This window comes from Epargyreus clarus, unplaced genomic scaffold (genome assembly GCF_041222505.1).
Source record: "Epargyreus clarus isolate Ecla_fem2 unplaced genomic scaffold, WU_Ecla_fem_2.2 ptg000024l, whole genome shotgun sequence".
Classification (NCBI taxonomy): Eukaryota; Metazoa; Arthropoda; class Insecta; order Lepidoptera; family Hesperiidae; genus Epargyreus; species Epargyreus clarus.
This window is the reverse complement of record NW_027332231.1, coordinates 296981-577447: the sequence shown is the minus strand read 5'-3', so window position 1 is coordinate 577447 and position 280467 is coordinate 296981. Positions and strand designations below refer to the sequence as shown.

The 280467-nt window shown below is 37.9% G+C and overlaps 20 protein-coding genes and 1 long non-coding RNA gene across 33 annotated transcripts; 11 read left to right on the top strand and 10 right to left on the bottom strand.

Annotated features, from left to right (window-relative positions):
* Positions 1–1671: 1671 nt before the first annotated feature.
* Positions 1672–15536, bottom strand: LOC140752263 (uncharacterized). Its single transcript, XR_012103425.1, has 2 exons — positions 15434–15536; positions 1672–2219 (listed from the first exon to the last, which is right to left on the bottom strand). It is a non-coding gene; the product is annotated as an uncharacterized LOC140752263 (long non-coding RNA).
* Positions 2075–16463, top strand: LOC140752262 (bile salt-activated lipase). Its single transcript, XM_073086486.1, has 3 exons — positions 2075–2245; positions 8973–10243; positions 15402–16463. The coding sequence occupies exons 1-3, from the start codon at positions 2075–2077 to the stop codon at positions 15583–15585; spliced, it is 1626 nt and encodes a 541-aa protein (XP_072942587.1). The 3' UTR covers positions 15586–16463.
* Positions 16464–29840: 13377 nt separating this feature from the next.
* cce-3 (carboxyl/cholinesterase 3) lies at positions 29841–34335 on the top strand. Its single transcript, XM_073086513.1, has 3 exons — positions 29841–30645; positions 31687–32936; positions 33360–34335. Exons 1-3 carry the CDS (start codon positions 30457–30459, stop codon positions 33580–33582), a joined length of 1662 nt encoding a protein of 553 aa, XP_072942614.1. The 5' UTR covers positions 29841–30456; the 3' UTR covers positions 33583–34335.
* A 10225-nt stretch (positions 34336–44560) lies between these two features.
* On the bottom strand, positions 44561–104856 carry RanBPM (Ran-binding protein M). 6 transcript variants are annotated; one of them, XM_073086585.1, is made up of 13 exons: positions 104611–104856; positions 75316–75381; positions 65925–66089; positions 65113–65315; positions 64388–64572; positions 63697–63809; positions 62685–62836; positions 61685–61778; positions 59831–59974; positions 56044–56184; positions 52273–52379; positions 51668–51779; positions 44561–44746 (listed from the first exon to the last, which is right to left on the bottom strand). In XM_073086585.1, the coding sequence occupies exons 1-13, from the start codon at positions 104801–104803 to the stop codon at positions 44613–44615; spliced, it is 1809 nt and encodes a 602-aa protein (XP_072942686.1). In that variant the 5' UTR covers positions 104804–104856; the 3' UTR covers positions 44561–44612. The 6 variants fall into 6 exon arrangements, with proteins under 6 accessions (XP_072942686.1, XP_072942690.1, XP_072942687.1 ...); XM_073086586.1 differs by having other exon boundaries at positions 44564–44746; positions 65113–65303; XM_073086589.1 differs by lacking the exon at positions 56044–56184 and having other exon boundaries at positions 44563–44746; positions 52273–52391.
* A 922-nt stretch (positions 104857–105778) lies between these two features.
* Positions 105779–114010, top strand: LOC140752584 (translin-associated factor X-interacting protein 1). Of its 2 annotated transcripts, XM_073086924.1 has the most exons (11): positions 105779–107084; positions 107283–107420; positions 108537–108727; positions 109097–109272; positions 109568–109694; positions 110019–110127; positions 110758–110933; positions 111826–112021; positions 112255–112407; positions 112985–113159; positions 113760–114010. In XM_073086924.1, exons 1-11 carry the CDS (start codon positions 106137–106139, stop codon positions 113918–113920), a joined length of 2550 nt encoding a protein of 849 aa, XP_072943025.1. In that variant the 5' UTR covers positions 105779–106136; the 3' UTR covers positions 113921–114010. The 2 variants fall into 2 exon arrangements, with proteins under 2 accessions (XP_072943025.1, XP_072943024.1); XM_073086923.1 differs by lacking the exons at positions 105779–107084; positions 112255–112407 and having other exon boundaries at positions 107122–107420.
* Positions 114011–114274: 264 nt separating this feature from the next.
* On the top strand, positions 114275–116970 carry LOC140752585 (WD repeat-containing protein 89). The gene is made up of 7 exons (XM_073086925.1): positions 114275–114547; positions 114660–114883; positions 115297–115469; positions 115719–115982; positions 116224–116312; positions 116481–116583; positions 116812–116970. The coding sequence occupies exons 1-7, from the start codon at positions 114399–114401 to the stop codon at positions 116941–116943; spliced, it is 1134 nt and encodes a 377-aa protein (XP_072943026.1). The 5' UTR covers positions 114275–114398; the 3' UTR covers positions 116944–116970.
* A 7336-nt stretch (positions 116971–124306) lies between these two features.
* On the bottom strand, positions 124307–134916 carry LOC140752579 (zinc finger TRAF-type-containing protein 1 homolog). 2 transcript variants are annotated; one of them, XM_073086918.1, is made up of 7 exons: positions 133659–134916; positions 132306–132544; positions 131440–131610; positions 129726–129937; positions 129053–129213; positions 128408–128607; positions 124307–125136 (listed from the first exon to the last, which is right to left on the bottom strand). In XM_073086918.1, exons 1-7 carry the CDS (start codon positions 133869–133871, stop codon positions 125109–125111), a joined length of 1224 nt encoding a protein of 407 aa, XP_072943019.1. In that variant the 5' UTR covers positions 133872–134916; the 3' UTR covers positions 124307–125108. The 2 variants fall into 2 exon arrangements, with proteins under 2 accessions (XP_072943019.1, XP_072943020.1); XM_073086919.1 differs by lacking the exon at positions 131440–131610.
* A 148-nt stretch (positions 134917–135064) lies between these two features.
* LOC140752580 (SAP30-binding protein) lies at positions 135065–136804 on the bottom strand. The gene has a single exon (XM_073086920.1). The coding sequence runs from the start codon at positions 136593–136595 to the stop codon at positions 135729–135731; it is 867 nt and encodes a 288-aa protein (XP_072943021.1). The 5' UTR covers positions 136596–136804; the 3' UTR covers positions 135065–135728.
* A 230-nt stretch (positions 136805–137034) lies between these two features.
* gry (trafficking protein particle complex subunit 11 gry) lies at positions 137035–140629 on the top strand. Its single transcript, XM_073086917.1, has one exon. It carries the CDS (start codon positions 137193–137195, stop codon positions 140502–140504), a length of 3312 nt encoding a protein of 1103 aa, XP_072943018.1. The 5' UTR covers positions 137035–137192; the 3' UTR covers positions 140505–140629.
* A 369-nt stretch (positions 140630–140998) lies between these two features.
* On the bottom strand, positions 140999–141872 carry Prosbeta6 (proteasome beta6 subunit). The gene has a single exon (XM_073086921.1). The coding sequence runs from the start codon at positions 141731–141733 to the stop codon at positions 141035–141037; it is 699 nt and encodes a 232-aa protein (XP_072943022.1). The 5' UTR covers positions 141734–141872; the 3' UTR covers positions 140999–141034.
* Positions 141873–142114: 242 nt separating this feature from the next.
* Positions 142115–142781, top strand: Dad1 (dolichyl-diphosphooligosaccharide--protein glycosyltransferase subunit). Its single transcript, XM_073086922.1, has 2 exons — positions 142115–142395; positions 142580–142781. The coding sequence occupies exons 1-2, from the start codon at positions 142188–142190 to the stop codon at positions 142708–142710; spliced, it is 339 nt and encodes a 112-aa protein (XP_072943023.1). The 5' UTR covers positions 142115–142187; the 3' UTR covers positions 142711–142781.
* Positions 142782–146797: 4016 nt separating this feature from the next.
* Positions 146798–203998, bottom strand: LOC140752329 (E3 ubiquitin-protein ligase AMFR). The gene is made up of 11 exons (XM_073086584.1): positions 203354–203998; positions 173356–173613; positions 165351–165503; positions 164552–164662; positions 155005–155183; positions 152819–152929; positions 151940–152124; positions 147942–148205; positions 147701–147800; positions 147259–147460; positions 146798–146950 (listed from the first exon to the last, which is right to left on the bottom strand). Exons 1-11 carry the CDS (start codon positions 203636–203638, stop codon positions 146930–146932), a joined length of 1869 nt encoding a protein of 622 aa, XP_072942685.1. The 5' UTR covers positions 203639–203998; the 3' UTR covers positions 146798–146929.
* Positions 203999–204261: 263 nt separating this feature from the next.
* LOC140752426 (protein VAC14 homolog) lies at positions 204262–214380 on the top strand. 2 transcript variants are annotated; one of them, XM_073086717.1, is made up of 14 exons: positions 204262–204481; positions 204710–204860; positions 205484–205714; positions 206204–206421; positions 206697–206817; positions 207122–207245; positions 207489–207802; positions 208245–208386; positions 208694–208799; positions 210984–211158; positions 211605–211723; positions 212265–212344; positions 212836–212983; positions 213614–214380. In XM_073086717.1, exons 1-14 carry the CDS (start codon positions 204381–204383, stop codon positions 213735–213737), a joined length of 2154 nt encoding a protein of 717 aa, XP_072942818.1. In that variant the 5' UTR covers positions 204262–204380; the 3' UTR covers positions 213738–214380. The 2 variants fall into 2 exon arrangements, with proteins under 2 accessions (XP_072942818.1, XP_072942817.1); XM_073086716.1 differs by having other exon boundaries at positions 207477–207802.
* Positions 214367–224793, bottom strand: IKKepsilon (I-kappaB kinase epsilon). The gene is made up of 10 exons (XM_073086864.1): positions 223692–224793; positions 223266–223493; positions 221263–221398; positions 220877–221028; positions 219775–219999; positions 219102–219343; positions 217852–218031; positions 216884–217010; positions 216331–216492; positions 214367–216282 (listed from the first exon to the last, which is right to left on the bottom strand). Exons 1-10 carry the CDS (start codon positions 224436–224438, stop codon positions 216145–216147), a joined length of 2337 nt encoding a protein of 778 aa, XP_072942965.1. The 5' UTR covers positions 224439–224793; the 3' UTR covers positions 214367–216144.
* A 187-nt stretch (positions 224794–224980) lies between these two features.
* cactin (cactin, spliceosome C complex subunit) lies at positions 224981–231537 on the top strand. Its single transcript, XM_073086715.1, has 12 exons — positions 224981–225207; positions 225575–225928; positions 226019–226256; positions 226817–226991; positions 227181–227314; positions 227464–227646; positions 228034–228157; positions 228693–228822; positions 229058–229379; positions 229718–229902; positions 230620–230764; positions 231022–231537. Coding segments are annotated over exons 1-12 (2181 nt in total). The 5' UTR covers positions 224981–225205; the 3' UTR covers positions 231211–231537.
* A 701-nt stretch (positions 231538–232238) lies between these two features.
* On the bottom strand, positions 232239–233428 carry ND-30 (NADH:ubiquinone oxidoreductase core subunit S3). Its single transcript, XM_073086720.1, has one exon. The coding sequence runs from the start codon at positions 233306–233308 to the stop codon at positions 232511–232513; it is 798 nt and encodes a 265-aa protein (XP_072942821.1). The 5' UTR covers positions 233309–233428; the 3' UTR covers positions 232239–232510.
* Positions 233429–233625: 197 nt separating this feature from the next.
* tej (tejas) lies at positions 233626–248434 on the top strand. 4 transcript variants are annotated; one of them, XM_073086711.1, is made up of 11 exons: positions 233626–233784; positions 234169–234385; positions 234604–234710; positions 234987–235369; positions 236115–236226; positions 238041–238299; positions 238579–238769; positions 239154–239292; positions 241512–241736; positions 242490–242603; positions 246467–248434. In XM_073086711.1, exons 2-11 carry the CDS (start codon positions 234197–234199, stop codon positions 247346–247348), a joined length of 2601 nt encoding a protein of 866 aa, XP_072942812.1. In that variant the 5' UTR covers positions 233626–233784; positions 234169–234196; the 3' UTR covers positions 247349–248434. The 4 variants fall into 4 exon arrangements, with proteins under 4 accessions (XP_072942812.1, XP_072942813.1, XP_072942815.1 ...); XM_073086712.1 differs by having other exon boundaries at positions 233635–233784; positions 234197–234385; XM_073086714.1 differs by having other exon boundaries at positions 233705–233847; positions 234197–234385.
* Positions 248435–249725: 1291 nt separating this feature from the next.
* LOC140752428 (uncharacterized) lies at positions 249726–258125 on the top strand. The gene is made up of 4 exons (XM_073086719.1): positions 249726–250330; positions 252184–252357; positions 253092–253217; positions 254160–258125. Exons 1-4 carry the CDS (start codon positions 250010–250012, stop codon positions 254370–254372), a joined length of 834 nt encoding a protein of 277 aa, XP_072942820.1. The 5' UTR covers positions 249726–250009; the 3' UTR covers positions 254373–258125.
* Positions 258126–265186: 7061 nt separating this feature from the next.
* LOC140752427 (uncharacterized) lies at positions 265187–266839 on the bottom strand. The gene is made up of 2 exons (XM_073086718.1): positions 266659–266839; positions 265187–266583 (listed from the first exon to the last, which is right to left on the bottom strand). The coding sequence occupies exon 2, from the start codon at positions 266479–266481 to the stop codon at positions 265399–265401; it is 1083 nt and encodes a 360-aa protein (XP_072942819.1). The 5' UTR covers positions 266482–266583; positions 266659–266839; the 3' UTR covers positions 265187–265398.
* Positions 266840–266843: 4 nt separating this feature from the next.
* On the bottom strand, positions 266844–268110 carry Uros1 (Uroporphyrinogen III synthase 1). 2 transcript variants are annotated; one of them, XM_073086721.1, is made up of 2 exons: positions 267964–268110; positions 266844–267775 (listed from the first exon to the last, which is right to left on the bottom strand). In XM_073086721.1, exon 2 carries the CDS (start codon positions 267705–267707, stop codon positions 266955–266957), a length of 753 nt encoding a protein of 250 aa, XP_072942822.1. In that variant the 5' UTR covers positions 267708–267775; positions 267964–268110; the 3' UTR covers positions 266844–266954. The 2 variants fall into 2 exon arrangements, with proteins under 2 accessions (XP_072942822.1, XP_072942823.1); XM_073086722.1 differs by having other exon boundaries at positions 267913–268026.
* A 79-nt stretch (positions 268111–268189) lies between these two features.
* Positions 268190–269142, top strand: LOC140752431 (uncharacterized). Its single transcript, XM_073086723.1, has 2 exons — positions 268190–268596; positions 268836–269142. The coding sequence occupies exons 1-2, from the start codon at positions 268303–268305 to the stop codon at positions 269073–269075; spliced, it is 534 nt and encodes a 177-aa protein (XP_072942824.1). The 5' UTR covers positions 268190–268302; the 3' UTR covers positions 269076–269142.
* The last annotated feature ends 11325 nt before the right edge of the window (positions 269143–280467 follow it).

The window sequence follows — 280467 nt, the reverse complement described above, 5'->3', positions numbered from 1 at the left end:
AGTTTTAACTTATCTTTGTTTATTGCAACTCAACCGTCTTACATAAACCTAATCAGTGAACATCCGATAGGAAACCGTAACAATAACTAACAAAAAACGATCTAATTCAGTGATCCAATTGTGATTTCGTAGGAAACACATCCGTGCATTATTTTAGATTGCCAACCCGCCGGTTTTCGCAAGATGGCATTGAGAAACTGCCTCTATATGGCTATGCGCCTAATGACGTATATATTATTTGTATTTACAAGGTTTTGAAAGATCGGTAGCATTCCCTAGCAGTCCTTGGGTCGCAATTCGCAAACCAACGGGGTCAGTCCTTAGATGGGTGACTGCTTATTCATGCGCATAACTTTTTCTTTTAAGAACAATGATAGAATTTGTTATCCTCGTGCGTAGAGGTTCCACCACTGGCCTTAATATTAAAAAAAATGTCGCTTTTACGATAAAAAATTAAAAAAATAATTTAGATCTCAACCCTAAAAAATGTTTAAAATCTACTGAACCCATAAAATTTAAATGATAAAATATAAATACAAAAATAAGGTGACTTATTTTAGGCATAAAAGTAAAGGAAAATCCAGTTCACCTAACATTAAGTAAACGCTGTCGCCGCAATTGAACTAAGTTGGAAAAAGGGAACTTAAACAACCTCAACATACACAGATAATGATAACAAACAACATAATAATAACAAATAATCTCTTAATATAAATCGTTTTAAAACGATTAACCCCGATGCGTTAATATTTTGTCATACTTATATTAAACTTCAATTTAAGCGCATAAGTAATTAATTAAACGTTAATAATTCCTTCTTTGTTGTGAATATGTTTTGTGATGAGAAAAATATATGTTTCTGTTTGGCATGCGGATTTTGACAACCAAATGTATGCATAAAAATTAAGCCAAAAACAATATTTTTCAAGCCAAATTCGCACTTATTTGTCTTATATTATTTTTTAATATGAAAGGAAACTTTCGATTCTACATACACATATTGCATGAATCTATTCAGATACCATAAATACGCTGATGATTTTTAACAAGCCCTCTACACCTACTTGGGCTAAACGTAGACAACAGGTAGCCTAAATGCTTATTTCTTCATGAAAATCCTGTTAAAATCCTTTCCGCAAATTTCATAATTAATACCTATAGGTAGAGGAAAATTAAAACGTTTACATATTTTGTTAGTTTAAATATAGATATAACATAAAATATATATATAACTTATTATTTACATTTATTTTAAAGATTAAAAACACATTGGAAACATCGAGAAATATTTAGAAAACAAATTTGTTCTTGGACAAGAAATTTAATTAAAATGTAGTATTTATTACTATCTACTACTGATGTAAAGTAATCATCATAATTATACATAGCAATCAATGTGTCTTAAAAATAAAATATAGTAGCTATTAACGCAAATTATATATCATTTTATATGTAAGTACTAAGTTCTTCCTTAAAGCGTCCTTAGTATTTAAGTACGTTTAAACCTTAACCTCAAGAATCAAGAATGAGATGACTTACCGGACATAAAAAAATATATATACAACTTTACAGTAACAAAAATGAACCTTATTTTAACTAGATACGCGTGAATTCTGCTAAAATCCACATGGCCTTCGAGCTAGGCTGGCGTTGTCAATACAGCGTGCAATATTTATATTGCGGTTGTCCTAGCGAGTGTACGCGTTTAGCGCGGTTTCAAAGACAAATAAGTAAAGATTAAAAATTAAATATCGATCTAATCGTCCGAAGATAGCGAGTACCTCAACAACATTTTTGTTAAAGTCATAAAATGATTGTTGAATTAAACCGAAAAAATACGAATAAAAGATTCAATTGACCGGTCTACTTAGAACGGCAATAAAATAAAGAATACGAAATAATAGCAGCAATTTTAGTTCTAAGTTCAAAATATTAATCAATTGAAGCTATTTTTTTTTCTTTCTGAAGTGACGTTCAATTTATATTCTAAAACGATTAATCCATGGCAACGACTACTTACGTATATATAGCCATGAATAAAAATATAAGTGATTTGTGAAAAAAGTTTAAAATCATGAAATGGTTGGCGTTGCTGTCGCTCATAGCAGCAAATGTGGTGAAGGTGCCATCGCCGGTGGTGAGGACTGAGAGCGGGCTGGTCCGCGGCAGGATCAGCGACAATGGCAGATTCCACCAGTACTTCGGCATCCCATATGGAACTGTCAACCAGGAGAATAGATTTAAGGTTTGTTTTTTTTCGGCTGATGCAATTGTGTCATTCTGCCATATGTATCCGAATTTAAATTAATAATTTTGGCAATAATGTGGTCAGAGTTTAGGCCTTTTTTTCGTGTCCATGACACCTAAAGACATTTAAATGGCACAAGATCTCCTCGTAGTTTTGCAGTGTAGTGCTGCTGCGTTCTAATATACATGAGGCATCCAAACGTAGCCATAAGAATTCATAATAATAGTCAATTGAAAACTTATTTTGCGCAAATACTTATCTGAACGACTCATATCTTGAGCGATAAGGTCACCCACCTTGTATAATTCATGTTAATGTTATTTTTTATAAACACATTAACAATGAATTTTTATATATACCGGAAGACGAACCATCTACACTGAATTTAATATACATTTTTTTACAAAAGTAAGACGCCCATTATTTGCAAGACTATTATAAACAAAACACATAATATTTATTTCAATAGTTCTATGAAAATTTATAAATCTATGTGTGTGTGTGCATGTGTATGTATCTACCTATAGACACAACTTTAGGTTTTTTTACACAAGAAATTCAATTTAATTTAAAAAAAAAAAAACTCGTATGTTTAAAAATACACCTATATATCCTTTGTCTTCCAGTGAAAGTCTCTACAAGCCGGTTGAATAGTTTTTAAAATTATATACACAAACAGACAAAAAGGCAGAGAACTTAAAAAGGTTTAGTCGTAGAAAATAAATCGAATTCTTTGTGCAAAAATAAGCATAAAAATAGATTTACTTTAAACCATAGACCAACATCGGAATAAAATTTCATGTAGTACCTATACCTACATATATCTTATATTTAACAAATATCTAAATATAGTTAAATCTCCCCATAATATGTGGAACTAATATTCAGCTACTAATAGGTAAAATTATAATATTTATTTCACACTCGAACGCACACTTAATATGCCTGGAGTACAACGGTCAAGCTGTGTGTTGTACTTACTTCATGTATTGCAGAGGTTTTCAAGGTCCAATAAACGCCTAATGTGTAATATGTTATTATTCCTGATTTATAGGCAAATGGCAAGTTACAAAGGAATACTCAGGGTTGAAAAGATTTATTAACAAAAAAATCAACTGCTACCCAGGGCTACACTGCTATTTCCACAAATTTCATAGAAAATATTTTTTATTTATAGAAATAGAAGAAAGTGTATTATAAAAAATTATATATATCTGTGTTGTCTATAAATAATGGTAGATAATAGGAGAGTGGAAAAGATTGCTCGATCATTAAATATATGCTTTCAATATCATAATATGATGATATTATTCCGTAGTTAATTGTATCAGGCGTCACTTTGCGGAAATCCATGCTGGTATGATGGTATTTACTTTAAACCATGCAGTATGTAAAACCCTTCCCTTCCCTTTGTGGGGCAAAGGATGCGCGCAGTTGCAAAAAATAAAAAATATACACCACCATACATACCACCACCAACACGTGTTTCGCTCCAAAATCCATCATCAGGGTAAGTTGACTCTACAACGGTTTATCATTAAGTCAAACCAACCATATTATACCATCACACATATTAGTAGCGGATTATTGCGAAGTATTTTTAATCCTAACTTAATATTATTTCGTGTGTAGTGGTGCTATCAACAAAAGTAGGACACGGACGAGTCTAGACCACATGTCAGTAGAGCACTGTCTCTAGCGATATCTAAATGGAACTACTGATATGAACTTCCCATATGTTATAAATAAATGTTGCCAAATTTCGCTAAATTAAGGAATTGAATCCAGAAGTTGGGTAAACTCCTGCGAACCTTTTAAATATAGAAACCTTTGTTGTTGGATTATACTTTAGCACTAACCAAACAGACGTGTTAAAGATAGCCGACGTAATATATATATGAAAACTCTGTAAGTGTCTTTGCGTTTATACTTACAATAGTAATAGCAGTATCAACCCACAAGCAACCCACAGCTGAGTGAGAGTCTCCTCTTAGTATCAAAAGACTTTGGACTGGATATCTTGCGGGCTAATCGTGTTTTAACATTAAGATTTAACATTCATACGAAAACTTGTGAATAAACATGTAGTGTGATTTCTCGCAATGTTTACCTCTATCGATGTGGTAAGTGATAACTCGCACATGACCTCGAAAAATCCAAGGTCAAATTTTAATGGTTAAAGATAATAAAGTATACTGTACCCTATACTAAGATAACCTTTGTCATTGATACCACAAACACATATGTATAGCACATAAATATCTAGATTTAAAACTCTTATCATTACTCCTTGCTGGCCGGGGATCGAACACAGGGCTCTCTGTCCACGTACTATTATGGTTTCCGCTAAACAGAACAAAGAATAGCGGCTATATTTTGAAAAAAAGAGTGACTCTATATAAAATAGCGCTGCAAAATATATGACATCTCGTACAAGAAGTGGAATTATATACAATTGTGATTTATGCCTACAATAACGGCTAAATTATAATTCTTCAAGGTTATTAAAATGTTTGCTTATTTTTTTAGTTAAAAACGTATAAATAACTACGATTGTAAAATAACAGCCCAATCGATTCTAAAGTTAACTTTATTAAAAGGCTTGGAAGTCATTTTAAAAACTTGTTTCAATTTTGTTGTGTTGTGTGGTAGCAAAAAAATAAGCATATCTATTATACGCCAAAAGAATGGCTGTTGCTATGTATTCAATTATTAGGCATTTACCCGTAGATGAATAAATTTGTAGAATGACGATGCAGTTTGTCTATAAAGAATTTTATTAACGGTAGCAAACGGGCATACCGCCTGAAGATAAATGGTAATCGCCGCTCATGGACAACGGACAACCATATAACCAACCCCAGATAGGGTTGGTGTCAGAACATAGATATATTGCCTGAATACGCTGAAACGCCTTGTTTAAGTGTCTCTGCCTAACCCTCAAACCAGAACAAAATAGCGCTTAAATCCTTCGGTCTCCAGGGATCAATCTCTTCCTTACAACAATAACAAAAAGAAGGAGTGGTTTTACCCGCGATCGACATCGAACGGCTTTTCCTGACTACAGGGGGTAATGTTTTTTTAAGTATATACAAATGTATAGTAGATATGTATAGTCCGCGCCAAACTTCAAGTCCGCTCTGAAGTTAATGCGCGCAGGTGTCAGTTAGAGAGCCAATGCGGTCGAACACAACGACAAGCATGTACTCCGTAGCAACGTAAGGGCACACTAACGCAGCTATTACTCGTGGGCGAGAGCGGGCAGCAGCGGGTGCCGGGGGGTCCCGCGCTGTCTTCGTCCCGCTAATATCTACAATTTGCTATTGCAACGTGGGTCGTTACTGTATTCAGAGCGGACTAGCAGTTTGTCGCGAACTCTACCTACGTTTCATTCTACACGCCTTTCAACTCAACTTGACGGATTTTAACAAATTCGTTGTCCAATGACAACGAATTTGTTAAAATCACGAATCCAATGATTCGTCTAAATTGTGGGAATAACATTAACTTTATTTAAAGTAATAGTGTTTTTGATATCTTAATGTTTGTTTAAGTAGTAGATATATTTAACATTTAAAAATATTAAGTTAAACGGAATCTTAAGCCGGATATCGGACACATAGTGACATAACTTAATTATAATATGATGGTCTGAGAACCATGCCACCATTAATATATACCTACTATTAATTTTACCGTAAGTTTTTGTGAACCACAGAGTACCAAAAGTCAGACAAAAGGTTGACGCACTTCTTCGATAAACCATAAATAAAATGTAGGCATGATAGAAAATTACCAATGATTTAAATTTTTTACCACATCATGTTCTTAAATTATGCGGTTAGATGTGGATACATAGTATACGAGAACGGATGTAGATTTAATAATCTCTCTAGGGAAGTCGTTTAAAAATTGCAAAGTGATAACTGTTTCCATACGGATTGTAGTATAAATTGGTCAAATTTCTACTTACCTCTCACATATTGCTTGCGCGAGAAACATACAGAACATTTTGAATCACTTCCTTATAGTTATAATATATTTTATACTTCTCGTCAGTATTCGCAGTATCTGTGATCCATAGGTAGAGATGATGAATTCTTGCTGCACTTGCTTTTGCAAATTCTCGTAGTTGAAAACTTTCTTTATGACGCTGTTATTAGTTTCACTTGTAAGTCTTGTATTTTTTTATATGCTACTTCTGAACATGGCTCCGCTCAAAACCTACCAATCCACATATACCCAAGTTAGCAGTCTATAGTCAAAATCATTCTGAAAGGACACCTGAACCCGGTAACGATAAGTAATTCGATAACCAATTCCTTTGTACTCGTATAACAAAAAATGTAAGATGAATGATTTTGTACTTTACTCTAGGCCTAGAGTTGTCAATCATAATTATAAAAAAATATGAGAAAAACAATTGACGTCAGCCATTTAGCGATTGATACAAAAAATTACGATGTTTTATTTTATACGTTGGGTTTGATTTATTGGTTCTTATAGCTCAGTGACGTAGATATGCAAACACTAAATAAAAACGTTGGTAGTTCTCACCTTGGCATTAACATAAAAAAATATGTTTATGTGAATGAGGTTTTTTATGAAATACCAACCTATGTTTAATCAATCCCAAATATAACCGACTCCTACCGGTAAAGTTAACTTACTCATTTGCTCTACTTCTTTAACACCCTGTACTAAAAAAAATATTCAATCTTTTGCCTATACAAAATCGGCATTGGAAAATTCCTGCCTATTGGAAGTGGTAGGTACTATTAGAAAACTGCTACCTACTAAAAATCGATATTTGGATAGATTGAGTATCGATAACGAGCGTAATTTGTTTTTTTCTTAAAATCTTAGAAAAAAATCCATCTTGCAAGTCATGTTCAAACTATAAAAAATGTTACAATCAAAATACTACACAGATAGGAAAACACTGGTATATGGGTGCTTCCTGGACCTGTCTAAGGCCTTCGATCTGGTGTCCTACAAGATACTATGGAGCAAACTTAAGAACGAAACCAGCTTAAGACCGGAGTTAATATCGTTGTTGCAGTACTGGTACAATAGCCAATCAAATGTTGTTCGGTGGGGAAACGCGATGAGCGCTCCCTACAAGCTAGAGTGTGGAGTGAGACAGGGAGGGCTGACGTCATCGAGGCTGTTTAATATATATGTGAATCAGTTGATTGGGAGGCTCAGCAGAGCGGGTGTTGGTTGCTCTATCGACGGTGTTCCGATAAATAATATCAGTTATGCGGACGACATGGTTCTGCTGAGCCCCTCGGTCAGTGGTCTTCGAAAACTGATTGAAATTTGTGAGGACTATGCTGGGGAGCATGGACTCAGCTACAATACAAAAAAGAGCGAGTACGTCATCTTTAGGGGAAAAAACAAACCCAGTCCTTTTAAACCAGTCATTCGACTCTGTGGCTCTCCCCTGAAACAGGTAGCTGTGTTCAAATACCTCGGGCATGTAGTCACTGAGCGTCTCGATGATGACAGTGACATAGAACGGGAGCGTAGGGCGATGTCAGTCCGGGGCAATATGTTGGCCCGCAGATTTGCACGCTGTACGACACAAGTAAAGCTGACCTTATTTATAGCTTACTGTCAGACATTTTACACGTGCGGTCTGTGGACCGACTATACGCGGCGGGCTTACAGAGCCCTACGTGTTCAATACAATAATGTGCTGAGGGCGGTGCTGGGGAAGCCGCGATACTGCAGCGCGTCAGCAATGTTTGCGGACGCCCCTGTCGACGACTTCTACGCGATCATGCGCAAGCGTACGGCTTCCTTGTTGTGCAGGCTAGTGAGCAGCACCAACACTCTCCTCGGCACATTGGCGTATAAGCTGGACAGCCCTCTCTGGAGAGCCTGGAATAGTGCACACATCGGCACAAATAGACCGTAGATTTCTTTTCTTTTTGTGTCTTATTTTATGTATTTATTATTAGTGTGGTAGTCTTCGTATTCGTATTTTTTCTGTGTGTATACTAACATAGGTTAAGCTTAAACTGTATACTAACAACAAATATAGACAAACCTAGTCTGAAATAAATTTTATTATTATTATTATTAAAATACAGTAAGCACCGTGAATCTACACTAAATTATAACTTTACTTTTACAATTTAACGGCTACGCAGAAATAATATACGTTTAATTTTCATGAAGAAGATGCAAAATAATATTTTTTCTGTTGAAGTTTGCATTCACAATACATTACTATTATGGACTATTATGTTAGCATGCAACGTGTGTGTTACATTGTTAGTATGAACATTAACAATTAATGTTTAATTTTGTTTAATTAAACAATGCAACACTTATTATACATAAATGTAGACATTATATTATATGCATACATTAGTACATGACTTAGTTTCTTATAACTTACATCATACGAGTATATTATATAGACAAGTTATTTTTATTGTCTACGACAGATTTGAAGTCTATAAACGGACAACATAGATCCTAAACTTTTTTGAAGGTCCATTATACAAATAAAAAACCATTGTTATTCAGTATGCTTATCCTTTCGTATACCTACTCACATCACACAAAGTTCAGGAAGTTCATTGACATGAGAGACCCCGGCGATACAATACTTCATTTTATCACGTCACTCCTTACTTATCAGAAATAGTTCTTGTAGAAATACGATAAGTGTGCAGATGTTGTAAGTAATTACATGTTTTCTCAATTTTAGGCACCACTACCACCACCAAAATGGGACGGAGTCTTTGAAGCAGTGGACGTGAACACGAGGTGTCCCCAAAAGATGATGGGCCTCGTAGTCGGCGACGAAAATTGTCTAAAATTACATATATACACCCCAAGACCAATCCGCAAAAAACTTTTACCAGTAATGGTTTTCATACATGGTGGAGGATTCTACGAAGGCACTGGCTCACCGTTTCTTTATGGAGGAGACTATTTTGCTGAAAACGGGGTAGTTTTTGTAGGAATCAATTATCGCCTAAACGCAGAAGGATTTCTATGCCTGGGGATAAAAGAGGCACCGGGTAATGCCGGTCTTAAGGACCAACTAGCAGCGCTTAAGTGGATCCAAAGAAATATACGAGGTTTCGGTGGAGATCCAGATAACGTAACTTTATTTGGTGAAAGTGCTGGAGCAGTGTCAACGTCTTTTCTTATCCTGTCTCCGTCAGCAAGAGGCCTTTTTCATAAAGTTATCCTACAAAGCGGTGCAACGATAGCACCTTGGGCCATCCAACACGACCCTATCACGAGAGCTAGTAAATTGGCCAAAGAATTTGGCTACAACACTACAGATCCCTACAAGATCTACAAAATACTATCGAAACACAGCTACGACGAACTCATTAGTTCCATCAAATACACAAAACACAAGAATCACATCACGGCAGACGTCTTATTCGTGCCATGTGTAGAAAAATATATTCCAGGCGTAGAACCAATCGTTACAGAATATCCAATTAACATCATATTATCAGGGAATTATACAAAACTGCCAATGATAATTGGATTCAATGACAACGAAGGAATATACTTCGCAGCGAAGAATTTTGGAACCAGCGTGAGGCGAGTAAACACAGCCGAGCTTTTGCAAGCAGACCTTGAATTTCCAACAGATGAAGATAAAAACATAATAGTAGACACTATACGAGGGCATTACTTTTCCTCTGGGAAGGACGAAATGATAATGGACATGGTGGATTTGTATTCGGACCTTCATTTTAAGTTTCCGACTGTGATAGAATCAGAAATGTACGCAAAAACTAACCATCAGCCGATTTATTACTACCTGTTCAAATACAGCGGGACCTTCAACATGCCGAAGATGATATCCCTCATGTTGACCGCAAAGGGTGCCTCTCATGCGGACGAGCTCTTCTACATGTTCAAGCCGCACTCCATCCCACTACCTCAAAGGTACATGGAAAACCACATGATTCAGAAAATGGTGACTCTGTGGACCAACTTCGCTAAATATACGTAAGTAACAAAATCTCTATTATTTTGGATGTTATGTTACTTATATTAGACTCCAACATAATTTGGAGTTGATTGAAGTGAAAGATTATAATGTTAATTTACACTTGTTATAAATAATCAAAATATCCAATTCTTGCCTTCCAGATATTGAAACATAACAATGTTTAGTACTAAGAAATTGTTAAATTTTGATCTTTATTTAGGCTAGGCATTGGATACGAGTAATTTGATTTGATTAATAATTGATTAATAATTGATCAAATAAATTAATAATAATTAAAATTATCATTATTATTAATTAATATTCGTCAACTGTAAAAAAATACGTGCATAAAAATGAAAGAATATTAAGTAAATAAGAAATAAACGAAAAAAATTATAATTTTTTTGTATACATTATACAAGTCATTTCGGCAATTAATAAATCGGCAATTCAATATAAAAAACCTCGACCAATCAATGTCTAATATAAATAAGAATGTAGTCAGCGAGGCAGTCGGTAACCGGAAGCCGTTTGTACATCCCAAGGCTGGTGATAAATAACATTTTATGCGTAATGCTAAAAATTTGCGTGCATTTTTTAAGGTTGAAGTAGCAAACGACCTTGCAGATATTTTTTGTAATTTAGGAGTAGCAGACGAGCATGCAGTCCACCTGATGGTACCATTTACCATACTACTGTGTGCTACTGCCGCACATGGACATCTGTAATCAACCCCAGATAGGATTAGATATTCCTACCACAGATACACCACTACCCCTGAGGACTAAGCTGAAAGCTTCTGAAACATATGTCTCCCTTACCATACCGTTGAAACCTGTAAACAGCAGCACTACTGTTAATAGGCAGAAATAGGTGTGGCGGTGGTGCAGCCGGAGTCGAACCACAATGGGCAGTAAAGTAGAATTGTAAATGGCCACTATCGTCAAATGACATCTCTAACCAATTCCATATAAAATAGAGGTCTAGTCATAAAGGCGTTTCTACTCCCGAGGACGAAGATGGTTCCTCATATGTACGTCAGTGGTCCACACCTTTCCACTGAAACGCATGAATTTCTGGGCGCTAGAATTTTAGCACGTTATAATTTAAGTGATTTTTGTGGTTATTATCTACCACCCTTTTACACTGAAAAAGCAGGAAACACATCGATCACAGTTAAACACAAAGCTAACATTTATTGATTTATTTGGTTTACCAACAATTGTTACATTCTTACAATAACTTCTTACAACATAACCTATAATATAGCTAAATGCACAATCACTTATAGGTACACACTGCATGCAATGAACATAGTATCTAAGTAACAGAGGTGCTTGGCATAAAACAATGTTATACTAATTAAAAAAATACTATAACACTAAATTACTATATTAATGTAGGGTAATCCTGATTTTAGTAGTAATGGTGGAATTTAATTTGGGATTTTCTTGAGCAAATGATGTCGACCTCATATTGCTTTTTATCTTATATTTGCCTTTATATTACAAGTATAATATTGCAGTGATAGCCTAGTGGTTAAGAAACTCGGCCTCTCGATCGAGGGGTCCGAGGTTCAAATCCTAGGCACGCATCGTTGATTTTTCAAAGTTATGTGCGTATTAAAAAAAAATAATTATCACTTGCTAAACGGTGAAGGAAAACATCGTGAGGAAACCTGCATACCTGAGAGATTTATAAAAAAATCTCAAAGGTATGTGAAGTCTACCAATGCGCACTTGACCAGCGCGGTGGACTATGGCCTAATCCCTCTCATTATGAGAGGAGACCCATGCCCAGCAGTGGGACATTAATGGGTTGATGATGATGATGGTGATGATGACAATATGAAATCATAATAGTTATGATGATAAGAACTTAAAAGTAAGTTCCAATGTTAAAAACAAAAGATATATGCTCGACAAGTTTAAGTCTTATAATTCTTTTATCAATAATTTTATAAATCAACTTTTCAATGATATCGTAGCAAATATAGAACAGGGCGCCCTTGACCTTTAGTGCCAATCTAGACTACCTAGATATCTGGATAACCCGTTAGCCTTTAATTAACACTGTCTATATTCTACTACTAATTATACCTATAATCTATACATGTAATAACAATGAATTCACGTGTCTGTACATTGAATATATTTCAAAAAAACATTGTTAAGGGAACTGAGGATATGTAATAACAGTAATTTCGAACATTTTTATAATTTAGGTCTGTCTGTTTTAAATCGAATCAAATCAAAACTAGTAAAATATTGTATTTAATGGATTAACAACACATTTATTTATAGTTCATATCGTGGCCTAATATTAATCTATATTTCTTAAGTCTGAAGAAAAGTAAGAATTTTTGTTGTTGCATGACGTGTATGCGAACCGAATAAATTCATTTCGGTATGCTTAATAGATGGCGTAGTGCAATTGATATTATATTCTAAATCCACGCGAACGAAGTCGCGCACGGCTCATAGGGTCATAGGTATCTGTGGCTACTACCTTTTAATTTAAAATAACATGAATGCAGTCCACTTTCATAAGTGATCACTGCCACACAAGAACATTTGGTTCAACCCCAATAGGATTAGACTCTACCTGAGATCGGTCACAAATACGTTGCTAAGTAGAGGACTAAGTTCTAACTTACGTCACGTCACTACCTGAAACGTCATTTATCTTTCATGAAAAATTAAATCAAAATCAAATCAGTACCTCACTGGTGCAATAAAAAATAAACCAAACCGAAAATAAATGCAATATGTAAACTTAAAATTGGCAATTTATTCCGAACTTACACAGACATATATATCAATTGTATTATTCATATACACTATCAACTACTACGTACTCTAACCTAACACACTTAGCTCACAACCATCCAATTGTACCTTAAAACAATTTAGTGTAACATAAAGCAATTGTCCCGCAAACTCGCAATTTGCAGTACAGTAATAGTGTCCCGTAATGAATAGTGACGCTCGGTGCCCGCGTCACGTCCGCGCGTGATGTTGTGTCCCTGAATTTATGACGTACGTAAAATTGCACGAAATACGAAATTCGACGTCATATGCGTGCGTACAATTGCGAAAATTCGCAATTTACATATGAATTGAAGTTTAAGAGACGGTGTATCTTTTGTTGAAAAATCAGGTTAAAGGTTTCTAACCGTTTGTAGTCCGACTACCAAGGCACCACTGCCACATCTACTTCTACCTAATTGCAGTTGTATTATGAACTGTTGTGTTTGCCAAGAGTTTACCAAGTTGGTAAAAGAGGTATAGGTACTTCTCCGAGGAGTTCGAACTTAATCATCAGAGGTATCAATGCCAACTTTTTATTTGACGTTAATAACAGATGTCCATGGGCGGCATTGGCTACTTACCATCAGGTATACTTACCATAATATACCTATCTTCGTTTGCTATTTCTGCTATTCGCTATTCCTATTTTATAAAATAATGATTTTTCGATTAGTGAGTAAGGTCCAGCTTCTCCCAGTAATAGAAAAACACGTGTACTCAATAATGGAATGTAAATACTCATAATTGCAGCCTATGGATAAGAAATTTTGAATATAATTTATGTGCTTAATGTTATTTCAATATTACATTAATTATTCTAAGTATACGTACCTACAGTGTTAAAATTATGGTAATTAAACTTGGTTAACATTAAGATCATATCTTTTTATTAAATTTAATACATATAGTTACCTAATATACGAAATATTAGGTAACTATATGTTTTCATCAAAAATAAATGTAAAAATATTGTGAACATTGGAGGCATTAAATTAAATGAAATTAAATTTAATATATTCACGTCACGCTGAAGAGTTTTGTCCCGGGAAATGGCGCTGGTTGTAAAATCACCGCCAACGTAGTCAACATATACAAATAGTCGCAATGCAATAATCACGTTTTTTGACTATGCATAATTATGTACATTATGCACGGATACACGCGCACACAGTCGCAATTAAATTATACGTTAAATATTCGCAATTTACATGTACATTCGCATGCATGCGTGACACACACATGCACATACTAGGAGCACATTGAAAACTATTAAATAATTATAAAGCGATGATAGTGGTTAAGAAATTCGGCCTCTCGCTCGAGGGGTCCGCGATCCGCGGTTATGTGCGTATTAGAAATAAATTAATGATCACTTGCTTAAAACGGTGAAGGAAAACATCGTGAGGAAACCTGCGTACCTGGGAAATCTTAAAAAAAATTCAAAGGTATGTGAAGTCTATCAATACGCACTTGGCCAGCGCGGTGAACTATGGCCTAATCCTTCTGATTATGAGAGGAGACCCGTGCCCAGCAGTGGGACAGTAATGGGTTGATGATGATTATGATGTAATACCTAAATAACGCGTATATTTGCAATTAAATCTAATTAAAACAATAATGGCTGCTATAAAGGTATTCATGTCACGCGTTATTATTGTGCCCGGGAACAGTACACGGCTATAAAATTGCGAAAATCAGCGCCATCACCATCACAATTGCAAATATTCGCAGCGCATATGGAATTATTTTTAACGACTGCGAATACATCATGCACATAGCATTACAGCGCAACGAAACGACATAACGAAAACAAAAAACAGAAAATGCTTTACTAGTTTTTTTTTTTTTAATTTGCTTAAGACTGAGTGTCATAGCAATTTCATATTTATGTTGAATTAATGTTGTGTTTAAAGGTGATAGACTTCTTAAACGTTTCCAGATTTAGGTGTTTGTTAAACAGACACTTATCTACATATATGAGACATTTCATGAACTCTCAGTTGTAGCAATTTTTGTAACCAATATATCGGTCACTTACCGTCCAATAATATTTGCAATTGTTTACATTTCAACTTCAACTAAAACCCATTTTACCAACTTTAAAAAATTGCAATTGTTAGTACGTATAGTCCGCACCAAACTGCTAGTCCGCTCTGAATTTGTTGCGAGCAGGTCTAGTCATACAATTTGCTAAGGCGACATGGCGACATGATTCATTTCTATATTCAGAATGGACTAGCAGTTTGACGCGGACTATACCGTAAATCATAATTTTATATTTTTGTTAAATTGTATAAAAAAGTAATAACTTTATTACAAATTGTGTATGACTAAGAAGTTTAATTATTTCAATTAACTGTTCCAGCGACCCAACCCCAAGAACCTCAAAACTGTTACCAGTCCGGTGGCGACCGAGCCGGGAGTGGAACCCGGTAGCGTTGGTCATCGACAAGCAACTCACCACTGGACGCATGTGGGACGAGACATCTGTTCGTCTCTGGAATAATACATATACGAAATATAGAAGAAAATCATACGGGTTTCATTAGGTGTTAAGCTTCGTACACATTACGCGGTTATCTGTAATTGCAGTAGAACCCTACTACTTTCGGCATTCGTAGTGTCGTTCTCTATTTCGATTTATTTTGCTCAGTCATCGGGAATTCATGGATAAGCCGCATAGTGCGTAACAGGTCTTATTTTGGTGTTGTGTGATCTCATTCTTTAGGTATGTATGTCAATGTGATTTGTTTTGTGCCAAAGGGTTTAGTTTTTAAGTCTTAGTATGTAGGGGAATGGAATGTTAAAGGGGTATGGAATCTTATATTGTAATTTGAATATGTTTATTTATAATCGGTTACAAGGATGGTTAAAATTTACTAACAGATTCAATACAATACACACTTACATCTGCTCTCACTGACTTCTTCGCTCATTCTCTCATTCATTCAACACTTGACTCACTTGATTACTCACTTGTCTCTTACTTACTTACTCATTCATTAACTAACTCCTTCACTAACTCACCTTATCATTCACTCATTAACATATTTCCTAGTTGACTCCCAAAAATAGAGATACTTTCCGAAATTTAAAACGAAACCACAAAATCCATTATTACTTCTTCGTTGAACTGCATTTATATAACCTTGAAATTACCATATAACAACAATAAATTGTTGGTAATTTATTAAATTTCCGGCATCAAGATTATAACTATGTATTGTCTAGGAGTAAGCTTTTTTTGTAACTCTTCGACTTTGGTGTAAGCAAAAAGAATCCATTGTAATTTAATAAAATTACGCACAATGTTGGACAAACAATGTTATTAATATTAATATCATACAATGTTTTTGTATTTTTTTTTATTTGAATTACAATAAAAAAGACATTCATACAATATTTTAATACAGATAATTCCAGATTATGTTTATTTATTTATTTTATTGATAAACAACTTAATGTACACGAAACAGGTAAATATCATTACAATGACAGAAAGATTGCACGATAAAGAAAGAAACGAGTAAATAGAGTATTATACGAGTGAATAATGTAGATTTTTGATTTTATAGAAATTACAGTCGATTAATACGGGAATATTTAGATAGTCTTCTTTAAACAATTTCGGACCTTGCAAATGTTATGAGTAAAACTGTCAATATCAACAACAACAATTTTGTATACACATTTATTTATCTTTTTTGCAAAAAACAGTAATTGGCCATGATATATTGACATATTGTTATATTGTGTGAGGTTCTTATGCCTGCCTGATGGTCGAAATCTTATCTACAAAACACGAATTATTATGAGTTACGAATACTTATAAATTCTTATTTAGAATGAACAAAAAAGGCATTGTTTTTATCAAATGAGTAAAATTTATATTGAACTAGCAACTCGCGCTTCGCACTGGCAGAATATAATAAGTGTCTATATTTTTCGTAGTGAACTATCAGTTTTATGAAGGTGGTAAAACTCTTTGTGGTTAGACTCCGTCGGCACCACCGCCACACCTATTTCTGCCTAATCAGCAGCGGCGGTAGCGGCGCATCAGTGGGTGACCTCAGGTAGGAATATCTAATCCTCACTGGGGTTGATTACATATGTCCATGGGCGGGTGTTTCCATCAGGTGGACTACATGCTAGTCTGTTACTCCTATATTATAAAAAGCTATATACAATTATCGTCACACTTAAGTCAATTTAAATTACTCATTTAAACCTTTCTCACAAATTACTTTTTCTATTGATCAAGACCGTATATAAATTGACGTTGAATAACTAATCCTATGAACCTCCTATGATCCTATGATCCTACGAAAAAAATTATAACTCCGGTTTTCATGAAGCCGAATTGAAACAACCGTATACCACGCAATACGCTCATGGCATTTTTAAAAAAGATCGCGGAAATAAATAGCAAACAAATAGCAATGTGACCACTCGCTTGGATGCGACTCGCTACTGCAGCACTGCGAAAACCGCTTAGGGTCCGTTCACACAGACCGGCTATGTATCACGTTGGAAACAGATTTTTGAGTAATTGTATTAAGATTTATTTTTGCATGTGCACTTCCTTTGTCATTAAGAATGCTTTATTTATTTATTTATTTATTAAAAAGTCGCACCAACAAGGTGAACACTGATGCATACAAATTATTTTGATAAAACATTGAGATATTTAATTAAGTGCCACCTCAATTACAGGTGCGAACAGCTTGAGCAACTACATACTAAACAATATTTTATAGTTATATTCTAAAATGCTATTAGGAAAAAAAAATGTAAAAAAATAACAATATTCAAAAAACTATACATTCCTGATAACTTAACTCACAACATGATTACAAATTAAATAACATCAACATTGAGAATACAGGTTATGATGTGATATTTTTAATTTAAATTAATTATAGTTTGATTAAATTATATAATTCAATTATTATTATTATATTATTCGATAAAAAATTATAGTGTGATTAAATTATATTATTCAATTATTATTATTATATTTTTCGATAAATTAATTATATTATTAAATAATTCAATCATTATATTATTAAATAATTCATCAAGATAAACACACTTAGTTTACACAGATTAACTTTAAATTAAGATAACTTTAAATATATCTAAATTATTTCAGAAATTAACTTTTTAAACAATGTTAGAGAATTTGAAAAGATATCAACAGAGTTTGGTTTTGACCCAGGGTCGCATGAATTTTCACTGCCTATATTTATGTTATGTACGTTGTTGTAACTCCTAAGTATCCTATTTAAAGGAGCGTAATGTCCTAGATTAGATCGTGCGAACTTTGGAACAAATGGAGTATACTTTGTATATCTGGGCAATCTTCTAGGAATAGATATCGATAGATCTGACAAAACGTGTGGAGCGTCAATGTAACCATTCACCAGTTTATACAGAAACATGATGTCCAGCAGCTTTCTACGATGGAGTAGTGATTTTAGGTTTAACGCGCTTCGTGTGAAATAATAAGAGGATCCAACCGCTTTGTAGGAAGTTTCCATACTGTTCCATATTTGCCTACCTGATGGTCACAGTAGAAACTGAAGTAGCAAACGGTTCTGTTATCCATCAGGATATATTAGATATAGATAATTTAGGTGCTCTCACTCTTTAATCATTTTGGATTCCGTCTAAATTTTGCGAAATATAAAGCATAAAAACTTTTTGAGTTAAAACACTTTATCTGTTTATCCAAGGTTATCTTAATATACACACGTAATTATATAAAAAAACTGGTAAAAGAAAAGTAAAACGCCTGCCAAAAATATGCCGCAAAATATACTTACACATTATTTTAATTACATTGAGAAAACTCTTTTAATATCAACAATTTGTAAACCAATTTTAATCCCCTACTTAGCTCATACAGGATACATGTCAAGAAAACTTTTAGTTCACTTTTACGACTTCCCTATGCTCCCTTCTTCATGATTCCTGATCATAACCCTATATTTCTTTTCCTTAAATATGGTCACCACTCGAGATCTTACTTCCCCATGGGTTATCATTTTTTTCGATGAACCCAAAATAATATATTGTTAGGAACATCGCCAGGAAAAAAATTAAAAACCAACTTTTTATTAGCCGAAAACCTTAACTTTCCAAAATAAATTAACAGAATAACAATTAAACGCAAATGAGCAACAAAACTGGCAGAGTAACGCTCTTTACAAAGATCGGGAAATAACTACCCAGTAGTCGATCTACAGTGCCCTTTAATACGCCCACTTTTGATTCCACAGTTAATACCCTTATTTTACAATTTCTTTATTCTTACTATCATTCCTAACAATATGTTATATATAAAATTCTCGTGTCACAGTGTTAGTTACCGTACTCATCCGAAACGGCTTTACCGATATTCGCCAAATTTTATATGCATATTCAGTAGGTCTGAGAATCGTCTACTATCTATTTTTCATACCCCTAAGTGATAAGGGTTGTTCACCCTTAACATTTTTTTATGTATATGGCAACACAACGTTTGCCGGGTCAGCTAGTTATATCATATATTATAGCCTCAAGGCTAAGAATTCGCCATTGCACTATGAACATTAACATTGAATATTGAAATCTAGATTCTAGATTCAACTGCACATTTGACATTGACACGGTGACACCATTTATTAATACAAAATATTAATACAATAACAAATTTCACATGTTACCGATAATTTGTCAAAATATGGGCAATTCATGTTATTCCTAAAATAAGTAAAGTTATGACAGATTATTATTAACAGTAAAAGTCTATTCTCCATCTTTCCATCCTTTAGACTGAGAGGCAACATTTAAAAAAATATATATTATAGATTCGTGCTGTAAACTATTTATAGCCCTTTGCGAGATGAAATGTACATAAGAAAGGTCACACCGAAAAAAATATTTTAAGCTGTTTTACGTAATTATGACTTTAATGTTAGTAATTGATTTCGGTGGCGAATGTCACATTCACAATCACATTTAAGGTGCTGTTAAATTATATTCGGCCATTTTCCTGTTTTTCTTATCTCTTTTTATTATATTTGCCCAAGTCCTAAAAATATGCAACACCGTAACTGCACCGTAAAAGGACATAATTGGAGAGGCATTCTCTTTTATATTCTGACCCACAGATGACAACTACGAGTACAACAAAATCCTAAATGTATTTTCTACTTAATATGATATACAGTTACCAATACAAATAATACATCTACCACAAAGCATACCACAATTAGATTCTACGACCATCAAAGCTACGGGAACTGTGACGAATACTCAGACACAAAAAAAATTTGGGAATTTCATATATTTCTAGGATTTATGTGTAATGTACAAATTGATTTAGTCTCGCTATCGACGTACCACGTGCATTGCTTTGAATATTCAGTAGGAGCGGATGCCTCGAGCTTTTTGTTGCATAATGTCATTTTTGCATCGCTAAAATTGTCATACGCTGGCCTACGCCCGCGGCTTCGTACACGTTTACAATACATATCCAGTGGCAGCCCTTTCTTTTTAGGGGGAAACCTTCAAAAGGTACCCGTTGTCGTGGGAGAGGCACAGGGTTATGTGGGATTCTTATCGCACTAAAACCCCACGGTGGCCGTCCTCGGCGCTGCGTAGAGGACTACAGGATCTCCAACGGAACGCAACCGGAGTCCTTTTAACGCGGTGCCCCGTCGGGCTCTGCACAAGTGAGCTTGACGCTCGCCACACCGTCTGGTGTGCACGACGATATGCGACCACACATACCGCCGGCCATCCTGGGGTCGCTGGCCGGGCGGTTCGAACTCCCACTCTTGCCGTCTGCAACCCCGGAAGCCCCCTTTTAGTCGCCTCTTACGAAAGGCAAAGGACACCGTAGCCCTATTCTATTCCCGGAAGTACAGGGACACCAGTGGCGGCCCTAGCAAACAATTTAGGTGGTGTGACATCTCACGGTGGCGCTCCCTAGGCCCTGGCGACTTCGTTTGTAACTCGCACGCTATAGTTAAGGCACAGAATATGTACGTTGCAGACGAGTAGCTTAAGTTTTCGGCGGTCCTTAAATGACGGCGCCTTAGGACCGCGCCTTTATATAAATATGTATAGTGCATCTGTACTTCTTTCGGTCACTGCTGCCTATGGACGGTTTGGCAACATGAGATATCAATCATGTGTTTCAATATGTATTTTACTTGATTACGCTGTCGCCAAGGCCATCCTGTGAAATAGTATCGTAAGACAGAATAAGTTGCAGTGATGGTTATCACCATTAGCACCGTGTAATAACTTATTATGACAAGTTATGTCTTAAACTTATCCTTAACTTTCTTACTCATATCGGATAGTTGTTATGAAGACCCGCCTCATCAATGCGATCTGACGCGGAAAGGGCTCCAGGTTCGATCCCCGGCCAGACAGATTTCTGAATTTTCTCGGTCTCGATGTATATACCTTTATTAGTCTATGTATCTCCATGGCACGACACAGGGAATCCTAGTATATAGTATGAGTGTAGAATGCGTCTTATACATACGTTTATCTCTTTCTTTGATACATCGAGCAAACGTCAGAATGATTATGTTGACTCACAAGTACCGGCCTCGCTGACCACAAGACAAACACGTGAACAGAGGCTACAAAATCAAGTGTAATGAAAAGCAAATAGCTCCGAAATTCGATGCAACGAAATAAAAGGGATGACCTTTCCCTGATATTTGCTTAGGTCAGTGCGTAGGTCAGCTAGACGTAGACACTACGATAAGGGCTGCCGAGTTTTAAAAAACGACCTAATATAAAAAAATATATATCACTTTTACATGGACCAGAAACATACAGTAACTCTGGTAAGGTACTTGGTTACAACGAAAAGAGAAAAAAACAGGGCTATATCTTGGTGTCTCATTAGTGGGCAGGATATCCGAATATTGAGTGGGTCCTTGAGCTTACTCCACGAAGCTGCCCTTATACGTAAAGCAAAGCACGGATACTATACACGGATACTAATGGTTATGACCAATAACCCGATGGTGTTTCAAATGTTTTCAATTTCCAGAAAATATGTAGCTATGATAATGACAACTGGTAAAGGCTTAGGTGCCTTCCGAAGCGCACATGAAATTTAGCTAGTGTTTACACACCTAACCCACTCAACATTGCTTGGTTTTGTACGTTACTATCTACACAAGCCACATGGCGCCACGTCGTATTCAGATAAAAAATCAAAAATCATAGATTACTCTACAAGATAATTGCTCTGTATTCCTAGTTAAATGGCTTTTAATTGCGCCGCTCCCCGCGCCAGTATTTTCGTTGATTGGACGCTATTTTTCATCCCTTATTACTTTATTAGCACAATATTTCGATGCGATTTAGGTATTACAGCTCCGTACGATTGCGAACTCCGGCGACAACACTGCAATATTTAGTTATATTTTGTAATTTTTACAGATTCTTCTTAATCCGAATAATTTAGGGAAAAGTCATAGGGCCACGAGAAACCACAAGGAAAGATCCTTCACATCGACAGATATTAATCTTTGTCACACATTATTATTGAAATCAATTAGACTATACGCTATCACACTGGTATAGTTCAGGTTTACTTCACACACATTGAAAGGTGGTTGGACAGTAGAAGCACCACCGCTACATTTATTTATAGTGTGAACCAATTCGGTGCAAAGTTGTAATAAAAACGTGTTCCTTTGCTCTTATAACAAATAGTTATGTTTTTATGAGGTCGAGATATAAACTTCAATCATTTGTCCAAATTCATTATAATGAAATAGGTGAATAGAATAGATATTAATAATTCGAATATCAACACATGCGAGGAGAATTTAGTCCTCAGAGGAAGCATCTTGTCTATACCCGACCACAAAAAGAAAATCGATTTAATTTTGATTGCAGATATAAGACGGCAATAACCTTAGATAGGTTACAACTTACAAGCTCATTTGCTTCCAGTACATAAAAGAAAATCTGAGCTACAGATATGAACACAAAGGATTTTAAAAACAAGATATTCGTTGAATGCAAGTGTGGCGCTTCAGGCGATATTTGCTCCCGTCGTCCAAGTTTTCGCGCACCAGTCGCCAACAAAAGCTTGAAGCCTTCAGGACTTTTCGCTTTAAGCTCCTACCAATTCGCTCCTTTGTTGATTTTCACTTGTGAAATATTCCCCTTTGTATTCCCGACTGTTATTCAATTTTCAGTTTTTCAAGTTACGAGCTTGCTTGGAGATATGCTATTTAAGCATAGTTTGACAAAGCTGATTGCGCTCTCATTGATAAAGTTCGTGTTCGAAATGCAACAAATTCTGAATCACAGTCGACAATACCACTAAAAAATTTATTTTTTATTTTTATCTCAGTTTTAGTTTAAGTTCTAAGAACTTGATCATGGTGAGGTAATAGCGTACGAGCATGTAGTCTCTCTGATGCTAATTGCTCATTGTCTAAAACTAATATCTGTATTAAAATTTATAAGCAATTGTAGTTCTTCCTAAGGTCGACCAGAGACTGGTTGCAAGTCCTGAGGATTAAATTATAATGTCTAGCGTGATTATCTCTTCCTTGCCGCGATAGAAGGCACTACACAAAATTAAATGTAAGAACGAAATGGAGACCTGAACTAACCCGAACAAACACGAAGGGTTCTACTACTTTTAATGTATAGAAATTTAATCAATTTAATTTAAAACTACTAAAAAAAATAGGTAAATTGTTTTTTTTTACATTTAACCTAACGATAAGACAGGCGGGCTACCTGATGGAAAGCAGTCGTTTATGGACATTTGCAACACCAGAAAAGTCGTCAAGGCTTTAAAGGAGAGCTCTTTTTACACAGTACATAATCAGGTGTTACAAAATTTGGATAAATTCTGCTAACAATACGGTAGCATGCAAATGAAATAGTTGTCATACAATACAATCATCAAAAAATGTCAATAGAATCAGTTGCATAGAAAATTATTAGTTAAAAGTCATTTATATCTTTTTTTTTTATATAATATAAGAGTAGCAGACGAGCATGCAGTCCACCTGATGGTAAGTGGCTACTGCCGCCCATGGACATCTGTAATCAACTCCAGATAGGATTAGATATTCCTACCTGAGGTCGGCCACAGATGCGGTGCTACCCCTGAGGACTAAGCTGGAACGCCTCGGAAAAGTCTGTCTCCCTTACCACACCGAACCATTTCCGAATTTATAGTTAATCTGATAGTTCCGTTAGTTAACCATCATCATTTTTTACTAACCAATTCAACAATTTATCTTAACAAGAACTGTAACGAACCTCAACAGGCAACAATTGGTTAAGATTGATTATTGCGTCTTATCACTGTCTTAAATACCCAAATATGAAGACACATGTACAAACTCCGATACGAGGATCCGTTATCATCAGTTATAAAGCATAATTAAGCCCGGAGCGCGAGTCGCCGCTTTAATCCGGTAATAAAGAAAAACTCCGGCGACTAATTGTTATAAACTGAGCAAACATGCAAATAGCAGCACTTCCTCGCACTTTTAATTCAAATTATCTCGACGGACTCGCAGGCCCGGATTAAGGCGCTTGCTACACCGGGAACTATCTAAATCTATACTAATAAATAACATTGTTGCTGTTTGTAATGCCAAATAGCTTGTTACTAATAATATTTATTTTCGTCTGTCTGTTCGTCTGTCTGTCTGTTTGTTTCGGAAAACCCCTAAAACGACTGGGTTTTGAAGGAACTTCCACTGGCAGTTAATTGTTATAAGGAGTGTTTAAAAAAAATAATACTTACTCAAATTAAAACGAAATGTCTAGAATATTTACACTTTTAAACGCGCTCGTATTGGACATGCTGTTTACGCCGTTTTCCAACGAAATATATTGAGCGCCGACTCAGAAATATGTACTAAACTAACATTTAATTCAATTATTTTTCAATTTGTAGTGACATAGAATTATTTTAATTTAAGGAAATTAAAACAAATAATTCCGTTGTATAATTTCTACAGTGTCAATGTCACTTTGATATTTATGTTACGTTAGAACACAACATATATCTACCTCAAATCATCAATACATAACGCTTAGATGCATAGTTAATTAATTAAAATATGCACAATCTAGGAAAATATCTAGACGATCTAGTCAGTCGTGTCTTAGTAACCTAATCTTGTGTTTATCGCGATTAATATCAACGAACATTTTTAAATTTGGTAATTACCTAATGTAAGTTTAATCATAACATTTCAAAAATGGATGTCATCAATTAGGAATAAAATTAATATGAATCTATTAAATTTAAAAAAAAACCTATATGATTTATACCGTGACAGAGAACCACTTCACCAAGCTCCACTACCCCTTGTTCTGTGACTTTTTGGACAATTTAGGAGCTGGTAACTCCTAAATTATAATCTGCCACGAGTTTATGTCATAGTTCCTAAATTTATTCGAAGATGGTAGAACCCTTTGTGGTTCCACTCCGGCGGCACCACCGCCACACCTATTTCTGCCTCATAACAGCAATGTTAAGCACTCCTGTGTTCTGGTTTTAAGGGTGTGATAAGGGAGACATATTGTTCCGAGGACTTCCAGTTTAGCCTGGGGTAGCGGCGCGCCTGTGGCCGACCTCAGATATCTGATCCTACGAGTATCTGGGGTTGATTACAGATGTCCATAGGCGGCAGTAACCACTAACTGCTTAGTAGCTACTTTTAGTCTGTTACTTCTATATTATGAATAATAGTCATTATTATGTTATTTATATCTTATGTTACACATAAGGATGTAAGAGGCAGTAACTGCCAGTAATGGAGCTAGAGTTGCTTAGCATGCAGCGAGCGTGCGACTGCTCAGTCCGCTGGCGTACAAATAGTCAACACACGGTAACCACTGCTTCAATATGACGGTCGTTTTATTGAAGCAGTGGTTACCGTATCGTTAAGGATTGCATAATAAAAGGCAGTCATTGCCTAATGGTTAGAAACTAGGCCTCTTTGTCAGAGGTCCGAGGTTCGAATCCTAGAATACAATAGATCCTAGAGTCCTAAAGATTGAGTTTGAAAGTTATGTGCGTATACAAAAGTAAATAATATTTTTGTGTTTAAAGACGTAAAGGATGAACGAAAACATGTTGAGGAAATCTGCGTGCCTGAGAATCCTTAAAAACATCAAGGGTTTACTAGAGGTACCTAGTATACCAAACCGTATTTGGCCATTTGTGAACTATGCCCTTAATCCCTCTCACTTCGCGAAGAAATCCGTGCCCGACACCAGGACAAGAATGGGTTGACGACTTCCAAGGCATTTTCAATAACTTTTTGAATAATTTCGTATTTTTAAATAGGTCAACCATATTTAAACAACATTCATACCATATACATTTCATTTATACAACACATCCTTTTAAAGTGAAATAGAGTAAAATAAAATATATTTTTCCGGACAACCACAAACTCTAATGTACTCGGTATCTACTTAGCATTCACCAGAGGGCGCTGTGAGCAATCCGTTGTTTGCGAGGACATACAGCGGTTTAACCGACCAGTTAAATAAATACTGCTGTTTTAAATTCACCGTGTTATCTAAAATAGGGGTTGTTTTGAACCAATAATGTTTTCCTATTTGTGTTGTTATTGGTGAGAAATAAAATAAAATTTGAATTGATTTATAGATAGATAAGGAATTCTAAGTTGTCTTGGACAAACACCTAAATAAGCATACACTTAAACGCTCTCTACACTCACAGCCCCACACTAGGATTCCCTGTTTCGTGGGTGCCATGGACACACACATAGACAAATACACAAACACCCAGACCCAGAAACAGAACATCAGTTAGATATCTGTCTGGCCGGGGATCGAACCCGGGACCCTTTGCGCGTCAAACCGGTATGGTGGCCGCTCCGCCACGCGAGGCGTCACTCAGGTACGTAACGTACATCTAAATTCATCCATCAATTTTCTGTCTAATTAAAAAACTTATGCCCATGGCAGAATAACATTGCCAACATTTTTTGATCATAAATGGACATCAAACGAGCATGCAGCCCACTTGATGGTAAATGGCTACTGCCACCCATAGACATCTGTAATCAAGTCACGATAATATAAGATTCCTACCTGAGATCGTCTACAGAAATTTGAAACGCCTCGGATAAGCGTGTCTCCTTTACCAAACACCTCAAAGCAGAGCCCAAAAGCGCTTAGCACCACTATTATTAGGTAGGTATAGTTAGTTGTGGCAATGGTGCCTCCAGAATCCACAAAGGGTTCTACACCTGACAAGGAATTCGAAACTTGTAACGTTTCATCATCAACAACCCATTACTGTCCCACTGCTTGGCACGGGTCTCCTCTCAGAATGAGAAGAATTAGGCCATAGTCTACCGCGCTGGCCAAGTGCGTGTTGGTAGACTTCACATACCTTTGAAAACTATTTTCTCAGGTTTCCTCACGATGTTTTCCTTCACCGTTTAGCAAGTGATAATTAATTTCTAATACGCACATAACTTTGAAAAATTAGTGATGCGTGGGTGGAATTTGAATCTTTGACCCCTCGATCGAGAGGCCGAGTTTCTTAACCACTAGGCTATCACTGCCCAGTGTGACGTTTAAAGTGGCGTAAAGTATTTTTGCATCCTTACCTCTCCCTACAACACAGCTTTTTAAACTGATACAAGAAATAATTGAGGCTTTGATGATACCATCGTCAAACCTCGTCGAGTTAGTGGGGTGTCGTAGACCAGTTCTGCCATCTCATTAAAAAATGTACAGCGCAACATGCTATTTTAAAATGACAATTATTTTTACCCGACTGCCAAGGAAGGGTTATGTTTTTCGCGCGTATCTTGTATGTTTGTCTTTCTTTATTTGATCCGATCTAACAAACGGCTGGATGAATTTCAACAGTTAAGGTGTCATTATATTTGTCTCAATGACCCGAGTGTCCTTAGATAGGTGTTAGTAAAAAAAAATCAAAACGGCGGATTTTTGGCGCGAAAAAGTAACACATTTAAAAAAAAAAGTTAACCGAACCTATCGTGTAGGGTATCAAATGAAAGGAAATTAAACGGAGATTATAAAAACATATTTGTATATATATAAAACAGCAAGGTGACTGACTGACTGACTAACTAAATGACTTTTTCATTTTTCAGAAATCAACGTACAGCCTAAACCAAGGGCCTTACAGTTCTGAAATTTTGCACATAGGTTCTCTATATAGCGTGAATAAGTACTAAGAAAGGTCTTTTGGAAATTCTACCCTTAAGAGGGTAAAATAGGGAAAAACAGTTTTATTGAAATCCTTTAATTTTGAAGCAACTGCTATAAAATTTTGTATTTGGCGTTGTGGATAGGAACAAGGACGCACTTATTTATCCTCCTCCGAAAAATCAACCCCGTAGAGGGTTAAATAAGGGTTAAAAGTTCATCTGAACAACCGTCAATTTTGAAGCAAACACTATGAAATTTTGTATCAAGCTTGTTGGATAGAAATAATGAAATTCTACCTCTAACGAGGTAAAATAATGACCGAAACTTTGAATTACTGAAGTTATATATTTTATAGACCTTAAATGGTGAATTTTTCTCGCGAAATAGTAACACGTTTCAAAAAAAATTAACCAAACCTATCGAGTAGGGTGTCAAAATAAAGGAAATTGAGAGGATATTACACATACATTATATAATTGAAGCAGTCACCTACTATGAATCTTTGTATTGGCTTTCTGGATAAAAATAATGAAATACGTATTTCACTGCTTTTGGAAATTTTACTTCCGCCTTTTAGGTGCAGTCGGGTTTTTGGTTTTTTAAATTAATTACTTGTTCTGTTAAATAAATGCGACCACCATCGTTTTTTATTAATTAAAGAAATTTGTTATTTGTATCAAAATTCCAAAATTGTTACATTGCCACAGATGATCAATGTGTGTCGAGGACAGAAGTCAAATTATAAGATCTGATGTAAATTATGCAAGATTATCGCTTGTAGCGTGATATGCATCAAGTCCAAACTTTAGGTCTAGGTCATTTCGCTCATATAAGACCAAAACAAACAGCCAGTGCCGCAGTAACAGGATTACCTTACAAATTATCGATAACGTATCACAGTTATAACCAAATCTCTCCCTTGGTTTGCGAGAACTTGGTAAACTAACCAAGTTGAGCTAGCAAACAGAAGCAGAAGTGTCAATCGTTTTTGTTAAACAGTTACAAGTCGGTTACAACACTGTACCTAGCTTTCAACATCAATGCAATACTTAGTAAGAACGCACTCTCGTATGAACATGCGACAAGGTGTATGTTTCCGTGAGTGTATCTAATTTGACTACAAGTGAGTGATGTACGAACTTATCATATGTTTTATTTTAAGAAAGTGTCAGTGTTTGTGAACTAAGATACACGTTCTGAGGCGAGATCGAGCAGACTTACCTGTTAGTCGATACTACCCGTATAGTAGTATATGAAAGGTGCTTTCTACGAAGCCATGGTGTTACTAGTGTAATGAACATTCTACTATCATAGTAGATAGTGAAAATTGCGATAAACATTGTTAAAAAACGCTTAACGAAGATATCTCTGAGAGATCTGAGCAAATGTGAAGAGTTAGTATTTTTTGATGATATCACAATATCAAAAAATATTTGATACCTACACGAATGGTAACAGGTATCTTAAATGCAAACATATTAATGATAAAAATCTTATTGAACATCTTGTAACTTAATTACGTATTAAATAAGTAAGATATTGAAATAAAATGCAAATAATCCTCAAAATAACTACCAGTTAACATTTGATTAGATTACTTTGACTGCGGTAACGGTGTTTAATTAAATGGAGACAGTTTAATTTTATAGAAATTAAAAGACCATAATAAATATGTTTTTATTTGCAATCGCAACGTAAACACACCGGTAAAAACTTTTTAAAATGTGTGATAAATGTGCAAATGATATAAACCAACATTAATGTCAATGTTAATAAGCTCGCTAAATATACAAAAAGTACAAAATGCATATAAGATTAACGCCTGAATGCTATATATAGAGATACGCTATAGATAAAGAGCTTTACATCGCAAGCGGTAGAGATCTTAAAGCAATATTTAACGTGGGATTTAAACAGCACTTAGAATTCGTAATAGAATTTCATACCAGAACACGGATTATAAGTTTCAAGGTAGAATTTAGCCTAAATACGACGAGAGTATTAAGTGTTAAGAAGCAACATTTATCAAACAGACTGATATTAACCAACGGAAATACGCAACAAAAATGAAGATGACAACAAGGTTTACATCATCAAAACATATTTGGTGACCTAGTACAACAAATCTCTATTGAAGAGAAATCAGCCAAAACGGCGCAAATTTGAAAATAACTGTTAAAGGACAAAGCACCAAAATGAAGAAAGGATCGAAATTCACATATTCGAAATTGCTAGTTCTCCTATGGGTGAGTGCGGGGTCCTCCACGTTGGAGTCATCCACGCCGGTGGTCGTCACCCAGCAAGGCAGGCTCCGTGGCCTCCGCAGCATCATGGGCCAGAACCGCTACTACAGCATACCATATGCAACCGCTGAAAGGTTTCAGGTATATCTCTTGTGTAATATAAAATAGATTATGCAAGGTAAATCTTTCAGATGGGCCTTCAGGGCAAATCATCATCATCATTTTTATAAAAAGTAAAACTGTATCATTAGACTTTTTAAAATCTATTTCCCTAGCAAATTAACTTTTTCCTAGAATCAAACAAGTTAATTTGGGAAAAAATAAGAAACTGTATTAATCATATTTATTAATAATATTATCTTGTTTTTGCAAATATTGATTGAATTACAAATAATTAATCAGGTAAGTACACCTGATTAAGGTATCAGGTAAGTATACCTGTAGTGATCAGGTAAGTATACCTGATTAATTATTTGTAATTTTATAAATGTTCTTGTAAAAACGTGCTTTACATAATGTGACATTTAATATTTAATATTTTTGCGAAAAAATACACACAATACACATAAGTCAAAAATAAAAGGTTGTACAATAGCAACGGATCTGTGCCCGACCTAGCGCAGGAATGTTATCTTATCTGGGGTTGAATGCAGATGTCCATGGGCGGCAGTAGAGACTTACCATCAGATGTACCTACTGCATGCTAATTTGTTAGACAAAAAATCTTTGAATGTTAATAATATACTTGTCACGGTGATTTCATACCTGATAATTTATTATTATCTTTTTAAACATATTTGTTTCTAACTTAAATTATTAGATATTATAAGTATGTCAATTGGATTGTATTGGAAACTTTTGTGGCCGATGAGATCACCCATTATTTTGTGCATTAGATAATTGTACCTATACCATTTCTAATTCAGCAGAAGCTAATAAATAAAATTAATACTAAATGGAAATGCATTGTAGACATAGATACATAATAATGAATACACAAAAAACAAGAACCAGGATAGAAATCTAAATTCACCATTTAGACATCTATCTGGCTGGAAATCGAACTCGGAAGCCACTGTGGTCAGATCAGCATCGTGACCGCCACGCGGGTCGTCAGTCGTCATTGAAATAAACCTATTTACTTCTGGACTCACTTCAAAGGCTCTTATTTTAAAATTTCAGCTCCCAAAGGACCCACCAAGCTGGGAAGGTATATATGATGCATTTAACCCAGTAAGAAGCTGTCTCCAAAATCTGTCCGTCTTTGTGATAGGGTACGAAGATTGTTTGGTTCTTGATGTGTACACACCAGAATCTATTCAGTCATCACATAAATTGCCTGTAATGGTATTTATACACGGCGGTGCTTATTATTATGGAGGGAAGACATTGTACAATCCAGAATTTATAGTCACCAAAAATGTAATTGTCGTGTCCGTCAATTATCGTATCGGAGTTCACGGATTCCTGTGTCTTAATGGAATCTCCAACCTCGGACTTAGAGACCAAGTGGCTGCCATGAAATGGGTACAAAAAAACATAGCCGCGTTCGGTGGCGACCCAGATAACGTAACATTGTGCGGACAGAGCGCTGGCGCAGCGGCAGTCTCCATGCACTTTCTTTCCAAAGAAAGCAAGGGATTGTTCCATAAAGCCATTCTCATGAGTGGAAACGCTTTAGTTCCGTGGGCGTTCAACTTAGAATCCTTTACACCAGCATTAGAAGACGCTCGAAAACTTGGCAACGCGTGCACAGAGGAAGATGTGTATAACACCTTTCTAAACGCACCTATCGATAAACTCGTCAGAGCAACTGTGGGCACATCGGTCAATCCAAGATATTTCAAGTATACTCCTTGCGTAGACACCAATTCGACTTATCCGTTCTTTACTGATAAACCGTACAACATCATGAAATCAGGAATTTTTAACAAAGTGCCGACAATGATGGGCAACACTGACTCTGAAGGCTTAACCTTTTACGGACTCGCCGACCGTGACACTTTCGAACAACTCGATAGAAATTTCGTGGAAAGAATAAGTTCTACCTTTTCCTGGTGTTCGGATAAGGATAGACGAATAATAGGAAAGATGATCCGTTCGTATTACTTCGGACGAAAACCTATAACACCGAAGTCTATTCGTGGTTTTCTGAACTATTATTCTGATACGATTGCGTATGGAACTAATTATGCGTATTCAAAGCTGCTGACGAGGCTATCGGACCAACCAGTGTACAACTACTACTTCTCGTACACTGGAGACAGGAGCTACCTAAACATATTGTCTGGTCTCCAAATGAAAGGAGCTGCTCATGGTGACGAGCTGTTTTACTTATTCAAGCCGGTTGGTCTGCCGCTCTTACTATCAAATGCAGATAAACTTATAGTCGACCGGATAACAACTTTATTTTCAAATTTCATGAAGTTTGGGTAAGTTACCAAGCATAACGCCACCTGACATTACTGAACCTTACTAAAACAACATTGCATTATAAAAAAAAAACTTTTAACACCGATAACAATCACCATACAATATCAATACAATGCCGCTTCAAAGTACATGTTTTATTGTAACGAAATTAGTAAACGAGCATTTACTCGTATAGCTCATTTGATGTTAAGTGTCCGCCGCTACCTGTGGTCGATCAAGGAAACACTCTGCCTACGGAACTAAGAACGGAAACTAAGTTGGGATGCCTCAAATTTTTATCTTTACTCCCTTCATACAAAAAAGAGTAATGGTATAATTATGTTATCAGTAAAAAAATCAAAATACTTGGTAAAACGCTGCCAAATCTCATACTGTCCTATCACCATTATCAATACGATGTTTAATGTATATTGTATTTACAGAAACCCAACACCGAAAAGAACAAAATTATTGCCGATAATCTGGCCAACAGCAGCTGTAAACGCCAGCAACACGCTTAGACTGGACAGGAAGCTCTCCATCATCGAAGACCCTCAGGACAACTTCCTCCTCAGGCTATTGTGCGAGTATGGTGAAAGTGGGCACGTTCCCTGTGATAGTGCCGAAAAGTGCCGTCGGAGAAAAAGGAAAAATAACCAGTGTTAGATATGTAGAATAATACATAAGGGTAGCAATATAATCATTCTGCAGGGTTTTTAAGTAACTATGATTAAATATAATATAGGCCAAAGATATATGTAGATATAATCTTTCTTTTAATTGCCTTTATAAACATCCCAACAATATATTTTTTTATCTAAAAGATAGAGTAGCAACAAGCGGGCATTCCACCGTTAGTTAGTGATCATTGCCGTCCGGCCGTACGAATGCAATATTCGTAACCAACCCGACCACAAATGTTGCCACTCCTGAAGGGATAAAATGTACCAAAATGTAAGAATTGCTTCGCCCTAGAAATAAATGGTGCGATAGAAGGTCCTCCCTGGTCGAATTATTAGCTACCTACTGAAACATTGTAAGAGTGTAGATCTCGACCATCAATATGTTTGTTAATCGTTAATTTGTCCCTCACTTACTATTACAAAATTAAAAATAATTACTCTACATTCATTATGGAAATTCAGATAAAGTCAGAATTTGTTGAATGAAATTATTAACGCAATCGTGATATTATACTTGTTATTTTAGTGTAAGAGACAGTTTTGTCACTTGTTGTCCTTTAAGTATCTTTCATAGAAAATTTATGTTGACAAGAAGTTTAAGATAAACTCTATAATTTTATGTTCCGTACAAAAACAATGACCTCATTTACTAAGTAGATACTTCTTTAACATAAAAAGGCGCATAAGGACTACATAATCAGTATCCTTGTACTTATTTTAGATTTTACAATGCATGCAAAACAATAAATTATGAACAAAAAATAAACAGATAAAATAACCTAATGTTCTTTGCTTCATCGTCACATCTTATTAATTGTTTACTGCTTCCTTCTCGTGGAGTTACATTATATTAAAAACTTTGTCAAACTTTCCTGCAATCCGTTAAATTCCACTTATTTCATTATGACAAATCGTTATCATTTGAACTTATAGAAAGCGAGTGTGCATCAGAAATTAAGAATACACTATTTAAGGACGTTCCATTTAAATCGGGTAAAAACCTAGTTTTTTACAATATATCTAGAGGTAGCATACACGCAGGTAGTCCATCTGATGCTAAATGTCTACTGACCCCCATGATATCAGGATATCAGCTGGCATCAACCCAGGTAAGAGTCCTACCTGATGTCGACCATAGAGTCAAGCCACAAATTAATCTACCATTTTAAATTACGTAGATATCGGTTGAGCTGGTTGAAAATAGCGCATACGAACACAGTGACACTTAATTTATACATTTACATAAATAAGAGAACTGACTTGCAACTAACAAGTTACGCCCAAAAGCTGAATAGAGACGACAGCGTAGAACGTAGACTGTATAATTTATCTTAAACGTTTCCATTTCTCACAACTTATAGCTGTGTTAATTGTGAATAACTTAAAACAGTACGAGCAAAGACAGTAACCAAATTAAGTAGACAAGTGCATCTTTTGATTAACAAAAGTTAGTGCTGAAACTGACTTCAAATGTTAATATTTCCAAAAAGATTATTCGTTCATACCAATTACGAAATACATTTATTCCTCAAGCTGGTGAGTTACTTGGTTAATCTTCGACCCCTTATACCCATATCTGCACTGTAACGAATGTGTTAAGCAATATTCTTATATGAAATGCTGCAAATAGGCTCCCAAGAGTACCAACACATCTCTAACCGACATCGTAAGATTACAATTCAATTTGGGCAAAATTGCACACGCTCAAGGGCGGCAATGATAATTACTATCAGCTGGATGAGGTAAAGTTTTTGCACTTTACAGAGGTAATGCTGATACAGCAATAAGCAAACATAATGACGTTACCCTTCTCCACTTTACGATAGTAATGTATCGTACCACACGTGGTTATAGACAGCATGTCAAACAACAGTTGTCCGAGGCAATGCGAAATGAAATAACCCGTAAATCCGTAAACAAGCTCGCGGCAGCAGTGCACGGGTTATAAATATGCAGATCAAATATTAAAAGGAACGCCGCAAGATCATCTCGGCTGTGATAGAGTAGAAACGCTGCAGACTCAACGAAAAAAAAAAAAGAATTGCTGTTCTATTATTAAGTAACTTGTCGGCAAAAGACACGCAATATAATAAGATATATAACGGATTATGGATCCAGAATAGAAATTCAAATTAAAACCCGTGCAAAAGTACGATTTTAATAAGTTCTCGTACCACAATTCAACATCTTATAAAAGGGTATGCTGGCATTTAATTAAAAAATCTCATATAACTTTAATAATTATACTTCGAGCTTACTGAAATAAATGTAAGTGATAAACTCTGTAAAAATTTGTTCGTACATAGGCTTTTTAAGCACCTGTAAACGTGTACAGTACACGGTACAATAATAAATAAAGAGCCAATCCATGCATTGGTCTGTGTGAACCCTGGGAGCGATGCAGTGGCATCGTCTGAGAATAAATATTCAATGTTTTCATTCAATTTCTCGCGACCGCCGGACGCCCGGACGACTCGAGATACGCTGCTCAAATACAGATACGACTCTTTATTGACCGATCCGGTCGCGAAAAGAATAGGATATTGCTATTGGATTGTGATTGCGTTCCCCTTTCGTATTCCGACGCGAATAACGTTAGTTTTTCATACTCAATTCGCAAAGCTCGGTCTTACGTTACTGTGGATATTTTTTATTAAGCGTATTTATTTTATTTTGCGATATTCTCGCGCTGGAGTAGTAATTTATGTTCAATAACGTGAAAATGGAATGGAAAGAATCAATGAACACGAAATGGACGATGCACCACTATTATTCTTAAAATATTCGTATGAAAATACATGTTCTTTGTTATTTCGAGGTTCACTCGTAAGTTTAAAATTTATTCTTTTCATAAATATAAACTCATACTTAAAATAAACACTGTTCACTCTTGAAATAAATAAATAAAAAAGATCTTTCAGCACAATAAAATCAATGCTTTTTTCGGGTTTAAAAGCAAAAATTATAAATAGATACTATGGCACGTAATATCGATAAAATATTGCTACTTACTACTTACAACGGTTGCATACCAAATATAATATAACATATTATACTCCACTATTGTTAAGTTTCATTTTATAACGAATCGATCACGGTGGTATTTATTCGGGCCGTAACATAAATAAAGGGATTTGCAATAATATGCAGCCACCCCATAAATTATATTAATGCATACGAGATATTTTAATGGCGGGGTCGGTACAATCGACTACGAAAATGTTTACAAAATTGTATTAATTAGTTGGTTGTAGAAATATAACAACCATTTTTTTTTTGTTTACGAGGGGGAAACCTTCAAAAGGTACCCGGTGTCGTGGGAGCGACGTAGGGTTATGTGGGATTCTTACCGCACTAAAACCCCCCCGGTGGCCGTCCTCGGCGCTGCGTAGAGGGCTCCGGGATCTCCAAAGGAACGCAACCGGAGCCCTCTTAGCGCGTTGCCCCGTCGGGCTCCGCCCGACACTCCGCTCACCACACGGTGCGTACGACGGTATGCGACCACACATACCGCCGTCCTTCCCGGGGCCGCTGGCTGGGCGGTTCGAGCCACCCGCAACCCCGGAAACCCGCTCCCTTGCTCGCTCGGCGTCTTCCTTCGCGGAGATGACAACGTCGCAGAAGGTGAGAAATATAACAACCAAACAAACTCCTAATGGGCAAACATTTTCTATTTATGACTAAGCACTCGCCGGAATGTAGATTATATTATATTATATTAGGGCATTCTATTTCCGCCTACTGTGCCTACTGAGTAGTGAATTGATTGACTCGAACTATGCACATTGTTCATGATAAACAAATGAACTATTTTACTTGTATTAAGTGGGTATTTAGTTAATCTGCGCTGCTGCTAGATTCGTATCTTATTTCTAGTGCCAAATTTGAATGTAGAGTCTAGACATAATGTAGGGTTTAGATTCTCCCCTCCAAGTTGGAGTGCGCCTTGTCGTGGTGGGGGGGCTCAGTAGCTCGTTGCAATCCAGGAGCGGGTGAAGCTAAAGCGCTCCAGTGGCGGTTGGGATACACTGCGTCTGCCCTGTATCAGGCGGCAGTAATATCTCGACGGTACGCTGCGAGGCATTGGCGTAGGACACTGGGGTGTCCTACGTCAAAAACACCATTAAGCCTCGAGGTGGCGCGCGCGGTGCTCCCGCGTGCACCTCAAAGATGAGCTGATGGAGTAGCTCCAGCTCCATCCCGAACCGAGACGGGCCCTCACGTGGGCAAACGCCGTCGGGATCGCGGACGAGTGCTATTAGCGTACCCGTGTTCCCGACAAAAGGCGTCCAGAGGAACACCGTGGGGTTTTAGCCGGTAGGAGTCTGGTATATTATCCCCTCCGCTACCCCTGCATCTGAGAGGAAGCCATGACGGGTTTCCCCACGATAAAAAAATAGGGTTTAGATTCAACACAGATTTTCACTTAGCGTACCGTATTTCACTTTGCGTATCGTATCAGTGTATTATTATCGTTTCAAAAATAATATATTGTTTATCCTGAAAGAGAAAAAAACAAGTTGTTTATATATGTATCGTTAATATTATAAAATATAAAAACCAGCAATTATATTCCATTTATTATAAAATATATTCCTTATAAATAATAGCACAATAGAAATCAGTATTGTACGCGAATGTACCAAATATAACAACGAATTTTAATTCTTCCGGTGGCACGATGTTATGAAGATCGTCGCCATAACATAAATTGTGAATAATCGCGGCGTGCCCCGATCACCCTCGCCGTTTATTGAATCCAGCCCCCAATAATTTCGTCAATTATCATAATTATTCAATGATTCGTTATCTGTGGACGCAGTTTTAAGGTAAAATGAATTGTAACAAAATTACTATAATCTCCATATTGGACCCATATTTCAATATTAGGAATATTTCGACGACGCATAATCGCGATTTGGCCGATCGGCGATTTATTTTTACGACCAGGACTTATTAGGTACGTAACGTAGTACCTATTGTAGATATTTTTTGTAGTTCCGTAGGAATAACACTCAAACTATAATTCAAAGGAAATTTTAAAATTTGAATCTAATCTCTACGAAGCCAGATGATTCCACTGATGATAATCGCGCAGCAATAGGTACATATTTTCCAAAAGCTCATTAAATAACTACTTTTAAACAAGACAACATTAAAAGCAAAGACCAGCGTTTGTTGTGTATCAATGTATGTGATTAGAAGGCATATAAATAAGCACATACATCTATTTTTCAGAGCAAATACTAACAAAGATTTTAACTATCGGTAGTTTTCTCTATAGTTTACAATTACTTCCTAATACTTGATTGAAAATAAGACGCTTCCATAGACTTCAAACTAAACATATTTGAATAACGAAATTAGCATCTCAGTCGCCTTCGTTAAAAGTGGACTCATTGGAATGGTGTGATAGAGAAATATGTACCTAATATTAAAGCGATCCAACCTATAATATAATATGCATAGCAACGCATCTATGTTAAAAAAAAAGGAGAATATCTGACCAAATTTGAGACAAAAACACATTTTAGGGTATAATTATTAAATTTTTGTACCTACTTTAAAGCTCTTTCTTTATATGTTAATGGTCAAAAAGTTGTATCATATTCTCTTACTTATGCACCTTTTTTTGCAATTATTGAAAAAATATTTCCAATATTTTTGTAGCCTTTGTAAGTAAATAGCAATATTTTACTTTTTTCGATTTTTGACAGCGAGGCGGAGGCATAAGATGACATCCAAAAATTTTGAAAAAAATCACAGTTTAATTTCTTAGTATGATACATCTTTCCCGCACTATTAGAACTCCAACGTAAAAAGAAAAAAAAATCCCATACTACGTCCCTCCACCCTAATGTACCATCGTATGGCATGATTTCGAATGTGTTGACTTCGCGAACCAAATACAAATGTTTACATGAACAACAGGGACCGATTTTTTTTGCTACCTCCATAGATAAATAAAGATTACTCACTCCTAACAAGAAAATGTACATACCCAGTTTTGAGAATTGAAATAGTTGCGTAAAAAAGTTTTGCCACGTGTCCATGCTAAAATATCCCTAAAATATTTGAAATAATTATTTATTTATTATTTAAATTACGCAGTATTAGTTATATTCGCAAATTTTCTCTAAAAATGTTTTATTTGTCAAGAATTAAAAAAAAGAACTTATTTATAAGCCGTTTGTGGGTTCATTCAATTTCAAGGCGGCAAAGTATCTTTACTAATCTATGACTACCTCATAGAAATCAAAAATATTTTTTACATGACGGGTTTCTGGTCTTCTGATGCCTTACAGATAGAAGTCTGCAACAAATGTTGCCGATGACTTTGTTTTCTTACTTGTCATTGCATATTCCGAGAGTAGTAGACTTCCATATTCTGTAAAACAGCTAGTTTGCCGCCCCCAACCAGTAATCGGCCTCTGTACCCTCTACCCACACTTTTTATGAGTGAAAAGAGCGAAATTGCAGAAAATGTATTTTATATATGTATTTTCATCTTCTTACTATCAACCCATAAATGCTTGTCCTACTACTGATTGGAGCATGCGAAATGAATGGTTTGTATATAATTTTGTGATATAAATTCGAATATAGTAAATAATTTAATAACAATTTGACCGTTTTCAATCTTATGTATCAATTATTATGTGTTGAACATGCACAAACTTTAAAAAAATCAATTAGAATTAAAAAAAAAACCTTGAACAATGATAGAGGTATAGTCACATAGTCTTAAGTAAAAAAAATATTTTTTCTCTGAATGCGGTGTTTTTTTAACTCTACAATGTTATCACCATATTCTCAAATTTAATAACAATGTGAGTTACCCTGGTTACCCGGGTTACCCGAACAAATCGAGGCGAAAAACGAAAACAATGTGACATTACCCTGCTCATACATGATTAAGTTTTGATTAGCTCAAAAATATACCTAAAAATTATTTTATGTGGAATTTCAACGGAATTTTTGTATGTAATGTAAGATATGATAATTGCAGAAGCAGGGGAGGCAAAAACTGTACAGCCTAGACCTTAAAAAATTTAAAATCCGCCACTGGGTATTACTGTACATACAATACAAGTATTTGTCAGTTTCAGGGTTTTTTCTAAATGAAAAACTAGAACGCTGTTTAAACACAATATATTATTAAAAAAGAAAACAATACAATATAAGAACAATATTGTAGAATCATCTTTACAGAACAATTATGGAGGCGTTGCGGCAGCGATCTCTCAAGGACACACACTTATTTACTCTTATTTATAATCATTTGGTGGTTATAATATAAAACATCCTTCGCTGCATGCTCAACATTATTTTCATGACTTTTTAGAAAAGGAAAATTGAGACTTAATGGTTACCCTACCTCTATTATGTGGGAAGCATGACTTCTGTACCATTCTATTCCCGGACAGAAATGTAAATAAGGATTTCTACTCTTGATCTGGGTGTCTTTGTGTGTCCAAGGGATGCACATCACAAAGGATCGGAATAAGACTAAATATGACTATGTGTTTAGTTATTGAAATGGCGCATTTAATATACGAGTCTTTATTACAGGCTACGTTTAGAAAGTCCGATATTATTTAAAATTGAAATTCGTTCAGCAATGTTATATGTTTAAAATATCAAACCATTTAGTACAAGACATAAAAAAATATAACGAACTTCAAATTGGCATAAAATATACTTCATGACCATACCCAAAACGTGTCCAGTTCTGAAGTATAAAATCAACTCAGTTATTTATAAACTTATTTAATACTTTCTCTAGTTTTAGGATAATAACAATCGGAAAAAATATATACACATTTTAAACACATTTAATAAGAAAACATTTGCACACAAACAATAAGGACAATATCAAAATTGCTACAAAATGTCGACAGATTAAAAACGTACGCTTTATACTGTAAATAAGTCTGTGTGCTTGCGACCCGCCGCGGGCCGCGTCGACCAACATTCCCACTGCTTTTAGACCACGGAACAAACCTTCCTATACACTCCCAGATTACATCGTCCGACGCTACTCAATGGCGGGTAAAAAATAAAAAATATAAACAATCTAAAAGCAGTGAAAACCTCTATTTCTTAATCTTAGCCTTTCTACACGCAAATGTTTTTTTTTTTCATCTCAAGTTATAATATATTTCTATGTTAGATTAATGGCGATGACACTGTTTGGAGTCTTTTATAATTGTTCCGATCACGGCGTCGACGTAAACTATACACAGAATTTAACACATTCATTTGTTTAAATAAAAATCATTGATGAAAAAGTAGCACAATTGCAGTACAAAATCCTTATTTCAAACAATATTTAATTATAATTGAAATGTACAGTTCAACGTATGCTATGTCGCTCTCAATACAGATAGTTTCAATCCAACGACACGACCACGACACGACGAATACACATGTAATTACTCAGCCGGCTGCCGCGTCGTTGGATCGAATTGCAGAATCGTTGTTCAAACAGTGCCCCGCGCCGCCGATACAATATTATTTATTAATTTTATATTTCTATACCGATATATCTATATACGCTGAAAATATACACAACGCATAGTCCATAAGTCCACATCACTAGAGCTACATTCGAAGATTTATAATAAAAAAATCATTTTGTCACAACGTCCATTTTCGTTGAGGTCATACCGAAGCACACTATAAATATACATATTGCAAAGTCCACTTCGTTTACCGCTCGAGTCTCCACATAAACGCCCGCCGCGTAAGCCTTAATATACGAGTTTATAGTATACGGTATATTTTACATTATATAACCACTTGCAATTTACTAAGAATTGAACCAACTAAACGACACACTCTTTTGACTTACACATATTCAATGCAATAAGTTAGATATCATTTCACACTTTCCAATGTTATCAAGACATTACAATAGTGTTTAAGACCTGTTATTTTAACTGTTAAAAATAAAGTAAACACTTGAATTACGTAGAGAATAAGGTAGCAAATATGATGCTTTTAATACAAGTAATTAGTTTTAAATAGATTAAAAGAATAACTGTCAACCGAGCCCTACATTCAGTCCTGCAAAACTTCATCACACCAAACGACAGACACTTAACTCCCATAAAAATACGACATAATTATTTTCCTTCAATTTTTAAGGCATTGAATGTGCGTAACATTTATCGAATATCTCAGAAATTGATCCTATTTACATATTCGTATAAACTATTGTACTAAATCTATTGTATTCTTTACATACTAGTTTGACAGGCCAGATACATTTGTATGATTATAAAACGACAAATTCCGCCATACTAAAAGTTACTACCGACTTTACTAAACGCTTTATATAGTAGTATTGTAGTTTATAAAAGTTGGTTATAGTATAAAACAGTAACTTGATGCATACATTTGCTTCAGTACCACGATAGGAGTACAGTATAAGCAAAGCAAAGCTATATACAGCCATTTCTATTTTAAAAAGGCTACAATGTTAATAGTATTTTTATTGTATAAACATACATGTCTGATGTGACTACCATGTCTCAAGAAGTTCCAGGTTCAAATCCTAACCTAGCAGATACACTTGATGACAAATTTTCTTCCGATTCTATAGTTTTGTAATTCCATAATGAAGAAACGTAATGTACATCTAAAAAATAGGTAATTTAATCAAATATTATTCAGTACCAACGTAAAATTTATTTCTGTAGCAAGCCAGCTTAACTTGAGCTATTGTCTCCTACAAAAAGTGGGCTTAGCCGGTTCAACTGTAAGTATATAAGACATTTCTATTATGCTATTATCGACCCCAATGGTACAATATAAGCACAAAATATTTTTACATGATAACGCTGTTTATTATATAGTCAGTAATAGAAATGTTATTTGTTACATGGAGGGTCGAGATGTCTTAAGTTGTAACAGATTTAGAGATATAGTAGTACAGGTAGACCTGGGAAACGTAACTATGTATAAGGTTACTAAATATAATTATTAGAGCTTGAAATGAAACGATAAATTTTCACTGAACAGCACTGAACATCACTAGAAAACACTGAACCACTAATTAAGACGTCGCATTTCCGTATAGACACTGAGACACTATGGAGCACATTAACCATATAAAAAATGAAGTCTCTTTGATTATTTGAACGTCGTAGTAGGCACCGATCGCGGTGGAATTCATCATGAACACAGAATGGCCGTCGGCTACGCACGTATCTAATTTAAAGCAATATAATTAGCACAGTCAGTGCAGCGTCCGGAGACGTAGCGCACCCGCGTCGAGGCTGCTCGTGTTGGCGCGCCGCATAAACACCGGCGTTGTGGTATTCGGGAAGATGTTAGCGGGGCTCGCCGCTAATGACGTTAGGATCCGAATGGCGATGATAGTGCTGCGCGCAAAACCAACACCAGTGTCTTAATGGCGAAGGTGGCCGCACCTGGTGCAAACGTTGCGATCGCGGTGCCCGTGCGTGACGTCACCAACACCGGTATGGCGACGGTGGTGCTTGCCGCTAACAATACGAGCGTCTGAGCGGCGGTGGCCGTGCGCGCCGTTAACAACGCGAGTGTCCGAGCAGCGGCGACGATGGCGGTGGCGGTTCACGCCACAACCACTGGGGCGCGGTCTTGGCGGTGGCGGTTCACGCCACAACCACTGGGGCGCGGTCTTGGCGGCGGCGGCGACGATGGCGGTTTACACCGCAACGACACGAGCGTTCGAGTAGCGATAACGCCATTAACAACACGAGTGTCCGAGAGGCGACGATGGCGGCGGCGGTACACGCCACAACTACGGCGCAGTGTTGGCGGCGGCGGTGGCGGTGGCGGTGCACGCCATTAACAACGCGAGTGTCCGAACAGCGACGATGGCGGTGGCGGTTCACGCCACAATTATGGCGCGGTGGTGGCGGCGGCGGTGGCGGTGGCTTTGCGCGCGCGGCCCGCCTACGCGTCGCGGTGGCGGCGCTCGCGGCGGCGGCGGTGGCGGTGGCGGTGGCGGCGCGCGCGGCGGGGTCAGCGGCGCAGCAGCGCGGGCAGGTCGGCGAACGCGCACGCGCCGAGCGCCGCGCGCGCCATGCGCCGCAGCAGCTCGCGCGAGTGCGACACGCACGCCTCCACCGGGGAGATCCACTGCATGCCCTGAGACTCTGCAACCACCGATACATACCGGAACATCAATATTTATCCTGCTCTATAATTACACAAAAAAAACATAACAATTGTAAATCATTATTTATTAAACAATATCAGTACAATAACAAAAATAATTATTATTAACACAGCATTTTTCATGTTCTAATAAAATGTTGTAATTGCAAATATAAAAATTTAATAATATTTCTACAATTCTATTACTTACAATCCAACAAAATGAAACAAAAAACCCTAATAATTCATTTAAATAAAATTCGCTCATTAATTCCCGCAGTCGCTACTCATTCACTCATCACGCACTCAGCACTCACGCACGCTCACGCACTCGCCCATTAACATACTCACTCTTTCAACCGCTACACATCTCTCACTCAACACCCATTTATTGTTTTGTCTATCACTCACCATTTCCTCGCTCACCACGCATTCACTCACCACTCATTCTTTCATTTATTTATTTATTTAACACCAAACAACTCATCAATCATTCACTCGCCACTCTCACACGCCTCTCTCGTCTCGCCTTAAACTGCCTTGTCTCCACACGCGTACACGCGTGCAAGGTATTGAAATGCCGGTGGATTTTGTACTCATCTGGCTCAGCCACTTTGTCTGATTTGACACACATTCATAACCCAGCCACCTCGCACATCTCCGGTGGAAATGCACCCTAAGGTCGTTTGTCTCCCCCTCGAACGGGCTGCCACCTTGTCGTGGTGGGGGGGCTTGTGTGTCCTAATGATCCCCGAGGCTATACGGCAGAGTTACTCATACCGGAAGGCGAAGGGTGAAGGACCAGACTAAGAGCGGCCCAGGGGAGCTTACCCCTTAAAACAAGCAAATCATGGAAAAGGCACGTTGTGAAAACGGTCTCCAGGTGGGTACCGAAAGGGAGAATCCCACCCCTCTGCTACGGCGGAGGGCAGCCCCACGTTCTCTGGAGGGGGCAACAACTGCCTCGTAGGTCGGCAATCCGCCGACCTTCGTAAACACGACCAAGGCTCATCGATACCGGACACTGATTTGCAAAGCGAGATGGAGAAATTGCCCGCTGTGCCAGCGGCGAGGAGGAAGACGCGGCAGGTTAAGAGTAAGGCAGTAGCCCCGCCCACAACAGCCGTCTCATCAGACACGGACGAGTTGTCGGACTGTTCCTTTATGTCAGGAGTGTCGGAACAGTCCACGGCCAAGTCGATATGCGCCCGCAAGAGAGCGCTACCGGCGAATAACAGCGGAAGCGAGCGGCCCAAAAGGAAGACCGTGAAGCCACAGTCAGGCAGAGATGAGGAAGGTTTCCTGGAGCCCCCATTGCCAGTAGATAAGTCTAAAGCAAAGACTTCTCTCCCGAGCGCTGAAGAACTATGCCGGGAGATGAATGAGCAGCCCACTGGTGACCTAGGTTCTCGTATAATCGAGAACCTAGAGATAATAGAGAAGGTTGCGGACAAGTCACGCAACTTGAAGGGGGACATGGTGCGCACCATACGCTTGGCCGTGCGCTATGTGCAGGCAGCAGCGACAGAGGTGGTGCAGCGGGCGACCACTGCACACCTGGAAAAGGAGAATGCGACATTGCGTTCCCAGCTTGCTAGCCTGCACGGGAAGGTGGAGGCTCTCACGGCGGAACTGAATGAGTTACGCCGTGATAAAGTCCCGATTAGAACGGAGCCGCCCCGCGCAGAACCGAGGAAGACCGGAAACTGGGAGAACGCTTTGATGGATCGCATTGGGTCTATCATAGACAAGAAACTGGCGTCATTTCGGGACGAGCTCTTCCCAGGCAGAGCGATCCGGCCTCCCATTGGGCAAAAGGTCACGCCCGCTAGTCCCCCAGTGGCTAAAGTGCCGGTGCGGCCTACAGTCGCTTCTACCTCAGCTGCGCAAGCGGAGACTTGGGTGACTGTAGTGGGGCGCAAAGCCAGGGCTAAGGAACGTCCCCCGCCGCCGAGCCGAGTGGAGCCAGCCCGGAGGCAATCTCCGAGTCGCGGGCGAGGCAAGAATGTCCCTCAGCGGCCTCTTGCAGCCAATGCTGCACCGGCGGCTCAGGTAACCCAGAAGGGCCGAGCCGGTAGGACGAAGGCTACCAAGCAGAGGCTTCCGCGAGTGCCGAAGTCGGCGGCAGTCACCGTAACGGTGCCCGAGGGGTCTCACGTCACCTACGCTGACGTTATGAGGACCGCGAAGGGACGGATTAATTTGACCGATCTTGGCATCGCTGAGGTGCGCCAGAAGAAAGCCCTCAACGGTGGCTTACTGATCGAAGTGGCTGGCGAGGACAGTGCCGCCAAGGCCGACGCACTCGCAGGGAAGCTGCAAGCAGTCGTGGCTGAGATGGGCGTTAAGGTGGCGAGACCTTCTAAACAAGGGGAGGCCAGGGTGATGGATCTAGACGATTCCGTCACCCAGGAAGATGTCGCCGGCGCCATCGCTGCGGCCTGCGGGTGCGCCGTCACCGACGTTAAAGTCGGCGAGATTCGGCGGAAACCTTCGACTTTGGGGACAGTATGGGTGCGCTGTCCCCTCACAGCCATCCGCAAGCTGGCCGCTGCGAAGCGACTACTTGTCGGGTGGGTGTCCGCCAGAGTGGAGATACTGCCGGCTAGGTCACTCCAATGCTTCCGTTGCCTAGAGATGGGGCATGCTCGGCACCAGTGTACCAGCACCAGGGATAGGAGCGCACTGTGCTACGTATGTGGCGAGCCTGGTCATAGGGCGCGCCAATGCGGAGCGCAGGTACCGAAATGCGCCCTATGCGCGGACCTCGGTCGTCCATCTGACCACCGCCTGGGTAGCAAGAGGTGCACTCCTCCGAAAAGGAGGAAAAGAGGCAACGGAGGTGACGAGACAGTGGCCAAAGCTGCTAGCTCGGCACGGACAGATGGGCCTGCGCATACCAGCGCTTCGTCCCATTGTCCGCCAGCGGAAGCGATGGACTCCTAATGGATAGGTCTCCGTCACTTAAAATACTCCAGGGGAACCTGAACCATTGCCGCGGGGCGCAGGACTTGCTCCAGCAATGCCTCGTGGACTGTTCAGTTTCTTTGGCAGTGGTGGCGGAGCCCTATAGAGTTCCAGAGCATCCGCGGTGGGTAGGAGACGATGCGCAGTCCGTCGCCGTGTACTGGGCGGGTGGTGTGGGAGATCCCCCGTTCTCTAGACTCCACTCCGAGCGGGGCATAGTCGCAGTGGAGTGGGGTCCCTTGGCGGTACTGGGATGCTATATATCCCCGAACTGCACTTTGGCGGTATTCGAGACGTTCCTTGACCGTGTGGCAATCTGTGTTCGGTCCTGTCTTCCTCGACCGGTACTCGTGATGGGCGATTTTAACGCCCATTCGAGGGTTTGGGGAAACAGACGAGACAGTGTCAAGGGAAGGGCAACGCTCGAATGGGCAGCCGGGTTGGGCTGAATCGTGGCTCGGTCAGCACGTGTGTGCGTTGGCAGGGAGAGTCGGTCGTAGACCTTTCTTGGGCGACTCTTTCTGCCGAGCGTTTGGTCACGGGCTGGAGAGTGGCCGAAGACCTAGTCACGTTGTCCGACCATCGCCAAATATTGGTAGACGTGGTGTTACAGCTTCCGGCAGCGGACGTCCGCCGTGCAAACGACCAGCCGCGTCGTTGGGCATTGAAGCGGCTCAACCGAGATCTGCTCGTAGCTGCGGCCCATGTCGCAGACTCGTCTAGTGCCGCTGAGGGGGTTGACCGGCTCGATCTCGAACGGGAAGCGATCCGGCTCAGGGATGACATGGCGACCATCTGCGATATCGCGATGCCGCGTGTCAGACCTGGTTGGAGACGTCCTGTGTACTGGTGGACGGAGCGCATCGCACGGTTGCGTGCAGCCTGCCTGCGCGCCAGACGTCAGTACACTCGGGCTCGACGACGCCGGTCGGCCAGCGCCGCGGAAAGGGAGGAGAAGTACGTGGAGTACCGGGCCGCAACAACGTTGCTTCAGGGCGCAATCGCCGAAAGCAAGGCCCGGAACTGGAGCGCGCTCGTGGAGGGGCTTGACCGAGACCCATGGGGACGCCCGTACAGGATGGTGCTCGGTAAGTTACGTCCATGGGTGCCTCCTCTCACGGAAACTCTGGACCCGCATTTCGTGGATACAGTGGTGGACAGCCTGTTTCCAGGAACCACTGACGAAGCGGGTCATCCCGCCGCGTCGCTGGATCTCCCTGGTTGGACGGATGACCTGGCGGTCACTGATTGTGAGCTCGACGGAGCCATAAAGCGCATGGCGAGGCGAAACACTGCTCCGGGGCCGGATGGTATCCCAGGCCAGGCTTGGGTCTTGGCGCTGACAGTGCTGGGGGGGAGGCTGCAAAACCTGCTCACCGCCTGCTTCCGCTATGGACGATTTCCGTCGGTGTGGAGGCAGGCGAGGCTGGTGCTGTTGCACAAGTGGGGCAAGCCTCGAGACTCTCCATCAGCGTACAGACCCATCTGTTTGTTGGATGAGGCGGGCAAGCTATTCGAGAGGATCATTTCTTCTCGAATTAGCCAGCACTTAGCGTGTTATGGCCCGGACCTCTCCGACAATCAGTTCGGCTTCCGGCAGCGGCGTTCAACGGTGGACGCCATCCTCAGAGTCCGAATGCTCTCAGAGCAGGCCATATCCCAGGGTAGAGTAGTCTTGGCAGTAAGCCTTGACATTGTCAACGCTTTTAACTCTCTGCCCTGGAGAGCGATCATGGAGGGCCTGTCTGTTCACCAAGTGCCTTCCTATATACAGGAAGTGTTGAAGGCCTACTTGTCGGACAGGTGTATCCGCTTCCCAGGTCGCTATGGGAGCGTTCGCGGGAGGAACGTCATGCGCGGGGTGCCGCAAGGTTCGGTACTGGGCCCACTATTGTGGAATATCGCATATGACGCGGTGCTGAGAACGGTGCTCCCATCAGGAGTGAGCATCGTCTGCTACGCCGATGACACCCTCGTTCTCACTGAAGGGGTGTGTTTTACGAGAACGGTACGGCTAGCAGAGCTCGGGGTGGCACGCGTCGTAGCGAAGATTCGCGAGTTGGGCCTACAGATAGCGCCCCAGAAAACCGAGGCGATATGGTTCCACGGCCGCAGGCCGAGAGTCGAGCCAGCTGAGACCTCAGTGCGTGTCGGTGAAGCGGACGTCCGGATAGGCAGGTTCATGAAGTACCTTGGCCTAACACTGGACAGCCGCTGGTGCTTCGACGAGCACTTCGACCGTCTCGTCCCTCGAATTCATAAGGTAGCGGGTGCTATGCACAGACTGCTGCCAAATCTCGGGGGACCAAGGGAAGAAGTCCGCCGCCTCTACGCGGGTGTGATACGCTCGATTGCGCTCTACGGTGCGCCAGTGTGGTCGGACAAGTTGTCTGCCAGCCGGCGCCGTGCGCGGAAGCTGAATTCCGCGCAACGTACGATCGCAATCAGAGTCGCCCGTGGGTATCGTTCCATATCGTATGAGGCGGCGACAGTCCTCGGGCGGTTTCCGCCCCTGGACATTCTGGCGGATATGGACGCACGGGTCTTCCATAAGATCCGCGTCCTCCGTCAGGGGACTGAACCCTTCAACGAAGAGACGATCGGAGCGCTTCGGAGGAGAGCCAGATGGCGCGCTCTGAGGTGCTGGCGCGAACGGCTCCAGGAGCCGCGGAACATACGCCAAAGGGTGGTTGACGCTATCTTACCGAACTTTCGGGCCTGGCTGAAGAGCAGGGGTAGAGTGACCTACCGGCTTACTCAGATACTCACCGGACATGGCTGTTTCGGTGAGTATCTGAATAGGATACAAAGAGAGGAGACGGCCCAGTGCCATCACTGTGGGCACGACGAGGACTCCGCACAGCACACGCTGCAGTACTGCCCAGCGTGGGAGTCGCAGCGGCGGATCCTTGTCGAAAAAGTGGGACAGGATCTGTCTCCGTCAGCCATCGTTGGGGCAATGGTTCAGCGCAGCGAAGCCTGGAACGGCATGATCACCTTCTGCGACGTGGTCATGTCTGCGAAGGAAGACGCCGAACGAGCTAGGGAGCGCGCTGAACCCGCTCGGAGGAGGAGTCGCCGCGGCCGTAGATAAGGGCCCCCGGCGCGGTGTCCCTGTAGTTCCGGGACCAGAATAGGGCTACGGTATCCCCTGCCTGTCGTAAGAGGCGACTAAAAGGGGCTTCCGGGGTTGCGGGCGGCAAGAGTGGGAGCTCAAACCGTCCGGCCAGCAACCCCGGGAAGGACGGCGGTATGTGTGGTCGCATACCGTCGTGTACAACAGACGGTGCGGCGAGCGGCATGCTCACCTGGACGGAGCCCGACGGGGCAACGCGCTAAGAGGACTCCGGTTGCGTTCCTATGGAGATCCCGGAGTCCTTTACGCAGCGCCGAGGACGGCCACCGGGGGGGTTTTAGTGCGGTAAGAATCCCACATAACTCTGTGTCGCTCCCACGGCACCGAGTACCTTTCGAAGGTTTCCCCCTCGAAAACAAAAAAAAAATAAAAAAAAAATAAAAAAAAAAAAAAAAAAAAAGGTCGTTTGTCTACCGAACCGTCAGGGAGCCGATACCGAGAACGAGATTATTTCGGGTCGATTTTAATATGTCGTGACGGCGATAGTTTGTCCACCGCGACCAATATCGGCGGTATATTTTGTTACAGCTGTCACGCGTGCGACGGCAGGGTATGGACAAATTCCAACGTGTTTTATATAGCCGGCACATCGGCCCGTCATAATATCGGTGCCGATCTAGCGGTCACGCCGATCTACTCGAAATATCGGCGGCCGGGATGACGGTGCTCGGGTGACGGACGTGCGATGGACAAGCGCCTATAGTGAATGTATGTACGCTACTTCGGTGCCGTCATTAATTATCGGTATCGGCTCGGTGCCGGTGGCGGTGGACAAACGGCGTAAGTCCGGTGACGAGTTACGCGCAGGTTAGGTTACCGAGTATGGCGGAGTTGAGCGCCTCGCAGACGGCCTCGCGGCGCACGGGCTCCAGCTGCCAGCCCACGGGGCTGTCCCACGGGTTGCTGTACGCCAGCAAGCTGAACGCGTCCTGGAAATGTTAACACACATACTATACTGCTACTGTACACGTATACGTACAAATTAATATGATTTTATTTAAGTGACAAAATTTATAAAAATGTTTTCACATTTCAATAGTCACTGTAGGTTATTGTAACAATATGAATATCGCAAAACTTTTTACTTTTTACCTGCTTATTAACAGACTTGAGGAAAATATAATTTCCATTATTATATTTCGACTCTTATATGTATATGTTGTATGTTGACCTTACTCTCTCTTACGGACTCTTAATTTTACTGGTGAGTCATGGATGTCCACGTTCTAGATCACTTAACATCAAATAGCCTGCACGATTTTCCTGCACTATGTCTGCTAGCTTATATTACTGTGTTTTACTTTGATTAAACAAAAATACATTCAGCCGAATATAGAACCTCCTCCTTTTCGAAGTCGGTTAAAAATGCGCCTGCGATTGACCTCAGACGTGTAACTTTTCGAGCACACCGTCTCCGCTTACCTCGAGCATGGTCTTGTGGTGGTGCAGCTTCTGGCTCATGGCGTACAGCTCGCGCCCGAACGCCAGCATGCGCTCCACCGACGCGCGCGCGCCGCACCCCTCCGCGTCTGCGCACGGAACTGACGTCACACACGCTCGTGTACACCGCGAGTGCGAGTACACTCCGCGACAAACTGATAGTCCGCTCCCAATGTAGAAACGAATCGCGTCGCCATAACAAATTTTATGACTACACCTGCTCGCAACTTCAGAGCGGACTAGCAGTTTAGCGCGAGCTATACACTCCGCGACAAACTGCTAGTCCGCTCCGTATATAGAAACGAGTCGCATCGCAATAGCTAATTGTACACATTACCGGGACGAAAACAGCGCGGGACCCCCCGGCACCCTGCGCTGCCCGCTCGCACCCGCGGGTACATACGTTAGTGTGCCCTTAATTTACGAAATATATGCTAACTTCAGAGTGGACTAGAAGTTCGGCGCGGACTATACGCTTGTCATGTCTGAGCTTTTCACTATCCATTATATAAATAGACTTGTACCATTTCCTTTGTTTTGTTAATAATTGATTTATTTTTGATTATTGTTTTTTTTTTGTTTTGCTTAACTTTCTTGTCTTTTGTTGTACAAACGTGGCAATAGCCATACAGAATGAGCCTCTCAAAATGTCTACATAGTACCAATATCACACTGAATATCATGGTAAAAACCAGATCTAGTTTTTGGTAGCCCTTAGTTTTAAGAAAAACACTGACCAATGATGGAAATGCAATATTAAAATAAAAATACAACAGATGCAACTGATTTAACAGCAAAGTATTAAAAAAAATCTTTATTAACATATGAAATTCAACAAAAGCTATGACCACCTTGATACACATAATAATATATACTATTGAAACTATTATATATTTTTTTCTTTTCAATAATAGTCAAAAGCTCAGACTAAAGACTACATCGACGATGGCTGTTCTCTATTTAGAAAAGTTATCTAATAATCAATTATGATATTTCTTTTTTACTTTTAACATCGCCTATGTGAATCTTCAAAACAAAAATAAAATTATTGTATTAACATCAGTGTAAGAGCCGGAGCGTGTAATTAGGAAGACGGTAATTAGTAAACGCTTAGAGTATTTGAAAAGGGGTGGGAAAACAAACAAAAACTGTGATGGGAAACACTTAACAGGCTTTAGACATTGTGCACATCGATATCGGTAAAACATATCGATTATAGAATCGATTATACATCCTTGAAATATGAGCAATTTTATCTTATCTTTTTTTTAAACTAAACTTGACCTAACTTGACTAACTTGATTTATATAAGTGCCTCTTAGTGCTGGAAGGATATCAAATAAAATAAGTAAACTTCTTGACGTTTGTGTATTTACCGAGAATTAAACTCTTTGTCGTCAGTAGCGATTCCCATGAGAGTAATACTCATTCCATTCATCCAACCTCTTGGGTTTTATCCGTAGTCGCCTCACAAAAAGTAGTATCTATATATAAGGCCCGAGACCACTCATCCATTTAAATAAGTAAATAATAATTATAATAATATTCGAATCGTATTTTTGCCACCCATATAATGACCATCCATAATTGTAATAAATAAATACATATAAATTATAAAAAAGAAATACGTACATAATACTTTGTAGTCGCCGCAATATGTGTATAAAGCAAAATACAAATAATAAGATTAATACGAGTACATGCGACATTATATATATGTTAATACAGTAACCAATGCATTTATTAACTTGTTACGACACTATATATTAATACCCAAACATAAATAGAATATTACGGTTTAACATTTTGTATTATTTTTTATATAAATAATATTTTATTTTATGATGCTTGAGTATTAATACAATCAAATCCTAAACCATTCCATTAGGTCCATTTATAGGGACGCCGATAAGTTTTAACCTCATGAGTGATCAGAAAATGAGGCTAATAGCGCTCGCGTGGAATCAATAATTGGCTCAAAGACCAAAGCTTACGGAGTAAGATCAATTAGCATTCCTATAAATGGATTTACACACCGAATAACAATTAAACTGCATGCACCCGGCTCACAGTGTACCTACTGATCACTTTAAAGCCCACGCATTGCTTTAACGTCTTTAAACTCCAATTTTCAATGCAATGAGCAATATAGTAAAAATAAAAGTAAACATTGTCAAAGGGTGACAAAATAAAAATAATAAGAATTTCAAAAATCTCGGCAGAACTCTTATGAAGATATTAGCAATCAAAATATGACATTCAATTATAATGTGAGTTATGTGTATACCGTGCTTACAATGAATTAAAGAAATAATAAAGTAATGTAACATAGAAAGTAAAAATTACATTGCTCACTGAATTGAAAGTATCCAAAAATGTGTGACTTCAAATTATAATAAAACCAAACGGTCAAAACAAAAAAGAACACTTAACTAAATATAATACATTACTTACTTGTGATACCATTGCTTAAGTGATAAGACTGCAAGTTATACTTACTTTTATAGGCTTCTAAACCTAAAATAATAACAACAAACAAACTGTTTCACTACACCTAAGTAATGTTAATATTTGTGTAGATGGTGCGTATGACGTGGAATTAAATAGATTTGGTCCAAAGATTTAACTTTCACAAGTAAAAGTTATGAAAGGATAACGCAATGTAAGAAACCAGAAAGAGGTTACGAATGTTACGATCTCGACAATCCTGGACACAGCATATTATTGCTAAAGATATTGTTTATTAGATCGGAGCTGTGACAATCGCCAGAACATGAGATATTAAAACGAAAAATGATAAATTAGAAGGAAAGGACAAAAAATATTACAAAATGAAAAACTAAAGTAAAATAGAAGAAACTGAGTAAGTAGCTGATGGTACCAAAAATAAGAAAAAGTAAAACAAGGAATGAAAAAATAACAACATGTAAAATACAAAGAGAAGAGGTGGGATAAGTGTACAGATAGATGGTCAAAAGATCAATCTTGATCTAATGAAAGATAATATAATAAATAATATAATTGATAGGGATTTAACATTAACGATGACACGAAAACACGGCACAATAAATGATAGATTAGGGATGTGCATGAGCTTACGTACAATAAACAAAACATATTACGAGTAAATAAAACAATGCAACGAAAACATAAAAGAAACTTAACAACATTTATAGCAAACACTGAAATGCACCCTAATTCAAAGTAATTTGAATAATAAAAAAATAATAATAAATAATAATAAATAATTTGACATAATAAATCAAATGAAATTAATTAATTCCATCATAAATGTAACAAGTAATGAAGAAAGTAGATTATTTAGGTTTAAGAGTAGACTTGATAGGAAAGGTTACAACGTATTTACACCATACAGGTAGTGAGATAGGAAGTTCGTAACAAGGTTAATGGAATAAAATTATGCATTCTATCTCACACATAATTTGTGTGAGAAGATGTAATATGATATGGACAATAGGAAAACAACAAATTTACAGCACGACAAGTAAATGAAGAAACAATATGCAAGCCTCGAGGGAAGGAAACAACACTGAAAGGCCGCAAAGACAGGGTACAATCACACAACAGGGAAAGACCACGATACAGGGACACAGGTAGAGTCACGCTCCGTTCAAATATAATATGCAGGTACAATGACGAAACAACAAAGGGTAGGTTATGATGCAAGCTCAACACGACGGCTCGAAGAGAGAGGTAATGGGGAAAGCCTGTACGCTACGGTAGGATACGCACCCCTGCGGCAGTCGGGCACGAGCGCGGCGAGGCTGGCCGTCACGCCCGGCATGCCCTTCACCGGCAGCGCCCCGCCCCCCGCCACGCCCCCCGGCCCCGCCGCCCCCGCCTCCCCCGCGCCGGCCGACCACCACGCGCTCTCTGCGCGGACACCACAGCGCTCGCATCACCGGGGACCACGTGCGGTACGCGATACGATACGTTGTGCAACGTTTGGATACTCGCCGAGTACGGACAAATAGACGCGACTACCAGTATGTAAATAACCCACTCGAGTATATTCGGTACTCGCCATGATATTCGTTTAAAGAATATGCGTCTATATTCGTACGCGATGATAACATACTTGTCTTTGTTTGGCGAGTTACTTGGCGGATTCAAGTATCTAAATGTTGCATTACGGTACACTCTGATGTTGACGTGTTAGATGTGATTCAAGTCGCTGAATACGACCACGACACCTTTTTGTTACTGACGCAGCATAGACCCGATCAAATTACATTAGTTGATTACACCAGTTATTATAATAATACATTGAGTGAATGGGTTCAAAAGAACTACATTATACGTATCGCGTAGCGCACTAACTGTTCTGTGCTTATCACCTACAGCGCATTTGAGGAACAAGTTACACTATATACAGATCTATGTTTACTTGTTTCTCACAACATGCTGAAGCGGTGAATGTCAACTTAAAGGGAGAATTGTTGATGACGTCAACTATTTCATATTCGGCATAGTTGTAGTCATCGGACAGTTAGGTAGCCTGAAGCGATTGACAATATTTACAATTTATTGTATTAGGGTAATAATATTGTGTTCTAAATAAAGTCAAATAAACTCTTTCTGTGCTCCTAATTCTCTGTACAATTATCCTATGTTGTAGCTTTCATAACACAACATGAATACTCAAAATATCAGTTCCAAAAATATAGGTTAAGCAAGCACATCGGAATACAAAAGATTGTCCATTACATCTAATCTCCCCATTCAAGCTAATATAAAGATGATAAATTTAAATATTCTATTTTTCTGGCATTTTTGGGTATTTGCTTCATTCTATTAACATCCACATCATAAAGTTACTAGTACGCATATATAGAATGTTTTTAGTTTATTTTCCATCCAGATAATATATAGTTTTATCAATATAGTACGGACACTATGAATGAAATTTTGCATTATTTTCTTTCATTTAGTGAATATTGTCATTCGCCGATGATCCAGGCCGCTAGGGTACATAAGAAGCGAATGCGGTGTGCGGGCGACGGTGGCGCATGCGGTACGCGGGCGCTACGGCACGATACAACGCTATGTGAACACGCTAGCCTACGCCTACGGGATATATCCATATTGCTTGTCCCAATAATAGTCTCAGGAGTTGTTACTTCTGTTACTGATACTCCATTCATCAATAAACTGAGAAACCTATTTTTCTAACGTTAAAGGATAGTTTATAAAGATCTTGGTTTACTAATACCGTTTGCCATTTTCAAAATTAATAGCACTGTAAATATAATTTATCCATATAAAATTTAATATAAAAAATATATTTATCAATCGTGTAATACCTATCAAATATGATGTTCGTAACAGTTTTCACGAACAACTTATTTATTATGTAAAGTATATTAATAAATTATACTTCGTTTATGTGATCATGATGTTAGATGTAACGCATACACAATGCGTTATTGTGACTACCTAAAGAAACATGTTTAGTCTATGAAGCCTTACGTACAATATGGATACATCCCTCCTGCCTTCTAACTACAATCTTGTAATTAAATGCATTGTCATACTATGAATACGGCATGTTTCAATGCGGCTCAACATTAGACATTACTTATTGTATCAATGCGACATAATTTCGAATGTGATTAAACGAAAACGAAATTAAAGGATTAAATAAAAAATATTAACAATTAATAAAATAAATATTAATATGTTTATACGATTAGTATTATATTAGGATTTCTTATTAAACCTTTCGTATGGAATGGGACACATTCACAATAATTGTTTGTTGTAGCGAATTGGTATACATCGGCTGGAGCTGGCCACTGCGGCCCATGACCAACTAGTATCCTCCATTGTTGATCACAGACGCGAAACCATCCCTATGAGCTAATATGTCATACACCTGTAGTTGGGTTACTCTACAACACAGTATAATATGTCAATATAATAATATACATGTCGATTATATATATTAATATGTTAATATTAATTATGTATTAGCACTTACATACCTGTTATTGATATAATACATTAATATGTTGTATTATGTGCAAAACTAAAAAGCCACGAGCAAACAAATAAATAATAATGATATAAATGATATCTAAACAAAATAATAAGAAACAATAAAATAATATAATGTATGTGGATGGTATAATGGTGTGCAAATAATAGATAACTGGAAATAATAACACTGATATATGTACATAAAATTAATGTCTTAATAAATTACATTATAAATCTGTGTAATTAAAATTACACATTTTCATATTTTCATACTGTCAATATATTGATAGAATATTTAATTATTAACAAATACTATTATAGTGGAATATAACACTTGCACTATTTCTTTAAATAGTTTTATGGACATTTAGGTTCATAGAATTTAGTAACTTGATAATATTATGGTAAATATTATGTTAATACATATATTTTACACCCAGGATTTTTAAATTTCATTATTAACATATATTATAAATAATGAGAATGTTTTCGAAAAACTTCCATCTATTATATCAATTCAGTGTTGGCAAGTATAACCGATATAATAGTGCTACAAAAACAATTGAAAAAAAAATCTTAACAAGTTTTTTAACTTCTTAATGTTAATTCCGTACAAAAAAATGGTTACCACATTGAGTAACTCATATCAGTAGGTATGTTTACCTTACAAACTCTTGATGAACAACAGCGTTGTCCGGGTAACAATTTATATATTAATAAAAATAACGTCCACTAAAATGTCCACTAACCGTGCCCTACTTAACCAATACGCATCCAAGCAGCGTATTGGAATACATTCGAGGCCTCGACATCAACCAATCCGCATTGTAGTAGCAATGTGGAGTACAGTCATAGTATAAGGATGTATACAGTATTGTAACTCGGCCCTGTCCTTGAATCATATACCTACAGGGGCGCTGGGCGAGAGTTCACGTTAGGGCTGCGCCGCCTACAATATTTTAATTTTGTCTGACTTTCTTATAGTTTTTTTTATTGTTAATTTTATATTTTAGCCGCTCCTCGGTAGGCAAGAGGTCCGACTGACATTGTTTTAGTCGAAAATAATAAGTAAATTAATTAGTTATAATTGCAAATTGTAGGTATGAAAAGTATAGTTATAATTTTTTCATGTTCAACAAGTATAGCTTTTGCTAAATTATCATTCTTATGTCATTTTCCTTCGTCCTGTCCATTTATTTATTTATGAATACAGGTATTTTGGTCGGTCAACAATCGAAATATCAATCATTTAAAAAAAGAAACAAATCATGATGGTGCCTACTAGACACTTTATAATTGTTTAAATAAAAAAAACACTGCCTAAATACCGTAACACCGACCACTCATCACTGCGGCACATTCGCGCCTGTTCGCATACCGAGTGCATACCGAAATCGAGGCACGTAGGTATAACTTGCGTTCTGTGCGTTAGTATGAAGATAGAATACTGTATAGACACTTATACTGTGGTACAGTGGAGGCCTCTCTTAGGTTGTTGGACCCGTGTCCGTCAGTTCGTGGGACAGGAGGTGGTACGTACCCAGGGGCGCGCCGTTGGGCTGCGGCGTCGCGGAGGAGGGGGCGGGGCCGGGGGCGGGGCTGGGGGCGGGGCCCGGCGCCGCCATGTCCACGTCGGTGCGCGCCGCGTCCAGCTCGCCCGCCTCGCCCGCCGCCTCCGACACACCTGCGACACAATGGATAAACGTGATATGACGTAACTCTACCGCTCATGGACATAGTAATCAACTCTAGATAAGATTACATTCACATCGGCCAAAAACGGCCGGTCGGCTAGAAACGTGTTGCTATTCCTGAGAACTAAATTAAAACGCGTACCACGCCATAATCAGAATCACCATTAACTTCTGGAGTGTCGTGCTATCGAAAGTGAGCGAATCAAGGAACCCTCAAACCACTTGTTACAATAAATTTCGTATTATTTTCTATGCTTTGCTAGTTTTCTGTTTTAATTCTATTATTTACTGTTTTATTGTGTCATGTAAAATTCACTGATGAAAAGTTTTGTCGTATGAAATAAGGTAGAACACCTTTTCTTTTCACCGACAAATACGCATTTCAAAGATAATTCGACTCAGACAACCTTTTTTTGTTGACTACCATATAGATTATTCATTCATTTTTCATTATCTTATATACAGGGTGAATTTTTAAAACGGGCCTTCAGGGCCAAATCCGAAACTATAAGGATTAGCGAAAAATGCTAAAAGGAGTTACGAGGCCGATTTTGATAAAAATTAAAACTGCATCATTAGTTTTTTTAAATATTTTTTTCCTTAGTCGGGAATCGAACGAGTTCATTTTGAAAAAAATGACACCTCTATATTATTCCTCTATCTGATAGTGTCGCTTATAAGGATCAAATTCTGGGAAGTAATGTTATGTGACAAATCAAAGGAAAAGGAAAATTTTGAAGAAAATACGTATTTTTCCATACATTGGCATACTAATCCTTAAGGATTATACATAACAAATGATTTATGTATAATTCTTTAGAAACAGACATAAGTCATACCATTGAAGAATTTGTTGGTTAATCAACTAATTATTCGATGTTATGACTATGACACACGGTTTAGTATGAGAAAGTAATAGTTTGGCAAATAAGTTACCGCCGTTTTTAGGATTTATTTTTTAATGAAAATAGATAACTGATTAAATAGTAAATTCTTATTGTTTGTTGTTTACAACTTCGTTTCAACGTTAAATATGATTTTCTATATTTCTTTTTTTAGTAATCACTCGGATTTGACTCTAAAAAGCAATTCTCGCAAAATTTGTATTAAACGCAACTCCGCCCATAGCAAGTAAATCTATTTTATTGGTCCTAAAAATAACCTTAGCTAAGTCGGACATAAAAATATAAATTATTGGGAAACAAAACGTCCATTTCGAATCATTAGAAACATTGAGACAAAAAAAATGTTAATACACGAAATGTTTAAATTAATGAATGGCGGGAACTTAAATGCCAAATTAATATTAAAAAATATGTATTTTCTTAAAATTGAGGCTTTTCCTTTAGTTTGTCATTTATCATTACTTCCCAGATTTTGATCCTTATAAGCAACACTATCAGATAGTGGAATAATATAGAGGGTGCATTTTTTTTTCAAAATGAACTCGTTCGATTCCCGGTTAGGGAAAAGTTATTTTAAAAAAGTAATGATGCAGTTTTAGATTTTATCAAAATCGGCCTCGTAACTCCTTTCAGCATTTTTCGCTAATCCTTATAGTTTCCGATTTGGTCCTGAAGGCCCGTTTTAAAAATTCACCCTGTATATTTAATCTTCCCTGGTGATTTAAGGTCAATTTGCGTCTTTTTATTTCGAAATGGATGTCAACACTGTACGTGTGTGATGTGTAGCGTGCGTACCGTTGGTGTGCGCGGGGCAGTCGGGCGCGCGGCTGGTGTGCGAGATGACGGAGGTGGCCACGCCGTTGCTGCCGCCCGCCTTGTCGCCGATCACCTGCAACCACCCAACTTATACAATAACAACCGCCAAATCAAATCTTTTTTTTTTGTTCAAAATAGGTTCTTTACAGAGCCATTTTTGAATGTCAATACAACTACCACCACTTCTCAAGTTGTTTCCTTATGGAGAAGAGGCGGCGAAAGAAACTCCATAACACACATCTTTAAAAAAAGTTTTTTACAATTTCAAACTTAACCTACATGAGGAGTTGGAACTACTTCAGACCACACCGTTTTGTCAGTCAAATAATCACTTAGTTTATAGTACGCTTTTTTTACATAGCGTTTGTTTAACGACATGTTTGAACCCTTTTTTCTGTGAGTTTCAAAATGTGGTCGGGTATTTTATTAGTAGTAGAATACAGTTACCCATGAAAGATCTAACCTTACATAATCTATGTTTAGGAACTGCATCCACCTCCTACATAAGGCGTCAGGAGACACATTTAAAAAAATACTACATAATCTGCACCAGGTTCTTGTCAAATATAATATTATCTTAAGTTGACTGATGCACATCGGACAAAAATATAGGCCTGGTGCATAAATCAATTTAATAGGCGGATTCAATATAGTTTACCTGCTGTTAATATATACTGTACGTTAATTTAATACAATCGTACAATAATTTATGTACTTTTAAGTAAGGTGGTGTAAATTCCCTTTGCATATTTATAGTTTGCATATTTAATACCACATAGCCAATGTTCGCACAGCTGTTTCTTACTTATTGTAAGCCTATAAAATATTGTTAAAAGATCTAAGTCCTAAGGCTACCTATCTAACTTCCGACCGCATTCAAATTTGCTTCACCTGTTTAACGTTGCTATTCTTGGCAGATCGGTTATAATGTACACAAGTAGCAAGATTCCAACAGTCTTTATGAACTTTAGTAGGTTACCTCAGAGTCGGAGCCGTTGACCATCTCAACGAACTGGCGACACTTGAGGATGAACAGCAGCTCGTGGTCCCGCTCGAGCAGGCCGGGGTACAGCCGCCGCGTCGCCTCCACCGCCTCGCCGATCCGCCCCGCAAGCACCAGCTTCGATATCCCTGGAACGATACACCGCCATTTTGTAAATATTACATTGCGATTTTGTAAATGTTACACCGTCATTTTGTAAAAACTACGAGTACACCGCCATTTTGTTAATGTTACCCCGCCATTTTGTTAATATTACAACGCCATTTTATTAATGTTACGCCGCTATTTTATAAATATTACACCGCCATTTTATTAATGTTACGCCGCTATTTTATAAATATTACACCGCCATTTTGTAAACATTCCACCGCATTTTTGTAAATATTACACCGCCACTCTGTTAAAATTACAACGCCATTTAGTTAACGCGAAGTCATAAAGAGACAGATTTGTATTATTGAATCTATAAAAAAATTAATTAGGTTATTTTTATACACGTAATATTTCTAGTTTTTAAAAATAGCTATGCAACAGTCGTTAACCAATTATATGCAATAGATGTTATCAAAAAAATAACACATTTTAATTTAGACACTATCTTGAAACATACAACAACTTTCTACACTCCTCACGCTTCACACTAAGATTTCCCTGTGCCATGGGTGCCATAGACACACACATAGACGAATATACAAACACCCAGACCCAGAAACAGACATCTAAATTCATCATTTAGATATGTCTGACTAGGGATCGAACCCTGGACCCTCACGCGTCAGACCGTTATGGTGACCGCTCTGCCATTCGGGTCGTAATAATCTACTGTTTTTTTAAATTATAAGTCCCCGAATAAGTCCCTCGCGAATAAGTGGGAGAGGTGTCCGACCGCGGGTTATAACACCGATGAGTGTAATCACCAATAGGACTTCCCGGATAAGGAATGGTTGCTCATATCTCGTTGTGGTAATTTAGCGGGGATGCGACTCACTCTGTCTGTTTTTGATGGAGGCGATGTCCTCGTCGATGGGCTGCCCGGTGGCGCGCGAGAACGCCTGCGCCGTGCTGCAGTAGCCGTGGTGCACGAGGTACGTCGACACCATTCTGCAACACCATACAACAACACTATTATATATTTATATAATATAATAATATATAATAATTCTTTTGTAAAGAGAGATTACTTTTTGTGTTAAAAAAAAAGTTCTATTAACTTTAGAATTATTTTTGTTATTTTATATATCTTAGCTCTTATGTAGCTCTCTAATTTTTAGAATATTATCTTAGAAATTAGTAATTTACTAAGGAGCTTCTATATTTTATCCAGCATATACGAATAAAATAATCAAATTAATCTTCAAGTTCTGCACCCAAATCATTAATTCTAATGAAATTTTTTGGATGAATTAAAAAAAGAAACAAAAATCAGTCTACTAATACTATTCTAACATTATCAGTATAATACACCTACGATGTCTTAATTATTATTACTTTAACTGTAGCAAAAAAATAATAACAAATTCTACTTACTACCTTACTACTAAAATACCTCGCATCACATTTCTTACCTCCTACTTTCGTATCATCATACGAACGAACACAAAAAAAACACAAGCACACAAACACCTAAACCCCAACAAATTCATCAATCCTATCGCCCCGGTCGGCCAGCAAGTCGTCACCTGTGCAGCACTTGCTGCCACTGTCCCTGCTCGTCGGGCAGCGGGAACTCGTCGATGGTGAGGCGGGTGCGCGCGCGCAGCTCCCGCAGCATGTCCTCGATGTCGAACACGAACGGCTGCTGCCCGAAGTTCGCGTCCACCACCTCGCCCGGCGTCTGCAGGCCCACCGTCGGGTATAAGTTTGCCTGCGGACAGTTTACATTGTGTTTTACTTCGAGAAGCACGCAGGCGTGAATTATTGGCCTAGTAGTGAAGCTTAACTTTCATCCAAGAATTATTGTGTACGACAAGGCAAGGTACTTTACAGTGGTCAATTCGCGAAATTACAAATACCCAGCCTTGAAACATGAAAGAGTTGCAGAGAAAGAACTTGCTGTGCAAGGATCTTTAACTCAGGAATAGCTCTGGAGGTCATGATAATAATAATCAAAAACAACTGAATGTCGGTACAATGTATACAATAAAGACTAATCAGATTTTTTGATAAACATTAGGGTAGTTAATAAAGATTATATAGTATTTTACAGAAATTACATATCACTGAGCATCGGTAAGTATATTGTCACCAGAAGATGCACCTTAAAAAGACGAAAAAAGATTCAATCGCAGAAATCAAACCATTCCAGACACCAGCGACATAGGTGAAAGTAGCCAATCATGACGAACACACATCTAATACAGACTTAACGTTAGAAAAAATTATGTACCATGGATTACGCACTCACCGGTAGTCCCCTGAAAGCGATACCCAAATGGTGTCCGTTCTTTGTGTAGAAGCAAGTGTTGTCGACGAGGTTGACGCCGCAGCCGATGACGTCACCGGTGGTGAAGGTGGGCCCGTAGGGCTGGCCGGTGCCGGACGAGCAGAACGAGTGGCCGTCGTCCCCGTGGTACCCGTACGAGTGTTTGTCCCAACCTGCCGACCCATCTTTGATTTTAGGCGTTAATGCTTCTTGGAATACTCGAAGATTTTGTTGAAATATTTACGAAATATATACTTGATAACATTTTTGCCTCAATCGAAGTGATCCATTGATTATTAGGCAATTAAGTATTTTTAAACAACTCAGTAAGCAATAGATTATTATTACAAAGATATTGTCATTATAGATTGATGTAATCAAAGAGATATAGAGTATAGACTGATAAAAAGCAAATAATATGATATAGACCAGTGCTTTTCATTACTGTTTTGCAACTTAACCAGGTTAAGACCAATATTATGCGGCACTCTTCTATGGAAATATATTTTTATTTATCTGTACTCTTTTTTGCATTTGTGTTATTGGTCTACAAACAATCTGGCGCGGTCGGAAGTTAAATTAGTGACAACCAGAAGCTGTATATCTATTATATTACATGGACTTTACCGAATCATTCAGTCATTATTATAGTCGGACCATGGTTTCAAAACATTCGACAGTTCTGATATAACGTTCCCACATTGAAACAACATGTTTGTTACCCTCCAGATGTCTCCTCAGATCGAGAGAAACTTGTTCCTAATGACTCAAGTAGCATCATAATCATGACTCACCAGGCAAGCGGTTCATGTTGACACCGTGCGCGGAGAGGCCGATGCCCATGTATCCATCTCGGCCCTTGGAGACGATGCGCACCTCGAAGTAGTAGAGGCCGCACGCCGCCGGGATCGGGTGCGTGGCGCGCACGCTCGCCGCGTCCTTGTGGGTTTTGCCGTGACCTGGAAACGGGCACGGCAGGTGTCACTTCTATTGCTTCTGGAAGTTACTAATAGACACGCAAATTTCTTACTTACTGATTTACTGATATATTTTTAAAGATAGTTGATGCAATTGTGTAAAATTCATGGGGTATTGTTTAATTCACTTATTTCAGGAAACATAATCCTCAGAGATAACAACTTATCTAATCCAAAAAAAAATGTTCAATCCCATAGCATCATTACATTAATACCACTATTATAGTAATATCCATATTTGAAGATGTCACCACCTATTATTAAATTTTTTTTTCTGCTGTCGCATTTCTTATTCGATATAGAAAATAATATTATTTAGTTGATAACTATATATTTATCATTTATCATGCAATGCTCACGCTAGTACTAATGAGTAAATAAAAAAATATTTGTCTAAGCTAGCGCGTGCAGTAGGTAATCTACTATACGCATCATGCATTATGTAAAAATATAAGCAGATTACTAAAAGGAATAGATATGAGATGAAATAATTTAAACAAATAAATATTAACGTTATATTTAGTAAGTTGATATCACACTTGGGATAAAACCCTAAGACTGAGGATAATTTGACCATATTTCTTATAAAATACTAACATCATACACATAGAATATAGATACATCATTTCTACAATTTTAAAAACTAATTCCAATAATGTCTACAATGCCAATCGTTTTTACTACCGCTCCGATACTACCCCAATTAACCTTATAATTAATATAAATTAATCATTTAATTTTATCGCTACTTTTTCAAAAAAAGAAAAAGGATATCAACAGAGGTTAACGACTGTATAAAATCGTATAATAACCGCGACCAATGGCTTAATGTTTCCGAAGTTGGTACCTACAAAAGGCTCATAAAGCCAGCGGTCACCCACACTGCCACTGGCCACATTCGATTTTAAACCTGATATTTCGTAAAGGATAAATCGCCCGTCAACTGGTCGCTTTGATTAAGAAATCGATCGTCAACTCATTGTCTCACTGATGGGCGCTTCAAATGAGAAGGATTAAAGCTATTATATTATGTAGTCCAAGAATGGATTAGAAGACTTCGCCTTTGAGCACTTTGACATAATCCTAGTATATTTTCCTACGCCGATAAGCACGGGATAATCATTTTCTACGCATAACATTGAAGAACAAGAGGTGTTTGGGTCAACTCCAGACACAAGTAAGATACCGCAATTAACCATTAGAATTAGACTATCAGTGCTCATAAAAAAATCGATGGAACTACAATATACGAACATGTTTTTTTAAAGGACAATGAATGATGCCTGCCTGACTGACAACAATGTACCAGCGGAAGCGGCCACGGCGGCCGAACCACCGCGCGAACACGTCCTGAACACGCGCCAAATACGCAACTCATACAAACAAGGTCGAGTGGATGATGTTAACGAACTCGCTGATCAAATTTAATTATATAGCAAAAAACTAATCCACTAGCTCCAACATCATACGCGAATAAATATTTGAATTTTGCCAATGTTAGCTAAGGTTCAGATCATTTTGATAATTAAAGAAGATGTAAGCCCCGATAAAATAATAACGTAGAGAATTAAAGTTATGGTGTATGAAAATTAAAGTAAAAAACAAAACAAAAAGTAAAATATAAAAATAGAAACACCACAGCGTATAATATCAGCTAGCAACAAAGACATCTCGTAATAAAGATCCAATTAGCAACCACCACGGGAAACGATAATGTTTACGATATACAACAGTTTATAGGCACTCTTAAAGGAGTTGTCCATAAACAATAATGCAAATTACATGTTATCTTAACAATATCAAAGTCCAATTTGGATCGCACAATCATTAGGTAGCGATCGGTTTAAATCAAGGCCACGCCGTTAAAAGGAAAATGTGTTACATTTCAAATACTACACGAGCAAAGAGCTCCTTTATTATGAGAATAGTATAACGTTATTTCCGTACGTTACGAATTCAATCACAAATATAGCAGAGATAGAGATAAAATAACACGCGCTTCCTAATGTTTTTTTATATAAAAAGTAGGACAGAAATATATTATTAACTTTATTGCGTCGAGGCAGTTCAGACATATTGTGAATAAGTAACATAATATAGTGACCAAGTCAAACTACCCGTGAAATGAGAATTGTTAGACCAAAATAGACAACATAAAAATTTCAACACAAAATTATACAGGTACAGATATTTTTTTTTGGTACGATACAGACAGACAAACTTTTTGCTTCTCAAAGCCCATAAGAAACACTGAAAACATTTTGTTAATTTTAAGATATTTTCATAACAAATTTCAGAATGAACCCACACAGTAACCGAGCCCACGCATTGTTTGCGGACGAGAGCTGTAAACAAACAAACACGCACGAACACAATCGGGCCGTCACACATTTGAGCTGTTTGCACACAGGTTAACGAACCACCACGTGTTTACACTGATACATGTGGGATACTCAGTTATGGATGGAGATTTTGAACAATGGTAACCTTAACTTGCGTTGCCTAATAAATACTGCTATGTGTATACATATAACATTAAATTAACATGATATCTACCTAAATGTGGAATAAACACCATATCACAAGTGTTATTCAGAGTTTTTGTGAAAACAAATATTAATAAGTTTCAGTTCCGTTCAGGGCCACGGCATAAAGATGAACTAGCGTCACTTCCCAGTCATACACGCCTGTTTTGTCAAAGTTTTTACGGAAGAGCTCCAATTATATATAATAATATACCAGAGTCTATACGATGTTGCAAGAATATTAATATATTTAAAAGTTATTTAAAAACATTTATTAAACAAATGTTATTACAGTTTAAATACGTTCTTAAGTGACAACAGTAGCCGTACCGATTTGTAACGAAGTGCATGGTTTTACTTTTAATCATTATTTAATTTACCTTGACGATACCTTCCCATTGACATGTATTACATGACATATTTTAATTGTTTGGAATTTATTATAATGAAAATACGAATTTTGAATTTTAAATTAGATTGTTCAACCTACATATATATATTTGTAAGCCACTCAGTGGTAGAATAAGCGATCGTCCAAAATTGTTTTGACACCCAACAGAATTTGAAAGATTAATACGATGGCTGTTCAAATAAACAAAATGAATAACTTGCTTATCGACAAAAAACCTCATTACTTTTATGAATAAATAAAATAGAAACAAGATATTAATTATTTACCGACGATAATATCTTAAACGACATAATTGTATACAAAAGCTAACATACATTAAAGATACAGAACAAAAGCGAACAGAAATAAACCCATAATCGTCCCTCAAACAATCAGTACAATGAAAATAAATATAATCTTAAACAAAAAGAACTTACCGGTATATTCGAGAACAGGGTGACGAACTACTGTACATGTCTACGTAGAATTGTTGATAAACAGTATGTGGGAGGATCATGAAGTGTAATAATACTTTGAGCAATCTTGAAGGACTGGCATAAGTAGGATCGAGTCGCAAAACTAACTTACTTAATTTTAAGAATGTATTGTTTGGAGATATAAAGAATCTTAACGATCACAGTAGTCATATAGACAACAAATAAAAACATACCAATGTAGCTATTAAAAAATAGACAACATTTATAAGGACAAATTAATAATTAATTATCGAAAACTAGAACAACGTCAGGTTCAACAAATTGTATATAGATAAGAGAAATTGCGCAGAAAAATAGTAGGTAAATATTAAAACACAATATCTACGCATGTTTGTTCATTCCTTATCGTACATAACAACATAAATTATAAATTGCTATTGACAATATAAAAAATAATGAAGTAAGGGAAATATGTAAAGCTGCTTTGTAGAGGAATGTCAAAGAGTATTAAGACGGTGTTATCTATCGCTATACTGCAGTGGATAGAAATTTGGAACGAAATTTAGTATAACATTATTGTACAATTTATTTAAAAATCGAAGTATCTAATTGTTGGAACGAAAGTTAGAATAACGTTAATGAAAAAATCCTGTAAAAATGTAAGTATGGAATTAAAGGTTAGTTCGTCGCACCCGTTCCCAGTTACTCTTGACCTTCGATAACACGGCAGAAGTTACGTAGTTACCGCCATTAGCCCGTTTCAGCAAACAACCTCTATCGATATAATTATTCTTATCGCGAGCGAGCTGTGACCCCACTGAGAATTCACTAAGCCTAACGCTGTTTGAGTTACGGTAAAGACCAAAATCAACAAATAAAGCTGTTTAGAATTCCTGCTTGACTAGTTTGTCTATAACGAGTAATAAAACACTTAATATACCTCGTATAATCATTTATTCATAGACAAAGTATTATTGAAATCCTATGTTGTTAGAACAAACTATTGAAACCCCAAGTCGCTTTCGTGTACATACGACAAAACAAAATACATTTCAAAATCATGTATTCCTTAAATTTTCGGAAGCTTAGTCGCTTCAAAGGGCATAATAGCATGAGGCTCTCGTATACTGCCAGATTCTTTAACTTCAAATATTGCACCAAGTGGTACTCGGTAAGAATTAACTTTAGTGAGCGAAACGGCAGTTCTTTTCCGAAACCAATTGAGAACAAAGAAAACCTTAAATTCTGCTTCAAACACTTTATTGCTGAATCATCCATCACACTTTTCTTTTTGCAGTTCACGAGTCGTGTTCACGGCTGACATAAAAGCAATTTGGATCCGAATTGCTTTTAAAGTAACCTGAACGAATTAACCTCGCAAGGTCACACAAAATACACACTTGGGGCATTAAACTCGTTTGTAACCACAGTCTGGTTTTCAACAACAATTTCAACTATGTAATAGTCCAGCTTTGTTCTAACATTATACCTAACAATTATTATTATTAAAGGCATAATCTTGCTTCTACAATTTATAACTATACTAGCAGCGTCGTAGCCAGGACCATGAATGTCCCTGGCATGATTTGAAGTTTAAGCCCACGAGACATTTTCTAAAGAGAGAATTATTAAAATTAAATTAACATTTTTACTACCTTTATTTTATTCACCGACTTATTTCAGATACTACTTTAATTGATCCATGTCGTCTTTTCGTTATTTGTGCAACCAGCTTTTTTATGTTGATTAGCAAAATGCACCCACTTTAAATTTGAGCCCCTGGGAGACATCGATCAGGCTAGACCAGAATTACAGCACGGTATACATATACAAGCATTCAACGTTAAAAACAAACGCACAACGCATTAGCTTATGCGGTATTTGCATGAATTATGGCTAAGTATATTAATAATCGCACTCTGATAAACCAATCTAAGGATGAACAAAATAATTGATTAATCGGAGTAGATCGTCACGCTGCCGCGAATGCCGTCCCGCATTCACAACGTAAGCGTTGGTCACCAATTACAGCTGTTAGTCAATAACAATGACGCTATCACAGCCTGAGCCCTTCTCAACCTATTAACTCACTCGGCGGATATACGACCTAATTTCGAGAGTCAAGGATGGGGCAAATCAGTTTTACTTTTCGTAACAATGGAGCCTTTGTTAATTATACTTTAATAATCGAATGACCATGTCGTCTATTTTATAGTTAGGAGAGGTTCGTAAAATTGCCTATTGTCGGCACGTGATGTGATAGTAAAATATTTCGATTTCCTGGCTTTTCATTCTAAATCCTTTATTAAATTTAGCCAGAAAATAATGTAGACATAAATACAACGGAGAGAGAGAAAATATTGTAAATAATAGACTAGACCACTATAGTTGCAAAAGAGAATCCCTAGCAAATATTACCCTACTAATTATTAATTTAAATTTATACGAGAATAAGGTATATTGAAACAAGGTTCAAAGAGGTACACTTGTACTAGTCTTGAACGTATATAAATTATTCGTCAATAATAGTATTAACATAGCTGAAACACTTCAGCGAAAATTAATAGTCAAAGCGAGGGAGGGCAAAGGTTGCCCGGTCAAAGTATATTTGAATAGTTGGCTGTCAAATGAGATTCAAATTACATTACTCGTACAGCAATTGGCTAATGCATTGAAACTATATCATTCGATTTGGAGTAAAGAGCAAACAATACATTAATACGGTTAACATAAAGTCCCGTTAAACGTAATAAAAACAGTGATTTGATTAACAAATGCGTAGAACGGAGTGCGCACATGCGGATGGAGAGAGCTCAACGCGAAAGGTTGCAATATGGTAGATATATAGAGTGAATCATAACACCTTGCACTGTTTTAACCTATATAACAAAACTGAATCTCGTCGATTGTGATTTCATTGATTGAAATACTGGTAATTTGGTATTCCGGTATTCACTTAAATCTGTAACTCTACCAACGGATCGCTAAGGGTGGTTCACATGACGGCGCAGTGAACACTATTATTTGCAACCGGCAATCTGCTGCTACAGCTATCTTCGTCTCAAAATACAAACGTTTCCTTATTCTCCTAACTAATTTAACCTGTAATTTCTACTTTAAATTTTAGATTCTGGATATCCACTAGGGCATCATAACTTTTGCTAATAGCTATTCGCTGAAAGTGAAGGAACAAAGAGCGCAAGCGGCTGCATAATGGGTGAATATTCGCACATAGCGAGCGGCCCGAAGACCAAATTAGACGCGATCGTTAGCGGACCGATGCCCCCGGCCGCGCTGCACCGTTATGACGCGGAATCATCGCTCATACACTCACGGCTTGAGGATACTTTTGAAATTATGGCATTACCACAATCATCTTACAATTCCAGAGCTCTTGATATAGGAACGACTGTTATTATAGCTGCTCTGCTATGAAATATATATTACAAAGATCAAAATATTTTATTTTAATAAAGCACACTTTTGCTAAAGTCCTATTTCAAGATTTTCATTTTTACCAGATTGTTTTGATCAATATTAGTTTAATCATTTAAAATCTAAGTTAATAATTTGTCCTTAAAAGCGTATGCTATACTTAGGTAAATGTAAAATAAAAAAAAAAGAAAGCAAGCTGATTACCTCCTATTTTCAAAATTGATAAAAAACAATCAGACACAAGATTATCTCTGCTTCAGGATTAAACGTAAGATAAATCTTAACACAAATAAACATATCGAAATCATAGAACACGTTTCGAGTTAAAACTCCGCCTCAATAACCTTTGGAGTTGAAGTCACGCAAACGAAACAATCACAAGGCTCACAAACTGCCTAGCAACAGAAGTAACAGTTACTTTTAGGGCTACAGGCGATGAAACCTCTTTCTGCGCCATAGCGGTACTTCCGCAACTATGTTGGGTTCGAAATATGTATATGATTAACAACGCACTGATATACATGACCTTTCTTATTATTCATAAAATCTATTACTAGATTAAAATCTTATAGACCGTATTAACGTTTGTGTGCTTAATATGACAGACAATATAGAAAAAACATCTAAGTGAGAAAAATTGCGTTTTCATGATACACATCAAAATGGAGGCACATAGAACGCACCAGAAATGACGTGAATAAAATAAACATCGATTCTCCGGTTACTTCATTTGTATTACGTATCGTGCGGAGACCTCGAGGGAAAATATCAATAAATAAGTTTCATGCGACATCAATTTATTGCTAGCGGATATGACTCCAACTGTAGATACTTCTTCTAAACTGTATCCGTATATATAAAGAACAAATAACTCCTCTTTAGAAGATATCAGAAGGGGAGGTCTCTGTTTCATAAATGTATGTTTTTAATAAAATAAACATTAGAGACTCATATAATTCTTATTTTTTTACTTAGTCGTGAGTTTCATCATTATTTATTACTTTAAGTAATGTAACCGCTAAAATAGCAGAATTTTACATAAATGTTATCGAGAAGGCTAACTAGAAAAATATTTTTAAAACAAACTAGTAAATACTCATAGGACTAAAGTTATATATACTTCATACTATATAGACTTCAGTCCACTATATCGTTTGCTCTGCTGGTATATACTTACATTATGCTATAAATAAGAAATAGAACTCTAACAAACATTTTATCCGTCCTCCAACCGTAAATAATTATTACAACTCTAGGCAAAACAACTTGAAAATTATTAACCTCGATTCCATAATACGGCTTACTATAAATTTCCTGACAGTATTTTTGTTCTGTGGCCATAAAATAGAACCTTGAAAAGAACTTTTATCGTTCACTTTTGTAATTTGTTCGTGGGAGACGCCTCGCAATATTTCAGTGCGGGTGAAAGCGAGAACTTGTTGCCAAGGCTTGTTAAAGAGGGCTGTAGTCGAAAGCTTTGCTAAGATATATGTATTTGTGGCACTTTTTTCTATTTGAACATTTTTCTCCATCTCAGCAAATGCCTTCAGGGCCACTTCTAATAAAAGACGGCTTAACCAAAACCTCAATTGATTTACAAACCAATTTAAGTAGAAAATAGACTTAAAATAAATATTAAAAATATTTCCATGCATAATGTTTATAATAAAATATATTATAAATAACACAAGCGGCATTTCACTCTATTCAGGAAACTAAACCTAGATTAAGTAGGAGTAGTGCTGATAAGCTTATATGGATTTAAATGATCGTGGTTCATAAAAGGTGATATACAATGTATACGCCCTCAAAAATGTGTTAGTGAATCTAAATACATCCACACTGTACTAATGTTAATAAATTCCAACAAACACAAACATACACTAAATTAGTCACAAAAATGTGTAGAAGCAAGCTAAGTCGAATAAAATGAAAGGTAAGAACTTAAACTATATAATATATAAACTAAGAGTACAACACTCAAGAAAGTCACTTCTTGAGAGTTGTTCAAGACACACAACTATCAACAGGTAACGCAGCTAACAAACAGAGCACTTTAATTTTTATGCAATTCACTATTTACAAATAGCAATCCATACTACCTAACAACGATAACATATGTGAAATAAAATAAAGTCTTCGTTTTTTCACGTTTACCACAATCTAGACTTAGACTTCAATGCAAAGGGACAAGCTATATACAAAAGAGATACTATCAGTAACGTCGATCTATATCTTGACAGAATTTTTCCTTCGTTGAAAATTAAATAAAACAAAGAAATTCTACTGCGACATATATTCACACGTAAACCGTTTTCGCACTACGTCTACTCAAGTATTACTGTCGACGCTCGTAATCCTGTTTGAGTGCCCTGTTTGTTAACAAACTGCGAAATTGAGTATATGGTATAGTCACGTACGATACATCCAGAGGCGTAAGTGGAGGTATGGCAGGTGGGGTCTTCGGCCCGGGCCCTGCGCCCCACCTTACGGCAACAAGAGAAAAAATCCACTTCCATTAAACAGTTTCCACATTAGGGCCCCATACACCACTTACGCTTCTGGCTGCTCGGCGATCCGGTCCTCGGTCACAGTCCAAGAGTTCCAGCGATATGCCACATGTGCAAAAATGTATTGAAACCAATCAAACTGAGTTTACAGTTACTCCAAATCTCATAGGCTTCAGGAAATTTCATCCATAAGTTTAAAGCATATTCGCTTGTGGATCTGCCTTGACCATCAATGGTCCTACAGTAAAACTGAATCTAAAGCCAATGGCGTAACTGCAAAATATCAGCAGCAGCTGCAGTCCATGTATTTATTACTCGAAGCTATCGGAGTAGAAGCTTTTTCGGGAGAAAAGCAGCGACAGATTGGTGCATTGCCGTAAAACACGTCATGCAATACCTGACTACCGGCACACGAGCATTTAGAGCAAAGTGGTGCTATGGAGCCGAATTTACGCTAGTATTAGTTCTAAGCTACCAAAACTATATCTACGTTAGTTATTTCAAACTTATCCATAAAGCTTACAATATTACATTCTATACGGGAATTTCAAAATTAACTATTCGGTTCGTAGAAGTGACTTATCGTCATTATAATACGAGTAACTTCTCGCAAATAATTACGTTGGCTTCACAAAGAAAGCGGCATGACTTAGCGAGAATATGGGCTTGACGTGAAAGCAATAAATATGTCATACCCAGACTTTATCAAATGTCTCTCCTCCAGACGATATTACCCCTAAATAGATTTAGCAAACACGCGCCGAAGAATTCGACTGTCTTTTAATAAGTTCATAGAAATTGTGCTCATATTTTCTTTCGTGTAAATAAGTATATTGCTCCTATATATACTATACTATATACTAGTAGATAGATATATTTTGATTGTTAAAAAATATAAATATACGCTTGATTACTTACAATTACATATACGCGTTTTCATACACATGCTAAACTTGCAAAGACAGACGACAACGAAAGATCTTCAATTTGTTCCCGTTCCGTCTTATCTCATTTTTTTTTCAATATAAAAACCAGTGAGTTGTGAAGAAAATACTGGATTCATTTGAATCGCAGAATAGATTCCATGTACCTAAAGAAAGTACGTATATTTTTTCTATTCCTACTACGGAACAATTCAGTATTATTCTTAAAATTCCAGTACATTAAATTTTAATGTTTAATATTCGTCACAGATTTTGATCCCGCGCTAGTAGGTAGTATGTTGTAATTCGACGATTTACATAGTAAAGAAAGAGTAGTAGCACAGCTTCATACAAATCGGCCTCCGCCGGTTTGAATGTGTGCGTAAGTAGCAGGCAACGAGTAAGCACGCACTTTTTACTGTTTTCTGAATTTAGCATTAGAGTTCACAGATATGTAATTATGTCACCGATTATAGTTGTGTTAACTATGTTGTAGGTAGGTTTGTATTTACTAACAAAATGTATACAATGTTACCCTACAATAAACTAAGGAACTCGTCATACAAGGTGTTTAGTTAGGTATATTGCGATTGTACTAAAATAATGCTTACTTAGTATATGAAAATAAAGCTATTTAAGCTTTGTGAATTGTAAAGTATTCAACAGTCAAGGATGACAATCTACTTTACTTTAACCGCGAACCATAAAGTGTTCCGCACTTTCAGGAATCCAGCATCTGGAGGCACGGCAGTGCCTCCGCAAGTCGAACAAAAAAAAATAAAAAGCGGCACGGCCGTAGAATTTTTTTTTCTGTGCCCAATTTATAATTATTTAAATATGTCTTTTATATTTAAAACGCATTTTATTTACAACCCATTTATGAATTGCTACAACATTTCATTATATTATGTTATTTAAAACCTAGTGCTGTCATAATACGCAAATAATATTTTACTAAAAATAAAAGTGACAACCCCAATGCATCACTGTAAGAGTAGGTAATTTTTTCGCCTAGCGGCCTTAGCTAACCTACGAGGGTACGTTTTTAAGTTCGCGGAATGAGGGACAAGGAGCGAAAATAAAATGTCAAAATTATTTTTCTTTTTCTACATATTCTCCTGCAAGACGAATGCATTTTTCAGATCTTTGTATTAACTTATTTAAACCCTCATAAAAAAATGTTTTGTCCTTGTCGGAAAAATACGAGGAAATTGCGTCCTTTACTTCTTCGTCTGTAGAAAATTTCTTTCCACGAAGCTCTTTTTTCATTTTTGGAAAGAGATAATAATCGCTGGGAGCCAGGTCTGGACTATAGGGTGGGTGATTTAAAATATCAAAGCCCACCTTATGCAGGGCAGCCAGTGCAATACGGCTCTTGTGTACGGGCGCATTGTCGTGCAACAGCAGGACACCTCTGGATAATTTTCCTCGTCTTTTTTCTTTGATGGCTTCTTTTAACCGCTCCAAGATTGTTGCGTAATATTCTCCGGTTATAGAGACACCTTTATCTTTGTAATCTATTAACAAAATTCCTTCTGCATCCCAAAAGACTGTCGCCATGAGTTTGCCGGCCGATTGTGACACCTTAAACTTTTTAGGAGGTGCTGTACCCTTTTTATGCCACTGCATGGAGTCTTGTTTAGACTCAGGTTCATAATGGTGAACCCAAGTTTCATCTCCAGTAACAATTCGATTCAGTACAATATCCTTATCTTCTCCACAGAGGTTCAAAAACGCACGGGAACATTCAACGCGCTGTTGTTTCTGAGGCGGCGTGAGCATTCTCGGCACCCACCGCGCGCTGACCTTAGTCATGCCAAGATGGTCATGCAGAATTTTAAAAATGGTTGTATCCGATACTCCAACCATTTCTGCAAGCTGTTTCTTCTTTAGCCGAGCATCTTCCAGTACTAATTTTTCGACTTCCGCTATCGTTTCCGGAATGGTCACCTCAACAGACCGTCCTGGTCGTGGGTCGTCTTCAAGTGAATCCCTGCCTTGCTTAAAAAGGTTGTTCCACTTGTAAACCATCGTTTTTCCAGGGCAAGAGTCCCCGTAAACCGATGACATCTCTTCCATTATGATTTGCACAGACTTTCCTTGCTTGGTAAGGAACTTTATAACGGCGCGATGCTCGATTTTCTCCATACTTCCAATTTTCTTCCGGATTGAGTTGTTTAATTGTCGATAGTTTTAAAACTAATGATGCAATTGTGATAAAACTTTATATTTATACTATTTATGAGTCATTTAACACGTACCGCCCTTAACGAGCCCGCTATCCCCCCTCCAACCCTGCCATTCCGCGGACTTAAAAACGCACCCTCGTACTACTCTTTCTTTGCTATGATTTATGCTGGGCGCATACATTCGTTTTCGGTTTCGAATTTCCGTGAGCCTTCCACAGACATTCGGTATTTTGTATTAGGATTTTTACCACCACCACTCGACGCTTTTTTGATTGTTAAGCGCCAGTTGTTAGTAATTGCCTTGCCTAACTACTGGCGCTACGCTTTTTTGATTGTTAAGCGCCAGTAGTTAGGCAAGGCAATTACTAACAACTGGCGCTTAACAATCAAAAAAGCGTCACTCAGAGTAGTGGTGGTAAATATCCTAATACAATATATATATACAGGGTGAATTTATCAAATAAGGCTTCAGGGCCATATCGGAAACTATAAGGATTAGCGAAAAATGCTGAAAGGAGTTACGAGGCCGATTTTGATAAAAACTAAAACTGCATCATTAGTTTTTTTAAAATATCTCTTTCCTTAGTCGGGAATCAAACGAGTTCATTTTGAAAAAAATTACACCCTCTACATTACTCCACTATCTGATAGTGTCGCTTATAAGGATCAAATTCTGGGAAGTAATGATAAATGACAAACTAAAGGAAAACGAATGTATGCGGCCAGCTTTACATTTGTAAGTAGTAAGATCAGAAGCAGTAAGATCGCCGGTCACATTGACCTATAATTATATACTTTGCATACAGTATCTAAGCTGTTCGTATCCCAATCCGATTCAGAAATTACCACGTACACGCATTCATTCATTCAGAACTCTATAAAGAAAAAAGTGAAATTTACATACCTCGGAAAAATAGTACAGAATACGTAAAAATAAGCCAGTGATATGAAATTCAACTTCACCCCCTTAGGGGATCTGGAGATCAGATGCGAGGTATGTAAGTATTAGAAATTAATTATCACTTGCGTTAAAACTGAATTAAAAACGTGAGGGAATTTTGTGAGGAAGCCTACGTGCCGGAGAGTTCTCCATAATATTCCTATAGGTATTTAAAGCAGATCAATTGATACTTAGCGATGAGAAACACTGCCTAATCAGCTATCTTTCGAAACATATGGACGGAAACAGGACGCTTAGGAGTTCATGATGAAGGGAAACTAATTTTGTGACCGGATCAAGTGTCTATATACATTTTTTTATTTTTATACGTTTGCATACATTTGAAAATCAAGGTACTTAACATTCATGGTTTCTATAAAACCCATCCGGATCTAACCGATCGAACCGATCTAAACCATAAATTATACAGTATAGTTTAAACCAGATCACTGATCTCTAATTATCGACATTGATGTAAAATAAATAAATTCATTAATCATAACAGAAGAATACAATATCATATCTTATGCAACAATATAGTTTGACGACTTGTTACGGCCGTAACTATTCAGCGGGAAGATTAAGTAGTCGGTGCCAGTTGTTATCACGTTATAGCGGTCGTATTTAAGCGGGTAAGAACTTTTGCGAGTAGATTTGGCCACTAAGTCGAGGGAGATAACCCCAATTCGTTGGCACTGGAGCAACCTAGTGGATCGTGCTTTTTAGTTTCCCCGCGATGCAGTGAGAGTTGAGCCGACAATTTACAACATGCATCGTTGCCAAGTAAGATATCAATCGTGTTATTAACGCTGGCAATTGGTTTACAATCTATTCTTCTTCTATTGTTAATTTCATAGAATCATTTCATACATTTTTTTCTGCTATTCCTCGTAAGAATGATCATCTCTTTTTTTCAAAGCATAATCAACTTTGCAACATGATGCGTTTAAATTGTTACTTGAAACATTATTTTAATAATACAAACACTTTTAAAGATTTCACATTATTTACAATTAATTCATGTATCATATATTTTGAAGCAAACTTCTTCTATGAAGTATTTACAAACCAATTTCAAGGAGTAACAGAATATTCATTACTGTTGATTGCTTTAACTAAATACATTTAGTTTAATTAAATTCACAGGAAGCCAGAGACTATTTGCATAGACGTTGTAGACGTGTTAGCATTAGAACAAAGCTGTGTTCAATCCAGCTGATGCATCTCTATCAACAATGAGTCTTGGAATCGATCTTGGTACGATAGTATTGAGATTCAGTGTACTGTAGAGACGATTAAAGTTCAAGCAAGACTTTTAAATCAGAGGTAAGGTACGAAATTGAAACATATTTTCAATCGTAAAAAAATGTTTTTCGAATCTGAACAAATAATGCAAATTTTTGACCCACACTATTTCTTAACAATGTTAATAAGCTACAAGTTTTTAGGTATCCAACAACATTAAATTCGATGTAATAATTAAATAACAGAACCTTTCAAAAAGTCTTGAAAATAATATGAAAAACATAATGCTAAAAAATGGATAACATATTACCCAACGACGCATGTTATGCGTTATACATACGAGTTATGTAATGGTAACAAAAGACAACATTGTAATTGAAAGGCGATCAGAAAGCCTAGGTGTCAGTTACAGCATTCTCGAGCCAGCTCACAGGGACACTCGTCTAGTTTCATTCTAATTACATTAGCCAACACATTCGCTTGATCCTATCTTAAAGCGATCATCTTCAATAACCATTAGGCGTAAGCATTAGGCATATACTCCGCAGACAATACAAAGGATTTACATCAATTCAAATCAATTTATCATTCATTTATTCAAATCTCAAGATGACGAATGAATGTAAACTAAAAGTTTATTTTCAAAACTTACGCCATTTTTAGTATTCAGAATAATTAAAATTTGTTTATTTCATAAATGTAAATAAACCAAAAATGTCAACAACGATTGAATCCATTACGTATTGTACGAAATAAATTGAAAGATCAAAGTAATATTACAAATCTGATAGAATCTCCGCGACACTTATTACTTCGAAGAATTTCTAAGTCATTCAATATACGAGCAAATTATGAAGCGAACTCATTCTCGACGAACTCATATTATTAATCTATATTTTTATTTAAATAGGAAGTAGTCATACCATTATTGTTAAGTATTTCTTTCAGTAAAAGTATATGCCACTCAAATCGACAAATATGAAATGTGTAGAATGAAACAATCAGATCAGTAACAACCTGCCGATCTGTGGCACTACGCGTAACAACGGAACCGCTCCAGGCGATATGACGAACCAGTTTTATAAAACAGGTAAGCCGAACTAGAACAGAAAGCGGGCCATTAATAACAACACAAATCCGAGCATGGCGCAGATTACTTGAAAGCAAAACCGAGTCACGAGAGAAAACAGCGAACTATATGTTTCCATTACAAATGGACCCTTTACCGTTTTCGGTAAGCAAAAAGTCGACGTTGAGAAAAGGTAAACTGAAAATCATGCAGACCTTTTACTTTGGTTGGTCCGACGTAAGATTAGTGACGGGGTTTCGTTTCTTATCACAAAGGTTTAGGGGAGAAAGTCGTTTGGATGTGAAAGAAGTCAGCAACGCAAACGAAACGAACTTGACCCGCTGTCGGCCGGGCGACCCACATTACGCCGCCGTTTATTTGGCACCGATAAATAATGACCATGCGTCTGCACCTTATCGCAAACTTTTTATAACAAAACATGAAAATATCAATTAACGGTAATTTGATTACAACCCGCTAGTGATTACATCATTCATCATTACATAATATCACTACCATATTACATAGTTATTTCTGTCTAAAGTGATGAAAATGTTGCTCATATTGGACAAAAATCTCTTAAGGCAACAACCCTACATTATCTGGAACTTACATAACGGGAAATACAAATACTTAGATAGAAACAAATGGACGCCATACTAATAATATAACAGCACACACGGAAGCTTTAGACATAATCGTCAACCTAGCAGCAGTACAAACATTGAAGTAAATCGAGAGGAGCGCGAATGTGCAACTCGATCGAGTGTTACTGAACCACGAAGTATACCACGGCCTTACTAACTTTCACTATCACACCGCGGTTGCGTAATGGCTTGACACTTGATACGAGCTGATTACTTCTGTTAACACCATTACGCTGAGTGGCTGATGATGGAGTCTCTAATGTACGTCACTATAAATAGAAGAATGTGTGTATTTAACCGTTATTATTACCCGACTACTACTTTACCTTTCCTATATTTTTACGTACTTTCTTCAAGTTTCTAACGTGAGGCATTTACAATTTTATAATACTTTATAACAATATGTTTATTAGTATATATGTGCATTTTATATTGGTACTCGTAAAAATAACGAAAAAAATTAACGAAGAATCGGATGTTGCTTAATGCCAAAAAACTGTTGCAACTTTTGATACGCAATAACTCAGTTTTTTTGTAATATCGCACGTCGACGAGTGTTTTTACAGCAATAAAGTCGGTGAAAAAATTATATTTTCGGCAAAAACTTCCAAGATTTGTTTTCTAGCTTTATAAACATGTGTCATTGTTAAAATAATACTGAGATTTTTATTAATCAAGATGACCTTGTCACTTTATTTTCAAATTTGATGTTTATAGATTACTACAATCCGTATTTACATACAATCATGGAGAAATATTATAATTAAGCAGATGCAATATATTGGATTATGATTACTGCTACATCATTTCGTTCCAAAAAGTCTTGTGCGCAAAAACTTATTAAGATTTGACTACGAATTGCTTTTAAAAGATACAAATATAAATAATAGCTCTCTGGAAAAAATGTATAACTATAATGTTTATCACTACAAAAATAATCAACGGTGTCGTTCGTGTTTATAAATGCAGAGTCATCGAGCCCCGCTGCGTGTTTATTTACTAAAATGCAAATGTAAACATTTTGAAATGACCTGACATGTTTTTGAAATGAAGAAATAATAGCAATATACATAAATGAAAAAAGTATAGCAGAAAAAGTTAATTAGGCTTAATAAATAGTTATGGAATTTGTATACTATAATATCTTGATCAAATGGCTACAACAAGCCAAGAAGACTTAACAAATGGTGTAATAGGTACAGACAGTTTGATACTGAGACACAGTAACAAATTTACTACGTTATCTAGAAATATAATACCTCTTACATTGTCTCCTATAAAAATGTCTCAAGATAACAGTACAAGCTGTTAATAATCAACACGCAAAGTAAGCTCGTAACACCAACTGTGATACAGAGAGGAATCTGCGTTGCAAATGCCTATAAAAGACAAAGCAACGATGACTTCCGCGTCATTAAATTCAAAACGCAAACACGATATAAAACAATGCCGTACAGCGATTTAACTAATACACACGTAGTTTAAATGCAGGTTAATGTCGCACGTGCGGAAAGAGACTCTAATCCACACCGATAGATTCGATTGCCGAACGACAGCTGGATTAATTCGTGTACCACCTCTACAACAAGGCCGAAGTAGTTGTTTTAATACGGAGCGAATTAAACCTTATCACTGAATGCTATGGTTGCGTTTGATTGTTGGTGCGGCGTGTGGGAGGGCGGGGGCGGGGCGGGGTTTAGCACGTGGCGACCCGACGCAAGCGAGCTTGACCCAGTTAGTAGATGCACCATTTCGGTCCCGTTTCAAAAACAAGGCCCTTTGCCGCCGATTCTAAACTCGGGGACCTTCACTTTCTTTGTGCTCTCCTCGTTGTATTGGAGAGCGAGTCCGATAAGCTAAATGGCCAGTAGTTTTAAAGTAAGAAATTTAGGAAATGATATACGATCCAATGGCGGAATAATCTTGGCTTTTGGTCTAAACTTATATCTTTGGCAAAATGCCGTGACATCGGTAGAGAGCGCGATAGTTATACGATTCGTGATATTATAAATATATCATGAGTAGTTAATTTATAAACAAAATTAAGAAAACTGTTGCTGCCGATGTTTGCGAAATCATATAGCAAGTCGTTGGTAGTAAAGACAGCAACACCTCTGTGACGATGTTAGTTGGAACGTATGCACATTATGTTAATGTCGCTATAACTGAACCGCTAAGTGTTGCGCAATTAAGTCGTCATAGCGCTGGGCTAGTTAAACGCAAATCATCGAGGGACGATAAAGGCGCAGCTGTAATTAAATGTAACCAATAAGCACTTCATGTAATCACTTATGACGGCACTCTTGACTTATATCTAATTTTACCATAGATTGGCTGCTCGTAGTGGTTTAGCAAACGCTTTCAACCACTATTCAGACAGTATAAACTAAAAGATTTAGGAAAAGGCAATTAAAGTATCATGCTCGAGACTTGTTTATCTATTAATTGAGGTAAATCATGTTAAGGTAAATTTAGTTGACTACAAAATATTTATAAAATAACTATCAAAAGCCAAAGCATGTAATATTTAGCTCTATAACCACTTTTGTTCGTTGTATTCACGATCGAGAAAGATACTTTGAGCATACAATACAACAGCTGGCAACACAACTTCTGTATCCAAGCTAAGCGATATTGAATGCAACACTAGAGTAGAGCAAGGTACTCGGAGCACAACATTACAGTTGGCAACAAAGATAAAGTAACGTAATGCGGCTGTAGGCAGTGGCGTCATACGTTTGACGTGAAACAAAGGCCAGTGAACAATGCTCGATGCTTATTCACTGATCACAGGGTTGGCGCACATTAGAAAATTACGACCTTAAGTGATGTATCAAAGACGAAACGTAAAAGCAATCCCAACAACACTACGTGACTTGACCTTCCATCGTTTCATAAAAAAGAAATTTCTATATTTTTCTATATATTAGCTATACACGCCCACTGCACACAGTGAAAACATTTTACAAAAATAAACGGTCTTATTTATAAATGCACTAGGTAACGCATAATACTGATTCGCAAGTAGCTTGAAATAAATTTAAAATCAATTTTATTGGACAAACATCTCTGCCAAAATTAATTTATGTCTGTATTCCAAAGATTTTCCTGAAGAGTAGCAGCCCTACGTACAAAAGGGCCGTGATATTATTAACATGGTTCAATGGTTGTGCACAATGAGGAGCCTCCTACTACAACCAATTAGACAAAGGACTCAATAATCACCGCCCATACTCAGAATACTGGCCTAACACTCAGCTGACTACTTGTTGATCCAACAAAGGTAGTCAAAATTTAATGCTTAGACATAATTATAGGAATTATAGACTTAGAGTTAATCTATAACAATAGGAATATTAATTTCAACTGTGGTTGAGATTAAAATAAATATTCTTAGTAGCATGTCAATACTATGTCAGAATGCAAATGTATGTCCGTATTCAAATGTTGCCATAATTGTTTGTAATAGACGTCGTCAACTCATTATGCCACTGCTAGGCATGGGGCTCTTTTAGATTAAGAGGGGTTTAGAATATAGTCCACCGCGTTGAGCGAATTGGTAGACTTCACACTTTTGACATCTTTTTTGAAACAACTCTCAAGCATGTAGGTTTCCCCAAGTTTTCCTATATAGGAAGTAATAATTATTTTCTAATACGCAAATAACTTTTTAAAAATCATAGGTGCGTGTCTGGGATTAGATACCCGGACCCCCTGAGTGACAGGTCGAGTATCAACCACTAGGCTATCATTGCTTTTTGTAATAGACGGTCTGTTTTAATTAAAATGGATATAAAAGTGTCCTCGCTTATTTATTATCCTTAATAAATCGCATAACTTAATAAGAATAACTTCCTCGTTTGAGAAACTACACATATGCGGTCAGATTTACGTATACACACATTATTAAACAATATAACAAAGACAACAAAGGTGGATACAGTAATCTACGTCGAAGATATAAATGTTAGCAACACGTATGAATGTAAAACCGCCTACGAACGAGTACATAGTTATTCGATAGTTACGATCCGGCCTTGCGTAGAGCGGGTCTCCTTCACCTAAACAGCTGGGACAGGGCCGCGGCTGGACGATCTAAATCCCTTGTTACTGCCATCGAAACGAATTCGTTTCCTTATCTTACGCGTTTACTTTAATGTTGAATTAAAGTTATCGATAAAACTAACGCAGTCACAAAGAGTTTTGATATAGAATTCGGATATATAATGACGACTACTTCCATGGAACTAATGTGCTTACGTGGCAGTGGCCAATCGACATTTAAATTCTCAATACTAACAATTAATACAAAAATATCTGGTTTTTTTTTACCCCGATGAGCACAAGTATTAACTTGTAAGAAAGGATAAGCATTGGCTCGTAACTATATTAATAGTTACGAGCCAATGCCTATCCTTTCTCTTCTAGTGATTACCACACCCATGTTCATCAAGGATAATTTGGGATTCTAATTGTAAAAGATTTTTTTTAATCGGTCTAGTAGTTTAAGAGCCTATACAATACAAACAAACAATCAAATCTTTCCTCTATATCATATTAGTATGGAAATAGTTCCTTACTAATATTATAGAGAGGAAAAAATTCATTAATTATAATCTACACAGATTATAATTAAAATAGGTTATAAATTACTTTTTAATACCTATTTAGCAATTATTTCTCTACTTTTCAACCTCAAATCACAAAATGTCATCATTTACGCATATTTAACTTCAAAATAACCGTAAATAATCCCAAAGGAGCAACAACTCCACGTTTTCAAAGGCTGGAGACAACTGGGATATATTTATACCAAGTCCGGAACGGATTTCATTGCATTGGGGCTCGTTCGACCGCAACGAGTACCGAGCATCCTTGACTGCGGCGTGTGCCTTGCTGTCATATTTTATTTCCAGTTGCATATGTCGGAAATGTTGGTAATTCCATATTCAGGTGCTTGTTATATTCACCTGTTATTGTCGGATATACTCTATTTCGCATTATATTAGCGTAGCATATTTGACGTTTTTGATTCGTTGTTATTGATGTTCCTTGGAAGACCCGCGTGGCGGAGCGGTCACCATATTGTTCCGATGCACAAAGAGTTAAGAATTTGATTTCCAGCCAGACATATAAATGATGAATTTAAGTATATTTTCTGGTTTATTTATTCGTCTTTGTTTAAGTCCATGGCATCGCCACACAGGGAATCCGGGAAATGTAGGACTGCAAGTGTAGGATACGTCACAAGCCACTATTCTAGTGGGTGATTCCTTAAAGTTTATCTTGAATGGAAAATAACTTTATCCTCTTGAAACATGACGCATATTTCTCAAGACATATGAACGAGGGGCGCATGTAAAAGTACTTGCAATTTAACTTCACGGCACTTACAAGGCAATTCTTGCCAAAGGAGCTACTTGCTTTAAGAAACCCTTCCATTAAGTAGACGTTACATTCTCTTTACTGCGGGGACAATCAAGAACGCTACGAGCAGTTGACCTGATTGTGTGCAGGAGCACTTTTGTATCCCCGAGGGAGCGATAAACGCAAATACTCCGAGAACTTCAGACTAATGTTGGTGTATGTTAGGATCCCGTATTTGCCTTCGTTCCATTACTTAATAAACCTTGTACGGATCAGACAGGCTGATTCTGTCTGGACAAGCAGTCCTGTACAAATATTTAAAGGTCGACAAAATAAAAGTCAAATAAGAGTTTTCAATAATTAAACGCTCTGTTTATTCAGTCTATTCCTCGACAAGAGAAGCAACTTCTACATCTACATCTGCAGCAGTAGTGTCCATCTGTGATTTAGAAATAACAGCCTGTTTATATCCTTATGTATCACATCATTTACATATTCTTTGCATACGTATTTGTATCACATTCTTACTATAAATTATAACAAGTATCTATGAATAGAAGGAACACTCACGCTCACGATTCCGCTATATGTTGACAAAATTGAAGAGGCTTTTTCATGTTGCAGAAAAGACGCACATGTCGTAGCTACTCACTCATTATGTTTAATCTTATAGCATTAGTATAAAAGCAGCACACATACTCCGTTCCGTTCCCCTTACTATGGGGGCATTCAGTAGCCGCCCTACTCGCAGTTGACCTCATTACGTAGCTCCCTTCGGGTCCCTGGGGGAACGCGAAACACAAATACTCCCGTAGATTAAAGTTGTCTTGAATGTAATGTCAGTCTAGGAACACTGTCTTCTGATCTTACCTCGTTTGTTTTACTCGCTAGTTGGTTATCAACAAAGTTTAATATACCATAATCCTCATCAATCTCTCAAAACGAGAATCACATCAGTCGAAATCAGAAGGAGTATGCCCGCTTTAGCGTTATCACTATTGACCAACTTTAACGAGGATGGATAAATTAACGAATACAGTTCAACCAATAACTATTGAAATATTGAATAATACGCAATTTTAGTTGGTAAGTAGTAAAATTCAATCGGATAGATTCCCATTTGTCGTCAACATAAATAACACCTGTTCGATAGATTTTGTAACAGGTATTCGTAAACAGGAGCGTCCACTTAAAACGAAGTACATAGTCGTTAGTTACTGTTACTAAGAGAAATATAAAAGTAACAAGATGAAGGGGTTGCTTTATCATGTTCGTTTTTCAAAAAACGCTTTAGTCATTTTGCTAAAAGTTTTCCAGTGTAGTTGGAAAATCCAGTAAAATCCCGGAGCGACTAGCAATTTAGCAACCGCACCGCGTCCCTCGCCATAAATCCAGTTTAAGCAACCGCCGACGACGGCAGCAGTCACAAAGCTTACCAATGACTCCGATACCGTATAATGCAAACGTTTTTATGGGGATTTCCAAGTTATTTTTATTTATAGGAAGAATACAACCAAATCAAATTTGATTTTCCTCTCTGCCGTGGATGTCGGTACGATAATCATTTCCAAATTGGATATAAATTCGATTTCGTTATGATAATGACTAATTGTTTTTTAATCGCGGTTGTCTTTATGGCTTTTAGACAATCTTGGATGCATTATGGCTCCTTAGGACTAAGTTAAATACTAAATTAAGTACTGTGCACTACTGTAACTAACTACTTAACACTTCAATGTAAAAGTGCGTGCACGGGTTTGGAAAACCCTTCAAACTAGGAAAACTAGTATAATATATTTAAAATATACATAATAGAAATTGTAGAGTTGTCAGACAAAATCTCGTTTAATCGTGGGAAAGACATGTAGGGTATAATACTAAGAATATTAAATACAAAATCACTAAATACTGCTGCTATACATTAAAAATAAATTCAGCGGTTACTTCATCGCTCTTGAACTGTTTTTAATTGATTTTTATAGGTAATGTGCTAAAACTAGTAAGTTTATTATGCTCGGGGTGTGTCATGACGCAGTGACGCATCAGATAAGTATCGGATCCATACATTACACACTCGGTTTACATGTCTTTTTGTATATTACAGTATGTTTGGGCAACAAGCAAAAATAACAGAAAAAGACAACCCCGACAAAATAACGTGTTCCAAAGCTTATTCAGTGTACTTGCATTTTTAAATTTAATAAAAAGGTATACGAAACAACACTTGAAATTCTAATTCTCGAAAACATTTTTCACTTCACTAGCTCGAAAACCGAGCAATTGTTGTTTAAAAACGTTGAGAAAAATTCAATTACTTTCAGAATTACTGAATGAAAATTATATTCTTAATTTAAATTCAAATACTGTTTTATTAATTTATCTTGGTAATATGATATTTCATAAGCAATGTTTTATTGGATTTTATTGAATTAGTAACAATTAAATAACCTGATATTCGCTGGTGACGAGAACAAAATGATTTATGTCTTGAGCCGGTCAATCCGTCACTACGTTCAGGATTCTAGTTTAAAATGACTCGATACTCTCATGAGTCATTTTAAAATCCTTCGCTTGCTTTCAAACATTCGCATTAAATACAAATATTATTGTCTTTTTATACAAATTATTCCTATAGTCTTCATATATCAGTAATTATCACCTACATAGATGGAAATAGGAGAAGACACTGGGGATACATCGGCAAATGGTTAGGAATATAATAAAATAGAGTAAGTATCAGAATTAATAGTCCAGGGTACAAGTAAGGGTCTGAAAAACCAACGTAAATCAGAAATATATCAGCGGTGCTCACGTCAGCTAAAAGATCTGTAACTGAGGGACTGTCCTATTGTCCCATTCATAAATCTGTAACCCTCGTGTCAGCAGTCATTGCCCTGAACACGTTCCCCCATACCAACGCACGTACACAAACACTAGAGAAACACTTGTATTAGTCATACTACTGAACTACGCAAATGTTGAGGAATGTAGTCCAATAATAATACAAGCCACTGTACTGATGCTTAAGGTACAGAATATACACCATAACAACAAATCAGCAATTATGTGTACACAAGTTCCTAGTTACAGTACAGTTACATAACATCTTCAAAACGATGAGTAATTGATTGATCAAGAAAAAAACACAAGTTTGAAAATCATTGAAAATATAATGTAGAGCATAATAGCGAAAAGAAAAGACAATTAAACTCTAAAGTTTCAAACCAGAACTATTGAAGTATCAATACAAAGGGAGTGATGAATTCTCAGTCTCTATGGGTTCATTTCTTCAAGTTCATGAGATATCATTATGATCAAACATGACCTACAAGCACATAGTTACAAAAAAATAACGTTGCTACAACATGCACTCTATTTTATTTTTACTCCTCCGAATAGCATTCACCGCCAAAACATAATTCGGGAAAAGTAGCGAAGCCAATTATTTTGCACCGGTAATATTTCGAGCAATATGTATATTTAGACGACAAAGGGTGCGGAATAAAAATAGGTACTGCCCGTCAAATCTATTTACAGGTTACTTGCAGCCGCGTATCGGCCCAAACCCGAACGGTTACTGTCGAACAATACATTTTTAGAGGGCATAAAGATATAAGTGGTCAGCGTTCCGTGGCGGCAGTTGAGAAAAGCTGTCTGATTAATCAAAATGAACTACCAATCGAAAAGTATCCGAATATGATTTCTGTCAATGTACGTGATTCGTGAATTAAATGATATTCTGTTACGAATATTTTCATGTTTCCGAGTGTACTTCTGTAGCTCATGTCTGGAGTGTCACATCCTTGATAACTATTTTAGAGTTAGCGTTTAGTTAATCATCTGTATTAATAACTACACTTGGGAGTGGTCTAGTCATATTTATAGCTTCAATTTTATTCATTTTGGCTTTTTAAATTTTAATGATGTTTATCATATTATCATTATTTTTGGAGTTTACTCCTTAAGAAACGATTTGAGTTATAAGGCCCGGTACGGAAATTTTATGAGGAGTAAAATCAAGTGTAACACGAAAAGTTGAGGCGTAACGGAAACCAAAATATGAATCAAGAGTGCTTTTATTAATTTAAAATACAGTAAGTTCAGATCCCATATGAAAGTAATTATTACAATAAAAATAATTAGCAATATATAAAACATTAAAACGTCATTAACTAATTTGTTTACATTTTTGCATAAATTAAGTTATAGGTTTGATCATTTATAAACACTGTGAAAAATATGAACATTGGCGCCATAATATGATTAACAATCTTTTATGAACGTTTTTAAAGAAGAGTAACATATAAAATCAGTAAGCAATTGAATAAGATATAATATTAGCAAAATAAGTTTTTAACATAAAGAGGCTTTTGTAAGTTACTGATATATTAATTTAACTTATAAAAATGGATGCATTATTGATCAGCACCATCTATCAACGATAAACGGGCAAAATCAAAACAGTATTATTTAATATTTATTACAGAATTATTGCTAATGAATTATGTTCAAAATAAGTTATATAAAATTAGCAATACGTTTTAAATGAATTCTAGAATTATAAAACATTCAGAAACAATCCAAATTACATATAATAACATGTTTATTGAGTCTCATATAAATTTCATCCGTAAATTGCAACAAGGATATTTTATAGATGGCAAAGAAATTATAATTATTAAGTTTTAAGTTATAAAACGTTTAACATTGTTTTAAATATAAATAATTATATTATATTAAAATTTACTTTAATATAAACAATTATATTAAGTTACCATTATAATATTTGGAACCAAAATACATAGATTGATAAACTTGCAAACTTACAATTTATAAAACTTGCCACTAGATGGCGCTATTTTATATTATTTTGTAACATACTTTATGTAATACGCATTATTGAAGTAATATAAATAATCCGAATAATTACGGATATATGTTTGTTTCTCTTATCATTTTAGCAGATGCGTTCATTTACCTACCCTTTTTTCTATTCGCTATATATCATAATTATCATTCGTAAGGAGTAAACTCCAATCGTGCGTCGTAGCTGACACACGCACACTTTTTTTTTTCATGGAGGGATTGTTATTGTCCACCATCAAATCAGTTCAATATTATCTGAATTATTTAAGTAGGCAATATTTCAATTTAACCGTACACCGGAATGTAGGTCATAGCAAGATTTGTTTACCGCCTTAATACTGGATAGAAATAGTACATTACGATACGCGTGGCCAAAGTAGCCTATTTTTGCACGGCGTGAAGATAATAGGCTACTTTTGTCACAAGTATCGTATACTATTTTATAGCTCGTGTGACATAAACCCGCTTATACTTGTGAATAAATATGATAATTATTTTGAAACTTATAAATGATCGAAACTTAAAATTATGAACTAAAAAAGCAATAAAAATGTGACACAACCAAAACCATTGAAATTAAGAAAATTTAGTAATTATTCTGCACTTGTGATAAAGACAAATCTAACACCACACATACGTCGAAATCTATCAAGCCATTTAGGCTACATACAGGCGTATTAAAGAAACATATGATAAGCAATCACATAATGTACTAATACATAACTAATGCTAGTGACACAGTAGAAAATCGATTATCCGGACCTTAGTTATAAATATTCGCGATTGTTCGGATTGTGAAACGTGAACAAGTAACTTTGTAATAACCCTTACAGATCAGCCACATTTTGTGTGCCTTGTGCATTTAAATTCCGGAAAGTCGCCAAATCGCAACAAAATAGTTACTATAAAAAACAAAAACCCGATTGCTAAAAATATAACCTATGTTATCGCCACAATTTAGACGAATTCAGCGACACATCATGTATCAAAATTAATGAAGTCGTTTGAGTTTGCCAAAGAATGAAAAATACATACGTAACAAACATATAGTCGAAAAACATCACCTTCCTAAATCGGTTTTAATAGCTTTTCTTCATAAACTCAATTATCCAAATTTTCGATAATCCGAATGCCACAAATACGACAACAAATAGGTCGCTTAGTCGAGATTCTACTGGAGTAGTATTATGGCTAATTTTGATAACGATTCCTAATTTAAATATCTCCTACTATGGTGTGTAGCGAAAATAAAACAAACACAGTCAAAACAAACAATAAAATTCGATAAAGCCCAATAGTTAGTCTTATAGTGATGCTATTGCTTAGTATGTACACAATGGCAAAAACATTTATAAATACGTCCAAAATAAAATAGTAGCATAATTATAGCTTTAAACAAAATACTCATTACTCACTTTAAGTTTTAAATTGCATTTAAAAGTATGAAACGTTCATAGCGATGTTAATTTTTTACAAATGTGAGGGTAGTGTACTGACATTAATACAGTGTAAAAATCAGCTACTTTGGACACAGAAATGCGAGGCTAAAATGCGGGTTTAGATCACAGAGTGCTATAAAATATCTTAAAAAGAAACTATATAAAAGATCTACAGCACGGTACTCCCATTGTCAAATGTCCAAAGAGGATTCTATCATCTCCTGGTATAAATAGTCCCCTCAAAAACATGCATATCGTGCGGTATTGTGAGACGTCATAGCTCTTGTAGGTAATAGAATTTCACGCCGCACGTGTGAATAAGCAATACAACGCAGTCACGTTACAACAAACATTAGTAAACATGCCAAAACAATTATTTAGGCATTGAACGTAAATAACGCTGTAAACACAACTAATAATTCTAACAAAAAATCCTAACCTTAAGCAGCAACTAACGAAACACAATTATGCAAACTAGATTCTACGCACGGCCTCGCTTGTCTAAATTCTGCACCTGGCCCCGGAAACCACATGGATGATAGTTAAATAAGAGACAAAAAATATTGTTTAATGTATTGGTCACGCGCAAACAGCAATTACTTTGAAATCACAGAAAAAATGATTTATTATTTCTCTTATTCAGTTGATACGTGAAATTCAAATAAACAATTGGTCATTAACATTAACAAACATTGTCTTTGTTCGATAAAACCGCCACAAATAGTTGGCTAGTAACAGCAGTGTATGTCATGGTTTGAAGGGTGTAGAAGACTCTTTATGAGGCATTCCAACATAGTCAGAAGAACAACGCACCTACATCACCTCGTATAGGGCTCCAATCAACTGGATTTAATTACAGATGTCCTTGTGGGGCCGTGGCCACTTGTTGTCAAGTGAACTAGATGGTCGATTGCTACATAAAACCACCACTTGTCACTTATTCCTACATTACATTTGATCTTAAACTACTGCCGTTTAGTATCGACGATTACACGCTCGATGATACTACGCAACTATAAGAGAGGACAATAAAATTGAAATATCGCTCGCTACTAACATCTGGACGGCCGGCTGGTGTCGGGGTTAATGTGAAAGACAAACTCGTAAACAGTTACCTAATTTATGTTTGAGTTTATTAAGCAGTTATGATCATTTGTCTCTATTTTTTAAAGTGGTATAATAACATTATTCCTGTTATTATTCATGTAAATCTACTGTGTTGTAATCTTGTTTGAAGGATATATTAAGAAAAAATCTACTGTGAGGGATTCCTTAAGGGCAGCCATACGTTTGGGATCAACCTGAAATAAAACTCGATGTAGCGTTACCTAGACATTAGATACAGACCGTCCTTATATTTTATAAGTGCACAATTACTGTTCACAATGATTATTCTGTTTTAAACATAGCCCCCATGGATAGTGTGATCAAATGCCAGTATCTATCCTACGTAGGACTGAAGCATAAACTACTTTCGCCCGTTAGTTATAGTCAATCTTAAACATGTTTTAAGTGCCACAGTTAGAAAGAAAATTTAAGTAGGCAAAAATTGCCAAATTCCGAACTTGCATAGACAACAATTTGTAAAATTAATGTATTACCAAAGAGCGTATATCTATATCTACAATATCAATACAAAATATGTACATCCAGCCTATATACGAAAATATCTATGGTATAATGTTTGTTCCACGAATAGAACTAGAGCACTGCGGCAGGACATCAACGGCCCTTCTGAATGATGTATTAATAAAATTGGTTTGCGATTGAAACCACGGTTCGAGGAAATCAACGTTATTGTGGAATAACAGTATTACTACGTAGAATAGTAAATTATTCCTCACAAAGAAGTAAACTATTATAGATACAAAAGGAAATATTTTTCTCCATTTACTATTTTTACTATTTTAATGGTAATACAATTGAAATAAATTATTGCAATTATTTATACGAATAAGAATATCTAAGTAATGCGTTTAAAATGTCTACATAAAAATAAAATTTTAAAAAACTAACTTATTAAATTAATTCTATAATTATACATAAAAAGACAGTGACAGACAGAGACGCAGCAGGGAATCGATATTTTTATAAAAGTACTGTAAACCATACTAGAATGATATATTATCAATGCAGTTTATCCGCATTACGATTTAAGTATTATGGACAAAGTAGCGACTGATAGACTAGAAGTATTTCCCAACGAGTACATCGCCCCGAGCGAAGTGTACTGCTGCTCGGGACGAGTACGTCGCCCCTCGTACAGTTGAACTGCCGCCCCGGGGCACGCCCTAGGGACTTGACCGGTAGTGAGTTAGTACTTTTATTACGAACTTTAACTGTGCACCAATGATATGAAGTTAAAAGTTTCGGGTTCGAATCTCACAAGACTTTCGTTTTTAATTATATGTATTAGTAAATTAAGAATAAATTATCAATAGTTTTTAGAGTTCGTACGAAAACATCGCGAGGAAACTACTTTCCTAAGTACTTTTCATGGCGTTCTCAGTATGGGGGCAGGTCCGTGACGGAGGTCGTCCCAAATGCACGTTCCTACTATATTGAACGTAATCATTTCATGGCTTACGTGGCGTAAAGGTAGAACAGGTTTGAAATATAAGAAAAATAGAAAAATAGAGCCCGATTGAAATTTCAATTGAGAGGTTCAAAACACGAAAGTCCGATTAAAGTTTCATCGATTTTCAATTATGCGTAATATGCACAGTTTAAAAGTAATAATCATTTCTTTATTTTCTTCCAAGAATCACATCGTTTATTAGGTAGGTATATTTATTTGAAGTCATAAAAGTAATGAGATTTTTTTTTATTTTATGAATATATAATTAAAAGTCTTTATGACATCATTGTTATATGCATAACAAACAACGGTATCACGACACTCACTACTCCCGTTTAGTGTCGATACGAGCAATGAGCATGCTTGCTTGCGAGTATAGCTAGTAGTGACTTATGCCCTCTATCAATAAACATCTTTCCATTATTTTGCCTATCAAAGTAGGAAATTTGACAATTCCTGTGTATTAGAAATTGACAAACATCGATCTGGATATATTGTTTATTAATAACGGGCGTTATTCAGGCATTATTCGTAGATATACCACGTCAGCTAAGTGCTCACGGACAGCAAAAAGACAATGGCAGCATAGACTTGTTCTCTATAACTGTTATAATTACTCTGAGACTGCAACCCTTTCTATGTCCCACTATTACGCACGGGTCAACGGGGAGAGTCATGGAATATACACCTCCACGCTTTTCCAATGAAGTTAATGGGCAAGCACCATCAAGGTATAATACGTACAATTTCCACGCTAAAAATAATTTTCCAGTGACAATGTTAAGAAAGATTACGCAGCAATATAATGGACTGAACGCTTGATTTATTTATTTATACACTACTGTCCTTTACAGCAAACTTTATCATTAGATGGACCATAATCCATTGAGAACTCTTAATATGTATTGTGAAAACTAACATTGACACACAAATATCGCACAGCTTATGTCTGCGAATTCAAATGCTAAAGATGAGACTAAATAGCTTTTATACAAAAATATAATAGGATACACCTGCACATTATCACCAATTATTTTTGATTAACTTATCACTGTACTTGTCGTTTATAGACAGCGCAAGGGTAGGATCCTTTCCTATTTCAACAATTACACACGACCTAATAGTCGATGAATCATGAATCTATACCGAGATGTATCGCAATTAATTTAATTATAGGGATACACGCTATCGCCGCTAATGAACGCGGAGAGATTACGCCAATGGCCTATGTGCTAATCATGAAGCATTACAAAACATTTGTCTTTATACTGATATAATTGGAATCATTAACATTGAGGATTATTATTATTATTTTCTTTTTATCTTGCAAAAAGCTTGCAATCAATTTTATTTTGAGCATAATTCAGTTTACTGCACCTCATCATTTATGACTCACTTTAAGTAATGTCTGGAGTTTAACCAATGTACACAAGTTAAGCACAGACTTAAACATTATCTTTAGGGGTAAGTTTCTTATATGCGCGTCCATTAGATATAGATAATTATCCACTGACTGCAATAATACTATTGATAATGTATAATAACTGTAAAGCTATTTTCCATTGAACTAACTTTTACGCTGTTAAAGCAATTGAGATTTAATATGTATGTAAGAAATTTCAAAAATATCCGATATTTCTCAGATTTAAAGCTGGAGACAAAAATATTTCCTATACCATCGCACGCGTATTTTTTGAAGTAGAATACGAACACTCACAATCCACCTGACGATACATGGCTATGTTCAATCATAACATCAGTAATCAACCCCAGATACGATTAGACTCCTACCTTCGCTTTACCACAGATAAGTTGGATCTCCTCGGACAATTATAATAAGGGATAATAAGGTAGACACCCTTACCACACCCCACAAAGGGTTCTACAACCTTCGGTCGAGCATGTAGAAAATGTATTATTGTGATACGACTGTTCATATTAATAAAACATCGACATATCGAATATCGGAAGCTATTTGGCATGTCCATGAATTCGCGGTAACGAAGTCAGCATTGCAACAATATCGTTGAAGGTAATTTGACGCGACACTAAGCTCGTAATGCAGCTGAGGCCGTATTGACTGCTAGCTCACGTGAAACATACGATTCAGCGGTACTGTACCTCTATACTACAATTATGTTTTCGTTGCATTCATATAGTAAAATTATCACAATAGTAAAGTTATACCTAAAATAATATCGGACTGATAGCAATATGATAAGCCTACTTAACTACAAAAGTATTGAAGAAAGAAATCGGCGTGTCAAATATGGTATAATCCCTGATACATAGAGGACTAAGAACCTTGGAAAATTTCGCAGGATAATTGTAATTATAATCGGACTACAATTATCTTTACAATTATGAATAGACACAAAACTGAGTCAAAATAATTTTTCTCCGTGCTATGATACTTAAAGGAAGAATTTCCTCTGAACCGAATCAATATCGTATCGATTTCAAAAACATAAACTCGTACACACTGCTAGTAACATATTGCTCATTTGAACAATAAAAGGAGAAAATAAACTATAACATTCTTCTTCAACTATTAACTTTAACGTGTAGACAATATTTAGACAAAGGGGATCTATAAGACTATGGGGATCCAGCCTGGATCCCCACAGTCAAGATAGATCAATCGACGCTGGGTGACGCTGCATGCATATAAAACATAATTATATTTTTTGAAGATTTCCTATTGCAAAACAAATAATAATATATATTCACCTTCGCTTCCTCATAATCATGAATACAGAAATTAAGGTTTTGGAGATTTATGACATTAATAAAGAAGTCACAAGAACGTCGACGAGACTTACCAGCCTGAAAACTTTGAACCTACTTCTTGAAATGGAAATGATATATACATTTGTGATAAATGCTCCCTATTTAGGAAGCAATTTCTAGGAACACAGCGATCAAAGCATACGAAAAGGAAACGGATTACACTTGATTAAACGACAAGACCTAGTGCAGACTGTAATACAGACAGAATTAGATTCGCATTGCTCAGACACTGAGCAACTTAGACGAGACGAGGCACTGTTCAACATCATACAATAGGCAATTATATGTACGTGGTACAAAGTCTAGACACAGAATTAGACAGAGTGCAACGACACGAGACAACTGCTCCTGGTCGGCACTACCGTAGTGTCATGCACTTCAGAAATACTCTCCTAAAACTATGATGATTGTCATGGACTTAGTTAGAAACTGATTGGTAAGACAGAGCGATAGTTCGTGAACCCAAATAGAAATCCATTGGAAAACAAGAAAAACTTGTAACTAAACATCCAATAGATAAATATTTGATGTGAAGGGAAGACGTCTAGACGCAGCGTATGGACACAAAGGCCAGGCCAGTCGAATTTGATAATGGGAAACTATACATCACGAACAAACTCAAAAACCCGAGTTCGGATACTCGCAGTCTAGACTTGAAATTAGACAAAGTGCATCGACATCAGCAGTCTGGTGTAGGGTCCCGGTCAACAACCGCCGCGCCTGTTTCTTGACGCGACTGTACTAAGGGCATCGCTCCAAGTACTTTCAGGACCGATCTAAAATGGGAATTTCTGAATACATTATTTTAGGGAATTTGTCGTCTGGGATACAAAAGTGACATGGACTTTATAAAGTACCAGACATGAAGCTCATAAAAATTTAATAAAAGGCAGGTATAAAAAATACACTTAGGGTAAAATTGCTAATAGTTTTTATACATCTGTGTTTGTATAAGTGTAAAGCAGAAGCTGTTTTATTTTTTTTATTCTTAAGTATAGTGGTAAGTCAGTATTTTTATAAATATCATGGAACTGATGACTAGTCTTAACTTTTATTGAAATTGGTGACAAATAAGAAAGGAGTTAGGACATTATCTGAATGAACAATAGAATGGGTGTATATTAAATAACTCAATAGGATGAATTTAATTTATAATTAGACTTGACTATTCTACTTGTTAAAAATTTCAATAAAAAAATCTTATGTGGAAATCCTAAATCAATATAACAGTTTTTTTTATATAATATAGAAGGAGCAAAAGAGCATGCAGCCCGTCTAATGGTTAGTGGACCCATAGATACCTATAATGAACCTCAAATATGGTAAGAATCCTACCTGAAGCCAAAATGCTGCTACCCCTGAGGAGTAAGTTGAAACATCTGATAGGTTGTAACAGAACCTGTTATAAAAAAATAGTGGTACAAACTTTAACTATGCTACTTCATGCAATACTATACAGTTTAAGTTTTGCAATATCTGTAAAAATATTGTTAACACTGTAGAAATAAGAAGATATAATCATATTATAACTGAAACTTTATAAAAACCCTTACATTCTAACAACTTAATATTGTTACAAGTCGAAATGTTGACTGTAAATGACTTTTAACCATAATGGTTTAAAGTCAAATTCACACTCATCTTTACCAATATGCATAACAATTTATGGGTGATAAAAATTAATGGGTAATTAAAAAGTAATACAAAATTAATACATATAAATATAATGTATAAAATTGGAGATCTATCTACTCGTATTGCAGTTTACTTTCACATACTGAATTTCATTCTATAATAGAGCTTAAAAAATCATGGGTGTCATCTATCATCTTGCCAAACGCCGACTTTGTTAGAGAACTTTGAAGTAAGTTCATTTTCCTTGAAATGTTTTCCTCCAATGTTCAGATATGTAACAATTATTATTGTAATATGCATATAACTGGGATATCTAGACCAAACCTCCAAAATAACAACTGCATAAATATAATGAAATAATAATTTGGTCACTCTATAATTTAGATAAAAACCATATAACAACTTTTTATTGGCTTAACTGTACATAATTCTATGTAAATTAATGAGGTTTTCCTTGTTCTGGTCTAGGTAGATTGTTAAATTACACATTTAACTGAATGTTTATTTCACCAACAAAAAGTTTCACCTTGTGACCTACACATTATCTTTGCTAATGTACCTTATCTTTTAACTCGTAAAGTACATTAATAGCTATTTCCACTTACTCCATGTAACAATATAATAGTGACTGACAATTTTTAAAACTTTATTTCTTACATTGTTTGTTTCATTTAGGCACTCGGTGTACATGGCATTCCTATTATAATTTAGATGTGGCACCTATCATACAATAATGTTGCTATAATAATAAATTATATGACTATTACAATCGCTTGAAAACATTTATCTATATATGTGTACTGAAACATCATTTTTACTTCTATCTGAAGTGTGGTGAAAGTAATTCAGCCTTTACATTCACATGCACAGTATACTAACTTTTAATTGCAATTCAGAATTACTTCACATAAATTAAAAATTCTAATGCTTGAAAATTGCATGTGTATTGTTAAATAATGAATATGGTATAAATATTAGTGTAACTAAAGAGTTTAAAGATTATAAAATATATTTTCCTACAATCACTTTGGCCTCATATATAGAAATTTCAAAGTGTTAAAAAAATAGTATCATATATATATTTTGAAGGTGGTAGAACCCTTTGTAGTTCGACTCCAGTGGCACCACCGCTACATCTATTTCTGCCTCAAAACAGCAGCGTTAAGAGCTTCTGTGTTCTGTTTTTGAAGGGTATGTTAAGGAAGACATACTTTTCTCATTTCAGCTTATTCCTCATGGGTAGCGGTGCATCTGTGGCCGACCTCAGGTAGGAATATCGAATCCTATCTGGGGGGTTGATTAAAGATGTCCACGGGCGGCAGTAGCTACTTACCATCAGGTGGACTGCATGCTAGTCTAGTGCTCGTCTAATAAAAAAGACAAGAATTAAGCACAAGACATAGGAGATAATCTTTACTTACTATGGCTAAGATACTGAAAACCAAACATACTGTATTGTTTTATGATATATTATTTTTGATCAAGTAAACTTTAAACAATATTTTTATATATAAAAATATGTTATATATAATCACTTGTACATAGATTTATGCAATGACAATGAATAGCTCTGGGTCTTGTTGTTGAAATAACTACTGAAAAAACAAACAACTAATCACATGATATTATAAAGATCATGTACACTAGTTCTTAGAGAATAAGGAATTGTGTTATTGTCCCATTTTGTTATATGTATTTTTAACGGACTAATCAAAGAAAGAGTATTTATTGTAAGTAAAGGTGGTAGAACCCTTTGTGGTTCAACTCCGGCGGCACCACCGCCACACCTATTTCTACCTAATAACAGCAGTGTTAGGCGCTGCTGTGTTCCGGTTTGAAGGGTGTGGTAAGGGAGACAGACTTTTCCGAGGCGTTCCAGCTTAGTCCTCAGGGGTAGCGGCGCATCTGTGGCCGACCTCAGGTAGGAATATCTAATCCTATCTGGGGTTGATTACAGATGTCCATGGGCGGCAGTAGCCACATCAGGTGGACTGCATGCTCGTCTGCTATTCTTATATTATAAAAAAAAAAAAAGATGATTATAATGAGTACTTTTTACCAATGACATTGGGTTACATATTTCACCACATCTCCATTGCTACGGAGGTGAAGTTTATTATACCTCTTGCAAAGGTATTTATTGATGTTAAAAAAAATTGTAAAGGATCCACTTTTAATAATATATTTATATTTTAATAATACATTTATGTTTCAATTTCATTTGATATATAATGTTAAGAGATATATAACAAGAACTGGATCATGTCATCATAGTGATGTAATGGAAAAAAATTATAGCAAATTATTTTTACAAATATGGAAAATTCGAAAGTGCTTCGTCGAGTCACTTTAAGAGAAGGGCCACTGGTGTATCATATTTGGCACCTTTACGTCTCAATTTCTTTGTGATTTTTATAACGGAAGTTAAATGTATGAACTTATCTTTAGAAATATGATGGGTTTTTTATAATTTTTAACATTGTAATTTTCAAAACTATTTTTTCAACCGAACAGTAACTTGTAAACAAAGTAATAAGTAGTAAGTAAGTAGTAAATAGTGCTTTTTTTCATATAAAAAAAAACACATTATTACAACTCCATTTTGCAACATAATGGCTTCTCTGACTGCAGTGACACAAAATAAATCTCAAGTCATGTTAGAAAAATCAACAAAGCATAGAATGTAATTTGTTGATTTAAAACACAGACTTTATATGACTATTCATATACCCAGTATAATTAAGATCACCAAAAACATTTTGAAATTTAGAAGCTCCTAGTTATAAATTCAAACTGCATAATTTAAATAATCAAGTTCTAATACTTTACTGCACATAAATATTGAATAAATAACTCTATGATAAATTAGACTTACACATATTATACTGTCATGATAAATATTAATAAATAACCATGGATAGGTAAGAGTGTTATATAAATGTTACAGGAATAAATGTAATTGTAAGATATAATTACGCGTTATTTAACCATAAATTTAATGTTTCAGAAAGCACAAAGTTTAATATAATTACTATCCCAGGAATCATAAAGTGATAATACATTAGTAATTATCGCTATTTAACTCTGAATTAGTTCTCGTAATAACTGTTGTCATTAAATCTGGCAAGTGTTTGCTGTTTGATAAATCGTAACATCGTCTGCCATTTACAGAGGAGAGACCTTGTAAAATATCGAACCGATCTTATTTAATTAACTCGTAAATTACTTAAAAACAAGCTAGTAATAACATATATGTAGATTTTTCACCTGAATAAGCACATTAATCATTTAATTTCGCGTGTTGATACAAAATATACGATCAGCTGATTTCTTTGTTTGAGTGATGCGACAATTTTCTAGCGCCTAACATTACGACAAAATGTTGACACGTCAGACCATTCCTTTAACATGTAAACTTGTATAAACTTCTTAACTAGTGTATACAGGAAATTTGAAAGTATATTATTAAGGAGTTACGCGAATAACTAATCCATAAACAAACCTTGAAAGTTCTTACCTTTGTAATGCACTCTGAGATTATTTTGCGATAGCCCGATGTAGCTGAATTTGTCCTTTGTGCTCCATGATCTCGGCAGGGGTGTCTCTTCTTCGTTCACATTTGGATAAAGCAATTTCAAACGATCTACAGTATCACTTTGCACTTGATTTAGGGAATCCATCGTCCCCCGTCCACTACCCATCGCAGCCATTTCTAATTTCCGTAATTCATGTCTGTCAGTGACGTCACATCCACAACCCTAGTTTGCCTCATAGATGGCAGCAGAAACGCCATTCCATAAACTAAAGCTTACTTTTTAAAATAATAATCTTAAGATAAATTAGTTTTAACAACTTTTACACTCCAATTTATTGAAACAATATTTCATTCATACTCGTTTGAATTTGTGTTCATATTTTAAATGGGTATAATTATATTTCTGAATGTTTAGTGCTACTTTTTATTGGGCTAACTTGTCAATGGTCAAATAAGATAATTACTAAGAGACCGATAACGTGATAGATAAGGATAAACTTAATTGGTAGGGAAACTTTTTTGCATCAAGAATAAAAAAATAATTTAAGGTTTAAAGGGAGATAGACTGAAAATGTCTCTAAGAAATGTCCCAAGGCATATAAAATTTATAGAAAATAACATAAATGAAAAACTTAAACCACTTAAAAAGCCAAATAGTGAACTATTAGAAACAAAGCAACTGTATATCGATCAAGTTTTCGAGGTATATGTATGATATAATTGTATTCCAACATTAATAAGTTATTATGTCTAACATTATTTATTTTTATTTCAGATATTTCAAGACGCTTTGCAGGACTTAATAGATAACACTGTAACATATTCATCTCTTCTTAGTGATATTAAAAATGCGTACGAAAATGCTTTACATATAAGAGACGAAAGAATATCACAATTTATTATACAAGATGTAAGTATTCGACTTGTTGTAGAAATATTTTCCTGTGTATTTGATAAAATATTTTTACTTTATATAGTTATTCTATTTCCTTTATTTATTTTCAATTCTCCAAATCATTTAGATTTTAGATGACATTATATTATATTTATAATGATTGTTTGTTATCGGCATAATAGTCATTATTATCTAATTCAATATACAAACTTATTAAAAATAATATATGTAAAGTTTCTGACATTGACATTTGTGTTTTGACAATTGACATGCTAGCTATATTTTGATTTTGTGTTTATAAAATTTTATTTATGCAAATTCATAGATGCAAATTTGAAAAATAAAACCTACAAACAAAGTATGTGATAAAATACTTTGTACATTTTAGTTGTATTTATGATACTTTAGTTATTATTTTTGTATCTTGTTGGCTCGGCTGCGTTATCAGTACCAGAGTTATCAAACTTATCTGTTTTAAAACATTAGAAACATCAAACAGTTAACAGATAAGACGTTAACTAGAACGTTGACTAAGAGTTTAGAGCTGAATGGAAAAATTTACATCGGATCTTTGGATATCGGTTGCCTCAAGTCAACTACGCAAAATTTAATAATGGTATTCTTAGAAGGAAACGATGATCAAAAAGTTTACGTGCTAGATGGAAGCTTTTCCCTGCAAATATCGAGGTATACAGGAACCACGGGCGACGGGGATCCACTGTGGACAGCTCGATTTATACAGAGTCATCCGGAGAAACTCGTAGACGCGCATCTCGATTTTCTTCGAGCGGGATCTGATATAATTTGCACAAATACATACCAAGCCTCCGTCGGTGGATTCGTTAAGCACCTCGGGGTTAGTACTGAAGAGGCATACGAGCTAATTCATCGTGCGGTCGAGCTTGCGAAACGTGCGCGGGAAAAGTACGAAAAAGAGTGTTTGGATGCTTCCATGCCTGTTAGGAAAACATTTGTAGCTGGTTGTATTGGTCCTTACGGCGCTCATCTACACGACGGCTCCGAGTACGACGGCAGTTACGCCGATAGAACGGCGGAAGAAACTTTGCGCGAGTGGCACAAACCTCGTATTGATACCCTGGTGTCGGCTGGCGTGGATTTGCTCACTATTGAAACTGTGCCCTGCCAGAAGGAAGCTGAGGTTCTTGTGAACTTGTTAAAAGAGTACCCATCTGTCAAAGCGTGGTTAACATTCAGCTGTAAAGATGACAAGAGCCTTGCACACGGTGAGAACTTTCAAGATGTTGCCAGGGAATGTTTTCAAACCAATCCTGACCAACTTCTAGCCGTTGGAACCAACTGCTGTTCCCCTAAAATAGTGGCGAATTTAATACGTAATATCAGCAGAGATAAATTGCCACAAATACCAATAGTAACATACCCAAATTCTGGGGAAAAATACAATCCAGAAAAGGGTTGGGTTGGCAAGGATCAGTGCGAGAGCCTGCACACCTTTGTCCATGATTGGTTAAACCTAGGTGTGAAGTATGTGGGTGGATGCTGCCGAACCAGCTCTGAAGATATATCCCGTATTCGCCATGAAGTGGACAACTGGTGCAAGATGAAGATCTGATAAAAAATTTGAATCAATTTAACTAATATATAGTAGCAGACAACAAATTAGACTGATTAGGAGACTGAAAATTCATGGAGACTAAAATCAAAAAATAAATGTATGTTATAATGTTATGTAAAATCCAATTGGGTATGGTAATTGTTTTGTATTTATAAATATTTACAGAAAGTGTTTGGGATATCTGTAAGAAAAAAACAAAGAGATGACGAAATGAAGTGTCTGTTGAAAGAGAATGGGGACCTGAAAGAGGAGAATCTCAAATTGACATTTGAAATTTCGAAATTAAAAAAAGATCTGGCTAAGGTTTGTTGAAATGATAATGACTGTTATATTTTACTGTTTGTTATATTTTATTTATTACAGACTGACGTGAATGTTGTAATGAAATTCTATTGTGCATTTATATCTACAGTCATTGTATATGTCACCCATGGTCTGAGGCAAAACCATAGATTAATAAATAAACAAGATCATTTTATTGTTCTATTACTATACAATGTGTATGAACATATAATTAAATTTTTGCTACTTGTCCACCTTAAATGTATATAGATATAAATCGAGCCTTATATGATCTTTTTGTTGTCATTATGTATAAGGATTTTTATAATTAATTTTATTTATGAGTGTTTTTTTGTATTGTTGTATTCATTTTATATATTCTGTCCTCAGTGTAGTTATCAATGTAGTAATTGTCTTGATTGTGTGCATATTATATCAGGTTGCTGTATGACTTAACTCACATGTACCATTTTGCGATATAATGTTAGAAGAGGAAGTATAAGATAGTTTTGAAATATGTTCCTCCTGAGGTATTCCCTCAGGACTATGACATGGGGCTCTTCAAGAGGGATAAAAAGAGCTCTCCTACAAAGCCGGCGATGTATTATCGATGTGGATCTATAGGTGATGGTGACTGCTTTCCACCAGGTAGCCCGTCTGCCTTATCGTTTGGTTCAATATAAAAAATATATATATGTGGTACATATGAGTGAGTGCTTATTCTATATAAGCCTTTACTTACAAAAGTGGGAAATATATCCTAATATATTACTTTATAATAGTTACTGCTTCTTCTATATTGAATTTGCGTCATATGCATTTTGTTTGTATTGTTTAATATTATATGTTTTATTATTATTCAGTATTTGTTTTATTTATAACTGTGGCATATCGTGATGCTAATATAATAGCAAAGTATAAAACAACTATATGAATTATTATTTATAATTGCTTTAACATATAAAAAGTCATGGGAGTGGGTCAATCTCCACAAATAGATTACACTTTAAGTACTTTTTCATAACCACTACATTGTTAGCAGATAGTTTCGATGGTTTTACATCTAATATTTTAATATCTATTTCTATTCAAACAAACATTCCCACATAAGTTCCAAACCAAAGTACATATTCCCAGCTAAAAGACGACAAATTCACCGACTACCTCGGCCTGATAAGGGAGCGAGATGCTCGCTACACGTTATACTTCGAGAACGTGGCGCTCCAGCTGAAACTCAAGGAGCTGGACGGCAGCTCCTCCCAGGCGAACCAGGTCGACGATGCGTACGAAGACCCCGTCGTGTTGAGAATCGCACTCGACCGATGTAGGTAAGAGCAGAAGCAAGTACACATGTAACAATATCTATACATACTAAGACCTATACTAATAGGTCTACCAATGTTTAGCTATAACTTGTGAATATCAGAATGTTGCTGCTGATATCTAGCTGTAGCCTTTTACATTGATTAGAGATGGCCATGGGCGGCAGTAGCCACTTACCATCAGGTGGACTGCGTGCTCGTCTGCTACTCCTATATTGTATAAAAAAATGTAAGAGTTATAGGCCTAAGTCCACCACTATGATTTCACACATCTTAGGCTTTCTTACACGATTTTTAAACGAGTAATGTAAAGTTTCCCTTCTAAATTACAGCAAGTGTTAAACTTAAAATAAACTTAATTCATTAAAATTCCAGAGAACAGCTATCGTCAACCCAGAGGCAGCTGAAGAACATGACGGACGAGTACGCAGACACGGTGCCGCGGCGCGAACACGACTTGCTGGAGGCCAGGCACGGCGAGCTCGGCAAGAAGCTGGACGCGCTCACCGCCGAGCTGGACGCGCTGCAAACCTCGCACAGGAGGCTTATTGGTAACCTCTATACAGTATCGGCTCTAGAAAATTAGCAACTCCTGGGCAGTCAGCATCTACAACCCTGATACGATGTTACCATGATTCAAATTATTTTGTCTCATCATAAAATAATTACAACGCTGAATCCTCTGCAAATTTAAATTGCCTGCAAATATTTGATGGTGGTGAAGGAATTTCTGATTTGATCCTCTATGAAATCATTTTGACGGCATGTTTACTTTTATTTCCCTAGCTATTTCTAGCTCAATCAAAAATCAAAAAAAGGATCGAAGACTTAAATTGTATTTTTTAGCCCAAAAGAAGAGCTTAGAAGAAGAGTTGAGAGAATGTAAGGAGAAATGCATGGAATTGGAGCGGGCTGGTACACCGCGACCACACTGGGAGACCTGCGCGGATTTCATCGGTGGAGGTAGAGACAGGTCAGACTGATAAGATTAATTTAATCATAGCACTAGTCATGCATGTGGCTTAACTATAAAATTGGAAAGGACTGTATTAATTTATATAACGGCTGAATAACGCATGTTGTAAGAGAAAATCTAAGACAAAGGAAATAAGTAAGTTGTACATTACATTTGTAAATCACATTGAAGCAAAAAGGTTGTATTTTTACAAATTTAGGCTAGATACTAAATAGTAAATTGAAATAAGTTTGTATACAAATCTCATTTAAAAATATAGTACATGATGATAATTTATGCTCAGGTAAAACGTAGTGGTTATATTATTCTCTTTGAGTTCAGGTGGTGGCAGCTAGCGAGTGGGATGTCTTCGAGGGACAAGTTGCGAGTTCTCCTGAAGGAGCTGGGGCCGGCCGCTGAGAGCGAGCATCTGGAACATTTTGATGGTCTCGTGAGTGGGAATTTATAAGGAAAATATTATAAAGGTTGAAGTTAGGTCTTTGACATATTTCAACATAGTTATAATATGCTGCCTGTGAGAACCAAGGAGTTTTCCTGTATTAAATACCTCGATTGCTGTTTTTGTGGAGAGCAAATGGTTCTACTACGAGGGGTGAGGTTTAGGAGATTATAAAACCGAAATTATGAGTAATGGACCTTGAATTTCACAACCTTAGCTCGGTAGTGAATCAAACTCTGACCCATCCCGAAACAAAGCCTGGCAGGGCTATCGCCCCACCTAGCCGAGACTCGCTAGTTCTTCGAAGATGGTAGAACCCTCTGTGGTTCGACTCCGGCGGCACTACCGCCACACCTATTTTTGCCTCATAACAGCAGCGTTAAGCGCTGCTGTATTCTGGTTCGAAGGGTGTGGTAAGGTGGACATACTTTTCCGAGGCGTTCCAGCTAAGTCTCCGTGGGGTAGCGGCGGATCTGTGGCCGACCTCAGGTAGGAATATCTAATCCTATCTGGGGTCGATTACAGATGTCCATGGGCGGAAATTACCATCAGGTGGCATGCTAGTCTGCTACTCCTATAACATAAAAGAGACTCGGCGCAGTACAGTGGCGCGGTGTGTAGGGCACGGACCCGTCGGTGCCGCCGTACCTGCGCGCGGCGGGGCGCGTGCGCAACCTGCGGCTGTCGCGGCGCGAGGTGTGCGTGGTGCTGCACGACGTGTGGCGCGCGCGCGCCCGCCAGCGCCAGCGCGCCCGCCCCGCGCTGCAGGACTTCCTCGCCGCGTACTTCGAGGAGAGGTACTGTCCGCGGCTAACTTCTAGGCCGCTCCGAAGTTAACGCGCACTTTCTCACCGCATACTTCGAGGAGAAGTCCTGTCCGCGACAAACTTCAATTCGATTCAGTTTATTTGCAAGAACATGGTGGTATACGTGGGTCTTAAAATTAACATATTTTCGTATGTCCTACCTCTTCGGGTGTGCAAAATTAAGTATTTACAAGGAATCCGCCGTTTCTAGTCCGCTCTGAAGTTAATGCGCAGGTGTCAGTCAGAGAGCCACTGGTCGAACGCAACTACTCGTACAAGCATTACTCCGTAACAACGTAAGGGCACACTACCGCAGCTGTACCAGCAGTGCCCCTAATATCTCCAATTTGCTATTGCGACGCGACTCGTTTCTATATTCGGAGCAGGCTAGCAGTTTGGTGCGGACTCATAGACTAGAGTAACAGACGAGAATGCGATTCACTGAACAACAATTACCGATCGTAAATACTTGTAACCAACTTTTAATAAGATATGTTTATGAAGATCTCAGTCAGAATAAGACAGGTTAATTTATTTTCATTTTCATACTCTTCAAACTAGAAGACAACAGGCCACGGTACTGTTAAGTCCTTGAACCCAAAAAAGGGAATGTACCGATGGCCCTATTAAAACTGGGAGAAACAACAGAGCACCTAGTGCAGTAGTACTTCACACATTAATGGCACCCTGAGTATTTCTCATTGAACCAGCGAAAATTTTGGATACAGATTACTCACATAGCCCTTTCATTTCTACCCATATCTTGATTATAGATATACCAGCAGATCTTGGAAACTATTGATTTCAATTAAGACAGTAACTTTTTTGAAATCATAAACGAATACTTCACTTTTATTCATTTTTGTACCACAATTCCACTAAGGTACCAACAAGCGTCGGTCCGTGCGGAGTGGGCATATAACGTGTGCGCGGGCGTGGAGCAGATGCTGGACGAGCCGCACGTCAAGCTGTTCTGGGGCGTCCTGCACGGACACCTCAGCGAGGACATCTACTGGAGCCACCGCGACCAGTGCAGCGCGCTCAAGGATCAACTTTACAAGATGAGCAAGGATGGAGAGGTATAGTCTGTGTAAAACTGCTAGTCCGCTCGGAATGTAGAAATGAATCGCGTCGCCTTAGCAAATTGTATGACTACACCTACTCGCAACAACTTCAGAGCCGACTAGCAGTTTGGCGCGAACTATAGACAGTATTCAGTTTACTATTTGCCAATGTTCAATTCAACTCAAACAACCTCTGGGGTCACCAGCTCAATTTCTAAATTCCCTTAAAATTACTATCCGTATTTCAGACGATAACCATTGAAGAGTTTGAAAAAGGTGTCAGATCCACTTTTCCTCTAAAGAGTGAAGTGGATATAAAGAACTTAACAGACGTCGTCAAAAAACAGCTCAAGTTGAAGATTAACCACAACGAAATTAATTTGGATAAACTTTTCCTTGAGGTATATAATTATTACTTTCTTTTTAAAGTTCATGTTTTTGAGGTCATTCTTTGAGGTTTTTCATCCCATATAGGTATTTTTTGTGACGAATGTACTATGGATATATAACAATAACGAGTACACAAACACCCAGACCTGAAACAAAACTTAATCATTGTTTCATACATTCAAATAACTTCTTTCAAATGACAGCTTTACCTGTATTTAAGTTTTTTTTATATATAATATAAGAGTAGCAGACGAGCATGCAGTTCACCTGATGGTAAGTGGTTACTGCCGCCCCGTGGACATCTGTAATCAACCCCAGATAGGATTAGATATTCCTACCTGAGGTCGGCTACAGATGCGCCGCCACCGTCGAGGATCAAGCTGGAACGTCTCGGAAAAGTATGTCTCCCTTACTACACCCTTCAAAATGGAACACAGCAGCACCTAACACTGCTGTTATTAGGCAGAAATAGGTATGGCGGTGGTGCCGCTGGAGTCGAACCAAAAGGGTTCTACCACGTTCAATTCCTTCCTTCAAGTTCGGAAAACTACGATAATACTCGTCTAATTATAATGAAATTGTGAGCAGAACGAGGAGGGCTTCGACCGCGTGGAGCTGGCGCGCGAGCTGTACCGGCAGCGGCAGCTCGCGCAGGACAAGTACATCCGCGAGGTGGTGGCGGCGCTGGGCGCGCGCGCCGCCGCCCGCGCCGTCTCCGTCGAGCAGCTCAAGCGCGCCTTCGCCATTGTCGACCCCGCCATTAGTGAGACCCCTACACTTTACACCGTTAAGGTCCGTTCGCACAGACCGGCTCGGAGAGGAGAGCATATTATTATCACGTTGGAAACAGAGTTTTGTGTGCCTAATTGTATTAAGGTTTATTTTTGCGTGTGCACTTCTTTTGTCATTAAGAATTTTCTTGACGAGAGCTCGAACGCGCTTCGTGTGAAATAATTAGAGGAGCCGCCCGGCTCCGACTGCGTGCTCGTTCTCCCTCGCGCAGCCGATCGGCTCCGATTGCGAGCGCATCCGCTTTCCGATCTTTACCAGCTAGCTAGGTCTATATGAAATAGTTGGCGGCGTCGCTCTGACCGATTACAAACGTATACGATCCGGTCTGTGTGAAAAGAAAAATGCGAGCCGAGACTCTCCGGGCCGGTCTGTGTTAACGAACCCTTATGTAAAATATAATTATCTATCTATGTCATGATGATTATATTTTAAACAACCTGTTTCTAAAAAGAGATGGAAAAGACGACACGTACGTTATCTCTGTAACGGGTAATCTAGGGAATTTCTTCCCTGTTTCAATTATTCTGATATTTACAATATGCTTTTATGTAATGCATACCCATATTTCCAGACCACATCCGCATGGAACGGTACATACGCTGGGCCTTCTCCGACCAAACCTCGGAGCTCAGCAGCATCGCCCCCCTACCGCTGCGAACCATCGCCGCTCGGCTAGCTGCCGGGGACATCGAGCGGGTCGGCCCCCGGTATCGGGGTACACGAAGACGATGACAGATAACGCTCTGTGCTTGTATTGAAATCAATTTTTTAAATTAATCGTACAAAAATGTTAACAATAATTACATTTTGTTTGTAAAAAGATATTATTTTTTATTTTTAATCACCAAAAATCTAACGTCAAACTAAAAAGCACAAAAATTAAGATTTCCTTATTCACTCATGCGAATAAAGTGTTTAAAATTATTTTGTTTGGTAATGTACAGCCGACTATCATTCTATCGAGTGTTCACGTCGAAAATATGGATTTAAACAAAATCATAGACAAGGGTTTAATACTGAATTATGGAAAAGTCCCAACACTACATCAATCACGATGACATGGACGTGCCACTTATATCAATGTCAAATTGACAGTGACATTTGACGACTCTTTATCAATAATAACGTGTGTCTCACGTGTGTTTTGCTTTTATTGATATTTACAAATTTTACAATTTTCATAGACCAATTTACAAATTATATACATGCAATGTCCGACATAGTTGAAAATGAAGAAATCGATCGAGATACCGTGGAGTCGGACGAGTTGGAGCGACTTTTCAACAAACAATATAACTTAGTTACAGAAACTGCAATTTCATTAAATAAATCCTATATAAATAAGCATAGTGTATCAAAGTGAGTAATTGTATTGTTTATTTGTTTTAAAGTTATGCGACTAAATAATGAGTATTTTATAGTTATCAGTTGGTTATGACATGAAGTTAAACAACTATTAAATTTATTTCAGAGCATTAAATATAGCAGTAAGTCTAGGAGATAACTCAATAGAAGTGTATCAGTTGAATAATGTATCACTGTCCAGAGTATGTAGGCTCAGTGGCCACAAGAAGGCGCTGACCGAGGTGGTCTTCTGCCCCAAGAATGATAACCTACTGTATTCATCCTCACAGGACGGCCTCCTCAAATTATGGGACACAAGGACAAGTGGAACTTGTGCACAAGAGTTTAAAGGTATGAAGCCAATTCAAAAAAAAAAAAATTTCTATATGCAAATATAAGTTAAAAGTATATAGTTGCATGGAAAATTGCTGCAAATCTTTGTTATAATATTTTTTTTTATTTTTTTATATAATGTAAGCGTAGCAGACGAGCATGCGGTCCACCTGATGGTAAGTGGCTACTGCCGCCCATGGACATCTGTAATCAACCCCAGATAGGATTAGATATTCCTACCTGAGGTCGGCCACAGATGCGCCGCTACACCTGAGGACTAAGCTGGAACACCTCGCAAAAGTCTGTCTCCGTTACCACATTCTTCAAACCGGAACACAGCAGCGCACAACACTGCTGTTATTAGGTAGAAATAGGTGTGGCGGTGATGGCACCTTCGATTATATATTTACAAATGTGGCTCTATTTTCCAGATGATGGTGAGATACCAAAATCTTATGAGTGCATGGATGTGTCACAAAATGGCAGAGTGCTGTGTGCGGGAACCCAGCTGGTGGAAGATGATGCATACTTAGTGTTTTGGGACCAGAGGAACCCAACGCCACTGGGTGGCTACTGGAACTGTCACACTGATGATATCACACAGGTATAATCCTTTTGAATAATGGAAACAAAAATATAATGTTAAATGGTTTCAAGATAGACATCTTCTACTAACAAGTGCAGCCAATTGTAACCCCAAGTCTTACAACACATTTTATAATTAGACTTGTTGAAAGATTTTGGACTGCCAGTACTTTTTATTGATCTATAATCAGTGATTGTGTTTACGAAAAATTAATAATAAATATGTTAATATTCTATATTTAAATAAACAAAATAAATGTAATTTTAGGTCAAATTCCACAAGCAAAAGACAGAAATTTTAGCAACAGGGTCACTTGATGGGCTGCTGAATGTATTCAATGTATTGGAGCCTACCGAAGATGATGCACTGACTTATTCCTTGAATGTGGAGAATTCTGTAGAAAAGCTAACCTGGCTTGACGAGAAACGAGTCTCCTGCGTAACACAATCCAATGACTTGCAGCTATGGGACACAGATAAAGGAGACTTACTTAAAACTTACTCAAGAGATAAAATTGCCAGGAGTATTAAGGTAAATATGAATTACTTGTATTTTAACCGCTTCCGTACGGATGGCAACACAGTTGTGCCACATTGCCCACAGTTGTGCCACATCCGCACGGAATCAGTTAAATTATTCCCAATATTGTTCTCTGGAAGTGACTTGCAAATTCTTAAGGAGTAAATAGTAATAAAATGTTTTAAACCTAAAATTTAGTAGAGTAGTCAGAATAGAATCTGATATAGTACATTTTGTTTTTTTTTATTTTCAGAGGAGTAGAGATGATGACTGTTATGTGGTGGATGCATTCGCAACAGATGAGTCAGTGGTTGTACTGGCTGGCTCCCAAGCTGTCAATGGGTCAATGGATTTGTATTAATGACAATTGTGTTTAAGGACTATTGTAATAAGACATTGTAAAAGTCTGTGACGTAGATTAATAGCCAAATTTTGTTATTCATAGCTTGTTGAGACTATTTAGAGTATCCTTATCTTTGTATCTAATGTTAATTTATTTTGTGTATACAGGGATGTGTTGAGATCAGTGACAATAACAGAGAAGAAACTGCAGCCAACGACAATATTTACGAAAAACAAACAAATTGTGCGCTGTTGCTCGTATGATAAAGAAGTAAGTGTTCAGTCAGTTATTATGTCGAAATAATAAGAAATAGATTCACTTTAAGCTGCATTAATTCCTGAACACTTGCGTACTGTTATGTGAACATAATCGAAATTTCCTACAACTTCAAATTAGGAATACAAATTAAAGTGATATGTAAATGCAATATCCTACACAATCCAAACTATTTTCAATTATTTTGAATAATATTAAAATGAAATGTTTCGTGTTTTCCAGAGAGACATCCTGGTAACAACCGGCGAGTCCGGTCTTATCAGCGTGTGGGCACAGGGGCCTCGCGACGCCACGCCGCAAAAGTTGCTCCGCTCCCTGAACAAACTACATGTCAAGAGACATAAGCCTTACTGAGCTTTAATAAATCATTTGTTACCATTATTCTGTGATTCTTTTCTTTTATAAAATCCTAATTCTACCACCACAGAGTATTATATAACTGTAATGTTTTGTACTGAAAGTTGTATGGCTTGAGTACAGTTATATCTCAATGGTGAGCACTGGCCTCTGGATGGCTAACATAAACTTAAACTGGAATATTTTTTGCCTAGCCATGGGTATGAGACACGAGAACAGAACTTACAGACATGTGGATAAATTTAACCCATTATCATTTACGAAGTAGGGTTAAGTTATATGAATAAATAATGATACATGGTCTGCAATAACTATAGCACTTTATTAATCCGAAAGTAAACACTACCAAATATATAATAATTCTCTAATTCAAAATAAATCCACAGCATATCCATGGTTATATATATTTACTTACATTATTTATTATCGAGTTAAACACAGTCACACACGTTACATAAACATAAAATTTTTCAATCTCTCATCGAAAGACAAAATGTTTTACTCATATAACAAATTAAATCTAAAATTCGAAAACTGCACAGAAAAAAAACAGTTACCTATTTTTACAGTACAATGGAATTGTTAATAAAAACAGCTAGATTTAACAATAAAAAGTTAACATTTTTAATATAATACCAGAAGCGTACGGTCTGTAAACATGACGTGGTTGCGGCCCATCTCTGGGCTACCTGTTAAGATTATGTTAGTTACGGTGGCAGTGGTGCCGTCGCCACAATCAGTTTCCATCCATCCATCCATCCATCTATCTTAAAACACAATAAAAAAGTATGTTAATAACGCATTTTTTTTCGAATCGTACATAAAATTAAAACTATTTCGGTTCACTCAAATAAAAATGATTTAAGGGAGAATGTTAAAGTTGTTTCAATAAATACATTTTCAATCTAAAAGTACATAATTAGGTTGAATGGAATGGATTAGTAGCATACATATTAAGTTCATTTCGCGCGTTGCATAGCTGGACATTTTATAGCACATCAACGTGGAATAATTGAATTTTTGTTCTTAATTTAATCGCGAAATTCATTAAAATTTTCCTATTCAAAATTACTCCATTTTATACATAACAACTTAAATATAGATACGATAATAAATGTATACATTCATGCTAGTGCATATTTAAACAAATTCGAAACATTCAGAGACAAGTAGGTGTGACGGCAAAATGCTTATATTTTATACACATCCTTGAAGGCTACCTACTTAAGATAAATACACCATAGTCCAGATAAACTATTGGAATATATTAGAAATCGACGACATGCTATAACGGAGAAAACGAATTACCTATTGCAATTCTATCAACGTTATTATAACAACACACATCTACCTATTTGGAATAAGTTGAAATAATTGTCTTTTAATACGACATAAGATTTAAGAGTTACATATATTAACCCTTTCACAGCCACAGTCGGCTATACCCGACAAATTGTTTTGGACGTTCAAACGCCAATGTCGGGTAGTGCCGACACAAACGTTATGCAAAAATAAAACTATTAATGAAATATTTTTCGCTATATTTTTATCACCTATACCTTGTCAACCAATGTTTATTTAGTATATTGGTTACACTTTTCCCATTCGTCATTTATATGAAATAAAAAATAAAACAAAGTAACGATCATCGCAAACTGATCACAAAGTCTATGCCGGTAGCGCCATTGCCGTGTTATGCCGACAGCTAGTGATGTAGAACATGCACGTAAGATATTTTTTAATATTTCATCGCTTCTATGATTTTTAGAAATAATTGCCAATTCATTAACAACTCTGAAAGATCTGACATATATTTAAATAAAAACAACAAACTTTTATTAGGAATAATTCATAAAATACAGACAGCAGCTAGATACATAAACATTATCGATAATGGCAAAATTGCTATCTTACCCCACACTAAATGCAATCGTGTTATCAGCACAGTGCAGTGCATTGCAAGCCGTCGTCGGTATTACACGACAAACCGTGACGTCAGATACGCGCTAGTGAAGTGACTCATTTGGTAAAAGAAAAAAATGAATAGTGATAGTGAAATGGACACTGATGAACTTTTAAAAATTTTACAAGGAACCGAAAATGAAACTGCAAACTTGGAGGAAATTGAAATAAATGAAGAAGACCTTCAGGTAAGTGTCAAATTCTAATAATCATGTACCAAGTATCAATTAAATTAGTAGTCCAGTCTTTGATAAAGATTCTTTAACTTTTAAGAATTACTAATTAACACTAATTATTATTTGTAAATGAAGTCTTCGTTAATATTCGTACGTATTTTCGGTTTCAACAAACTTGACTTATTTGGTTAACAATCTTAGTGCCCTTTTAACGTAATTTGTAATTTAACAACAACCCCGACACATATTGAAAAGTACCTATTGTAAAATAAGTCAGCATTTAATGCATTATAATGTCAGCATTTAACTTTCATCCTCTATCCTAAGAGTACCCTCACATTATCCTAGAACCATATAGAAGTATCCTAGAATCATCTCGGGTCTACGAGTAATAACTTTACCAAGTGACAATAAAGTTCGTTCACGAGTTTACGCGGTTTTATCGATCAGACAGGCAGACCGACAGACAGACAATAAATAAAAAAAAATGTTTTCGTTTTTTATCGATAACAAAGTCTAACCTCAATTAAAATTTTTCAAAATATATTCAATATACTGAAATTTTGCCATTTGAATTTTATTATAAGTACTTGCTTCTGCCCGCGGCTTCGCCCGCGTGGTATGTGTACGTGTACGTGATAGGCGTGTCTCTAGTAATTAAATGATCAATAAGTCTTAAATACATAGGTATTCTATCAGTTAGGTACTTTTGGATAAGAATAAATTAAACAGGTGTAAGTATTCTCAGTTCATTTATTTATTTGTCGGGACCGTGCCTACAAAGGATAGGCACGGTCCCGCCGTTCTGTTCTCATATTTAAATACTTCTGCTCAGCCCTTTTCCTCCTAGGCCAGTCAGAATCTGGCAAAGGAATATAAATTGGGCTTGACGGTGGTCGTGGTGACGGTGACGGCATAACTGGCACCATTTTTTTCCGCGATGTTTTCCTAAAATCAAAACACGTAATCAAATAGAGCCATGTAGGTTTGTAGGTTGCACTTATTACAATTTTTTTCTCTAATACTTCGTTCGAGTATCTACTATACATATTTTTAACTGATAACTTTATCCAAGGATAAGTGGAGTCGATTCGTTACCACGTAAAAAAACATAAATCACTAAGTACCTATCATATTATTATTTACTCTTGGCAGGTTCTGTGAAAAACCAAACATCTAATAATAATCAACGCAATGTCTGCACGTGCAATTGCCGTTTGCAGTTGTAAAAAGACCAAAGGTGCAAGCACGAAAATATAAGATAACGTAATTACGTGTAGGTACTAACGACCATAAAAGATAAAGCTTTGCGGCGGCATTTTGGCTTGGTTGAAAAGCTATATCAAAGAAGCCGCCGCAGGAATTATATTTTGTTTGTGTTACTTACGGTTTAGGTATTTTTTTTGTTTTCCATAAATCCATTATATTTAATACAGCCCAGTACGCTGCCGCCAAGCCCAACGCAATATTAACTAGTTTGCTGAAATTAAATAATTACGTACTTGATTAGTAGGTACATTATGTTAAAAGGGGCATTTGTATTTTGAATAGGTGCTAAAGTAATTATATTGCTTAGTTGTTATGTACTTACCTCATAATTAAATAATTAAAAAGTTTCATAAGAGCCACAACTAATTTGTATCTAATTTTTAAACCTAACAGTACTACGAGACGCAGGGGTACCAACTCTGGTAGAGAGCAAAACTATAGATTAAAAATTAAATGTCAAACTATCAAAAATAGGGGGAATTCCCCCTTATCTATCTATATTAATAATTTCGTCAAGGGGTACGGTAGACTCGATTAAAACCTTATCTGAAATATTATACATAAAAAAATAAAAATTTCGAGTCGACAACATATATCCGCAAAATTCGAATTGTCGAATATTTTGTTAAATTCTAATAGTGCTGACAAATCGCAGTCGCCATATTGATGACATTCTATCGAAAGGCATAGGTGCGTTCAGAATTTTGTATGTTAGTCTTTATTTTGTTAATGTATGTTACTTTGTTTTGAAGATTGATTTTAAATAAAATTATTTATTTAAAAACTTTTGCAATTTTAATTTATTGTAATTATTACACGCAATGCACGATGCTGTACGAATTAAATGCCTTGCCTCATTTTTCTTGAGAACCGATAACTTCAGAAATATGTATCTAACTACATTTTGTAAAAGATTGTGTATTATATGTGTCACATTTCACCCGAGCGAAGCTGGGTTTCCATCTAGTTTATAAAAATTACGATAAGATTTACAATTTACGAAGAATTACGATAAAAACAATATAGATTTCCGATTTTAAGATTTCAATTTTAAATTTAGATATATCATTATTGTTCCCACAGAATAGAACATTCAGATAGAAAACAGATAGAAATTTAAATTTAAATTAACGTTTTATACGCCTGTTATAGCTTAAATAATAATATGTTTTGTCTTCTTTTAGCTTGCCAAAATTTTTCATTGACAAGAACGAGTCTTGTCAATGAAAAATTTTGTAGGTAAATAAGGCTTACAAAGCTTTTTTAATTTTTAAGAATAAGGGGAGTAATATTTAAAACATAACCTGTAAATACCCTGAAATAAACAAAAAAATAAATTATAAAACTGACAAGGTAGAGTTGCCCACTAAAATCGGTATATTGATACCCAAAAAACGTATTTAAAAGTACATCTAACATGGCCCATTTTTCTAATAATTTATATTTATTATATTTGCAGTCATCGGAAGATACAGACAATGAAGATGTTTCCGGAACGACTCAAACTATAGTCAACGAAGTAGTGGATTCTACTTGGTCTTCAACTAGTTTTGAACCCAGAGTCGAGCCCTTTGATGACTTCTCGGCGGGAATAAATATGGATACAGATTTAAAAGAAAATTCAAAAGAGGTGGACTACTTTCTGTATTTTATGGACTCCGATTTGGTAAATCTTATTGTTCAGGAGACAAACAGATTTCACAACTTTTTCGTCCTTAACACGGACTTAAGGGTCTATTCCAGACTGAAGAGATGGTACGACGTGACTGTGCCGGAATTATATATATTTTTTGCAATCACCATGCTGATGACGAGGAACAAACATCTTCGAATAGAAGAACACTGGTCGACTGATCCGTTGTTGGTCGCTCCAATATTTGGCAATTTGATGTCCAGAAATAGATATTGTACCATATTAGGAATGATGCATTTTTCAAACCCGAACGTATCTTTGACGCATTCGTGCCTCAATAAAATAGAACCCGTATTGAATCATGCCAAGGAGAAGTACAAAGGTCTGATGACACCGTACAAAAATTTATGTATAGACGAGAGCATAGTGCCGTTTAAGGGTCGGCTCAGTATCAAACAATACTTACCCAATAAAAGGAACCGATTTGGAATTAAGCTCTTCGTCCTTTGTGACGTTAAAACTGGCATCATAGTCGATTTTATCGTTTACTGTGGGGCGAACACAGATATAACAGACCCTGCGAACTTAGGAGTTGGCGGAGCAGTGGTGACTACTCTCCTGAGAGATTTTGTAGGCTCAAAGAGACATTTATACATAGACAACTGGTACACCAGCCCAAAATTATTAGAATATTTATATTCTAATAAAATATATGCCTGTGGGACAGTAAAACCAAATAGGTCTGGAATGCCACCATTAAAACAAAAATTAGCACGAGGGGAAGTTGTTTCCAAGTCCCGTGAACCTTTAATGGCATTAAAGTGGAAAGACAAAAAAGATATTTTTATACTAAGTACAATTCACAAATCTAACATGGCACCGTCCCTAAAAGAAAATAGAAATACTGGTTTACCAGTCATGAAACCTATGGCTGTTTTAGATTATTGCCAGAATATGGGTACTGTTGACACAGCCGACATGATGTTGAGTTCCTTGCAGTGCATAAGAAAAACAGTCAAATGGTATAAAAAGTTGTTTTTTCACGTGGTCGATATGCACTTATTGAATGCTTTTTATTGCTATAGGCATTCACAAAATAAACCAAAAGCATCTTTTGCTAATTTTCAGTTGTGCCTCGTGCGTCAGCTCATAGAAAAATTTAATAACGAGCAAATGCTCAATAGGCCCTCAAGCACCATACGCAGCAAAATTGGCAATCCTTTGAGGAAACTTCCCGGTAATGCGGCCGAGCATTTGCCTAACTTAAACGCCAAATATCAGCGGTGCAAACTGTGCGCACAGACAAAAAAACGGAAAGAAACACGGTATTCATGTGCAATATGTAACGTTAATTTGTGTGCAGCGCCGTGTTTCCAAGATTACCACAAATAAATTTATTAAATGTTTAATTTATGCTGTGATTATTCAATTATTGATCTGTGATTTTAATTGTTAGACATAAAGATTTGATTTTATCGTGTTTTTTAATGGTAGGTACATTATTTTAAAGACTGAAAAAACAAATGCATATTTTTTATTACATTTTTTTATTTAACAAAGCCGGTTTTTTATTTCGTATAGCACTGCCCTTTTATGCGTACTTACCTAAATATAATATACCCAATAGAAAAATAAAATAAGGTATATAAATTACGCTGTTTTTGAGTACTTTTACCAAATAAGTGCTTGTTTTTTTTAAATATACATATCCTACACTACCAACAGTAAGTAAGTAAGTATATGGTATATAGGTAGGAACTATTCTAATAGTTCATTAAATTTTAAGTGCTTACAAAAATGTTTTAATATCTTAAGTATAAGGAATAATTTCAATAATTCAATAAATAAATAAATATCGATAAAATACGCAATTTACTTTTCGCAGCACTAATATTAGGTGACCGCTCAAGGCCAGCCGGCGTGACACAATAGCTTTTCTATTGTTTATCGTTTTCTTGGCGCTGACGAGTGGTTTCGGAACGCCAATGTCGGCTTATCCCGACAACGCGTGACGTCATAAGGGAACTAGAGATGCGCCACTTCTATAAAATTTTCAATCGAGTATGAACTCTGGTAGGTAATATTTGGGTCAAATTTTTAGGCTATTTGAATTAAAATTATGTCAATTCGACAATTTTTTGTGACAATGTAAGTTATTTTAAAATAAAACAAGCGAATCTGAAAGATAAAGTTATCAATCTTATATTTATATTTACATCGTATGGTTATGGTCACATCCCTATTTTTGCAGAGTATTGTTTACAATAAATCTTTGTGGCATATTTGTTTGTTTTGTACTGTGGCTGTGAAAAGGTTAAAAACAATTGAAAGCCTCTAAACGGCCCTGTCGTCACACCAATAAATTTGACTATCTATAATATAAACATTGAAATATTGTTTAAACTGGAATGAGAAATGGTTAATGTGGCATTTACAAGCTCTTGATAGTGCGCTTTAAAAACATACATCGGGGAAATTTCGAACAGATCGAAAATTCCTGCCTTACCGAAACTTAATTCCAAAAGATTTTAAGGGGAAAATCCACCGAATTTAATTCAAAATACCACGCTTAAGCTTCGTAAACATCTTTGTCGCCAGCTCGCAAATGCCAGAATACGGATAACTTTAGACTTAACTAGACAGCTGGCCGGAGTTTGGCCTTCCCACTCTCCCCACAAGCCTCAATCAAAAGTACCTACTGATAGCATTTATATGTATAAATAGTAACTTAAAATTTTAAAATAATCAAATAATTTTAAAAATTAGGCACAATAATTTACCTGAATATTTTGATGTCTTTGTCAGCAATTATTATATTTTACCCAAAATGCTAAGTCGAAATAAATATGTTTAAAAATTTAAAAATCATCCTTTGATGTGTTTGGTTATTAGATTAGAACCTTTTTTATCTCATGCTGATACATAAATACACCATCTTTAAACCCAGGTGTCTAGCTAAGTTAACCGGATTTTAATAGTGCCTGTGACATAAACGGTGCATATAAATGTGCTTTACTATAGTTATGTTTTATTACATTTTTATCTTTGTCTTTGGTTATAAATAGAGACACAAATAAGATATTAAAAATTAGAGATATCTGCTGCAGAGACGCGCCGAGAGATCACTTTGTGGACAAGAACATGATAAGCCTGAAAAAAAAATAAAGCTTTAAATATTGTTATTTTTTCATATCTATAAGAAGGTATTTATAAGAAGGTGGTTGACAACGTACTAACGTAATGATATACAGGGTGAATTTTTAAAACGGGCCTTCAGGGCCAAATCCGAAACTATAAGGATTAGCGAAAAATGCTGAAAGGAGTTACGAGGCCGATTTTGATAAAAATTAAAACTGCATCATTAGTTTTTTAAAATATCTTTTTCCCTAGCCGGGAATCGAACGAGTTAATTTAAAAAAAAAATACACCCTCTATATTATTCCACCATCTGATAGTGTCGCTTATAAGAATCAAATTCTGGGAAGTAATGTTATGTGACAAATTAAAGGAAAAGGAAAATTTTGAAGAAAATACATATTTTTCCATACATTGCCATACTAATCCTTAAGGATTATACATAACAAATGATTTGTGTAATTCTTTAGAAACATACGTAAGTCATACCATTGAAGAATTTGTTGGTTAATCAACTAATTATTCGATGTTATAACTGTGACATACGGCTTAGTATGAGTAAGTAATAGTTTGGCAAGTAAATTAACGCCGTTTTTAGGATTTATTTTTTAATAAAAATAGATAAGTGATTAAATATTAAATTGTCATTGTTTGTTGTTTATAACTACGTTTCAACAGTAAATATAATTTTCTATATCTCTTTGTTTAGTTATCACTCGGATTTGACTCGATTAAGACATTCTCGCAAATTGTCAATTTTACATCTGTATTAAACGAAACTCCGCCCATAGCAAGTTAAATCTATTATAATGGTAGGACCAAAGTAACCTTAACTAAGTCGGACATAAAAATATAAATTCTTGAAGAAGACAACGTCCATTACGAATGATTTGAAACATTGAGCCAAAAAATTGTTAATACGTGAAATGTTTAAATTGATGAATGGCGGGAACTTAACTGCCAAATTAATATAAAAAAATATGTGTTTTCTTAAAATTGAGGCTTTTCCTTTAGTTTGTCATTTATCATTACTTCCCAGATTTTGATACTTATAAGCAACACTATCACATAGTGGAATAATATAGAGGGTGTATTTTTTTTCAAAATGAACTCGTTCGATTCCCGGCTAGGGAAAAAGTTATTTTAAAAAAGTAATGATGCAGTTTTAGTTTTTATCAAAATCGGCCTCGTAACTCCTTTCAGCATTTTTCGCTAATCCTCATAGTTTCGGATTTGGCCCTGAAGGCCCGTTTTAAAAATTCACCCTGTATATATTTTATAATATATACTTATTAAATCATTTTAATATGTATTTTTTCTTACTTCTAATACATATTTATAATATCTGCTGTTTTCACTATTGTTTGTCGTTTTTTTTTTTTTTTTTTTTCTTGCTTTGTAACACCTGCTGCAAATTCTCTACATCCACCCAGGGTTGACTGGTAGAGAATGCCATCAGGCATTATGTTTGCCCTTTTGCACATTTTTTAGAGGTGATGCAATAAATTTTAAATAAATAAATAAATAAATAAGTGATTAAATAGTAAATTGTTATTGTTTGTTGTTTATAACTACGTTTCAACAGTAAATATAATTTTCTATATCTCTTTGTTTAGTTATCACTCGGATTTGACTCGAAAAAGACATTCTCGCAAATTGTCAATTTTACATCTGTATTAAACGATACTCGGCCCATAGCAAGTTAAATCTATTACAATGGTTCTAAAAGTAACCTTAACAAAGTCGGACATAAAAATATAAATTCTTGAAGAGCAAAACGTCCATTTCGAATGATTTGAAACTTTAAGCCAAAAAATTGTTAATACGCGAAATGTTTAAATTGATGAATGGCGGGAACTTAACTGCCAAATTAATATAAAAAAATATGTATTTTCTTAAAATTGAGGCTTTTCCTTTGGTTTGTCATTTATCATTACTTCCCAGATTTTGATCCTTATAAGCAACACTATCAGATAGTGGAATAATATAGAGGGTGTATTTTTTTTCAAAATGAACTCGTTCGATTCCCGGCTAGGGAAAAAGTTATTTTAAAAAAGTAATGATGCAGTTTTAGTTTTTATCAAAATCGGCCTCGTAACTCCTCTCAGCATTTTTAGCTAATCCTTATAGTTTCGGATTTGGCCCTGAAGGCCCGTTTTAAAAATTCACCCTGTATATTGCGTATGTGTGTTTGTGGTTTCGGGGTAAGTTAGATATGCATGAGTGCGTGAGGGTGTGTGTGTGTGTGTGCATATGCGTGTCTCAGCGGAAGTGTATGGCCTTGTTGGAGAGCAGGCGGTCGGTGTCGACGGGGTGTGTGTGCGCGTGTCTCACCGGATGTGTATGGCCTTGTTGGAGAGCAGGCGGTCGGTGTCGGCGGGGTGTGTGTGCGCGTGTCTCACCGGATGTGTATGGCCTTGTTGGAGAGCAGGCGGTCGGTGTCGGCGGGGTGTGTGTGCGCGTGTCTCACCGGAAGTGTATGGCCTTGTTGGAGAGCAGGCGGTCGGTGTCGGCGGGGTGTGTGTGCGCGTGTCTCACCGGAAGTGTATGGCCTTGTTGGAGAGCAGGCGGTCGGTGTCGGCGGGGTGTGTGTGCGCGTGTCTCACCGGAAGTGTATGGCCTTGTTGGAGAGCAGGCGGTCGGTGTCGGCGGGGTGTGTGTGCGCGTGTCTCACCGGAAGTGTATGGCCTTGTTGGAGAGCAGGCGGTCGGTGTCGGCGGGGTGTGTGTGCGCGTGTCTCACCGGAAGTGTATGGCCTTGTTGGAGAGCAGGCGGTCGGTGTCGGCGGGGTGTGTGTGCGCGTGTCTCACCGGAAGTGTATGGCCTTGTTGGAGAGCAGGCGGTCGGTGTCGGCGGGGTGTGTGTGCGCGTGTCTCACCGGAAGTGTATGGCCTTGTTGGAGAGCAGGCGGTCGGTGTCGGCGGGGTGTGTGTGCGCGTGTCTCACCGGAAGTGTATGGCCTTGTTGGAGAGCAGGCGGTCGGTGTCGGCGGGGTGTGTGTGCGCGTGTCTCACCGGAAGTGTATGGCCTTGTTGGAGAGCAGGCGGTCGGTGTCGGCGGGGTGTGTGTGCGCGTGTCTCACCGGAAGTGTATGGCCTTGTTGGAGAGCAGGCGGTCGGTGTCGGCGGGGTGTGTGTGCGCGTGTCTCACCGGAAGTGTATGGCCTTGTTGGAGAGCAGGCGGTCGGTGTCGGCGGGGTGTGTGTGCGCGTGTCTCACCGGAAGTGTATGGCCTTGTTGGAGAGCAGGCGGTCGGTGTCGGCGGGGTGTGTGTGCGCGTGTCTCACCGGAAGTGTATGGCCTTGTTGGAGAGCAGGCGGTTGGTGTCGGCGGGGTCTGCGAGCGGCAGGGCGCGGGGCGGCGCGGCGTCGTCGTCGCGGAAGGCGTGCGCGCAGACGGCCGCCCGCAGCGCCGCCTCGCCGAAGGGGCCGCGCACCCACACCCACTGCAGCTGCAGCGGGCACACCGTCTTGCTCTTCAGGATCAGCTGCCGGACAACACTATCGTTAATCATTTGCAATTTTTACACAGTGTGGACTATTTACTGACGGCATTGGTTAGTATTTTTCAAAAATACATTCGAAGCGGCTTGAGGGATTTTAACATATGTGGTCGTTGAATTCGTCTAAGTCGTGGTATTATTTTAAGCAGGAATTTAAAATTCAGGCTTTAAAATTTGAAAGCCACACAAAACAAAATTTATAAAGACAGTCGGAAACAAACATTTAGGTATGTGTATTCTGTAAAGTAAGATATGCCCAAAACTTCCAGACGATTTTCATATACTCAAAATAAACCCTTCAAAAAGCTTTAGCTGTTTAATTATGCATCCCTGGCATTTAATACTTTATATTACCTACGATGGCATGGCAAGTAATGAAATGACTTGACTACTACGTCCTGGTTTTACTAAATATTCAGTCCCCACTGACCTGGTAAGTGATCTCCCGCTGCGAGCTCTGCGTGGGGTCGCGCTGGTTCTTGTTGACGAACGCCTTCACCACCCACTGGTGGCCGAACGCCGTGAACCGCGACGTCTCGTAGAACAGCTTGTGCATGAACTCCTCCGTGCGGTACGGCTTCAGCTGCAAGTCTACGACAAGTATCAAATATTAGCTGTACATCATGTTTTTAAGAGTCTGATAGCGCGAGGGGCAAATGAAAGAATAGAAAACCATTTACCAACCAATAGTAATTTACCTATAGTTTCGAGGAGAGTCTCTATTTTTCTAAAATTTTGATTTAATTTGGGAAAACTGTAATCAACTAGAGACTAATGACATAGTAATTATGTATTTATAATTACGTAGCTATTTTCGTACAAAAAATATGTAAACTTAATAAAATGCAATACGTACTAATCCGAGGCGTTCCATCGCGTATCTGTGGCTAACCTCAAGTAGGAATTTTATATACTTACTCCGATTTTGATCATGGATGTCAAGTAGCCACTTAACATCAGGTAAGCCCGTTTGCCATTTCAATATTATAAAAGAACACAGGGGCACATTTTAATATAAAATGTATACCGTTCAATAAATTCATATTTGTGGTCAGAAGTTGTTTAGTAGTTAGTCAAAGGCGATACATAAATCGCACGCTTACCATTAAACGTGATCTTCTCGTAGGAGAGCAGGTCGAGTATCTGTTCGTACAGCGCGTACGTGTCTGCGGCGCGGCGCTCGCGCTCGGCCAGCGCGTCCAGCACGTCGGCGGCGGAGCGCGCGGGGTGCGCGCACGCCGCCTCGTGCGCGCCCGCCTCGTGCGCCGGCCCGCGCCACGGACACCCGATGCACGCGTAGCGGCACCCCGTCAGCCTGCGGGGGAGGCCGCGTTTACACTAACACTGCTACCGACACACTACCGGCTGAGTGTTGCCGACTACTGCTAGGTTGAAACACCTGCAGATATGTGGTTACCAACCTATATACAGGTCTGTATTTACCAACCTAGTTAGTTTTGAAGGTAGTAGAACCCTTTGTGGTTCGACTCCGGCGGCACCGCCGCCACACCCATTTCTGCCTCATAACAGCAGTGTTAAACGCTGGTGTGTTCTGGTTTGAAGGGTGTGGTAATGGAGACACACTTTTCTGAGGCGCTCCAACTTAATCCTCAGGAGTAGCGACGCATCTGTGGCCGACCTCAGATAGGAATATGTAATCCTATCTGGGGTTGATTATAGGTGCCCATGGGCGGCAGTAGCCACTTATCATCAGGTGGACTGCATGCTCGTCTGCTACTCCTATATTATAGAAAAATCCTAGTTAGGCTTTAATCGCCCTCACACGCCGAGGGGCCCCTGCTAAATTTATACACGGTAAAACGACCATAAATCGCGCTCCCTGAACCCTTACAAACCCTGACTACGCTGTTCCCTTCCCCAATTGGAAATGTAAAATTGTAGATTGAAGTGGTAAATGAACAGCTTCTGAATTTTTAATTTCACCATCCCTCCTAATACTTCTATAAGAATCTCTGGTTTATCTCAAAATTCATGACATTTAACCTTCAACATCAAAACCGGGATTGATAATAAACATAATAGCGTGTGTTAGGTATTATATTGTTAGTGTAACATATTATTAATTTTCTAAAATTTAGGTACTTACATTTCATAAAAGAGCTAGATTACAGAAAAATATATTACCATTTTCTCTAATCTAGCTCTTACCTAAATGAAAAGTTTTAGCACAAATAGTTTACTGACAATACGTATAGAACGCAGTGAAAATATTTTTTCTGAAGAGGAAGACAGTAAGTGATGCTATCTGACACAATGTGACTTTATTACGTGTATGTCTTGTTGAAAACATACATTCCTCGAGTAATATCGAATCTACATGCTCTTTCTTTGATTGTTATAAACTTCACTAGCACCTATGTTCGTTCATAAGTCATAAACGAAAGTTCAAAGGGATTGTTAAACCTAGCACATGCTCTGAATTAACACGAGCCGGCTGCGATCTACCAGTAAATGAGTTTGGTTCGCATCACACCAGGTGTTATCAAGCGGTTACGACTAATGTTAGTGAAATCGAGCAACAGGTCTTCGATAAGGACACTCCACGGTCGCTCTGAAACTAATTATCATTTCAACGAGCTCGTCAGGACTAAATAATACTAATAAATGTAATGAAAAATAAAGGTAAACTAAAACTTAGGTAAGAACTACGTATACAGAGGATTAACTAAATGGAGCAGATAAACAAATATATTAAACTAAGGACCCTCCTTAGTAACAAAGGTAAAAATTCAGAGCACGTTGAAATGATGTATTAGCGTCGAGAACCACAAGCGTCACCGAATGATCTGAACACACCTGCGATACCTACGGCGCTTGACCGGCGCTTCCGTCACCTCGGACACGAGGTACGTTCTTCTCAAGGCGGATAGCAGGAGAGAATATACACTGGCTACAATGCGAACCAAACCATCGAACAAGCGAGCCTTGCGCGACGAGTCTATCGTTAGTTGCGCGAACTTGTATTGCCTGAGGGAGAAAACGGTCGGTCAGGAATACTATAGAAAATATCTTTACTTTACAGCTCTAGTTTTTCAAATATACGTAAATGGACACGTAAGGTGTTTAATTGCCTACACTACTGGTCTAGCTGAGGATATTTTGAGCACAAAAAATCCATTTCAAATATAATATGTAGGGACCTCTTTTAAGAAAATCTTAGTATTTTTTTAAAAGAGATCGGCCACACTCAGACCTGAGGCGTGCCCGCACTAATTAATTAGTTGCTTAATTATTTATTGCTAAATTAATTACACTTCTTTGTTAATTACTTGTTAATTAAAATTATGAAAGTTTTAAGTTAGGATGTAGTATGTTTGTTAAGGGTGTCCCTGATATCTACAACACAGATATTCCTTAAGTATTTAATTTTGCATATTCTATTAATTCCCGTGATCACTTGCTATCCTGTCCGTCGAAAGTAATGAAATAACGCACGAAATAGAATTTACGTTAGAGAAATGATTAGCCAAATTATTTACGCTTATCATAATGATACAGATAATTATACAGTTATCTACAGTCAGTGGCGCAGCTACGTACTTGGAGTTGATTTATTAAAATAGCATTAGCCAAAATGCATGGAATTTATGGATAAGTTAGTTCCACAGTAGTTATGTTAGAAACATAATTTGAGCAGTGGCAATAAATGATAAATATATTACCTCTCTTCGCATATTTTCTCTTCATGGGCCTGCAGGGAGTGTCTCGGGAACACTCGTGTGCAGTGCTTGCACTCAGACGGGAGCTCAGAGACAGTTTTCTCAACTGCCAGATTCCTCGAGGCAGTGGTCTTGGAGATTTCCACGCGACAGTTGGGGCAGGTGGCTGCCTCGTCCCGCAGCCGCGCGTCCGCTAGCAAGTGAGTGAAGCATGGAGCACACATCAGGTGCCCATTGCTGCACTGCAAGTCAACGCAAAATGGTTTTATTTTGGTTAATAAAAATAAGTTAATTTTATTAATAATTACAGTATGAATAATATAAATAGAAATTGCCTCCAATTTTTATATGCTTACATGTTGCAAATAATAAATGTGGTAAATATTTTTTAAAATTAATATCTTGCAGGTAAAAGTATGTGTAAAATATGTAAACAAGTAATTATTATAGATGCTAGACTTTTCTGTGAATAGTGTAAACTAATTTTTATTTCCAGACGCATCAATGTCAGAAGAAATTTCTCAATTTAAATGAAATGTGTGCTTGTATGCCTTCGTGCGTGTGTGTGTCTTTGACGTTTGATTTCACTCGACCCCATACTCCTGAACACAATATGTAAAATATAACATACCGCCACAAAAATAGAATATAGTATCCACTATGTGTATGTAGTCAGCATGCAGTCAGCATTTTAAAATAATTGAAAATTACTTCCACAAAAATTTCATGAGTGGTACGAATAATGTCACTTTTAATTACATAAAAAAGTGTATTTTTAATCAATTGATATTTTATGCAAAAAATTACAGGAGCAAATTTTGACTGGCCATAGCTTTTAACTTTAGAGGAAGGGATTTTCTCAATAAAGAAAGAACTAAATCTTTGATACATTTCTTTATTTATTGAAATGGTTGCTACATAGAACAATACAAACTAATTTTTAAACTATGTGAATGTACAGACTAGATATAAACATGATACCTTACAATATATATCACAGTATTAACAGTATATGACAATTTAACTACATCGAAAATATGTTGGTACATGAAAATAGGTTGTTGTCATACACAACTAATCGTAAATAAACTTCGACGACATCATTATAAGTGGCAGCGGCGGACCGCGCGCTAGCGATCCACGCCCAAACTTTAACATAACTTTAATATAAAGGAATATTACAATTTGTTTGCGAAATACGTCCAGAACACCGATCACAAAATGGTGATCGGAACAGAATGTTTCGCGTAGGCAGCGCCTAGCGTGTTGCAAGCGCGGCCGAACTCAACCTCTTACGTAAATGATAGAAATCTTAAAACAGCTGATAAGACGCGGCCATCAGCTGTTTTAGAATACCTGATACACGGCCGCCTGTGGCAAGTCCAGGCAAACTGCGCAGCAGAGAATGCCCCCGAGCCTGTTTTCGAGCTTCTCCGACTGCGCACAATCTGAAGCACTATCACTTTTGCGTTTCTTGGGCGAAGGCTCCCCGTCCTCTTTCACATCAATGGCGACCGTGGTCTCCTCGCTAGAAGAAGGAACGGGTTCGCCTTCGGGAGCCTCGGCCATTGTCGGATGTAAATATTAGATTTATAATGATATAAATAAATGTATATCAAAACACACTGACGTCAAACCCTATACAACACTACTGCGTCAAACAAATCAACATAAAAAAATCGGATCAACGCAATGGACAAAGGTTTGTTGTGTTTATATAGAACCCCCCACTGCGGCTTACTAGTGCGGCAATGCATAGTTAAGTAGAGTTTACATCGAGTCAAGTTCAAAACATAGCGATTATAATTAATAATCGATTTATTGTACAACTACAATATATTTAATTTTCAATTCAAGTACTTTTGATGTTTTTAGTTTATAATTGCAATTTTTTTATTAATGCTTAAACCATGTAAGCATTATTTAATCGAAATAATATGATGCAACTATTCTATTATGAAATTATTTGATATGGACATCGATATTGTCTATGATTCTATTTATAAACTTTTATTTTTATTACAGTGAACAACATCAACCATAATGGATGGATCTTGTGTTCCGGTTCCGTTCCGATAGCAGCGCGCGCACTTATCTTTGCTTTGCAAGCTTCTGCTGGGAATGATTAGTGTCCGCATTCCCAGAAATAAGAGAGCGAAAGTAGATTTTAGTGGCATGTTAATTATTTGCTCATGAGCATTAGAAATGATTTTATCATTAATAATAGATTAAATGTCTCGTGGTTCCTCTGCAGCTGCACCACTGCAATCATCCTACATACTACATATCATCATACTACAATAAGTCAAATATATTTTAATACTTACGGAATTCATCGCCTTTATCATTTTAAATACTTTTGTTTTTTTTTTACCCAATTGCAGAGGGTAACAGTTTTCGAGCATAATTATACTTATGATTCTCATTTTTTTTGCACAGGCTTAATATTTGAGATGTTATTGGATTTTTCTAAACTAAATGATGCGAATTACATAATCTATATTTGAGGCAATTAGTTTTTTGTTATTATAATTATTGCTCAGTACAGTGCAATACATACCAATTATGGAGAAGATAAACGGTTTGATTCCTGATCAGGTAGATACAATATGTAAAGAATATTAATAAAAATCAGAAGTAATGAATGTCTCACTAACTGCCTTGCTTATTACATAATTATTTAAGCCTAAACTAATTAAGCCAATTTAGAAGTGAGCTTTCACAAAATATTAAAAATCAGTACAGTTACAGTATTAAAAATCTTAACTTTTACTTATTTTATTATTGAATTTCATCTTAACTTTTACATTATATTATGAACTACATAAGTTCTTAATTAACTAATTAAATTACTTACATTTTTGAATATACACATTGATATAACTTTATAATACACTGAAAGGTATTGCATATACCATGTTATTTTATTTTAGCCCTGTATGTATTATTTTTTACACTCGGATTGATCAGCTTGCTTGCAACAGTTGGGAGGGAGGCTTGGGATGAAATAACTACATCATCATCTTGAAACCCAATAGTAAATTAATATGCCAAAGTAAAAAAAGAGCTATACATTGCTTGCTACTAAAATAACAAAAGAAGTGTATTACCTCAATAAAGAGGATCAAAATATAAATCTTAATATTTTAAATGAAGTCTTGTAGTGTATTTATATGTATAAAGTTCTGAAGTTATGAACAACACACAAATGAGAAACTTAGTAGTAGATTGTCTATCATAGCTGAAAACTGGCAAAACCACTTCAAACACAAAGACATATTTATATGGTAATATGTAATAATATATAGTATTAGTCTTTTCATAAGATTTAAATACATACTATATTCACTTAAATTATAAGTACAATTCAAAAGTCTCAGTACATTGTAAATATAACTAAATGCACTAATCTTGTCTATTCATGCGTCAAAGTTTTGGCTTTTTTGGTAATGAACCAAAGGCAGAGATGACAGTACTCTTGGTGCCCGTCACATTGCTGGTGAGTGGTTGCTGCAGCAAGCCAGGCTGCTTGATGGCCGGCTTGGCTGCCACGTTAGGTGCCGCTTGGTCCCACTTTGACTTTCTCTTTTTCTCATCATCACTCTCAGATTTCTTCACAACTCCCGTTATAAAGTCAATTTTAGACAAACGCTCCTTCTTTTCCTTCTCCCTCTTATTCATCTCCTGCATCTGGACCCTGGCCAGCTCATCATAGTAGGATTCCTTGCCCCACCTCAAGGGATCATAGATCTCCGGTGGGTAATTAGTGTCTAGCTCATTTATGTCACAAAATTGGATCAATTTTTCGTAGATGCTGGGATTTCTGAAGTTTTTCTTGTCTTGAATAATTTTATTCATATCTAGACCTTCCGTCAACATCCGCGTGTAGTGCTTAGCAATGAGGTCCTGCAGCTCCTTGGGACACTTGCCTGGCGGCTCGGGCGGGATAGCGACGCCGTCCTGCGAGTCGTCGGGGTCGGAGCGCGGCACCGCCTCGTCAGTGTCCGTCTCCATGGAGAGCCGGCGCATGTCGTCTCGGTTCTCCACGCTAGGCGACAATTGATCTTCGTCGGACACTATCGTATCGTCTACGTACGACACCAGCCTTCGCTTCGGCGAGACGGGAGCTGACGCAGGCTGCGCCACTTCCACTGTGGACTTGGGACTGGTCGGTTCTGATTGCGTAGTCTTAGGCTCTTCCTTGTCTGGTGTCTGTTGTCCGTCCTCCATGTCCTCCTCGCCCTCGGAGTCCGTGTAGGTAGCGGTGAGGGAAGCTAACGCTTGGGACGTCATGTTTCAAATTCGTGTGGCTCGTTCTAAATAAACACGTTTACGGTACAATTCAGCCGCTTTTTATACTTCCTATAAAACACGTTTGCGTTAATTATGTGAATACAATAATAATAATAATAAATAAAACCTAGAAGAGAATGGTGATTTAGATTACAAATTTTTGAACGAATGTCAATGTCCAATGTCAGACTCAGTGATCAAAAAAAGACATCAAATGAAAATGTCACAAAACAAGCAAAGGCAAATACAGGTAGCCCCAAAGAGTCTATGGGTAACCCTGACCGTTGAGTTATTAATATAGTTCCAATATTTTCTTATTATTATAATAAAAGGAAATTAATAACAAGTTATTTTTCTTATATTTATACATATAATAAACATGTAGTACATATCTGTATAACCTGAATGAATTTAGTTATATCTGTCGTAACTGTCAGACAAAAGTAAAAATTTGACATTACGCGATTGATGATGGGGTGGTGTTGGAGATTGCGAATATAAATTAAATTTTGATTTGCAGCATTGCGGCCCATATAGTGTCATGAAATAGTATAGTATAACCGATTCAGTAGCATATTAGGTGATGCAACCAGCAGTATGGCGACACAGCCGAGTGATAACACAGAATTTCCGCCCGAAATAATTTTGAAGCCGTTGGCACTGATCGGTCTGTCGGGGCTCGACACGGTAAACAATGCGGTGCACAAGGCGATATGGGACGCGTTCTCCAACAACCGACGGCCGGACCGCGCTGCGGTGCGCTTCAAGCTCCTCAACAACACCTTCGAGTTCCCAGTCGTTAAACCCAAGAGAAACTCTTACGAGTGGTACATCCCCAAGGGCATCATCAAGAAGAACTGGATTCCGAAACGAGTGACTTTAATTCCCGCCGTCGTCGTCATATTCTACGATATGGAGTGGAACGATCCTCAGTGGAACGAGAAAATAATCGAATGTGCATCTCGAGTGCAGTCTATCCGCGCCGCCGTGGAGGGGCACGCCACGCGCGTCGCCGTCGTGGTGGTGCAGAGCGGCCTGTCGCCGCCGCCCTCCGAGTACATGCTGGGCGCTGAAAGAGCGCAGGCTCTTTGCTCCGCATGTGAAATACAATCTAAGGCTCTCTTCGTCCTTCCCCATGGGGATCAAATAATGGGCTTCATCATTCGGTTGGAAAATGCTTTTTATGATATTGCCCAAAATTATTATCATCATGAGACTAAAAATATCAAGCAGCACAGGGACCACTTGAACAAGACCACTCATCAGTATTTATTTGTGCGCCATCAGTTCAAGCTGGGCTACCTGAATGAGTTGAAACAAGACTTGAGTACCGCACACAAGCACTACATGCATGCCTACAACAATCTTTTAGAAACAAGGAATGTTGATACAAATGTCCATGAGATTAGAACTGTAGCCGGTTATATTAACTACAAATTATGCAAGCTGCTGTTTGCCCTCAACCTACCTAGAGATGCCATCGCTCAGTTGAAGTCTCACATTGAGAGATACAAAAACAGAATTGGTCCCACAGAGTTGTTGTTTGAACATTATGCGTGGATCGCAAGACAATATAGTGCCTTTGGAGAATTATTTGATGAAGCGATCCGAGCTGGCTTGCCTGCCATCCAGTCCCAGCATCCAGGCTTCTACTACCAGTATGCTGCTCAGTTCACAGTCAAAAGGAGGCAGGCCATGCGGTCTGTATGTTGTGATGCATTACAATACCCTCCCCCGCCTGATCCTATGGATGGTATAGTGGAATTTTATGGTCAAAGACCATGGAGACCCGGCCGGCTGAGTGCTGATCCCCATGATCCTCAAAAGGAGCAAGCTGCTATTCTAGCTCTGCAATATAATGAAAGGATCTTTAACCATTCTACTATGATTATAAGTTTCTTAGGCTGTGCCATTTCTCAGTTCAAAACATTCCACTCACCAAGGATGAGGAAGCAGTTAGTTGTTGAAATGGCTAATGAGTACTACTATTGTGCCGATTATGGGAAGGCCTTGACTCTGCTAACTCATATGCTCTGGGATTACAGAAGAGAAAAGTGGTGGTTTCTGGCTTCCCATGTGCTAAATAGAGCTTTGCAGTGTGCTTACTTGTCGGCCAAAATTCAAGATTACATACAACTATCCATAGAAGCATTGTCGAAACACATCCAGGTGCCAAATAATGACAGAGATAGGATATTTAGAAATATAATGTCAGTTTTGAATTTGAACATTCCTGCACCAGAACCCGATCTGCCGGCAGCTTCCCAAAGTAAGGCACTAGAGTTATGGCAATTGGCCGTGGAGAAAGAACCATTTACTGTCAACATTGACATGGCCAGCATAAGCAGTTTCTTGGAAGTTAAGTCAAAATTTAGGCAACCTAAATATAGAATGGATGAAATTGTAGAGATAGAGGTGTATGTAAGGCTCACTTATGGCACCACTTTAGACATAAAAAAGGCTTTTTTAACAGTATTCAGTAACACAGAAACCATTGAAATACCAATCACTGATAATGAGAGCTCTTCGGTGATTCTACATGGAGGAAAAGTAAAAAGATTTTTATGTCAATTCAAAGTCAATCCACATGACAATGGATCTGAATTACATATCAAAACTGTTTCTTTCATTCTTGACTCTGACAGAAAGAGGAAGATTGTGATGACTTTTAAAACAGAAGACAATAAGGCAGCTGATACCACTGTACATCCTGAATTGTTGCATTTTATTCTGAGCCCTAAAGCTGATTATGAATTTGATTGTATTGTGCCTTTAACAGTAACTTCCATTACGGCTAGAGAGTGCAGGCTGTCCATGAGTATTACAAATGCAGTTCCTGCCTTGCAAGGGGAGTGGTTTCCAACCACTTTTACCATCACAAATAATGAAGATAGTTTTATTGATGACATGAAAATATCATTGGCTTTGTTAAGCTCCCCTGACAATCCAAACCCAGAAACTGTGAAAGACCTGAGCCTAAAGCCAGGGGAACCTCACCCACATCCATTGCAAGTAGTTGTTGGCCATATAGATAAATCATCTACATATTCAAATACTTTTTACTTAAAAACAAATAGAACGGCAACTACAACCGTTCAAATTAAGGTGTCCTACAATATTGATTTCCATGGTACTCCAAAACTTGAATGTGTAAAAGATTTTATTACAAAAATAACTGTAATAAAACCATTTGAAGTGACTACAAATTTTGTTGCTACAAATTTTAAACCAATCACAAAATGTTTTGTGGGTGATCCATTTATTGTTATGCCTCAAATCAAGATTTTAAGTCCATGGGAGCTACTCATCCTAGATACAGAATTAGAACCCATGGATTGTTTTAGATACTCAGACGAAGATAAACCCCCGTCATGCATTAGCAACTTAGAAGTAGCTGAAAAGAATGTAGCCTCTGATGCCATTTGCATTCAAGCCAAGTATAAGCCTAAAGATCCACCAACTAGAACTGGCTTGTACAATATCACTTGGAAAAGGAAGAGCGACACAGCAGGACATTGTGTCATGAGCAGTACAGCACTGGCAGGCTTACAGATAGATGAATGTCCAATTTCAATGGAAGTGAGCTATCCGGAGGTAGCCGAGCTGCAGACAACCATACCAATCAAATGTACATTGACTGGAAATACTTGCACACCAGTCAGGTTGAGCCTATCCGTTGAAGCTGAAAATGTATATATATTTGCTGGGTACAAAAAGTTGGTAGTGACAGTACCACCCAAAGACAAAGTAGACTTATGCTTCAACATTCACCCTCTGAGGGCTGGCAATACCACTCCACCCAGATTAAAAGCTACAATAATTGGGGACAGCTCTAAACAAGAAGCAGTAAAAGAAATGGTTGAGAAAATTTTTCCTCAAAATATATTTGTTATGCCTAAAAACAATTAATATATTGTATTTATCTGTTAATTCACTAATTTTATTGATATTTGTAAATAGTAATGAACAAATTATGTAGTTATAGCAGTTACCTTGTAATTATTTTAAATAATAAAATTGGTTATTTGTTTAAATGACTATTATTTTAATATAATGGCCACTACATGAAGGTGGTAGAACCATTTGTGCTTCGACTCCAGCGGCACAACCACCACACCTATTTCTGCCTAATAACAGCAGTGTTAGGCGTTGTTGTGTTCCGGCTGAAGAGTCTGGTAAGGGAGACATACTTTTCTGAGGCATTCCAGCTTAGTCCTCAAGGGCAGCGGTTCACCCATGGCCGACATCAGGTAGGAATATCTAATCCTATCTGGGGTTGATTACAGATGTCCATGGGTGGCAGTAGCCACTTACCATCAGGTGGACTGCATGCTCTTCTGCTACTCCTATATTATAAAAAAAAACTACATGAATACTCAATAATGAAATGAAATAAAAAAGCATTATATGAAAAATCTTTATTTGCTGTAATAATAGCATTAATCTTTACGTAATTCAAACTTCTCCTCTTGAATGCCACTGGCAGTTATTACTAATATATAGATACTGTCACCAGTGTAGATATCTCTTTCTGCAGCACTTATGAATACATCTTTTAACAGTGATAATGCCTTCTCCCTGGGCAATGGGACTTCAGTAACATTTTGCATGTTCTTCAATCCAATTTGGTTGTCGAGAAGCGGCTGCAACTGGGCACCAGCGGAGCCCCCGGCGCGGTAGTTGGAGCGTTCGCAGTGGCCAATCGGGTCGTAACTGTACACGCATCCTTTCCCGTCCGCGTCCAACCCAGCCAATACATTGGAAACGTAATATGGGAAGAACCGCTTGTAGTAGAGCATCGTCGACAGCATCTGCGCGACGGCGGGCGTCGACATCGGCTTGTTGTGGTCATGTTCATACATTTGCATACGCGCTTGCAGCAATCGGGTGAGGGTCAGCGTGTCGCACCAGCACCCAGTGGCGCCCAGTACCGTGCGGTCGGACAGTTTGAATAGCTTCTTTTGTTCCCTCGTGTAAATCGAAAAGCCTGTGCTAAGCCGAGTGTCAGCTCCGATCACTGCATAGTCATCGCCGGCGATGGCTACGATACTGCCTCCGTTGTCTGCGTAAGGCTCGAAACGCACCTGCTTGGCTCCAGGAACTGCATATTCAGGAAAATTCTCCGCTAAACTCATCATCGTGATCGTTCAAATATATCAAATTTTATGAAGAATAGTAAAGAATATCAAACAACAAGAATAATTTGAATGACAAGCACAATTCTGAAATTGACTTATGATTTGAGATATCTACGATTTTTGACAACTTGGGCAAAAAGTGTTGCCAACTGTTATCCGACACAAATGAAAAGTACCTTTAAAGCTTTTTTTAAAATTTGCTATATTTAAAAAAAAACACAAGTTTAATTTATTTATAAAATGATGATGATTAAGCTTCGATCACTAATAGTTCGTATTAGTGATCGAAGTGATCAAGTGAAAAGGCGATATTAATGTTGATTTGTGTGTTTTACTCTTTGGTTGATTACTCGACGTAGTCTATGAACTTATACCACGTCAGCTGTCAAATTCTAACCATTTTATAATTGTCAAAAAATTGTTAGACTAGCCGGTTGTAACAATTATAATAAAAATGACTTCTTTAGTATCCGTAATTCCAAAATTGTACCAAGAGTACACTACAAAGACACCTAAGAAGCTGAAGATTATCGACGCATATTTGCTGTACATTTTCTTAACTGCCGTAATACAGTTCGTGTACTGCTGCCTCGTCGGCACGTTTCCATTCAATTCTTTCTTGAGTGGTTTTATTTCAACAGTCAGCTCGTTCGTCCTCGCAGGTAAACAAAAGCCATATTTGATTTTGTTATAATGGGAATAACTGGGTGGTACAAGTGATTGTATTTATGTACGGGCACAGAATACATACCTATATTATGTTCGTATTTGCTTGTGTAAGGCCAGGCCAACTGAACATACTATTTTATATTATTTTTACAAATTAAAATATTTATTTCTTTGCAGTGTGTCTACGTCTACAAGTGAACCCTGAGAACAAAAATGAATTTCAAGGACTTAGTGCAGAGAGAGGCTTTGCAGATTTTATATTTGCCCATTTGGTGCTACACATTGTTGTTGTTAACTTCATAGGCTAGTTTTTATAACATAAACATTAATTGTAATCACAGTATGAATTATTATTAATAAAAATTTTAATTATTCTGTAGTTTGTGATGATTTAGCCTTTGAGTTTTTTGTTTCAGTATTGGTGTCATTATCTTTAAACTAATATCAACTTGTTTGGTTCCAGACTTGAGAAAAGGACCTTAAAAAAGTAGTATTAATTTTCATCAAACTTTACTTCTTTCAGCATTTTTTGCTTATGTATTAGTCCATTAAAATTTTACATTTGTTTTGCACTTGTCAGAGAACATAATGTATATTTTTAGGATGTTAAAGGGGTAAACCCAAATCCTAATGTGTTGAGTTGCACCTCTTGTCCCCCACCTGCACTTTTTGAAAAAAGTCTATTATGCAAACTAATGAGGAATAATTTTTGAAGGAATAAGTAATTGTAAATAATCTAGCTTAGGTATTGGTCGACAACTACTTATAGTTTTATGAATAAGTATAATAAAGTGGTAATGGGCAATGTAAGCAGTTTGCAGATTTTGACATTTAAGAATTAAGACCTCACTTAATGCTGTATAAGAATTGTCATTTCACTATGAGGGTCAAACTGAAAGTTCTTAGAAAATCAAAAACTAAGCAAACTAACAAGTTATTATTTTATTATAACTTTTCAAAATAGTGTCCGTTTACGTCTATACATCGCTGCATCCGATGGAACCACTGAGAAAAGCACTTTGCCCATTCGGGCGTAGGGGTTTCTTCGACGGCCTTTTGAAACGCAGCCACTGCTTCCTCGGCGTCTGTAAAACGTTTTCCTCGAACATTTTCTTTTATTTTCGGGAATAAATAAAAATTGCAGGGTGCGAGGTCGGGGCTATACGGCGGGTGACTCAGTAATTCCAAGTCTGAGGTTGCTAAATAGTTGATCGTTTTGCTGGCGGTGTGCGACGAGGCATTGTCGTGCTGAAGGAGGATCTTGATGCGAAGTCGTTCCTCGCGAACTTTTTCCAAGACAAGTGGCAAACAATTATTAGTGTACCACTCTACATTAACCGTTTTATGATCCTTCAAGACAATTGTTGCGTAATGACCTGTCCTTCCGAAGAACGAGGCCACCATCTTCTTTCCAACACTTCGAACTCTTTTCTCTTAGTTGGCAACTCCTCGGAAGGAAACACCCATTGAGCAGACTGCGTTTTAATTTCCGGATCATAGCAATAAATCCAGGTTTCGTCACCCGTTACTATGTCGAACACAGCATTTGAGTCTCCTCTGTTAATTTTTTTAATAATTTCTCGGCATCAACACGGCGGAGTTTTTGGGCCTCGGTTAAATGATGAGGTATCCAGCGGGCACAAAGGTTCCTGACCGCTATGGAGGATTTTGTGCACTTGACTCATACCAATGCCTAGGCTTGTCCGAATCTGCTGATAGGTCACTCTTTTGTCAGTCTCTATCATCGATGTCTCTATCATACGCCGCACAACACTGATGTTATCTTCAGTCGTCGCTGTAGAGGGGCGTTCCTTACGCAGATCATTGGTGAGATTAGTGCGACCACGTTTAAATTCATTAAACCAGTTGTAAACTGTGGCACGAGATGGGGCTTCATCGTGAAAGGCCGATCGAAGTCTATCATAACTTTCTTGTTCACTTAAATGACATCGAAGGTCATAAAAAATCATTGCACGAAAATTTTCTCGGCTTATATTCATGCTGACGTGCACAATTTTCAATATTGCGGCCAAAATAGTAAAACAAATGACAAATGAATTAAATATATACCTAATAATATTGGTAAAGTTCTATTTTCAAAATTTAAACTTATTTGTTTAATATAATGATAAGTGGCCAGTTCTAAAAACTTTCAGTATGGCCCTCGTATTATAAGAATTGAACTTGGGATAAATCGATAATAAAAATGAAACAATAACGCACATCTTATCAGTTTTATTTTGACTAGTCTTGGATCAATTTTATGAATAATAACAAAAATTTAACAATAATTATAAACCTAAAATATTACCGCAAGTAATCAAATTAAAGAAAAAAAAAGAAAAATCTTAATTTACAGTTTGATAATCAAAAAACTAAGTACAAACTATCCTAAAAATATTGGAGCAAGAATGTAAAATATAAAATTTAAAAATATAATCAAACAAGACTAAGTAATTAGATAGAATTGATGTATCTTTTAGTTTTCTGTTACAATATTAACACTAATTTATTACATTCAGATTAATTTAACACGAATGATATAATAAGAACATCAATTTTTTATTATATAATCATATATGAGTGCATACAATACTGATAAATAGAATTAATGGTTGTTAAGACATTTCCGTCAAATTTGTAAATACAGAAACTACAATAAGTTATTGAGAAGCTATGATACTTGATAAATACAAAGGCTAAAATGTTTACATTTACATGTCATATTTCGTATTAAAATGACAACATATGTATATACCACATTGTATTTTAAAAGTTATGTCGGCCTGCGACAATTTGTAGTTATTATAATCGACATACTGATTGCTGCATCTATAATCTAACCGCTTGACTTTGAAAACGGAACATCGGGGTGGTAATATTTTTTATTATACAGTTTCCGTAATGAATTAAAACACTACCAACAATTTAATGGATTGATAAATAAAAACTTACGTAAAAGTTTATCACATCTATAGGCGTAAATTTGTTAAAAACGTGGCATATTACACAATAATAAAATGCCTGATAATAATTGTTAAGCCTACATTTTAGTTCTACAAGGAGGGCGACAATAGTGTTGTACCGTATATGGACAATGTCGTACACTATAATAGACACTTACACAAATTTATTATAGAAAAATACACTCTCAAGTTCCTTACAATAGAAAAATAAGTCGCTCGCTGCTATAAAAAAATACTACTAAGGCAATTTCCAAAGAATTCTATATAAAAAAAGAATGCCGAGATACTATAGGGGCCAATGGAGAGCGAAGCCAGCTAAGTACATCGCAACGATTTTAAACACATCAAGACATTTTATAAATAATACATATCCAAAATATCACTACAAATACGGCTACTAACAATTATTCAAAAGTTACGTACAATACAATTTCCTCTAGTTACAATTTATTTCGTGATAAAAGTCGAGACATTTGGAAAGAGTTCGTTCTAGTATGATAAAGTGGAAGCGTTATAAGTAAAAATAATAGGTTGGAATAATATTAATGAATAATCATAATTCGTATCCGTAACATGATCACGACTAAGAAATCACTGGTGCAGGGATTTTCCGTAGTGTCTAATCATGTAAGTACAATTACCAACTATAATTTGTTATAAAGAAATTTTGAATACAACATAGTTGGTAGAATTGCGTATCCACTGGCATAAATCATCGTAAGTAAGAGCGTACATAATTAGAATACGAGACATCCCCTTCAATCCATCAAACTCTAACAACTTAACCTATCCTACATTACTTTCTCTCTCTCTCGATTCGACAAGTGTCTTCCGTTACGTGGTCGTTTTATAGCAATGAAGGAACATAATATTATAAATAAATATTTACATCATAACTACATCCAAAGCGAATTTAGCGGGGCAACACTGGCCGAACTCGAGACATGGTGATTACTATAATAATTATAGTGCCTAAACGTATGATAATCTAGTTAATTCAACATTAAGTACGTAAAATCTAAAAATGTAAACATGAAAAGCATGCGCCAACATCCATGATGTCCGTGAAAAATTAACCACACAGTTTATAGCCTCTCGCGGTCTCCTCAGTGTTGCCGGGACAGTCGACGAGGACAACTATCATCTAGAGAAAAGGGGAACCAAAATCACTGCCATCAAATGTGCAACGTCATCGACGCGACGCAGGGGGGAGGGGACGTTTTGCGCGATTCATAATTGAAAAGATTCACAGGGGAAGGCGATCGTCCGGGTCCGCGGCGGACGACGGCGGCGGCGGCGGCGGCGGCGGGAACAGCTGCAGGCGCACGCGGCCCGGCGGCGCGGCCGGCGCGCGCCCCGCCGCCACCAGCGCCACGTCGCCGCACAGCACGCGCGCCAGGCGCGGGGCGGCCGCGGCGGCGGCGGCTGGGCGGGCGGCGGCGGCGGCGGCGGCGGCTGGGCGGGCGGCGTGCGCGGCGGGCGCGCGCGCCGTGGGCAGCAGCAGCGGCCGCGCGTGCTGCAGCGTGGGCCGCGCCAGCTGCGACATCACCTGCCGGAACACTCAGCTGCGCGGCGGGGACTCCTAACGCGTACAGTTATTAATAATAATCGACTTCTCGATGCGACTCAAGTATTTTTTGACTAAATCAGTCAACCCATCAGTTCTCTGATTACGGATACATTTCATAAATTTAGAATATATTTTACTTTTAAATAAGAAGGACATAATTACCAAAATTAGTGAATAACCTATTTCTTCAATTAAATGTATAATTGTCACACTTACTTCAGTATTTAAATAAAAAATAAAATAAAATGTAAATATTGGGAACAATTTAATTTTACAAGTGTAAATGTATAATGTAGGGTAGGTCACGTGACCTGTCCCACCTGGTCCCCGTCGGGCGCGAGGTCTGCGGCGGGCGAGGCGGGCGAGGGGGGCGAGGCGGGCGCGAGCGGGCGCTTGAGCGCGTGTCGCTGCAGGTAGCGGCGGCGCGCGGCAGCCAGCAGGCGCAGCTTGCGGCGCTGCAGCTGGCTCTCGCGCTCCGCCGCCGACACCGAGAACTGCGCCGGGCCCGCCTCCGACCGCTCGCTGTCGCACCACAACATCATACGTTCATGAAACTCATTACATCCGCTTACTAGATTTCATAAATCAAAATTTATTTATACAATGCATTGTATCAAAACATATTGTGTTTTGATTTTTGTTTTATATTTCCTACAATATAAATAATATATTAACAATCTATAAAATTCTAATTTGACAATCATCGCAATCATCACGAGTTGCAACAGAATGTACGAAATATATATATTTTTTAAAACTCACGCATCATCTAAGTCCAAGTCGTCGAAGTTGAAAGGAAAGACGGAAGAGCTGGCAGTTTCTGCAGAGCTACTGGCCGGGGTGTCGGGCGGTGCTGGAGTTTCTGAAAATTTACGAAATATTCATCAAGTGTAAGTTTGACAACATTTCTTACAGGGTTTTAACTTTCTTAACATATTTCAAGGAAGACTTCCATCATTAAAAATTTGAAAATCATATCGAGCGATGTGAAAGTAGCGCGTACCGGGTGCGGGTGCGGGGGCAGCGGGCTCGGGCTCGGGGTCAGGCGCGCGCGGCGGCGGCAGGCGGCCCTCGAGGATGTTGTCGACGGTGAGGTCGGGCGAGCGCGTGTGCGCCAGGTCGGCGGCCACGAGGCGCAGCGGGTAGTGCGGGAACAGCTGCTGCACCTGGCGCGCCATGGCGTCCAGCTGCGCGGCGGCGGCCGGCGCGGCGCGCACGCGCGTCACCTCCACCGAGAAGCTCGGCAGCCACGACACGTAGCGGGACCCTGCCGGACACACACTTCTCTATACGCGCCACCTCCACTCTGACACTCGTGTTATTGTATATTGCAACATGCCAGCCGAGCGAGCTGCCACCGGCTTACGGTGGTAGGAATGACTTCATCCACCTTACGACGAAGGAACGCAGCCTGCCCGTAGGAATGTTCAACCAACCTTAAATGATACTGCAGAAAGCTACGAAGTGAAATATAACATATATTATAATTAACTGATATACGATCGATGTAATCGCAACAATGGAATTGAGCATGGGAAATTTCCATGGCTTTAAGACACTGTTTACGTGTGACCTGGTGGTCTGTTGGAAGGTGTCCGAGTCCATTCGGAAATCTTCAGCCTCAGCAGCAGGCAGCACGCAACACACAAGAGAGAGAACACCAGCGCCCACGCAGCAGTGGGTTCTTGCATCTAATGCATTCTGACTTATGGATAAACTTCGCCCACAGAATGGAAAAATATACATTTATTATTTTACACGAGTTACAACATTTTTGACAGGAATTTTGAAGATAGTACGACAGACATTTACTATGTCACAATGAAATAATTACTTTAAAGTGACATTATTTTTTATTAGTTTTATTTTTTCTTTCAAGAATATTTATGGTTTTTTCATTGAACTAAATTATATTTGTTTTCAAAATTATCTTATTGTACTTCAATGTTCTATAAGTAATTACTGTGTATTATTGGAATAAAAATCTCAAATGCAGTTGTAACCTTGGGTAATGGCGCACAAAACCCTTGCGGGCATCCCAATTCAGTACCTCAGCCAGCTGCATCAACGAATCTTTTGTGCTCGAACTTTAATGCCATAGTCCACATAGAAAGACATCATCCGCGCTATACAATCATCAATCGTCCGTAACTGTGTATACTAAATTTAATTCCAGAAAAGCGATATGTATATAATAGATTTCTTAGATACATAATACCGAATAGTCATTAATCTGAAGCAGCTATATCGTATGATTCGTGAGGACGGGTTAATTCGTATTGATTGGAATGTCATTATGATATAACGCTATAACCACTACTACAATGACATATAGTAGCGTGACTAGCAAATACTAATGGTAACCGCATAATATAGTGTATAGTAGATTCAGGTGGAGCAACCAAACTTTAAGATTGATAAATCTGCACATAACAATAGAGTGTAGGTGACCCGCCTTACTTATATGTACCTTACCGAATAATAAAAACTTCAATTTAATTATAGAAAATGTAAAATTTTAATACTAACCGCATGTATATTGTTTATTTCTACTCCACGACAGATGGCGCTATAATAACAATAGGAAATTTTAAAATAATAATAATTTTAATACTATATTTCAATTTTAACAGGTGTGAATTTTGTATTTAAGTAATAAATATATGTTTCTGTTTTTATCAGACCATACACCTGTTTAAACAATTATTATACTTCACAGATGGACTCAAGGTTGGTGCTTGTTCCGCCACGGTGCTGCTTTATGGATTTAAATTCTAGATATACTTTACTACGCAATAGTAAGATACAGCCCCACGAACTCTTCTGTTCATCATCATCATCATAATAATGCTTGCTTGTCAAAACTACCTAAGAATTTTCAATAATTAATATATTCTGAATCTCTAATAATAATTTGAAAAATTATTCATTTTTTTTTTTTTCATAGGTTTAGTTTTAAAAATTGTCACTAAATTAAATTAACGTAAATATTAAAACCTTTTTTTCTTGGGATAAATTGAAAAAAATGAAAATTTTATAAAATGTAGGTTAGTCACAATGCTATCTTTGCCCACCATTTCAATGAGTGACTGCCTGTTATACTACTACTAGCTAGCAATTACATTGGTTATACTCCATGTTGGTTATAATTGTATTCCACTTTACTATTTAACTATCATTGGACAAACTTTAACTTCTTTGGACTATGTGAATATTGCTTATCGGAATAAAGTTTTTTTCTTTGTTTAATTAACTTATATAAATTCTTGACAACCATGCATAAGATAATGAAAACTGACAATATTTTATAGCCATGTTTTTTATACTTTTTTATATATATATTATTAGTAAAAACGTATGATTATTTCACTAATTATTTACTTTACGTTTAATAACTTTATCGATTAAATAATTCCACCACACTTTTTAAAGTAATAAGTACTATGCTTGATTATACGATATGTACCTAATAAAAGTGATTATACCGAGTGGAGAGCCGATTGGCCAGCCTCGTGCGGCAGTTTGTTCTCGTAGCGAGTATAATACTTTAATTGTTAAATCACGATCATTTAGTGCCACGTGAGGCAAGCCCATTATCGACAGATTCAATTACAGCAGACAGTATTGTGATTGTCTGCGGTTTAACTTGTTCTATTTCAATTTGTGATAATATCTTTAATATTGTACCATCTGCTAATCTGTGCATAGGAGATAAATTTTTGATTTTTTTTTATAAATATTTATAGTATTTAGGTTCCCGCAAAGCGAAAAACATTTTACCCAATGTTTACACAATATTTTATCATAAAAAACATGTAAAAGTTTTTTATGTTTAATACACATATACACTTTAATAACTAGCCGAAAAAAATCTTTACTTTGCAATAGATGTAAAATAAGTGTATTTTATAAATTTAACAAATTAGATAAAATTATTATAAAATAATACTTTATTTTTTTGAACACTAATTAATGTACTACATTTAAATGTATTTACGTCATTTTCGGGTACTTGTTGTTGTTGGCAGAACCTGCACGTGACAGCTGCATAAGAATTTAATCCTGTAACGGCTATAATCATAGTATACTGTACAAGTTTCTGTTTATTATTTTTGAATTATTGATTATTTGTAACTGTTTTAGGCGATATCAAAACATATTTAATTTCATTTTTTTATTTGTTTATCCGTATAGGTTAATTGCATTTTCATGGAATATTCTATAAAACCCGTATTTCTTATATAAAGTCTTATATTTATTATATTCGTATACTTAGGCTATTTAATTATATATAAAATATTTAAAATTGAATGTGGAATGTGCGATGCATGGAATATAAAAAGTATATTTGAAAGATGAAAATTTATGGAACCTGGACAGTTAATGATGTCATGTTAGTCATATAAGACAGAATATGTTAGAAACAGGTTTATACATATAATTTCAGAATATAAGGTTATTGGTGTTTATTATATTATGGTGTATATTATATTTGACGAATTTGATTCATGTTATTATGATGTTCGTTTTTAAGACATTACAATTAAATATTAACTAATATTAAGCAATAAGTAACTGCCAATATTAATGCCTGTAGTAAGTATGTGTAAAATAATCATAGGATTATTGTGTACTTGTATTTTAAACAGAGTAATTGTAGTATAGTGTTCACGTGGCAGGTGTAGGTGTAATCTGATGGTGATGGAGAGCCATTGAGAGGCGATTATATCCCTTGGACCTTAACAATTAATCTCTGATATGATCACTTACCCATCGCTAGCGCCGAGGATCAAATTAGGATTCTTCGGACAAAAGTACTTCGTCCGTCATCGCATCGCGTCGCATCATTCAAACTGAAACATAGCAGCGCTTCCCATCGTCGTTACTAAAAGTTTTCTGTACCTAGGGGAAAGTAAAGTAGCGCCGAACGAAGCGAGAGGAGTTCCACCAACTTCGCTCCTGCTCGGGTGCTACTAGAATAGTCGAGGGATGTAAACGTACCGTCGAAGTGGAACAGATGGTTGGGGTTGCGCTGCGGGCGCGCGGGCAGCGGCGGCAGAGGGGGGAGCGGCGGCAGCGGGGGGAGCGCGGCGTGCGGCGGCAGCTCGGCGGGCGGCGCGGCCGACAGCGCGCGCCGGCACGTCGGGCACGACGCGTCCTGCTGCACCCAGCGGCACAGGCACGAGCTGACACACGCGCACACACACACGTTACACGCGACGCACACGGCCAAACAAGCGACTCGTTGCAGTGATAGGCCTAGCGGTTAAGATGCTCGGCCTCTCGATCGGGGGGTCCGAGGCTCAAATCCCAGGCAGGCACCTCTGATTTTTTCAAAATTATGTGCGTATTAGATATTAATTGGCACTCGCTTAAACGTTGAAGGAAAACATCGTGAGGAAACCTGCATACCTGAGACATTTATAAAAAAAAAGAATTCAAATTCAATTCAAATCAAATCTCATTTATTCAAGTAATCGCAAAGATATGTGAAGTCTACCACATACCTGAGAGATTTATAAAAAAAGAATCGCATCGGTGGACTAGGGCCTAATCCTTCCCATTATGAGAGAGACCCATACCCAGCAGTGAAATAATAATGAATAGATGATGATAATTCTTTCTCATTATTTTTTGTTAATTCAAAAATATACTTATCTATATAGGATTATGATTTTTTTAAACAATTATATAAATATGGAAACCCAAATAACATTTCAATAACGTCTAAACTAAATAATACCTTAAGTATCAGAAATAACTTATTCACATTACGATAACAAAACTAGGCCACTGATAAAATATATCATTGTTTAATTAAAACAACGTCAATTTAATTTTAGCAAGGTATTGACATCACGCTACACTGTATTTGCTTACTTATGGAACAAATGTGCGCAGGGCAGCTTGCGCGCCTCCTTCATGGGCTCCCAGCAGATGGCGCAGTTGTCCTGGTTTTTCTCTACCTCCTCGGGGCTGGCCATCGGGTAGCTGATCACAACACATTATAAATTGAATAAAACCTTTTAAAAGTGTAAAATCCCATATTATTATTTAATAGAAATACGTTAGTATTAAAAGGTGTCATAAATTCATAAGTTATTATTTGTTACTTTATTATAATTTTAGTTTATATCCCTTTCTTGATGGAATTCATATTTCAGTTAATCTTTATTTTCTGGAAGTTATATATATTTTATAGTCATTCGAATTAAGGTTTGAAACTCGATATTGTAGGTTAATGATGGTACCTTACAATATTATTTATCTGCTTACAAATAAGCAGATTTTTAAACAGTAATGTAAATCTTTTAGATGTGTTTAAAGATGTATTTACAATATGCCAATGACTTAATAAACTCAATATGTAAATAACTTTTTAATGTATTTAGTTAACTTACAAATTTTAATAATCTTTAATCTTGGTGTAACTACATCATCATTATCCACTCACACCCACATGTACTAAATATTAGGACCAAACACCTACAATTAGCATACATTATCAGTTAGGCGGTTGATCGTCCATCAGTTTGAAACATTGTAAGCTTAGACAGCAAACACAAACAAAGCCTGATCTGAATAGAGGTGATCTTAATCTGAGTTATCCAAGGCTTGCGTTGGGCATAGATATTGATATCAAGGCGATTACGATAATCATATCAGCACGATAAACGATTTATCGATTTGGTATGAGACCATAGCGCTAAATCTACGAGATTACAGTGTATTTCCGTGATCATTTAAATATTTTATCTACTCTAGTACAGTTAGATACGGTATTTTTATGTTCAAGAATAAATAAACATAAATGAATTTTCAACTTCCTGATAAATTCCACTCTCTTTTCACAAAAATGGCAAACGCAAGAGATAAACACCATTTACAAAGCTTAATTTTTATTGCTGATTTATACGATTTTTTAATTCACCGTACTAATTTTTCATTCAAATCTTAAACACCGTTGACCGGTTTTCTTTGTTTATTAATTATACTATTTGATTAAAAATATATATAATACTATTTATGCGTAAGAAGTAAAAAATATGTTTATGTACGTGTACCTGCCTACACGGCAGTGAAGCAGAGCGTGCCAACTCATACAAAATAAGCCATTACAATACATATTGGATTTAATGAATTTCCGTATATAATCGTTCAAAAATAGTGACTCATTAGATAATAACAGGGTAATTTTACAATAATAATAAACACTATCGGGACATAACAAACATATCTATTTACTTTTAATTGCTGTTAGATAATTTGAAACAGATTGCGGTCGCATGATGCTAATGGATTTCTGGGATGGGCTTATCTGGCGTGATACTGTGCGTCTACAAATTATTCTGTTAATTAGGTGAACGTATCTAGGTGACGCTTTTACAGTTTACCACGTGCTTGAGTCCTTAATTGAGTCTCATATTTTACTCTACTCGTGCCCGATTTCTTAATTTACTTTTAATTGAAGTGCAATTCAAGTAGAGATCATTTTTGCAGCATATAATTAGATTTTATATAAGTACGGCAAGGGAACGTCATACATTGGAGCATTGAGCTGGTATTCATCTAAAACAGTTCATCTTTCAAACAACAGCCTAAAATATTTGTTTGACAATTTATGAATGTAATATTATTATGAATATTAACTAACTGCATGACAAATAATGTTTGTATTGTTTAATCTGACAATTCGTTACTTAATATTATAAATAATCTTGGAAATAATTTTGTCATACCTGATTGTATATTTGCACGTCATAAAGGAAAAAGACGATATTATACATTATTTAAAACCCATTGTACCTTATTTAGCAAATAAAGATTATGATTATGAACATCTTATATATAAAATTATCGTGTCACAATGTTAGTTACCGTAGTGCCGTAATCGGTAAAGTCGTTTCGGACTTTTCCGATACCGATATTCACCAAATTTTATATGCATATTCAGTAGGTCTGAGAATCGGCTACTATCTATTTTTCATACCCCTAAGTGATAAACGTCGTTCACTCTTGTTGCCGGGTCAGCTAGTATAAGTGTAAAGAACGTAGTGCGAGCATACTTGCGGCTCATGTGGTGCGCGAGCGCGGTGTAGAGGCGGTGGCGGCGCACGCGCGTGAGCAGCGCGTGCAGCAGGTGCCGCAGCTGCACCAGCAGCACCAGCGACGCCATCGACACCACCGCGTTGCTGTACACCACCATGTGCCCCACGTGGCACACCTCCGTCACCAGCGACACCGACTGCCACACGGAACAATAAATACAACTCAGTAAATAAAATAGTGGCGGACTAAGGTCGGCGGAGGCCCGGGGCGGAAAGTAGAGATGTTAAAAAATAATCGATTTTTATTTTAAATTACACCGGCACCGGCATAGATACGAACTGTTTCTAAAAATAGATTTAAACACGTAATTTATATAATCGATTTATAAAAAATCGATGAATATTACTGTAAAAATCGATTATAAAAAATAACAATCGATTATTTTTTAACATCTCTAGCGGAAAATTGAATGGAGACCCCCAAAAATGTAAAAATTGATTTTACGAAATGACAAATAGAATTATTCGCCTGTGATAAGGTGACCTTTTTTCGCTGACTGATACACATTTCATAGATTGTTTGGGTCTAACGACCTTTTTTAGCAACCGTGTTGGAGGCCCCCCAGGATCGGAGACCCGGGGCGGACCGAGCTTTCCGCAATTAAGCCGCTAAAGAAATAAAATACCGTAGGTATTTACGATCTCCACCTCCGTATAGCTCCTGCAACTGGAGAGACGTCGTTCCATCACAAAAAAATTAGATCCTAAAAACAGCGCTACCTATCGGGTTCAAAAGAATTCTACTACCCTATTTATAACACCTATTCTACTAACTATTCTACAACTAAAATATTCTTAGGGAAAATTTATTTGTTTGATATTCGATCATAATTTGCGTATACATGCACACCATGGATAGATGCACCGACGGGAGCTTTTAGTTATGCTTTTATTTATAAAGTATTATTACATTTATTAACACAGTGAAGTCTTTACTATTGTTATTCATTTAATCTTACGCTTTATGTAACACCGATTAATATATGTATGTAACTAACATATGACCTTTACGAGTATACGTTATATAAATCTAAAATTATATTAAAACGCTTGTTTATATTTAGTTATGGCCGAAGAAATATAACTTAAAACATGTATTATAGATCCACTCATCCTCTTTTTTTTTCTATATAGGAATTTTAAGGTAATAACGATAACAAGCTACATGCACTTTTATATAAATATTTAATAATAGTAAAGTGTAGTATAATAAGTATAATAAGTTTGGATTAAGCTTTTGACATTGCTGCTTTTTCCGCTCTTGTATACGAAACCTGAACTCCAGTCTGTAAATTTATGTTCGTGAAAGTTCTCAAGTGGAACTTCTATTACAATCTACAGGGCTGAAAGCGGAGCAAGCACAACTCGTGTAACTCGCCAACTTTCAACCGCTCCGATAAGTTGCTGTTATATCTTTGGAGGATATAATGGTGCCACTCACCAATTTATAATATTTTTAGAGATGGTCGTTGTCGTTACTTCAACTTGCTTCAACTGAACTTTTCATCGGACGGAAGTTATAGAGAATAGACAAAGTAGACAAAGGAACATAGATACGATTGCACAGACTATACACGGCACTATGGTCCAGATTATAAGAAAACCGCCACAGACTAAATAACCGCGTAACAGATAAACAAATAAAACATAGTTCAGGTCCATTCACATTTGCGCGGAAACATATTCCCGGCCGTTGAAAGCTACGCTTTCAACCTCGTAACTCTTCAGCTGTGGGCAGAGGGCACAGGCGCACCAGCGGCCGGCGCACGCAACCCTTCGCGGTGCGGACATCAGCGATGCGCGCAGTCTGGTCCGGACCGTGGATAAGGCGCAGCACTCGCCCGAGCCTCCATTGCAGCGGAGAGGAATGGTCCTCCGAGAGCAGCACTAGATCACCAACATTGAGCTTGGACGTGTCCGTGCGCCACTTTGTTCGCTGCTGTAGCTCCGATAAGTATTCTCTTTGCCACCTTCTCCAAAAATGTTGCCGTATCTTCTCAAGACGCTCATGACGCCTTAGCTGGTACTCCTTACAGTCATCAAGGGCAGGCGTAGGCAGCGCAGTCAAGGGCCTCCCTATGATAAAGTGGCCTGGAGACAAGGGAAGAAGGTCGCTGGGACTGGAAGAGAGCGGACATAAAGGACGGCTATTCAAGATGGCCTCTACTTGTGCAAACAAAGTAGAAATTTCTTCAAAGGTTAAGTGGCTATTGCCAATGACGCGTTTTATATGATGCTTAGCGGACTTTACCCCGGCTTCCCATATACCCCCAAAATGAGGAGAATAGGCAGGAATAAATTTAAAACTTATGCTTTGATCACCTGCAAAATCAAATAGAGATTCCTGAGATTGTTTAATGAAATTTCCTATTTCCTTTGCGGCGCCTACAAAATTGGTACCGTTGTCGCTAAATATTTCCGTTGGTTTCCCACGTCGGGCTATGAACCTTCTTAGGGTCATTATAAAAGCTTCCTTCGTTAAATCACTAACAGCCTCTAGATGAATGCATTTATAGCGCAAACAGATAAATATACATAAATAACACTTGATGACGCGACTGCCGCGGCCTTTGCGGTTTATAATGTAGAATGGACCGGCAAAGTCCAAGCCAACAGATAAAAAAGGATAGCCCGGAGTTACTCGCTGGAAAGGTAAGTTACCCATTTTGGGACATAATGTTTTACCCCGCAGGCGCCTACATCGCACACAGATATTAACAGTGCGTCTTGCAAGATGACGCCCATTTACCGGCCACACAATCTCTCTCACAGAAGCTAATAACAGCTGCGGACCAGCGTGCAAGGTACGAATGTGTTCCCTTTCAAAATATAATTTAGTTAACCTGTGTGATGCATGAAGTATAATTGGATGCCTTTGTTCATATGGGCAACTTGATACCTGAATCCTTCCACCAACTCGAATCAAGTTATTTTCATCCATAAAAGGAGAAAGAGATAGTATTTTACTTTTATTATTTAATTGATTCCCACTAGCAAGCGTTAAGTACTCGTTAGGAAATGATTGATTTTGAGCAATAATGCATAATGCATGAAATGAGTCACGTAATTCGTCCACTGTTAATACCCCTACACGCCTTTCATGGGGATGTTTCAAATTGAAAATAAATCTTTTAATGTATGCGACCGATCTTTGAAGTTTATTAAGAGATGAATATTTTTCAAAATTAATAATAGGTTCATTTACAACAACTGAATGTGCTTTTATTTCTGGTAAAATTTCTGAGTCGTTGACCTTTAGAATTGGCCACTCCGATTCATTTTGGAATAAAAAGCTAGGCCCAGTCCACCAAAGGTCCATGACCATTAAAAGTTTCGCTTCTATACCCCTGGAAATTAAATCTGCAGGGTTTGAGTCAGTGGGTACATATCGCCAAGCCCCAGGACTAGTTAATTCCACAATCTCGCTGACGCGATTCGCGACAAATGTCTTTAACCTGGATATGTCTCCCTTTATCCACCCTAGCACAACGCTCGAATCACACCAGTGAACTATCCTTCCCGGCCGATACCGTATTGAGTTAATCACAGCCTTCGTAAGCTTGGCGGAGAGCAGGGCGCCCTGCAGTTCGAGGCGCGGTATTGTAGTAGGCTTTAAGGGCGCTACCTTGGACTTAGCACACAGCAACTTAATAGTGACGTCACCATTAGAACCAATGGACTTCATATAAATACAAGCCCCATATGCGGATTGGGAAGCATCACTGAATGAATGCAGTTCTATACACTCAGGGGTATCTCCTAATACTAGCCTCGGAATATGCAAACTAGCTATGTACTTTAAATTATCAGTGAATTTAATCCATTCATTCTTTATCTGCACTGGGACAGGCTGGTCCCAGTCCAACCTTTGTTGCCAAAGTTTTTGTAACATAATTTTAGGTATAATGACAACAGGACTCAACAGGCCCAATGGATCGAATATTTTGAATGCGCTTGACATAATTAAACGTTTAGTTATGACAGTATCACTACTATATGAAAAATCATTTATGGCAAAATGAAGGGTGTCACTGGATGGAGTCCAGCCAAGTCCAAGAGTGCTCGACGATTCACTTATGGTCAAATTGTCCTGCATGTTCATATCTGCAACCTCATCAACAATTAAAGAACAATTACTTTTAAATTTCCTGAGATTAAAACATCCAGACCTTAATGCATTTGACACAGAGTGTAATATATACTTTAATTGTTGTAAATTATCAGACCCTGTTATTAGATCATCAACATAAAAATCCCTTTGAATGATTTCTTTAATGAAATTATCATCTTGTTCTTCTCCTATTTGCCAAAGACAGCGTGTACTGAGATAACTAGCACTTGAGGTACCATAGGTTAATGTACGCAATTTTAAAGTTTTTATGGGCTGAGATTCATCCTCCCTCCAAAGCATTAGTTGTAAATTACAATCCTCCTCTTTTACTAATACTTGGCGATACATCTTTTCTATGTCACCAGTAAGCAAGTATTTGTATTGCCTACAGCGTATTAAAATACCAAAGAGAGAGTCTTGAACATTTGGACCGACCAGTAAAATATCATTAAGTGAATATCCAGATGTGGAGGCAGCTGAACCATCAAATACTACCCGGAGCTTAGTGGACTCACTGTCTTGCTTCAGAACTGCATGATGGCACAGATAGTAACACGGAGCACTATAAAAGTTATTTTCAGACTCAGATAGATGCCCTAATTCAGCATATTCTTTAATAAATTTAGCATATTCTAACTTAAACAATGAATTTCGCTTTAATCGTTTCTCCAAATTAATAAATCGTTTTTTAGCTAATTGATGTGTGTCTCCCAGGCAGTCAGGTGTATCCTTTAGCGGTAACTTCACTGTAAACCTACCTGTCATATCCCTAGTAGTATGAGTCGAGAAATGCTTATCACAATATTTATCACTTTCACTCATTACCTTACCTTTGGGAACTTCTTCTAAGTCCCAGAATTTTGTTAAAGTTTTATTAATTTCAGCCTCACTGGACTGCAACTTTGATACAATAGCATGATTGCAATGCAATTTTTTGTTTGCAGATTGAATAGAACCAGACACTATCCATCCTAACTTAGTACTTCTTAGTTTGAGATTATTAATTCCTTCCCCTACAGAGCGCTGCTCATTGCCTAACAGATCCCAAAAAATATCAGCTCCTATTAAGACCTCTATTGGGGCTGGCTGATTAAATTTCGGATCGGCTAATTGAATGCCATCAGGCAACTTTAGCGAGCTAACATCGACAGGAGCCTTTGGTAAAAAGCCTGTAAGTTCATTCATTACCAGACATGACAACATTACTGTGAAATCTGAAATTATAGATTTGAGTTGAACGTTGCAACTCTCAACTACATTAGAAGCAGTTGTATTTCCTATACCTATGACCTTTAGTGAGTCAATTGGGTTGCATTTGAGTGCTAATCTGATCTTTAGGGATTCAGATATGAAAGACGTTTGGCTACCACAATCCAACAAAGCGCGAACTTTCACCTTTTGATGGTTGAATGGATTCATCACTTCTATCATGGCAGTAGACAATATGATTTGCTTGTTTTGATTTGAATAGTTGACAATTGTCTCTTCTTCTTGGTTAAGAGAGACAAAATGATTGGCTGAAGGAGCTGGACGGTGCAACAGGGTATTATGCCTCTTTGAACACATCATACAAGGACCCATACGACAATCATCCTCTGAATGACCCTGACGCAAGCAATTTTTGCATAATTTGAAATTCACTACATCCATCATTCTTTCATCCACTCCTTTGGCCTTGAAAGTAGGACAATCATATATCCTATGGCCTTCATTACAAATAATGCACTTAAATTTTTTAAGTTTTTTATGGTTATCATTTTTATTGTGCATACTAGCAAATGATTTTGTGAAATTATTATGACCTTCTCTTTTATTATTATGTGTAGGCACAGACCGCGCAGGCGCGCGCGTTTTTGATGCGATATCAAATTGGTTACGATTTAAAGACTCTAAAACATCGGCGCGATCAATTAAAAATTTGCAAAATTGATCTAATGTAGGTACCTCTCCTTCAATACTGTTACGATATTCCTCCCATTTAAGTAAAGTATTACTGTCCAGTTTAGACGTCAGCATAAATATTATTATTACATCCCATTTATCTGTTGGCTGTCCCAGACTAGCTAAAGCGCGTAAATTTTTGGTAATGTGATCAACTATAAAACGTAATGACCTTTCTGACTCATGTGGCATTTGTTTTATGTTAAATAAAGAATTGAGGTGTTGGTTAATTAAAATTCTTTTATTGTTGTAGCGATTGCACAATAACTGCCAGGCTTCGCTATAGTTAGCCTTAGAGACTTCTAGATTAGAAATAATTCTGGCCGCTTCACCTTGCAGATATGAATTAAGATAGTGAAATTTACTTATTGGTGAAATGCGATCATTATTATGTATTAAATTCTCAAAAGTGTCCCTAAATTCCAACCAACGGAAATATGAGCCATCAAATTTCGCTATTTGTATCTGAGGAAGTTTAAGATTAATTTCTTGCTCATCCAAAACAAAAGATGCATCACGAACAGAATTCCGTCTCTGCTCGCTTTCATTTCGCCTAGTAAAGCTATCCACTAAGTTTTTTGCAGTAGCTATATTCATTATGACATCTGTTTCAATAATCTCCCGTTCCTCAATCTCTGCTGATAAATTGTCCGGGTTTAAAATCTCTATTTCATTCTGCAAATCGTCAACCCTGACAGATAATACTTCAAATTTTGCAAGTTTTAACGTTAACTCTGTTAATTGAATATTAGTTAATTCTTTCAAATCTGATAAAGTAGATAAATAATGCTTAAATTTAGTTATTTGCCCCTTTGCAGAAGCCCTTTTTGTAATTAATTCTTTAAGACGTTGTTTAGTATTAGTATCCATTGCAAATTAAAAGTATTATCACTTAAATTTTATCACTTTTAGACTAACCAGAGATTAATTAATAACTTAGTGAATTTAGATTGCTCACGCTCCTCATTTAGGTGGTACTTGCCGCACAGGAAACCGAAGCTGCAACTCAGCACCGCTGCAGCCGCACTCCGCCGGTGCTGCAGCAGCTGCTCTACGGTCGCTGCCGTCTTACTGCTCGCTAAGCATGCACGCCGCGGGCATGCGACACCTTGCGGCCTGGAATTAGTCGGCAAATACTCTAAATATTTGATAATAATGAGATTTGCTAAACAGCGAAATAATTAAGACGTGTAACCGAAAGATTTAAACCGAGAACCAAACTTTAAATACGTATTAACGAATATTTAGGTATACAAATTGCAACTTACTTGCTTAAATAGTTGGGAAAATGAATGAAATTACTAAATTGATAGCCTGAATGCTTGAAATAGGCAATGAATTTAAAAGAAACCTAATTTAATTTTTTTACTTGTCGGGTAGGTGCCGCTGAAAAAAATGCCGCCATTGCGGTTTTTCTGTTGGCGATAAATTACACGAAATATCTTTCAAATATATTAATATCTTGAATCGTGCTAAAGGATTTTGGGTTAATTTAAGCGTTTGGACAGACTTGGAGGAGGAAAAGGCACACTTATCTTTCGGGTGACCGCCGCCGCCGCTGCACGATGTCACCCTGCGCCTGATGCTTCTTGTTTTTTGATATTTGTTCAATCTTCACTAGTTTTTCCCCTCATGGGCCACCATGTTATATCTTTGGAGGATATAATGGTGCCACTCACCAATTTATAATATTTTTAGAGATGGTCGTTGTCGTTACTTCAACTTGCTTCAACTGAACTTTTCATCGGACGGAAGTTATAGAGAATAGACAAAGTAGACAAAGGAACATAGATACGATTGCACAGACTATACACGGCACTATGGTCCAGATTATAAGAAAACCGCCACAGACTAAATAACCGCGTAACAGATAAACAAATAAAACATAGTTCAGGTCCATTCACATTTGCGCGGAAACAGTTGCCTCGATAGCATTCGAACGATTCGCTTTCATTACCACATTAACGGTTTGAGAATTGATTACTTTAGTTTCGCATCGAACTCTACGTTATGCACTGGGAACTTGAGTGTAGTTATATAATTCACTAGATAACTTCTATGATGTGATGCATTATTATCAGGGACCGCAGCAGCCAAGGTGTAAACAGTTTTTCGAACGACGAGTAGTCACTGTCGCCAAGAACACATCTGTAATCAACCCTAGCATAAACAGGATTGTTCTACTTGAGGATCCAAATCCGTTAGACTCTTTACGGTTTAAGTTGGAACGCCGTGTACATTTCTAGCTCACAATGTATTTCAAACCAAAACACTGAAGCATTTAAAACCGCTATAAAAAATAAGAACAATATGAAATATAATTTCAGGGCATTTACAAATCAAAGGCGCCTCGGGTGCGGCAGGCGAGCACGCCACGTCGCCGAGCGCAGTCGATAACCACTATTTCCCACTTGGCGCCTTTGCGTAACCACTTCAATGTTTATATTTACATACTCAATAGACGATATGCAAAATGCCACCCACTTCCGGCCACATGGCTCATTAAAGGTAAACAGTGTTGTCAAGCGTATATATTTATCGTGCACACGGTCAGTAGATAGGTAAAAGTATTGTGTAGCGAAATTGTGTTTATGAAATTGTGTTTCTTTCCAATATAGGTACCAGTTATACATTTTATGATAGAAATCAGGTACACTAATCTAACTACTAACAACGGTGTTCAATAGACCTATGCTATGTTTTCGCTACATACGAAGAAATAATTTCTTCATATTATGTAGCTTTCACTAGTCACTGAACCAGAAATGAAGTTCCATGCGGGTAATAATCAATTCGAATGATTCGTCATTTCTGAACTGATTGTCATATAGATCACGAGACCACAGCGCAAAATAAAGTATAATATTATCTTTTGTAATGTTTAACAGTACTTAGTGTATTTAAATATTTACCAAACTGACACATTACATCCGACCATATTTGCAAGTGCATGCCAAATGCGTTTTATGTTTGCCGCTAAAATAACGACATAATAAATATGAGTACTTGAGGAAACGGCTCGGAACAGTATGTCTCCCTTCCCACACCCTTCAAAGTATCAAAGGTACACATCAGCGCTATACTGGTGTTATTAGACAGATCAGGTTGTGTTGTAGCCATAGATACGTATAGATATCACCGCCTTGTAATTTAAGGAAGCCATTAAATGGCTGACCATGTGTCAGCCTATGTGTTATTTCTCCGACTGTCATGTAATTTACACGGAAGAATGCCAACATGTGCAGTTACGTGGTGAAAAAACACGAAATCGAAGAAAAAGAGCGGAGAAATACCGTTTCATCCATAATGCTCTAAAAACTACATATTTTTCAAACACGAAAATAGATGACAGTGACAATTTCAATTGTTAAAACTGGTTACATTTTCTTGTTAGGAGTGAGTAATCTCTACTAATCTATATCGATAGTATCATTCGGCGCAGTGTGTACTCACGTCAAACACGAGATGAGTGTAGTATGCGGCGGGGCCGGCCGCGTCCGAGTCGTGCGCGCGCAGCACGAAGCGCGCCGCCACGTGCAGCGCCGCCACCGCCACCAGCGCGCACTGACACACACAACACACGGTATTACATACATACAATATAACTAGCCAAAAAGTAATTTACCGAACCTAACCCAGTCCTGCAGTTCTTCATTTTAATAAAAAAAAATTAAAAAAAAAACATTTAGATTATTGCAAACGATCGATGATCGAAATGAGTTTTAAGTAGGAGAAAATAAAATATCTTTTTAATAACGGAAAATTATATTTTCCGGATACGGAATCAAAAGTGCTTATATAGATTTTTCAGAGCTAGGAAGTAGAAATAGAAGAATAGAAAATTATTTTGGAAATAGTAGGTACTTGAATTTAATCCACGATCAATTTTTGGAAAGCTACTCCAAAACTGATCAATGAGAATTTTTTTTTGTATAATAATATAGGAATAGCAGACGAGCATGCAGTCCACCTGATGGTAAGTGGCTACTGTCGCCCTTTACATTTGAAATCAACTCTAGGTAGGTTTAGATACTCCTACCTGAGGTCGGTCACAGATGCGCCGCTACTCCTGAGGACTAAGCTGGAACGCCTCGGAAAAGTATGTCTCCCTTACCACACCCTTCAAACCAGAACATAGCAACGTTTAACACTGCTGTTATGAGGTTGTGATGAAGTAGGTGTGAGGGTGGTGCGCCGGAGTCGAACAACAAAGGGTTCCATCACCTTCAAAATCTATATGAAGATCCTTTACCTCAGCGGCCATGAAGGCGAAGGTGTCCTTGCCGGCGGGCAGCCCCCACAGCACGGCGGCGCCGGACAGCGCGCCGGCCGCCGCCAGGATGCCCGCCACCAACAGCAGCAGCCGCGCGTGCGCCCAGCGCGCCGTGTTCGGAGACGACGACAGCTGCACACAACATTGTAACGTTTACATACGCTATTACAACAATTAACAACATCTTCTATTTTGTTTGTTAATCGATCTTCATTTGTTCGGTAGCTATTGAGGAGCTATAGTTTTATCATTTAATTATTATCCTCTCAACTATAAGTATTATGGTCGACTAGGTAACAAATTATTATTATATCATATAATTAATCAAAGATATCAATCATTATAACTCATCTAAAATCAAACACGAACCATTAGGCACGTAACCATTCTAGCCATTATTACTATTACTTAGTCTTCATTCTTATAATATATGTATATTTAAATGTACTTAAATACAGTAACTAAATAATGAAGTGCATGTCTTATTGTTGCAAATTGGCCACCGATAATTCTCACATTATTTTGCTTTGTAACTATAGTTCAAGCAAGTTTAATTAGAAGCTCATTTATATAAATGGAATAATTAATATATTTCCTTGCCGATAAACAAATGTAGTCATATAATCAAATGTATTACATTACATAACCTCTGTTGACGTGTTCCTGACCTAACGTAGTTTCCTAGGAGAGCGAAAAAAATTGAACAATTAAAGGGTTTCCGCATACATTTGCACACAATGGGCTAAGACACTTGTTCAAAATAATTAATGATTTATTATATAGTGAAGTACACACAACCATGACGATTTTGTTGTTACAGCTGTCACCATTACACATTAGTGTCCCGTAATTTTTTTTTTCAATTCTCTTAACAGCAGACCCCTCAAAAGTTGCGTAATTGAGCGTAGATTAGTAGAAAAATAATAAAAAAATTATAAAACTACATCTTTAAGGCTCTACCGAGCTTCAAAGTTTTGCGAAATTGACATTTTTTGGTGATATTTCGCTGTTCATTATTACTGTTCCTTAACTTAATTTTAAACATTTATTTACTTTATTTTCTATATTAGGTCAATACAAACACGACGTTTTGATTTGCTTACAACAACCCATTACCAGCGACTTCGCATTTGTTAGGATTTAATCAGCAAATCCTCATATTTCCACAAGTTTTTTGTTTTGAAACGCGGGTGTTTTCTTTGTGGCAAAAGCAATTGTAATACCATATTTGCTGTCTATACTATGTTAGAACCATATTGAGAACTTGATGATCGGCAGCTACCAACTATACAGGGACATCCAACTACATTTGCTTGTCATCTGGAGAGCTCTACCTAACTTTGAAGTTTTATAAATTTTACATTTTTACAGTCACGCAACAAACATCTATCAACCGTACAAAATTTATTTTATAATCAATGACAATAACATAAAATAAAAAAGTATTTTCTACCCAGAAATTGTGCTTGATTTTACAACATACCTATCAATAAAGCCATCTCTATAAGAAGCTATATTTACACTTTAGGAGGCCTCTGTTACCTGTTATACATTTATTTCTCTTCACGCTTCCTCATTTTAAATATGTTAAAGAACCGTCGTTTATATAACCTGAAGCTCCACAAAATATTTTGATATAAACTCTAGTAAAGAACTTTACTTATTACGGTTTAAATCCTAGGTTTAGTGCACCTTTAAGCTTATCTAGTCTTTATTATTCTTTGCTATACCAGTCATCGAAAGTAGTCGCTATTATCAAACAACATAGTGAAAAGCATGTTTTCTTAGCATACTAATAAAAACATTTCCTTCGACAATAGAATCGACGATAGAAGTCAGATTTTTGGGTTAAAATCAAGAGTAGGTCCGGTGAAATCTTATATGGTTAAACATTAGGTTCAAGGAAATATTCCACATGTATTTGAAAACAATTACATAGATTGTTGCGAATAGTAAATAGTGTTTTACTGCGGTGGCTTATAATTTGGCTCACTTGCCGAAAAATGTAGTTAATGAAGGTATAAAGATGACAATTAAATCAACTGGACGTTGTAATCTAGACCTGGATAAATGTCCCACTCGAGATCGCTACTTCTGTTAATATAATAGCAACTCATCACTAATGCTATACGGAGATTTTACATTGGCTATTTATTATATTATACGTCGTTAAAATATACGCCCGATTTTATTTCTTATCTAGAGAAAGACTTTTTTTTTAACTTTGGATTTTTGGATTTTTGGAAAAAGCTGAGTTTTGTTATTGATTACTTTATCGAAAGAAATTCTTTTTTTGTGCATTATTTGTACATTTAGGAGCCGAAGTAGAACCATATTACATTGTATAAACTCTCAATTTTACATAAAAATCCTAGTTCTCTCGTGGATTCAATGGACTAAAGGAATAATTTTGTGACAACATTTTGTCAGTATATTGTATGATGATAATGACTACATTGGGGACTTAGTATTGCGAAGAACAATAAAAACGGAATAAAATTATAGTGATACTAAGCGCAGGATATTAAAATGGCAAAGAATCAACTTCTCTGCTTGATAATATTACATCGAAATAATTGCATGTCTCGAACGCCAGGTCAAAAAATGGCCGGTTCTTCAACATATGATAAAGATGTAAGAGATAACAGCAGCCTCATAAAGTGTAACTGAGACGAAGTTACAATATCGAGCAAAAATACCAAATCTTGGACACAAAAATAAATTTCAATATCAAGTATTTGTTAATAATTATAAGCTCTATATTATTTTTATCGTATCATCGTCTTTTTCTATTAATTTTATTACAAAACCACTCCTTAAACGATGAAGATGAAGATTTTTTAAATTATTTTAGGTGTCTGTTAAAATCGAAAATTTATAAAACTTCAAGGCTTGGTAGAGCCCTCAAGATGACATGCAATTGTATTTTTTTACTTTATCCGTAATCTGTGTAAAATTACGCAACTTTTGATACCTCTGCTCATAGTCTAGCTCAAAAAAATTTTTTTTTCATACAAGGACGGGACACCCTATTACACATACTCTGTAAAATTTGAGACGTCTATCTTATTACGGTACAGTAGATAGAGCCTTGTGACACGCGGACAGACAGCTGAGGGTTAATAGTACAGTTTTCGTCCTTTGAGTACGGAGCCCTAAAAAGTAACTTAACGAATTAATCTATTGAAATGTTATACTTACTATGCCAAATATTAAGTATTATGTTGCAATGCGCTACCTGGGTTCACAATGTTCACATCAGTGCTAATCAATCAATAATGGACCATCTGTAAAATCAATCTTTAAAGAGAATAAGCAAAAAGGAATATAACGAGTGATGAGTGACAAAAGACTTAATAAAAGAGACAGGCAAGTAGAATGTAAATGTTCTCGACGGTTCCAGACCTTAGCATACAAATCACACAAGCTCGTTACGTCAGCTCGCACAGCCGCTTGACCGAGGCCGTGAAATTACGATATCTTAAGGTAACCTTAACTTTTGAATGTAATACTACATTAGTGTATATCTGTTTCTTGAAACAACAATTAAGAATCAATAGAATATGTTTAACTGGACCGGTTTCTAGGCTGGTAATAATTTTTATCATATAATAATAGATGATACAGAACTTCTTCTTGACAAGCTAGAGCACCTTCTTAATAATTTTATCTGTTTTATTATTAATCTTCGCAAATATAATCATACATCCAATTATAGACGTCAGCTGAAATGGCTTACCATTCGTCAAAGGCGTAATTCTAGAATTATCTTGGTTCTGTATTCTATTTTACATGATCTAGCTTCTCCTTTGTATCTAAAGAAAAACTTTCAGTTCCACCTTGTCTCACGATAGTGGACTACGTTCCTCCAGAATTTTGAAAGTCAGTATTCCTCCACATAAGAGTGGCTTCTTCCAATATTCCTTCACAGTACAGGCAATACTGCTTTGGAACGCCCTACGCGAAACATCAGGAAAGCTCCAAGCAGGAGCGCATTCAAGAAATTATTTCGGGAACATTTCTTACGACAACCGTCCAGCATTTGAGTCTTTCTTGATATTTTTTTTATATATAATGATCATTCTTTATATGTATTTATTCATTGGTATTGTTATTGGTATTGGTATTGGTATGTATGTATGTGAATGTATAATATGTCTCAATATATTCAGTCTCAGTTTATTTTACTTTTGGGTATGCTTACCACATACTGTCGCCATCGTCCATGGTTGACTGACAGAGAATGCCATTAGGCATAGTTAACCCTTAGTTTAAGGTGTTTCAAAAATTAAATAAACTTAATACACTGCTAAACTATTTAAAGGCAGTAAAAGTCTATGAGAGTCTCCTGAGACGGGATCATAGACACACCTGTTTCTATATTATTAAAGCGGTGTAGTCCTCGGTGGTATGTTTCAGAGATGTGATTAGGTCATTCACTATTATCCAAACAAGCTATTTTAACCGACGGGAGTAGCAACGTGTCTATTTTAGTCTGCCGGTAGAATGCCTTTGAACTACACGAAAAAAAAAGCTACAGAAATCTTAATAGTACTGAGTACTGAGGTGTAAATTAAAATTATAGTAACAGTTATTACTTTGATTTAACTTTAAAGGTTTTTATTTATTTTTTTCATTTGTGAGCTGGTATATTTAAGATAAGTACATTTGATAAATAACCTTAGCATGACTGAGCGATGATGAAATTTTCACCTTATCTTCCTTCCATTTTTTCCTTATGTTTAAAATCATTTTTTCCGTCGTCTTGCCTAAAGTGAGCATTACTTGAATTGAATCACGTTCAATTGGTTTAATTATTTTTGGTCCGTACTAGAAATAAGGCAGAAATACATGTTTCATAAAAATCATAAAACGAGCATGCAGTCCAGCTGCTGGTGAGTGGGAACTGTCGCACATGGACATTGGCCATTTATAATCAATCCCAGATATTACTTGAGACCTATCTGGGGTCGGCCAGAGAAACATTGATATTCCTGAGAAAGTTGAAATGCTTTCTTTTAGCGTCTCTGGCTCACCACAACCTCCGAACCAGAACACATTAGCGCACACAGGACCAGATCAAATATTTATAAGTTTTTTTCTACTATCTGTTTTCCTCTAATGTTTTGTAACCACCAAAAATCTAATGTAAATGAACTACACGTGTGAGAGTGAAGAAAATGAGACTATCTCTTGTAAAAATTAACAGCAATTAAATAAAATAAACAAAATAAAAGCAGGGTCGCACTCAGATAAACACAATTTGCATATTAAATAAAAGTTATTATTGACCTTAGTTTTATTTTATTCAATGCTCTTATACCTGACTTTTAAAAGTAATATGTAGTAGCTGATTTTATAACATTTGATAAAATTTGACCTTACAAAATCCAATTTATATTTATGATTAATAAATAATTATTACATTATGATTCTAAAAATAAAATATAATATTAAAACTTCAAACGCTTTAGTAAGTCGTATAGTAGGTATATAAAATCCAAGATTCATCAGAGACAAGCTTACCTATACAGTAAATAATGCATTATTTAAACTGAACCACCCTTTATATTTTAAACTTTTCCTTCTATGTAATTAAATAACAAGATTATGCTGAACATTCAGTTCGGACGCAGTGTTAATAAAAACTACCATATTAAAATAGCATCAAGTATGACCGGCAACAAAATATGTTTCAGGGACGTAGAACTTGGTCCCTCGACCCTACTAGGTCCACTTAATTTGCATCAAATACTTCCTGTAGTATTTGAAACTCGAATCGTTGTTTTCCAAATAGCGATAAAAAATATGTCGCCGACCATGAGGTATCCAGTATCGACTATAATGGAATGTAAAATCATATGTACTGTATATATACGGTAAATAGATGAAAATATCATCATAGAAAATTCAATAATATCTGAAGACAACTCGGAGATAAACAAACGTGTGATCGGTGCCAGCAATAATTATAGCCGCTCGGGAATATCGCACCGAGGATACGGAATGCTGATTTGTGCAATCACAAACTTACGAAAAGGAAATTTAACGTAATTGATACATTAGTGGAAATGAAAATTTCAATGCATTTTGCAAATACAATTTTGTAGCAGACGACTTTTTTACAAGAAATAGGTAAGAGACAATATGTAGAATCATAATTCTGTCAAACACAAAATATCACAGCGGACTTTAGCACGACAAAAATATTTTAAACGAATCACAATTTGGGACAATACCTAACTTCTGAGGAAGGAAATGGATGAGGATAACACGTACACTCCTCATGTAGATATAGCACTCGGAATAATAGTGTCGTTCGGGTTGGTACAGTACTTACGTGACTAAAAGAAATTTCCCAGGTTCATAACACATGATTCAACTGAATACTGGGAAGCTATTGATTAGGGAAATTGAAACTCGAATATGCCGCTGGACTGACTAGACACTTATTTAATGGCCATAAAAAGTACATATATAATATAGCAAAGTAACATGTTTACGTTAAATTTTAATTTATACCTACTTACATTTACGTTTACGTTTACAGTTACAGTTACGTTTAAGAGATACTTTACTATTTTTATAAATATTGTCATTGAACATCCACCCACCCTTCTCGTTCTAAGAGGAAACACGTGCCCATCAGAGAGGCAAAAGTGGGTTAATTACGATGAATTATAATAACATTATTAAATTGTTAGGCAATGTTAAAAAAGATGCCTCCTATCATGTATACCAGGAAATTAATAAAACGGTCATTTGGTTTATGACAAATGGCCTTAATAACTATATCCAGCTGACACCAGTTTGCGCCAGTTCCAAAATTGCGCTCAAGGATGATATTCGGAAGATACTCAAAAATATTAATATATTCATCGAATTCATCTTAAAATGACGTAAAAACGTAATATTATGGATGTATACAACATTACTGTTTTAAATATAAGCTTACCATTGTATTAAATTATACGTGTATACATAATAGTAGCATTCTACCTTCTACATTCTTCGTCCAATGGTAGAATCAAGGACATTATGCTGATGTGTGATTAATATGAAATTGCGGCATAATTAAGTTACAACACATAATATAGAGACACATAATATCTCGCTTAAGAGAAAATAGATAACGTAAAGTAACTTATATGCTATACAATACATTAAGTGGCCTAGGAGTAAGGGATCTTATATAAATATCGGCAAAACTACATAACGAAATACAAGGTAAAGGTTTATGAAGTATATTATGAAGACGTTAATACTATTCATGAAGGCAATAAGTTAACATTCAAAAAATAACATTTAAAAATAATTCTTAACTCTTCAAATTTTACATATCCCTTACTAAAATGTAAGTTTATTACCTTCGGATCGTAAAATTTTGATTATTAAAATGTATGGAAAATATTTTCAGAACAGCATCATTCGCACTCTTCAATTACGTATATTTAATAATTAATTGTGCAATTAAGAATGATCATGCAAGAAATTTATTTTACGACTAAAAATACACAGTGTAGTGACACGTTAATTATTTTTTAGGTGTTTTTTGCTTTATCGATTAAACTGTAACAGATAATTTAAATTTTTATAATGCATTTACTTGTATGACTTATATGATAAGTGATAATAAATATAAACAATTATAATTTGGTGGAACGAAACCATCCGTGGGAGAGTTCATTCACACTTTGCCTATTTACTTTCCTCGAAATGATAAAAAATACAATTCATTAGAATGATATAATTAATGAGTTAATGACGATATGCTCTTTGTAAATTGATAGATTCATTCGTAGTCTGACAGCGCCACAAAAATATCTGACTATTAAAAACAGTGTCAAACGTGACTCATCTTACTTCAAGTAGGGCTCCAATTCTTTCTGGGATAGATCCATGGACGGCATTGGCCACTTACCACCAGATGAATCGCAAGTAGTTCCATATTATAACAAAGTTCCACATATAAAAAAATACTTACATATTCAAAGCGATCCTTGCAAAGCTGTCCCAGTAGATGCAGGAAACCGATGAGGGTGAACCAGGAGCACCAGAGCAGCACCTCGTCCATGTACTGCACGTTGAGGACGCCGAACACGAAGATGAACTTGTAGAAGACGTAGTTCCAGAACTTGTCCTTGACGCGCTGCGCCTCCGCCACGCGCAGCCGCCCGAACACCATCCGCTGGATCATGAACCCGAACAGCGCCAACGAGCAGTACGCCATGTTGATCAGTGTCTGACAACAAAATACGTACATAAATACGAAATAAACGTAAAGTATAAAGGGTAAATTATATCGTATAAATCATACAGTCTTCAGCGAAAGCAACTCATTGAAATAAACTTATTTTTATCTGTACTGTAATTACATAAAAATGCAAAATGCACTCCGTGCAGTTCTTTTTTAACAAACACCCCAAAGATCTAGCATAATATATCAATAATGATTGTTGTAGTAGTATGCATTATTAACGTGGACTCAGATCATGATAAATTTGTCTTAAAAACAAAACTTCAAATAAATCGAATAAGTTGTTTGAAATTTATATAAGTTAGAAAGTTATATTAAAGAACACAGTCCAGGTAAACCATATTTGATCCATTTCGCTAAAGAGAAAACGATATTTATTTAGGTAGTCGCTTGGCAATCCTTGAGACAGACATTTGCCAAGTTAATTTAATAGAGTAGCCTTTCAGGTTTCCTCTCAGGGGACTGGAAATCCAGACATTACGTAAGGAACGTTTAGAGTCTATCCTCACTGTTTTGCTAGTCGCGTTCAACTCCTGCTGTACAAATATATTTGGACGTCATTCAATGTCGTTATCATATTCCATTGGAAATCTCATATTTACGAAGGAGTATTTTTCACGAAAACCAAACTGTTGGTAGGAACCAAAACAGGGAAGCATTCAACGCAACAGTAAATAAGCGAGTTTTACATGCCAAACGCGGTAAATCCTAAACCACATCTGGTTTGGCCTCAGGTAAGATCAAGGTAAATTGCAACTTTATAAATAAACAAATACAATTTATTATAATAATTAAACCCACTAAAACTAGAACGAGGACAGACTGACACGGATAAGTACTTGCGTAGTTTTTGCATTTTTGTATTTTATTTTGAACGATATGACGTTAAAGATAATAATTATAATACACGTGTAAGGTAAACTCATTTAACATTTTTACTTAAACCTCAATGAGTAGCATCATATCAGTGCATCTGTACATAGCCCCAAGTCAAGAATTCTTGTTGCTCCTTCTACCACCGATTCTCAAAAATTATTATATAAAACTAAAATAAAAACAGAACGATAGTGTGGAAACACCCCAGGGAGTCGCAGCCTGTGCGCCAGATAGATACGGTAGCTAGCATATCTATCAAGTGTCTGAAGAAATATCACCTGCATCACTTTGAAACATTGACATCAAGTTGTTGTATATTTCATCAGGAAGTCAGCTTCATAAATGGTTGTTATTCGTCTCTTTATGAAAATCCTCATACAAACAAGTAAATAAGTAAAATTTCAGTTAACCAAATAATGAAACTTTTATGTATGTGGGACACCCGACAGCTGTTCTGTTTATTGAGTTTATAATATTATATTTATATAGTATTTAGGTCTAAAAAAATGAGGAAACGTTATATCATCGCTTGACACTTTCTTGTTGTTAAGAAATTTAAACAAAGTTCAAATATAGATAACCTTTTTATAACTCTTATCAAAGAAATTACTTTAATGACGTCAACGGTTTAAACTGTCTGTATTTTGACGACATTTGTCGTTAATGCAATCTTTTTACTCGTTAAGTAAAGTTAATCGAATGATTTCCCAGATCATGGTAAGTTGAAAATACACTTATAGCGTCGTTCCTAAGGAACAGCGAAGCAAAAGCTTTGTCCATTAAAGGGGAGTCTTTGTATATACCTACAGGGGAGAGAACTAATGCAATTACGGGCCAAAAGATATCTAAGTCCTGACAATACCAAGTATACCTATATATAAAGATAAGATAGGTACAGGTAGGGAGAAAAAAGTTGTGGTTACGTAACATCCGAGAGTGGACCGGAATAGCCAACGCCGCTGAGCTATTTCGCAGAGCTAAAAGCAAAGAACAACTTTCTCAATACACTCACAACACACACACACACAAAACACAACACACACACACACACACACACACACACACACACACACACACACAACCACCTACCCATACATACGTATAGGCAAGCACGTATGCAGGCGCGTCAGTCGTTACACCTATAATAGCATAGCCAGACCGTTGTATGCTAGTCACAGTAGGGAATTTTATTTTATATTACCAAGTTAAGTAACACTTCATGTTATTTAGGTATATTTGTAGGTATACACGAGGTATTACGCATACGTCTATCTCATTTTTCTGTTATTTACTTTTGTTTTTAGTTATTTGTAGATAATACATTTAGTATAGTGTAATTGGTGTGGCATCGTTAGTCAGAGTTGCACGACTTACAGGGCCGCACTGAAAACCAGTCGCCGGAGTCTGTTATTTCTCACAGGCATTGGCAGAGACTGAGTGCGACCATTTTTGCTGCTATACTGTATCGTTTACGTCACGTGTTTTTTTTATTTGTTATTATTTTTATTGTATCCCTTCCATTGTTATTATTTTCTTTTGTATGTTGTAACTTGTATAGCATGTAAAATAAATGGTTTCTTTCTTTCTTTTCTAATTAATATCAAACTTATCAACACTACAATCTAAAGCGTTTTGTAAACATTGCCGCTAAAGACTAAAGGCTAAGGGAAGAGATACGTATCAGTAAATATGATCATTATGTAAGTTTGAAGGAAGGGTTATATTTTCATGTAAGCGTGCACTATATACGTAAACATTTTGTTGGTATAAATTCTCTAGACGAAAAATTAAAAGTACGGCAACAAAGTGGTACTTGACCAATATTGAGGCACAGAGTTGCTTATTGGACCCAATTGGTAGAGAAAGAATCGACAGCCAACTTCTACGAGTATATGCGGCACTGCTTGTCCTGCATCTCTAGTAGTAGAACCTTGCAAACATCATCAGTTACGGAATATGGAGTCTGATACTGAGGAGGTTAGAGCATACCTTTGCTCAGGGGGACCAACGCAATTGAGGAACTAAAGTCAAGAGTAAGTCTTATAGAGTTGGTGAAACCGTAGCCCACTACTAGAATACGAAGCTTTGCTTTAAATATAAATACAGCTTGCTACCCATAAAAACGAAATGACAAAATGTATACATAATTATACTATACATATTACCTCACGATACATGTAATTAATGTGCGCTTAGAGTCGCTATTTCAAGTTGCGCTCGTCCACAGAGGGATGTACGAGTAGCTGTGTAGGCGTGTAGTGATGTAAGGGATGTAGCCCTCAGTTAACAGGCTCTTTTCTGTTTGCTTTTTTGCAACCATTATTTCACCGCTACTTCAATGAGGTCATCGTTCCTCGAGAACACAATGCCTCGGCGGAACAAAACAGTTTGTGCTAATTTCTCAGAAAGTCCTTTGTCTAGACTTGAATACCTTTTATCCCAAGAAGAACACGACATAGCACACGATGCGAAAATTCTCTACTGGTCTAAGATCCGAAGCTAAATCGAACTGGACCGAGCTGATAATAGAATTAAACTCATTTTATAATGAAATTAGTACATTGGGTAATACATTAAAAATGGGTTTGCTAAAAAAATCCTGGACAGGATAATTTTAATTATTTTTTGAAAAATTAAAATTTAATTGAAAATTAAATTTTGCAACATCAAGATAATACGAAAATTCTATTCTGAGTGAATGTTAAAAACATACAGAATGTGCAGGCTTTGGGTGGCCTATTATTTACGTGGACGAACTACTGGGTTGTCAGGTATAAACAGGTATTTCGCTGGCAACTACTTTCACTCATGATGATAATAGATAAAATTTTATATCAGTAGAAGCGCTGTTTTATTGTGAACACGTTGATATAGGGTTGTCTGCAAAATGAAAATTTTTAAATTTTTAAATTTAATTTGATTTTTCAAATTAAATTTAAATCAATAATTAAAATTATCCTGTCCAGGATTTTTCTAGCAAACCCATTTTTAATGTATTACCCAATGTACTAATTTCGTTATAAAATGAGTTTCATTCTATTAAATTATCAGCTCGGTCCAGTTCGATTTAGCTTCGGATCTTCTACTATACGTTTTTAAAATGAGGCAATTATGTTATATGTGAGCTGTTCATTTCCACACATTTTTTCATTTATTTTTGTAAAATAGCAAAATTTTTGGTATGCGACATACAGTAATCAATACGGCGTCATTCTTACGTGAATCATTTAACTTTAGCGCAATCTTATCAGCCCATTACCTTTAGCGTAAGTTACAACACGGCTTTAGGAAGCACGCAGAGCAAGCACGGCAAGAGTGAGACAGCTTGAAACCTTCACAAACCGCGTACGGAATTAGAAATTAAGTATCCTTTCGCCCCCCTCCGATGCAATATTAAACCTCCACTCCCGCCAGCGAACGTAACAGCGGCGCAACGCTACACAGAAATTCATTATGCTGTATGCATAATCATTGCTCAAAAGGAAAAAATAATCTTCAATCAATCAATTAAGGAACAGTAAATAGTATAATTATGGAAAAAGTGTGGGGCGCTTTTCGAAAACTGATACTTCCTTTGATTTCTAGAAAATGAAAAAAAAATGTAAAAATGATTTATTGATTCACAATTACATTACAAAGCGTTGCCAGGGCCCTTGTACTGAGTACAACTCGTATTACTGGGTACCCCGCTCAATCCTCCTAGAATACAATTGAATCAACTAATAATATCATGTAGAAAACATTACCCAACTTTGATATAGCCACTGTGCGTAACTACGGTGACGTAACTTTCAGTAAACAGTAACTTTCTTCTTCAGGTCTTCAATTTGGTTTGATAAGAAATTCATCGATTCTTCTATCGTTTTTAGACTGGACGTAATTTTAGCTGATTCATTTTTCTGTTGTGACATCCACGATGAAAACACGTCCCTCATCTCGTCTTTGAATTGGGAGAGGTCAGTCACCAAGTCTTCTGTGCGCATACGCTTAGTACGCGTACTGACAAAACTCGCTGGTGGTGGCGTTTGCAGGTTTGTTGCGGCTTGTCGCAAATTCGAATCACGAAATACTTCTGGTAGACAATAACACTGGCGTAGCAGATAATAGTGTCCGTAGAACGTAGCTTACGGACAATATTATCTGCTGATTGAAGGTTATTTTTTCCTTTTTAGTTGATTTTATCATAAAGCGTGTTTTTTAGTTTTTTTTAACTATATTTATTTTATTAATTTTTAGTATTTGTTATTATAGCGACCACCAATATGCATGCTTTATAAAAAAAATCAAGTGTCTATCTATTACGATTTAAGAGATAAAGCCCTGTGACACACGAACAGTCAGCGGAGGGCTTCGTTTTACCCTATGAGTACGGAATCCTAAAAATCAATCTAGTAACTTGCGATGAACTTTCTCTAAGGCGCTCAAACAATCTCGCCTTGAAAATCGTGAATCCTGAGGATATTGATAAGGACAATGGTACAAAATTATTAAAATCGTGTATTGTCATCGGTTTTTGATAATTCTTCAAAATTTTGAATTAAACTGAACGTTCAAAGTGGATAGAAATCGGGTTCAAAGATTCCGTTACATAGTTACATACATACAACCCAAGCCAATAAAAGCGTCTTAATGATATTTATTAATTATATAGGATTCCTTGTCTGCACTGGCAGCATAAAATTATCATATAAAATGTTCCTGTTATAGAAGTATGGTATAACTGTTAATAATTAATGTGGTGAATTGCACCTTCTCGACTGTTTTGTCGGTATTTATGAAGACCCCGTCCTGTTGCCTACAGGAAAAAAGGTATTCATGTCCCCATTATCCAATAAATGAAATATATATGTATAGTATAAATATAAACAAAGACTATGAATAGTTATATAAATATATAATATGTAATAGTAGTTATTTAAGATATATATACCTATATAAATGAACTAAAAGAAACCCTTATTTATGTACGTACGTACTCGATGTGTGTGCTGTGTGTGTTAGTGGTATTTATGTATCATTATTCTGTGTGTTGTTTACAATTACAGTGTCTCCGAGTACTTTGCTAAGTATGATTGATGTATGTATTGCTGCCTGTTTTTGTAATATGGTGATGTCAATGAATGTGTCTAACTTTTCTATATATTTTTTAATACTTTTAGCTACTACGCCAGTAGCACCAATAACTATTGGAATGACAGTCGTTTGCGTTTTCCACAGCCGACTTACTTCATTTTTAAGAAGGTGGTATTTGCTCAATTTTTCGATCTCTTTTGGTCCTATATTGTAATCGGATGGTACTGTGACGTCTATTAAGTATGTGTGGTTATTAGTTTTGTCTATGTATATTATATCCGGCCTATTGTGTGAAATGATGGTATCGGTTTGTACTGGCATTTCCCAAAGAATTTTGGCGGTCTCATTCTCTTTTACCTGTGGCTGTGTGAGAGTTTCTTTCCACCATAGACTAGAGACTTCTATTTTATGCTTCTTGGCTAAACACCAATACACATACTGAACGAGATTGTTATGCCTCTTGACGTAATAATTCCCCGCCAGTTTTTCACAGCCTGATATGATGTGTTGTGTAGTTTCGTCCCTACAGGCGCACATGCGACACTTGCCGTCTATTGGTTCTTTTAGAATATCTCGTCTATATTGTCGGGTCATAATTGATTGATCTTGTATGGCGAATACTGAAGACTCTATTGCTGAAGATATTTGCTGCTTTTTAATCCATTTAAATGAGAGCTCTGTATCTATATTTGACTGGTCTAATACTTTTTTAATGAATTGTCCATGTTGTTGTTTATTTCTCCAAATGTCTTTGCTTCTTTTAATTATTGCTTCCCTAATGTCTTTGTCTGTATGTATATTTCCTCGTGCTAAATTTAGTTGAAATTCTATCTCCTTTGCTTCATTAATTATTGAATATTTATCCCTATGTTTATCATGCTCCACTATTGCCTTTATTAAATCATCACTTTCAGCTATTAGGTATTGTTTATATTTCAATATCTGTGTTTTGTACATGTTTTCTATGTTTAATAAACCTTTCCCAGCCTGAGTTACCGGTAAGTACAATCTTTCTACTTCTGCTTTTTGTTGGTGTGCCTTTTTTATTGCTAGTAGTTTTCTTGTTTTCGTATCTATTTTCTTTAAGTCACTATTTTTGTAATTTATAACACCGAATGAGTATAGTAAAACCGGAATGGCGTAAGTATTTATACCTTTTTTTAAATTTCGCGAATTTAGATGTGAATTAAGTAGTTTTTTCAATCTTTTAAAGTATTCTTTCCTAATTTGATCCCTAATTACGCTATGTTCAATTTTTCCTGATTCATGTATTCCTAAAAATTTATATCTATCTTCTATTGCAAGTTGTTTAATTATATCCCCATCCAATAGTATATGACCATCTCCTGTCACTTTATTTCTATGTCCTGAAATAATATCTATTGTATTGCATTTGTCTAAACCAAACCTCATTCCTATGTCACTTGTAAATATCTCTACACTATCTAATAATACTTTTAAATTATGTTTATTATTTGCATATAATTTAAGGTCATCCATGTATAATAAATGATTTATCCAAAGGCTATCCTTGAGTTTATAGCCTTTCATTTCATATTTGCCTAATATAAAAGAAAGGGGATTGATTGCCAGACAAAATAATAATGGTGAAAGTGAATCGCCCTGAAATATTCCGCGTTTTACCCAAATCGGTCCAGTAGCTAATGAATTTTGCGTACCACGAGCTGTCATGATCACTTTCCAAGTCGGCATAACAAATTCAAGAAATCTTTTGATAATGGGTGGGCATTTGTAGACATCAAGCACCTTAGTAAGCCATTCATGCGGCACGCTATCAAACGCTTTTTGGTAGTCTATCCAAGCCATGCACAAATTTTTTTGGCACTGATGTGCATCCTCTAATATGGCCTTGTTTACCATGAGGTGATCCTTGCACCCTCTAGCTCCTCTACGGCAACCCCGCTGTTCTATTGCCATAATATTGTTTTGGTGGCAGTGGTCGTACAAAACATTGGCCAAAACGGAGCTTAATAATTTGTACATTGTGGGCAAACACGCAATTGGTCTCCAGTTTTTCGGATCTTCAGTTTGTAACTGTTAATAATATTATATCGTCGTGCAGTATTTAATATTACGTTATTATTTCTTATTAATGTATGCACAACACGCACATGCACCTAATCATTCTAAGTGGTTAATAATTTACTTTAATAACAATATTTTCAATTTTTTTTAACACATAACTTATCTTACGAACCTACATAGCTCTATGGCGATAGAAATTATATTTTCATGTACCATATATTTATATAAACAAGTTAAATGAAGTAAGTCGCAAAATCTGTCACGTGAATACTGAATAGGGAGAAACCTTACACTCGCAGACCCGACACGTGACAATTCCCACCTGGCCGTCGTCACGCGACGCCAGGCGCTGCTGCGGGTGACGTGTCGTCTACTTCACGAAATACGGATCCATAATTACAATATTCTACGCCATCCCAGCCACGTGTAATTCATTCAAATGGCAATAGCTTTACCGAATTGTGCAATGTAAACTAATCAGCAATTTATTAACTACGATCTAATCATCGACATCCATAAATAAAGAACGATATAGTCAGCTTCTCCGAGCAGTTGAGGCTAGGTATAGAAAATTAGGTCGCAAGTTGCAATTCAATAACCGTCGGTACCTAGTTACCAACATACTGGCCGCAGCCCGCAAGGGTATTGGGATATTGGAGCGTCCGCCGCAGCGCGGTTAAAAATGAGATTCACATTTATTTCACAGCACTTTACCTTCCACTATTTCATATTATCTGTGTCGTAGAGGATTATTTATCACGAGTATTGTGCATATATGTACTATTTGGTACCTTAGCACAAAACAGGTGCGTATTGTAAATAGATCGTCAACTTTTATTGTACTGACCGCTATCGGCGTTTGTACGTGTACAATTGTACATTGTGGACATATAATTACCATAAAATAAACGATAAGTCACGTTAAAAATTAATTTATACTTAACTTCCGAGTCGTGACAATAAAATTTAAATGCAAATTGATGTCGCGGGGCGCTGTGTGTTCGGCGGTGTGGTGGTATGCCACGCCGCCACCTAACCTGCGACCGTATAGGGGTGCGGGCGTGATGTTGTACGGACGGCCTTCTTCCGTCCGGCGCCGGAAGCCCGCTCGTAGTGGTAGTCGTCGCGTCGGGGAGTTGCGCCTGTCCCGTGCCGTAGAGAGGGTAGGTGCGGGGAAGGGGTGACGTGCAATAGAAACAATAATTGACGTGCAATAGAAACAAGAGTGTAGGCCAGCCAAAGCCTCTTCCCTATCCCGACCTAACCCCTACTTTCTCTTCTTGCGCAGGAACGCTTCCGTCTTCAGATTTTCCTTCTTCTTCCCCAGGAGTCTTCTTCTTCTCCAGGAGTCTTCTTCTTCTTCAGGAGTCTTCTTCTTCTTCGGGAGTCTTCTTCTTCTTCAGGAGTCTTCTTCGTATTCTTCTCTGCTGAGACCATGCTTACAAGCAAGCAAAGTGGGCGTCCTACTCTGTGGCCTGAGGGGGGCCTCCAGGAGTGGGGTATACGGGTCTCGAGGTCTCCCTCTTTACCCGGGCAATTCTCAAGGGGTCGACTGCCCCCGGTGCTATGTTCCGCCGTTAGGCGAACTTACGGAAATAATTGTGGGGGGGGGGGGGGGTGGAGTGTCTTCGCGCTGCCCCGAGTGAGGGTTGACGGACTCCCCTGGATGGTCTGGGGATCCTAGCCCATGAGCTCCCTAGGGAGCGGGCGCCCGTCAGGAGGACGAGCGTGAAGCGGCGCGATGCCCCTCAGGTGGGAGTGTGGGCCGTTGTCGGCTTTCGCGAACATTCGCACCGACATCGTCCTCACGAACTCCTCTATGGTCGGAACCCTGAGGTCACGCGCCACCACATCGTTCCGCACGTAGCGACCGGCGCCCACGATAGCACGTAGGGCCTGGTTCTGCTGCGCTTGGATGCGTTTGCGGTTCGACTTGGCCACCAACGCGTACCATGCAGGCGCCGCGTAGGTTAACCGGGATCGGATGTACGTCTTGTACACCCTTAGTTTGGTGGATGTCGGCAGCTGAGATGACAACACCGGTCGGAGCATCGCCCGTGCAGCACGGGCCTGGTGAATGACGTGGTTCACCTGAGGCACCATGTGCAGCGAGCGATCGATGTGACATCCCAGGTACCTAACCGTGGGCTGCCAAGCTACTTCCCGATCACGGAAACGTAGCGGCGACGGCATAGCACGGTGTCGGCTGAACAGTGTTGCGACCGTCTTACCGACGTTGACGGTCAGCTTCCACTTGTCCAGCCACTCGGGTAGCAAGTCGAGCAGCCGCTGCATCCTCGCGACCGCCAACTCGGGACTGCGCGAAGTGGTAAAGTAGGCGCTGTCGTCCGCAAACAGCGCAAGAACGGCATCGTGCTCCCACTCTTTGAGGTGACCCTCTAGAGTGGGGATGTCGTTGGTATAGAGGGAGTAGAGGAGCGGCGAGAGGCAGCTGCCCTGCGGGACTCCTGCACGAATGGGGCGGGGGTCGGAATCGTAGCCCTCTACCGACACGAAGAACTGCCGCCCATCAAGAAACGACGCTACTAGCCTACACAATAGCGCCGACACCGGCGACTCCAACAATTTGAAGACGAGGCCAGCATGCCATACACGGTCGAAGGCCTTCTCGATATCGAGAAAGACCCCAACAGTGCATCGCCCGCGATTGGTCTCGTCTGCCAAGTGGTGGAGTACCCGTGTCAGTTGCAGCGTAGTCGAGTGGCCCGCACGGAAACCGAACTGTTCGTCCCTTACAGCAAGTGACCGCGACAGTCGTTTCAATGCGAGCCTCTCGAAGAGCTTTGCTATGGTAGGTAGTAGCGTGATGGGTCGGTAGCTTTCCGGGAGACGTCTGTCTTTCCCCGGCTTCGGGAGGACTATGACCTTCCCCAACTTCCAGATGGTGGGGAAGTGGCCCGTGCGGAGGACACCGTTAAAGAGCCTGGTCATAGCGACCAAGGCTCCCCTGGGCAGCATCCTCAGCGCTAAGTTGGGGATCCCGTCGGGGCCTGGCGCCTTGCGCTGATGTAAGCGCGCGGCGACCTTCCGCGTCTCCGAGGGCGAGATGAACTCCAATCCCTGGGGTGGCGGTGTCGGGCGTCCGACGAAGTCCTCAACCCACGCCTCCACTACCTCGTGGTGTTCTTCGACAGCGCCTACGGGGTTTGAGAATTGCTCGAACAAGTGCTCCGCAAGTATCTCCGCCCGTTCTCTAGGCGCGAAGCGTCGCCTGCCCTCTCCGTCTAGGAGCGGGCAGACGGCCGCCCTAGTGCGAGTGAGCTGTCTGTTGAGGTGGTGCAGAGACCTCTCGTGTTCGCCCGCCTGGTCCACATACGCGTCCCAGGCGGCGCCACGGCAGGCACTCATCTCGCCAGACAGCTCCTCCGCCAGTGCGTTGAGCTCACGCTTGATCCGGGGACAGCGGGTGCGGGCCCAAAGCTTACGCAGCAAACGCTTTTTGTATAGCTTGGCCTTAAGACGAACTGGGAGGTCGGTTTTGTGGCTCTCCACCGGTTTGTGGTCGGTGGACGCCGCCAAAGCATCCTTAAGGGTGTTTGTTAACAGATGGGCGGCGGCTTCCACCCCTTCCGGGGTGGAAAGCGAGCCACTGAACTTAAGGTTTTCCACACTGGACTGGTACTTCTCCCAGTTCGTCACGCGGCGGAACCGGGGGGGCGCTACGCATTCTGCCCCTAGACCAAGCGTGATTAGAATGGGGAGGTGCTGCCCGTCCAAGTCGTACAGCACCTCCACACTCACCGGGTATTGGAGATTCCTGTGGAGCACTATGTCCAGGACATCGGGACGATGGGACTCGGCCGAGGGGATGTGCGTGGGTGCCTCTGGCCCAAGCACCTCATAGCCCATCGCCTCGGAGTCATGGTGCAGTTTGCGTCCCGCTGGGTTGACCGTGCGCGAGCCCCAAGCCGGATGCTTGGCGTTAAGGTCGCCGGCCACCAGGGTCGCAAATCGCAATACCATCGTCCAAGATGTTAGCGATGTCCCGCGGGTCAAAGAGGGGACCAGGTGGGCGGTAGGCCGCAAACAACCGCATGTCCCGACCCGCCATGCACACAGATACCCCTATGGAGCGAGTCTGAGTGAATGACGGGAGCGGTAACTCATCGTGTACCACGTCGCGGCGGACCGCAACCGCCGTGCCCCTAAAGGCATGACCGGACGGTGCGATCTAGGGGTCGCAATCCGGTATTCGAGATTTCGAAAATACCGGGATACCGGGCCAAATTTAGGTCTTATTAATACCGGTTTTAATTTCACAAAAACCGGGATATTCGGTATTTTCGGTTTTTAGTAAAATAAAAAATAAAGTTATAGTCATAAAAATTGACTCCAATGGATTCTGGCACAATGCAAAAGTCCATATTAAACAAGCGTTACAATCATAGATATATTCAGTAGGATAATATATCTATGGATACAATCGACACAACCTATGAAAATCAACAAACATCAGCATTGGATGTCAGGTGAGACTTGGCGTATTGTATAACTTCGTTAGAGAGCTAAATAAAAGGTTCGATTTGAAATAAAAGATCTCTTAAAAAATTGAGGATTCTAATGGTGTGATGAAGTACGCGCTGCTATTTAACTTATTAAAACGCGACAAAGCAATTAATATAGATGATATTCCTATTGAAGTGTTTCGATCAATGTATGAACTCGAGGTTGACATGTTGCATACCATATGTAATCGCGTCTGGGAAAATGGACAGTGACCACGACACTGGGCCCACACTATTTTCATTACACTTCATACAAAAGGGTCGACAAGGAAGTGCAGTAACTATAGTTTTATGCTATATTTCTTGAGTGTATCACAATAAAAGAAACATTTAGAGGAAGATGATATATTTTCAAAATATTTTATAACAATGACAATTATGACAATAGGCGTCAAGAAACAACCCGCCAACACGATCTTCGCTTTAACAAGATCTGCTGTCGATAGGCTTGATAAGATTTGGAGGAACCGCAACATATAAAAAAACACCAAGACAGACCAATATGGTTGTCGCAAGGGCCGATCAGCTGGTGGTCTTCTTGTGTACCTCATTCACCTTTGGGAACAAGCTGTTGAGAGCAACGGGAAGGCATTGGCCGTAAGCCTGGACATCGCTATGGCCTTTGAACGGCTCTGGCATAGGGTCCTTCTCGCGAAGTTACCATCTTAAGGTCTTCCCGAGAGGTTGTGCACATAGACAGCCAGCTTTCTGTCTGAGCGGCATATTAAGGTCGTAGTTGACGGGTGCTGCTCAGACACGGAGCTCATCAACGCTGGCGTGCCCCAAGGGTCTGTATTATCTCCCACACTTTTTATTCTGCATATCAATGATTTGCTGCTATTAACCGGTGGCACTCATTGCTATGCAGATCATAGCACGGGAGATGGTATGTACACAGGCCGTGCGGACACCTCTCGGACATTCGTGGAAGAAAGCAGAATCCGACTTGTGTCTGAAATCGAGAACTCTCTGGAGCAGGTCTTGGAATGGGGTCGTCTTACCCTTGTTGAATTCAACCCCATGAAGACACAAGTCTGCGCGTTTACCGCTAAAAAGCCCCATTCGTCATAGCGCCTAAGTTCCAAAGTACCCCGCTCACCATTGGTAAAAGTGTAGGGATTCTGGGAGTTGACATCTCGTGTGACGTGCAGTATCGGAGTCATTTGGAAGTTAAAGCCAAGTTGGCTTCAAAGAAACTGGGCGTCCTGAACAGAGCCAAGGGGCACTTCACTGGGGGCCAACTCTTTCTGCTTTATGAAGCGCAAGTGAGGCCCCACATGGAGTACTGCTCGCATCTCTGGGCAGGGGCACCACAATGCTTAAGCCGGAAAACTGGTTTTCTGAGCTACCCCAGAGCAATACCGTAAAGAGAGCCGCGCTTATTTAGGCCCATTTTCATGTCATTTTCACTTTGGCTGACCTAGTTTTTCCTCTTTATTTATTCATTTCCCAAAATTTACATATATGTGTTATACATTGTTGGAATGCTTATAATTAGTCCTATCTAGCTACATAAGTTACATGGTCATACCTAAATTAGTTACAAAGTTATTCGTGAAAATATTCCAAAAATGTACATCTTACGTCATTTTACATGTCAATATTCCTAATTATCTCGAAATTATCACAATTGATTCTTACTAATCTTACATCAATATGAAGCTAGAAACATATTCTAGGAGATAACATAAACTTTAGAAATATAAAATATGTATAAAACTCAAAAACTTAACCTAAAATACTATTTTCATAAAAATACGTAAAACCTCTAATAAAATGCTACAAATGCGACCGATAGCGCCATCCACCGTGTCTTATCCTTAAACTAAAACTTACGTAATGTATTTTCTTATTAATCTTATATAAACACATATACAGTCGGACTTAAAAACAAGTTAATTACAATTATGCATAAAATATCGTAAGTCAGTCGCCGACACAAATTAATGTGCCGATCCAGTTAAACGACGCATATCAATCCGTTTCTATGATGTCTGCCATAATGTTTTTCGACTTGTAGGAACATTTACGTAGTTAACACTAACAACGTAAATTTATGTCATAAACCAGTTTGTTTAAATAGGCCAAACCTGGCCAGATTCGTCAGAATAATAAGACAAAATATATTTAAGCTGGACGACACAGGCAGTGTGTTATTTACACGTTTTCAAGGCAGTCAAATGTCAAGGACGCCATCGACATTGTTTTGGTACCGACTTACCGAGGAAAGTTGGCACCGTCGTGAGCTACTCCGGAAAGGATTGTCTTCGTTTGCTCTTTCAATGCGACTTGTCTAAATCATTTAGGGGGAACAAAAGGGTAAGCCAAGCTAACGGTGAAGCTTGACAGAGATGACACTAGAATTAATTTCTGTGGCTATTTTCTGATGACCGTAATTTTGGTTGATCTCAAACTTCGTTGCGCTAAACAAAGAAAAAAGCGTTTAATGATTCACGCATGACTAGGTTTAATAACATTAAAATTTTAATTAGAATTATTACACTAATTTTCGTTGGCTTCCTACAGCAGGGAACGATTGCATCATAGTTACTTCAAAACAAAATTCCGCATGAAAGAACGCCAACGTACAATATACGCTGAATTTATTTTTAACAACTCCCATTACGTGTGAGTACTAACACTAACACATACGTATTACTAACGCAATGTAAACAAAAACACCACTCCTGTAAAATTTGTTTATTCGTCTCTAGTCTGTCACACACTTGACACCAGAATTAGTAATTTGGCTTTGTTTCTAGACTCTATGTAAACCTCCAACTATTGATTATATTCGAAAGGTTGACAAAATTTAAATAATGCATAACTACCCGAACAAGTTGAAAAGGCGCAGTGGCCAAAAATGAATAATCCGTGTTACTTTCAAAAAAGTAATATATATTATAATAATGTACATAATTAAATAATGCCTTATGAATACAACATACGCACACTTTCACTGCCACTACAAGTTGACAGGTAAAAAAACAAGTCGATTGATCTTATAATAAACAGCGAGGTTCAGTGATCGTGCGACTGCAACACGGCTTAGAGGAGTAGTTTTATTGCCGCTCCAATCGATATCGCCTCATGTGGAACTGTGGGTTCAATAACTTAAAGAAATCACCTCTTCACCTTATTAGTTGTACATGACACATCGCTATAAATTGTTCATGCTTTTCTTGACGAAGGTTACATACCCGCATTTTATAGGCATTTCATAAAGATACTAGATCTCGCCCAGGGGTAATATTTATTATTGGATTGATGCAAGTGTGCACAAAGGACCAAAATATTAATAAGGAAAATTTTACGTGGATTTTAGGAGCTCAACGTGAGCAGTTTAGTCGCCACTTATGACATGGTATCTTCATTTAATTATCATGAAGACTTAATAAGTACATTAAATACTTTATGACCGACACATTTTGTCAATACGCATAAGTACTATTTTATAAGTAGTAGTTATAGATGATTTAACCTTTAGGAATTTTTAAGGTTGTGTATAACGTTCGATAAACAAAAGGTAAAAGTAAAATGCACTAATTGCACGGTTAATCAGGTTGACCGAGCTGGTCGAGTGGGCGCCGACCGCCGCGGCAGGGCTCTCCCACGCGCCGGATATTTAAGTACATAGTACATACGTGCCCCGCTTCACCCCCCAGCATACGAGTAAGTATACTATTGTTGCAGAGTTGCAGACGCGACTGTTGTTTATGTACAAAAGAAGCAGGTACAGTGCATGCAACTATAATGAAATATTGCTGCGTTTTATGATTGTTACTCATGTCTTCATCAGAGTTATCACGTCTGGGCATTGGTCTCTTCTAATTCTGAATAGTCTGTTTTATGTATCCACCGAAACACTTGTAGGAAAATGTCACTTAGTACGCAGTAAGTATGTATTGTATATTCGGCGATAATTGCCCCGTTTGAACAACTAAAATATTTTCAACACGATATACATTAATATCTTAATGAATTGTTATTTTTAGACATTAATGGTCCTATAACGAGTATGCTTCAAATAACTCGATAATACTTCATTCTTACTATAATCTAACACTATTGTTATTGAACCTTTGCCGTTCTAGATAAAAAAAATGTGTATTGCAACCTAAGCATTGGCTTTCCGGATCACACTAGTTACGCTATCGTTTAATGTATATACTCGTACTATTGTTTTTATACAGAGCACACGTCAGAGATAAGCTGTGACGCATAAAATATAACACACAACACATTTACAAATATAAATAAAAACGGCGCGTCGTAATAGGATTATGATGATAATAGCAGTTGATATATTATTTTCTCACCTGCCTTTCAGATTTAATAAACAGACTGTGCCTAAAACTGTCTATATATTCAGTATACATTCTTCAAACAAGGTGTATTATTTTACAATTTAATGGTCGTTTACTGTAATAAAGAATATAAGAAATACCAAGTTAATAATATTATTTTAACGACGATTAACCAATTTAATACGAAAAAAGCCTGAAAGACATTGAAAATAAATAGAACTCATCATGTGAAAATAGTCACGCAGACATAGCACCGATAACGTTGAAAACCTATCCTAACCTATTTCAGGAAGAAGGATAACAAATATAAAGTAAAATACGAATACCTATTACACTTTTTTTTATAATATAGGAGTAGCAGACGAGCATGCAGTCCACCTGATGGTAAGTGGCTACTGCCGTCCATGGACATCTGTAATCAACCCCAGATAGGATTAGATATTCCTACGTGAGGTCGGCCACATATGTGCCGCTACCCCTGAGGACTAAGTTGGAACGCCTCGGAAAAGTCTGTCTCCCTTAACACACCCTTCAAAACGGAACACAGCAGCGCCTAACACTGCTGTTATTAGGTAGAAATAGGTGTGGCGATGGTGCCACCGGAGTCGAACCACAAAGGGTTCTACCACCTTCAAATAAGAACTTCATTGCATTTCCAAACCGATCGAAATCTAACTCTTTACTCTAATTCTAGCTAAAGCAGAGAGCTTCTGGGTTATTTAAGTAAGGAATAAAACAATATTTGGGAAATTTACACAAGTCGATAAAAGTATTATTCGAAGGAACAGACCTTGCTTTTACCCCATGTTAATTCGGCTGTAAGAGGGTGTCTAATATCCTGTGCTTCCCGCGCTATTTCAACGTAATTCTCCAAAGTAATACTGCTTGCCAAAGCGATCTCACTACTGCAATGTTGTTTAGGATTCTTTATCTACTCGTACCTGTAGACTAGAGTGTTTTGTTGTCACTGAATGAAGTCTTGTCTGGGACTCAAAGCTCTACATTTCTTCCATCTCGTAGTAAATCAACACCTTTAATCAGTTTTCTCCTTTCTTTCGCTTCGGTAATGCGGTAACGGTTCAAAAGCAATGTTTTGCACATTTAAGCGAGCCGGCCATTTCAAGACGACCAGGCTTTCGCTCATGGCGCTTGCTTCTCGAAAGTCACATTAAGTTCGACATTCGGTTCATACATTTACTGTAGTGATTCATGAAGAAGAATTTAATGAGTTGTAATAAATCTCAATATGGAGTATTCAAAAGTTGTTTTAGAACTCACAGAACATTATTTGATAAAGTAAGTATATAGGATAAGTGATGAACGTAGTCACCATGTTGGTTAAGATATTTTTTTAAATAACTTTACTAGAAACCGAATTCAACTGGTTCCCATACTACAAAGACAAAGTATTTTACTATTTAGGAGTACGCCATATTCTTTACTCTACTTTGTGTGTTATTTAGCGCAGTACTATAATTTGATTATCGGAGTTGTTCATGACGAATTCTGATCTCTCTTGTACAGGCTGCCGTAATAGTCGACTGTATGAACATAAAGTCGCATTTTTTTTCGCAAAAAAACAATGAACAGACATTTGCTACAACAAATATCTAAATATATATAATTCAAAGGTGACTGACTGACGTAGTGATCTATCAACCTAGAGCCCAAACCACTGGACGCATCGGGCTAAAATTTGGCATGCAGGTAGATGTTATGACGTAGGCATCCGCTAAGAAAGGATTTTGATCAATTCTACCCCCAAAGTGATAAAATAGGGTATTAAAAATATTACTTCGTAACGCGAGCGAAGCCGCGGGCAAAAGCTCGTTAAACATATAATTTATATTCCAATATTAAAAACATTTCATTAACTGGGTAACACAGTTTAAACGAATTAATTATTTCCTTTTAGAACATATTAACTCATTTCTTATGAGAACCTTCTTTAATCATATTTTACTTCCGATCTAGTTGTGTTTTCATGTTTAAAATCTTGAATTATAATGTGGAGTAAAAGTAAACTGCGTTCTCGATCCTAATATGAGTAAGTATTTATCGAACAATACAGTTACATATTCAGTTATTCGCTGACCTTCTAAAATTTCTCACAAACTTTTCTGAACAGGTTCTACATTCTACTGTCAATATTAACTTAAATCGAGACACTTTTTTCGAATGTTGAGTCACAATTTTGACCAGATTTTCGAGATTCTCAGAGATATGGCCACAAGTTTGTTGGGTACTAAATGCACTGGCATAATACAAAAGTAACATTGCAACATTTACAATTGGAGATAAAACAATAATAGTATGTACAACGTACATAGACTTGGCCATTGTCATTTTTACGTGGCAGTTGTCTTAAGATTCTCCAATTTTCTTAAGATTCTCAGAAAATGCATATAGAACAATAAACAAGTCAGTTCATGCGTCATATTTTTGTCATCGCCAAACCTATCCTAACCCAAACTTTATATATATTCAAACGCTGTCAAGTGCAAGAAACGTGTCATTTGGCGTCGCAGGTTTATCCAAAAAGTAAAAAAGATTGATTGGTATTAATTGCAAATACTACGTGGACTTTATGCTATAGGAGCGCGGCGTTCGGTCAATTGCCTTCGCGGCCGTGTCCTCAAATCGCGAGCGCTGCGAGCCGGCGCCGATCGCCTTGCACATTTCGTAGAGTCACCTTGACGCCGGCTCGCTACACATCGCCCTAATTTATTCCAATCCAGCTTCCAAGCCGCATCAAAACATTTGAAAACGCTTTTTCAGAAACGCATCTGGTGACTTTGTACTCTGTATACTAATGCATATAACATTAGTTATACCTTTTTTATTTGTTTGCGAGGGGGAAACCTTCAAAAGGTACCCGTCGACGTGGGAGCGACGCCGGGTTATGTGGGATTTTTACCGCACTAAAACCCCCCCGGTGGCCGTCCTCGGCGCTTGGTGAAGAACTCCGGGATCTCCGATGGAACACAACCGGAGTCCTCCGAGCGCGATGCCCAAATCGGGCTCTTCCCTGGGGGAGCAGTTTACGCTCCTCCCACACACCTAGTGTTACAACGGTATGCGGCCACACACACCGTCGTCCTTCCCGGGGTTACTTGCTGGACGGTTCGAGCCCACCCACCCTTGCCGCCCGCAACCCCAGAAGCCCCCTTTTAGTCGCCTCTTACGACAGGCAGGGGATATCGTAGCCCTATTCTAGTCCCGAGACTACAGGGACAAACATTAGTTATACCTACCATTGTGAATGTTCTGGAAGTTAATTCTAGATAAAAATGAAACGAAAAAGTAACATTTAGGATACCAAAATAATTTCATGAAAATTAAAAATCTAATTTAAGAAACTTCCACTACACATAAATTGCATGATCGCTACTTTTTTGTAATCTGGCTTGTACATACATTCTGAGAAGTGTGGAAAAACACAGACGCATGCAAATAATATTTTCCACAATACCTGTCATTTTATAGCTTTTTCCCGTAGAAAACGGCACATGACTAAAGGGAGTACAGCTCACCTGATTATAATTTATCTCTGCCACCTATGAACATTTGAAACCAACTCCAAGCGGGACAGAAATCTTGCCTACGCTCTACTATCTTAAGTTCTTGGCTTCATTGAATTGAAGTTGATATGCCTTACAAAATAAATTTGTTGCCTTTTGAATTTGATTAACATACATATATACTTGTGTAGTGACGTAGTACAAAATTTGCCACTGACCTTTCAGAGTGATTAATTTTTGTATACTTGATCATTGATCATCACGTTTAGCCTCATTAAAATTATAATGGTTTCTACGGGTAAAAATCTACAACAATAATAAATTACAAATAAACCTTGCTATTGACAACACAATGATATGTGTATATGTATAAAATATGTATATAAATGTATAAAAATATTTATAAAATAAAGCCGTATTTATTTTCTAAATACATATCTATGTGCCACGAATACGGATCGATTTACTTTTTTACCACTGCAGCTTTTAATTCTTCTTCTTACCACCACTACATAAAAGTAATATAACAGACTTGATCGCAGACAACCAAGTTACACGAACTTAGTTATAAATGCATCGCGGTATATTTATTATAAGATGGAATAACAATAGCGTGTGGAGCGTTTAAAATAAACTCGAGACGTAGAGTGAAAGTCGACTGCTCTTGAGATCTCGGGATTAACCTTGGCCATAATCTTCCCGTGGCCATATAGTATGTGGACGTGGGAAGAATGTTAAATATAATTAAATGCAAAAATAGGCTATAAGCTAGGTTATACAATGTATTTAATGCCGGCACTATGTTTACATAAGACACGTGGATTGTCGTGCTCGCGTCGTTCTAATTGCGTGCACCCTTAACGGTTCTTAAATTTTACTTAATATGTATCCCAAAATATTTTCGATCAAAAAGTGTCATGTTTCCCTATAACGCTTCTCTTTGCGCATAATCTACCCAAATATATTGACATAAAATTATTAAGTGGTTATTTTAAAATTACACACAAAATATTTAAATCGTGATAGTAAATATTTATCTATACATATTTACAATGAAGAACTTAGGTTTGCAGAGGTCAAGAGCATTATTTACTGAACATTATTTAGGCATATTAGTAGCAGTTTTATATAACCGCACTGGTTAGGTTGACTATGAAAACTTAATTTATTATAAACCTATAATATTTTTATTTATTTGATACTTGTTGATATTGGTAAGAAACAGACGGTATGGTTATAAAAATTGCTTTGCAGTAATTATTTATTGATATTTTATACATTTACATTTAAAATTTCAAGTAGGTTCATGTTTGAGTAATTAGTCTCCTCTTCCAGTTACGATATGAGGAAGTAGACGCGGAAGGATCAACTAAGCTTGTTTCCGCTCAAACGAAGGTCCATACGTACAATTTTAATTACACATATCTTGCATACTTTGTCTGTAGGTAATATATTACAACTAAAAACGATTAGTTGCTGTTTCTAACTTTCTATACGTTGTATATTTTTATCAATGGCCCAGTGATATTTTCCTATTTAATGTCATTAGAAAGCTTTACTTTTGCCTTTATCGGTGCATCAGTTAAGCTTGTTTTTACCGTTTGTGTCCAAATTGGATTGGATACATCCTCGTTACTATATCTGTGCTGTTATGATATCAATTGCTTTAATCTTTTTATCTCTAAACTTGCGAACGGTTTCTTTATTATTTTCGATTAAATACTGAATTAATTAGTGCTATTATAGGGATTTCCTACATATAAACATTTTGTCGAAACTACAAAGTACCAAACGTAAATTGTTCGATAGTAACACATAAATCGTTACAGTATCTTCTTCAAATCAAGTTTAAATTCGAGTAGGTTAAAGGAATAATTTCAAAATTTTAATAGATAACCGATCAACGGCTTACGGTCAATCACCGCCCTGTTCTGCAAACAGCAGCACGCACCACCGTAACCATGTTTTAGTGAAACAGGCTCAAACCTGAACGATGTGTACAGATACATGACCTTTGCGTAGGAAAAGCATTTTATTAGAATTTCCAACTGTATTGTTTCCGCGAGCCCGAACGTCAATACTAATCTTAATAACACTATACACAACGTGTTCTCCATAAAACATTTAATGTGTCTGTATTATAGTGAGGAGACGTATTATTCATGTCGGTACCCACTGTGTCCTACCTGTTATACTACGCCTCACTTATAGGTATTACGCGTAGGCACCAACATGAATGAAAGCTAGATCAAAAACTTTAAGCACTAAATATCGAAAATTAGTTCGCAAGGAACTGAGAGGTTATGGGTTGCCCATGCGCCATGCCTGGTTGCCCATGCGCATAACCTGAGAGGTTATGCGCATGGGCAACCAGCTTTCTGTCGGAGCGGCACATCAAATAACGTCGACGGATGCTGCTCTGACACGAAACCTGTAAACGCTGGCGTGCCCCAGGGCTCAGTCCTATCTCCCACACTATTCATTCTGCATATCAATGATATGTTGCAACAAGTAGGCAACATACATTGCTATACAGATGATAGTACGGGAGACGCTACGTATACAGGCCGCGCAAATACCTCTCGGACTCTCGTGGAAGAAAGCAGAATCCGACTTATGTCTGAAATCGAGGACTCTCTGGAGCAGGTCTCGATATGGGGTCGACTTAACCTTGTTGAGTTTAACCCCACGAAGACACAAGTCTGCGCGTTTACCGCTAAAAAACCCCATTCGTCATAGCGCCACGGTTCCAAGGTATCCCGCTCACCATTGGTAAAAGTGTGGGGATCCTGGGAGTTGACATATCGTGTGACGTGCAGTACCGGGGTCATTTAAATGTTAAGGCGAAGTTGGCATCAAGAAAACGCCCAGTTTTCTTGAACAGAGCGAAGCGGTACTTCAGCGCGGGGCAACTCCTTCTGCTTTATAAGGCGCAAGTGAGACCCCACATGGAGTACTGCTCACATCTCTGGGCAGGGGCGCCCCAATACCAACTTAACCCACTTGACTCCGTGCAGAAACGCGCGGTCCGAATCGTCAACGACCCGGTGATCTCCGATCGGTTAGAACCTTTGAGTTTGCGGAGGGACATAGGTTCCCTCTGTGTGTTCTACCGGCTTTACAATGGTGGGTGTTCCGAGGAACTATTTGACCTGGTGCCTACGTCACCATTCCTCCATCGCACCACTCGCCGAAGGATGAAGTTCCATCCACACCAACTGGACTCGTGGCGGTCCTCCACGGTTCGGTTTGCACGGACGTTCTTGCCGCGGACGTGTAAGATGTGGAATGAACTTCCTCCTGAGGTATTCCCGGAGCGCTATGACATGGGGCTCTTCAAAAAAGGTGCAAAAAGAGCTCTCATACAAAGCCGGCGATGCATTGGCGACTCCTCTGGTGTTGCAAATGTCCATAGGCGGCGTTGACTACTTTCCATCAGGTAGCACGTCTGCCGAATCCTCAGGTTAAACGATAATAAAAAAAATAAAAAAAAAAATATTAATTGTACGCAATCATTTAACTAGACTCGATTAGGATTGTATGCCCAGTAAACCTTAAAAACTCCTATGTAGGTACTACTATAATTTTACTTAATTTATATCGTCAAATTTAATTAAAATAAAATAATTGTGAGAATCGTGATTAATTTAATTAGACTTTATAATTATAAAAATTAAAAAAGTTACACGCAGTGAGTTCTGTGACCTGAATTCAACAACAAAAATGAAGACAAATGTATGCGTTAAGACTCTTTAACTAACGGTAAAAATTTATGTTCGAATATTTGGCAGTCGTTAATTTTAGCGGTAAAAGTAATGAATACTAATTTAACCTAAATACAATAAGCGAATTTCTAAAAAGGCGGAAATTAAAAGGAGACTTGTAAGTGTACTACCTTTTACTCACGACTTCGCTCGATATCAGGGGTTGATGAATCGTTTTTTTTTTATATCCGTCAGGATGAGTACTTTTAATCGGAATAATAGGTATCCTATGTAAGTTTCTGGACCTCCGACAACGCGTGTACAAAATTTCATGAGAATTGTTTTGGTAGTTAAGGCGTCAAAGCATAGCAAGCAAACAAACAAACAAACAAACACAATTTAACTTTTGCTTAGTTAGATGTCTACAAACTTTTAGTTATTACAAAATCTCCAAGAACCATCTAATTATATTTATTTCTACATTGCAGGATAAAATTATGAAACATACGAGGGTGCGTTTTTAAGTCCGCGGAATGGCAGGGTTGAAGGGGGGATAGCGGGCTCGTTAAGGGCGGTACGTGTTAAGTGACTCATAAATAGTATAAATATAAAGTTTTATCACAATTGCATCATTAGTTTTAAAACTATCGACAATTAAACAACTCATTCCGGAAGAAAATTGGAAGTATGGAGAAAATCGAGCATCGCGCCGTTATAAAGTTCCTTACCAAGCAAGGAAAGTCTGTGCAAATCATAATGGAAGAGATGTCATCGGTTTACGGGGACTCTTGCCCTGGAAAAACGATGGTTTACAAGTGGAACAACCTTTTTAAGCAAGGCAGGGATTCACTTGAAGACGACCCACGACCAGGACGGTCTGTTGAGGTGACCATTCCGGAAACGATAGCGGAAGTCGAAAAATTAGTACTGGATGATGCTCGGCTAAAGAAGAAACAGCTTGCAGAAATGGTTGGAGTATCGGATACAACCATTTTTAAAATTCTGCATGACCATCTTGGCATGACTAAGGTCAGCGTGCGGTGGGTGCCGAGAATGCTCACGCCGCCTCAGAAACAACAGCGCGTTGAATGTTCCCGTGCGTTTTTGAACCTGTGTGGAGAAGATAAGGATATTGTACTGAATCGAATTGTTACTGGAGATGAAACTTGGGTTCACCATTATGAACCTGAGTCTAAACAAGACTCCATGCAGTGGCATAAAAAGGGTACAGCACCTCCTAAAAAGTTTAAGGTGTCACAATCGGCCGGCAAACTCATGGCGACAGTCTTTTGGGATGCAGAAGGAATTTTGTTAATAGATTACAAAGATAAAGGTGTCTCTATAACCGGAGAATATTACGCAACAATCTTGGAGCGGTTAAAAGAAGCCATCAAAGAAAAAAGACGAGGAAAATTATCCAGAGGTGTCCTGCTGTTGCACGACAATGCGCCCGTACACAAGAGCCGTATTGCACTGGCTGCCCTGCATAAGGTGGGCTTTGATATTTTAAATCACCCACCCTATAGTCCAGACCTGGCTCCCAGCGATTATTATCTCTTTCCAAAAATGAAAAAAGAGCTTCGTGGAAAGAAATTTTCTACAGACGAAGAAGTAAAGGACGCAATTTCCTCGTATTTTTCCGACAAGGACAAAACATTTTTTTATGAGGGTTTAAATAAGTTAATACAAAGATCTGAAAAATGCATTCGTCTTGCAGGAGAATATGTAGAAAAAGAAAAATAATTTTGACATTTTATTTTCGCTCCTTGTCCCTCATTCCGCGAACTTAAAAACGTAGCATGGCCAGGTATCAAGAATTTTATTTTTATTTGAATCAAACACAAAATAAAACACAACAGCTTGCACGAATTTAATGACATCAGTTTTATATTTCCCTGGCATATTATTAGCCACATTTTGCTAAATGTCATCAAGAGACATTAAACACATCAAGCTTGTGAGACCACAAATTGCCGTGAAGTGCTTTATTTCATATGTCCTTACATGTAAGGTTATATTACTGAACAAAGAATATTATTACATGAGTAAATTAATTAGTTATATGTTATTATTTATTATACTATTAATAAGTTAATATTCACAGTAGATTCTGCAGTAGGCGTGACAAGTGGCAAATATATATTAATTACTGACAAAAAGCCTTTGTGATCCCTTTTAAGTACATTGCCTACACAAAGGAGTTTGAAGGTGGTAGAACCCTTTGTGGTTCGACTCCGGCGGCACCACCGCCACACCTATTTCTACCTAATAACCGCAGTGTTAGGCGCTGCTGTGTTCCGGTTTGAAGGGTGTGGTAAGGGAGACATACTTTTCCGAGGCGTTCCAGCTTAGTCCTCAGGGGTAGCGGCGCATCTGTGGCCGACCTCAGGTAGGAATATCTAATCCTATCTGGGGTTGATTACAGATGTCCATGGGCGGCAGTAGCCACTTACCATCAGGTGGACTGCATTCTCGTCTGCTACTCCTATATTATAAAAAAAAAAAAAATGTAGAAAGACAAATTTATGTATAATATGTGTTACAAATCTATATGTACCGCAGTGTGCCTAATTTATAATATTAAATTAAACAAAATAAAATATTCATTATTTACATTCTGATTGTCATGTCAAACAATAGCCTATGTCAATGGACTGGACTGAAATGGACTATTGCTTTTAAATATGGTTAAGCCTCACTCTTCTAGTGTTGCATGTGTTTCAAATTTCAAAATGCAAAACTGAGAAATTATTAATATTATAAGTTTTGTACAACTTATTTTTTACTATGTTAAAACAAGGATAATAACTTTCTAACCAAATAACAAGAAAATAATTAAAGCAAAAAATATATACAAATTATTTCTAATTTTCAATATACAGGGTGAATCTCCATAAAGTGCACATATTGAAACAGGTAAAATTAAACCGCATTTTGTCGACAAAAAAAAATATAAAAAAATAAAAAAAATTTTTTTTTGGGTTTTACGACCTTTTGAATTTTTTTTTGGGAATTGTGCACCTGAAGTAAATAAATCGCTATAACTTTTAAACTAAGAGGGTTATCAGGTTCAAACAAATATAACAATGATTGCCAATGATGGGCCGTAATGATCCATGAAAAAAAAACAAAAAAAAATCATCTTCCCAGGAAAAAAATGTCAGATTAGTGCAAAAAAGCACTTTTTTTAGGTAAAATTTTCAGTAATCATCAATTTCCTCGAAATAATCTAGGCATTTTATTTTTTTATTATTGTTTAATGCAATTCTACGTCGTATTAGCTTTCAAACACTAAAAAAACCACGCCTCTAACTCAAGTATAAAGTTTGCTAGGAACGTTTCAAAAAAGATACTCATGACGCGACGCACGTGCGCCCTAATAAAACTGGTATAGTCCGACCCATAATTAGATGTCCAAAATATAAACAAAGAAAACTATCAAAAATATGTTTCAATGGTAAATTCATGGTAGTTTCTTATTTTTGACGATATTAAAGTGATAAAACTGTAATAAAATAAATCTTTAATAATTAAAAAAAAAACACTAGTTTGTATTAAAAATGTTATTTATTACCAACACCCTTAAAAACTGCCTTTGTTTAAGCGCTCGTAGGAAACTTTATACTTAAGTTAGAGGCATGCTATTTTTAGTGTTTGAAAGCTAATACGACGTAGAATTACATTAAATAATAAAAATAAAATAAAAAGCCTAGATTATTTTTAGGAAATTCACGATTACTGAAATTTAACCTAAAAAAATTGCTTTTTTCACACTAATCTGACTACTTTTTTCTGGGAAGATAAGCTTTTTTGTTTTGTTTTTTTCATCGATCAGTACGGCCTATAATTGGCATTCATTGTAATTTTTGTTTGAACATGATAACTCTTTTAGTTCAAAAGTTATAGCAATTTATTTACTTTAGGTGCACAATTCCAAAAAAAAAAACTTCAAAGGGTCGTAAAACCCAAAAAAAATTTTTTTTATTATTTTTTTTATTTTTTTTGTCGACAAAATGCGGTTTAATTTTACCTGTTTCAATATGTGCACTTTATGGAGATTCACCCTGTATACAATCAAGTGTAAAAAAATAGAAATAGTATGTACTTGTGCTTATCAATGACTAGTATAGAAACCAATTTATTAAATAATACTTGCATATGACACAAAACATGTTGAAAGAAATGTTGGAATATATTTTGTAATGACTTATTGTTCTGAAATATCTTATTGCATAATGCATAAAAATTCTAAAATAAAGTATTGGAATAAGAAATATTATTTATATTTCTTGCTTAGAAATATGGAATAAATAGCTTTATGTTAATGTTCAGCTTGTATTTCCAAGGCATTCGTTTATCAAGGTTTATACATCTTAATTGTGTTAATTAAGCTAGTCTATCTACTATTAAACTATACAAGACAACTAGACAAGGACAGCATACAATAATCATATCTAAAAACTTGTTTAGCTAATGTGAGATGTAACTGATTCTTCTTTATGATTTTACTAATATATTGGTAGTATTTTATTTTCAATATCAAGCAGAAATTGATCTGGAATTGGGCCTTTAAATTTGGAATAAAAGGTTTGAATCCCAAGCACAAACCTTTCAAAGTTAAGTGCATTTTAACATTTAATTATCACATTAGTTTATGAAGTATAAAAACATCTTTGTACATACATACATACAAACTTGGCCAGTGCAATGGACTCTATACTCCATCCTAGTGCTATCCTAAACCCTAGATAGTGCCCTTTCACTTCGAAAGGCAACTTGATTGATGACTGTTTCAAAATTATGTGTTTCAGCAAGATGTTTGTTTGTTAATGAAAAACACTATATGTGAGATGTAGTTGATAAGCATGATTTTAATATAAACATAACTAAATGCTTATCAGATAAGCCTAATCATATGACATTATATTTTTTTTATCTTCTTTTCAATAATTGTATTCAAAGAATATTTATTTTATATAAGCCTACTGGGTAGACTTACTCACTAGTGACAAGACATTTGCGGAATGGAGGGCACTAACCTTAGTTCATAAAACTCCCCACTATTTTGCTCAATGCAAAGTAATTCTTTTTAAACTGAATTGTTTCTTTTTTTTTTGGTGACTCCAATTCTGATACAATGAAAAGCTCTGAATTTATAGTGCTATTTTTTTGGCATTAGTAGATTAGCAGTGATAGATTCTATAATTTTCTAATATACTAATCTATTAAATTTATTCTCATCTCTTCCTTCATATTGGCAGTCAGTTAAGTTTTACAAAGACAAAAACTAAGGATTTATAAATTGATAAAAAAAAGAAAATCTTTTTTGTAAAGGGTTGCAAATTCAATCCAGTTTATTTAACAGCAACTAAAAATATTATTAAAATTGGCACCATGGTAGGTTTAAAAATATTATGCAATAACTACTACATACATACTTGAAAATATATAAATTATATGGCCTCCAATAAATACCGCTTAATGAAGGTGAAACCTAATTTATATACCGAATATTTATTTAACAAAAAGTAGAATTTCAAGAAAAAAACAAGTATTGTTATGCATGTCAGGTCTACATAAACATTGTAGTATTTTATAGATTAGAAAAACAACTGTGGCTGGAATTTTAATAACTATTATAATAAATTTTTTTTTTTTTTCATAATACTCACCCACATACAAAGTGGCTCCTGCATCATGAAAGTCATAACTTCCACGATCTGCTCGGAGACGTCCCGCGTAGAGTTGGCGCCGGGCGCCGCGACGCCGGCCTGCTCCATGCTCGCGTCTGCGTCCGCTACGGGCTCCTGCCGCTGCAGGGTTGCGTTCGCTCTCCAATTCGGGTCATTTGTCACGTTCACGGCGTAGCACACCGCTACCGACAACAATAAAACACTACCCGCCGAGTAAACCTTGAGATTTGGCAAGGGCAACCTGTCTAAGAGTGTCACAGGCATCTTGAACGTTCTCCGCTTTCCGACTCACTAACGCGATACGTTATTACCCTCGACACGGCTTCGAGGCGCCCACCTTAATGACATTGGACAGTTTACAAACAAAATTTTATCAAAATAATTTTCTAAAGTCGGTAACACATAACACGACCGTGGTAGCCGCCGCGAATTGTTACATTGCACATTTCACGATGTTGCTTTGTAATAGAAGAATATGAAGCACTATGCACGGTATATTAAGTTTTTATGTATGTTTTCAGTACTTATCAGTAAATTATGAACACATGATGAACTGTGAAAGTGAAACAAACTGGGTATACGTAAGAACGGCGATTGTCGATTGAATATGAATTTACAATTTAGGGATGTTATAAAATAATCGACTTTTATTTCACTCGATTAATGTTCTTGAATAATCAATTTAGTAGTCAATTATTGAATCGATTTATTTTAAATTTTACGAAAATAGACTTGTTTGGGTATAAAACCGTTGAATTTGTAAAATAACCTTGTATTGACGTTTTTAAAATTAAATGTAAAATTAATAAAATAATCACTAAAATTAATACTGAATGAGAAAATAATTTATGACAAAACTCTATTATAGATAATGCCAATTTGTCAAACTGACAATGACAGCACCATTATAACTTGTAGGAAATTGTGGGTGGAGATGGTGATAGTGTTTATATAGTATTTATTTATTTGTATTCTATTCTCATTAGTAGACTCTGAAAGCGAAAAGATGACGGAAAAAGACTATGCACCTCTAAGCCAGGCCTGCGTCCGCGGCCTGTGTGATAAAATATACGAAAAGAGAAAGTTTGCTGGCGTCGAAATTGAAAAGTACGTTTTATTGAAATAAAATGTTCATAAAAATAGTAAATCCCTTATCCCTACTATTTCCTTTATACTTCTTTTTATAAAATTGGACGTACAAGTATCGTAAATGACTGCATATTGATTATCTACACGATCTACGTGAATATTAATTCACTTAAATCCTACAACTCTGGTTGTGTACCATGTCATTGTCTAGACCGTATAAAAACCAAGGAGCAATTAATTTTTTAGAATGGTGAAAGACTTCAGCGATGCAAACAACACCAACCAGATCAAGCGCCTCATCCGCGTGCTGGGCCAAGAGCTCATGTCCTCTACCAACCCAAACGTCAAAAACGGCGCCCTCATGGGACTATCTTCAGTTGCTGTGGGCTTAGGAAAAGTAAGGCTTAATGTTACAAATTTTGTGTTATAGTATCTAACTTGCATGCAAATTTTTAGGTTTCAAATAGAACAATTATCACTATGATATTTATTTCGGTCATAGCAGCAGTGTACACACTGCTCTTTTCTTTTGTATTGATTTGGTAAAGGGTATAGTCCGCGCCAAACTGCTAGTCCGCTCGGAATATAGAAATGAGTGGCATCGCAGCAGCAAATTGCATTGCGAGGATTATATTCTATTTCTCAAAGTAATATTATTTTTTCCAATCATCATCCATTTATGTTTTCCACTAGTGGACTTAGGTTGCGGAAGGAGTGGTCTTCCCTGGACCAGCCCTGGGGGGGGCCTCCAAACACAATTGTTATCCCTTTCGAACTAAAAGGCAGGGCTCGAAATGTTTATATGTCAATGCAAAAAAATTCACCAGTACCAAACAATCACTATGTGCGAATATTGAAAAAAATATGTATAAATTTAATTTATGTATTTGCATTTGTAAAGTCTTTAAAATTACAACATCTGTTTAGACTAGGGTGTTCATTAAACTTTACATCCCGGGTTGTGGGCGAGCTATTATTGTGTTGTGTTTTCTCATCTTGTTATGGTTGTGTTTATTTTAGAATTGTCCAATGTTTGTGGGCGAGTTGACGCACCCGATCGTGGCGTGCCTGGGCGAGGGCGAGGCGCGCGTGCGCTACGCGGCGGTGGAGGCGCTGTTCAACGTGCTGAAGATCGCGCGCGGCTCCGCGCTCGTGCACTTTCCGCTCATCTTCGACGCGCTGGCGCGCCTCGCCGCCGACCCCGAGTCTCAGGTCAAGCAGGGCGCCGAGCTGCTCGATCGACTTGTTAAGGTGAGACTTGTTAAAATGGATTATAGTATAATACTTCTCCTCAACTACCTCCTACCTCCTCCTTCTACTCAATTTGCTTCACCAGGAGTCCTTGTGTTGACTGTGAAGAATATCTGTTTATTTGTATTTGTGTGTATGCTGTGGATAAGTACAGCATTATTTTAGATTTTATTTTCAAAGACTACAGATGTCCATTTTTGTCTTCTAACTTTGTTTTTTTTTACAACAACCAAATTATGAATTTTGTTCTTATTTGACTCTTGATTGAAACCTTTTAACCACAGACCTGTATTTTTTAGATATAGGTCTGTGCTTTTAACAATCTGAATCTGATTGAAAATAAACCTTTCATTTTAAATGGTTCTAGACCTCGAAAACATCTACTGTCGAGTATGATTGGAGATTTTTTTTACTTACATTCAGTTTTTCTCAAAGTCTCGATTATACGCTGTGTACATATGGCGATACAAGCGAGGTGTGTGCGCGCAGGACATAGTGACGGAGAGCCCGACGTTCGACGTGGCGGCGTTCGTGCCGCTGGTGCGCGAGCGGCTGTACACGCGCGCGGCGGCGGCGCGGCAGTTCGCGGTGGCGTGGCTGTCGGCGCTGGACGCGGCGCCCGCGCTGCCGCTGCGCGCGCACCTGCCCGACCTGCTCGACGGACTCTTCACCATCCTCGACGACCCGCACCCCGAGATCAGGCGCATGTCAGTCGAAACGATACTTTTCCTGTGTGTCTCCAGATCAATGGACTCACGCCAAAAATTTCCATGAACAATGAACATGACTGAATTAAGATTAGATAAAATGATTCAATTTAACCATCAAGAATCTAAACATTTTATTTGACAAAACTTTTTTAGCCTTTTTTTATGTGCTAAGTCAAGTTAGACACATAAATACATAAATTTGGTCAGTCAAGGTAATCTAAGTCAGATGTGAATAAATATGTAACATATTGATTAATTTTTACTTTATTTAGGTGTGACGTACAGCTGAATGAATTCCTGCGCAGCATAAAGAAGGAGCCACAAGATGTGGACTTCCAAGCTATGATCAATATTCTGATCACGCATGCACAATCACCGGAAGAACTGCTACAGGTATGAGCCACAACTTCTAAATTACATCTTATCTCTCCTAATTACTAATTTAAAGAAATACCTTTCGAAATGTATATAATAATATGTTCATAAGCTTTAAGGTCATATCATAAACACAGACATTCTGTTATAGGAATAGATGGGGTTATGAGCATAAAAAGCAATGTAAAGTGTAATCCATAATCAGTAGAGTAGTAATTTATCCATTTACAAATCCATATAACAGAATAGTGCTAGATATAGCGTTACATTAATAATTGAATTTATAGCGTCAGCATTCCCTAACAAAGTGTTACGCCGGCAGCTGACGGCCATCACGTGGATCAAGGAGTTCCTGGAGCTGGCGGGCGCGGCCATGCTGCCGTACGCGTCGGGCATCCTGTGCGCCGCGCTGCCCTGCCTCGCCTACAACGACGACGGCCGGAAGAGTATCCTTTTGACGCTAGAATTCAGATAAAGTTGACTATGTGATGGATGTGATTTTGACCATTCAACACAAGACAGTGTCAATAAATGCATGTATAATATTCAAAGTACTCATAAAATAAATATTAATTAACATTATAAAAATGTGTAGGATTACTGTAGTCATTTCTTTCAATTAATGTTGTATTTTTTGTTCTTAAGTAAGTAATGAAGTATAACTACCAGTACCTTAGCATTTTATGCAGAAATCCGCGAAATGGCTTCAATCGTGAACAATCAGCTGACTAAACTCGTGGTTTCCGAATCTGTCGAAGCTGAAGCTGAAACAGAAAATAGTACATCAAAAACTGAAAAAACAAATGTAGTCGAAGATGTGGAGAAATTGACTCTGGATGAGGAGCCTAAACAGGAAGTGGCGAAAGAGGAGAAACCTTCGGGAGAGTTGGATTTGACTGCTGTGATAGGAGTACTTGCACTGATGCTGCATCACAATTCTGTCCACACTAAAGTGGCTGCATTGGATTGGATATTGCATTTATACAATAAATTGCCTAACCAGGTAAATCTTAACAATAGATAATTTCTGACTACTTTCAATATATTTCAATATATATTGTTTAATATTTTTAAGGATATAGATGAATATCAAGCACAAGTGGTTAATTATTTAATAATTGTTTGTGTTCGCGCAATGTTAGTGTGTTTCTTCATCGTATGGTGTCATGTGGAGAATGTGTGTTATCACTCTCACATGAACATTTTAAGAATAAAATACCCATGTCAACATTAGTGGTAGGGGTGATGGACTTACATACTTTTTTTTTTACACACTCGAGGGGGAAATCTTCTAAAGCTACCCGGTGCAGTGGGAAGCGACGCAGGGTTATGTGGGATTCTTACTGCACACTAACCGGCCGTGGCCGTCCTCAGCGTCACTAAGAGGACTCCGGGATCTCCCACAATGGACTCACATACTAGCGGAGCTGCGGTGTGCGTTGCAGATGTGGGGCGAGACGGAGCGCGTGTTCGTGAACGTGGTGGGGTGCCTGACGGACGCGGCGGACGACGTGGTGCGGCGCGCGCTGGCCGTGCTGGCCGAGCTGTGCACGTGCCCCGCGCCCGGCGCCGCGCCGCCCGCCGTCTGTACGCACACGCTACACACGTCTACTGTTTATATCGCCGTACAAATAATTCATTTAAAATGGATTTATGCAATATTTAAAGACATAACATATAAAAATTGCAATATTATACACTAGGATTTCCTGCATTGTGGGTGCCATAGACACACACTGAGCCGAAAACACCTGTACCTAGACCAGATATCTAAATTCATCAGGTTAGGGAACGAACTCAGGACCGTTACACATCAGACTGGTATGGTGACCGCTCCGCCACGCGGGTCTTCAAATTTATATTCGTTAAATTGAGCAATAATGTTTAATTTCAGGTGACTTGGAATCGAATCCGTATTACTTTAAATTTCTACGAGCGCTACTGAGGCTGTTGGCTGCAGATGAAACGTTACTAGAGGACAGAGGGCCTTTCATTATAAGGTAAACTATTATTGGAATTGGTTTTCCTAAGACAATTTAATTTTTGATGGAGTCTTTGTGATGATGGAGTTTTTGTGTATAAAAATATAAAATTGATACCATTTGATGTTGTACTGAGTCAAAGGGCTGAAAATAAGGCACAGTAATTACCGTGTCAGAGTAGTAATAGCCTAGTGGTTAAGAAACTCAGCCTCTTGATTAAGGTTCAAATCCCAGGCTACCCTAAACTCTGATATTTCAGTTATGTGTGTTTTAGAAGTTATTTATTACTTGCTTAAACGGCGAAGGAAAACATCGTGAGGAAACCTGCATACCTGAGAAATATTAAAAAAAAGTGTTTAAAGGTACGTGATGTCTACCAATACGCACTCGGCCAGCGCGGTGGGCTATGGCCTAATTCTCTTCGTTCTGAGAGGAGACCCGTGCCCAGCAGGGGGACAGGGAGGGGTTGATGATGAAATATAAAATACACTTGGCTGCAAGCGAATCGACTCACTCTCCAAGCGCGTATTCAGAGCCGCTGCATTTGAAAACGCCAAATGTAATCTGTTACAAAATTATTTTTTCTTAAATCTTAAAAACATAGCTTTCTAATGACACCTTTTTTATGGAAATATCTACAGTAGTTATTTTTATAAAAACATTCTTAGCCTAAGTGCAGGATAAAAGGAAATTTTTCCAAAGGGATTGATGTGATTGAAGTGAAATAAAGGGCATTACGAACATTTTAATATTATCGAGTTGGTGTAATTAATATTGGGTGTTCCCAATTGCCCTAATAACTGATCGCATTTGATTTGCCATCGAACAGACCATTTTTTTTATAGTGGCTTGGGGCATAGGCTCCCTCTAATAATGTGCTTTGGACCTCGCGAACGTTTGAAGGAGCCGGATTTCTGGTCCGAACGTTTCGTTACAATACATCCCACAAATGCTCAATCGGATTCATGTCTGGACTGAGCGCAGGCCAGTTCACCGTCGGTATACCGACTTCATTGAGGAATTCCGTAGTGACACGTACAGTGTAACACCGGGCATTATCATGCATTAACATAAATTTATCCCCAATGAACCTGGCATACGGAACGACATGATCCGAGAGAACATCTATGATGTATAGGTCAGCAGTTAGTCCTCCTCCTCGGTCTCCTGCAGGCATGAAAACGAGCTACGTTTTTTCGTCAAAATAAATCTCGGACCACATCAAACAAGAACCGCCCCCTTAGGCAACTGTTTCATTGAAACAGCACTGCGCAAACCATTCTCCTAGACGCCTGTAGATCTGATCTATCCTGTCATTGTCATGCAAACACATTCTGCATTCGCCAGTGAACAGGACAGAGCGCCATTGGTCGATGCTCCAATCGAGACGCTACCGAGCAAATTGAAGTCGAGCTTGCTGGTGTCTTGTGGCTAATTTTGAGTCTTTGGCAGCCCATTTTGGAGTGAGGTTGGCTTCTCTCAGGTGTCTTCTTACTGTTCACTCACTGACAGCTACTCCGCGTACTTGTCAGAGCTCTTGTTCCACATCAACGCCGTTCAAATGGCGATTTCAAAGTGACGTCGATACAATGAATCCATCGTAAACGGCGGAAATGCAACGATTATTTCTTGTTCTTGGTCTCCGAAAAAAGCCGCCAGTCTCATGAAAGCGTCTGTAAACTCTTGTAACAGCAGATTGCGACAAACGAAAATGTCGAGTTATTGCACGCTGGCTAAGGCCCTGTTGCAACAACGCAACAACTTGAGCTTTCTATTCCGGTGTTGTATCCATGATGTCCTCGAAATAATGAGCGCAGGTAGTGGACATGTGTACAGGTCAACTGATAAGCGACTGATAACTTTATGACAACACAATGGCCTTTTATACGGAATTACAGTCCGCAAATAGTGGGTATCACACGAGCACAATTCCCGCTACTTCAATTCGGCACCAATTTAAAAAAAAGTATTGTACTGAGTTTTATGGTAATGATATCATTCAAAAGCTAGGTTTTTAAGCTTTAAGAAAAAGTAATTTTGTAACAAAAATACATCTGCGTTTTCAAACGCAGCGGCTTTGAGTGCGCGCTTGGAGTGTGAGTCGATTCGTTTGCCCGCGAGTGTAGATACCATTTGATGTTTTAGTGACCTAAAAGGCTGGCAACAAGGCACAATAATGGGCGTGTTTAACGTTGTCGGCAGGCAGCTGTGCGTGCTGCTGCCGGCGGAGGAGGTGTACCGCGCGCTGGCGCGGGCGCTGGAGGCGGAGCGCGACGTGCGCTTCGCCGCGCGGCTGGTGGACGTGCTGTCGGCGCTGCTGCTGTGCGCCGCCGAGCTGCACGCCACGCGCCTGCGCCTGCGCGCCTTCGACCACCCGGTAGCTTCCTATCAACGATACTTTCTTTTTCTTTATAAAATAAAAGTAGCGGACGAGCATGCAGTCCACCCGATGGAAGTGGCCGGCCGCCCATGGACGTATGTAATCGACCCCAGATAGGATTAGATATATCAGGAAGGCTACGGATACGGATGCGCCGCTTCCCTTGAGGACTAAACTGCAACACCTCGAAAATCGTATGTCTCCCTTGCCAGATTCTTCGAACCAGAACATAGGTAGAAATAGATGTGGCGGTGGTGCCGTCGAACCACAAAGGGTTCCACCACCTTCAATTATTACAAAATATATTAAAAATCGTAACTTAGCATGGACCTCTCAACATATCAGGAAGCATACTTAAACGTACTTTGGCGTACTTTTCTATTAGACGTATTTTGTGTGAATATTTATGAGATACGATAAAGTGAACGTGGTGTTCCGTGCAGGCGACGCACGCGCTGTTCCGCGCGCTGCACGGCAGCTGGTGCCACTCGCCCGCCGCGCTGCTGGCGCTGTGCCTGCTCACGCACAACTACGCGCACTGCCGCCGCCTCATCGCCACCTTGTATCCTTACTATACGCGCGTAAACACAGTATCGCTGTTTATCCACCGCCACCGTCACCGAGCCGATACCGATAATTAATGAAGGCGCCGAAATCGCGTATGTACATTTACTATAGTCGCTTGTCCACCGCACGTCCGTCACCCGAGCACCGTCATCCCGGCCGCCGATATTTCGAGTAGATCGGCGTGACCGCTAGATCGGCACCGAGATTTTGACGGGCCGATGTGCCGACAATATAGAGCACGTTGGAACTTGTCCATACCCTGCCGTCACACGCGTAACAGCTGGAACAAAATAAACCGCCGATATTGGTCGCGGTGGACAAACTATCGCCGTCACGATATATTAAAATCGGCCCGAAATAATCTCCTTCTCGGTATCGGCTCGGTGACGGTGCGCATCGGTGACCTAACGCATACGCACGCAACATATACACAGTCAATTTATTATTTAAACGTTACAGTTATAATTTTGAATTTCATGCCGAATTATTATCTAATTAATAAATTCTATCAATATTAATCCTTAATCATAATGCAGCGGCGATCTGGAAATCACAGTAGAATTTTTAACAGAAATAGACAAATTAGTGCAATTGATCGAATCTCCAATATTTGCGTGTAAGTATAAAATTGTTATTTAAATAGTTTTATAATGAAGTAAATTATTACTTGTGCGAAAATTATATGTAAGAAGAATATAAAGTACATAATTTACTATTTTTATGTACTTAAAATGTACAATGGCTCTGTTCATTTTTTATATAGCAGTGATATCGTATATCGATATGGTTAAGAAACTCTGCCTCCGATCGAGGGGTCCGAGGTTCAAATCTCACGCACGTTTGATTTTTCGAAATTATGTGCTGTTTTAGTAATTAGCACTTGCTAAAACGGTGATGGAAAACATCGTGAGGAAACCTGCATACCTGAGAGATTTATAAAAAAAAAATCTCAAGGCATGTGAAGTCTACCAATACGCACTTGGCCAGCGCGGTGGACTATAATGGGTCGATGATGATGTTCATTTTTTGTCAAATGTGTTGGTAAATCGATCATCGGGTGCACTGTTCGGGTGGTACCGTGTCGCGTGTACCGTGCGGGTGTCGCAGACATGCGGCTGGAGCTGCTGGGCGGCGCGGCGAGCGCGGAGCTGCGCGGCGCGCTGTTCGCGCTGCTGATGCTGCTGCCGCAGGGCGCCGCCTTCCACGCGCTGCGCATGCGCCTGCACGCCGCGCCCGCCACCGCCGCGCTGCTGCCGTGAGTGCGCGCACACACACACACACACACACACACACACACACACACACACACACACACACACACACGCACATACATTGCACAAACTGTATAATTGTAATAACACAACACACAAAGTAACACTAAATATATAGATATCGCCTCTCGCGTTTGAGATTTGAATGAAACTCGAATTCGCACTTCAAATTAAGTAATTACAAACTTGTAACTTTTTTTTTATAATATAGGAGTAGCAGACGAGCATGCATTCCACGTCATGGTAAGTGGCTACTGCCGCCCATGGGCATCTGTAATCAATCCCAGATAGGATTAGATGTTCCTACCTGAAGTCGGCCACAGATGCGCCGTTACCCCTGAGGACTAAGCTGGAACGCCTCGAAAAAATATTTCTCCCTTACTACACCCTTCAAAACGGAAAACAGCAGCGCCTAACACTGCTGTTATTTGGCAGAATTCGGTGTGCCGGTGCTGCCGCCGGAGTCGAACCACAAAGGATTCTACCACCTTCATCCTGCCCCTGAGATCTATATGAGAAATATTCCATATTAGCATTTTAGTTTTATTACTCCTTGAAGTAATACTTCGGAACGTTACATTACACTGTGAGTAACTGAGGGTGTGTGCCGGCAGCGAGCTGGGGGCGGCGGCGCCGCGGCCGGACATCGACTTCGACGCGCTGCTGGAGCAGTTCCGGCGCGTGCAGGCCGCGCACCGCGCCTTCCGCACGCTCGACCGCGCCGACCGGCCCCTGTAGCCCCGCTAGCCCCCGCATCCACTGTCCACGCGAGCCCGTACACTATATACGATCATTTTAAGCATAATGCAGTTTCTATTTTCATGTGCATAATATGAAGAAGACACCTACCCTATTTTTAAATTGTAAGCTTAATAGTGTCCATTGATCTTATTTTCTTAAATTAATTAAAAAAAAAATACTGTGCATAAATTAATATTAATGACGCACATTTCGGTCAAATACATAAAATGTATTTTAATAATTTATAAAACTGTACTATTTAATTTGGACCCATTTTTATGGTTGTAGACGTGGGAGTTACTTTTATGTATATTCTCCTTGATGTTGAGTCCGTTATAAGTATTTATTAAAAGCTATTTTTACTTTTATGGAAATATTAAGTTTGACGCATTTTGAAATATATTTGTAAAGCAAGCCTACATTATCATAAAATTAATTTTAACTGCACGTACTGTGTTATATTATGCTGTATGTATGTAAATATATATAATAATATCTATATATCCTGATCTCCAAGTAAGCAAAGATTCGGTAAGCGGAATCCTGCTGAAGAGTACCTAAGACCTATCTGATATAATTGACACGAATTGTAACAGATCAAGAGGATGTTTTTTATGAATAAAACATTTGTACATTCCAATTTTCATTTATTTTTATCGCCCTGATCCCTATTCCTAATTCGTTTACAATTTACAACAAAGTTACATGTTAATCACTGCCATACTGGTTCATTCATAATTAATAACAAGATATCTGTTTAATATATGAGTTAAACATTAAAATAATAAGCTCTGAACGCATCTTAAAAGGTAAAAACGTAATATTTCACAGAATTAACAAAGAAGTCTATTGTAAATTATTTATAAAATGACTTACTATGGATCTCAAGCGTCTCATATATGTAAACAAATAAAGCACCAATTGTTACAATGAGAATGGGTTGCATAAATGGATATGTACAACACTAAATTTTATCATAGGCTTCTGCTTTCAAGTGTTGTTTAGACCGAGAGACAAAACATTTAGATGTTAAGAACAAACGTTTTAAAAAACGCACAGTTATTTTGGAAATACAGACAAACACTTATATTTGCCCTGTGAATTGCGAATACAACGTTACTGAGAATTGCACTGAGCGTACTGTTAAGTGAAATGATGCCCGAAAGAATGATTTATTTATAACATTGAATGTGTGGTACTTGTTCATAAAAAGCTTCAACCATAGTTCAGCAACATTCTACTACAGTTGTAGGGCAACAAAATGAAATAAAACACTACAAATATAGAATTACAGGTAACATTACAATAAACTAACTACCCTTTTTACTACTTAGTGCCTAAAACTACACCCCTAATTAATATTTGCTAATAGGATCACAGAACAGTAAATTCTGAAATGTTTTGAAACTGCAATATAAATATTATTTTCTTTAGATAATAACTGAAATAGTAAGTGCTTAAAGTTGTTAAAAATGATTATGTTTATTTATTACTATTATATATTGGCATAATACGAGTTTTGACTATGATTTCTACCCATGCATATGATAACTATGATTTATTGCATTATATTGTAAAAAGTAAGGTTACATGTATCCATTTTTTGTATACAAATCTTATTGGATTATTAGGCCTTGTGACAAAACATTACAAATAAAAATATTTGATCTATAACTTTCTGACCTACAAATTATTGATACCTACTTATCTATATCTATTACACTTATCACCACAATAGGAAACTGGGAACATACGAAACTTAACGGTATTGAAATCTAATTTCATACTTAAGGTATATTAATAGAATTTATAAAATTAATACATGTGGATAAAACTGCATATTACATTTAAAACTTAAACGTACATAAAGGAATTACATAGATGGATGTACAGTAAATCATATATTAAATAATAATTATAAGTATATAAGTATAATGTTAATAAAATTGACGCAATTGTAACAGGTCTGTCTGTAGAACATTTAATTTGAGATCAATAAACTAATATATTCAGTCGATATTTTAACATGTATATCCATGGATAATTTTGATTACATAGTTAATTATAATAATATAAATTGCCATAGTCAGTCTCAATGATTCTGAATCGCCAGGCAGCCACTCGAGGAATGTCTAATTAATATTATCCACACGTCCGTAGAACATTTTTACATCTAAGCTAAAATACACGATGGTTTAGTTTTGGAGGTTTCATTTTTGTTGAAATCTTCACTAACGTCTATCTGCAACGATTCCACCTCCTTGGAGCTCGCCGACTCGTAAATGACCGTCCTGATGCCCGAGTCCACGGAGGACATCGGCTCGTCCTCGGTGCTGGACCTGCAGTCGCTGCTCTCCGTGTCGGAGTAGTCGACGACGCCGGCGGGCGGCGGCGGCGGCGCGCGCTAGGGCTGCAGCCGCTGCGCCGCGTGCGCCAGGCGCGCCAGCAGCGCCGAGTTGCCCGCCACGGCCGCCGCCAGCTCGTCGTGCGCCGCCAGCAGCGCGCGCACGCCCGCGCCGCCCGCGCCCACGCCGCCGCCCGCCCCCGCGCCGCCGCCCGCCCCCGCGCCGCCGCCCGCCCCCGCGCCGCCGCCCGCCCTCACGCCGCCGCCCGCCCCCGCGCCGCCGCCCGCCGACGCCGCGCCGCCCGCGCTCGTCGCCCGACCGCCCTTGCCGTTGGCCACACTCCTCTTGCTCTCCTTCTCTTTCTCCTTTTCTTTTTCTAAGGGAGGCTCCGCCTTTAGGCTGTTTAACTGTAATATTAAAAAAACTCTGCATGTAAAATCACCTGTAGCGGTATATAATTTCACAAACATACACAGTAAATGCATTACATTGCAAATGTTGTGGGCAGTGACCGACTAAGATTGTCAGAGGCCCGGGAAGGAAAGTTGAATGAAGGCCCCCAGTCTAAAAAGTAAATGGAGGCCCCCGGTGATGGGTAAATCGGTGACTTTTTTTCGCTGAATAATATACATGTCAGAGATTCTGACCTTATTTTAGCAATTCAGTATGGAGGCCTCCCAGGATCGGAGGCCCGGGGCGGACTATCCCTTCCGCCGCCACTAAGCCGCTACAGGTTGGGAGAGAAATGTGTATGGTGTGTGAGAGATGAAGTGAGTATGAAAGCGGGCGGCTACGAACGTGTGCGCGCGCGCGCTGCTCGGCGTCCTGCAGGCGCGCGGCCAGCGCCAGCAGCCGCAGCTCCGCGCTCGCCACGTCCTTGTCCAGGATCTGCGTCTGCAGGTACACCGTCTGCGCCACTTTGTACCTGCGTGTAACATTATGGTTTCATTTACATCATCATCATCATCAACCCATTACTGTTCCACTGCTGGGCACGGGTTTCCTCTCATAATGAGAAGGATTAGGCCATAGTCCAGCACGCTGGCCAAGTGCGTATGGTAGACGTCACATACATTGAAAAATCAGAGGTTGAACCTCGGACCCCTCGATCGAGAGGCCGAGTTTCTTACCCACTAGGCTATCACTGTTGGGCTTTAATTAGGCTAATTTTCATAGAAGCCGTTAAATTGTAGATTCTAATTTTGTGATGTAGCGCTAAATTCATGCAGCCTGGAACATAAGAGTGTGAATTAGCCGTTTATTATATGAATAGATTCAGACAAAAATTCCCTAAGACAAAGAAGAAGGTTGACTTCAAAACTCCCTTCTTATCCAAGGCAAGCTATTATTCGTATAGTTTTCTTCTATAATTTAAAAAATCAATAAAAATACCTAAGATTTCAAATACTAGATACGAGTAGGAACATAGGATTAGTAATGATTACTCACACCTAACAAGAAAATGTAACCAGTTTGGACAATTGAAATTGTCACTGTCACCTATTTTCGTGTTTAAAAATATTTAAAAAATGTAGTTTTTAGTTCATTTACAAAATAAACTATATTTCTCCGCACTTCTTCTTTTATTTCGTGTTTTTGCACCACTTAACCGTACATGTCGGCATCGTTTCGTGCAAATTACACCATGACAGCCATTAAACGGCCGACACATATGTCAGCCGTTTAAGCCATTCAATGGCTTCCTTCAATCACAAGGCGGTGAGATATGTATAGTTATGTATGAGTAGAAAAGATAAAGGTGTCACCAGTCGGCCACGGCGTCGGCGCGCGCGCGCGCGGCGGGCGCGGCGCGGGCCTGCAGCGCGCGCAGCCGCCGCGCCGTCTCCGCCACCGTGATGCGCTCCAGCACGTGGAACTGCTCGTCGTTGTACGTCAGCGCGCGCGTCGCGCGGTCGCGCACCAGGTGCTGCCACGACTCGCGCAACCTGACACACGATTTTTTTTTTTTATAATATAGGAGTAGCAGACGAGCATGCAGTCCACCTGATGGTAAGTGGCTAATGCCGCCCATGGACATTTGTAATCGACCCCAGATAAGATTAGGTATTCCTACCTAAGGTCGGCCACAGATGCGCCGCACCCCTGAGCACTAAGCTGGAACGCCTCAGAAAAGTATGTGTCCCTTACCACAACCTTCAAACCGAAACACAGCAGCGCCCAACACTGTATTAGGTAGAAATAGGTGTGGCAGTGTTGCCGCCGGAGTCGAACCACAAAGGGTTCTACCACCTTCAAATCATCATCAAATCATTATCATGCTCCATGGATCCAATCTAACGTCTCCTATAAACGTGTTGCCAACCCTGAGCACCGAGCTGAATTGCTACGTGTAAATGTGTCTCACTTATCATACCGTACAAAAGCAGAACACACAAACAATGGGAATGATGACAAATTTTGAACTCCCCATTTATAATGTAGGTACATGTCTACTGGTTCCAAAAATCGTATTATTTCGACAATAAATTCAGTATAAACGGAAATATAATCATTTTTAAATTAAGCGCGAAAACGCTCATGGGTGCCGTGGCATCCACGAGTGACGTCACGCTTTGCGATATCCCATATAAAAGTTCAAGCAATACGGTGACACGCCAAAAAAATGACGTCATTTCGCCCCGATTAGCGTTTTAGACAAGATGGCCGACTGCGGTATTTTATACTTTTTAGTTATTATTTTATTTTATTGAAAATATAATTAATCCTAAAGTTTTTATTAAAACTATGCTATTTTTGAGAATGCTTTCAACATATTGTTGTTCAGAAAATCATTTATTCTTCGTTTTTTTAATACTGTCATCATGCTATGGGAAATCATGTTGCATCATGTTGCTATGAGAGAAAAGAGAGGGATGGGGGTGATCGTGGTAAAATGTAGTCGTGATGCCTTCAGAGTTGGAGCCCAAAAGGTCCGACCATCCTCGGGCCTCACGAGAGAGTTTCGGAATGAATTAAAGAGGGTGACACGAAAAGATTGAATAGGATCGGGAGTGACCTGTCGACGAGCGTCTTGGCCTTGAGGTGCAGGCGCAGGTCGGCGGGGCAGGGCGCGAGCGGCGCGGCGGCGTCCCACTCGGCCGTGAGCGCGGCGCCGGCGTGGCGCGCGCGCAGCGCCGCCGCCGCCGCGCGCACCTTCTCCGCCTCGTCCGCCGCGCGCGCGCCCGCGCCGCCCCAGCCCTCCGCCCACGCCGCGCCGCCCGCCTCGCCGCCCGGCACGCCGCCCTCCGGGACGCCTGTCTGGATATCGATCAAAAAATGGTATATTCATAAAAAAAACATCGCAAATGAATAATAATAATAATAATATTGTCGATCGCTCCGACGGGGTAATTTGTTAAGCAATTATAATTGTCTTAAAAGAATCAACGTATAATTGTTTCACTACATAATTAAGAAAAACGGTTAAAAATAAAATGGAAAAATTTACCCTGTAGGGTATTTTTTATTGAATCAATATTCATCAATGTTCCATGCCAAATTACGGAAATCGAGATGTAAAATATTGATATTGAAAATTTATTCGGACATGAACTTAAGCCGAGTAAACAAAAAACAACCCTGGGAGTAAACCAGAAGACATATGTAACAAACTTATAAACAATACGACGCAAAGCTCATCTTGAAAAAGTATTATCTTTCAGTGTGTCAAGCGGCAAGCGTGTGCGTACCAGGGCGTGCAGATGCCTGGTGGCGGCGGCGGCGAGGTCGAGCGCGCGCGCGGCGTCGCGCAGGCGCGCGGCGTGCGCGGCCAGCGCGTCGGCGCGCGCGGCCACGGCGCCCAGCCGCGCCGCCAGCAGCGCGCCCCACCGCGCCACGCACGCCGCGCACAGCCGCGACGCGCCGCACAGCGCCTCCACGCGGCGCTTCACCACGTGGCCCACGCTGCACGCCGTCTGACACGCGCACGGGCAATGCACGATATACATGTTACATTAACGAGCAACACTCGTACATCGTTTTGTTATCACCAAACGTAACATTTCTAGTAAAACAGAATCTTCCAATATTCAATAAATATACGATTTACAATAAATGGAAAAGATGTCATATATAGAAGATAATTGTACAGGGTGGCGCAAAATTAATCACCCTATTTTGTCTTTGAATAATTTTTGACCTGAATAAAAAATAAGTCATTTTGAGTGAACATATGGTTTCAACAAGATCTCCCGTTTTACCGATTTGGCATGGTCAGCAAGATCGCCCGATTTAACCATCCCAGACTTCTTTCTTTGGGACTGCTTGAAGTCACGGGTCAACCGCAGCTCTTAAGGAGAATTTTCGACTGGAATGCGAAGTGTTATGGGCGGAAATCTAAAGGAAAGTCGTGGAAAATCGGCCGCAAATTTGTGTCAACGCTGGTGGAAGACACTTGACAGATATTATATTTTCAAATAGGCAAAAAAAAAGTTACAGGTCCTGGTAATGTACTCTAATACTCAAAATCACTTTTTTTATTCAGTACAAAAGTTATTAAAAAACAAAATAGGGTGATTAATTTTGCGCCACCCTATATATTTGAGGCAGCTAGAACCAGAGTGGCCTAACCGCATTTTAATGACTTTTGACCTATCTGTATTTCCGTAATTAAAAAATGTTGCACACTTTTATTTTTCTCCATATTGTAAATAACGTTTTTTGTAGTTAGGCTACTCTAGTTCTAACAACCTCATTTTACTTTGTCCCTCTGTGTTATAAGTGAGTAAATTGAAATGATATTTAAGTCGCCAATTATTTTAAAACAGACATTTCATAAAGTAAGCTTCTCACCTTGGCCTGGCTGGCATCATTTTCGACAGACACGATGTTGGGGAACACGGGGAATTTGGGCACCTCGGGCTCGGGCGCCATGCTCACGTTGTTGTTATTCTTGTTGAACAGCAGCAGCGGCTCCTCGCTCGTCGTGTCCGGGAAATTCTTGCCTACGGAACACCAACAAATCTATTATTTATATTTATTACACCAATATTCAAATATAACCACCCACAAGATACGTTTTGCAGGTTCCATCAATTTTAATTAACGCATTGTACAGTTACAGTGTAATAAAATAAACTGCGTATATTATCTAGTTATAGCTTATACGGATAAGCTTAATTAGTTAAATATTTCCTCTCATCACATGTCCTATAAGATGAATACGACTGTTGCCTCACCTAACGTATTCTCGTCGATCTCGGATAGCAACAGCCGGTCTTTGTACAGAAGGATCTGCGACTCCGCGACAACGCTGCTCTGCTCACAGATGTACGTCTGAAGATGCTCGTACTTCTCCTCGGGCTTTATGAATACCTGGAAAGTCCATGCAATACTATACTTTAACACTGATGTAAGTGAATCGTCCATTGTGAGATAATACAGTGATTCACTATGGTTTTTTTTTCATTTTTCTAGAATATAATATTCAATTCGAACACAGCAGTGCTACATTACTGTTATAAGGAAGAAATAGATATGGATAATATAGAAGTGCCTCACCGGGCGTAGGTTTGGAAGTTCAAAGAGTTCTGCCACCATAACACCAGGTTTGCACGAAAATAGATATATTGGGTTCAAGTAAACTGATAAAAGATAATATAGTAATCTATTAAATTATGTCTATGTGAGTGGGAAAGATTTTGTTTGCACTTTCCTGTCGATTCGTTTATAACTTAAGTTAAAATAAACATAACGTATGGGACATATTTTTCATTTAAAGTGTTTAATTTGTACGGAACCCTCTCCACACGAGTTAAGTCACTACATACCGGTGTTTTCTAAAAAAAAGACAGTGAAAACGGGCGTGTATCATTAACTATGATCGATTTGATAAGGAAGGAATCAATAACAATACGTTAATGCTTATGTAGAAAAAACATAAGAATATGAATTTATTAATATTAGCGTGCGAGACAGTCGTGCGAACTGTCTGCGAACATGGTAATGTGCGGTTCAATCGCGCAACGCATTCATCGCCATTATTAAACACGTAGCGTGAGTAAAATGTATTAATCGTCTTGATGAAAACTAGGTGCCTACTTCATTATGAAATTGGTAGAGATGTCCCCCTCGAATATCGAAGTAATAAATAAATATTTATTGTAAATATGTGTGCGTATAGTGTCAATTGATTGATTCATTTGTTTTCTATTTCGTAAACAAGGGTCGTATTTATGTGTTAAGGGTTTATTAATAAGAGATTGCAAAGTATCTGTGGCCGAAATCAGGATGCAATTTTGTTTACAATTGATTACAGATGCTCATGCGCTATGTTATTTTTCTCTTTTTTAAGTAAATTGTTTTCTTAGTCTCTATTTTTAATACTACACTTTTATTTACTTATCGACATTCAGTATTTGTAGGTCCCATCACTAAACAAATTCCGGTCATTGTCTTGTAAGCGGAACGCGCGATTCCGCAGCGTTTACCGACTCGAGTCGGTTCGACAGCCGGCAAGGTTAAAAAATTGTGCTAACTCCATTATTGTTAAAGTAACGCCTACTTTAATTGTATTTACATTGGGCTGTAATAACTTTATTACATTGGTCTGAAAAAATATTCTTAAGGTTTCAAACTTATCAAATCACATCAATGTGTATTTACATATTATTATTTTCTGTTACGCCCGGCCTATGTAGCCTAGAGTGCAATGCAAGACAATGCAATGCTGTACATACATTATTTAATATATAACAGGACAGGTCAGGTGGGCTCTCACTTGGAGAGTCAGTCCTAATCTTTCATTTTGCCCACACGTCTCGTAATTCAGTGTACTTAATTAGATAAACTAATACTCTTTTTCTCTTCGAAATTTCTTTTTTTAAAAACCCTCGCGAAGGGACCCGCGTAACAATTCCATTTATACAATAGTTGAGTATTGATAACAACACAAAACAGGATTAAAGTAGAGTGATTTACCATGCCTTAAAACCTGGATGAATTATAATGTAATTTTAAGCTAATTGTATTATATGAAAACAGTGTTGTAAGATAATGCTTAGGCCATTGAATTAAATGTAAATAGACATTTATTTGGTTTTGGTTTTGGTTGGTATTTGGCTTACTTGGTAATATTGATAAACATTTTTGTTGTCCTAATTAATTTTATAGCCTGTAATAAACTATTTGACAATAAATTAATACAAATTGTAAAATAATGTTACAAAATGTTCCCACTTACTTTTATACTTGCAGCTTTGTTAACGTGGAACACGTGGACGGGCTTGGTGGAGGTTGCCATCTGCACCTCAGAGAAGAACCTGTCGAATGTCCATATCCGGTGCGGATCTACTTCCAGCAGGCCGGCCAGCAGCGGCGTGACCAGCTTGCGCAGCCCCACACTCAGCTGGCAGTGAGCAGGCAGCTCACGTGACCATTCTATAGGACCATTCTCTGTGGTTTGTGTGCCCTGAAACATCAATATATTGTGAATTAAATAAACTACATACATTATTCAATAATCTTTTACATAGATATAATTATGTTGAATATGGTTGAAACAAAAATAAGAAATAATTTTACAGGAAATATATAAAAAATTGTTTGAAATTAGTAATTTGAATGTTGATAGTTGAACAATTTAAAAAAGGTAAATTACAATACTTACAGAGATGACTCCTGAAGCTTTCTTTGTTGTTATATAAAACATAGTTTCCTTATTTCGCCTGCCTCCATATGGCCTGAAAGGTAGCTGGCCAGTCGCCACATGATATAGTGTGACCCCTATTGACCAGAGGTCTACCGTGGCACCAAAACTCTTTCCCACTGGCTTCCGTAATACTGCTCTCTCATACATATCAGGGTGGAGGTACTCCTCGGTACCATATAGGGACACGAATTGCTCCTCTTCTTGCAGCTCTCTAGCAGCCCCAAAGTCTGTCAGCTTGTAAGTAGTGGTGCCATCCTCATTGATGAACTTCATAATGTTGCCGGGTTTCAAGTCCCTGTGCACCAGGTTATTGTCGCGCAGATGCTTCATGCCCGCCGTCAAGTGTTCCAACACTAACAGGAACTCGTGCTCCTGGAGGCCGTAAGTATTCTCAGGGTCGTCCAGTATGTTGAAGAGGCTGCCGCCCGTGCACAACTCCATGACGATGACCTTGCCTCGACCCTCCTGCTCCTCCTCGATGGCGAGTAGCTTCACAATGTTCTCGTGTTTAACCTTCTTGAGCACCTCGAACTCGCGCATCTGCACGTCGTGCGGCCGCATGTGGCTGAGCTGGTTGAACGTCTTCACCGCCACCGGCTCGCCGTTGTTCTTGTTGACCCCCTGGAACACCGCCCCCGTGGCGCCCTTGCCCAGCACGCTCGTCGTACACCACACGTAGTTCTCAGATCCTCGGAGAAACGACATTTTTAAAACTTTCAGATCCTCACTCCTCAGATTTCCCTATAACTTTCCTTATCCTAAAGTTCAAATTAAACACAAAGGATGTTTATATCAAAAAACACTATTTCAGCAATTAATACTCCATATACTCAGCACTTAAATTATAGTGATGACGTGACTGATTACAATATCGAGTTTTGTATTTTGTTACAATATAAAATATTCACTTTCATTTAATTATGGGTCAATAATCAAACATCATTTCATATCCTAAATTTGAAACAGTCTTCTGTAATCTGTAGTGAATGCTGACTGTGCTGTCAGCTGTGCAGTTGCTGTACTTCTATGGCTCATATGGCTGCCAACTACTACTGCCAAAGTGACAGGTCGATTAAACGAAAAATCGGCATTCTAAGCCTAGACATTGATTTTTAAATCGATATAAAGCAATAGGCTCGTGCGTGACTTACTAATACATTATTTTATAGTCTATAGTTCTATACTATATAGTCTATATAGTCGACATAGGCGCATGACGTTGACATTAGTATTAATAGCCTGTGGCTCAAAAACTGCTGTCAAAGTGCCAACTTCAATTCAACCAAAGTTTATCGTGGACAAAAGTCAACAATATCCATCTGTAACAAATAGTGTTTCATTTATTAGGCAATGAGATACTTTTATAATAAGTTAATAACTTCTATATATATTATATTATAACATGTGTTGTTTTTGTACGCATTAGAATTATATGATAATTGACGCCTGCTACTGCGACTACAGCTTAAACGATGTAAGTTGATGCAAGTGAACACTAATCAGCTAAAGCTACGTGAAGTGATACTTTAGTGTACTTTATTGTTATGTTTCTATATTAATATCAAGTAATATAATGTAATTATGTTTGTTAAAATAAAATCAAAGAAACATAACCTAAAACTTATACGCATCGTCTGTTTTCCTTTAGTGTTTTGATTTTTGTTTAGTTTATTTTTTATTTTCAAATCTTCAGCGTTTTAAAACTATTATAGCTTTTTTTTATCAAGTACTCAATAATGAGTTCTCTTATTACTATATACATTTTTACTGTTTTTAGTTAAGTACTGATTAAAAATGAGTACTTGTCATTTGTCTTTCAATAATAAATTTTATTGGCACAGGTCGTCAAAAGTAAGTAGATACAGAAATCGATCTCGGAGTCGTTCTCTAGAACATAGGAGAGCTGAACGAGGCAGATCCAAGGATGTAGGCAGCAGGAGAAGTAGATCTAGGTCCTCAAAATCCAAACAAAGATCTCGTAGTAGAGACAAGAAGAAATCCATGAAGGAATCAAAGCATAAGAAGAGCAAAAAGAAGAAGAAGAGGCACAGCTCCACCAGCAGCAGCAGCAGCGACAGTGATGAGGAGGAGCTGAAGCTGCTGCAGCGGCTGGAGACTGAGAGGCTCAGGTTGAAAGACGAGAAAAAGAAACAAAAGGAACTCTTAAAAGCCAATGAGACTCCAGAGGAAAAGAGGTCAGTTAATATTTGTTTGTGGCTTTGGTAGATTTGTGTTTCACTTTATTGAAATTGTCAGCAAAAATATTTATAATTTGTCTATTGCAGGGCTCGTCGCTTAAGGGAGAAGCAAGAGAAGGAGCGCAAGCGCCGTGAGCGTATGGGTTGGGACAATGAGTACCAGTGCTACACCAACCAGGACAACCCATTTGGGGATTCAGCACTAACACATACTTTTGTATGGACTAAGAAACTTGCCAAGGAGGGGGTTAAAACTGTATCCAGAGATGAACTTGAGGCCCAGAACAGACAGAAGCAACTGGAGAATAAAATTGAGTTGGAGAAAGTAAGTTCATTCAAATACCATATTTTTAACCAACTGCTGTTCATATATTTTGTGTTAGAATCAAAGTCTGATATGACTTATTGAAAACAGAAATCAAATAACTTGAATTCTTAACTTGTAATAAATTTTGTAGTCAAATAATTAAGGTATTTGTGAATGAATCGAAAAATACTGTGGATAGAAATAGGTTTCATTGGAGGGGTTTTCATTTGAACTTCAAATATTTTTATGAGTAATACAAAATATATTTATCTATGACTATTATCCTTATCACTTGCTCCCACACATGGGAGACACTCAGTGGATTGGACCAGGCTTTCCAGGCCAGGCTATGTGGGTTTTTAGCGGGCGATATGTGCCAGTAGTTAAAGTATTATTGTAGTATAGCAAGGTCGGTGGGAGATATCGATGTTTTAGTGTATGACTAATATTCAAACCTAATGTAACGAGCCTATAAGTTGTGTCTCCAAAATATGAATATATCAGTATTGATTGAGCATTCGAGATGGTTTGATGTGGATCCTCCTCTTACAACTTTACAATGTGAGTGCGTGTGTCAGGTGAAGCAGCGGCGGCTGGAGCGCGAGGCGGAGCGCGGCGCGCGCGAGGCGGAGGCGGCGGCGGCGGCGCGCGCGCGCGAGGCGGCGCAGTTCCACAGCTGGGCGCGCCAGGAGGACGCCTTCCACCTGCACCAGGCGCGCCTGCGCAGCCAGATACGCATCCGCGACGGCAGGGGTAATATACCTACATTCTCACTTAACTCACCATTAATAGCTGAGGCCTCTAGTTTAATTCCTGTAGGTCCTTTACAATGTTTAGTTCATTTTAGACAAATATTATGAACAATGACATAAAAGTAGTTTTGGTATTGAAGAGAGTGGAAGAAATATACGATGGATAAGAATATTTGTTTTTTTTTTTCAGCCAAACCTATTGACTTGCTAGCATGGTATGTGAGTTCAGAGGAATGTGTGGATGCTCTGGAAATGCACGAACCATACACTTATCTTAATGGATTACTGGCACAAGACCTGGAAGATCTATTGGAAGATATAAAGGTAACCTTAATTATTAAACAAACTACTTAATTTCAAAAGAATATTCAAAATAAAAGTTACAAACTAGAGCAAAAAAGGATGATGTTAAATGATTCCAAACTATACCAACCATGCTATTCTACCAACCATGTACAACATTACGTGTGTAGGTGTACAAGGAGTTGGAGGCGGCGGGCGGGGCGGCCGGCTCGGGCGCCTCGGGCGGCGCGGACGGCTACTGGGCGGACGTGCAGACCATCGTGGAGGACGAGCTGGGCAAGCTGCGGCGCCTGGCCGCGCCCGCCTCGCGCCGCGACGGCGTGCACCGCGCCGTGGCCGAGGACGTCGCGCAGGTACACTCCGCGTAAAACTGCTAGTCCACTCTCAATATAAAAATCGCGTCGCCGTAGCAAATTATATGACTACACCTGCTCCGAAGGACTTCAGAGCGGATTAGCACTTTGGCGATAACTATAAAAACGCAAGTAGTCTCGGTGTGGGGCGGTGTGTACGCCCCACACCGAGACTACTTGCGTTTTTATGTTCTACCTTGTAGGGGGAGTAAATAAGTAAATAATAAATAAATAATAAGTAAATAAGTGTTTCAAGACCAGGCCCAAAATCACAACTGAAGGAAAACAATGACGAAATCTGCATGACAGTCATCTGTGTTTACAAAAAGAATACATACAAAGGAATACTAGAAGCAGGATAGTAAGAATAAATTATTCGTGTTCCAGATTTTTAAAGGCAAAACTGGTGCACAGTTAGAGGCGCTACAAACGCAAATAGAACAGAAGATTAGCGGCCGTCGCGATGGCGTAGACATCGGCTACTGGGAGAGCCTGCTCAGTCAGCTCAAAGGTGAGTTTTGTAACACAGTCTTATTTCATTTTATATTAAAATTAAGATTAACTTATTTACGCAATTCAGTCACACATGACGGCCATAATGGCACTTTTTCTTCACTCGAAGGATTTCGTTCAACGCCATTTATTATGAAAATAAATAATAAAAACATTTTGACAAAAAGTGGACTTGGCTGTTTTGCGAATTAAGGTACCGATATGTGTAATAAAACATCTTCTATGTAGTACATATTTATTTAATGGTCACGTCAGATTCCTCTATTATATATATTTGACACCTTCTTAATTCCAACGTCACTTATGTCTTTAATTAACCTTTCCTGGTTTGCTTTATTTCACATTTTCAACACCACATATTATTTATATTTATTGTAGTTACCATAATGTAATTGTTTTTTCCCGCCCCAACTACCTTCCACGATACTTATAGATCGGATACTCTATATAAGGTTTTATTATAAAATTATCTTAAAATAATTGGAAGACATGGAATATGCCAAGCCCATGAAACGAATGTGTTGTGCTATCAGCGCACATGGCCCGCGCGCGGCTGCGGGACCGCCACCAGCTGAACCTGCGCCGCAAGCTGCAGCTGCTCAAGCGCGAGCAGGGCGTGCAGCCCGCCGCCGCGCCCGCCCCCGCCGCTGATGACGGACAACCGTATGACCTTGGCTTTTATTTTATACTTTCATTCCAGTAATGATTAATGTGCACGCTGCAAACATCTTGAACTTTGCTAAATTAACTTTTTGTTTTTTAGTATGAATGTTTAATTGCGTATTAATTTTATTATTTTCTAAAATTGACATAACGTTAAAGATATAGTCACAAAAGTATATACTCGTAACAAGGCAAAAAAGCGAGTCGTGCCATGACCATGATTTGATAATTTTAGGCCTCAATCTCCCGAATTGAAAATGGAGAAAGCGGAGTCGGCGGCGGCGGAGCGGGCGGAGGGCGCGGAGGCAGAGGGCGGCGCGGCGTCGGACGGCGAGGCGGCGGCCGCGGCGGAGGCGGCGGCGGACGCGGCGGGCGAGGCGGCGGACGCGGCGTGCGAGGCGCTGTACGCCGCGGGCCGCTACTCGCCCGCGCCGCTGGCGGCGGCCGCGCTGGAGCCGGGCACGCTGCTGACGGAGCCGGCGCAGGACGCTGCGCGGCTGCACTTCCTGCGCGCCGCGCTGCACGCCACGGCCGCCCGCCGACGGGCCACTGCCACCGTTAGTATTATTTTCATAATATGCTTGAACTGTATCATGCTACAAATAGGCGTGACGGAGGTACCTCCCCGGTCGGTCCACGCCTTTACTACCATCTTTCACCGTTAGTAGCATCTTATCAACGTCATACAATTACTGTGAAAATTATTATATAGACATTATGCATTTACCTCAACTAGATATATTGAGTTTTAAAGAAGAACATGACTACGTATTCGTTCAAGAAATCTACCTAAATATTTAAGAGTATAGTCGGGACTGTCAGTTTTAATATTTTCCGGATAACAAATGGTCGATTTGAAAATCAATAATTAATCTGTCGTATTCGATCGTAACAGGCGGAGGAGGCGGAGGAGGCGGGCGCGGCGGCGGGCGGCGGCGCGGCGCTGGCGCGGCTGGCGGCGCGCGCGATGGGCGCGGCGGCGGCGGACGACGCGCCCTTCAGCGCCGAGCACGCGCTGCCCGACCAGCCCTGCCTGTGGGCCGACAAGTACCGCCCGCGCAAGCCGCGCTACTTCAACAGGTACGCCGCGTTGCTAATGTTAAATTTGTTGCTAACATCCTCATAAAATCTATCCGAAGTGAGTTTTAAAAAGGCGTATTAATAAAAAAAAGAGTCTTTTCAATGCACATGCACTCTTTGCAAGAAAAATATAACAATACTAGTTTTTGCCCGCGGCTTCGCCCGCGTTTAAAAGAAAATAATATAACATACTAACATACTAACATACATAAAACTGAAAATTCGTACCTTCAACTTTGCTAAAGATGATAATTTGATCAAATGCATAGTTTACGATTCAATCCTTACTAATATCGATTAAAATAATCGATGTTTTGAGTCCAAAAGATCGATTCTTAGATTAATCGCCATCCCTAGTTCCCGTGGGATTTCCGGGATAAAAACTATCCTATGTCCTTTCTCGGGTCTCAGACTATCTTTGTACAAAATTTCATTAAAATCGGTTCAGTAGTTTGGGCGTGAAGAAGAGACAACCAGACAGACAGACAGACAGACAGACAGACAGACAGAGTTACTTTCGGATTTATAATATTAGTAAGGAATAGTAAGGATGATTGATAAAAATCAATGCAAGTCATAGTATCACATACTTAAAATATTTTTTCTGCAAAATTTTCTAGCCAAAATTATATTATCGTCAAATTAAAGAAAATATTAACAAAGGACTACTGCTTGAGATGCTGCGCGATAGATTAACGTCTTTTTCATTGTCTCCAGGGTTCACACTGGCTTCGAGTGGAATAAGTACAATCAGACTCACTACGACATGGACAACCCGCCGCCGAAGATCGTGCAAGGCTACAAGTTCAACATCTTCTACCCTGACCTCATTGATAAGCAGGCTACACCAGAGTTCTCACTGGTAAGTTACCTAATTTCTGAAAAGATTCCAAACTAAAAATAACACTGCCCACATAAACTTAATATTGCACCCAAAAACTTAAAAATATGGCGCTGTAAAGGGTTGATTATAGATATTGGTAGGTTAGTGACCACTGCAACTACTTGATAAGAATCCTAGCAGCTGCTTTCCTTATTTTTTTTGTTTTGTTAAAGTAAAGTTTTTGCATATTGGAATACTTAGTACATTTCTGACTACATTATTCTTTCTTTGTACAGAAACCATGTCCGGATAATCCGGACTTCGCGGTGCTGCGATTCCACGCAGGCCCGCCCTACGAGGACATCGCCTTTAAGATCGTCAACCGCGAGTGGGAGTACTCGTACAAGCGCGGATTCCGTTGCCATTTCCATAACAACATCTTTCAACTATGGTTCCACTTCAAGCGGTATCGGTACCGCCGTTAATTGAAACCTGACAATCTGTGTAAAGATCATGTTAATTAACGTAATATAATGCGTATAATTGCAATAACATGTGAAGATACACATTCTTTCGAAAATTGCTAGAAATTATTCCCAATATGTACTAAAAAAAACTCAATCATATCAAATTATAGTCTACTACTACCCCTCAACCTCTAAAAATTCTTATAATATTGAGTACCTACATACTTTGTATATGTAGGGAATAATAATAATATGATCTGGATTATAAATAATTGTAATGTATGAGTGTAGTCTTCAGCAAACTATTGTAATCTAATATGATAAGATTATAATCAATATTTCAGATGTGGTGTTTTATTTGAATTCATTATTACTTAATTTTTTTTAGAATCTATAATATACTAGTTATTGCCCGCGGCTTCGCCCGCGTTTAAAAGAAAATAATATAACATACTAACATACATAAAACTGAAAATTCGTACCTTCAACTTTGCTAAAGGTCATCACTTTATCAAATGCATAGTTTACGATTCAATCATTACTAATATGGATTAAAATAATCGATGTTTTGAGTCCAAAAGATCGATTCTTAGATTAATCGCCATCCCTAGTTCCCGTGGGATTTCCTGGATAAAAACTATCCTATGTCCTTTCTCGGGTCTCAGACTATCTATGTACAAAATTTCATTAAAATCGGTTCAGTGGTTTAGGCGTGAAGAAGAGACAACCAGACAGACAGAATTACTTTCGGATTTATAATATTAGTGAGGATTAAACGGTGATTTTTAAATATAAAGCTTTTTACTTCATCAATGAAAGGGTAAGACATTATTTTTTGTCGTCTTAAGTGGAGTGTAAAATTTTTCTCAGAATTCTTGTTGAGTGCAATCAAGTCACTTCACCAGAAGTAAGTGAATTAGACAGGTTGCAAATGCTACATTTGCCAAGTTAAAGGTAAAATAATAAATAGGTATGGTTTATGCCACCAAGATAATATTTCCTGATCAATATTATATACAGAGGACAGAAGAGAATGAAATAGCAGATCTTGAAATCTTTTTTAATCCATTTTAAGTAATAATTAAATGTCAATACAATACAAAATATTGTAATTAGACTTCAAATGTTGATCCAAGGAGTGGCACAAATAAGTAAACAAAGCAAACAAACTTAGTTCTTATATTATATTGATGTAGATTACTAAGTTACTCTGATCTACGAGTATAGTCCTAGCTAACCAACATACTATTCTAAGGTTGTTTAACAAATACAATAGGACAATTTGCTAGCATTTTGTTTATTACTTGGTGAGGGTAGATTATTCTTTCTTGGGTGTATCAGCTGGATTGATCACTTCCTCAGTAGCTGGGTTTCCACGGAAGTTGGGAAACTGTTCCCATGGGGCACTAAGCTCAAATCGGCGGAACTCTTGAGCTAATTCAAGGGGCTCCACCACCACACGCTTTTGTTCATCATCATATCGAAGTTCTACATAGCCACTGAGAGGGAAATCCTTTCTGAACGGGTGCCCCTCAAATCCATAATCAGTCAGAATTCTTCGCAAGTCCGGATGATTCGCAAAGAATACTCCATACATGTCCCAGATTTCTCTCTCATACCAGTTCGCGGCTTTAAATATCTCGTCCGCGGAGTCCACAGGTGTCAGCTCATCTGCATATGTTTTGACCCTTATCCTAGCGTTGAAACGAAGAGACAATAAGTTGTAGATAATCTCAAACCTATTGGCGCGAGTCGGAACGTCCATGCCCGCGATGTCTACCAGATTGGCGAACTGTGCATTATGATGATCTTTCATAAACTGCAGAACTGGAATGACTCCTTCAGGAGGGATGAGCACTTCCAGTTCGTTACCGGCTGTTAGCTGCACCTTTTGAACGTATTTGGGCAGACATTCAGCTACATATTTTCCAAAATCTACAAGCTGAGCCTTCTGCAAAGGGTCTATTTTGGCTACAGTGGGTCGAGTCTCCACTTGCGGAGTCGTTTGATCGGTTTTCGTCGCTACTCGTTGCACTGTTGGTACCTTCGTGTTACTTAAAACTCCACGGCCAATGTTGCAGCCCGCACCCAAGGTGCGTTTTAAAAAAAAGGACATTATTTTTAAATTCCTATTATAACCTTACGTAATTTGTTTCTCGCTTCTACTTGCGAGCAAATAATTTGACAATTCCCCTTTTACGCTGTTTTCATTTTCATTACATGAAATTGTCAAAATGACATTATCTTTGTTTTTTTTTAATTGTTTTTATGATCTTAGCTTCTTGGCTTTACGCCTAATTTCGCAAACGAATAATAATACTCTATGTCGCAAACTAATAAACTAATCCAAGCTAGGGATGTATGAATAAAAAAATAATCGATCTTTCGACTAAAATATCGATTTTTGATAAGCAATCGATTGATTGCCTGTGACACTCTGCTGTTGTGTATTCTGTGAGTGTGTTCTGTTTTCTTATGTTCTGTCTGTCATTATTCTTTTATAGTAGTTTGTTGTAATCTGTAGTGTGAATTCTGTTTTGTGAAATAAAAATGGTAGATTCAACCGGTATATAAACAGTATTTGTTTACAAGGTAAATGCACGTGTAATTTGTAAATTTATAGCTTAAGAATAATGTGTGTGTTTCAATTGAAAGGTATGTTAAACAATTACAAAGTAATTGGCTTTGTAATTGCCGTGTGTCTGGTCGCTAGTTACATACTATATGCCTACTATTTGCTATTTTAGGTGATATTTATATTATTAATCAACAGCCCAAATAGAGTATAACTTTAACAATAAAGTGTCGTTTGATATAAATATATTTATATTATTTTGTTTTGGTACCTACATGTTTAATGTCTATCGACATGCTTAGGCCTCTTAGCCACTGACCTTGACGAGACTATGACAAAAACGTTTATTCAGCAGTTTTTTAAAACATTTTGCATATTATATTATTATTAATGACATTCAGTTTCAGTAATTAGTAATAAATTGTGAAGATGGAGGGTGAGCTGAAGGAGCTGAAGTCGGTGCTGCGGTCGCTGGTGGTGTCGAGCCCCACGGAGGTGGACATGCGCTCCCTGATGCGCGACTACCGCAACATGATGGGCGAGATGTTGCCCGTGGCCAAGTTCGGCTATCGGGATGTACTCTCCTTTCTCAAGGAGCAGTGCAGTGATTGCTTCTTGGTGAGCCCTATAAAATAATTTTATATGGATAAGTTTAGGAATATAAAATAAAGTGATCCTTGTCACAGACCTTTTGGACAATTTTAAAACCAGTAAGGCTGTATTCATTAAAATTCTACTATATCTAGATCGGAATGAACTTCACATGCAATTATTATGCATTTATTAGTAATATGAGTTTATTATTTTTAATTAATGATAATATTTTTCATATTTAGATCCAAGATTTAAGCAGCAATCCAATATTAACCCTGATAGTGCCAGATACAGTGAAGCACATAGACAAGTTCGTACAAAAACAGAAAACAACACCCATGGCAAAATAGTAAGTGGCCTAATATTTAGTAGTTAAAGTGAAATGACATTAGAACTTTTCCTAGTACAACTTGGCAGGCACTACCACCATTCTTTTTTTTACCATATAACAGTTATATTAAGAACTGCTGTCTTCTGAAGGGTAGACTAACTTCAATTCTGTTTGTGGTTGAAAATAGTTATTCTATGTATCTATTGTATGGCTAAATTTATTGTATTAATTTGTTCATTATCTTGGAGTGCAGTAAACAATATCGCTCTAATATTTTTTCATTATTTATAACAGTAAACCAAAAAGAAGAAGTGTGGCAGAGTCAGTTTTGAAAGAAAATTTAATTGTAAGCACATTCAAACCTCCCATTAAAGAATCAGTTAAAGACAATGATGCTAATCTAGGGCACACTAATGAAATCAATTCTAAGAACACTTACAATAAACATATACCAGAGGATATTGACAATGAAAGCAAAGAGAATGTTCAAAATGGAGTTTGCTCAAATACTAAAGATAACACCGAGATGACTAATGGAGTATGTTCAAGCATTGCTTTGCGGAATTTCATGAAGAAGAGAATGCCCTTGATTAGTTCACAATATTTAGACAATGACACAATTTCTGATAAGTGCTCAACAAAAGGTGACTCGGATTCTGGAAGACTAACTTTATCCAGTAAGTTTTTTTGTTATATTGAATAGTTAATGAGTATGCAATTCAACTTGTGTTAAGTGATGACTGCTTATTAAAAATATTAAAGAAAAAATAATATTATTTAAAGAAAACTATAATTCACCTTATGTCCGCCACATCTGTGGTACTTCCCTTGGGGACTAAATTAGGATGCTTCTGATAAGTATGCCTCTTTATAACACTCCAATCGCGAACAGAATAGTGCTGAATACTGCTATTTTTGAGTAGAAAAAGGAGTGACCCCTGAGTTGAACCACAAAGATTTCTACCAACTTCAAAACAATTGCAATGTAGATTGTATAAAAATGTTTTGGCAATTTAGTTACCTTGTAGTACTAAAGAAATGTAGGACATATATTTTGTAAATATTTTACATATAAATTAGGATACATTATTTTGTGGCTACTTTTGAACAAAAATAAAATGCATAATACAATTTATTAATTAAATACAGTCAGTATATTCATATATTTCGATTTTTCAAGTTAATTAAAATAATAAATGAAGTAAAAGATTCAATAATGTGTGATACATTATGGCAAAAGGTAACCTGCAAACCATAAAAAATAAAGTGTTTATGGTATCTGGGCTATAACGAAGCTTTAATGTGGGAGCTAGAAAGCACATGACTAAGCTAACATTGCTGCCCTGGTTTCACCCAGGGTTGCAGTTATTTTTTTATACTTGAATAAAATTGTGTTATATGTATTTCATTTTATATTTGCAGCTAGCAGTAGTAATAAAAGAGGACAGCTAGAAGAGCTCAAATCAGAGATCCGAGAGTTGGTAGCTGGAATGCCACAGGGATTGTGTTGTACGGACCTTATGAAAGCTTACAGGTAATTATCATTTAAGTTACTGTACAAAGATATTCTGTCAATTTTTTTCGCACATGCCAGAAGAAATATAATTTATAGCACTATGTGACCTAAACCCGCATTTTAGCCACGCATTTCTGTGTCCAAAGTAGCCGATTTTTACACCGTACGAATATTAATACACTACCCTCACAGTTGAAAAAATAGTACATTACAATACGAGGACGAAAATTTTTTATATCACGGCGTGCGTAAATTGACGTTTTACGCACGCTTCGCGTGCGCAAAACCCCCATTTCCGACCCCGTAATATAAAATTTTATACAACACGCGGACGAAAAATGTTTTTCTGACTCGTGTGATTGCAGTCCTCGCCTGCGGCTCGGCCTGCAAACTCACACTTGTCAGAAAAAAATTTTTCGTCCTCGTATTGTAATGTACTATTTTCTGACAAGTGTGAGTTTGCAGGCCGAGCCGCAGGCGAGGACTGCAATCACACGAGTCAGAAAAACATTTTTCGTCCGCGTGTTGTATAAAATTTTATATTACGGGGTCGGAAATGGGGGTTTTGCGCACGCGAAGCGTGCGTAAAACGTCCATTTACGCACGCCGTGATATAAATAAACATAGCTATGAACGTTTTTATACTTTTAAATGCCATTTAAAAATTAAAAGTGAGTAATGAGTATTTTGTTTAAAGCTATAATTATTTTAATATTTTATTTTGGACGTATTTATAAATGTTTTTGCCATTGTGTACATACTAAGCAATAGCATCACTATAAGACTAACTATTGGGCTTTATCGAATTTTATTGTTTGTTTTGAATGTGTTTGTTCTATTTTCGCTACACACCATAGTAGGAGATATTTAAATTAGGAATCGTTATCAAAATTAGCCATAATACTACTCCAGTAGAATCTCGACTAAGCGACCTATTTGTTGTCGTATTTGTGGCATTCGGATTATCGAAAATTTGGATAATTGAGTTTATGAAGAAAAGCTATTTAAACCGATTTAGGAAGGTGATGTTTTTCGACTATATGTTGGTTACGTATGTATTTTTCATTCTTTGGCAAACTCAAACGACTTCATTAATTTTGATACATGATGTGTCGCTGAATTCGTCTAAATTGTGGCGATAACATAGGTTATATTTTTAGCCATCGGGTTTTTGTTTTTTATAGTAACTATTTTGTTGCGATTTAGCGACTTTCCGGAATTTAAATGCACAAGTCACACAAAATGTGGATGATCTGTAAGGGTTATTACAAAGTTACTCGTTTCACAATCCGAACAATTGCGAATATTTATAACTAAGGTCCGGATAATCGATTTTCTACTGTATCACTAGTATTAGTTATGTATTAGTACATTATGTGATTGCTTATCATATGTTTCTTTAATACGCCTGTATGTAGCCTAAATGGCTTGATAGATTTCGACGTATGTGTGGTGTTAGATTTGTCTTTATCACAAGTGCAGAATAATTACTAAATTTTCTAAATTTCAATGGTTTTGGTTGTGTCACATTTTTATTGCTTTTTTAGTTCATAATTTTTAGTTTCAATCATTTATAAGTTTCAAAATAATTATCATATTTTTTCATATTTCTTCACATGTATAAGCGGGTTTATGTCACACGAGCTATAAAATAGTATACGATACTTGTGACAAAAGTAGCCTATTATCTGCACGGCGTTTAGCGCCCTCGCTGCGCTCGGGCGCTAACTTCACGCCGTGCAAAAATAGGCTACTTTGGCCACGCGTATCGTAATGTACTATTAAAAATCATGGGCTTACAAATGGCTGCGACGTGTTTATCTTATCACCAGGGAGCGGTACGGGCGGGAGTTGAACTTTATGCGGTTCGGGTTCACGAGCGTGACGAGCTTCGCGTACTCCGTGGACGGGCTGCAGCTGTGCGAGGCCGAGCTGTCGGGCGAGCTGCTGCTGCGGCCGGCGGGGGCGGGGCCTGGCGCGCTGGGGGCGGGGCGCGGCGCGTGGGCGGGGTCGCGCTCGCGCTCGCTGGCCGAATACTCCACCGCTGCGAGCGCCGTAGATCCTGACGATGCATTGCCCGGAATCGACTTCGTAAGTTTTGTTATGATGCTTTAATACTCAAAAATATAAGCAGATTCTCAATGTGTTTGACCTGAATAATTATTATGTTTAATTGATGTGGAAAAATATTTTTAATGAACCATATATGTATTCAAGCACTCTGTAGTGCCAGTCTCGGTCCAAGCAAATATTAATTTGAGCCTACGAGTGCGATCACGCCGTGACTCTCGCTCCAGCGAGCATGGCAGCCAGGATGGGAGTGGACCGAGACCGGCTCCACAGCGCACACTCACGGTCGCGTGCCCGCAGGACGAGGACGTGTTCCCGCCGGACTGCATGCACTTCATGCAGAGCATCCCCACGCAGTCGCTGGACGACATCGCGCCCGGCGCCATGTTCGACGTGGTGCTGGGCGAGGTGTACTCGCCCTCGCACTTCTGGTTCCTGCGGCTCGGCCCCAACCACTACACGGCCATGGAGGAGATGATGGACGAAATGAAGTTAGTGCACAAGCTTTAGTTACTTGTGGGCGTAATATTAATCTGTGTTTTCTTGTCACATTAAATAAACAAACTTTTAACATACATATGTTACCACATGGTCTGCGCACAAACTTGTAGTCCGCTTCGAAGTCGTTGCGAGTAGGGTCGCGATTCATTTCTATATTCAGAGCGGACAAGCAGTTTTACGCGGACTATTAATTTCACATTCATTTCACATTTTGTTAAAAGTAGAAACAAAGTATTATTTTGAAATATTATATTTATCTCACATCGATTTTGTATATAATTCGTGGTATAGTTTAGTGGGGTAAGTTATCTTTAGATCGTTCGGGACGGCAGTGGGTCGATATGTTACCGGGTAACAATAAGCGTGTGTCGCAGCGAGTACTACCGCGGCGCGGGCGCGGCGCGCGTGCTGGCGCGCGGGGCGCTGCGCGTGGGCCACTACTGCGCCTGCTGCTACCTGGGCGACTGGCACCGCGCCGTCATCGTCAAGATCCTCGACAGCGACACCGTCAAGGTGCGCTTTACTTCATCGTTCATTTATAATAATCTTTTTTTTTATATACAGGGTGAATTTTTCAAAGGGGCCTTCAGGGCCAAAACCGAAACTATAAAGATTAGCGAAAAATGCTGGAAGGAGTTACGAGGCCGATTTTGATAAAAACTATAACTGTATCATTCGTTTTTTAAAATATCTTTTTCCTTAGCCGGGAATCGAACGAGTTCATTTTGAAAAAAATTACGCCCTCTATATTATTCCACTATGTGATAGTGTCGCTTATAAGGATCAATTTTTGAAAAGTAATGCTATGTGACAAATTAAAGAAAAAAGGATTTTTTTAAAGAAAATACATATTTTTCCATACGTTGGCATACTAATCCTTAAGGATTATACATAAGAAATGATTTATGTATAATTCTTTAGAAACATACAAAAGTCATACCATTGAAGAATTTGTTGGGTAATGAACTAATTATTCGATGTTATGTCCATGATATACGGGTTAGTATGAGAAAGTATTAGTTTGGTAAATAAGTTACCGCCGTTTTTAGGATTTGTTTTTTTAATAAAAATAGATAACTGATTAAATAGTAAATTCCTATTGTTTGTTGTTTACAACTTCGTTTCAACGTTAAATATGATTTTCTATATTTCTTTGTTGAGTAATCACTCGGATTTGACTCGAAAAAGTCATTCTGGCAAATTGTATACTTTACATCTGTATTAAACGAAACTCCGCCCATAACAAGTTAAATCTAATATAATGGTCCTAAAAATAACCTTAACTAAGTCGGACATAAAAATATAAATTCTTGGAGAACAAAACGTCCGTTTCGAATGATTTGAAACATTAAGCCAAAAAAAATGTTAATACGCGAAATGTTTAAATTGATGAATGGCGAGAACTTAACTTCCAAATATGTATTTTCTTAAAATTGAGGCTTTTCTTTTAGTTTGTCATTTATCATTACTTCCCAGATTTTGATCCTTATAAGCAACACTATCAGATAGTGGAATAATATAGAGGGTGTATTTTTTTCAAATTGAACTCGTTCGATTCCCGGCTAGGGAAAAAGTTAGTTTAAAAAAAGTAATGATGCAGTTTTAGTTTTTATCAAAATCGGCCTCCTAACTGCTTTCAGCATTTTTCGTTAATCCTTATGGTTTCGGATTTGGCCCTGAAGGCCTATTTGAAAAATTCACCTTGTATATAATACTAGTGGTGCCCGCGGCTTCGCCCGCATTTTAAAGAAATAATATGACATACATAAACGGAAAATTTGTACCTACATTGGAATGACAGTGATGCCATCTGTCGAAAATTGGTCTTACCAACTCCCAAACCCTCGTGGGCTATTGGACAACAACTTTGATAAAGATCATCACTTGATCAAATGCATAGTTAATCGGAAACTAACTACTTACGAATTATAAATTAATTAAAAAAACCTTTTCCCACGGACTAAATTGTGAATCTAAACCATTCTCAAGTCCCCTTGAACACACACAATAAATTTCATCAAAATCAGTCCAGTCGTTTAGGAGGAGTTCAGTGACATACACACACACATGAGAAATATATATATAAAGATAGGAATAGCAGATGAGCATGGAATCCACCTGATGGTAAGAGTGGTTCTTACCGCCCATGTACAAATTGTAAAAAGTAATCTTAAAAAAATAAAACATTTGATTACTAACTGTTAATTGTAGTTGCAATCACAATTACTTTTCATTTTGTTGGGCCTTTAAAATTCGCATACACGCGCACGAGTCGTTTATGTACACAGTTTTTCTTTGCTAGGTACGTAGTTAAGAGCGTGTTAGAGCGTGAGTGCAGTGCTAAGTCCTACCACTAAATAGACCATAGGCCAATAGACCATAAAACAATGCAAATAATCAGTAGTTATAACTACTAGGTTGCGGCAATCAAATTAATAATTACACCATGTAGTTTGATTACTGTAGTTAAGTTATGTTACGAAGTAGTTAACTACAATATAATGATAACTACATGTGGTTAATTGCTATTAAGCGTAGTTAGTATTACAAATTGTAGTTAATTACGCCCTACATTGGATAAAAGGTGGCCATTATCGATCATGAACATCCGCAATTAATTTTAAATAAAATTTGAGTTCTACCTGAAATCAATTCCAGGTGTGTATATCGATATGTTTCGGTCGGTCGCTATTCCTCTCGGTGTACACGAGCACGTGTGTGTGTGCGTGCAGGTGCGTCACGTGGACTACGCGACGGTGGAGCGCGCGGCGGCGGGCGCGCTGCGGCCGCTGCGGCGCTGCTGGGCGCGGCCGGCGGCGCAGGCGCTGCGCGGGCGGCTGGCCGGCGCGCGCCCGCCCGCCGCGGGCCGGCGCTGGCCGCGCGCCGCCGCCGAGCACTTCCTGCGCCTCGTGCAGGAGCGCCGGCTCGTCGCCAACGTCGTCGCCAAGGACGCGCAGGTCCGCCCCGTAATCTTGTGTAGTTCGCGAACGAACTGGTTCGGAGGAGCGCTCCCACGGATGAACTACGCGAACTAAATCTCCGATTTCCCACTCCATGGTTCGTTAGCTCCTAACTGAAATGGCAACAACCGAACTAGTGTCGTTATATATATATGAATATTTTATATGAATTAATAAGTTAATCCTGTTTTTAGCGCTCAAACATTTTAATTCATGTATGTAATCTTGTCACATAATTAACAAAATTCAAATCTATAAATTGATTAAAAAAAGGCACATCTTTCGCTCTTTTACTTCATCTGTTCTTCAGTTCCCAACTGTTCAGTAAGCAGCTGGGAGCAGACAAACTAAAAAAGCAAACTAGTTCGTTTAGGAGTCGCGAACTAGATTGAGCGATCCCAGTCGCGAACTATTACGCCCCAAACTAACACCCCGCAGCATCCGGTGCGCGCTCGCATGGCTCATGGGACGCTGGCCTTCTATTCATCCTTCCAGGAATAAATATCTGCGTGTCTGTGTAGTTATCTTATTTCAGTAATTCCTATTTGTCAATGTATTCGTATCTTACTGATCGTAATAACATATATAATTGATAAAATTTAAGATCCTCGAGTTCCTGAAATGTTAGGTAACGACCTTGTAGCGCAAAATTTCAAGCATATATTGATTACGTGTTCATTACATTTCATCTCATAATATACATTTATTGCATAATAATGCCCATGAATCTTACAAGTACACAATTTACAGGAAGGTATCCTCGAGTTGCTGCTCGTGGACACGTCGACGGACGAGGACGTGTGCATCAGCGAGGAGATGACGCGGTCCGGGCACGCCGACCCGCGGTTCGACTCCGCGCTCGGCGTAAGTTCCTCCTCCGACGGCAGCTCGCGCGCGACCGGCCAGCTGCGCTCGCTGCTGGGCAGCCTGGCGGCCATGCGGCCGGGCGCGGGGGCGGGCGCGGGGGCGGGGGGGGACGCGGACGACGCCAGCGACGTGTCGGCGTCCGCGTCGGAGCTGGTGGGGCGCGGCCCGCGGCTCATCGAGACGTGGGCGTGCGACGAGCCGCCGCCGCGGCCCCGCGCCGGCTCGGACTCCGACGACGAAGCCGCCGCTCCGAACGTTACCGTTGCTCTGTCGCCCGCGTACGAGCTCGATGAACGACGGGATTCCTTGAGGAATGAAGGCGATGGAGGTTCGAAAGTTAGGTCGGAACCCGATGGTGCTAGAAGTGTAACGAGTGCGATTCATGCCCGCTTGCAATTTTTGGATAAACTTAAGAAGGGCAAGTGTACTGTGCCTTCTGATGTTAACCAGAACTGGATGAAACGGAATGTGAGTGCAGAAAATGATAACTCGGAATGTGGAATATCTAATATTACATCTGAATGTGATTTGTCTGATACAAATAAATATGTTGTCACTGATATACACCGTCACGATTATGATAATAATAAAATAAATACATTTAATATTAGTAAGGAGCCATGTTATAACTCTGATAATGAATCTTTCATTAGCGCAGTGGAGGTTCGCATGCAGTTAAAGCAGAAATTACACAAAACAACCGATAAGGTGTCCAAAACTTTAGAAATTCACAAGGATAAACCAAGAGTAATTATGATTCCCGATAAATCGTACATAGGCTCTCTCCGAGCATCGTCTGGTGAAGAAAAATCTAAGAGTATATTACATCGTAACAAAAACAGTTCGGGATCGACAGTATCCGATACAGAGAGTGTTGCTACTGTCACTTCATTGAGTGCGGTAGAACTTCGACTACAAAAGCAGTTGGACTTAGAGAGGAAGAAAAGGATGAATAGCACTGCCAGCTCAGTTACTGATGGGACTGATTTGGATAGTCGAAGTAGTGTAATACGTACGGAAAGTTCTAATAGCGGAACTGAATCTACCAGTGTAGTACAAATACGTCTCGCGTTACTTAACAAGTTACGAAAACAGTAATCACATTTGTCTCCCATCTAACATGTTTGAGATAACTTGACCAAAACTATGTGTATAGATATCAACTATTAATTTTATACTTATAAATTCTAGTTTTTAGAAGAAAGAGCTGTATATAATTTATGGATGTAACAAAGATTGACTGATTCGTTTTAAAGAAAATCAGTTAGTTTCCCTGACATGGGTCGGCTTTTTTAAATATTAGTTGTACTTATGCGCCAATGTATGACGCATAAGTACACTTACCGCTTTCTTTAAACTTGACAAAGTAGCACTTAGTGTTTACTGTTAAAATAAGCCAGAAATAGTAAATATAAACAGGTACAGAATGGGACATTTACAATAGCATTCTATAATATACCTATAACATTTTTTGGTTGCGCGCGGCAAGAGTGGGAGCTTGTACCATCCAGCTAGCAGCCCGGGCATGATCGAGGCGCTTACCGTCGTAAGCACCCCTCGGTGTGGTGAATGTTAGTGTTCACGTCGACAAAGCCCGGCAGGGGCACCGCGCTCGGACCACTTCGGTTGTGTTCTGTTGGAGACCCTGGAGTCCTCCGCGTAGTGATGAGGCCACGGTTGACAATATCATTATGTAAAAAAAAATGTAATTCTCATGATACATTTTCCGAGATATAAATGAAACATCTGGTGGCAGAGAGTGAGAACCAAAACCAAATGTATCCCACAGGAACCGTATATTTTACGGAATTAAAGTGGCATATATCATATTCCAGACTATAATCAATATCTTTGCCCAATTTTGTATCCATCCGTCTGAATATTCGCATTTATAATATTGGTTAGGTTTAAAAGATAGTAAGATTAAGCTACAACAAACACTACAGTGTGTTAACAACAACAACTACAGAGTACGCGCGCGCGACTCCGCCGTTATGTACCTAAATGTGACGCGTCCTTAAATTTTGACTTCTTGAAGTCTTCCACTAAACTTATTGACGCCCAAGAAGTTTCACTTCAACAATATTTTACTTTGTCTTGTTTTCTATTTCGGTGCTATTGAGATCGGACTCCTATTAATTATAGTATACGCGACACAATAATAGTATTTTTAGTATAGTTGTCCTTACTGCCTGTAGTTTCCTATTATAGTCTGGTCGCTGAGAGAATGCATTTCTGACTGGTCGTGTTCGGACACGAGTTCAGTAGTTCAGTGGCCAGACTATAACTGTAAGCTATCTGCAACTGTAACAATTGATTGACTTGATTTTTGTTCGTTTCTTTATTCCATGATGTACGAGGGGTGGGTGGATTGAAAAGTTCGTGGCCAAAAAAAAGAAAAACAAAAAAAAATCGCCCTAAAATATTTTTATTTTATGTCAGTCTCCATCAAGGTCTATGCATTTGTTCCATTTGTTTTCCAATGCTTCTATACCGGTTTTAAAAAAAAGATTCTTCGATTCCCTCAAAATAGTGGTTTACTGCGGCTTCGACCTCTTTATTTGATAAAATGTTTATCCACCTAAATGTTTTTTTAAATTTGGAAACAGGTGGAAGTCCGAAAATGCCATATCGGGAGAATAAGCCGGGTGAGGCAGCAATTCATAACCACAATCATTCAAAAGACGTGTGAACGCGCGCATTATCCTGATGAAACAACACTTTCTTTCTGAGTAATCCTGGACGTTTCTCATTAATTGCTTTCCGTAATCGACGCAAAAGAGTACAGTAGTATGAAGAGTTTATTGTTTAACCTCGCGCAAGATAGTCTACTGTGATCACACCCTTAGATTCCCAAAAAACTGATGCCATCACCTTACCGGCCGACAAAATTGTTTTTAGGAGTCGGTTCGCCAATTTTTTCCATTGTTAGGACTGTTCTTTCACCTCTGGAGTGTAATGACCCATGTTTCATCCATAGTCACAAATCTGTCAATAAAATCATGCGGATCAGCCTCAAACATCTCCAAACGGTCGCGTAAAATTGCGTTTTTGCTTAACTGAAACCAATCTGGGGACCCATCTAGCAGACTCCTTAGAAAATCCAAGTTTATTGGAAATGATGTTTTGTGTCCGTTCGTACGTCTGCAGTATTCCATTATAAGGTCACTTTTCCGATGTTGTCTTCAGTGGTAGACGTCGTAGGCCGGCCAGATCGAAGGTCATCTTCAATGCTTTGCCGTTCACGTCTGAATCCTGCAACCCATATTTTACTGTCATATAAGACGGAGTAGATTCCGTGAGCTTATGTTGTTGTCATGTCTTCGTGGACCTCTTTCAGTGTATTTTTTTTTTTGAACAAATATTTTACGACCGCACGCTGTTCAATTTTTTCCACAACGTTGCACTTAATTTACCACTATAATTTAAAAGCTGTCAAAACTACAGCAACATTTTTTTATATGGTGACAACCAAGAAAAGTGCGAATCAAACGAGGTTAGTTTGAAAAAAATAAACTGTATATTATTATTATTGTCATTTTTAAATATAAATAAAGACAACGGAGTTATATACATCGTAAGAGATTCAGTCTTAAATATGTTTTTCATGTATTTATATTTTCTACGTTTATTATAAACTTTTTTACACTTGAGCGTCAGCCATTTTAGAATTATAATTCTCGTGCTTTTGAGTATCGGAGCTGACAGAGTTATTCACCAACGACGCTCAAGTGTAAGAAGTAGACGCGTGGAATCGCCGTTGTAATAACCTCCGATGTCTGAACAGTCAACCGAGTCGTACATGTCTCGTATCACGTTTAACATGAAGGGAAATTAACGCGGCGGGTCGATCGTTTCAGACATCGGAGTGTTACCTGTACCCGCGCTTCGACGCGCTGGAGAACGGCGACACGCCCAACTACGGCGAGATACACTGCTACCTGCGCGACGGCATCTCGCTCGAGTTCGTCGAGGACTACCGCCGCCACGTGCCGCCCTGCCTGCCGCCGCCCGCCGCCTCGCCCGCCGCCTTTCCCGCCGCCTCGCCCGCCGCCTCGCCCGCCGCCTCGCCCGCCGCCTCTCCCGCCGCCTCGCACGCCGCCTCGCCCGCCGCCTCGCCTGCGCCGCCGCCTCCCCCTCGCCCGGCCGCCGCGCAGCGCACCGCACCCCAGTACTCGCGGTCGCTGGGCCAGCTCGCCGAACGGTCCCCTCCGCCTCGAGTCCCGCGGGCGGCCTCGTCGGCCACCGACGACTCCTCGAGGTGGAACGGGGCCGTCGGGATCGCGAATCGAATTCCGCTGCTGTGCCCCGAGTCGAGTTTCGTCCCGCCCCGCCGACTCGGTCCTCCCGATCGTCCGCCGCCGCGGCGGCCCCCCCCGGCCGCATCGCTTCCGGGCGCGTTCGGTGGGTACCCCGTGCCCTTCTATCCGCCCATGCAGCCGGGCTTCGCGCCTCCGGCGTACCAGGCCGCGTTTCCCGCCTGCGCCCCGCCGGCCCCGGCGCCGGGCGGGCATTTCGGCGCGGGCGCGGTGTCGGTGCCGGCGTCGGAGTGCGAGATCTTCCTGCTGCTGAGCCGCGTGGACGCGGGCGCGGCGCAACGCTACATGGCGGACGCGCTGGTGCGCGCGGCGCGGCGGGCCCCGCTGGCGGCGGCGGCGGGCGCGCACGTGTCGAGCGAGACGCAGATGGAGCCGCCGCGCCCGCCGCCGGGCTTCGAGCGCTTCGCCCCAGCGCCTAGATAGTTGTCTCCATGACTTTCTACCTCGTATTCGTTTAAGGATTTGTAGTCGTTAAGTTTATTGTAAGATTGCATTTTTATATGTTCTAGTACTAGTAGGTTGTCAACTAATTTTCCATCATTTTTATATATTTGGTGACTACAATACGATGAATAATATAAAATATTGTGACATTGTTGTTTGTCACTTCTTTGCACCCTTTAACGGGATTTTCAGTACACCATTTGGAAAAAAAACACTAATTTGAATCCAAAAATTCATTCGATATTTCTATTCTGCATAAGTATTCAATGAAACTGTATAACATGTAAATTTTAGGAACGCAGGATGAATATGTTTACTCATTTAAAATCTGTCAACTACGATGTTGTATACTTTGGTTAATGTTACAAAATTTCTTATGAACAAGAGCAATTCTAAGATAATACAATCCTATCAATTTTGAATTTTACATACACATTGAAGAAATTTCTTCGATTTTAATGTTCTTATGGATTAATATACTTTTTGTTTTGATTACAAAAACCCGTAGATTTTATTTATAAAACTAACATTCGAATGTTTTCATTATAATTATAAGATTAATAGAAGTTTCATATGTAGATGATTGTATGAGCAAACACATTCTCTTCTGTTGTCTAAAAAATTAAATGACTTGTTAAAATTACATTCTATACTGACTGAATCTCTTAAGAATCCTAACTAAATGTTATTACTGTTGTTAAGTTTTCTTTTTTCTTATTAATTATATTTGACACAATTATTAATAATATTTGTAAGTTGTAATGTTGCAAAATATCAGATTTTTGTAAACTACATTTCAGTTCATAATGTAAAAAAGTAAGTTGTCCAATAAAATAATTACGTATTTTTATGACGTTAATTTAAAAAATATATTACATTATGTTCTAAGAGTTATACTTACAAAAAGTTTGGTAAGCAAGATTTTTTATACTTTTGATTGATATTGTGATATTATAGTAAGCCTAAGAAAAGCAAATGTGAAAATAATCATTTGTTGTATAACAACCACGATAAAAATGGTTTTCAATCGCACCATCACTACTCAAATAAACGTTGTTTCTATTATTTTTGTTTTATTTATTAATAAATAGATACATTACTTTTTCTTTTATTTTAAAACAATCTGGTTAACTATGGGCCACTTCATTGTCGGCAAATTAGTTTTAAAGGAAGACAAATCTCTGATTACTATTGAGCATCTTTTGCAACAGAAAAAAACACTATATAGGTAATGTATTTACAGTAGTGTTTTTGCACAATAACTCTATGAAATATCTATGAAGTGGTTATTTAGCCTTTTCCGTGATGTAAATAGCGATGAAACCAGCTTAAATACTAACTTTATGTGCATACAGTTATCGTCAATATTCACAAATCACGCTACGTGACGTCATTCAAAGAGCGGGAAAAATGGCGGCGTTGAAACGTTTCAAATTTTATCGATACTTTAAATAATATTTAAAAAAATATTTCAAACATTAATAACATTGATTATATTTTTTTACTAAATACTAAATATTTTTACTAATAAAATAAAAATGTGCTTATTCTCTATTTTTTAACAAAATATATGTTTATACGTTTACAAATTATTAAGCAAATAAGTTCTTGGATATGATGGCGATCAATTGAAATTCTTAGGTACGAGTATGAGTACTTAGTTAACTAGCCTAGTCATAAAAAATGTTAAAAAAGGAAAAAAATAACTCGGCGCACACATGTACACATTGTCGAAAAAAATTAATAATAAGTTCCGTTTCATACGCTACTCTAGCGCCATTTTGTTAGATTTTAGAACTGTTTTGTACTGGGCACTTGTTCACCAGATCCCCTATATTATAAGTTATAGTTATTCTCAAAGAGCATAATAAGAGTAAGAGTACACCGTAGAGTAAGAAGAATTATAACTTTGCCTCTACCCTCCAATGCCTTGCCTTTTAGTTTTTGTTTTGTGCCTTTAGTTTGTCTTTTAAAATTGGCTTCCAAGAATTTTATCATTATAAAAATATAGGTACTTTGTTTTTATAAATATTAAGGTGTGGATTTTATATAAATATATGTTATGAATATATAAACCTGTTCGATTCCCGGCTAGGGATGTAGATTTTTCAAAAAACGAAATGCAGTTTTAATTTTTATCGTCCTTGTAACTGTTTCAGAACTTTTCGCTATGTCTTATACTTTTGAATTTGGCCATCGACGCACATTTGAAAATATCATTCTTTATTTATAACGAGTCCTTGACGTTTAAATACGTAATTATTGTATTTTATGCTATCAAAGAATAAATAATTTTGTTTTCATAAATAAACAACTGTTCGTGTAAGTACTATCTCAATAGTACGTGTATCCGATCTTAAGTTACACTTTACTTATCCGTAGACTATAGTTTTGTTTGAAAAAAAAAAAGTGACACGATAACAAACATGGCGTGCTGGTAGAGCGTCGTTGAAAGTTGTTTACAAGTGGCAGTGGATCTGTCAGGTTCCATCGTCCGGAGAGCATGCGGGTGGTGGCGGGGCGGAGGCTCGATGCAGCGCGCGCGAGGTAGCGCGCGGCGGCGGGGCTCGAGGAGCGCGCGCGGGCCGCTCGCGGGAGGGGCCGCGGCGGGCGCGCTCGGCGGCGGAGGCGTCGGGTGATATGCAAGCGGCGCCGGCGCGCTACGTGTCCGCGAGCGAACTGTACTCGACCGACGAGGTGGAGCTGCTGCTCGAGGAGATTCGGGAGTTGGAGCCGCGCAGCTGCCGCGGCGAAGACGTGCAGGACTTCGAGATCGCGGGCAGCGGGCGCGCGGGCGCGGGCGGGCGCTCGCCGGCGGGCACGGAGCTCACGGAGCGCTCGTGGGACTCGCACGCGCACTACTCGCGGGCGCCGCCGCCGCGCCCGCAGGCGCTCGCCCCGATCTACTGCCACCTCGCGCATCTCATCACGCCGACTGGCGCCTTAACCTTATTGCTGGTGGTAAGTTATCACCTTCACCTTTTCTGATTTCATTCATATCAAACTATGTCCTTAACAAGAAGGTTATTTTAAGTATTACTTATTGTTGCACCCAAACTTCCAAGACGAATCTAGTAATCTCTAGGATTGTTAAAGTGATTGCTTGTGAACTGACCACTTTGATATGAATACAATATCATGTACTATTACTGTTGCCACTGATGGTGGACACGATGACAATGCTCCAAGTACAGGTGTAGTCTGTTACAATCCATTGTAGTGTATATAGTTTTGTCAGCATGGTTGTTATGATATCGTCAAATTTAGTCTTACACCTATAAAGACAAGTCGGGAGAAATCAATCCAGACATGTGAGGCTTGTCCACAGATAAGCTTACACCCATTATTAATCAATTTACCCAACTTATGACTACCAAACATTGAAATTGATTATTGATAAGGCGTTTTTAGTGATTTGACATTGATTAAAGTTAATTATGTATTTCAGAAATAATTTTCAATTGATGTTCAAAGCCTAAGAGGAAGAGAGTTCTTTACCGTGTGAGTCACAAACACGTGGTTTATACCCACATAATTTACACAATGACAATACAGAATTATAATTTATTTATTGATTTAATAACATACTAGTGTATAATTTAGCACCCTTAAGATTATTTTAAAAAAAGAGGTGAAATATGTTAATTATTTCTGACTAAATTCCAAATATAACAAAACAAACTTCACAAATCTTGCTTCAAAATTGCCAGATTTTAATTTCTAAATATTTAACCTCCGGATGGAATATCTTCTTCAGAGCAAATAACAACTTCAGAGTGGACTAGAAGTTTGGCGTGGACTATACACTAACTATGAAAATGCATACCTACTCTTATTGGATTAAAGGTGTTAAATCTAATTGGATCTATTTAGAAGGTCTTTTTCTGTGTGATGTTAAATTGTAATTAATGTTTATATAAAAGGTAAACTTGTATATTGTTGTCATTTTTGAATTAGTTGTAAGTATAGTCTATGCGTGCATGGATACCAACAATGCAAGAAGTTCAATCTAAAAAGTTGATTACAGATAGGGTTGGTATTCCTGATGGATTGAATGTATGTGTCGCTTCTATAAATTAGAAGTGGTGGTGGTGCAACTACGATGCTTAACTTGTAATAATAACTTTATTTCAACAAGAGGTGATCCAAACTCAAATCTAAGACATTCATAGAAATGAGTTTTTAAGAAACTGTGAGGCTCGCCTTCACACAGCTTAGCACTTTTTATATTATTTTCACCTTCAATTATTGTTTATTCACTAATAATAGGCCAAACTGGTGTTATGTTTTATGTTGTGCCAAGTTGTCATATGTAGAATAGTTTGAACAGCCAAGCAGCTAAGCTATATAAGTAGGTTCTATAAAGACATTTAGTGGCACTTAACATTGTGTTGAGAGCACACTGTTCTTTGAAGGCTGCTGGCTCTTATTTATAGCCACTTAATGTTTGTACTTTGTATGTTATTTTTTGTTAATACTATACCTATTACAAGATAAATATATTAAGGAAAGATATTATATACTGTCAATAATTTGTTGATCAATTGAATTAATTTAGTAGTTTGGTTTAGATGCCATTTCAAACAGAATAACAGTTAGACAAAATTTTCAAAAATATAATTATCCCAACTATGTTATTTTCAAATATATTCATTGTACAGAAACGCGAAGCTGACATTATTATTACATGTATAGATAATATTAGATATTGAATTACAAGGAGTATAGGATAGGGTATTAAGCCCACATTGGACTTTGTTGTTACAGGTATATTCCTCTTGTATGTAGTAAAGTTCGCAACGCGTGCATTGCAGGTATGCAGCGCGTGCACGTGCGGGTGCGTGTGGAGCGCGGTGGGGCTGCGCTCGGCGAGCGCGGTGCGGCCGCTGCTGTTCGGCGCGCTGTCCTCGTTGCTGCTGCACGCGCTTATGCTGCTGCTGCGCGTCTCGCGGCTGCACAGGCTGATGCCGCTACATTGGAACAGACTAGTGAGATCGAATTTATTTAACTCACAGAATTAGTGTAAGCATTCTTTGCTTACAAAATTTTGGTTTTAGTCGTCTTACAAATCCCTTCAGATAAATTTATATAATACATTTATAAAATCTCTCTTGTATTAAGAGAGATTTTAACCATTTGGGATCATTTAAAACCTATATCACCTCATTGGGAACATACCCTATTACATACAAGGTACCTAGAGATGCATCATAGATATATTTGTAAATTACTAATATATAGTCTGATTTATAAATAGGTGTCCAAAATGTAAACAAAGAAATGTCATTGTCAAAATACGATTACAGGTATTGTAGACATTAATAAATTAATAAGAAACGAAAACATTACCAAACTTAACAAAAACAATACAAATGCGCTAACATCAGCTACGAAACATAAAAATGGCGGCACAAAAAATGTTTTGGATCCCGATTGTGTTACTATTATCACATTTTACTTTTCTACCATAAACCTCGTTTTTTATTATTATTTCTGTATGGAACGAAATTCAGTTAATATAAATATTGAAAAATGTGAATTGATCTTAATTTATTTGGATTATTATTTTATTATCGTTGTAATATTTTAATATCGTAATGTCAAAAATAAGAAACTACCATTTGAAACATATTTTCTCGATAGGACAACGCCGTCGTTTACATTTTGGACACGTAATTATGAATGGGAGTGTAGTAAGTATTGGGTTGTGTGTGTGGCGCAGGGTGGATGCGCGGCAGCGTGGAGCGCGGGCTGGCTGTGCGCGGGCGGCGCGCGGCTGCTGGGCGCGCTGCTGCCGCTGCCGCCGCGCGCGCCCGCACTGCCCGCGCGGCTGCTCTTCGCAGCTACGGTAACAGATATCAATTATTATGTTGCGTGTCGACGCCATTTCAACACTAATAATATAGTTATTGTTTTATGTTTATTATTAAATATATTTGACTGATTTATTTCCTCGAGACACATTTTTTTGTTACGTATACGTACATTATTATCACAATACCAGAAAATATAATTATAATGTCTTAATACATGAAAATGTTACACAACTATGATATTTTTAAAAACAAGTGTAACGGTGCAAACATTTTTAAACCTGTTGCATTTATGCATGATAATTTTTTTGAAATGAGTTACTTATTTAAATTTATGTTCATATTTGGAGTTCATCTTTTAATTTCTGTGTGAAGATGTGGTTTAAGATCCCGATATAAAACGACCTTCACCGAGCTGCTTAATGGATGAAACCTTTTTCATATGAAATTTAATATGTCAAAAAGTATATTGCAAATGGGTTGTCTAAAAAATTTCAGTCTAGAATATGATTTTTGGACTATTAAAAAATTTTTTTTTTCCTAAAAATTTCACTGGTCTAATTTTTGGACAAATTACATATCAATCGAAAGAATGAAGCCTATAGAATATGCAAATGTTAGGTTGACTATTCTTTTCCTGTCATAACCCTTGGGTAGGTGAGTATAAACAGGTAAACAAGTTGGCCTACCCAAGGACTGTGATAGGAAAAATAGCCAACTTAACGTTTGCATATTATAAAGCTTCATTCTTTCGATTACTATGTAATTTTTCTATAAACGAAAAAAGTGTTTTTTTTTTTTTTAAGAAAAAAAGAAACTATTCTGGACTGAAATTTCTTAGTCAACCAATTTGCAATATACTTTTTGACATATTTAATTTGATACGTTTCATCCATTAAGCAGCTCGGTGAAGGTCGTTTTATATCGGGATCTTCTACCAAAGCATTTGATAAAAATGTCGGTCGGGGGGCTTGCAGGGCCTAGGATTATGTGGGGCGTGCGTGTCGTGCGGGCTGGTGGCGATCGCGCTGCGCGGCGGCTGCGCGCGGCGCGGGGCGGGCGGCGCGGCGGCGGGGCGCTCGCGGCGCTCCAGCGCGCGCTCGGGCTCGCCGCGCGCCGCGTACCGCGCCGTGCCCGCCGCGCCGCCGCCCGCGCCGCGCCCGTCCACGTCGCGCGAGCCCCCCTTATAGTGCCCCTCGCCGACCGACTTCTGAACGCCGCGCCCAGCTGAGCCGCCCCGGGGACCCTCTAGCTTTTCTTCCCGAGGCCGCGTTGGATTCGTTGTTGGACGGATGATAGTTACACACTGAATTGTATATTTTGCTACATGGAAGGTTGGTCCAAATTCCACCGTGCTAAAACATACATAAGATTTTTTTAATCAGTCAAAGATGGAACCTCTCGGAGTTCCTAGGTAAATAGTTTATTTTACTGAAATCGAAGTATCTCACTTTGTCCTGTTGATCCTGAAATTAAGGTTTTTAGTATTGAGTTTCGTAATGGAATTGATATAAAGCAAAAATAATATTAAATGAAATGCAATTTATAACTACATATTCTGATCCATCTGTGAGTTCATCATCCATCTAAAAATCATAGTCTACTTCGCAATATTAGGGTAAATGCGTCAGTGTCGGTCGGTGGATACACAATGCGCCACTAAAATTCTGTAACTAAGTGTACATCAGCCTTTCCTATCCTAGTCGAGTGTTGCCCTTTCCCGGTGTCTGCGAGTCTCGTACTACGTTAAGAAGTAAAGTGTTTGTGTGAGATGTTTAAGTGCTTCAGATACTTCATGAGTGAGTGCTAAAGTGATTCGTAACGGGAGTGAAGGAACTGGTCGGAACTCGCATCTGTTGCCTTCCCGCACAAATGATGTCCGTTTGCAGAGTTTTGTCGCGTTTGAGATGTTGAGTAGTTTTCTCCGAGGAACGGTTATGCTATTTGTAGAGGAGCCTTGTATTCAGTAGCGAGTATGAAATATTGTGGGCATTTTAAACAATGTGTTCATAACATTGCATAGGTTTTTTACATTCACATATTGATTGAAATAGTGATGTTGTACTTTAATCAAACACCTATACACAGGGTAATTGCACCCATTTAGAATATATAACTTGATTTTATTACTTTTTGAAATTTGCAGTTGCTAATTATATGTAATATAGAATGGAGCACCTAGTTGACTATTATATTTGATAATGCAATTTTTGACTACTTGTAATTTCTTAAAGTGATAAAGCAAAGTTCAAAAAATTCTTCCAAAATTTATGTATGCACTTACTGTACAATGTAAGATAGGGGCGTTTGAAGTTAGGTAATGTAGTTACTTTGACTATATGTGAATTGTAAAAATGCCTTGCAACACTAAATATATATATATATGATAACATTTAGAAACTGTGTCACTCAGTTTTGTGATGCACCTGTGATGCAGTAATGCATTAGATATTAGGAAGAGCTCGCACAGATATGAAACATTGTAATGCTCTATTGCCTATGTATGTGGAAACAGCATATTAATTGTTTCATATCTTTGTGGGTCATTGAATTTGTACTTCAGAGTGTGTATTTTACAATCTGGAATTGATAAAACACCTATTTTGTTGGTTTGTTATATTTATTAAAGCCCCAAGTGGCCACCGACACGTGTCTAGCGTCGGTGGCTCGACCCCTCACTGTTACTGACTTTGTCTAGTGTTATAGGAACTGAGTGGACATCCTCTTGATTTGGACAATATTCCAGAGATTATGTGGAGGGAAACTAGTAATCTTAGGACCAGTGCAGCACTGTAAGACATTTGATAAATAATTTTGTTTTCTGGACCAAAATGTTTATGAATGTAATCAATTGGTGGTATGATATAATTTGTTGGTGGACGTGTAATTGTAGGCGAGTGGATTTTTGAAGATATTGGTATTGTCTGTAATAATAAATTGTCTAAAACTGCCACTCAAATATTGCCTGTGAATTGTTCTCGTCCATGTATTTATCTAGTCTTCTTGTATTTTGTGAAACAGTGAGACAATAAATAGAAATTCAAATTATTTCTAATAAGGATGTGTGTGTCGAGTTCACCTTATTCACATAAGAAGCTACATTGTTATAAGTAACCCAGCCTGGTTTCGTGACCACCAAATGATATGAAGATAGGATAATTGAATATGATTGTATTGTCTCACTGCAGTGTTTGTTTTTGTTTAGTATGATGTCATTATTGTGTTACGGTTTACACAAGTCTGATTTTGATGCTAGTCCATTTAGTGTTAAGCGATTATTTGTAATTTAATAAGCAAAACTTCTTTAGTAGTTCTTTGCACAAATATTAGATTATCGCGTTAGTTCGCCGCTCGTATTATGTATTACCTCGTTGCGTGAGCGTTCTCGTCCATTCCAATTATAGTTTGTGAATGTCCAATTTTAAATATCGTTTTCCTTGTTTCTTATTCGTCCGGAACATATACGTTTCAGGTATCTAATATACAAGTAATAATAATATTATATACAAATATACGCAAAGGGTAATTTTTACTTGTAATCGAAGTGTTTATTATGTTAAGTGACAGTAACAGTTGTTATATAGACGTGTGCACCATTGTACTGTACCCCGCGGCCGCGCGCCGCTCGGCCGGGACCGCCGCGACTCCGGTGCAGTCCCGGTCGGCGAGCAGCGACGCGATCGCACCAATTATCATATTTATTTAACTGTGAAGCTTGTATTGGATCAAATCGTTTGCATAATACAGTCGTTTGTAAGCAACATATAGTTAGTTTTAAGAGGAAATTTAAAATATACCGAGTAAGAATTGTTATAGGAACTAATTTTGTACTGTCTGACCTGTCGTACTCGCGCCACGAGCTCAGGGTAACCGTTGTTTAGTTGTACTCCGCGGGCGCCGCCACCCGATGACGGAACGATACAAATACTTCACGTCTACTACTTTATTTTTGTATAGTGTCATACATATCACCAAATACCTATTATTCGACTCTGTCTACCCTCTGTCTACTCATACACTTTGTACGTATATTTTTTTATAGTGAGTATTCCTTTTATTTTTAGTATACCTATTCTTTGATCACGACGTAACTATCACGGTCACACTTGTTATCGTACACATTTAGAAAGTTTCTTCAGAGTCGAATTGTGTAAAACGCTTCTGCGGCCCACGGAACCTTACATCGACGTCTATTTCCTATTTGAACCAAATTCCACTTTAATGGACTGTTGTCAAGCAATATCTTTATGTATATGTTACCTGGCTCAATAACCTCTCGCCTCTATATTATCCATATGACAGACTCAGCTCGAAAAAAAAAATTGGAAACTTTTTAGTTTGTGAATTCCCTCATCATATTCACATGAAATTGATACCAGAGAGGAACAAAATAATTAAATTCTCATTTTAAAAGGTACTAATGACTGTCTTTTGCAATTGCAAGTTTTATAGTTTTTTTAAATGCTATGAACAGTCAAGATATCTTGTATTTATTTATCGGTAAACGTATTTCTACTATTTCATAGGCCTGGATTTATTGGAGATGTTAATTGTTATATAATGTCTAGAATGACTGAACTAGAAAATTTAACGCTCGAACTAGAAAAAGTATTGCATTAAGAGTCTCATTTAGTTGATTGGTATTGCTTTGTCTACGTGTACTCAAATTATATTTCTAAGTTTTTCAGATCTCGATAAGATCGCCTTACCTAAGCTACGTTGTGGCCAATTAGCGCAGGTCCGGGTCGCGGGTCGCGGGTCGCGGGAGCGCGGCTAGACTCTATTCTCTTGCTTTGTGTGTTACCAACTAAGTGTAATGTTGTTTTACGTATTTACGTAATTTATTCCATGAATGGTGATTATTATGTACGATCTCGAAGAAGATGTGCGAGTAATTTTTACTTTTAAATTTTAATGATAATACATATATGATTTTATACAGATGAGTGTTATTATTTATTTATTAATCCTACACGTCCGATATAATAGACATGTTACGAATAAAACGATATATTTCACATAAAATTGTTTATTACAAGGCATTTAACGTTATACAAATAAAAATAATCTTAATGTAATGCGTAGAGAATTATGACCAATATGTTACTCGCTTCCGACACGGGGAATGTTGACTATTTCAATGTTTACATAAGATAAGATGCATCTGGTTTTGTAGCAATAAATTATTTTTTTATTTTAATGATTCCACAAAAAGTTTTGCTTGATTTACTGTAAGATATCGAAGAAGCCGTGTAGGCGCAGCCGCCTTGCCCGTATCGCCGCGATCAGACTAAAGCTACCGCGGCATATCTCTGGAATCACGACTGATTACTCACGTTATCGAAGATAACAATTATTGCCGAAATTGTGGTTAATTTGTTTTTTATCATCAATAAATATTGGGAACTATTCAGTTCTTTTTTGAGGAGAAAATTGTCCATACGCACGGTGTAATAATGTAACCGTAATAATGACGCTCTCATAAAATAGAAAAAAATAAATCGCGGTTTGGTGATACTATAGTGTGTAGTTGACGAAATGAAAAATTTTCTTGAATCTTAAAATAAATTGTGAGAAAATGGCCGTAAATAGAGGTGTGGTAACGTGTCCATCGGGGACGCAGACCGACACGGACAGCGCGATCCTGCGCAAGTACTATCAGGAACATGACTATCCCTTGTCTCCTGAGGGCATCATGAAAGGCATATCTGTCGTAAGTACATGTTCATTGTTTTTCATGAAAGGTGGCTTCTCATGTCTAGTCGATTTTGAGCATAGTTGCATGCTACTCTACACATTTGTAGCCAACTTACACACTAAAATAGCAAGCGACGAGGACATTGGATTATCAAATGTTTTGTGCTGATGTCAGAATAAATTACTAATTCAATTTTGCAAGAATTGCGTGAAAACGGTATTTAAGATTTCAGTTAGTTATAGCCTAGTTGAATCATGGTCGTGTGACAGTAATCCATGCATGAAAATCTCTCATAATGGAAGCAATAAAGGTAACATCAACCATCAACCTTATTTTTAAAATCTTGCACATCCACCTAAATTTTCAAATCAGGCTAGCAGAGCAATGTAAACGTTGTCGTAGATAGATATAGCCCTGTCCCTGTAGTTTCGGGACCAGAATAGGGCTACAGTATTCCCTGCCTGTAGTAAGAGGCGACTAAAAGAGCGCTTCCGGAGTTGCGGGTGGCAAGAGTGGGAGCTCGAACCGCCCAGCCAGCGGCCCCGGGAAGGACGGCGGTATGTGTGGTCGCATACCGTCGTACGCACCAGATGGTGTGGCGAGCGCCAAACTCGCCTGCCGAGCCAGGCCGACGAGGCTACGGGCTAAGAGGACTCCGGTTGCGTTTCTTTGGAGATCCCGGAGCTCTCAACGCAGCGCCGTGTTAACAAGAAAAAAGATAGATATAGCGCTGGGCTGGGGTGCGGTGCGTTGCAGGTGCTGTGTATCGTGTCGTCGGTGGTGCTGCTGAGCGGCGGCGCGTGCGGCGCGCTGGCGGCGGGCGGCGCGGCGCTGGCGCTGGCGGGCGCGGCGCTGCTGGCCGCGCTGTACGCCGCCGCCGCGCTCTCGCTGCGCGCACTCGCGCCCATGGCCTGCTTGTTTACGGTCTCACTTACACTACGTCCTTACATTTTTACATTTTGCTTCTTGGGATCAATACACGTCTGAAGATCGACTGGAATAAAACGTAATGTCTCACCGTAGTTGATCCAGCTATGCCATTTTCAGAACCTGTCTTATAAGTTATCTTTAAGTTCGGTTCATGGACGTTTAAAAGGGGGTTACGGACACCGGACTCAGCTCAGATAGGATACGTGGATCCCCTTAACAAATCTATAATTGCATCCGTGGATCGATTCGTACTTTCATGTTATCTTCATTTATTATAGAGAGTGCAAAATTTGTACATAAACATAATTCAAGTCGTCCAAATTCTAATTGAAAGTACCTAAATGAGTAAGCGTAGAGGCTCCTCCTTAGAGGATACTCCTTCAATTTCGGATGTTATAAGATGATTATATATTTTAATTTCTCAGGATTTAGTGCTATCGACGGTGATCGGCGTGTTGCTGCTGGTGAGCGCCGTCCTCAGCATGACCCTCTGCGACATGACGCGAGGCATCGATTATGTGCACGGGGTAATTTATTATTTTTTACATTTATACTGCTTATTATGCATTTTCTCATAGTAAATTATGATATCATAGGTAGTCTTATTTGCATGAATAAGATGGAAGCAGCAATTAATTCTATATAAAACAGGGGTTTCACCTGAAACTAGTCACAGATGCGTCGCCATTCCTAAGGACTAAAGTGGTCACATTAAATGTAAGTCAGCCGACATTCACATTCTTTTTCACATTCAACTTCTCCACATTTGAAAATGTGCAGAAGAAACCCATTCTGTAAATCGCCAAAAGCATTGCTTACATATTTTGGCCGTGACGTGTATCGTAAGTTATTCAGGTGCACGCAAATTGAGAAGGCTCCAGTGGAGAACGTGATTTTTATCACGCTTTTATCAGCTTGACATGTATGTATGTAACGGAATCTTTGAAGTAGAGTTTTTACTACTTTGAACGGTCTGATTAATTTAAAATTTTGAACACTTATGACTTAACCGATGACAATACCCGATTTTAATAATTTTATCCCATTCATCTCATTAGGAATCAGGATTAACGATTTTCCCTGTGCGATTTTAGCGTAGTTTTAAGATTTTGAACTATAATTTTATTTATAATAAAGGAGTAGCAGACGAGCATGCAGCCGATCTGATGGTAAGTGGCTACTGCCGCCCATGGACATCTGTAATCAACCCCAGGTAGGATAAGATATTCCTACCTGAGATCGGCCACAGATGGGTCGTTAGCCCTGAGGACTAAGCTGGAACGCCTCGAAAAAGTATGTCTCCCTTACCCTTCAGACCACACCCATCCGACCAGAACACAGCAGCGTGTACTGCTGTTAGGCGATAGAAATAGGTGTGGCGGTGGTGCCGCCGGAGTCGAACCACAAGGGGTTATAGCATCTCTGAACACCCGTGTTGCAGCCGCTGTCGCTGGTGAACGCGTGCTGCGTGACGGGCAGCGCCGTGCTGACGCACGCGGCGGCCACGCGGCGCTGGGACGCGGCGCGCCCGGCCCGCGCCGCGCCGCGCCCGCCGCCCGCCGAGCACGACGTGTGACAGCCACACATCCCACTCGCCACGCTCCACGTAAAAACGTCGCTAAAACTGATTTTAATGTCAGCCTGCGAAAAAAAGACCCCTACCGAAACTTAGCCCAGAAAAGTTATGGTGAATGGGTCAAAACCCTTAATTATGGATTCAAATTGAAATAAAAATTACATATTTTACGTACTAAGTCGACAGATTGTCGTTAGATCATAAGTAGAAATAGCTTCTAGCGATAAAATTTCTAAATTAATAACATTGGCACCTCATACATCTTGTGCATGCATGAGAGCTGCAAATGGGATGTCCTCAGAAATTCTGTACTCCTTACTAAATTTGTGAACTGAAAGGAATAAATCAGTGCACTGTCCTATGCTAGCTCTATGTTTATCATATCCTTATTGTGGACTTTTACTTTGTATTAAAATATATTTTAGTTTTACTTAGTATAAATGTATTTTACTTTTACTTAGTATGATATTTTACAATTCTTCAATTTTTATGACATTTAGTTATAGACCTGTTTAGTTATAAATTTAGTGACATCAAGTTATGTACAAAAATAATAAACATATAAGATCAGGGGCTATTTTCTTTTGAAGCATAACACACTGTGATTCATCTAAAACAAAGTTTATTTATTCAATACAATATTAACATTTACATATAAAATATCAACTAAAGCTTAGGTACTTACCTAAAACAAAGAATCGACAATTAAATGTCCATGCTTACTATTGTTAACTTAAATATTATTTTACGTATTTAAATCAAACTAATAAACAAACATAGCTAGGTTTTCAAGAAATATAAAATAATATTGAAAAATACGAGTTTTATACAACATTGACAAATGACAAATGTCATCAAAGCTTATATCTCCCCCCTTTGATAAGCAATTTTTTTAATATATGTTCAGTAAAAATTAGCTGCAGAACTTAAAAATCAGCAAGCATAGGAATGAGCTTTGTGACATGATATAGTCCAATAGATCTTGTTCCACGACCAGTATTTATTTTAAAAACTGAATCCGATATTTTTTCTTCAATTTCAAAGGGACCAATTCTAATTTCATCCAATTTTTTTTTGTTTAATTTGTTTCCATAGTCAACATATACCTTATCTCCTTTTTTAAATTCATGTTGTAATCTATTCTTGGCAAATAAAATTTTATTATATTCGTGTGATTTTATTGACCTTTGGATTGCTACTTTCCTGTCTTCTTCCAAATTTTTTGTTAACAATTGTTTTACTTTTAATTCATGTGGTAACAAGTCTGTAGACTCACCAGATAGCAAATATTTAGGAGAAAATCCTGTTACAGAATGGTTTGTTTCATTGTATCTATTTCTACATTCTTCCGCTATTTTTGCCCAATTTGATTTCCCTTTCGATTCATTCATTTTGCATCTTATTTTGTTCACAATAGTCTGATTTAGTCTTTCGTTCAAGCCGTTTGAGAACGGTGCGTCTACCGCTGTAAGTATTAATTGAATATTTCGGTTCTTCAGGTATTTTTTGAATTCAATCGAATTTAAAGCTGGATATTGATCAGAGAGTAATATGTCTATTTTTTCTTCTTTAGGAATTTTTTCTATAAGTTTGATGAAGTCTCGAGCATGTTGATTCTTAGAACATAGGATATATGCGTACCTCGTGAAGTGATCTACTAGTAGATGTAAATATCTTTTTAACGATCTTTGACCCCCAAATCCTCCTATTGTATCCAGAGACATTATTTGAAAAGGCTTATTAGCTGGACCCAATTGCGACATAAAACCATATTTTCTATTTAACCTTGTTTTATTTTTTATGCATATCTCGCAGTTTTTGCATATATCTTTAATATTTTCTGATAGATTTGGTGCTGTATAAAACTGTTTTATTTTCGATTCGGTTTGATTTATCCCAATATGACAATATTTGTCATGAGTTTTTTTTATTATAGCTTTACTGTAATCTTCACTTAGAACTATTTTTTTCCTATTTTTCCCACTTTTCTTATAATAAATTCCATCTTCTAAAACAATGTTCTTCTCAAGTTCTCTTATTTGAAAATTTTGTGCTTGATCATATTTTATGTCATGAATATCAACAATATTTACCGTTCTTAAGTTATCTTCAATATTTTCATTAATGTCTAATACTGGGTTTCTGCTGAGACAGTCTGCTTCTGTATTATTTTTTCCTGGAAAATATTTTATTTCACAATTATACTGTGACAGATAATGTGACATATCACCTAATTCATCGTCAGGTCTGTTTCTTATATTTAACTTCTCTAGAGGTTTGTGATCTGTATAAACAGTAAAATAGTTTCCAATCAACCAATGCTGCCAAAACTTTATACTCTCTTTTATGGCTAAACATTCTAAAAATATAGCTTTTTTAATTTTTTGTGACTCCTTTAATTTTTTTGAAAAATACGCTACCGGTTTTTCTTCGCCATTGTGCTGAATTTGTTTCAAAACTGCTCCTATTCCTATGGCACTGGCATCTGTATAAATAAATATTGGTGCTTGTGGATCATAAATGGCTAGTATTGGTTTGGAACATAGATAATCTTTAATTTTCTGGAATGCATCCTCACACTGTTCTGTCCAATTAAATCTCTGATCTTTTCTCAGCAATCTATGTAAAGGATCAAGAACTATTGAGACATTCGGAATGTATTTTCCATAAAAATTTATTTTTCCTAAAAATTGTCGTATTTGTTTTCTATTTTGAGGAGCAGGAAAATCTTTTATTGACTTCAAATTGTCTTTTAGAGGTGTAATCGTATTCTTTTGTAATATATGACCTAAATATTTAACAGAATCTGATGCAAATTTACATTTTGTTAATTTTAGCCTGAAACCTTCTTCTCGAATAGCCTCCAGCAATCTTTTTAAGTGTGTGATATGTTCATCAAATGTCTTAGAGAAGATCAGTATATCATCAATAAAATTCACTGCAAATCCTGTCAGTCCATTTTTCCTTATAATATTTCCCAAAATCCTTTGGAATATGGCAGGTGATGTCTTAAGGCCGAATGGTAAACAGGTCCATTGGTAATGACCCTCTTGGGTTACAAAACCAGTCTTATATCGGTCTGTGATTTTTAATGGTATGGACCAAAAAGCTGAATTTATATCCAGAGTTGTAAAATAATTACAATTTACTGTTTTTGTTATTAAGTCTTCTATGAGAGGAAATGGTTGTGATTGTGGTATAATAATTTTATTTAAATCTCTGAAGTCTATGCATAATCTACTTTTTTTCCCTTCGTCCCTTTTAAATGCTAAGGTGACAGGTGCCGCAAACGGACTGTAAGATTCTTCGATCAATTCATGTCTTAAAAGTTGTGAGATTTGATTTTCTATTTCTATCTTGTCTTGGACTGAACATCTATATGGTCTTTTATAACAATATTTTTCAACTTGCAAATCTATACAGGCTTCATACTTCCTCACTTTCCCAGTGTCATATTTATTTTTAGCAAAAATTTCCGTGTAACTGTCCAATAATATGTTTATCTGTTTTTTTTGATCAGTATTTAAGTATTCTGTATCTATATTAAATTCGTTTGTATCTATACCTTCATTAAAATTTACTTCATATTCCTCTTCTTCTATATTTATTTCCTTATTTTCAGTCTGCTTATTTTCAAACATATTTTTACTACATATTTTAAAATCGTCTGTTTTTTGTATTTGGATATTTAAATTCTCATCATGAGTCAATCCAAATTTATATATTGAATCTAATCCTAGTATTAGATCATACTCGAAATTCTTATGTTCAAAGATAAATGCATTTATTTTATTCTTCTTTTGCAATAACTCTGCATCCAGTGTAACTAACCCTTTAGTTTTACCCCCTCCACTTATTGTTTTTATTGTGTCATAACAATAATTTGGCTTTATATTCTTGACCTGAACTAATTTTGAGTTTATTAATGTTATTCGTGAACCAGGGTCATACAGCCCCTTAGCTTCTAATGTATTATTTAACATCACCTTAATCTCAATTAGTGGAGGGAATTTTAGTTTTTTGGATCTTCATTACTCAATTCAACTTTTAATATTGAATTAGAATGTAGGTTTTTGTCATCAGTTGTTTTTTTTTCATAGTTATACCAGCACACATTTTCTGGATGAAATCTATTTAATTTTCCTTTATTCTCACAAATCCTGCAAGATTTTTTTTCAATTTGTCTTATTTCTTGTTTATTGTATTTATTTCCCGTGCTTAAGGCTTTCTTTGTATCGTGTTTTCTAGTTAAACTTTCTAGTCCTCTTATGCAGTTAAATAAGTCATTTACTTCTTTAAGACTTTCTCTGTCTATTCTGTCCATTATGAAGTTTGGTAGACCGGTGGCAATCAAATAAATCAGGGTTTGTGTATCTATTGATTTGTTTATTTCTAGTAACAGTCTCTGTTTTTTTAAAGCATATTCTAACATAGATCCTTGTATATATTTAAAATTCATAGCATACCTAACTGGTGACCAGCCTTTATCAGCAAATGTTTCACTTAAACTTTTCTTCCATACAGACCAAACAGAATCTATAGTATGTTTGATAATCATTGATGTGTACCAATCTATACAAGTATCATCCAATAGTAATCTAAGAATTTCTACTTTTTGTAAATCTGTATCTATTTGTAAACGTGCACATTCACTTTCAAAGGTATCTAACCATTGTGTAACATTTGTTGTATTTCTTGAAAATTTTTCTATTGAAAATTCTGCTACTAATCTCGTCTTATTTCCTGCTTTTTTCAACAATGTCGGTTCTATTGATGACGTCTCATGAAATTCTTCTAATTTCTCAAGTAAAAACCCATTAAATTGTAAGTTTCCATCGTCTAAATATGTTGATTTCATTTCCTTGGTTAATGTTATCCAGACCTGTCTCTTATCATGCCTTCTCTGGAGAGAATTTTTTATTTTGTCAAATATTTCAAGCTTTAATATTTCTTTGTGTAAATGCACTGATTGATACTCTTTAGGCACAAGAAAAGTTTGGTTTTGTGTATCCGTAATGGAGGTTATGGCATATATATTTGTCTTATTATCATCCGGTTTAGCTTTTACAATAAATTCAAATCTTAATTTCTCCATTGTATAGGTTGTCAATTTTTTTATTTTTTCACATGTATATGAATTGTCGATTTATAAGATCAGGGGCTATTTTCTTTTGAAGCATAACACACTGTGATTCATCTAAAACAAAGTTTATTTATTCAATACAATATTAACATTTACATATAAAATATCAACTAAAGCTTAGGTACTTACCTAAAACAAAGAATCGACAATTAAATGTCCATGCTTACTATTGTTAACTTAAATATTATTTTACGTATTTAAATCAAACTAATAAACAAACATAGCTAGGTTTTCAAGAAATATAAAATAATATTGAAAAATACGAGTTTTATACAACATTGACAAATGACAAATGTCATCAAAGCTTATAAACATATTGTTAAAATTTATAATTAAATAACCATACATGTTCATAAGATTTTTTGTTAACATGAATAAAATATATTTCACAAAACCAACACCATCGGTAACTTTATTTTGTACTACTAACTGCAAGGCTTCAATGTCCTAAAATACTGTTCCACTGATTCTAACATATTCTCTGCCTTTGGTTTTGTTGCAATACCGGCTATTTCAACTCCGAGATTCTCAATTTTGTGCGCAGTGGAGTTGCCTATGGCAAAGTGTGGTAGGGTAGAGAGCTTATTATTAAATGTCTGCAGTTGCCGATAAATGTACTCACATCCGGATGGACTAAAGAATACCATACAGCAAGGATTCATTAAATCATTCAGTTCCATTAAATTTTTCCTCAAATTCTCATTTTCTTTTGTTTCATACACAGTTATGGCATCAATAGTCATACCTTTATCAGACAACATATCAGGGAGGGTCTCCGACCTTAAGTTTCCACATGGAAATAAAAACTTTGATGTGTCCACATTTTCCTTAGCAATCAATGTGGCTAAGTTAGCTGCATTGCCAGTTGTAGCGCCGAGAGCTTCTAGGCCAAGTAATAACTTAGTTTTGTGGGAGCTGGCCTCGCCTACTGTATAAATTCTCTTAGTGTTCCATATAACGAACTTTGAGGGTGACCAGCACTTGGCCACTGCTTCGATGGCTCGCGGACTCGTCAAAATTAAGCCTTCGTAATCGTCTCGCTGGAGTTTCTCCCCAAGCTCTTGTAGGTTTATAAACTCGAACTGTAACGGCTCGACAAATATTACCTCATATTTTTGATCACTGAACACTTTTTCGTAGTCTTCCGAAACACTTTTGAACAGCACCACTTTCTTCATGGTTTATTTGATTGTGGAGGAACCACATCAATACCGCACTCTTTGTTCCGCTGTCCACTACGCTGACCCTGAAAGGACAGGAAATTGAATGGGTAAAGCGAGACATTGAATTTTTAATGAGCTGCGAAGTAAAAGGTTACACAAGTAATCTGTATGACAAGGAATTAAACTACTATCAAGAAATATTGGAATATATTAAAATAACCGTTTAGAAACAGGTTAAATGTTTCTAATTTAAGAATATCGCAATGATTACCTTTATTTATAATGTTTCTTATTATGTATTGGCTATGGATGACGTTTGACAATGAACAGTTTTGTTTTGACATTTGTAAGTAAAGGTTGTTAGATGTCAGTCTCAGCGCTCGGATACATCTTATCGACAGTAATTTATGAATAAAAACTAAATCCTTTTTTTTAATCCAAGAAAAACATGAATTGTCAAGTAGACAACTTTTATAGCCTTCAGAAAAATATCAAAATAATAAATCATTTTTAAATATTAGTGTTTATGTATTTATATGAATAAAAACAGGCGTGTTACTGGTCTATTGCTAAGAGAGCAATGTGAATTATTTCGCGGTGTTGGCTCTAGATGCCGTTACGCGGGTGCTCGAGCGGCCTGTTGGCGACGGCGTTGGTTGTATTTCTAGTTGTACCCGTTCAGTACTATGTGCCAGACCTCTATTTGGAACCAAAGGATGTCTTGATAGCGGAACCCCAACTCAACCGAGAGACTCCCGCTTCAACAGACTATTATCACTGGATATCCCTTGAACACCTTCCACCATTTGACCTATTTCTTACGATCTCCCTCCTTACTTTGGCGATAATCACTCATCTCTGCGATTGGATTCAGAGAAAACTAATGGAGCGGAGGATAGTGAAGGTAAAATTAGTGTACTGAAGTAGATCTATATCTCTGATCTGTCATATACATACATAAAGTTAGATATATTTATAAAGTTAAATCAGACATGCATATTCCTGGAACAATAAAGTGAAATAATACTTCACAGGATTAAATTTTTTTTTCTAAGTTGCATGCGAACAGCATATTTCGAATAAGTAATTTGTAAAAGTATTCCTGAAGTATTTTTAAAGAGGTAACATAATATTTTCATGCAGTTGAATTACTACTTGACCGAGAGCGTGGGACGTCTGCGTGCGTGGGATGCCCGCCAGGAGCAACTGGAAGCCACTCTGCGTATGGTCCAAAACGCCACCTCCGAGTACAACCTGCTGCTGTACTTGCTGCTGCGCCAGCACCGCAAGCTCGGCGGCCACAAGGCTCCTCCCTCTCATTGCTTCTTCGATAAGGAATTCGACGACCTCAATTTCATTAGGAACCCCACTATTGATTCATAGGCATTGTGTCGCTTTTATAGTATTTGTGTTTTGCCTTTATTGTTTAATAAATGTAGTTTTTGATTGCTATATTTGTGTAATTCACACATCTACGAACCGCTTCTATTGCGCTAAACGCAATCCATGAAATTGACTCAATGCTGTCATCATCACTAATTTAAAGTTCTAAGCTAGGTACTGTAGAGCATTTACATTTAAAAGTGTAATCAATTAGTGCTATTTTTATACTCATTTCGAAATAAATGGGTAGTTACTTCCTTGATGTATGCACGCACTTCGACCTTTCGGCTTGTGTGGCGGACATTTTGAATATTTTACATGTGAGGAAATGGGGCAGGGCGCATGTTAACTAAAGGCTTGGAGCTAATGCGCTAGTTACATTAATTAGTCATGCAAATTGGGCTCGTGCGACCGCTACGTCCGCAGCTTCCCTTTGTTCCAGAAAGATACAATCTCGGCGCTGTCCTTTGTATATTAGTGAAGCCTGATTTACGAGTGCGCACACAATGCCAACGTGGCGCCTTTGCGCTGTGAATGTCGCGGTCGATTTATTCGATTAAATGTTATTTAGTTATACTAATAATAGGGAAATAATAGTAGTTATATTCATAATAGGGCAATATTGTACGGTTGAGCATGTGCACTGCATTTTAAAAGAGACAAAGTTGCCTAAGCACTACGCCCATTTATAACATCTATTACGCTTTAGAAGCTTCTAAACACGAGAATTTCAAGCAGTATAAAACTTTGGATTCGGTACAAAATTTTTTTTAAAGTGGTGTAACTATTGTTTTGATAAAAAATCTAGAGCTGTCGTTAGAATGCTTTGCGCTATTATTGACTCTTAATAAATGACACGGAAAGATAGGTAGGTACACTTTTCCCGTCCCTGTAGTTCCGGGAGTAGAATAGGAATAGGATATCTCCTGCCTGTCCTAAGAGGCGACTAAAAGGGGGCTTCCGAGGTTGCGGGTGGCTAGAGTGGGAGTTGGAACCGCCCGTCAGCGACCCCGGGAAGGACGGCTGTATGTGTGGTCGCATACTGTCGTACACACAAGGTGGTGTGGCGAGCGCCAAGATCACCTGGGCGGAGCCCGACGGGGCAATGCGCTAAGAGGACTCCGGTTGCGTTTCTTCGGAGATCCCGGAGTCCTCTACGCAGCGCCGAGGACGGCCTCGTGTCGCTCCCACGGCATGGGGTACCATTTGTAGGTATCCCCCTCGTAAAAAAAGGTCCACTTTCCACAATAACATTCAAAAACCATCAGCATTCCAGTACTTATTGTTGGATTCCTCAAACTCAAATGTGTGTGTTTCACATACTAAGTGGACATAGGTAAGTGGGTATAAGGAAACAGGAAGGTAGGTACTTACAAAGCTTTATTGAAAAAAAGACTTCACATATACCATACGTATGAAAAGGTGTAAGCCATGCAAGAGAACGATTTGGTAACAATTCAATTTTCACATAACATTTATTATAATAGATAACATACATATGCAATGTGCAATAAGTGCATGCATGATACTCCAAATCTCTTTGATAGTTCAAATAATTCCCCATGTAATCATACCAAAGTAAAGGTTTATGAGTTTTAATAAATTCAGGTGGCTTTGGCGGAAAAAATAATAGAATGGTCCGAGAAGATTAATAACAAACGAGTAAAGTTTCATAAATCAGCGCCAGCGGGAACAAAATGGCGAATTGTCCCCAAAATTGAAACTGAATAAATGGTGTTAAAATATGCCGAATGGATTCCGAGCACCGGACTACTAACGGTCACTATAAATTGTGAGTGAAAGGGTCGCGACTATGGAAGTCGGGGACACGTGGATCTTATCATTAGAGATAAAAAACGTAAGGTAATATACATATCTTTGTCTCCTTAGGTCGAGGAGTTATCCTTTGATTTGGCGCCATCGTTATTTATGCATACGGAGATATCATAAGTGAGAGCCTATTAGGTGCTCAGATGAATATTATGTCGTACGAAAAAGTAAGATATAGGTACGACTTTTTCGACCAATAGATAATAGCGACTGCAGTTACAGTTAAAAAAAAATAATTTAGTTGTGGGTAGCTGAAATTTCCTATTAATTCTCACAATTGTTTTTGCTAACAGTGTTCCTAACGCGATCGTTTCACTAGATATTTGCTTGTTGTTAAATATTATTAGTAGAAGCAGACAATACCGACGAAAGTAATGCCTTTTCTGTCGTATAATTTCCGGAGTCTCTTTTGTGTACTAATATTGCCTTATCTATCCCGCGGTCGCTAAGAGTATTTCCTACAATGGCTCTATTTTGAATTTCAATGCGAGAAAGATAAAGTACCGTCTGCGGTAAAGTCTGAATTGTCCAAATAACGTTGCCGTTATGTAACATATAGCGTGGGATTTCGTGTGCCGTGTACCGCCGAGCGGCAAAGCAAAAGAAGTTCCAGAGGCGACACAGTAAGTCAAGAATTTTTCAATTTCCAACGTGTCTCGTTATTGCAGTGCGCAATGCTGAAACGCGTTGACTGCGTGGAATGCCGCCTCTGCCTCCTTTATATTCTATGGCGGTATTACCTTCGAGGCGAGTGCGAAATGGCCCTCGGGACCTCCCGTCTCCTCGAATTGTAAAATCGATTCTGCTCACTTAAACTGCACTTTATCCATTCGCAATAGGGCCCGTAATCCCAAACACGTATGAGAGATTTTCAGAGCTAAGTATCATTTCTGCGAAAGATATTTCCTGCATTATTGATATCGGGACATTTGTGGTTGTGTATATTTTATCAAGCCGGTGGTCTGTTTGTGATCTTGATACCATTATCCATAAGAGGTATGTTAGCTGTTCAGTCGTGGGTTATGCACAATGAAACGCAGAGTTGATTCTTAGACACACCGTATATTGCTCGGGCAGAGTAACGTCCTACACAATGATCGTATCTCGAATGTACTGTAATAATCTTCTACCCTATTTATATAATTTCATCATTGAGTCAAATATCGACTAATTAGATTTAAAAATACAAAATAAATATAAAATGCCAATTACAATGACTAAATAACTTAAAAAATAATTAAGAATGCTAATCAATAATTATAGTAATAATCACAATGTAAATATTTAATTATTAATAAACAGATCAACTATAATACGACATATCCGTTGTAACTCTATTGAGTAGTTGGTAACATTCGGCCATCCTGTGTAGGCCGTGTCCCACGGCTCGCATTCTGCTGTGTTTCAGAGCTGACACCAAAGACCTGAAATGGAAATAAGATTCAGCACTTAATAGCGTAACTTATTACGTGACGAATATTTTAAAGACTTAATTAATAGATAGATTGTTCATTTGTAGTTTTATTTTCTTTTTATTTCTGCAGCAGGTATGTAATGATATTCATGTAAGCCACTGAGATTTATTCAATTCAGTTATTTTCATCTTTCTAAAGTCTTGTATATATAATAAAGAATGAATTGTATAATTGCATTAGTCTTTGTATCAAATATGTCAAGCAGTCTGTCTACTAAAACACACAGTCTACATGTTTAATAATATAATCACACCCTATTTACATAGACTTTTGATCCCCTAGCCGTCTCTATATAGAAAATATAATCACACAGAGACTTGATCACACAGCCGTCTTTATATAGAAAATATATTCACACAGATAGACTTGATCACACAGCCGTCTATATAGAAAATATATTCACACAGATAGACTTGATCACACAGCCGTCTATATAGAAAATATATTCACACAGATAGACTTGATCACACAGCCGTCTATATAGAAAATATATTCACACAGATAGACTTGATCACACAGCCGTCTATATAGAAAATATATTCACACAGATAGACTTGATCACACAGCCGTCTATATAGAAAATATATTCACACAGATAGACTTGATCACATAGCCATCTATATTCATGTAAACTGGTTCACATAGCTGTTCATACGAGGATTTAAGGACTCGAACACTCAGCTTTCCTTACTTACATAAACTTGATCACTTAGCTGTCTTTACTAATATTAACACAAAAATAAAAGTGTATACATGTAAATTTTGTAAATAAGTTATTTTATAGTTATAGTTTAATTTATTATTTTTAATTTAATGTAAATTTAATTATAATCAACTCATTTCGTCTTGGTCAAACATATGGCTAATTTATAATGAAGCCAGTTATTAGGTATGTTATATAAGTTATCATTTTTTTAAATTATAATTGTAAATATTTTCAGTAATAAAGTAAAATATATTTAATAAAAGTGTTATTTAATTATGTTTATAAGTAGGATATGGAGAAACAGTTATTTACAATTTTATAATGTAGTAACTTAAATGCATACTATACTTCATTGACAATACTTAATTAAGAATCACACATCTGTAACGATCACGTTATTTATCGAATATAATTGTGAAATCAAACACTGATAAATGTATATCAATTAACTTTCAAGAAGATCAATCAGATCATCCCTATCTACCTCTCGGTCACTGTCTGAACTATCATCCTCTGACATAGTAGGTTTGTATGGCCGTAGAGTCTCACCACGTACTATGGCATCGAACCTTTTGTACCCTTTCATGCCCTTTATACTCGTGATTGTGTATCGGTCTATTGAGCTATCTGCCTTACATATTCTGTAGGGACCTGTGTATAATCCGTTTAATTTTTTAGTGACACCAGTAACTGCATCCCTAGCTACACCACCTTTCCAAAGGACTAATTGACCTATAGTATATTTAATACACTTTTTATGCTTTTTATCGAATTGTCTTTTCATGGTAGTCATATTTCTATCAATCCGAAGCTTAGCAGTTTCCCTATTAGCCTGTAGTTCTTTTAGCTGAGTCTCAGAGACAGAAGGTGCATCTGAAGGAAAGGACGGATATCTAGAATTTTTATGACCGAACATAAGATTGAATGGCGAGAACCCAGTAGTGGCGTTGGGTGCGTTATTAATTCCCCAAACTATATCATCTAGATTATTGTCCCACGTACATTCGCTTTCGGACATAGTGTTAAGACCATTTAACAATGTGCGATTAACTCGTTCTACTTGACCATTCGAGCGAGGGCTGGCTATTGCATTTAAAATGTGTTTAAATTGATTTTCTTCAGAAAATTGCTTAAAATATCTACTCGTAAAAGCTTTACCTCTATCTGTTATTATTCTAACCGGATAACCAAACTGCATGATAATTTCCTTTAGCAACCGAATAGTCTCTACCGAACTACAATTTTTAGCAGGACGAGCGAATACAAATTTAGTAAAAGCGTCGATTATGACAAGAATATAGGTGTTTCCCTTACGGGTTTTAGCAAAAGGACCTAAATGATCTACGTGCAACGTATGCATAGGTACTCCAGGCTTGTTAATTGGATGTAATTCGCCTTCCAACCTACCATAATTGCCCTTATTAAATGCACATTGTAAGCATGAATTAACATATTTCCTTATAAATCGTGTCATCCCTTCAAACCAAAATTGACTTTTAATAGAACTTTCACATTTTTCAAATCCGGGATGTCCTATTTGATCGTGAAGTTTTTGCAATAGACCATATTTAGCTAACTTTGGGATCACAAAACGTTCACCAGCAACAGTTTTTCTAAAAAGTATATTATCTTTAACAATGTAATTTGCAGATAAATTTGAATCTGATTTATCGCGTAGTCTAGTAATAATGTTTTGTATATTGTCATCTTGTAACTGCAAAGTTATTAGCCAATCGGAATTGTCAATCATGAGTATAGTACTAGTCGCGGGGTTTCTACTTAATGCATCTACGTGCTTCATGCGTTCGCCCGGCCTATATTCAATATCAATATCAAATTCCTGAATAGTGAGCCACCAACGAGCTATTCGAGGAACTAAATCACGTTTCACAAGGGTGGCTCTTAAGGCCGAACAATCAGTAATAACTCTAACTTTAATGCCTGTAAAATAAATTCGGAAACGTTTGAGGGATTCAACGACAGCAAGTGTTTCGAGCTCGTAACTATGATAATGTTTTTCTTCGTTAGTAGTTACCCTACTGAAATAAGCCACGGGTTTTAAGCTACCATCGCTCTGATATTGTAAAAAGATACCACCTAAGCCTACTTTACTGGCGTCAGTATGCAATTCTGTTCTAGCATCGGCGTTGTAAATGGCTAAGACTGGTTTTTCAATTAAACGCTGCTTGAGGGTTTTAAAAGCATTTTCTTGGTCAGAGCCCCAATACCATTTTACATCGTTTTTAGTAAGTAAGGTAAGAGGGCGAGCAATTTGAGCAAAATTTCGAACGAATTTTCTGAAATACGACGTTAATCCAATAAATTGCCTAATTTCGTGTACGTTTCGTGGTCTATTATATTCAGCAACACATTTAACCTTAGCCTGGCCTGGTTGTATCGTTCCAGCTGAGATTTCATGGCCTAGATAAGTTGCAGTTTGCTTTAGAAAAGAACATTTATTCAGATTTAATTTTAAATTTGCCTGTGTCAGTAATTGTAAGACTTTTTCTAACAACACTAAACCTTCCTGCACAGTTGTTGTAGGCAACATTACGTCATCCAAATACAAAGCGATGTTTTGATCGATTCTACCTAGTGTCATCTGTATTAACCGTGAAAAAACAGCCGGACCGTTAGCCAACCCGAAGGGCATTTTTAAAAACTCATATTGACCTGATGGAGTTACGAATGCAGTTTTAGGTATTGAATCTTCATCAAGACTAATCTGATAATAACCTTGAGCGAGATCAAGGGTTGTAAAGAAGAATTTACCTGATAGCTTATTGACCTGATCCTCAATGTGTGGCAAAGGATACCTATCTTTTACAGTTTTAGAATTTAAAGCCCTATAATCAACACAGAGTCTAAAGTCCCCACCCTTTTTCTTAACCAAAACTACAGGACTAGCATAATCGGACATGGATTCCCTGATTATACCTGCCTCTAATAAGTCTTTGATTTTTCCGTTTACTATTTCGTTTTCTTTATGTGATAATCTATAAGGTTTGCAATAAACAGGCTGGTTATTAAATGTTCGAATGTGCATTTTTATAAGATCAGTGCAACCTAAGTCCTTGGTACTTCTAGCAAATGAGTGACCGTATTTGTTTAAAAGTAATAATAGTTGTTTGTTTTCCGAATCACTAAGTTGACCCTTCTCAATGTCAGTTAAGTTTATGCTAATATTCTCCCTTTCCGAACTATCTATAGTTAGTATTCTAGACTCATTATTGCACACCGGTATTGTCACTAATTCTGCCCTAGCTATTAACCTATGAGCCCCCCATACTACATCTGTACAGCCCAAATTAATAACTTTCAAATGAGAATGATATTTGTTAATAGTAGCCGAGGGTATGAAATAGGTTATGTTTCCTAACTGTACCCATACTGTATTCGTTAAAAATGTGTGCTCCTTTACACTAATTCCCTGACAGTCAACATAGACCTCTACATATACTTGACTTTGTTTAGGTATTATAACTTTATTTTTTAAATAAACTGGAAACTTTATAAGAAAATCAGATCCCTCTAGATTCAAGTCTGTAAATACATTCTGTACATCTTGGCTTTGAACAAAACGTGTAGCAGATGCCGATGTCACTAAACTAACATTTTTACTATTAATCATTGTTTGTCCAATTAATAAATCGATATCAGATGCTATATAATTAGTTAATTCAACAATACCGTTTAGTTGTACATCATCTATCAAAATATTTAAGCGACACGAACCCAGTGAATTTACGTGTGCTCCACCAAAACCTTTCATAATAACAACGCTAGGCTCAATTTTAAGTTGTAAGTTCTCAACTTGCGACACACAGAGTACATTAATTTTACTGCCAGTATCTATATATGCTCTAAGTCGATGTCCATTTACTATCACTGTTCTTTTGTATATATCAGCATAAATATCGTAGGTAATGCATAATATTTGACTAACCTTATGTGGTTGGTGTCGCGATGTCCCGGTACTCCCGGCGCCAAACCAGCAAGCCGCAGTGGTGTGCCCGCTGCGTCGGCAATTGTCACAGCGCTCCTTTTGTCTGCAGTCCCGCGCCTCGTGACCCGGCCGCCGACACATGTAACATATCTTCGACTGCAGCTGTTGGGTTGTCGTTGAAGTTGGTGTACTATTGCTGGCTCCTCTTCTCCACACGGATTTTCGGCTAGTATATGGTTCCACTCGTTTGTAATTTTCCAAGGAGGACAGATAGCCATAATAAAGTTGTTCAGGAGTTTCACAACTGTAGGCTTTAGCGTTGGCTATCAATTCAGAAGGCAGTCCCCGGATTATACATGAAATGGCGTCCTCACCGGTGATGTCGCATTTCTTCAACAAGGATAATTTTTCGTGATAGTACTTCGTCATAGTTTCCTTATCTTCTTTAGTCCTCGCCAGCATACGTTCCAATTTGTCGGCGTAGTCAGTAGATCGTGGAAATGCGGTTCGTAACATCTGCTTCCACTCATCCCATGTTAGATCGTAGTTTTCGAGATCGTCGTACCATTCTCGAGCGGAGCCACGTAGACGCAGTTGCATTATAAATGTGCGATCAATGGGGTCCCAGCCGTAAACGTCGCCGAGCTGGTCAATTTTGTGAAGCCACGCTATTACGTTGCTGTTGCTGTCTTCCGGCCGAAATTTAGGAATTACTTCGGCATCGCTGGGGGCCACGTGTCGTTTCTTCTTTTTATTCGTTTGTCGTGCTTCCGAGAAAAAATTAGCACTATTTTCATCTTCCGGGCTTGAGCTTGAGTAGCACTGTTTGCGTTTGCGTCGTCCCAAACCGCCAAGATATGGTCCAGACATTGTGAGCAAATCCCACTTCTGAAATTGTTAGCTGTTCAGTCGTGGGTTATGCACAATGAAACGCAGAGTTGATTCTTAGACACACCGTATATTGCTCGGGCAGAGTAACGTCCTACACAATGATCGTATCTCGAATGTACTGTAATAATCTTCTACCCTATTTATATAATTTCATCATTGAGTCAAATATCGACTAATTAGATTTAAAAATACAAAATAAATATAAAATGCCAATTACAATGACTAAATAACTTAAAAAATAATTAAGAATGCTAATCAATAATTATAGTAATAATCACAATGTAAATATTTAATTATTAATAAACAGATCAACTATAATACGACATATCCGTTGTAACTCTATTGAGTAGTTGGTAACAGGTATGTATGGGCCGCTTGGCTGATTTCGCTGTTAAGAAGAAAAAATACGTATTCGAATTTTGAATGGAAACTTTGATTTTCCTATTAAAAGTAATTAAGCATTTAAATGTTACCTTTATAAATATGTAATTTTAAATAATGGGTTGGTGACCTGGTTCCCCTGCATTATTCCAGGTCAGCAGTTGGCACAGTTGTTTTGGCACGGATCGTGCAAACCTACACATTTGCGGTAAACTCGATGAGGACCCTTATGTGCAGAGGCTTTAGCTAAACTTAGCGTTGATTCTAATTGCTCTATATTTTGCGTAACGTTTTTCAATTTTAAATTTATTTATTTATCCAAAAACAGATAAAAATATATTTAAAAAGATATTGAATAATAATAATCGCTGTCAAGAACATTACTATAAGGACAGAGGCTCGGGCTAGGCTAGTATAGCCACCCACTCCTCCTTGGTACGAGTACCAGCTTTGTCTGGTGTAATTTATATAAGCAGTATTATAATTTAAATAAAAATCATAAAACTTTTTTATTAATACCTAGCTTGGCAGTGGTGACTTAAAAACGGTAATGGGTTAACGCTGGACCAGCGTACTATGCTTCCAGGTCTCTTCCGGGGGGTTCACACATAGCCTTTTGTAATTAGGAATATTTCGAAGTATAAAAGAAAAATAAAAGTAACTGTTCCATTCAAATGTTGCTCATAAATTACTATCCCGAAATTATGTAAAGGTTCACCTTTTTGGGATGTTTCTCACTGAGTGGGAATACTCTGCGGTAAACGCAATTCCAGCCTCTGGTACGTTGGTACGAGTAACCGTCTCGTTAGTTCAGAATTGGTGGTTCCGAAACTACTGGCCCGTCTTGCCCGGGTGCTAGCACTTGATTGGGTATTACACGTGCCTGTTATTGCTGAAGACAATGGAAATTCGATTGAACAATAGGTAACTTGTTACAATGGTTATTGGGTATCGATTCCGAGGTAAATGTAGAGAATATTTAAATAGGGCAGGTCCTTGAAATACGTTAAACAATAATGACATGTTTACACGATTGAGTCCTATCGTAATTTAACGATAGTAATATGCATTATATGCTTACAAAGTCAAATCTAATTTAATTTATTGTAACTACTTGCGCTAGCTTTGAACTTTCCCAAATTATATTTAATTACAAAACGGCAAGCTGAAATAAGTCTCCTATATTTTCATATGACATTGATGTTAAAATTGATTTATCATTGATTTATTTGCTTAGTAGAAACAACAACAACATATCCACTGTTTTGATAAATCACATATACGAGTAACTATGTTTTCAGCTAACATTACTTAATGTTCCTATTATCACAGAATCTTATGGTTAATATTTTTTTTCTTGCACCTTCTGTTGTTTTATATACTCTGGGCATATTGAATCCTGAAATTATTAAAAAATAATGGACGCTTGATCCGGTGGGATCATATCTCCCATAAGAAAGTGTAGGTACCACGTGTACCCTAGCTATATTGTGGTTATAAAAAGATATTGTAAAAAAATCTACTACTATTAACACTATTCTATGAAGCACACATTTAAAAACATAGATAATGAATAGTTTAAAAGTGATACTTACCCAAAATAAGTTTACTAACCAATTATTTAATCAAAATGAAAACTTACGAAAAATATTTTCCTGCGACACGAAACAAACAATCATCCGCCAACTGCTTAAATACCAAATTGGCCAAGAACTACTACTACTACTACTTGGTACTAACTTTAGAAAGTTATAACGTATCATAGTTAACTAATGTTGCCACACTAAAATCATATAGTGTTTACAGAAGCTCTGTAATTCCAGTGTACCTAGTCTCCTGTAAGGATCAAGTGTCCCCAGTTTCCCCTAATTTGTTAATCGAAGCCTGGTGGTTTATTAGGTTAACTTTATATAAATATCAAATGTGTTTGTTAAAATCTGTTATTATATAAGTAGGTATCTAAAGTTATTGATGCGTAGTGTTAAATATTAATATAAGGTTGTACATGTTATTAAAATATTTGTTCTTGTGGTTGCACCCGAATGTTTGCTATTTTTACGGTTCATACAGAAACAACAATATCGAGGGGAAAAGTCTATATTACGCACTGTAAATTCCCCTATCTATGTGGAAAGCTCGCTGAATTGGGTTTGCCGTTTTTAA

Excerpts from the sequence above, each read along its gene's own strand:
- IKKepsilon (XM_073086864.1), bottom strand. The coding sequence starts at position 224,438 with ATGTCGTTTCTCCGAGGATCTGAGAACTACGTGTGGTGTACGACGAGC. Across the intron at positions 221,029-221,262 it reads GATCGACGAGAATACGTTAG|GCAAGAATTTCCCGGACACG; the intron begins GTGAGGCAACAG and ends GGTGTTCCGTAG. Across the intron at positions 216,493-216,883 it reads AGCAGCGCGCGCGCGCACAC|TTAAACAGCCTAAAGGCGGA; the intron begins GTTCGTAGCCGC and ends TTAATATTACAG.
- LOC140752585 (XM_073086925.1), top strand. The coding sequence starts at position 114,399 with ATGTCCGACATAGTTGAAAATGAAGAAATCGATCGAGATACCGTGGAG. Across the intron at positions 114,548-114,659 it reads AATAAGCATAGTGTATCAAA|AGCATTAAATATAGCAGTAA; the intron begins GTGAGTAATTGT and ends AATTTATTTCAG. Across the intron at positions 115,470-115,718 it reads ACACTGATGATATCACACAG|GTCAAATTCCACAAGCAAAA; the intron begins GTATAATCCTTT and ends ATGTAATTTTAG.
- LOC140752584 (XM_073086924.1), top strand. The coding sequence starts at position 106,137 with ATGGTATTCTTAGAAGGAAACGATGATCAAAAAGTTTACGTGCTAGAT. Across the intron at positions 107,085-107,282 it reads TATCCCGTATTCGCCATGAA|AAAGTGTTTGGGATATCTGT; the intron begins GTGGACAACTGG and ends AAATATTTACAG. Across the intron at positions 112,408-112,984 it reads TGGATAAACTTTTCCTTGAG|AACGAGGAGGGCTTCGACCG; the intron begins GTATATAATTAT and ends AATTGTGAGCAG.
- LOC140752427 (XM_073086718.1), bottom strand. The coding sequence starts at position 266,481 with ATGGAGAAATTAAGATTTGAATTTATTGTAAAAGCTAAACCGGATGAT.
- LOC140752431 (XM_073086723.1), top strand. The coding sequence starts at position 268,303 with ATGCCGTTACGCGGGTGCTCGAGCGGCCTGTTGGCGACGGCGTTGGTT. Across the intron at positions 268,597-268,835 it reads TGGAGCGGAGGATAGTGAAG|TTGAATTACTACTTGACCGA; the intron begins GTAAAATTAGTG and ends ATTTTCATGCAG.
- LOC140752428 (XM_073086719.1), top strand. The coding sequence starts at position 250,010 with ATGCAAGCGGCGCCGGCGCGCTACGTGTCCGCGAGCGAACTGTACTCG. Across the intron at positions 252,358-253,091 it reads CGCTACATTGGAACAGACTA|GGTGGATGCGCGGCAGCGTG; the intron begins GTGAGATCGAAT and ends TGTGTGGCGCAG. Across the intron at positions 253,218-254,159 it reads GGCTGCTCTTCGCAGCTACG|GGCCTAGGATTATGTGGGGC; the intron begins GTAACAGATATC and ends GGGGGCTTGCAG.
- ND-30 (XM_073086720.1), bottom strand. The coding sequence starts at position 233,308 with ATGTCCTTTTTTTTAAAACGCACCTTGGGTGCGGGCTGCAACATTGGC.
- gry (XM_073086917.1), top strand. The coding sequence starts at position 137,193 with ATGGCGACACAGCCGAGTGATAACACAGAATTTCCGCCCGAAATAATT.
- Prosbeta6 (XM_073086921.1), bottom strand. The coding sequence starts at position 141,733 with ATGATGAGTTTAGCGGAGAATTTTCCTGAATATGCAGTTCCTGGAGCC.
- cactin (XM_073086715.1), top strand. Across the intron at positions 228,823-229,057 it reads GCCGCTGATGACGGACAACC|GCCTCAATCTCCCGAATTGA; the intron begins GTATGACCTTGG and ends TGATAATTTTAG. Across the intron at positions 229,903-230,619 it reads AAGCCGCGCTACTTCAACAG|GGTTCACACTGGCTTCGAGT; the intron begins GTACGCCGCGTT and ends CATTGTCTCCAG.
- LOC140752262 (XM_073086486.1), top strand. The coding sequence starts at position 2,075 with ATGAAATGGTTGGCGTTGCTGTCGCTCATAGCAGCAAATGTGGTGAAG. Across the intron at positions 2,246-8,972 it reads ACCAGGAGAATAGATTTAAG|GCACCACTACCACCACCAAA; the intron begins GTTTGTTTTTTT and ends TCTCAATTTTAG. Across the intron at positions 10,244-15,401 it reads ACCAACTTCGCTAAATATAC|CGACCCAACCCCAAGAACCT; the intron begins GTAAGTAACAAA and ends TAACTGTTCCAG.
- cce-3 (XM_073086513.1), top strand. The coding sequence starts at position 30,457 with ATGAAGAAAGGATCGAAATTCACATATTCGAAATTGCTAGTTCTCCTA. Across the intron at positions 30,646-31,686 it reads CAACCGCTGAAAGGTTTCAG|CTCCCAAAGGACCCACCAAG; the intron begins GTATATCTCTTG and ends TTAAAATTTCAG. Across the intron at positions 32,937-33,359 it reads TCAAATTTCATGAAGTTTGG|AAACCCAACACCGAAAAGAA; the intron begins GTAAGTTACCAA and ends TTGTATTTACAG.
- Uros1 (XM_073086721.1), bottom strand. The coding sequence starts at position 267,707 with ATGAAGAAAGTGGTGCTGTTCAAAAGTGTTTCGGAAGACTACGAAAAA.
- RanBPM (XM_073086585.1), bottom strand. The coding sequence starts at position 104,803 with ATGGCTGCGATGGGTAGTGGACGGGGGACGATGGATTCCCTAAATCAA. Across the intron at positions 64,573-65,112 it reads TCGCTTTCAGGGGACTACCG|GCAAACTTATACCCGACGGT; the intron begins GTGAGTGCGTAA and ends AACTGTCCGCAG. Across the intron at positions 52,380-56,043 it reads CGTGCCCGACTGCCGCAGGG|ACGCGGAGGGGTGCGGCGCG; the intron begins GTGCGTATCCTA and ends TTCCGTGCGCAG.
- Dad1 (XM_073086922.1), top strand. The coding sequence starts at position 142,188 with ATGACTTCTTTAGTATCCGTAATTCCAAAATTGTACCAAGAGTACACT. Across the intron at positions 142,396-142,579 it reads CAGCTCGTTCGTCCTCGCAG|TGTGTCTACGTCTACAAGTG; the intron begins GTAAACAAAAGC and ends ATTTCTTTGCAG.
- LOC140752426 (XM_073086716.1), top strand. The coding sequence starts at position 204,381 with ATGACGGAAAAAGACTATGCACCTCTAAGCCAGGCCTGCGTCCGCGGC. Across the intron at positions 207,246-207,476 it reads CAACGACGACGGCCGGAAGA|CATTTTATGCAGAAATCCGC; the intron begins GTATCCTTTTGA and ends CCAGTACCTTAG. Across the intron at positions 212,345-212,835 it reads CGAATCTCCAATATTTGCGT|ACATGCGGCTGGAGCTGCTG; the intron begins GTAAGTATAAAA and ends CGGGTGTCGCAG.
- LOC140752579 (XM_073086918.1), bottom strand. The coding sequence starts at position 133,871 with ATGGCCGAGGCTCCCGAAGGCGAACCCGTTCCTTCTTCTAGCGAGGAG. Across the intron at positions 129,938-131,439 it reads AAGCGCCGTAGGTATCGCAG|GCTGACGGGGTGCCGCTACG; the intron begins GTGTGTTCAGAT and ends CCTCCCCCGCAG. Across the intron at positions 125,137-128,407 it reads AACAAGGCCATACACTTCCG|GCTTATCATGTTCTTGTCCA; the intron begins GTGAGACACGCG and ends TTTTTTTTTCAG.
- tej (XM_073086711.1), top strand. The coding sequence starts at position 234,197 with ATGGAGGGTGAGCTGAAGGAGCTGAAGTCGGTGCTGCGGTCGCTGGTG. Across the intron at positions 235,370-236,114 it reads TGGAAGACTAACTTTATCCA|CTAGCAGTAGTAATAAAAGA; the intron begins GTAAGTTTTTTT and ends TTATATTTGCAG. Across the intron at positions 236,227-238,040 it reads GACCTTATGAAAGCTTACAG|GGAGCGGTACGGGCGGGAGT; the intron begins GTAATTATCATT and ends TCTTATCACCAG.
- LOC140752580 (XM_073086920.1), bottom strand. The coding sequence starts at position 136,595 with ATGACGTCCCAAGCGTTAGCTTCCCTCACCGCTACCTACACGGACTCC.
- LOC140752329 (XM_073086584.1), bottom strand. The coding sequence starts at position 203,638 with ATGCCTGTGACACTCTTAGACAGGTTGCCCTTGCCAAATCTCAAGGTT. Across the intron at positions 152,125-152,818 it reads TGCGCACATTTGTTCCATAA|CTCGTGCCTGTGCCGCTGGG; the intron begins GTAAGCAAATAC and ends CGCGTGTGTCAG. Across the intron at positions 148,206-151,939 it reads CCATCTGTTCCACTTCGACG|GGTCCCGCTACGTGTCGTGG; the intron begins GTACGTTTACAT and ends TGTGTCCGGCAG.